Below are 220000 nucleotides of genomic sequence, written 5' to 3'. Positions count from 1 at the left end.
CCAAGCCCCCCCAAACACTACACACACTCGCACACTCACACACACACAGCCACCCGCTGCTCCATTATGTCAAACTTTCCATTCATTTCTTCACCCCCCCTCCCCCCCCCCTCCCTCCTCTCGTCACCCCCTCCCCCCTCCCTTCATTTATCCAATTTCTCCCCAATTCACACCCATTTACTCCCCCCCCCCCCCCCCACTCTCTCCCCCTCTTCACCCCTTCACCCCCATGTAAACACAATCTACATTCATCATCTCTCCGGTCCCCCTCAGACCGGCGTCTCCACGGTGAGGGCTTCAGCGTCTCCGGAGCACGCTGACAGACATCTACATATGCAGATGCTCACTCACACGCTCGTCTCTGGTGTGAGTGAGCGGCGCAGCACACGCCCCTCTGACAGACTGACAGGAGGAGACGCCGCTCCTCTCCTCCGCTAACCCCTCTCTCTCTCTCTCTGTCTCTCTCTCCCTCTCTCTCTCTCTCTCTCTCTCTCTCTCTCCCCCTCTCTCTCTCTCTCTCTCTCTCTGTCTCTCTCTCTCTCCCTCTCTGTCTCTCTCTCTCCCTCTCTCTCTGTCTCTCTCTCTCTCTCCCCTGTTTCTCTCTGTCTCTCCCTCTGCCGATATACACACACGTACATTAAACATTACACAAACTACACCCAAACACATCACACATACACACACCTTACACACACATAGCGCGTTACACACACAGGCATACACACTTTACACACACACACGTACAAACGCTCTGTAATAAATAAATAAATGTTGTACACATGCACTCATTATTATCGTTGACGATTGTCAGAATCTCCCGCGTCTGTCTGGACGGAGGCTAACTCGTTAGCGCCGAGCAAATGTCAGGCTTAATCAGACGCCCCAACAAAAGACCATGTCTTTCTGCTCCCATGCAGGAAGCAAAAGACCCAGGGAGAAAGAAAAGCTTCTCTCTACAAAAGATGTCAAAGCTGCCTCAAGATCTCTGATTGTGTTCCTCTCTGGTATGAGCACACCCCCCCCCCCCCCCCCCCCCCACCTTCCACCCCTCACACACACACACACACACACACTCCATCCCCCTCTTCATGTCACCACGCACCTGCCCCTCCCCTCCCCTCCCCCACAACACATCATGTACTGACACAACCCAACTTCCCAGAATATCCCACTCTCGTTGATTCCCCTCAAAAATCTCCTACAAATATAACCCTGATCCCAACAGGGATTAAAAAAAAAAATTACATTGCAGAAATGTGTCCCTAAACATGAAGATGTTATTCTGAGGCAGATTCTAATGAACTCCCTCCACCGTTGTTTTATTCAGGTTGAGACTCCAGTGAAGCGGAGATGAATTATCATCCTGAATAACCAGATGAGGGCATCAGGCTGCAGGCCTGGATCAGCAGGGAAGGCTAAGTAAACCACACCAGCCTGCTCAGAGCTCACCACGGCAACGACCAGATTTAACAGGAAGTGATGACCGGGGGCAGTGAGAGAGGAAGTTTGGTATTGAGACGCTGTCCCGCATGATACAGGTTTTTGGGCGTGGAGAAGGAGGCGAGGTGGTTTGGAGAGAGAAGGTTGTGCTGGCGTGGACGTTGCTACCTCGGCCTCCTGTTTCCCTGCCAGTCATGTTCCCTCTCCGCGGCTAAACACACAGAGCCAGACGCACTGAGGTCTGGCAACAGCAACCAGGCAGGGCGATAGAGAGATAAGGGCGGAGGAGAGGAGAGGGCTCCCTCTAACAGTCTCTCTCCCTCTCTCTGTATCTCCTTCTCTTGTTCTCCTCCCCCCCCCCCTCTAGTTGTTTCTCTTTCTCTCCCTCTCTTTCCTTCTCTCTTTTATCTACCCACCCCGCCCCCCCCTGCCCGGTCTGCATGTTGGTGATCTTGGAGAAGGCTCTACTCTCGCACCTGAAATTAAACACAAGGCCAGGTGTCACTCAGATCACACCATCTGTTCACCTTCCCCTGCTCTCTCCATTTCTTTCTTCCTTTTCCCTTTATTCCTCCTCACCTCTCTCTCTCTCTTTCTGTCTCTCTCTTTCTCTGTCTCTCTCTTTCTCTGTCTCTCTCTTTCTCTGTCTCTCTTTCTCTGTCTCTCTCTCTGTCTCTCTCTCTCTGTCTCTCTCTTTCTGTCTCTCTGTCTCTCTCTTTCTGTCTCCCTCTCTTTCTGTCTCTCTCTCTTTCTGTCTGTCTCCCTCTCCCTGTCTGTCTCTCTGTCTGTCTGTCTGTCTTTCTATTTCTTTCTCTCTCTTTCTGTTTCTCTCTCTGTCTCTCTCTCTGTCTCTCTATTTATGTCTCTCTCTCTCTGTCTCTCTCTCTCTTTCTGTCTCCCTCTCTTTCTGTCTGTCTCTCTCTCTGTCTGTCTGTCTGTCTGTCTCTCTCTCTGTCTCTCTCTCTTTCTGTCTGTCTCCCTTTCCCTCTGTCTGTCTGTCTGTCTGTCTGTCTGTCTGTCTTTCTCTTTCTCTTTCTCTTTCTCTTTCTCTCTCTGTCTGTCTGTCTTTCTCTTTCTGTCTCCCTCTCTGTCTGTCTCCCTCTCCCTCTGTCTGTCTCTCTCTCCCTCTGTCTGTCTCTCTCTCTGTCTGTCTGTCTGTCTGTCTGTCTTTCTCTTTCTGTCTCCCTCTCTGTCTGTCTCCCTCTCCCTCTGTCTGTCTCTCTCTATGTCTGTCTGTCTGTCTGTCTTTCTCCCTCTGTCTCTCTCTCTCGGCCGCCAGGCATTATGAACTGAAGAAGTGGCAGCGTTTTCTCTCAGTGGCATCGCAGAGGAAAGAAGGAGAAGATGTTGAATTTGTAACAGCAGAGATGAAGTTAATGGCACCCTTCACCCTCGGTGCTGCGCTCTGTGTTCCTCCCTGCCTTATAATTGGTTCCATGTTATTTCTTTGTGGCGTTCCTGACAAAGATGGGGAAGTTAATTATTCCTTGGCAGTGCAGGTGCTATTAGATGACAATTACACCACAGCTGGTAGCGGGGGTGGGGGTTGGGGTGTTGTGGAGGGTGGGGGGGGGTGGAGCTAATAAGATGGTTTTCATCATTTCGGGGGAAGGGGTTATGGTACATAAGGGGGACGGGGGGCGGGGGACGGGGGGCGGGAGGTAAAGGTTGTTCCTTGATGCTTTTACAAGGCTTAAGGTAATATTGTCTGTGGCAACTAAACCCCCAAGTGAGAGGGTGAAGAGTGGAGAGAGAGAGGGGGGAGAGAGATGGGGGAGAGAGATGGGGGGCAGGAGAGACAAGAGAGGGGGGGATACCGTCTGGGAGGGTTGGGGGGGTGGTAACTACGGGGAACCTGCATGCTGATCTCCTCAGAGAGGTCAGAAAGGTCAGACTACTGTCATGCTAATAATGGGATTTATAGTACTGCCACCCTCCCTCTCCCCTTCTTCCCCTTTCTCTCCCCCTTTCCTTCTCTACCTCTCTCTCTCTTTGTCTGCCCTTCCCTATTTCTCCTTCTCTCTGTGTCTCCCTCTCTCCCTCTCTCCCCTCCACACACCCTCCCACCACTGTCCTGTAATGTCTCTCTCTCTCCCTCTCTCCCCTCCACACACCCTCCCACCACAGTCCTGTAATGTCTCTCTCTCTCCCTCTCTCCCCTCCACACACCCTCCCACCACAGTCCTGTAATGTCTCCGTCGGAGCAAAGATGATGAGAATTCTGACGACAAAATGAAAAGCTGGAGACCGTGAGGGACCAGAACAGCACAACAGGAAGACAGGGAGAAAATGAGTTTGAGGAGAGGAGTCAGGAAGTCGGGGTCACGTCCTCCCCGCCGTGCCCGTGTACTCCGTCACCATGGCGACGGCGCGGAGAACGCCTCGTCGCGTCACATTCTGATCCGCAAATGTCACATGATCGCACACACCTGCTGCCTGGTTCTGCTAATAACGCCGCCTTAACTTTGATTGGAAACACGGTTGAGAGGAGGGGAGGGAGGAGGGGTGGAGAGGTGGAGAGGTGGAGAGGGAAGATGGAGAGGAGGGAGGAGAGAGACAGAGAGAGAGAGAGAGAGAGTGGAGAGGGAGGGGGAAGAGAGAGAGGAGGGGGGAGGGAGAGAGTGGAGAGGGAGGGAGGGGGAAGAGAGAGAGGGAGGAGGAGAGAGGGAGGAGAGAGAGAGTGGAGAGGGAGGGAGGGGGAAGAGAGAGAGGAGGGGGGACGGAGAGAGTGGAGAGGGAGGGAGGGGGAAGAGAGAGAGGGAGGAGGAGAGAGAGAGTGGAGAGGGAGGGAGGGGGAAGAGAGAGAGGGAGGAGAGAGAGAGGGAGGAGGAGAGAGAGAGTGGAGAGGGAGGGAGGGGGAAGAGAGAGAGGGAGGAGGAGAGAGAGTGGAGAGGGAGGGAGGGGGAAAAGAGAGAAAGAGAGAGACGGAACCGAAGATAAAGAGAAGCGAGGGAGGAAAGCTCCACGGTACGGTCCTAAGCTGTCACCTCTCGACCCGAGGAAGAGAGCAGCCAGACGGCTGCAGAGCGGAGGGAGACGCGCCCCAGACGGAGGGCAGGAAGAGCGCCTGTCCTGACCTTTCTAAGGGCCGCATCAGCTGCAGGGGAAGTCAGCCTCACATGTCAGACTCTGTTAATATTTCTGTGTTACAGTGTTGTCTGCACTGTGCATTGGACTGGAATGCCACTTTTTTTTTTTTTTTCGCTCGGTGCTTCTGAGCGTTAGCTGTGTGTGGTGTGTGTGTGTGTTTGCATGTGTGTGTGCGTGTATTTACATGTGTGTACTTGTGTGTGTGTTTGTGTATGATCGTGTTTGTATGTGTATATGTGTGAGTGTATGTGTGTGTATGTGTATGAGCGTGTGTGTGTGTGTGTGAGTATGAGTGTGTGTGTGTGTGAGTGTGTGTGCGTGTGTGTGTGCGCTCTGCTTCTGTTGAGCGTCAGGAGGAGTGACTCACCCCTGGTAGCGTCTTCTGTTCATGCAGTGCATTCTGGGCCTTCAGGGCAGACTCGCGGGCGCAGTATGTCAGGAAAGCACATCCTGGAAACAGAGAGGTTGGAGAGTTCAGCACGCCGAACAGGGCTCATGCAGCGTTGCGAAGGGACGCGAAGGGACACGAGTGCACAGGAGAGAGTGTGATTTCACGTTAAATTAACGGTTATTTTTCCATGACCTTCGCAGCAGCCTGTCAGCTATAATGTCAGATGTTAGTGCCTGTGTGAGAACAGAGAGCTGATAGCATTATCGTTTCACTGTGAAGTTCTTTTTTTGTTTTGTTTACTGGTGGCTGAGATGCCAGGCCCAGCGGACTCCAGGTCAGATCATTAACCCTAGATGGACCAGCTATTTCGAGGCCTTTTAAAAAGCGTGGTGGTCAAAGGTGGATGTGGCGAAGGAAACACAGACCGTTCCTTGACTCAGACCACCGAAATACCCTCAGAACGAGTCACTTCTGATCTCCAATCTTATGCTCTACTTACCATATGAACTACTTGCATGTCGCTTGTAAACACTGTGAGTGACAGACCATGCCTGACTATGAATAACACATCTGTGATGCTGAGACCTTAACATTCACATTACCAGGAGACACCAGAGACTTGAACCTTGGCTCTTCCACACTGCCCAGCTCCCCACAATGACCGTTTCAGACAGGGCTAAATATCACACACATGCGATGTGGTGTACAGGGGGGTTGGTTGGCTCCACTAATGACAAACCTTCATAAAGGCTTCACTAGGCGACATGATAAGCCTTGGACGTCTTTCATATGCAAATGTGATGCAACATTAAAGGTGGTGAAATGGCACTGCCACATTTGACTGAAAGAAAAGAAGAAAAAAACGGTTGTATAGAACTCCTGGAAAAACGTTTCCATGGGAATATATTTGCTTGTAAATTATAATAGATTTCTCTGAGGCTTTCAACGATCAGGTGTGGCGGTCAACGTGGGGCACAGCCTATTATTATTTTCAATATTATGTATTATATCATTTCTACATTTGCCATGTCACATCTGCAGACAATGTCACATTAAAGCCTGTTTTTGTGATAGAACTTGTTCACAACTCATCAAGTCAAGTAATCGGAAGACTGTGCTCGCCCTAGTTCTGAAGACGCACACAGCTGTCTCTAGCCGGCGCGCTGCGCTCACCTTTATGCATCCCCGTGTATTTATCTTTTATCACCGTCAGCTCATAGATCTTTCCAAACTGTTCAAAGATGGGCTTCAGATCCTTCTCCTCCAGGTTCCGGGGAATCTGCCCGATGAAGAGCTTGATCGCGTCGGCCTCCTTCATTGAAACGTCGTGGGGTGGGAACGACCGGTTGATTCCCGGAGAATGACAGACAGAGAGCGGACAGGGGAAGAGTCAGGGAGACCCAGATCTCCGGAGGACTTGGAGATGATGATGAACAGATGATTCTAAGACGCTCTGCACAAGGGGGGTTGGGGGGGGGGGGGGATACAGGTGTTAGATAACATAAATAAAATGGCAGATAGCCTAGGCTACTTCAAATGTGGGTATTTCATATTCATTCATTTGTTGATTAACAATCACTTTAATTGGGATACATTATTTTTGAGAGTAGGACTCTGATAGAATCGTGCCTCGCGAGAAAACGATTGTGGTAATAAAGAAAAAGAGCTCAACTTAGTTGCAGGCTCGTGATAATGACGCTGTTATTGTTTCGGCGAGTAGAAATAATATATGAACGCAATTATCATTATACACCCGACTCCTGGGGGGTTTATTTTTTAAATATTTAGATGGTAAAGTAAATAAAAACGGTGATTAGGTTAGTTCTATGCAGCTGATGCCCAAGTGGATAGGCTACATGAAAACGTGACAGTCGGTGTCAATATAGGACCCATTGTCAATGTGTTCACTGGCAATGATTTGAATATAATCCATATATGAACAAATATTTCAAGATCAACAAATGTATCCCTTACCGGTTTGGGGTCCTCTTTCCTTTGCCCACGGTTCGATGGGATCTGCACGGGTTTTTCCTACAATATTCGTTTAATAGTAATTACTGTTGTCCGTGTTCGTCTCCTGTTTTGTTCATTTGGGGTGTAAATCAGGACCTATCTGAGTTACCCTCCGCGAGCGCACGTAACCAATCCCAGCGACGGTTCTTTATCCGACACAAACATCGGCCAGTACTGCTTGATCTCGCCGTTTTGTTGTGATCTTTGTGTACCAAACCTTTTTTTCGCCCAATCCAAATGTGATTACAATACCATTATATACCAAAATGACAACCTCGTTTAGATTATTCAAGCGGTTCGTTAGAATAATAGGCAGGGGAATGGTATTGCCGCCGCTCGCTTCTGTGCTGGCTCCCCCTCTCTGTGTGTGTAGGCTACTCCGTTGCTTTTGACGTCGTAAACTGGTGTCTCCCTAGCTGTCGATCTCTGTGCTCCATCCCTCCCTTGGGTTGCAACAAGCCGTGATGTCTGCGGGGAGGGAACGTCTGCAAATCAAACAAGGAATTGAAAGGAAAATAGAAAACATTTCCGACCTAAACTTCCAATATTTATTGATAGCCATATACCCAGGATATATTTACAGGTTATACCACTGTTTTACAATGGGTAACTACATTCCTTGGTAAAAATGTTGTATTCGTCATGTTTTTCGTCTTTGACGGAAACCGTGAATTACCAGACGGCCCCTGACATCAAGGGATGCAAATCCCTTCTTTGTTCTCGCAGTAGCTGACCGAGGTGCTGAAATGGTTGTAGACGCGTTCGTGACGGACATTCCATAAAAACCTTTTTAAACGTCAGTCATGTATAGGCTAAACAGATGAACAGGTAGGCTACGATAGCCTTCTCGTGGACATGAAGTATTCAATGACTGTCACACAGGGTTCCATGTTCATATCGTGTGTGTCTTCATAAACAAGCAAACATAAACAAAACTAAAACATTCACTATAAAGCCAACATGCCCGCTCAAATTTGGGTGCACACATCAAATAATCACTAACGTGTGGCCTATATTCCGATAAGCATCATACGATGGAGCCAGGATCGACCCAACAACCACACTCATTCAATCTAATTTATTTTATTTCGCTGTTGTGTTCTAAGCACTTCTTAATTTGCCTCGGACGGCTACCATCTGCCACCGGTCCTAAATCCTACGTCTCCATTCGACCACTCCATCCCAATAATACACACACGGATAAAGAACTTACAGGACTTAAAATATATTTTCCGTTCATTTTAAACTACACGAGCATGAAGAGAAATACTTTTAGACAGTCTATGTATGAATTTAGTTCATACAGTGCCCTACTAGTGAAAATAGAACAAGATGGCAACTGCCAACGATTTATGTCAATCAATATGTGAGTGACAAATATAGGACCACGTTATGTAAATAAATGTCTCACATCAGACTGTTTCACCATCACATTGTCTGTTGACTAGTGATTTAGAAAAGTAACCAATGAGAGCGTCATGTTACAGGATGTTGATTTGATCTTGAAAGAACAACAATAATAGTCATAATATGAGCCAATTCCATCAATACAAACAGAAAATGAAAGCACTTCAGCGTTTGAATAAAATAAAAACGTTTATTTACATTGTCTTTTTTTTCTCTTCAAGACATACATCAATGTGACAGACATGTCTACACATCAGTTTGATGAGAGTAAAAAAGGTAGTTGTGTGTGTGTGTCTGTGTGAGAGAGAAAGAAACAGAGAGAAGAGGGGAGAGATACACAGAGAGAGAGACAATACTAATCCTGACTATACTCACCCACTGCATAATAGAGTCAGAGGCATCATCTTGTATCTCACCATCATTTGTTCCCCTCTGGCTATACTCTCTCCTGCACACACACACACACACACACACACCCACACACACACAGTATGAGAAGGAACAATAAAGCACACATTTGAACAGATGAATCAGCATATCTTCCACAACGTACCCCACAAAGATTACATTGAAGAACATAATAATCGTTTCATAATAACAATGTATTTGTATCATAACCTTCAGTGAATATAAAATCATTACAGTGCCAAAGCCCCTGGACCAGTTGTTTTACAAAACCCCGTATTTCTCAAACAGCTCCACATCTGGTCTCCAGGTTGAAAGAGATGAAGAAACATGACAGATTGAGAAGGGGGGAAGCATTCAGGAGTGACAATTAAAGACAACTTCATGTGAACAGGCCTACGGTCCTATTCTAACGGTGAGAGAGATTGGTAAAAAGGACTCATAAATTGAGTGACACATCTTCTAATCTTTTCCATTCCAACATTTTTTATAGAATCACCCAAAATGAATTGACTGCTGCATGTACACCATAATACATTGTATTATTGTGAGCCATAGGGAATGTAAAACTGGTCTGTTGATCGCAAGGTAGACTAAATAATCGTTATTCAAAAAAACTCATGTTACCCTACACTGATTAGTCATCCCGGTGAATGTAGGCCTTGAAATGTGCGTCAGCTGCTCGTGTTTGTAGAACGCGCTTCTAGGAAGAAGGGTGGAAAACACGGGCTTGTTTTGATTGTTGGGTGCCTAATAATGATTGGGCACAACTTCAGGCGTTCAACGAGATCTGCCAATCACAGCACAAAGCTCTTCAAGTGGGCGGGAAGACGTGACAGCGCAATTAATTCATTCTACCAGTGTAACATGAAAGTCAAACGTCACTCTTAATTTATACAGCCATCGTAGAATACAAAGCGCCCCACGCAAATACGAAATTTCTGTGTGGGTGTTACAATCCCAACAACAACCCGCTAAATTATGTCTGGCTTTGCTCTGCTTCACGCCAACTAAGGTAGGTTGTGCCAGAAATCTGTGGAGCAAGACAACATTAATCCAGAAAGCTGCTGACATCTAGTGGCAATTTAAAAGAATTGCGACGGCATCTATTAGCATATCTCCGGTACAATACGCCTACATGGCCTTCACTTAACATAATTATTCTATAAATAAACAGCAACGGAAACGCATCAAATTAATCAGTGTACACCCAAATCCTAATCCGCAGAATTACTTATCCTAGCTTGAACATCTGTTGAACCTAATACTAAAGTACCTTTATAGGCTACTAACGATTATGCCTAATTCATACACTGTCACACGGCTACGTCCATGTTTCCTCAAAAACACACAAATAAACAATAACATTACAGTAGGCCCACTACGATAGCCTTCACAAAAGTCAACTCCAAGCCACCATAGAACTGCCGTTACAGCAGTGAACCTCATGTTTTTGAGGGGCTATAGACCCATAGTGTTTTAACGCATCAAATGTGTAAATGAATAAAAAGCAAGGGCAATAACAGTTGTGAAAAAATCTTAAATATTCTGGTCTCCGTCTAAATCAAAGTAGCCTAGCGCTAATAGACAAAGACGTAAGAAACTACACCTTTCCGTTAATTCATAAAATAACGACTTTTTCTAAGACTTTGGATGACTTCGAAGCTGGATCATATCCCTGGCGTGTAATCTGTTCAGACACCAGCCTTAGGATCAAGAAGCAATCAAACCGTGTTCAAAATGAAGACGCAAAACCATCAACTGAAGTAGCCCATCAATGATCATCAGGGATGATCTTCATGCTCTCCTTTACAAACCCAAATACATCAAGACAACAGCAAGAGAGAATACAGTTAAACTAGCCTACTCCAATTCAATTTAGCGTCATCTCGTCAAAAGCCAGAATGGGTTTCAGATGAAATGCTAAATTGATTGTGATTTATGTTGCACCAGACACCATGAACCATACGTGCTCGGCACAATATTTTTGTGAGAAGGTTTTATGAGGTAAAAAATTTGAATTGGAAAAGGAATTTGAGGTGATGAAGTGATGAGCAGATATGACTCGGTCTTCGGTTAATAAAAAACATAATTGGCCTCAAACAACAATGACACAGTGGTTTTGACACTCAGATTTTTATTATAAACAGTACAGGTAAAAACGTCCGTTGAAATCGGGGACTCGTTTCTTCCGCCTCCAAAACGAACGTCTTCTCTCTGCCGGAACGAAGGCTACAAAATAGTATTTCCCCTAAAGACCGTTATCACACACCCCCTTCCCACTACTATACTTTAGCCTCTCCTCATTGATAACCCGGAGAGACATAAACCGCTTGCGAGAGAGGCTCCATGTCACGATGTACACTTGATGGCATCGGTTTAGAAATATAACATTCGAGGTCTTAGCATAAACAATCACTGACCCTCTCCCGGTAAAGAAAAGGGTATTGTTTCAACATAATGCGATGAGAACGGAAAAAGGTGTGATCGTGTTGAACCCTGGCATCTTGATGCTTAGCTGGGCCTTTGAAACGGGAGACTAAACGTGTAACTCTCTAAAAAAAAAACTAACAAGAGCAGAAACAGAAACTACAATTCTGACTTTTTTGTTGTAGATGCAATAACGAATAATTTCAAACGCAGACTAATTAACAATGTATAGGTACGCCCATTCACGCAGAACACACTCAATGCTGTCTGAAGGGGGAGGTGAATTATTGATTAAATTTGAACAAATATAACGAACGAAATGTAATAGCTATATATCCACCTCATTTTTCCTTTTAGCCACGGTCTTCATACTTCATCTCCACAAACATCTTCAGCGAACGTCGACTTTCCCTCCCATCTCTCCTCTTCTCCTCTCTTCTCTTCTCCTCCAGCCTCTCCCCTCAACCTACAGGGCTTCCTGCTTTTGTGTCTCTGTTGTCACCCTCACATCTTGCTTTTAAGGCAAAACCTTTCCCCTCATTTCTGAATCCCTCCTCTCTCCCCTTAGCCCCCACACCGGCAGGGTGGCAGTTCAGCCGTGTGGCCATCGCATACGTGAACCCCCCCCCCCCCCCCCCCCCACGTCCTCCCCCTCGACACAGAGACCTCGACGTGCTGTGGAACAACGAGCTCGACCCTCAGCCCACCAGTCAGAAGTGCGGGGGTAAGTGTGGTCTCTTCGGGGGGAAGAAGGGGCCCCCTGGTCCCCCTCCTAACGGGTGTCCGCCGAAGGGTCCTGGCCGTTTACCCCGGAGCATGGCCCTCGGGTCGGGGCCGCGGAGAGGGGGGCGGGGGGGCCCGTGGGGGGGCCCCCGTGGATGACCTCTCAGATGGGGATGGCGAGCAGGGTGGAGAGGGTGGTGAGGAGGGTGGGGTGGCCGGGGGTGATGAGGGGCAAGGGGGTGCATGTGGCCGTAGTGCGGAGGGGGGGAAGGGCTACGAGGGGGGTAGCTGTAATAGAAAGGGTCATCGTCGGGAGAGATGGGGGGGGTTAGGCGCTCCCGGGGGTACATGTGCGGGCTGCCTGTGCGGGGGAACGGCTCGTAGCCACCCGGGGGGTAGTAATGGTCGTCCGGGTGACGAGGGAGATCGTGCGGGTAACGGCGGAGATCGTCGGGGTGACGGTGAGGGTCGTCGTAGTAACCACGGACGTCGTCGGGGTGGCGGTGGGGGTCTTCGCGGTAGTGGTAGTCGTCGGGGTGACGGCGGGGTTCGTCCGGGCGATAAGGAGACTTGTGCTGGTGGTCGTGGATGACAACAGGAAGGACACTGCAGACGCCACTCTCCCCTTCCAGCTCTGGGTTAGATGGATTCTCCACGGGTACCATCCCTCCTCCTGCCATGACGGAGCCGGGAGGGCCCTCGAAGCCCTGGGGGGGAGGAGGGAGGTGGGGGATGGGGGGTAAGTGAGGAATAGGAGGCAGAGAGCCACTGAAGAACCCAGAGGGGGTGCTCTCATGTTGGGGGGACTGCTGGGCAGGGTAGGAACCCTGGCTCTCGCCCTGGTAGCAGTACTGTCCAGGTTGGCTGTCGCCTCCCGGCACGGGCATGCTGAGGCTGTTGGGATCGGGGTACATGTTACCGTACCACCCTCCTCCCCCACTGACACCAGAGGTTGGCCCTGCACCGTGGAAACCCTGCGCGGTAGTCACACCGCTGCTGTTCCCTGGCGCGCCACCGTGAGGGACTCCCTGCCCCACCGCCTGTCCTGCGTAGGGGTACGGCTGGTACGCCTGGCCGTTGTGGCACTGAGGGCGGCTGGGGTCCTGCCAGATGTCGCTGCAGTAGCCTGTGGCGGAAAGGGGGTCCACAGCCCTGCTGACCCCCCCAGAGGGCACGCAAGTCTGGCTGGAAGACTGAGGCTCCGCCTCGGGCTTGTCCATGATCTCATCCTGGGTGGGGGTGCCCCCGCCCTCATCCCTCACGGGGGTACCCTCCTGGTTCTCCGCCCCCAGCACGGGGCTGAGGTCGCTGGCCGTCCCGGGGCCGGGGTCACGGGTGAGGCTGGGGTCACGGGCGAGGCCGGGGTCACGGGCGAGGCCGGGGTCACGGGCGAGGCCCAGGTCGAAGGCACTGAAGCCGGGGTTCCCTTGGAGGAAGCTGTGGATCTTGGACTCCAAGGTGGAGGTGGAGATGGGTGCCGGCTGGTCCTTGATCAGGCTTGTGCTGCCCGCTCTCTGGGGAGGCATGGCTGCGATGGTCAGGGGGGCTGCCTGGGGTGTGCTGGAGCTCCTAGCTGGGGTGGAGATTTGAGGGGAGGGCAGGAGGATGGGAGAGGGCTGGGAGAGGCCTGCAGAGGGGGCTATTGGGGCGGGAATAGGGGCAGAGGTTGGGATTTTGCCGATACTGGAGGAGTTTGATGATGTGCTTCCAGCTGGGCTGTTCAACAAGGAGGCAAGACCTGGGTGAGGAAAAAAAGGGCTAAAAAGGGCTGTACACATTTGCTTCATTGAGCTGAGTGACTATTGATATTTAATTCAGTACCCTGTACATTTTGTTGAATGTTTTTCTCACGTTGTTGTAACAATGCAATTTCCTCTCTGGGACTGATAAAGTGCTACTCCCCTCTAAAAGGTACCACACACACCAGCTCCCATTATACTCCTAGTCCATAACCTCCTCTACTGGAATCAATACATAATAAAAAATATCAACCTCACTTAAATCCTAATAAAGTATTCACTTAGCAGACGCTTTCATCCAAAGTGGGAAGAAATCAAACCTGCGACCCTTCAATCTACAGTCATGTGCTCTACCACTGAGCTGTACCTATCCTTAATCATACCTGGATCCCTCCCTCCTTCTCCTCCTCCCCCCTCACCTTGCATCACCCCACCCTGCGCGTGTGTTTTGGAGAGAGCTCCCAGGAGTTCCCCCGGGATCATCTCCACCTTGGACAGCGCCAGGGGGCCGGGGGCCTGGGGGCCGGGGGCCTGGGGGCCGGGGGCCTGGGGGCCGGGGGCCTGGGGGCCGGGGGCCTGGGGGACAGCCGGGGGGGGCTTCACTGTGGAGGGGGCCGGGGAGGAGGTAGACCCTGGGTACACACAGGACCCTGGAACCCCACCTGGTACACATACAAACAGGGGAGTATTTATAGCCAGAAGACAGCATTGTAGCCAAGTATCCTATAGGCTCATTTTGACGTGTCATAAGCTAGCTGGCTCAGGTTTGATCTAAAAGGTTGTTATTTAAATATCTAATATATATTTATGGCCTTATTTGTTTTACTATGTAGCACAACTTTTCATTACACCATGTGTATATTGTACTGCTTATGGTGAAAGATGCAAATTTCAATAAATTTATTCAAGAACGTCATTTCCTGCCTGCTGACTCACCTGTATTCTTCATGGCTGAGGTGATGTTGCTGAGGATGGAGTTGATTTTCCCTAGGTCCACATTGGTCAGGCTGGCTGTGATCATGGCTGTAGAAGGTGTGGCCTGACTGCTGGGCAGCACCTCATTGGCCAGTGACGGTTGAGTGACAGCAACAATAGCCACCGGATTGGACACGGCGGTCAATGGGGCGGGGCCCAACGCTTGCTCGTCAACTGCGACCGGACAAGGAAAAGGCATGTCAATCAAGGTAACTGTCACAGGACAAGAGTGTTGACCGCAAAGCACAAAAAAGCACCAACCAACCAAGAACCCAGAACCTTCTCCCTCAACTCTACAGAAACCCCCCCCACCTCACCTTGAATGCCAGCTATGTCCGTCTCCTCCCCCTCTGATAGATCCATGTCCTCTACGTCGCGGTTGTCTTTCTCCCCCACCGTAAAGCCGTGACTGGGGGACCCTCCAGGGGACGACAGGGGGCTGGGGGCCTCCCCCAGAGTGATGTCCGCCTCCTCATCCATGGCCGAGCCGTCCAGATCGGGGTCCAGGTCGGCCATGCCGTGGAAGGGCGACTCTGAGCCGGTGGGGGAGGGAGCGTCAGCGGAGGGCGAGGGGACGGGGGACTCGTCTAGATCTGGGAGAGTGGCCTTCAGAGAGTCCAGCTTACGCTTCAGATGGGAGACACGGTTGGCAAATGTCTGGTAGGCCTGGAGATGAGGGGGGGGGGGGGGGGGGAGAAAGAGAGAGAGAGATTGAATAACAATGCAGGTCACATCCTATAAATCCATCCATCCTATTCAACCACCCATGTCACTACACAGCTGACTCACGTTGGCGACAATCTTGACCTCCTTGTACTGCATCTCATAGAAGATGTCTGCGTTGCCCAGTGCCTCCAGCAGAGGGGGGCCTGTCTTGACCTGTTTGTCCAGGAAGCTGACGAAATCCTGCAGCTTGGTGCTGCCCTCCTCAAAGTCCTTGGAGAATTTCTTCCCTCCGGCCTTGTCTTGAAGGGTGAAAGGAGGAATGAAAGAGTAGGAGGGGGGAGGGAGAGCAAGAAAGAGAGCAAGAGAGAGAGAGAGACAGAAAAGATAACCTTGATAAATTAAGGAAACCATGTGTCTAGACAACAAGCCTGAAGAAGGAATCAAGCCTTAACAGGACAACACGTCGAAGCAGCCGTACTGGGTCAGAGGAGGGAGAGAGGGAGGGAGTGGCGAAGGTTGGAGAGGATGAAAGTGTGATGGCTGCATCGTGTCTGGCACCTTTGAGCTTCTTGAGGGCCTCTGTGCTGCAGACGTCCACTCTCATGGCTGCCAACTGCTTCTCCCTGAGCTCCACCTCCTCTACTGAGCCCACGTACTTGGAGAGCAGCTCCATCATAGCCTGGGGCTGCATGACAGGGAGGCAGGTGGGGTCAGAGGTCAAACTACAGGACATATCGTGCCTTGAAAAAGGACTGGAGGTCACCATTGCTCACTAGCACTATACACAGACTTCCTTTGATAATATTTGATCATGTTGTGAGAGTACGGCTGATTGATGTGTGCGTGTGTAATGTTTGAATTTCTTGTTTACATATTATTGTGTGTTACGTATAGACACACATACTGTGGCTGAAAAACTAAAAGTGAGAGTAGGATTAAAATTAAAATAAATTAAATATCTTACCACAAATTCAGCCACGATCTTGGACTGGAGAGCAGCTCTGTTGTCAACTGCAGCTGAAACAACGAAACATGCATGAAGAGATGACGATCAACAAAACGACCAAGAGTGAATACAAAACTCTTCTTGTGTACGACGATGCACATCCAAACGGACAGGTGCGTCGCCCTCACCTTTGACCTGTACAGGTGTGACCACAGCAACAGGAGGGGATTCCTCCTTCACCAGGTAGCCCCTGAGCTCCGAGATGAGTTCATCCGTATAGACAGTCCTCTCCTCCCAGATGGTCAGAATCCTGCCCACCGCCTTCACAACCTTGGGGTCCCCCACACTACTGCAGGAGAGGAAGGAAGTTTGAATCGAACACAACTTTATTCGCACAGCCCTGTCACAACAAGCAATGTCACGGAACCCTTCCACCCTGAGTGGTTCCAACTGCCTTGCAACATTACAGAAGGAGGTTCTCAAAAGCTTTAGGAATATAAATCTAATATATATATATGTAAAACATTATATAATATCAAACAATTACTTCAAAAAGATGGAATAGCCCTTATCTAGTGCGTTTTACTCACTTGACCATCAGGAAGGCATCAGGGAGCACCTCAGCAAAGGCAGTACGGTACACAATGGCGTTTTTCCTCTTACAGTTCTGAATAACATCGTTGGCGAGGTACAACAGGTTTAGCCTATGAGAAGCATCAGCTGGAGAGAGAGGGGAATGGAAAGGGATATGGTTCAGCACAGGACGCCACAGGCAACATCACTGAGGTCAAAACCCACTAGAGTCATCAACTCGCCATGCAACTGTGTTGAAGGGGTGGACTAGTTGGGCTATACAATGAATTACCTCGATAAACATCCATTGAAAAACGCTATGGGCAAAGCATATGGATTATGGACAGATGTCAGGGATAGAAACAACTTAATGTTTATTTGTATTCTATTATTTTGTATTCTAATATTGAAAATATATGAGAGAGTATAGGATGTGCCTTGCCAAAGGCAAGCATGCCCAATTGAGTTCCAAGGACATTGGGTCCTTGGAATATTAACTGTATAAATGTTCACTTCAGTAAGTTTTTCCCAGGCATAGTTGTAGCTGTACCATTAGTAGTAGCTTAGTCTAGTTCTAGTTCTTATCAAGTATGCATAATCTAAATCTATTAATACCCCCAGGTAGCTACCATCTTCTATTTTGACCAGGTCATCTCACAGCAGGGTTTGCTCATATAGCATACAACAACCCGAATGCAAGGGGCACCCCCTTCAAAAGATATTTCCAGTTATTAGTAAAAAACTTTCAGTAAGCACCAAAATAAGCAGCTAGCTGTAGTACCGGAGGTACTGTCAAAAGTGTAAGCAACAGACAGCTCCCCAGCAGTTTACAATGAGTGCCATGTGCTCTCTTAACCCTACACTCAGGTTGTGCGGCTTCTGACATAAAAGGTCGCTCTAATGGAGATCTCTTTCCAGATTTTTGTTAGAAACTGAGAAAGACATGTTACATTTTATTATGCATAGGGAAAAAATATGACAGACCAATTATTTATGTGTGAACATTATCGACTAGCAAGCAAGCAAGCTGACGATCAGATAATTGGGTACATTATAATGTAGCTAAAAATTGTTATCCCGCTAGCCTAGCTAACGTTACTGCTCAAATCCGTTCATAGCTAGCTAGTGAAAGCTAGCTACTTTTACTGAGAGTTCGATAAACCTTCCCATTGTAAATGTCAATGTAGCTCGAAACGTACAATTTGAACACATTTTCCCTTTTGCTTGAAGGGCAGCAACATAGAATCCCATGTAGGCCTACATCGTTAATTGTCATTTAGGGGGGGGGAAACGAACTCCTTGTAAAAACCGGAATTTTGTGTGCGACAACGAAGATAACTGCTAGCTACCAGAAGTAGTTGACCTGGCTTCTGCATTATCCAGAAGACGTGATATGTGCATAGTGGGCGTAGCCTATGCAAGTTAATGCGGAAATGTCAGTCAACACAACGTTCCAAACGTAACTATTGGCGTTTCAGTCATGATGACTTAAAGGAAAAATATAATCATTTACTAACAGTACTTATAAATATTTTGATATTTATTTGTAATATTTTAGTATTTATTGGTTTGGCGGCCCACCTGCATTACCCGTAATGGACCACTAGTGGGCCGCGGCCCACAGGTTGGGAATCGCTGGTCTAGACATTCAAACAATGGCCTACGAGATTACATGATACACATATAAAATATTCCCTGCCTTAGCAGACGGCATTAACAACAGCAACATTTAGTTATAACGCCGTTGCGCAATTAGCCACAGGTTTGACACAGTATTGCTTCAAATTCGGTGGCAAGCTAGCAAGCTAGATTGTTAACACTCGTACTGGGTCACAGGGCAGTCCAATAATGTGTAAACTATCTGCTTGTGGACTACGGCCAAAAGTGTAAATAAACAAATAGGATATCTGCATAGGTTTTTCTAAGATTACCAGACCAGGGTTAATTAACGCTCATTTCCAAGAAGAAGCACAAGGCACGTTTACTAATAGGCTACCTTAGCACAGTTGCGGCACAAATGTATCAGAACATATTCCCTGGTTCATCACAACAGCTACTGAAAACTAGAAGAACCAAAACGAACGGACCCATTCTACCTGCTAATGTAATGTCATCTAGCGTGGCTGTCCAGTTACTTACATTTCCTTAGCCATTTCATCCAGTATCGTACGACTAGGCTGTGGTATTTCTTGTTGTCGATACACCAGTTTGAAAGACCTTGTATAGATTCCATTGTGTTCGACACCCCTTGAAACCGCCGGTCTAAAGATGATTCAAACGCAGCAGGCGTGCCGCGACGGTGGCCACTTGAACCGCCAGATCCTGCAGCCATTTCGACTAAGCTAACCCCTAGCCTAGCTCTTCGTAGGTAGCTTAGCTAGCACTGAAGTGATCATGAATACGGGGCACTTTGGCTGCCCGCTTGAAGTAGCATGAGCTGTCCGCTACAGACAACTATCGTAGTTAGCTAACCTCTAAAGAAAAACCAGTGTCGCTAATATTATGTTCGTACTTTCATTATTTCTTCTTTAACCATGAATAAATTAAGCAAGTTAGCTTGCTAGAGCTAGCTACATTGCTGCTGAGTTGGTTGGTCGTTATGGGTGCACACTTTCAATAACAGTCACACGCAGCGATAACTTCTCCATTGTATCTTGCATATAGCGCCATCCAGTGTTTGTCTATGGTAGAGGCTGACAGGTTTAGTTAAAGATGGTGGTTTTGGCCTGACAGCTGCTAAATTACGGCAACCTGTAAACATTACCGGTCTCTTCATTGCCATCTCAGTCAAAGAAAGTGCTAAATATACTGTAAGATTTCACTTTGGTAAAGGAACTGAAAAATAAAGCATGTTTTGATGAACCAAACCGTCACTTTATTGTATAAAATGGGTGCAATAGTTCAAGTTATATTGGGTTTAATGGAGAAGTTTATGGGGATTTTGAATAAGAGGGAAGACAGGGTAAAGCTGGATAAGCGGATGAAATAGAAAAGAAATGAAGTTATAAAACGTCATCATATTCTGAGAGACAGCAAAGGTGCATAATACATGTCAGCTTTTGAGCTAACCCATTGGTACTGTGGAATACACTCACAAAAAGACGTAACATATTCCTAACGGTTAACCAGGGCATCAAATATAAAGTGTAAACGTTCACAACTTGACTGATGTTTAGACATCTTATGAAGGCTTTTTTAAAGATCCCTAAACCTAGGTTTTTGCTACGGTACTGCAGTGATATCAACAGTATCTAGTAATATAGTGATCCTATCACTTTGACATTTGATCTCCCATACATTCATCCTAACAGATGAACATTTCCCTGTATGACTCATACTTTCTCAAGTAAGTCAGTACCCAGCACTTATTGGTTCCTTCCATTTAAATATTTACAACTAAATCGATTTGTCTGCAGGCCAGCAGGGATGGAGCGGACATTCAATATGAATGATAATGGTGGACGGCATTCTATATACGGCTCTTTACATCCATTACGAACCGACATAGAAGAGTATAGAAGAGAATGAAAATACTTTTCTCTGTTTGTATCTAGCAACTGCGAAGCACATCAGTCAGATTGACAAGTACGATAACTATTCCAACCAGGTGTAAATCACGAGTAAAAAAGGACAATGAGTCTCAATGAGTACAATTTCAAACCTGTGACACTCATTTGCAAGTTATTTTTGGCAATGACATTGTCCTCAAAGGGATTTTCTTTTGACAATACCCCCCCCCCCCCAAAAAAACACCTTACACATAGTTAAAAGTGAAGACTGCAAATTAAAACCCAATAAATACCAAAAAGTCACAAAATACCACAACTGCAGGTATTCAAAGGAACCTCACACTCAGAAACTGACTGTAGAAGGTTGATACGAGTATTTGGGGTTTTCTAATATTGACTCTTTGCAACAGACTTCTTTAATAAATACAACCTATGGTTGATGTTTGATAGTTGTATATTGTAAACTGACTTGGATCAGTGCTACACTTAATACTTTGTGAGCATTAAAAGCAATGGTTCTGCTTGGCACTTTTTGGCCAGAAGTATGGCATTATTTGCATTTAAATTATATGGCCTATGACCCCATGCATTACCCCAATTTTGCCATGGGTGGAATTCCATAATTAATTTGAGTTATTTACTAGTACTTTACTGTATAGTACATAGCATGAGACTGCATGTATATTATGTTGCAATGCAAAATAAAACAAATATTCAAAATGGAAAACACTGTTTTATCACATCAATTGTAAGAAAATAGTTCTCACACAAGAATAAAAAAGTAATTCTGTCACAGGTCATATACATTAAAAGATGATCAAATAGTGCAACGGGATTCAGCGTGGTAGGGTTGGACGAAGACTACGTGCAGACAGATGAACTGAAACCCTCCTCTTCCTGGTTCAAAGGTTTCAGGGAAGCCGAGCGAGACGGGCTCCGCCCCCAAACTTCCTGTGACGTCATCGCTGCTGGCCCGCCCTCCGCCTGAGCTGTACCAGGGGCGCTACAGCACTTCGGCAGCTTCCCTACAGGAAGGGGGATCTGCGGTGAGTCAGCGACAGCGATGGTGGAGGAGACGCAGCTGTCTTGTGTTGCCGGGCTGCCACACGGAGAAGGAGGGGAGATCACAAGTTTCCCCCCGCCCTTCTCTCTCCTCCTGCACGGGTGCGAAAGCCTGCGAGCGTCGCATGAGTCGTGTTCCAAAGTCCGACCTCCGCTCTCCTTTCCGATATCTGCTCTCCGAGGCTCGCTGGGTTTCCTGGGGTCTCTGGGCTGACTCGCGTAGGTGGCTGGCTCTCTCAGGGGCACTGCCAGGTGAGGATCACTGGGCTGTAGGCGCTTGCAGTGGGGTGGGGACTCGCTGGTGAAGTCAGAGTCCAACCAGCTCAGCTTACGCTTCTGTGTTAGCAAGAGGAGAGATGGATACGTTTTTATTCCCTGATATTATAGTAATGTAAACAAAAACTAGCATACCTAACACAAGAGGTAATTCACAATTAAAACAAACTAATAACGTGTCTGTGTGCTGTCATTGTCTGGTAAACGTGTGCTTGTAAAAGGGCAACAACAATAAAAGTTTGATTTGGCAGAAAAGGACTCACTTTGACTGGGATGTGTAGCTGGTTCTGGTGCCAGCGTGGAGGAAGGCTGGACCTTAGGTTCTGGGTTGAATGAACCAGTGGCTCTCTGATCACCTGAGGGAACCAAACCTTCAGCATCATCTCCACCTGCAGCAAGGTGCGGAGGTACTTCTCACTGCGGAGCACAAAGGCAGGGGAACGTTAACATGTGGAGGTCTCAAAGGGGGGCACCACAAATCAAACTAGTACATGGCTGTCCTTGACGACAACAACAGGGTTTTGGTTTTACACAGATATGGTGTCATTTACCCCATGTCAGGTTTCTGCAGAATTCCCAGAATCCTTTGAAGCCTGTCCATAGCAACGCTCTGCTGGAAACTGCTTAGACCTGTCAATCAAGACAACCCAGATTATTCCATGTTAAATCTCCACAGGAACAACAGAATATGTCTTATTGTCAAAAGATAGACGTTTTTGAAGTTTGTAGTTTCAACTGCAGTGGTTACCTCTCTGAAACCTCCCAGTTTTCAGCCCATTCAGCAGCTCTACTAGTGGTCTGATGTAATGCTGCAGTTCTGTGCACTAGAAGAGAGACCAAACACAAATCCCAGTTAGATACTGTATTGCTTGAAGCAGGCATCAACATTAGGGCCACACACACACACTTAAAAAAGGCGGTACTCACTTTCTTTGTGAAGGCCAGGTCTCCTTGAGAAGTGGCCCCTTTGCCTAGCATTGTGTTCCTTGCCGGGCTCTCCTGAGGAGGGAATGTGGCCTTATGGGGACGGCATTCTGCCTGGCTACTCTCTGCTCTGAAGCGGTCCTGGTCGACAAATGCCAGCCGAAGCCGGTGTACTCCCTCTCCGACTGAGGCCTTGCTCCCCACGCTCTCACCCTCACCCTCGGAGGAGAAGACATCTGCCTCGTCCTCCGTCAGGTCGCTCTCGCTGAGGAGGAAGCTGGATGTGGACGGGAGTGAATCATAGGAAGGCCATTTGGAAGAGCTGCCCAGTGAATGCATTCCTGGAGAAAGATAAGAAAATATATATACACATAAGATAAATTAACCGGTGGAAATCATTGGAAATGCTTGATTGATTTGTTTTTGTTTTTATTTAAACTGGGGGGGGATGGGCTTTTCGTTCAAAAGAGCTACGGGATATAATTAAACAATATCCCTCAGATGTTAAGAGTGAACGCCACAAGACGTACAAAATTGATGACAACGTGATGTACATGATTTCAACAAAACCACCTCAGTGCAACTTCGCTGATCATCTGACCAGAATGTCAACATCGAAAGGTGTGCCGCACTGAATATTCAGGAGCGCTCCAATCGGTATTAGTAGCTACATAACTCCACGAGTTGTTGCGTTGTGTTACATGTGAACGTGAGAGTGACGCATACCCTGTACTCCTCCAGTGAAGATTTGACTGTCTCCTCTTAGCTAGCTATAACTAGCAATAAAAGCATTTTCTTCTGTACAACTGGTGTGATTAACGCAAACGGTATTGTAAGGTTAGATAGAGTAGACAAGTTATTAAACTATTCACTAGCAACAATGTGCCGATTTTCTCATTTTGAATGATGGCTCCGCTGTACTTTTATTAGCGTTAAAGACGTACCACACCAACAAATACATCTTAATGGTCTTAAAACACAACTTGCCTCGATCAAATAGGCTACTTAGGTATACTGAATGTCATAATAAAGACTCCCAATGTTGTTGATATCAATGCGAAGCCCCTTAGTACTGTACATTAGTTCGTACGTTGTGCTCTTCTTTATCCGAATATGTGAAAAACCTTTTTATCTACAGCTAGATAGACCGTTAATAATCCAGAACAGTGTTATGGTCCAGTAATGGAACATTTTACGTCAGTTAAATGACAAAAAGTACAAGAAACATGGAATTCTTGCTAAAAAGACTCACCTTGTGAAACGGTTTGATGTGCCTAGGTAATTTAGCTTGAATCTTCAGTGTAGCTGTTTGAATGAACAGAAGTCGAAAAATAACTTAATTAAAGCTTGAAAATTGTATTCCCGTTCGTTGAGCTGTTGTGAGCGTCTGTTCTCAACGCTGGGTATCGTCCGTTGACTCCTATTCCCTCCTTCCAGGTTCGGTTTACTTTACTAGACGTTAGTACAGCGAGGTGAAACATGTGAGTAGCTTACACGGTCTCTCAAAAAACTACACGTGTTGTTCTGTGTGCTTAACACCGATTGGCTAGTCTTCGAATGACTTCTCTCCCATTGGCTTTGTGTGTAACCATTCAGTGACATCCTTAGTAGCGATTGGTCAGCAACGGTTGCTCATGCCCGCACGTGTCGGTCGTGTGGATAGCTGTATACTACAGTAGTCAACATGGGAAACACGAGGCATGAGGCATCAATGTCCTACACGGGTTAGTACAACGCGGTTCGGATGATACAGACGCGCATTGCATTTATGTCAGGCTTTTGTACTCATGCAATAGGCACAACCGACTAAGGGGAAACAGACGAGGCTTACCAGCAATCTTGTTCATCAGCTCCTTTTACAAACTATTAGTATTAGTATTAATACATTAATAGTATTAATACAACTGTGTCAACTTTAACCAGAATGTGGGACCTTTAGATACCAATGTAACAAACTTCTAAGCCCTCTTTTAAGACACCCTGTGACACTACTATTTACACTACAGAAACATGAAACCTGAAATTTACATACACCAATAACTAAATTTACATAAAGGTGTTCCAACTGATGAACAGTATCACAAACTTTATTCCGTGGTAAACGAGCAGACTCACTGAGAGAGAGATGATGTAATTTGTGTATGTGTGTGTGTGTGTGTGTGTATGTGTGTGTGTGTGTGTGTGTGTGTGTGTGTGTGTGTGTGTGTGTGTGTGTGCTTGCCTGTGTCAGTAGCAGCCAAGACATGGTTGAGGGGAGTTGAGAGGAAGTGAATGGGCGGTGTGGCAAGATAAGCGGGTGTATGGCATGGCCGGGTGCTGTGTAAGGGACACATGTGCCGTCAAAATGGCTCCATCTGCTGGACGCTGGATCAGTTTCCCCCAATTTCAAAGGTCTCCAGTTTAGTTTATGGATACTGCCTGTTCCTAGCCTGACGTCATACTCATAATTCTAGTCAGAATAAGAGTCAGATAACGCTCCGTTGTGCTGTGAGTATGGGGCGTGTTTCAACCGAACCCAGAAAAAAAATGCCTCTTCGCTCAATTGGATAGATCTACAACCAATCAGAGCAACATAGTATGTTGTTTGTTGAAAACAAATTCAACCCAAGCGCTCTTTGGTGACGTGGTTGTGTAACGGAGTGAGAACAGTGAAACTCGCTCCTCAGGTATGTAACAGGCCACCCGCGTCAAGGAAGAGCTAGCTTTTCTTTGACTTAGTTGGTAGTGGTCGCGCTTGGCAAGTCGGAGGCCGAATCCCGTGAGTGGCGAACTACCTTGTTAGACAGAGCGTGGCTACGGCTCTTACAGACCCGTCACAGTTGATTACGTCACTGTTGATCATCTGTCCATCATTGTATAAAGCCCGCCCTGACAATTTGATTGGTCCGAACAGCTCTTGTTCGGACATAGTTTTTCCCCAACCGAGCGACCCCAGACCCAACTTCCCGACCAATTTTTTTTGTGGGTGGGGCTAAGTTCGGCTGGCACCCAGGCTATCCTGTTTCACAATGCCATGATGAATATGGCCCCCTATTCAGTGCTGAATGAGAATAACGCGAGATGTCAAGGTGACGTGATCCTGTCTACAGGTAAAGAGTTTTCCAACCCTGTTCCTGTAGGGATACCTTACTGTAGGTTTTCACTCCAACACGAATCTACCACACCCAATTCTAATAACTAGCTGGTTGACGTGTTGAATCAGGTAAGTTACGACTGGGGTTAGAGCAAAAACGTCCTGGACGGTAGCCCTCCAGGAACAGGGTTGGTGACCCTCCCGCTATATATGCCGCTATGAAACTGTCCAGAAGAGCGGTACAAAATGATTCCAATGTACCTGTCGCATAGGCCTACAAAGGGCAAATAAACTTTAAACTTGAACATAACTTTATTTATCAAATTGGTTGGAAAACATCAGATTGACAATCAAGGTAAAATACAAGAAAATGGGTCGAGTTAAATAAATCCAATTCAAGCTAAAATGATTGTTGTGATGCATAGCTACGATTTTGTTTTGTTTTACTGATGTTACAAAGATCCCTTTGCTACAGTCAGATACATTACATACTGGATAAGATAGATGCAGACTTCAGCAGATCGTTTTGGTGGCACCGTCAGCTAGCATGGAATTCTGAAAGTGAACATTTTACATCAACATAACATTTCTGTAGAAGGGAAATGACGTTCCCTCATCAACATAACATTTCTGTAGAAGGGAAATGACGTTCCCTCATCAAGGAACATTTCCTTTGAAGGACTTTTTTTATTTCTCGACCTGAATTTCTTTCAGTAGGCTCTCAAGTTCACTGTCTTTCTTTCCCTTGTGTCATCATCCTCTTCTCCGGCCCACATCCCTAGTAGCCCACCCAGGGGTCCTCTCTGTGAATCCGCGAAATGAACGAGATCTTCCTGGCCATTTCCGAGTGATAGATCCGCTTGCAGTTTTCGTAGTTCTCTCGCTGCCTTTGTCGACAGGGCTTCTCGTAGTAGCGTTTCCGTTTCACCGTATCAAGAACACCGTCGACAGACAGCACCCTGAAATGTATAGAGTTAGACTTAGAAAAACTATATTTTATCCAAGATGCTTATGGATGTTACACATGTCATAGATCAAGATAGCGCAAGTGAGTGTGTTGGTATGTGACAGCAATTTAAAAAAGAAATACAAATTGCCGCCATCTCCCATGTTTAATGAGTGTGTATATTTTGTGTCCCATTACCCATGGTAACATACGATTTAGTGTACCAGAAAAATGTTGGAATCTCTCAATATATAGTACGTCTAAAACATTATGCCAAAAGATACCAGGATCTCCCACATCCGGTAGCATTTTGAAGTATGTAAGCCAGCAGGCCATTCTAGCTTTTCTGGCCCCACAACCTTTATGGGCAGCTTCAGTACTAGCCTACCGTATGCGAGCCAGCACCTGTTTATCTTGGCCAGATGGCCAGATATTTACCAAACATTTCTCAGTCTACTGTAACATGACTTTTCTACTGGTTACTTCAATTTTGGTGGTAGTAAACAGATAAGTGACCGGTTGGCTAAAATAAAAATAAGGAATTTAAATCTGTTCAGCGGTAAAGCTGTTTACACTGCCGCCTGCTAGTGACACTAGTAGTGTTCAGAACAGGCTGGCCGGTAGTGACATTGAGACGTCAGCTAATGCTAACGTTAGCACAACGGCTAAAATGGCTAGTAATGTTAATTGTCAAAGTTACAGCTACCTAGTTGATTTGTGTTGCACCAAATATATAGACAAAAGCATCCCACCTGTTTAAGGCCTTGTAAGCTGCATCAACGTTTCCCTCTTGTACCATCACTGTACGCGCAACGAAGCGAAGGTGCCTCGACATTTTTGTGTATGGTGCAAATGTGGAATTGTCCGGGAGGGTGCAAAAGCAATTACTTAAAGTTCCGTACGAGCTATAACGAATTCCAAGCTTGATAGTGTTTGCGTTACACTGCAATTTGAAATGTTTACGATAAAAATATGTTATCCTGCTGTAAGTATAAGTAGGTATGCTACATTCAGAAATAAAACTCAGACATATGTCTATGATCTAAAGAAGAAGGGTTTCACAGCCAAGTTTCGGAAAAGCTGAAGGGATGTAAAAAGGAGGGAGTGATCATGTTAGTATGTGGAGAACACAGGAAGAAAAGGGAAGAAAATTGAGATACCCACAGCAACATATACGTTAAATAAACATACAGATACGATTTGTAATGCTCTATGTTGTATTCATTTATTCAAACTATTCTACAGCACACTGATCTTACATCACAGTGAGATCTTTCATCCTACAATCTGAGCTTGCGTGGAACTCATCACAAACCACATTTCAGGGAGAATCCAGACACAACGTTGGGCAAGGATCCCACTTTAGGGGGCAGGGGAAGGGTGATGATCTGCTTCAGGTAGCAGCGACGCCTGGAACAAATACAACAAACATGTTTGCATGTGTGTGATTCTGTATATGCGAGTTGTTCATGCACTGTGTGCAGCACGTGTGTGTATATAACTGTACAGCTTGTATAGCTGTGAATTGTGCATTCACTATGAGTTCAAGTTTATTGCCATTTATCACAGGGACCAGCCCAAGGCCATCTAAACCTATAACTACCAAAACAATCTAAACCCACAATAAATAATGTGTGTGTATGGACATGTTAGCATCGGGGCATATATGCGTCTGTATCAAATTGTGCGTGTCTTGTGTTTCAATCAAAACAAACCTGTGTACAGGATCATTAAAGGATGATGAAAGGTAGCTGTAAAACTGACAGGCCGGGTCCTCATTGCAGGCCTGCCTGCAAGACTCCTTGTCATCCAGTAACACAAACTTCTTGTCGCTGCCCAAGAAATCTACCCCATCATAGTCAGCAAACACCCAGTCTATAACAAGGTAGATCAGAACAGATTGTACATTAAAGCCACCACAGTTTTTACTTTGACATCTTAATAGCTCATGCTTGGTTACTCTCAAGAAATTGTGCATTGTGATGAAACAGGGCTGGAGTAGTACTAGGTTCCTACCACTAGAGGGAGCACAGTGCCTCGTTGGCATCCCAGTAAACATGTTCTTCTCAGCCACAAGCCTCATCATATCTATATTGTTTTTCAGGTAGCAGGTTTGCTGTATTCTGGTACAAAAACGAAACATGAATATGAACACCAAAAAATTTCCTGAATTGTAATAAAACCAGAGACAAGTTAGCGATTATATTAGCCTATATGAAATTACAATGCGTTAGACACAACAACGCAATATAACTTGAATTAAATAACGTCATATTTCAGAATACAGCACAAAGTACCAATGCTGTGTACATCTGTGAAGACCAACTTTTAAGTAGCGCACTCTGATGGTGAAAATAATACGTCCCAAAAGGCCCCTATCTACCCTGACGTACTTGTGGAAGCTAAAGTAGCTACAAAGTGGGTGGGACGTGCACAGATGCTGGCATTGTTCCGCAGACACAGCAGGAACATTCTCCAGGTCCTCCCCTTTGACATCAGTGTCTTTGAAAATGGTGGATTTACAGGCTGCAGGAAAAGACAGACACTGTCAAAAAAGTTACGTGCCCAAAACTCACTGTTCTTCGCACTCAATAAAATGGTTTTCTGTCATTGTACCCTAGTCTCTTTGTCACAAACACATTGGTTGTATCAGTGGACTCCTTTGTGTCATCAGATAATCTCATCAGTGACAACAATGGTCAGCCCCATGTAGAGGCAGTATCAAAGTACAAAGTTGTGATTACATTGATCTCTACACACTGTATTATTTCATTCAGACATTAGACATTTTACTTATGACAGAGTGTATTAAACAGTTATCACAGAACCAGAAAAGTTAGGAATGCTACAGAAAATAAAAGAGTAGTGTGTGTTTGAGTGTGTGTGTGTCTGTACCTTTCTTGCTTCCCAATAGAAGTGGTTCAAGATTCTTAGAGAATCCCGAGGAAGCCCCTGGGAGGTTTCTGACCTTAGGGGGTCTGGGGACTGTCCAGAGGAACTTCAGATGGCACTTGTACCTACAAAAGGTTGAGAAAAGCTTATTTCAAAGACAAATGAAGAGAAACATATATTCAGGAGAGGCAAAAAAAAACAGATTCCCTCCATCTCCAGCAGCCTTAGATGGAAGACAACACATTAGATGTGCCGTCGTACCTGTACTGCTCAGGTGTGAAGTTTTCAGTGAGGAAGGTGAAGGCCTGGCAGCCTGGCTGGTTGGTACAGGCTCTCTGACACTCCTCATAGCTGTCAGTGAACAGGGACAGGAAATCCTTTCCCAGGAAGTCCACGTTTGGATACACCTTGTGGAGAAGCCTTTGACACGTTTCTGAAAGGATGACACACAAGGCATACATGTTTACATACAAGCATAGGTACAAACGCACACACACACATACAAGTCTGGAGGTATGTGGTATACGAATGTGGTCTTACGTATTGAGGGGTCACATCCTTTGAGAGCAAAGCCAGAGATTGCTTTATAATAGGTAACCTTTCTTCTTGGCCGTCCACATGATGAGTCCTTCAGGAAGCATTTGAAATTCCTGTGTGTGTGAGAGAGAGAGATTTAATGTGATAATTTATTGTACATCATTATATTAGAGATCTAATGTTATATATTTTGATTATTGTACATTTTTGTGATGATACATTTTCAGAATATTTTAGATGATTTAGATGATATGTGGTCATTCTCATTTAACCAGAAAAAAGAGGTTTCAAACGTGAGTTGTCAACAGGTGGGAACATACCCAGTGTTGAAGGTAAAGAACCGGCAGGTTGGGTGCTGGGTGCACGCGAGCTGACAATGCTCGGCATCCGGAGACATAACTTTGATGAGGTCATCTCCATGGAAGTCTATTTTCTCCAAAAGCTCAGTCTTACACTCTGGAACAGATAAACACATACTCACAATACATATTATGTGAATTATACGAGTAGTTCCAAACTCAAAGTCTGATTGGTTGACAAAGCCTTCGATTGCTAATGCCTCTGAACAGTTCTAGAATGTCACTACACACCTACGTGGATTATCGACAGACTCAGTGCTTGTCTGATGAACCAAGCTCATGAATGAACTGTATCAAACGTTTTAATTGTGTATCTATATACGTCCTTGATCAAGTCTTCAATTCGAATATCTTCCTTACAGCGGTTTTCAACAAGAATTTGCTGGTAACATTATCTGTCTCAACTGGGATTACAGTATTTAAATTATTGTCATGCTGCAAGAATGATATTCATATAATTGTAATATATAAATTTTCATGCATTTCTATATAGTTAAAAGTTAAAAATAATAATTTATATATCACATTAAGAAGAGACAGACTACAAAACAGATAAATATTCTTACCTTGACTGAGAGCGTGCCCACAGAGAGCGAGCAGACCTAACACCACGTAGAACTGCATGATATCACAAAGTATTCTGCTGTTTCTGACTTTAATAAGTGATGCACAGTGGAGATATTTATATATAATCTTCGCTGACAGGGTAGTTTTCTGTGTGGTTGTGATTGGTTGTCAGTTATTTGCCCACTGGGTTATGTAAACTAACATTTTTTGTAAAAAAAAAAAACTATCAAAAGTAAATGTTTAAGAAGCATTTTTTATTTAACTACATTTGCATCGACGTGCATGAGAAGCAAATTACATTTACAAGTTAAATTATGCCTTACCTTGGAACCAGACAAATAAATATGAGATGGCAGTGGTATTTACATTTGACAGTATGAGTATTTACAGTATGATGTTTACATACAGTGACAATGATTTGGCAGCAATGGTGGAAAAAGTATCAAAGTAAATATTTAAAAAGAAGCTGAAGAGGCTGAGCGGTTAGGGAGTCGTGCTATTAATCACAAGGTTGTTGGTTCGATTCCCGGATGTGCAAAATGACTTTGTGTCTTTGGGCAAGGCACTTCACCCTACTTGCCTCTGGGGGAATGTCCCTGTACCTACTGTAAGTCGCTCTGGATAAGAGTGCCTGCTAAATTACTAAAATGTACAAAAAATGTAAAATGTAATATCGTGCTGATGCTGTTGTGTGCTGACTCTTTGAATTGGACTGTTGTTGGAAGGTGGAGTCCAATTTGAGAGTCATATCAGACCGGACTGGCGCTGAGTTTCTAAAAAGGATCAGCCACACTGTATCGTTTTCAGAAATGATTGCTGTCCAGTGCCACTGTGTGTAATTTGATGCAATTTCTGTCGTCAGTCAAATTTCTGTAATAATATTGTCATCTTTCTAAGGCAAACACTTACAGTGTCTCATCAAGGTAATCTGCAAGGTTTCATCAAGGCCCAGAGGAGATGACAACAACGTTTTGTGGCAGACTCAGAGCCTTCCAAGCCCTCCGAGCACCAAGGAAAGCAGCCTAAACCAACTTACAGACAGGCTGTACGCCGGCGGTTTAAGCAGTTTCTTGCTTCCATTCGGAGAAAGTCGCTGTTTTGTGAAGTGTTTCATTTGTTAATCACGCACATGAGTAGAATTCACTGCCCTGAATTATGTGTGTCTCAGCCTTGGGTGTGGCATGCTTGCCACAATTTACAGAAGTAGAAACCCTAACTAAATCCACAAGGCAAGTTTGAGTTTCTATACCATTACTCATTTCATCGGTAACAAAGTGTTTGTTTAATGTGTTTAAATTTGGGGTTTGGCTGCTTTTTAAATTTATGGTAGGGATGTGACATCACGTGATATCCGGGTTGGGCTATGTGGTTGTGAGGCATGTGTTGTTGAAGTTCTGAAGAACTAAAAGTGGCAATCAACGGAATCTTTGCGAACCAATGACTCTTAAGTAGAACTTCTCTCTTCTGGAGCAGAGCTTGTTTGTCCCTAACTTTGTTCATTTTCAACTCAGTGAGGGTTACACTGTCTTTGTGTTTAAGGCTACATTAAAAAATCCTCAAAATCTTACCACAGTCTTATAACTGAACTGATGCACTAGTTCACACTTAACTGGTGGGGACCTCACTCTCATTGTTGAGTGAAGGACAAACATGTATTTTACCCCATATGCTAATCCTACCACTGACCTGTCACTAATTAAGGGTCAACCTGTGACATCTTCATTTACACTCAATTGATGTACAACTGCTCCACAAGCTCTATAACAGACCTATACCTATCCCCAAATGCATAAGTGGAACACAAAAAGATAGATGAATGCACATATTTTATTAATACGGTGAAACAACAGAAAATGAAAAAGGTTCTAATTAGTGTTGTGGGATTCCACAGGACTGGACATGTCTGGGGACTTTACTGAATACACTCTCAAAAAAGGGCTGTCTCAAAAAGGACTTTGGAGGACAAAGTGTTGTACACTTTCATCTTTTCTTGCACACTTTGGAAAATATGACCGATTACAGGTTCAAAGCAATACTGGAAGTCATCGGGTCCCAGTTCAGAATCAGTTGTGGAGGAATGCTGGGATGTCTCTTCCAGACAGGCCCCAAATATGTCAAAGTCAGACCATTCAGAACTGTCAAAAAGTTTCTACCATCCCAGAAACCACTGCACGGAGTGACGTAGACCTGCTGGTCACCATGGGGACAACCTCCTGACCTTGCTGGTTGAGTAACAGATCTGGTTGGCTACGGCTATATGATGGAATGAGGACATCACTCACAGCAAGTGTGGCTTTGATCAAGACATCCTGAGAGAGTTTAGGAGAAGGTTGTCTTGCTAGACCGAGGGAGGACACAGGTTTTTCACCACCTTTATTAGATGATTCTTGAACGGTGGTGTCAACAGAAGTATGTGACAGATTTTCATGTGCAACTTTCTTTTCTTGGTCAACATCAACAGTCTTTTGAACTCCCTCGGTTAAATGCTTAATTTTGTCTGCCATCACATGAAGGAAGGTGTTGAAATGGAGATGATTTCCTTGCTTGTGGAATACACTAAACTCTCCACGATGGTAAGGGCAACCAGACTAGCTACTGGAAGTAAGTCTGACTCAATCTCCTTTTCCAATTCCACCACTTCTTCTGCAGCAGGGGATGTTGACGACAGGCTCTTGACCTCAGACTCTACATCTTTAGGGAGTCAGGTGGCTGAGCGGTTAGGGAAGCAGGCTCGTAATCTGAAGGTTGCCAGTTCGATTCCTGGCCGTGCCAAATGACGTTGTGTCCTTGGGCAAGGCACTTCACCCTACTTGCCTCGGGGGAATGTCCCTGTACTTCCTGTAAGTCCCTCTGGATAAGAGTGTCTGCTAAATGACTAAATGTAAATCTTTAGAGGATATGCATGATGTCGTTTCAGTTAAAGCTGGCTCTTCGGTGGCCTGAAGAAAGCTTTAAGCTTGTCTTGTAGACTTTGGAAGAAAGTTGAGATACCCACACCAACATATACGTTAAATAAACATACAGATACGATTTGTAATGGTCTTTGTTGTATTCATTTATTCAAACTATTCTACAGCACACTGATCTTACATCACAGTGAGATCTTTCATCCTACAATCTGAGCTTGTGTGGAACTCATCACAAACCACAATTCAGGGAGAATCCAGACACAACGTTGGGCAAGGATCCCACTTTAGGGGGCAGGGGAAGGGTGATGATCAGCTTCAGGTAGCAGCGACGCCTGGAACAAATACAACAAATATGTTTGCATGTGTTTGTGATTCTGTATATGCGAGTTGTTCATGCACTGTGTGCAGCACGTGTGTGTATATAACTGTACAGCTTGTATAGCTGTGAATTGTGCATTCACTATGAGTTCAAGTTTATTGCCATTTATCACAGGGACCAGCCCAAGGCCATCTAAACCTATAACTACCAAAACAATCTAAACCCACAATAAATAATGTGTGTGTATGGACATGTTAGCATCGGGGCATATATGCGTCTGTATCAAATTGTGCGTGTCTTGTGTTTCAATCAAAACAAACCTGTGTACAGGATCATTAAAGGATGATGAAAGGTAGCTGTAAAACTGACAGGCCGGGTCCTCATTGCAGGCCTGCCTGCAAGACTCCTTGTCATCCAGTAACACAAACTTCTTGTCGCTGCCCAAGAAATCTACCCCATCATAGTCAGCAAACACCCAGTCTATAACAAGGTAGATCAGAACAGATTGTACATTAAAGCCACCACAGTTTTTACTTTGACATCTTAATAGCTCATGCTTGGTTACTCTCAAGAAATTGTGCATTGTGATGAAACAGGGCTGGAGTAGTACTAGGTTCCTACCACTAGAGGGAGCACAGTGCCTCGTTGGCATCCCAGTAAACATGTTCTTCTCAGCCACAAGCCTCATCATATCTATATTGTTTTTCAGGTAGCAGGTTTGCTGTATTCTGGTACAAAAACGAAACATGAATATGAACACCAAAAAATTTCCTGAATTGTAATAAAACCAGAGACAAGTTAGCGATTATATTAGCCTATATGAAATTACAATGCGTTAGACACAACAACGCAATATAACTTGAATTAAATAACGTCATATTTCAGAATACAGCACAAAGTACCAATGCTGTGTACATCTGTGAAGACCAACTTTTAAGTAGCGCACTCTGATGGTGAAAATAATACGTCCCAAAAGGCCCCTATCTACCCTGACGTACTTGTGGAAGCTAAAGTAGCTACAAAGTGGGTGGGACGTGCACAGATGCTGGCAGTGTTCCGCAGACACAGCAGGAACATTCTCCAGGTCCTCCCCTTTGACATCAGTGTCGTTGAAAATGGTAGATTTACAGGCTGCAGGAAAAGACAGACACTGTCAAAAAAGTTACGTGCCCAAAACTCACTGTTCTTCGCACTCAATAAAATGTTTTTCTGTCATTGTACCCTAGTCTCTTTGTCACAAACACATTGGTTGTATCAGTGGACTCCTTTGTGTCATCAGATAATCTCATCAGTGACAACAATGGTCAGCCCCATGTAGAGGCAGTATCAAAGTACAAAGTTGTGATTACATTGATCTCTACACACTGTATTATTTCATTCAGACATTAGACATTTAACTTATGACAGAGTGTATTAAACAGTTATCACAGAACCAGAAAAGTTAGGAATGCTACAGAAAATAAAAGAGTAGTGTGTGGGTTAGTATGTGTGTGTGACAGTGCATGTTTGAGTGTGTGTGTGTCTGTACCTTTCTTGCTTCCCAATAGAAGTGGATCAAGATTCTTAGAGAATCCCGAGGAAGCCCCTGGGAGGTTTCTGACCTTAGGGGGTCTGGGGACTGTCCAGAGGAACTTCAGATGGCACTTGTACCTACAAAAGGTTGAGAAAAGCTTATTTCAAAGACAAATGAAGAGAAACATATATTCAGGAGAGGCAAAAAAAACAAACAGATTCTCTCCATCTCCAGCAGCCTTAGATGGAACTGTTTAACCTGGGAGTCAGGTGGCTGAGCGGTTAGGGAATCGGGATAGCAATCAGAAGGTTGCTGGTTCGATTCCCGGCTGTGCAAAATGACGTTGTGTCCTTGGGCAAGGCACTTTACCCTACTTGCCTCGGGGAGAATGTCCCTGTACTTACTGTAAGTCACTCTGGATAAGAGCGTCTGCTAAATGACTAAATGTAATGTAAATGGAAGACAACACATTAGATGTGCCGTCGTACCTGTACTGCTCAGGTGTGAAGTTTTCAGTGAGGAAGGTGAAGGCCTGGCAGCCTGGCTGGTTGGTACAGGCTCTCTGACACTCCTCATAGCTGTCAGTGAACAGGGACAGGAAATCGTCTCCCAGGAAGTCCACGTTTGGATACACCTTGTGGAGAAGCCTTTGACACGTTTCTGAAAAGATGACACACAAGGCATACATGTTTACATACAAGCATAGGTACAAACGCACACACACACATACAAGTCTGGAGGTATGTGGTATACGAATGTGGTCTTACGTATTGAGGGGTCACATCCTTTGAGAGCAAAGCCAGAGATTGCTTTAGAAAGGATAACCCTTTTACTTGGCTGTCCAGATAATGAATCTTTCAGGAAGCATTTGAAATTCCTGTGTGTGTGAGAAAGAGATCTAATGTGATAATTTAATGTACATCATTATATTAGAGATCTAATGTTATATATTTTGATTATTGTACATTTTTGTGATGATACATTTTCAGAATATTTTAGATGATTTAGATGATATGTGGTCATTCTCATTTAACCAGAAAAAAGAGGTTTCAAACGTGAGTTGTCAACAGGTGGGAACATACTCAGTGTTGAAGGTAAAGAACCGGCAGGTTGGGTGCTGGGTGCACGCGAGCTGACAATGCTCGGCATCCGGAGACAACACATTGATGATGTCATCTCCCTGGAAGTCTGTTTTCTCCAAAAGCTCCGTTTTACACTCTGGAACAGATAAAAACATACTCACAATACATATTATGTGAATTATAAGAGTAGTTCCAAACTCAAAGTCTGATTGGTTGACAAAGACTTCGATTGCTAATGCCTCTGAACAGTTCTAGAATGTCACTACACACCTACGTGGATTATCGACAGACTCAGTGCTTGTCGGATGAACCGAGCTCATGAATGAACTGTATCCAACGTTTAATTGCGTATCTGTCTACTTCCGTGACTGTCTTAAATTCGAATATCTTCATTACAGCGTTTTCTACGAAAATTAGCTGTCTTAACATTATCTGTCTCTACTGGAAATATGGTACTTAAATCATATTGTCATGCTTCAAGAATAATATTTATATCATTGTAATATATGAATTTTCATGCATTTCTGTAAAGTTAAAAGTTTTTTTTTAAATGTATATATCACATTAAGAAGAAACAGAGTAACAAACAGCGAAATATTCGTACCTTGACTGAGAGCGTACCCACAGAGAGCGAATAGACCTAACACCACGTAGAATTGCATGATATCACAAAGTATTCTGCTGTTTCTGACCTGAATAAGTGATGCACAGTGGAGCTATTTATATATAATCTTTGCTGACATGGTGGTAATCTCTGTGTGGTTGTGATTGGTTGTCAGTTATTTCCCCACTGGTTTATGTAAACAAGTCGATTTTTTTGTAAAAAAAAAAAAACAAAAAAAAAAAAACACTGAGTGCCTTTATCCGAAGTCCATCAAAATTGTCAAGTACCGCCTACTTTTACATAACCAGCTCTATAAGGGCTTCCTAGGCCAAGTTCTCTTCTCTAGCTCTCCTGATATTAATAAACAACTAATTACCTGATTAGACGTGCTCCATTTGCAAGGGTTGTAGGGCCACGAAAAACTCCAAGACTGTATGGCTGCAGCCTCCCGCCTCAAGCCCTCCTGCCTCATGCCCTCCCGCCTGGAGCCTCCTGCCTCATGCCCTCCCGCCTCAAGCCCTCCCGCCTCATGCCCTCCCGCCTCAAGCCCTCCTGCCTCATGCCCTCCCGCCTCAAGCCCTCCCGCCTCAAGCCCTCCCGCCTGGAGCCTCCTGCCTCATGCCCTCCCGCCTCAAGCCCTCCCGCCTCATGCCCTCCCGCCTCAAGCCCTCCCGCCTCATGCCCTCCCGCCTCATGCCCTTCCGCCTCAAGCCCTCCTGCCTCATGCCCTCCCGCCTCAAGCCCTCCCGCCTCATGCCCTCCTGCCTCAAGCCCTCCTGCCTCATGCCCTCCCGCCTCAAGCCCTCCCGCCTCATGCCCTCCCGCCTGGAGCCTCCTGCCTCATGCCCTCCAGCCTCATGCCATCCCGCCGTACCGCCTACTTTTATGTAACCGTCTCCATAAAATGGCTTCCTAGGCCAGGTTCTCTTCTCTAGCTCTCCTGATTTTCCTAAACAACTAATTATCTGACGTGCTTCACTTGCCAGGGTTGTAAAGCCCCTACTGTATCTGGTCATTTGAGAAAGTCCGCCATCTTGTGGCAGACGAGGGAATTGCCAAGTTTCCTGTTCTGAACAAGCGCAATGCTGAAGTTACTTTGATAATTCTACTGAGATCAAGTGCTACTCTAAGTCAGTCTTTTCACACCAGATACCAGCATATTCTCTGAGCTCAAATGCCAATCTGATGTTGTACACATCTAGCAGTTAGGGTTTACAAGGGGACAGTAACACACAGCAGAAGTTATTTGAGTTCAGGGAAGAAGAGGTATTTCCTGTTTGATACAAAAACATTTTATCACACTGGAGTCTGGAGAAAACCAAAGGAAGAGTCAGGGTCATATTCTTGATGGAATTACTTTATTATTTAGCATTATAAAACAGGATTTTCAAACATAGTAAAGAGACAGTAGATATACTGTGATATAAAAGTATATTTAAGTGCATTGGTTCTGTGTGTGTGTGTGTGTGTGTGTGTGTGTGTGTGTGTGTGTGGTGTGTGAATGTGTTAGAGGTCCTTGAGGGTGCCTGACCCAGGGCTCTCAAGCCAGTGTGGAGGCCAAGTGGCTTTAACACTGGGTCTGTCATTCATTAGGTCATTGTACTGACCCAGCCTAGGATACCGCTCTGCAGACAACCTGAAGAGGGGAGAGGAGAATGGGGGAGAGGAGAGATTGGGGATAGGAGAGGGGAGAGGAGAGATGAGAATGGGGGAGAGGAGAGATGAGAATGGGGGAGAGGAGAGATGAGAATGGGGGAGAGGAGAGATTGGGGAGAGGAGAGGGGGGAGATGAGAGCAGAGATGGGGAAGAGGAAAGGGGTTAACAGAGTAAAGGAAAGAGAAAATGGGGAGGAGAAAAGATAAATGTAATCTCTCTGGTACATCTATTCTTATATGACTGTATTCATCACAAATACATTTATCAAATAGTTCACCTATCTTTCCATTAGTTCATTCCACCCTCCTCTGAAAAAGTGCCTTTCTTACCCAAAGCGGAAAGCATAGGCGATGACTGGAAAAACTGTGATATCAGCCAATGAGAAGTCTTTTCCTGCCAGGTAAGATCCCGCCTCCATCTGGGGAGAATGGAGAAACATGCTGAATGCGTTTGTGTGTGCAAATGCATTTGTGTGTGTGTGTGTGTGTGAATGCATGTGTAAAGACATGTGCATGTGAGAATGTGTGTGTGTGTGCGAATGCGTGTGCGTGTGTGTGCGTGTGTGTGTGTGCCTACCTTCTGCATGTATCCCTCCCACAGCGTCAGCTCAGTGGCCAGAGCCTCCAAGTTCCTCTTCAGAGCAGAGTCGAGCCTCTCTGCCTCGGGGACCTTGAGGTTGTAGTAAACAACGTCACCTGCGGAGGATCAACAACAACAACAACAACAACAAAACAGATGGTTTAACAGGCAGAACTCTGAACTATAACAGGTTCTGGAACAGTCTCATGACTCCAGTCTGGGCAGCAGAACTGCAGGGCTGAGCCTGGCGAAGCACGTGATTCCTCGGGCATCTAACACGTGTCTGGAACAAAAGCTCTCTACATCGTTTGTCTGAAATCTACACGCTGGGACATTCTCTGACAACGCTCAGAGGTCTGTATAGACTTGGTGTAAGGTTTCAGAGGTTTACGGACAACCAGGTAAAAGGTGTGTTGTTGCCTAGGAACAGTACAGTTCTGGCAAGTTAGGTGCAGTCTCTAGGGGGGTTGAAACGACAGCCGAGTTCATTGAAATACCAGTGTCCCAACAGTTTGAACCAAATGTAATTGAATGTTGTAGTCTGTTTCATTTGTGAGTTTGCGTTTGCCTCACTTAGTTTCTGGTGCAGGGTGAGCCCCTCGAACATGCGCTGGTACATCAGGGCCTGTTCTGCTGCACCGTCTGGGACCAGTTTACGACCCTGAGACTTGAACAGGCTCTGTCAGGGGAAAGAGAGATGGAGAAAGAAGAGAGAGGGAGAAAGAAGAGAGAGGGAGCAAAGAAGGGGAGCAGAGAAGAAAAAAAAAGAGTGGGAGAATGGAGACAGACAGAGAAAGTGGCCGTGACGCCAGATCTAGGTCCTCAAGGCACACGCTAAGGTCTACTGTTCAGGATTAAGGTGAAGAACTTAGAAGTGGTAAGCGAAGAGAAGTGGTAAATATGGTACAATTCTGCCATGTACTTGTGGTCAGACAACGCACACAAACAAACAGTCTCGTTCTCTCACATGGCATAAAATATTTATCTACTGGGACACTTGTTAGCAAAACATTTAGCTTACCGTTGCCAACTGTTATGGCAAAGCAAGTGGTGATGAAAACATGGTTGGAAACCCGTCTTACCTCCAGGTACATGCATGCTGCATACGATTCATTCAATATATTGTCTCCGTGTTGGAAAGCCGGCAGCTAGGAGAGAAAATATCTGTAGTAAGCATTACATGACAAAAAATGAAACAGGTATGATAACTTAACCTGATCATCATCTCACCTACATGTTAAATAAATACACGACCCATGCATGAAATCGTGTGACTTATTAATGCCATAAAACAACCGCAGCCTACCTGCCCTCTGGGATTAATGTCCAACACTTCTTGCGATCGGTGTTCCCCTTTCGCAAAAGACAACAGTTTTTGGTTGTAGCCTTGCAAGTTTTTCTCTTCCAAAGCGATCATGACTCGCCAGCACGGAGGGGAACCGGAGCCCCAAAGCAGAGTCATGCTCTTGGCCATATTTCTTCAGTTACAGCTTGGAGAAAGTCCGTGGTAAAACAGACAAAATTATTGTGATCAAGTAGCCTACTCAAGAAAGCGCAGAGGATGAACCATAGGGATGAACACCGGTTATATAACTCGATTTGGGGGCCGCCCACTATTTCTGGGCGGGTCTACCCAACAATGTTAACAAAAGAACAAATCATTCCTTCTTTACGTATCCGTGGCGCCATCTACAGAGTAAGCGGATGCAGAACACCGTTAAAAATGCTGACTCATTGGCATCGACTGGAATGACCATCCAAAATGCTTTGCAAGATGACTCGTCATATTGTACATGACCCTTTGAACATATAGCTAGATCTAATTCTCACCATGACAGTGCATACATATGGATACAACAATACACGTTATTATATATGGATACAACAATACACGTTATTATATCTATTTAATGTCCTAAAATATATATGTTCCTCTTTATCTACTGTCTTCTAGTCATTGGTTAAACTGTGCTGGGGGAAATCTGTGCATGTATCTATTCTAACAATATGTTCTGATGTGAATCAAGATAATAATGAAAATGTATTGTTAAGAAACTACATATTTTATAAGATTGATTAGTCATCTGCTTGGCTCTGCCTTGTGGATTACCACCCTTGCCTGCCTCCTTGACTACTCTTTTTGCTGCCCACTTGTACCTTGAATAAACAACAAACTTAGACCCACAGTTTCTGCCTTGTTGTCTGTATTTGGGTCTAGCCCAGGTTCCGATACAGAGCAGGCTTTGTGTTACTAAAGGGTTCTTCACTGCATCTGTGTAGAAATAACTGTTGGAACTTTTTGAATGATTAATGTTTATTGAAAACTGCAACAACAAAACAAAATACACTGTATGTAGTCTCAATATATTAAAAAAGAATTGATAAGTATACCAGATCAGTTTGTTTACACACAATATCTTACCATAAGTAAATGAGAAACTCCTCATCACAAATAATTAGTCCTTGTCCATTATGATTATAAGGTTTACAATGGTATTTTCACATATCATCCATAGGCGTAGGTTTGGTTTTAGTGAAGGACAAATATCATCACACATATGCTAATCCTCTGATTAGTCACTAATTATTGGACATCTCTGGACATTATTAGGGACATTCTTCTACTGTCCACTCCTAAACCTAGGCCTATGTCTGCATCACAATGTGCCAGGTGCACTCTCTCAGTGGACTACAAGCACTTCCCAACGATTTAGACATTTTTTACTTTCACACATTTACTATGTTTTTCTCAAGAACACAAGTACGGTCTTAGCGTTCTTCAGATTAATAAACCATTAAAACAATTAAAAAACGATCTAAAGCCTGACCACAACGTTGCTTATACATGTAGACCCAGCTAAACCAAACAACAAAGAATCATTTGATCTGATCAAAAATGTATCGTTTTGTTACTGTCCTTGTGCATTTAAAAGTTCAGTTACCATACAAACAAATATTCAAAGCTATGCCCCAAATCCTTATGACAACACTTTCATACTGTTATTCTCAGATATATTCCAGATATTCATCATAATGTACCAAATGCAGTCTCTCTTCTCAGACTACACACACTTTCATATGTTTCGGGCCATTTTAACATCACAAAAACAAATCTTTGTAAAAATGCTCTCAATACAAATAATACAAAATTAAATCAACAGTTAATGACATAATAGCATTTCTATGCAAGCAATGTGTTTAAGACAACACTTCCAGACTGTATTTTCTTTCCCAAATATACTTGTCTTTATCTCTAAGCAGATATTATATGTTGTAAGGTTTTACATTTTCTGTTCTTTTTCTCTCATTTCTTCCAGTGTCTTAACTTTTTCAATATCGTTTACCCTTTTGGCTTGTTCAATCTGAAGATCAAAGAAGGCCAGTCTACTTGTTGGGTTGGGTCTCAGAGCAATTCTATCCAGCTTTTGAACTGTTTCATGCATTTCTAAAATCATCCCTAAACCGGATATTAGGAGGTCTAAGATTTTGTCATTTATAAGTTTAAAATTCAAATGTGATGACATTGACTCCACCTGCATCTTCAAGTGCTTTATAGCCAGATCCAGGTAAGTGGTTTCATATTCCTCAGTCTTAAAGACATAGATGAAGTTCTCTCTACAATGATCTGCCTTGCTACATTCCTTGGGACAGACAGTGCACTTGTTATTATGAAAAACTTTACATCCAAATGATTCTTTGCAAGGATGGTGACAAGTTTCTTTGCAAACGTTGCAGTTTGTTGCCTTTTTGTCAGATGCACATTTCTCTCTCCCACTTTCCACTAAAAGAATGGAGAAGTTTTTGTTGGCTTCAATGTCGTTTTCATGTTGCTCTAATATAGTCCCAAGTTTTTTCAGCTCTTGTACTTGCTGAAAAGTTTCGTTGAAGCTTTTTCTAATCAAAAAGCAGTTTATTTCCAGATGTTTGCGTTCTTCTAAGACCTGCTGAGTTAAGACTAGACTTTTTGCCTCCATCTCATTAAGTGCGTCGAAAAACCTATTCAGGTTTTTCATGCTCATTTCCCACATCAAACTATATATATTTTGGTATTCCTCATCTTCCTCATCTTCCTCATCTTCCTCATCGTCTTGATGGGAAATCATATTGTTGAATTTGTAGTAGACTGGTTTATTGCTGTCATCCTTGAGAGAAGGTACCTTTGCCTTTTCAAGTGCCTCAAGGACCAAAGGGCCCCCACCATCTGCATGTGTCACGAGAGTCACAATGTTATTTTCTATGTCCTTCCCAAAAATGGAGAGCACTGAATCTAAGATGTACTGCTGAGTGGGTGTGAGACGACTTTGGTTGGCTTTCACAACAAAGCAGACAGCGTCAATCATGTCAGCTTATGACCTTCACATTTTAAGATTAATTTATTTCCAGTATTAAAACTTAAATTGAAACTGAAATGATTCTGCTAGAATAGGACAATGTATCTTTAGGTAATTTATGTAAGTAAACTTCCTTCTGTTTCTTAAATGAACAAAACACAAGTTGCAAATGTATATGTGGGACTTTAAATTCTATGTGAATTTATAATCACTGCAGTAACAAGAACTATTGTCTTGTTATTTTTAGACAAGACACAATAAGATCAATACATTATTGCACATATTTAATTGATGCGGTGAAACAAGAGAAAATGGAAAATGTTCTAATCGGTGTTATGGGATTCCACAGGACTGGACATGTCTGGGGACTTTACTGAATACACTCTCAAAAAGGCTGTGTCTTTGGCCTAGCGGAAATCTGAAAACCATCAGACGATGCTGCCATCTGTTTGATGTCAGCCTGGCACACTAGGACAAAGAGTAAAACTGTATTAGCACTGTGAATGTTGAACAAAAATCGCCATACTACACATTTTTATAAAACAATTAATGTAGTTTAGGGTTAAACTTAAACAGTAATTAGTTTCTCAATATATAAATTACATTAATCTACAACTTGATTCTACATTGTTAATCTTGTGATGTCAGAGGCTGTAAACATAACTACATACTGTTACCACATGATGACGCAGGAACTGTCCTGTCCATTGACTCTGGGTCCTGCTGAAGACTCGACGCAATTTTGTTTCTCTAAAGAATGAAACACAAACGCGAGACTCCATTTAACAACAAAAGGGGTAAACAATCAGAAATCAGAAACAAATATAACACATCATAAAACAACTAACTATTACACAATGCTGAGCCATTACCATTTTTCTCTTCTGGGAGAGTTTTGAGAAATAGGAGACTTTCTCTCCTGGCTTCAGCCGCTGGTTTGGAACCTGCTCCTTCCCGCCATCCTTACAGCTCAGAAGTGCAGCAGTCAGCAGCCCGACCAACGTTTCCCCAAACGTGGGATCCTCGCTTGTCATCGCTCTCTGAAGAGCTTCACGGGTGCCGAATTCCCGCAGCAGGGCTTTCCTCACGTTTGAGTCGATCTCCGTTAAGTTCATGTCCCGAAGGCAGGCTTCCATTTTCCCGAGCTGTGTCCCATCCTTACACCTTTTCAAGATCTGCTCGGTCAAATCGGCGGCCATTTTGTTGAGAATGACCGCGGATTTAACAGATCGGCTGATCTTGGTGATGATTCTGACCACCAGGATAGTTACTGTCGAACGTAGGCGTTCGTGGTTGGATGGAGGCATTGGTGGGAGTAAATGTTTTGGAGCCAAGCTAGCGCTGTGACAGGGGTCATCAGACACCTTACTTGAGGAAGACAGATCGGTTTTACCACTTTTGATGGGATCTTTGCACAGAGTTTCAGTGACATGTTGAGCCACCACTCTGGTGAACATGGAAACAATATCTTTGGAAGCCTTAGAGTAAGCGTTTGGGCATGTTTGAGAACCTTTTCCATCAGCTGTCTCTGAAGGAGAGATGATGGATGATGGAGCAAGGAACATGGTGATCAGTTGCTTGAACATGTCCTTAAATGAGTTATCTGTGAAAGTGTAGACAAGCTCCAAAAATGTTTCCCTGGACAGCTCCATGTTGTCGTCACCTGTCGTGGCTTCACGTGGCAGAAACAGGTCTGATTTAGATCTGGACGGCTCTGGTGAGGTCTTGGGCATGTTGGCAAGCAAAAACTTACTGACCCCATCCACAACGCTGTCTGTGAAAGGCCGAAGAACCCCGCAGGAGAGCAGGACTTTAAGGTTTCCCTCCACCTTAGCTGGATCTTCCCAAATGAGAAGCATCCTTTTCATGAGGCAGATGATGGAAGCCACGGCCGTGCTTAGCTCCGCAGACACCATCCCAATCCTGGGGCTCCTGTCACTGGTACCTCTGGCAGTCTCTAACACAGTTTCCTCGACCTCCGGGTTCCTCTTTGAGGGACCTGGTGGGGTTTGGATGGATGTCGCTGAGGACATGGCGGATGAAGACGAGCTCTGGATTTCTTTGGTTGAGCTTCGGGCCTCGTTTGCCCTCTCGCGCGAGCTTGCACTGCTGGGATCTCGGCCCGGCTTCAGCCTGAGAGTCCTGTCTGAAGAGAGGGAGTTGGAGGACAAAGTGTAGTACAAGGATCTCACAGATGAGGGGGTGGTTGAGGTATTGCCAATCGTACCGTGGCTTCCCCCATCCACTGTGCCAACACTTTCATAGCTGCTGTTGTAGCTGGTTGTCAGGATATCGGAGGACGAATGGACGTGGGTGGTCGGAGTGGAATAGTTTCCTGTCGTTGACGATGATGAAACAAATGAGGAAGTGCTGGTGACCGTCAGACAACCCACGCTTTCATTTCCACCCTGCTCAGTTTCCATCGAGTCAGGTTGATTTCTCCTTAAGCCACGTCTGGTGTGTGGGCGGACAACATTCTCATTTTTAAGTACAGATTTTGCCTCCTGTTGAACTTCCACTGCTGGTCTGAGTCGTCGGGAGATTAACTTGTCGATTAACGTGAGCCTAACATTTTGATAGAAGGATGAAGCCGCAGATTGTATTTTATCCTTTGAGACTTCGCTTTCAGATGGGAGGTCTGATTTTCCCAAACTCTGTTGGTCTTCCACGCCACTGTGATGGGCAGGATCTAGTAAAATCTCAGAATACAAAGAGGGATTAGAGACAGACACCTGCTCCAGAAAGGATGGAGTTTCATCTATATATACGCCCCCAACTGATGGCAGATGGCATGATGTTTCAGCTGAAGTAGACTTGATTAATTCTTCCATTAAATCATCAGATGCATTTGAGTGGACATGTGTAAAAATGTCTTCTTTTAAGCTGCTGTTGTAGAGTTGGGCCTTATCAGACTCAATACTGGACGCCGATGAAAAATAATCTGTGACGCTTTGGAAAATATGACTGATTACAGGTTCCAAGCAATGCTGGAAGTCATCGGGTCCCAGTTCAGAATCGGCTGTGGAAGAACTCTTGGATGTCTCTTCCAGACAGGCCCCAAAGATGTCAAAGTCAGACCATTCAGAACTGTCAAAAAGGTTTTCTATGTCTTTGGCAACTGTTTCTACCATCCCAGAAACCACTGTATGGTGTGACGTAGACCTGCTGGTCACCATGGGGACAACCTCCTGACCTTGCTGGTTGAGTAACAGATCTTGTTGGCTACGGCTATATGATGGAATGAGGACATCACTCACAGCAAGTGTGGCTTTGATCAAGACATCCTGAGAGAGTTTTGGGGAAGGTTGTCTTGCTAGACCGAGGGAGGACTCTGTGATGTCATCCCCGTCATTGGATGACACTTGAACAGTGGCTTCAACAGGAGCACATAGCAAATTTTTATGTGCCACATTCTTTTGCTGGTCGACACTCGTCTGAAGTCCCTTGGATTGAAGCTTCATTTTGTCTGCCAACACATGAAGGAAGGTGTTGAAACCAACACTGGCTGCTCCCTGGCTTTTATTTTTATTTTTATGTATGTTCTGGGTTGTGGAGTCCACAAAACTCTCCACAATGGTGAGGGCAACCAGTTCAGCTGCAGGAACTACGAGTGACTCTTTCTCCTTGTCCAACTCCACCAAATCTACTGCAGACGGAGTCCACAAGGACAATCCCTGGACCTGTGCAGCTACAAAGACGTTGTGCTCTGAGGACATTTGAGATGTTTCAGCTGATGTAGGTTTGCATTCTTGTATAATGTCCTCTGATGTGGTAGGTGGCAGATTTTCAAATCCTATGTTCTTTTCTTGGTCGACAGTCTTCTGAACTCCCTTGGAGGGATGCTTCATTTTGTCTTCCAAAACATGAAGGAAGTTGTTAAAACGGCCAATGGTTGCTTTCTGGCTTTTGTCCTCATCTTTACTGATTTCTTTGCTGGTGGAATCCATTAAACTCTCCAATATGGCCACGGCAACCAGTTCAGCTGCTGGAATTGAGTCTGATTCTTTCTCCACGTCAGACTCCACCATTACGTCTGCAGAAGGAGTTAACGAAGGCAGTCCCTGGACTACTGCACCTACATCCTCAGAGAGTATGTGCAAAGTTGTTTCAGATGAAGCTGGTGCTTCTGAAGACATGAAGAGAGCTTTTAGCTTGTCTTTAACACTTTGGAATATATTACTGACTGCAGGGTCAAGGCTATCTCGCGAGTCATCAGGTGCCAGTTGAGACTCACCTGTGGAAGAATGTTTGGGTGTCTCTCCCATACAGGGCTCAAAGAGGTCAAAGCCAGACTTCTCAAGAGTGTCAAAAATGATTTTTAGGTCTTTGGCAGTCTCCACCATCTCAGAAACCTCTGGATGTTGTGAAGCAGACTTACTGGCTATATCTGCTTGACCTTGCTCAGCCAATAACAGATCTTGTTGGCAATGGATAGATGATGGAATGAGTACATCACTCACAGCAAGTGTGGCCTTGATCAAGACATCCTGAGAGAGTTTAGGAGAAGGTTGTCTTGCTAGAACGAGGAAGGACATAGTTTTTTCACCACCTTTATTAGATGACACTTGAATGGTGGAGTCAACAGAAGTATGTGAGAGATTTTCATGTGCAACTTTCTTTTCTTGGTCAACATCAACAGTCTTTTGAACTCCCTCGGTTAAATGCTTAATTTTGTCTGCCATCACATGAAGGAAGGTGTTGAAATGGACCTTGGTTGCTTTCTGGCTTTCATCCTTATTTTCATGGATTTCCTTGCTGGTGGAATCCACTAAACTCTCCACGATGGTCAAGGCAACCAGACTAGCTACAGGAAGTAAGTCTGACTCATTCTCCTTTTCCAATTCCACAACTTCTTCTGCAGCAGGGAATGTTGAAGACAAGCTCTGGACCTCTGAATCTACATCCTTAGAGGATATGCGTGATGTTGTTTCAGTCAAAGCTGGCTCTTCGGAAGGCCTGAAGAAAGCTTTTAGCTTGTCTTGTAGACTTAGGAATATATTACTGACTGCAGGGTCAATGCTATCTCGCGAGTGATCAGGTGCCAGTTGAGACTCAGCTTTGGAAGAACGCTTGGGTGTCTCTCCGACACAGGGCTCAAAGCGGTCAAAGCCAGACTGCTCAAGGCTGTCAAAAAGGTTTTCTAGATTTTTGGCAACTGTCTCCACCATCTCAGAAACCTCTGGATGTTGTGAAGCAGACTTACTGGCTATATCCGCTTGACTTTGCTCAGTCAATAACAAATCTTGTTGGCAATGGATGAATGATGGAATGAGGACATCACTCACTGCAAATGTGGCCTTGATCAAGACATCCTGAGACAGTTTAGGAAAAGGTTGTCTTGCTAGACTAAAGGAGGTTTCAGTTTTTTCACCACCTTTGTTAGATGACTGTTGAATGGTGGTGTCAACAAAAGTATGTGACAGATTTTCATGTGCAACTTTCTTTTCTTGGTCAACATCAACAGTCTTTTGAACTCCCTCGGTTAAATGCTTAATTTTGTCTGCCATCACATGAAGGAAGGTGTTGAAATGAAGCTTGGTTGCTCTCTGGCTTTCATCCTTATTTTCATGGATTTCCTTGCTGGTGGAATACACTAAACTCTCCACGATGGTAAGGGCAACCAGACTAGCTACAGGAAGTAAGTCTGACTCTTTCTTCTTTTCCAATTCCACCACTTCTTCTGCAGCAGGGAATGTTGAAGACAGGCTCTGGACCTCTGAATCTACATCTTTAGAGGATATGCGTGATGTTGTTTCAGTCAAAGCTGGCTCTTCGGAAGGCCTGAAGAAAGCTTTTAGCTTGTCTTGTAGACTTTGGAATATACTACTGACTGCAGGGTCAAGGCTATCTCGCGAGTGATCAGGTGCCAGTTGAGACTCAGCTGTGGAAGAACGCTTGGTTGTCTCTCCCAGACAGGGCTCAAAGAGGTCAAAGCCAGACTGCTCAAGGCTGTCAAAAAGGTTTTCTAGATTTTTGGCAACTGTCTCCACCATCTCAGAAACCTCTGGATGTTGTGAAGCAGACTTACTGGTGATATCTGCTTGACTTTGCTCAGTCAATAACAAATCTTGTTGGCATTGGATAGATGATGGAATGAGTACATCACTCACAGCAAGTGTGGCCTTGATCAAGACATCCTGAGAGAGTTTTGGGGAAGGTTGTCTTGCTAGACCGAGGGAGAACATAGTTTTTTCACCACCTTTATTAGATGACTCTTGAATGGTGGAGTCAACAGAAGTATGTGAGAGATTTTCATGTGCAACTTTCTTTTCTTGGTCAACATCAACAGTCTTTTGAACTCCCTCGGTTAAATGCTTAATTTTGTCTGCCATCACATGAAGGAAGGTGTTGAAATGGACCTTGGTTGCTCTCTGGCTTTCATCCTTATTTTCATGGATTTCCTTGCTGGTGGAATCCACTAAACTCTCCACGATGGTAAGGGCAACCAGACTTGCTACAGGAAGTAAGTCTGACTCATTCTCCTTTTCCAATTCCACAACTTCTTCTGCAGCAGGGAATGTTGAAGACAGGCTCTGGACCTCTGAATCTACATCCTTAGAGGATATGTGTGATGTTGTTTCAGTCAAAGCTGGCTCTTTGGAAGGCCTGAAGAAAGCTTTTAGCTTGTCTTGTAGACTTTGGAATATATTACTGACTGCAGGGTCAAGGCTATCTCGTGAGTCATCAGGTGCCAGTTGAGACTCAGCTTTGGAAGAACGCTTGGTTGTCTCTCCCAGACAGGGCTCAAAGAGGTCAAAGCCAGACTGCTCAAGGCTGTCAAAAAGGTTTTCTAGATTTTTGGCAACTGTCTCCACCATCTCAGAAACCTCTGAATGTTGTGAAGCAGACTTACTGGTGATATCTGCTTGACTTTGCTCAGTCAATAACAAATCTTGTTGGCAATGGATAGATGATGGAATGAGGACAGCACTCACAGCAAGTGTGGCCTTGATCAAGACATCCTGAGAGAGTTTAGGAGAAGGTTGTCTTGCTAGACTGAAGGAGGTTTCCGTTTTTTCATCACCGTCATTGGATGACACTTGAACAGACTTCTCTGCTCCCTTGAGGCAATGCTTAATTTTTTCCGCCATCACATGAAGGAAAGTGTTGAAATGGGCAGTGCTTTCTCTATGGCTTTTGTTTTTATGTGTTTCCATGCTGGTGAAATCCATTAAACTCTCCACAATAGTCACAGCAACCAGTCCAGCTGCAGAAACTAAGGCCTCCTCCTCCTTGTCGAGCTCCACCAATTCTTCTGGCAGGTTCTGGATCTCTGCCGCCACGTCCTCTGACGACATGTGCAACGTTTCAGATGAAGCAGGGCGGACTTCACCAGAGCTCACGTGAACATACAGGCTATATCGGTCAGAATCTGAGCCAGCTCCAGACACCGGTGAGTCAGAACTCGTGCTGAGTTTTTTACAGAGAGCCAATGTTTCAAGTCTCGTTTCTGACATGTCTTCGTCAACTGCAAATGCTGGAGATTTCGATTTTTGTTTCTCAGGTGTGATTGTGGCTCGTGCTTTGGTGGCACTGAACAAAACGTTAAGCTTGTCTTCCACGTTTTTGAAGATGTTACCGATTGCAGATTCAAGCCTCTCCTGGAAGTTATCTGGTTGTAGTTGAGACTCTGCTGTGAAAGAATTTCTGGGTGTCTGAGGCAGAGAGTTGTCAAATATGCCAAAGCCAGACTCAAGACTATCACAAGGTCTTTCTAGGTCTTTGGGAACGGTCTCCACCATCCCAGAGGATTCAGCTTTCTCATCTCCTTCATTGGATGACTCTTCAAAGGTGGCATCAACAGTAGTATGTGCCTGATTTCTCTGTACTGTGTTTTCTTGATTCACAGTCTTCTGATCTCTCTTGGAGAAATGCTTAATTTTCTCTGACATCTGATGAAAAAAGGTGTTGGAACGGGCACTGCTTTCTCTTTGGCTTGCCTCATTGTTTGCCTTGTGGGAGGAATCCACAAAACTCTCCAAGATTTTGAGAGCAACTTTTACAATTGAAGGGACTACGTCTGACTCTGTCTCATCCAACGCCGTCCTTGTTTCTGTTGCAAAGTTTGTTAAGGACAATCCCAGACTATCCGGAGAGGCCTGCCATCGTATGTCAAATAGGTTTATTGAGGCTGTTGCAAGTAACTGCCCAGGTCCATCTGTGCTAGTGGATGGTAATTCAAGCCAAGTGGGTCCTTGACAAAAAATCTGTTGCTTGATGTACATGGAAAGGGCAGCATTGATCTTCTGGTGGATGAGGTTAACAATCTTTCTGACCTGCTCAACTGAGATACCCTTGAAAAGAGGCTCCTCTGATTGCATTTTGATCATGCTTTCTCGGACCTCTTCAAAAATCCTTTCCTCTGATATGTCAAAGAGATCCTCAAGAGGCTTTGCGTCAGCTTGGATGCACAATCCTTTCCTCTGAGAATTGTGAGAAAGCTCAGACCAAGTCTTGGCGATTTCATGAGAGGAAACCGATCTACAAAGAAACACAAACAACACGTTTTACTGTACAATTCATTATCGCACTTCATAGAACCAATAAAATACAAGAGGGAGTCAGGTGGCTGAGCGGTTAGGGAGTCGGGCTAGTAATCTGAAGGTTACCGGTTCGATTCCCGGCTGTGCAAAATTACGTTGTGTCCTTGGGCAAGGCACTTCACCCTACTTGCCTCGGGGGGAATGTCCCTGTACTTACTGTAAGTCGCTCTGGATAAGAGCGTCTGCTAAATGTAAACAAGGGAGTAATGATGTCTGCTACCTCAAAAGAGGAAACACTTACGTTTTGGATGGGTAAGGCGTGGGTAAGCGTAAACTAATCTTTGTTTCAGCACTCCGAGTCGACACCGATGGAGTGGTGGATTCAAAATGGATGCTTCTAGACTGACTGCAGGTGTTCTGGATGTCCCTGTCCAAGGGACTGTCCGAAAGCATCTGATCCAGGAGAAAAGAACTCTGTGTTAACCCTCGTGCTGCCTTCGGGTCACATGACCCAAAGGTTCATAACGAACCATCGTTGTGTTTACCCAATTTTACCCAATACAAAAACGAATAAAAATTATTTTCTTTTAACCTTTGCAATGTGGGGGGTCTGAGACAGCCCAACGGTTAAAAGAAAATGCTTCACTCTGTTTTTGTATGTGGTAAAGTTGTCGCAATACAACGGTGGGTCACAATGACTGCTGGGTCAGAATGACCCGAAGATAACACAAGGGTTAACTTCAACTTCACCTCTGTGCTTCAACTTAAAACTTAACTAAACTCTTTGTATTCTTGACTCTCTTTGAAGTCAAACTTATTATACAGGATGTAACCATTTACATTTTGTACTAACTGTGTATTTGTTAGATGACACCTTCCAGGCCATTACTGTTTAACTTCCATGATATACTTGTAAATGAGCTACAGTAAGTACAGTATGGTTGGCCAAAGTGGACTCTCTCACCATTTCTTTGTTTGGTCCAACAGGGGCCAGATTGGGGACCAGTTCAACAGCTGGTTTAGGAGTCTTCTGTATCCTGCACACAACATACGACCAAAGGTACACTTACAACACATTTCTGGTTAATGTATTTGTCTTTCTGTGCATAATTTCAGTGTCATTTCTGTGCAGCTTGTTTTGATACACTGTTGTGTGTAGTTTGTGTAGAACAGTAATTTGAATGTTTTGATACACTCCTGTAATGCTCTCTTAGGGGACAAATAAAGTACATCTGTCTTTCTATCTTGTTTGTCTCAACATGTATGTATTTTTGCTTGTCTGTCGTCATGTCTGAACTCATACTTGGGTTCATGGGGTTCCACAGGATCTGAGTCCTGCCTTTTTTTCCAGCTCATTTATGGCTTTACATGCATATCTCGATGAGACCCAAATGAATAACATGAAAGAGAATGTATATATTTTGGCGTGAACCCAAATTGAATTCATCATCTTTTTAATCATCTTTTTTCTCCTGGCATTTTATAACATCAACGTTTCAAAACCGATTCGTTTTGAAAAACAAAACCCAGCTAGTTTCAGAATGTTCATATTAATTTAGGATGATGCCATACTGACATAATTTATTATTTTACCAGTCAATATAATTCTAAATCAGAATAAATAACGAAGATAATGAGTGGGCTTACCTTGTCTGGGATGACTGAACGTTGTTCACCCACAGACTGTAGCAAACACGATGCGTTCTGAATAGTTGGGTAGAATGTGACACGGCGCGTCATAATGCTAAACAGACCCAGACACAAATCATAACAACTTGTATTGCGACCACCGGCACCAAGACGACAAAAATCGTTACATTTAGGCCACCAAAACGTCCTCTTTACTTACTTTAACAAGCTATACTAAACCTAAACTTGTAGCCTATGTGGGCCGATTTGTTCAGGGTTCGAAAAGTAAACAAGAAAAGTAAACGAGAACACCGATACATTATGTTACAGTAGGCTATAAGTTTATTCTCAAACATAATTTGTCATGTTCCAGTCTTCAGTTCTGTGTTATCCGGTGCTGTGTTGGGAATTCCTATAAATAGGCCTATCTCTATATCAATGTCCTCCACCTCCATCGATAGTTTGAGTTCTGTCATTGTTATAGCACTCTGACCCCATGTGCAAAGAAGATTGCAAATGTCCGTGTTGAATCCTAGTCCTCTAAGGAGTTGACTGCAAGTACTCTGAGAGGCTTTCAGAAACATGTCTGCCATCTTCAGTACCACCGTGCCAGTGACGTGGAGGACGACTAATTCGTACTCTTCGACACTACATTCCTCCAACCCTTTTGAAATTCTCCCGTTGTCCTCTCGGCAGGTCCAGAGCTCAACGACGACTTGCTTGACCTTGTACTTAGTCAAAGCTGCATCAACTTTCTGGCGAACCAGCATAATTATACTCTCCGCCACTTGGAGCCTGACTTGGCTGTCATCCAAAGGGTCGCTTTCGTTCGTTTTAGTTTTCTGGAACAATTAGACGAACCATTGATGTTTGTAAACTAACAATATTTGTTTTTATGTATGTATAAATGTGTTTTTGAGGTTTTATAAATCATACTGGCATCTTCACTGTCTCCGCATTCCTGTAAAGAAGTAGCAAATTAGATAAAATTACATTTAGTCATTTTAGTCATTTAAACCATAAAATAGTTTGTCTGGGTATGTGCAAGAAAGATAATTACCTTTCAGTGTAGGTTGACTACTGCCTTTGTCTTCCAAGCATGGGACGAATGGAAGAAGCACAGTCGGTTAATATTGACACCTGTAGCTACTTGCCTTTCTTGTAGCAGAATCCTGACAATATGTCCTAAACTACTATCATACCTTATTCCCTTTCTTTGGCATTGTTGTTTGTGTTAGACAAGACCTTTATGTAAAAAGAATTTTGTGCTTTTAGAATGTTGTATCAAATGTGTAAAAAATAATAAAATAATGCATGTTGTTATGCATGTTGTTATGCAACTAATTATTCTGTCATCTTATTGAATTAGAACAGGGTTTAATGAATAATTCGTTTATATACTAGAAAAGACTTAAAATATAATAGGCAAAAATTTTAAAAGCATGTTTTATAAATAAATAATTAGAAATGGTGCTGGACTACAGCAAAAATATGATATAACTGGTTCTAAGATGCAGAGTCCTGATTGACTGTGCAAAATCTCCACCTAGTGGTTAGAATACACACCAGAGATATGCTGTTGCATTTTCTGCTTTTAAAGAAGTACATTGTGTTATAATCAATAAGAATAAATATGCTTCCCAACCTGACAGTAAGTGTGAGTTACAAAGAAAACATGTTTGGAAATGTATCATTTTACAATTCACTTAAAGTGAGAAAACAGTCTTGAGTAATTTTCTAATCAACATGTTTATTGGGTTCAACCAAAGTGACGGGGCTACATTGGCAAGTAAAGCTAAACGGCAGGTCGATAAGATAATCACGAAGTATTACATTTAAATCAAGTGCGGATGGTGCAAGGTTTCAGCTTTGACAATAACTTTAAATTTAGTGAGCAATGGTGGTGTGATGTGAAAGTTTAGAAAAAACAAAATACAACGCCGGTTCAGAACCACACCGCAGGTCGGTCTCGAAAGGTCTACAAACGAGGTTCATGAACAGGTTCAAGATCACTTCACACATCAATACCAATGCCGGGCTTTGAAGGGTCCCCAGCATTGCTTTCCAAATGCTGAAATCAGCATAACTGATCGCTGATATGATTTTCTTTTAAAGCCACACTGGATGCAATTTTTTTTTTTTTAACAAAAAAAAACATTGAATTACCTCTCATCAGTAACATGTTTAAAAAACATCCAATGAGTGATTTCAATAGACTTGTAAACTCAAACATAACAGAATATACAGGTACCCCTCAACTTACTCCCCATCAAAATGGGAACAGCACAGTTACAAATCAAGGTTTCAGCACACTACATAAGACCTCAATAATTGACTCAATAAGGGATGCCTCAAAATGAAACGTAAAATGTATATATATATCACAAATAACATTAGTAAGAACTCTTCTTTAGTAAGGACGTCCCTAAGAAGTTACTGGAAAATGCTTATTTCAAACATCCAAATCTGGTAAAGCAAAGCAACAAATTCAATCTCTTCCAGTTCAGAAAACACTCACTAAAGGTATGTAAAGTGGTATGGCCAAAGATTATTATTTTTTGCTCTCTCAACCTTTGGACTAAACTGAATTATTTGACAAGAAATTGAAGAGTGCAAGACAGCGGCAGCCATTTCATCTAGTTGCTGAAACATATTAGCAATGCCACAATAAACTGTGCAAATAGTCAATTTCACAAGTTTCTTTGTGTATAAATGAACTACTCATGACAAACTTAGAGTAGATAAATTCAGACCGCAGTAGCAGGGGTGATTCTGAATGAGACTAGCAACACGTGCATGTTCCTCAGGTAGACTGAAGGTAGCGAGAAAATCATCTCAACTGTACTGAACTTCTTCTGTTATACTGTTTATCTCTCCACCCAAACAACTGGGTGGGGGAAGTGAACATCCCCAAGGCTAAGAGTTTTACTACATGAAAGGGATTGTAAGTAAATTAACCAGCATGTAAGAAAATCAGGTACATCAGAATCAGAATCAAACGTTGCTAAATCAACTTGACCCTTAAATGAATCAAGTTGAAGTCACTCTTTTTAAGGGAAAATGTAGTGATCTGTTATTAGTTCCAAACAACTTTTAAGCAATGTTTTTCTGTCCTGAAGCACATGTCACGGTTCCTATGCTTAAAAAATATTCAGCATATTTCCTAAATATAAATAAGGGTGTGTATATATATGTGAAGTGGAGATGTCATTACAATTATTTTTTCTCTTTTCTGAATCAGGTTTATTCAAAATGCATATGACGTTCAAAAACAAAATACCAGTGGGATCATTTGGTCAAATTCCATGTTGCACACAAGACAGAACAGCAGACGCTACAAAGCATATAGTGTTTAACTAGCAACAACCTGACAGTGAACTAGGTCAAGAGGAAAAGTATACCAATGAAATAAGAAAATAAACTGTCAGCTAAAAGAGAAAAGAAGAACATACTACTATGATGTATACACCTTCAAGCCATGGAAAGCAACCTCAGATGTCTTCTTTCAAAGAGCACAACAGTTAGCAGAAAGCTATCTAGTATACATTTAGAACTGAAACCAGGAAAAAAAGGACTTCTGTCTTTATCGAATTATTGTATGATTGTAATGTGTACTTTTCCCCAAAATCGTGTTGAAATTTTTGTTGAGAGACAGGTGGTTGCTCCCTAGTCTAAACTGTAATGCCATTTACAGCTAGCAGCCAGACTTTGTAATTGCACTTAAAATAAAAAATAAAACAATTAAGGAAATATACACCATAATCCTATTTCAATTTGAGCCTCAAAGTGCTCAAATTTCAATTTGACTTCAAATCAACAAAACCTTTATCCTGGAATATACAATATCCCGAACTGGCAAGAGAGGTTTTTTTATGCCTTTCAATATATACTGTATATGTATATAGGTTTAAAACTCTTCCATGACTTAAACAGCAGAAATCTAGCATCCTGAAGCTTCTCCTTTCGATGCTCCAAAAATCCCAGGAAAAATCCAGAAGCCCTGGTCCCTTTGGGGGAATTGGTGTTAAGCACTTTCCGTCATAGACTGAAATAAAATCAGAAGGAGAAAAAAATGTTGATTTACTTTTAAGTTTCAAGTTCTGAGCTTTGTCAAATAAATAACCTAATTGTAACAATTTCCATTACACACTGTCATTCAGAATTGGAGGGATATGTGTATGGGATATCACATCACAGTTACATACCAAACATTAATCAAAATGTTTAAAACACACTGAACATTGCGTTTACAAAATCTTTCCATAACACATCCGCTCAGGAGAAGAGGCTCAGGGACCTGGATTCGAATCCCACCTTCGCTCTTTGCTGCATGTCTTCCCCTCTAGATCTCCCTGCCTTTCCTGTCCCACTTCACTTACAAACTATCAAATAAAGCAAGAAAAACGATGCCAACCTTCTCAGGGGCTAGCCGTCCCTGGATCCCTGGGTTCGCCTGCCCCTCAGCCTTCGAGTTGCCCACAGAAGACTTGGGCCCCGCCTTGTCATTGTGCTTCACCTCCACATCAGCCTTCTTGCCATCCGTCTTTGAGTCGCCCTCCCCTTGGATCTCCTTTGGCCGCTTTGAGGAGGCCTGGAAATGGCGAGAGAGAGACAGAATAGTTATGCTTACGTTGTTTCCTAAGAGGGACAAACAAAAAAATACAAATACAAAGAAAACCTTCCTGTTCAATGTTGACTACATATGAGACAGGCCTGCGATTATGACTCACATCCGCAGAATCAACGACTTTCCGTTTGGCTCCAGCCCTGTCGTTCTTCTCATCGATGACGAGGGCGCCCTCGTCCTCGTCGCTGCTGCCCTCCGCAGGCCCTTTCTGCGCCCCACCAGTCTTCAGTGCCCCGCCAGTCTTCAGTGCCCCGCCAGTCTTCAGCGCCCCGCCAGTCTTTAGCGCCCCGCCAGTCTTCTGCGCCCCGCCAGTCTTCTGCGCCCCGCCAGTCTTCTGCGCCCCGCCAGTCTTCTGCGCCCCGCCAGTCTTCTGCGCCCCGCCGGACTCCTCCACCCCATCGGACGGTGTATCCTTCTTAGCTGGCTGGGAGAGGGAATGAGAAAACACAACCGCAGGTTAGGCACAGGAACTGAAAGGTCAAAATGCTGTATGCACTGATACTCTTTGAACTCGTCTTTAGAGGATATGCCATAAAATACTGTGGAAATTGAGACAAATTAAACCAGATCAGGATACAAACACACACAACAAGCGAACAGTTAAAACATTTTTTACCTCATAGCCAGCATGTGTGACAGTAGGGTTGTTCTCTATTTCCCAGAGGCCCTCGCTGAAACCTTTCCGTTTGGTGGGTTTTCCAAACTTCTCCTTGCACTCTTCGTAGGGGAACAGGTCCTTGGGCCCCAGAAAAGCCCTGACATCGTGGAAGGCACAAAGAGCTTAGAAAACAACTGCATACTAAACCTTGGCTACGTAGCCAGGCCACTGCGGTAAGGCCTCAGAGCCTACATGGAACACGCACTAATCCTGTAAGCTACCGGAGTGCCCAAAAATCATTTTTGTCGTTTTTTATACAGCCCTTTTTGTAGTTTTTATACAGCCCTTTCTACAAGCACAGTCACAGAGGGCTGCACATATTCCCATAAAACTGCACCTAAACCAACCTAAAGTAGGTTTGAGGTAAGGATTCTGTTTTTGCTGATATGCTTGGTCAGCAGACCACATGAATGAGAGGAGGTATACTGCTCCTAGTGGTAGGAGTCTGTATAGTAATAATAATAAAATTATATTAAAAGTATGTGTATGAGTAAAAATGGATACTTACGTCTCGTGTGTCCCGAAGAAGAACACTTGATACTTGTTGGAGGGTGATTTGACAGCCCCTTCAGGCAACTCATCAATCTGTTGATGAATGAGAAAACAGTGTGAATATAAACACTATTATGACAACGTATGCCGTGTTAACACACTGCCAGATGAGACGCGTGTAAAAAAACAGGCCGTGCTTTTATAATCCTGTCGTTGGTGTTTCTCCCATGCTCTGTCACAAACATATCTCACAAGGTACCATGCTAAATTAAGAATACACATAGAATGTTGCACTGTGAGTGCATTGTTTCAGTAACCTTAATTCAATCCCATTCACTTTCAAGGGAATGTACGTTTTACCTTAAGTAGTTAGAGGGCTATAGAGCACACACAGTCTGTCAGCTGTGTGTGTTTCAGGATAAAACTAATCTGTCCAGGGAAAACTGAACACAAACCCACACATAAGTACCCATAGTCCAAACTATACAAGATCAACCAGTCAAGGTGTTGGTGGTGGCTACAGTAAGGTCCTCACAGCTGTGCACCAAACTCGCTGTAATCTAAGATGTCATCAACCATACCAGAAAAGATATATTCAGACCAATAAGGGTTTATTCTGCATGTTAATTGAATTTCCTTCAGGATCAATAAAGTAAACTGAATATTACAACATGCTGTGTCTGTTCATCTCATTTTCATTTTATTAAAGGTTTCCCTTACATTTGACACATTTATCCATAACAAGAATATACAAATATTGCATGTATAGTACAGATTACCAAGGACCAGCTGTGATTGCTTAAATTTACTGGTCCAACTTTTATGGCTTCAACCTTGATTTTAGTCAACAGCTCGAAGTTCCATATATTTCCCTGAACTACATTATTTAAATCATCATAATATGTCATCTTAGACAATCCGTCAGGCTAGCCATCCATAACGGTTAGGACACCGTGCCCCAGCCCGCCTCACTGCAACTCCCTCTTCAGGCACCATGCCAGGAGGGCCTGTACACGTGCCCAGATAATGCCAGTGTGAAAGATGTGAATGGCGTGTGCGAGGCAGGGCGTACACAGGTCGGATAGAGCGGGGTCGTTAAAATGATTGTTGTGAAGGATCAAGCACAAGTCTTGTTGGTTTTAGGCTTGTTTTGTCCCCTGTGAACGACTAAGAGCGAGATAACAAGTACATTCGTTTAGTAGGCTATTTAATATGAAACTCAGAAATAGTAATGGAGCCCATGGTGACTGTTGGTTCAGTAATATGACTTAATGAAAACAGTAGCAACTGCAGTGTCAAGAACTAAGCACCTCACAAACTCTGAATATCCATGATTAGCGCTGTTAATGACCCATGTTAAAGTGTCTCTAAGTGTCACAAGCCTGCGGCTGTTCTTCTGAAAACTACAGGATTTCGAGTATCCTTGAAATTTGATTGAACTGAATCCATTCCTTCGGTAGTGGCATTTATCAACACTGCTGCCGCCAAAACGTGTGGGCTGTTTCAGATAACTGGTTCAGCCGCTAACTGATGCTTCAGGCTTGCTCTAATCATGTAAAACAGTTACAACGTCGATTCAAAGTTTCAATTTCGCACATTATGATTATGTAGCTGTAACGTTATAAACCTTACCTCCCATTCACGTGGCGTTTTAGAACAAATTTAGGAACACGGAACGGTTAGGTTTACATGCAAAGCGGGATTTAGTATTTGTTTACATACACGGGGGTCTGAACAGTCAAGCTCACAATTGGAATAAGGTTAGGCCTCTGTAACAAAATGAAAGCGTTTGCGGAACTATCACATTTAGTACCCAACACTAAAATAAGCATCCGAGCTCAGGGTATCCTACATGGTATATTAGAATATCCGAAATTGAAACAATAAATAGGCTAGCTAGTCTGCACTCATAACGATTTAAAGCGGGCAACCATAAGCTACACAAATAAACTTTTGCATGGACGCGGTAGGCCTCATTGCACAGCATAGCTTATAGTTAACAAATGGAACATGAAGGTGAGGAACCAACATATTAGTACTTTACTTACAAATGGTAAATCTACAAAGTTGCTTACCCTTGCGGGCCAATGAGGATATCCCTTCATTTTCGCAAACACGAGATCCCCAGGCTTGTATTCCTTTTGCCTATTGGATCTCGGCATATTTTCCCCCAAAGTAGCCTACTGAGCTTTCAAAGCTGTAAGTCTGAAAAGCTAAATAACGCTAGATACAAAAATAAATGTATTTCTTGTTCGACAGTTAGATAACGTTATGTCTTCGGCTTTGACATCAAAATTGATCACGCGTAGAAAATTGGAACGTGGAGGCTAGCGAAAATTCGCACGTTTTACTACTTCTATGGCGTGCGTTAGTTAAGGCGCTATATATTCCTTGTTTTAAAATAAATACAAATATATTCCCTCTGATCTGCTACTCAGTGGTCTCTCGACTTGTTTTTGTTTGAAATTGAAACCGCTTCCCTCTTTTCAGACGCATACCCTGGTAGCTAGCTAATTCTAGTTGCAACGAGATCGATTAGTGTGGTCTACCCTGCAAATAAAACGTAGCTAGGCGCCATGGTATTTTCTGTTCAGTTCGAACAGAATGCCTCTTAGACAGTGGTAATCACACACAGAGAAATCCTGTCGTCGCAGTTACATGGGCAATCAAAGTACAAAAAATACACCAATGATAGGCTGGCTATATTATAAAACAAACTAAATGTAATTTTACTCTGTCAACCTGCAGTGTTGTTGAGATGGGTTGACCTTAACTAGTGGGAAAAATATATGACAGAGAATGTAGGTTTTTTCCTTACCAAAGGCAGCACACCCCATTAAAAATGGAAAAATAAATGTATCGTAAAAGGCTATACATGTTCTTACTCTAAGCATATTACCAAATAGAAATGTATTGCCAACGTCGGTTTTTATCAAACAAATCCAGTAGAATGTGGGATGCGCAGGAACACTTGCGCCGAAGCTGCGCAAAAAGTAGCTACTCGAACAGTTCTGTTTTGAGCGCATCATCAATGGCAGCTGCAGCAGAAATGAACATGCTATCATTTTCAAATACAATTTGATATACATTTCACGTTTCTAAGGTTCCTTTAGGGTGGGAACCAGTGTTGTTGCGCAAATCATCTCCAAATCATGCGGTAATACAAGTCGCACGGAATTGTCTTAAACTGCGCACGAAAAGACTGTTAATCCACCCTCAGCGGCCTTTGACGCACTGATCAAGCAGTGAGTCCCCGGTCACAGTTTGGAATTATGGCCGTACTCTATTTTGTTTGAAAACAAGTGATTGCAGTCTTCGCCTTTGGAAAGCCACGTGTAGTTTGTTGTTGTTTTTCCTCAAGCAAATATTATCCAAAAGAAAGCGAGCGCATTCTGCGTTTCAGCAGTTTGCATCTGTGTAATACGCCAGTCACACGACAAGAAAAAGGCCTTTTTGTTGGAAGTGTGTAGCGAGGTAGCTACTTTGTACTTAGCTTTCTATGCCCCCAACGAGTTCGTACAGAAACAACAACAATGTCTTTGGTAGCTTACGGGAGCAGTGATGACAGCGATTCAGAGGAAACGTCAAGCTCGCTCACGTCTGGGAGCAAGTCTGCAGGTCTTTTCGCCCTACTCCCCTCTCCCAAAAAGTCTATATCTGGACCACCAAACAGAGATGCATCAACACACTACTCTGCTGTAAGGAGCACTTTGTCCAACGACGATGCTGCTGAGAACACACCGGCCCGGTCTCAAACACTGAAAGGCGGGCTGCTTTTTGACTTAACGAAACCGAAGAAGCGAACAGAGCCTGTGAAAATCACCATACCACAACTTAATAAAGATGTAAGTTGACCCGTTATTTTGAAGTTTATCTCCATGAATGAAAAGTATTTTCAAAATGAGACGACTCAATTTCGTGACGATGTTATTGTTTACTCTTATGCTCCTATGCTCTTTTGTAAAGCTCTCTCTTGGAAGTCGCTTTGGATAAAAGCGTCTGCTAAATGCATAAATGTAATGTAAATGTAAATGTTTACAGTCAGATTCAGATGAAGACGAACCAGCCAGGAAGAGAGTGGTGCCCCAGGTAAGAAATGTCTTGTTTACATTTTACAATCTTCTCAATGCCTAAACCTAGTCAACCTTAGACTGAACTGTCTAACCTATTAATCTACCACCCCCCCCCCCCATTCCACTTCTTTCTGACTTCCTGGTTAAGGGGTCAGGCCTCTCCTCTCTCTTACCGCAACCTAGAAACATGACCATAAAGGAGACCGGCAGGTCCCTGGTGCCACACACCCTCACCAAGCGCCCCGACCCTAAGGCCTCCAAGCACACCAAGCCCTCCGTCACCCAGGGCCTCTCCAGCTCCAGCGCCTCCCCTTCAGCCATCAAGGCCGCAGCCAAGTCTGCCGCCCTGCAGCTAGCCAGGCAGATGGCCGCGGATGACCAGGAAAGCGACGAGGAACTCTCCCCAGAGAACTACTTCTCCCTGGGGGACAGCTCACTGCCTCTCCCCGCCGTGGATCCCAGCCTGGACCCAGAACCCGGAGCCCCTTCCGCTCTGCTACCTAATCCGGTGGCGGTGGAGACCGGATCCTTCCAGTCCGACGCTCCTCTGGAGTTTGGGCTGGGCGGCGAGGAGGCGTCTGGGAGCGTGTGGGTGGGTCAGCAGCATGCGCCGCTACATCCTCAGTACCTGGAGCCCTCTGTGGAACCTGCGCCGGAGACCGTCCCACAGGTAACGGGAGAACAGGAGGTTACTGATGTCTGGGTTTAGAGTTCTTCTGTGCAGAAACATGCTCTAGTGCAGTGGTTCTCAATCTTGATTCAAATAAATGGGTCATTATCAAGCTCAACAGAAGCCTGATAACGACCCATTCATTTGAATCAGGTGTTTTGAAGCAGGGAAACATCTAAAACATGCAGGGCAGTGGGGCACGAGGACCAGGATTGAGAACCACTGCTCTAGTGGTTAAAATGCAACAATAGAGCAGCATCTACTCATAATGTCCTGTTACCGGGCAGGGTTACTACAATGAGGCGTACTACCAGAACCCTGATCCCTCATTGGCTGAGGCAGACGAGCCTGGCTCTTCCGGCCTCTTCGATGATGAAGCGGTAAGCCTCGATCGTTCACTCTCCCAACGCAGCACCACACATGCCGCTTCATGTACACACGGCCATGCAAACTACATCCACTCTGTGTTTGGTTGTGTTAGTCAAGGCCAGTTCACAGCCCCGACAACGTCCAACAAACACCAAACATTCTACTGTTGGCTGTTGGGTTAAGATAACTGTCATTTTCACACTGCCCCAACAAACACCAACAGGTATATCATACCAATCCAACACAACAATTGTATGGCTGTTGGTGTTTGTTTGGCCAGTATTGAACTGGCCCATAGCTGGTTAGCACCAGAGACTGATGTTTTGCCATTGTCCCTAGTTCCGGAGGCTGCAGGGGAAGAGGAACAGGGGGAAGGAGGAGGTGAAGTTCCTGGAGATCAAAGGAGACGACCAGCTGAGTGGCAACCAGCAGTGGATGGCGAAGAGCATCACTGAGGAGAAGCAGGAGCGCAAGTCTTTCAGCAAGGTGAGGAGGGGGGGAGACAGGCTCTGGGGGAGAGAGACAGGTTCGGGGGGAGAAAGACAGGCTCGGGGGGAGAGAGAGACAGGCTCGGGGGGAGAGAGAGACAGGCTCGGGGGGAGAGAGAGACAGGCTCGGGGGGAGAGAGAGACAGGCTCGGGGGGAGAAAGACAGGCTCGGGGGGGAGAGACAGGCTCGGGGGGGGGGAGAGACAGGCTCGGGGGGGGGAGAGACAGGCTCGGGGGGGGGAGAGAGACAGGCTCGGGGGGGAGAGAGACAGGCTCGGGGGGAGAGAGACAGGCTCAGAGGGAGAGAGACAGGCTTGGGGGGGGGGGAGAGACAGGCTCGGAGGGAGAGAGACAGGCTCGGGGGGGGGAGAGACAGGCTCGGAGGGGGGAGAGACAGGCTCGGGGGGAGAGAGACAGGCTCGGGGGGGGGAGACAGGCTCGGGGGGAGAGAGACAGGCTCGGGGGGGGGGGGGGAGAGACAGGCTCGGGGGGGGGGGGGGGGGGAGACAGGCTCGGGGGGGGGGGGGAGACAGGCTCGGGGGGAGAGAGACAGGCTCGGGGGGACAGATTAAAGAGATAAGCATGACCGCTAGGAAGGGTGGGTGTTGTCATCTTGTTCCACACCTACTAACCCTGATTCATCCTCATCCTGGCCGCGCTGTGGAGGCCGAGGTGCCTGAATCCTGCAGAAACAAGGACAGGGTTATCACACTGCATTTCTAAAACCAAATCCCTGTCTGTGTCTGCTAAGTGCAAAAGATCAAGTAGCTGATCTCTGACCTTTTACCTACCTCCACTTGTGTTGACAGAAAAAAGGAGACCAGCCCACAGGACAGCAACGCCGCAAGCACCAGATCACATACCTGATCCATCAGGTGGGTGACACACTCCCATCTACACTTCAAACTGTTACAAAACACTCCACACCCAGAACAGTGTTTAGGTTTTACTTGGCGTTTCATTTTGTAGCAACAGTCTTTTTTTGCACATGGCTGCATGTCAAACCAAACGAGCGATGCTTTGACGGTGTTGAAGAACACATTGTAGTTCCAGATGTGATGCTTCCCTGAAGCTAATTTCAGAATATCATGTCCTGTTTCCGCAGGCTAAGGAACGGGAGCTGGAACTGAAGAACAACTGGGCAGAAAACAAGCTGACCCGTCGGCAAACACAGGCTAAATACGGCTTCTAACCCAGAACTCCTACTGGCATGCATAATCCTCCCATCCATGATTAGGATAGCGCAATCCAAAGCAAGAGTCCCTCATCTTTGAGGAAGTACTGTAACCTGGCGACCGTACCCTGGCGACAGAGGATCCCTGTCCTGCCCACTCCATACCTTCCCTGGATAGCCTCAACATAATACTTCCCTCCTCTTCCCCCCGTATTGGTTGACCTCAGATTTGTGTTACTTCCAACATTGTTGATTTATACTAGTTTTGGTGGACTGTTTTTGTATCGTGTGGGTCCTGTAGGGAATGCAGAGTTTACACTGTGAACGAGCTGCTCACAGTTTATCACTAAATTGGCTTTTCTTTGGAAATCATAGTTCGATGCTCTTCCCTTCCCTTGTCTGTGGTTTGACCAGGTGAGGAATATATAAATACCCAGCATATCTCACTTGGTGCTGGAGAAGACTTGGAATTTCCAGCTAAAAGTAGTGAACATTTAAATAAAAAATAACATTTGTGCAACCTTTTTTTTGTAGTGATATCCAGTACCTCTTTGATAATGGTTCAGCTTTTTTTTTTAACAATCGACATCTTCCTACGAAGTTGGACCTGGTACAATTGGTTAATGCTCGTTGGACATCCTTTTTGTAGAACCTCACAGACTTGAATTCAAGTAATCTCACAAATCTAGTAATATTTCTAGAGAAGAGAGTGGGCGATGATATCTATACAAATCCAGGAATTTCCCTCCAGACTGATTGAGGTTGAGGTTCAATGAAACTGTGAATAAGGTGTGTGATCTGGAAGAACACTGCCTTTGTCTCTCTGGGCATGGATACCCTGGCTCAGAAAAAGGAATTTGGATTTCCAGGGTGTATTGTACATTCACCATCCTCTGGTTGAGACTTTCCAAATAGCTTCTGAGCAATGTATTATATTTGGATCTGAATTAGTTTTAGTCTGCTGTTTTGTAAACAAGTGGACATAATCAATTTGTTTGTCCTGTCACAGACAGAATCTCATCTTATTAGGAAGTCAGTTGGCTTCCAACCAGTATACAGATATGTGAAACATGACTTCAAAATGGCACCTATCCAATCCTTAAAATGGTTGAGGCCCTATAAAAATATTTTTGTGTTTCAAAGATAGGTTCCTTAAGTGGATGCAATTAAAGCCAGCAGACAACAAAGTCTTAGGATCATGGTGTCACTGACAGCAGCTTCTTAGACATCCTTCCTTATCTGGTTTCCAGGAAAACCTAAGCAGAGAAACCTACTCGAGGTCTTTCGACATAAAACATTTACTAAGTCGATAAGTGTTTTAGATATGTAAGAATTTGCAGCGTTATTAGACTGGCAAGTAAACTACTATTTAGTTTTACCCTACACTGTGTATTTGTTACGTGGGTGTAATGTTTAAATTGAAATAAAAAGTTCATTTCTGCTCTGTAATCATTAAAAGCTCTTTTGTATTTACTTCAGTGCTACACAGACTAAACCTGTAGAAATGGGTTTATTTCTTTGTTTGAAAGTTCCACAGGATTTGAAATGAAAATAAATACAAACCTATATTGTAATAAGAATAGATTCACAGGTGCTATTTATTACGATGTACAGCAAACCCATTTCTGTGTGGAGGAACACAGCTCTGTAGACAGTAACGTGTTGCTAGTTTCAGCAGTCTTTGATGGACAGGCAGTAGACAGGCCTACTTGTCTGGTTTGTCTTTGACTTCCTTGTTTGCGTCGGGACTTGCTGCTGTTTCTGACGTGGTGGCTGAAGGCTTGGGAGCAGCAGGAGCTGCCTCCATTGATGCTGCTGCCTCTGGAGCTGCTGCCTCTGGAGCTGCTGCCTCTGGAGCTGCTGCCTCTGGAGCTGCTGCCTCTGGAGCTGCTGCCTCTGGAGCTGCTGCCTCTGGAGCTGCTGCCTCTGGAGCTGCTGCCTCTGGACCTGATGCCTCTGGAGCTGATGCCTCTGGAGCTGATGCCTCTGGAGCTGATGCCTCTGGAGCTGATGCCGCTGCTTCTAGAGCAGGAGGAACTGCCTCTGGAACAGTAGGAGCTGCCTCTACTGGTGCTACTGCTGTCTCTGGTGCCGATGCTGATGCCTCTGGAACTAAACCTGCAAAAGCTTCTGAAACCGCCTCTGAAACACCTGCCTCTGGAGCAGCTGCAACACCTGCCTCTGAAACCGCTGCCACACCTGCCTCCGAAGCAGCCACAACACCTTCCTCTGAAGCAGCCACAACACCTGCCTCCGAAGCAGCCACAACACCTTCCTCTGAAGCAGCCACAACACCTTCCTCCGAAGCAGCCACAACACCTTCCTCTGAAGCAGCCACAACACCTTCCTCTGAAGCAGCCACAACACCTGCCTCTGGTTCCTCTTCCTGCTGCTTTATCAGAAGTTTAACCCCCCTGGGGCTGCCTTGAAAGGCCACCACAGACATGGGAATCCGCACAGTGTTTATCCCGTTGACCTGTCAAAACAAGAACACTCCAATGAGTTTCACGGCAAACGAACAACTGCTGGAGGGGCCCCTTTCTAGGCACTGGTATTGTCCATTCTGTCCAACAAGACACCTCTTTGGGTTGTTCGATTCTGCGTCAAAATATTGTCTATGGAATAATTGGAATAACAGGAATTGCATTCAGAAAATAATTGTGGAATGCCACTGACAACACAGGGTCGAAAATGTAGTAGAATTAGTTTAATGATCTGATCTTACCGTGACCTCGCACCAGTAATCTCCCAGGTCTTTGATGGGCTCGTCTGGGAGTCTTAGAGCATGAGGAGGCACGACTATACCTCGCTGGGGGGGGGGGGGGGGGGGGGGGAGAAGAACGTCAACACTACTCATTTGACATCACAGATTTAGCTGTTAAAGACTAACACTAATCATGGCTAATCTTTGATCCAGTGAGTTACACATTTTCAAACCAGCCCTACCTTAAGAAATTGCCTGCAGACGATCTCTGAGGTGATCACATAATCAAGAGACATTTGCTTTGTGATTTTCAACTCCATGTTCTTCAGGAATTCCACAGTCTGCAGACATAGGATGCAATGTTTCGTAAGGTAGACCTGCTAGCCTGCTGTGACTGAAATCTGCAGCAACATTTAAGATACTGACATAACAATCTTTACCTACCATTTGCCCTGTGCGTGTTTGAATTCTGTCCTCCACTTTCCCCTCCCGTAAAAGCTGTAATAGAAAATTATTTGATAAATGCTTCTTTAAACAAAAGGTAATTTGTAACTATTAAGCATTTGAGTTGTACACTCACTCTCAGTTCCTCAGAAAACATATCTTTGTTTTCTGGTGATGGGTACACAGCCAGGCCTTCAGCCAAAAGCTTGTTGCGCCCTAAAGATTTCTTTACGATCACCGTGTCTCCTCGACCACCGAGCTCTAAAAAGCGAACGAAGAAAATAAGAGCGTGCATTATGACAACTTATCTTTGAAAGAATGTGGGATTCTTCATGAGAAACACAGGTTTAACCAAACTAACGTACTTTTAACAGTCTGTGTAAGAATGAGCTCCATCTTCTCTTTAGGCGCATGTTTGGTGTCCTCCACTACTTTGTAAACACGATGTCGCCGCGGGTGTAACCTGGGCGGACGACCTTCTTTGGACAGCGGCACCTGCCACCAACGTTCAACCACAACTGTATTCTGCAAGGGCGAGACGAGAGATGCCGCGTTAGCTAGCACTAGTATAGTACCGTATCGTTAACTGGTTATGGCTAACTAACAAAAAGTTTTATACCCGTATGAGTTAAGTTGGAATATACATTGATAACCTTTAGATTTAACATACAAAAATAACCGTCTACTCAATAAAGTGTGGTCCATATTGCTCTCCTGTGTCACCTGGCTGTCACTTATTTTCCTACCGGGTTTTAAATCAGACGTTTTAACAGAAAAATGTTGCCATCCGATTTACTTTTAAAGCTTACCTTACATGCCGTTTGTGAAAAACATTGAACATGGGAATGTGATAAATCCCGCACCAAACCCTGAAGGGCACGTCGGCTGGTACTCCACATGGCTAGGTTAATATGCTAGCTAGCATACACTTCTTACTGAAGACGTTTCTGTTATACAAACGCACTACGGTATGTATGCCCGGTTTGATTGTGCATCTAACCAGTGTGACACTGCTACTGTAAATTATGTTATGGTCCTTACATTATTAACATCTTGAAAGGTAGCTACCTAAGCTTATCACCCAGGACCACAAGTAGCAATCTAGGGAAAGCTGTATTCATATGACGTAGTTACTTGCGCGACTCCTGTGGGGGGGGGGGATAGGACCCCAAAAGGTGTTTATTGTAAAGCCTCACCACATATATCTTTAGAGGATGTGCGTGTGTAACTATGTTGTGACTAACATAACGTTATTTACGCTAGGAAAAAACACTTAAATCTTGCATCCATCCAGGAAACCGTACTAGGCTATACATGTTAGTTATTTATTATAATTTCCAAATATTTTAGTAATGTGTCTAACAAATTCACTGTGCCATTGTATAAAGAACAGAAATACCATAGATGTTAAAGAAATATCAGTCCACTCATACATACACACATAAAATCAAGGGGAAAAGGAACTAATAAACTCCCTTGAGGTTTGTTTGTTTATTTAATGGGCAAGATCAAATCTGTACCATTGAGGATCATCAATTTAATCAGTGTCGGCGGTTCGACACCACTGAGGCCTCTCTCATTACATTACATTTAGTCATTTAGCAGACGCTCTTATCCAGAGCGACTTACAGTAAGTACAGGGACATTCCCCCGAGGCAAGTAGGGTGAAGTGCCTTGCCCAAGGACACAACGTCAGTTGGCATGACCGGGAATCGAACTGGCAACCTTCGGATTACTAGCCCGACTCCTTCACCGCTCAGCCAACTGACTCCCTGCAGACTCCCTCTCTCAGTTGAAGTCAATGATAATTTGAAGAAGGAGGGCACCAGGGAAGTCTGTGGTGATGATTCCAAAACGTAAGTTCTGCCCCATGCGAGCAGTCAGGTAGTCGTAGATACGGGCGTTGATACGCTGGGCGACGGCGTTGGGGTAAGCGAAGACCCCGGCTCCACTGCCGTAGGTGAGGAATATCTCGGCCTTGTTTCCCACGATGGCCATGTCCAGGTGTTCCTGAACGCTCTGCCACTTCTCGTTCACGTGCAGGAGGGTGGGCACCTGAGGGAAAACAAGCAGTGAGAATCAAATTCACAATTCAACTTACGTGGTGAGTGGTCACCAACTGTGAAATAGTTTCTTGAATTGCCATTGGGACTATCTTGAACTGAATGAATTGAACTGAATTGAACTGAATCGTATTAACCTCAGTTGAACTGAATTGAACTGAATCGTATTAACCTCAGTTGAACTGAATCGTATTAACCTCAGTTGAACTGAATTGAACTGAATTGTATTAACCTCAGTTGAACTGAATTGAACTGAATCGTATTAACCTCAGTTGAACTGAATTGAACTGAATCGTATTAACCTCAGTTGAACTGAATTTAACTGTCTTTACCTTCCAATCGTCCGCGATGTTCAGGGACCCGTAGCGCATTCCCAGGTCTGGTCCGGCGAAGTCCTGCAGGACGATGAGCTTCCCCCTGGCCTCCCCCACCGTGGGCACGAGCCGGCTGTGCCACAGCAGGTCCCAGTGGGCGTAGCGGTGGATGTAGCTCACAACCGGACCGTAGATATCGTAGGTCTCGCTGAACTCCTCCTTCAGCCGCATGAGCACCATCTCGCTGGGGTACTCGGCCAGGAACTGGGCCACGTCCTCCAGCACGTGGCCGAAGTGCGCCCGCTGGTAGGAGACGCCGTGGTGGAGGGTCAGGTTCCCCCGGATGTTGCGGACGCGGATGTCCAGGAAGCGGATGCCGGCCCGGAGCTGGGAGGCCAGGCTCCAGGACTCGCACTCCGCCAGGGCCCCGCCGTACAGCGCCATGGTGTTGTGGGTCCCAGGGAGGGTGACTTCAGACAGCGAGCGGCTGTCTGGGATGCCCCCCATCCAGGAAGGGTTGAGGAACTCTGGGTTGGCCGTGTCATCGTAATCAGGCCTCTGAATGGTGCTGCCAGTGGTGCTAATGACTCTGCGATTGGGTGGAATGACGATAAGTTACAGGCAGAAAAAGTGTGGCTGGATCGCCCTGGATGGGTGAGCGTGCCAAGTGGGATGAGGCCTATGTATTTATATATGCAATAAAACAGTGGGGTTAATGTTTCACAAACTAATTCCCTCAAACTGGTCCCTTCCTCCAATTTTCTGTTGCCTGACTTGATTGATTGGATTCCCTTTAAAGAACTTACCCAGCTAAGACGATGAGTTCCATGAACATCTTCCCAATTTGCAAGGAGGCTCGTTTGGGACTCGCCATGTCTGATTCCTCGGTAATGAGAACAGGATCTATATGTAGAATGTGACAAGAACAGAGACTGAACAACAGGGTTAAAGGGTTAGTACACGTAGACTATACAGACAACCACGTTGGCAGAAACTGTAAATGCACCGAGGGAAGATGAAAGTGTGTTGCAGCTGTTGCTCCGCTTTCAAAGGAAGTGTTATCTAGAGGGAGGCCTGGTGATAACATGTTAATTTGTACAAGGGAAAGCTAGAGTAGTTTTCCCACCTGGAGAACATAGATAATATTGTTGACAGTCAATCATTACATACAGTAAGTCAAGCTGTGTACTGTTCAGTACTGTTTTCCTCTATATTTCCTGTCTATATTATCTGAAATACCCCAAGTGTAGAGTTAACCTGCACTTTCACAAATTAAAATACTCCTCTAGCCTCATAAAACAATGTCACCCAATAAAAAAAACATTGGGAGCATATAGGTCAACATTCATGCTTTGGGTGAGCTGGGTGCGAACTCAATTCACCCCTGTGAGGAATTTCCATAGCCGGCTTAACATTTCTAATCCCAATGAGAACCAAATCAGGAATGAGCAACCTCAGCATTACACAGGAGTAAAAACTCACGATGAAGTTACCTGATGTCAAAAGATGGGAGTCTTCAGCCTGACTGCCCTGCTGACAAAGGGGGAGAGAGAGGAGGGAGAGGAGGAGAGAGAGGACAGAGCCTGACTGAGTAAGCCAGCGAGTTAACCTCGGGTGAAAAGGGGGCATGTTGATGCTGCAGATCTGGTGGAAAGCCGGGGGGTTCAGCGTCAGAGCGTGAGAGGGGTGGGGTGGGGGAGCGAGGAGGCGCATGAACTGTCACGCCACTGTTTCAGTCGGCGCACAAGCACAACAACAAACATGCTTTCACCACTCTCTCTCTCTCACACACACACATACCCACACTGCATGTATGCACACTCACAAATACACACACTACAAATAAATTCAGTGTTATTTTCATAACAAACTGTTTTGAAATGAATACACTGAGGTTACATGTTGGTCATTAATCTTTGTATAATAGTTAAGTGGAATGTCTGGGGGATAACATACATATTAAGTGATCCATATATTGACAAAGATACTGTTCCTATATTGCCAGAAAAGGTTGGTTTATGATGTTCAGGACTAACACTTCAAGACTGTTGATTAACGTTTCAGTCAACATGACTAAAACATATTTTCTCAATGAGTCAATGAAGATCAAAACATATGTTCAGTTACTCACATGGCTTTAACCACAAATTACATGTGGCATTTGAATCATTCAGCAGATGCATTTATCCAAAGTAGCACACAAATAGCGCATAGGCCTCTACAAAGCAGGCCTACAGCAGAATTACCAAACTGACTAGAGCTGACTACGCGCACAATTTTTGTTGTTTTTGTCTTGTTTTTTATATATATTTTTAAAATAAAAAAATACAAAATAAATGTAAAGTGTAAGTTGAAAACAAATACTGATTTATTTTTTGATTTGATCTAATAAGCACTGGTTGCTGATTTCAGAAAGTTACTGGTGCAAATGTGTTTTTTGTGAGATCTCTTTTTAACCTTTGTGCCTATTTGGCTCTATTCATGAGAGTGGCAGTTGGTTTCTTTTCTTTCTTCTCCTTTCAAGTTCAGGTGAACACCAACTCTTAGGAAAGGTGTGGCTGTGTAGTTTACATGGTATACCATAACATAATAGAAACTTAGAAAGGTTATCCTCGCCTTGTCCCGCTCTGGTTTACTTACGCAGAGGCAGGGTAACCGCAATTCCACCCAATCAGGACGGGCTAAACCATACTTCCACGTTCCTATGTTCTTCTGTAGCACAGAAGGCGGGACTTGTCTGAAAGCAGACGAAAATGGTGGAAATAAAATACTGACCGCTATTGACACAAGGACAACGATAGCGTTATCGCAGGTAAGCTGACCAATATAGACCAGGCGCATTAGAATGTTTAGTAAAGGTCTTGATATTTTATCTGAAAGTAGACTCGAGTGGTCCTTTTTTATTTTAGACAGAAGACTATGTTTTGGTTTTCAGGAAATGAATGCAGGCATACGAAAACTAAAGTGTAAATATTAGCGGAAATGCTAATTCAATTAAATAATGGGAGCGGTTAATGTTTGGGATTTGAGGGCCAAACACATATTGTGTAGGAAATGTTTAAAAAAATACCAGTAATTATTTTAAACGTCCACGAGACACACCCACTCTTCCAGAGTGTTTTCCCCTGCATTGCAGCCTTGAGACGGATGACTAAAGGGAACAAATTAAATGAGAGTAAATGGTATTTTCCAATAGGTTTGTAGAAGCAGACTCTGTAAATCTAAAACAGTGTTTCAGTTGTATGAGTAACTTTGACTATTAACTCATTAAATGAAACGGAATTATCAGCCTACTTAAAGTTCACATAAGGGGTATGTGAGAACGCATATAAGTTTGTTAAGGAACTACAAAGTTTGTTGAGGTTAGCAATAGCCTAATAGTTTATAAGATATTAATGGCCAAATAAGGCTGAAAATGTAAAAAACTAAAAAAACTAAAATAGGAACTGAAAAAATATATTTTACAGGCATTTGCTTTGGGACCCAAACTTTATATAAAAGAACTTAGCAGAAAATCTCATACAGTGGTCAGCAGTAGGGTCACAGAATTACCCAAAAATTGGTGCATGTTCCACAAAAAAAAACGATTTTTAACTTACACAATCATTTAGATAATCAGAATAATATGTCACTAATTTGTACATCCTTCCAATTCCTAATCCAGCTCCCCCGTCCGTTTTCCTGTGAGAGAGCGACAGCTACTCAACCTTAGAGCTGCATCCATGGCGGACGCCCAGCAGATCAAAAAGACGGCAGTGAAGGTGCTTGGCTGTGTGGAGAAGGTGTCCAACTTCGCCTCCTCCATCGACCCTCTCTTCGGCATCGTGACGGCTCTGGTCGGGGTAGCTCGCAAGGGCCTGGAGGGCGAGGAGGTCCACGCCCTGGACAAGGACTTCCAGCAGGTCCACAGCAAACTGGAGAGCATCTCCAAGAAGAACCAGCAGTGCCTGCGTCAGATCCGCATCGACGAGGTCAACGAGACCTTCGGGAAGTACGAGGAGTACATCAAGCACCAGTACGCGGCCTTCTCCAGCATGGTGGCGCTAGTGAAGAAGGATCCGGAGAATGCCGAGCGCCACATGGCGCAATTCGAGAAGGTCTACGAGAGGGACAAGAGTGACATGAGCCTGGATGTGTACTATCGCGGCGTCATGGGAATGGGGTCCCTCTTCGGAAGGCCCCTGCTGAGCGTGTACCTGGAGCACTGCGGGGGCAACCGCGAGGTGATGGAGAGCAGGTGCTCTCACCTGGGCCACCTGTTCCACATGGGTCTGATCGCCCTCATGGGCTACACGGCCGTTACCGAGGACGACGAGGATGAGGTCAGGGAAAAGTGGGCGAAGCGTGTGGAAGACATCCAGGAGAAGATGCAGGATGTTCTGAGCCGATGCAGCCAGGAGAGTCAAGGCTTGAATGGGACGTCAGGATCGGGGTCAGGGTCGGGTTAAAGGCCAGGAGATGAGGATCTGGTGGTTGTCTACCACCAGATCCTCAGTCTACATTGGGAAGAAGAGGTCTACACCACTCTCTGGTTCCAAACTCTTTCTAGTGGACCAAGTTAATAAATGCAATCATATTTATCTAATTCTAATCAAATATAAGTATAAGACCTGAAAACATTTGTTGAAGGCAATATTTGTATCTTTTTGTGTGATCTTTTGCCATCAATCTTTTGGTTTATTCTGTTATGTTAAGCAATGTATTGGAACAAAAACGTATGTTAATGTACACAACTGCCTTATATGCTGTCTACGAATAAAAACTGAATATGTCAATGTTTGTAGCCTACACTGTCTTCAATAAAGAGGTGCGATTCCCAACCTGTGGGCCACGGCCCACTAGTGGTCCGCAAGTGTAATGCAGGTGGGCCGCCAAACCAATGAAAATGAAAGAATATCAAAATATTGATATATACTGTTGGTAAATTATTATTAAAATTCGTACACATGTTAAAACTGCATTTTGCCTTTAATTCATAATGACCCAAATGCCAATAGTTACACTTGGCACGTTGACGGTTGCCCAACTGACATTTCTGCATTAACAAAAAAAGTGGTCCCCCTGTAAATGACTTCACAACCATTTTCTACTGTTGCAAATGTTTTATGTGCTTTGTTTCCAGTTTTATATGGTATTTACTTTTATTTTGAAATGATTGTGCAACAAGCTACTGTTAGGTGCTGTGATCGACGTACCTGCTGAAGAAGAAGAACAAGTTTGGAAGGATAGCGCACTCATGTGTAGCTCAAAGTTTAGTAAATACAGAGATAAGATAAAGATAATTAACTAGCAGTACAATATATATAAGCATAGTTAGCAAGGGGTTGATGAGGGAACAAGGTTTTATAAAGCAAGGCCATTTATAAAGCAATACAGGGGCTGCAGTGACAATGGCTTACTGTGGTTTCTTTGATCTCTCCAAACAAAAACAAAAAAGCGAACTGTTTGGCTTCCTTGGTGTTGTTAAGCATGATAAACGGATGTGTTGGGGGGCCGCAAAAATATTTGAGCTCTGCAAGTGGACCGCAAAGTGGAACAGGTTCGGAATTGTTGGGTTAGACTATGTATTCATTATCAAATCAATTACTTTCAACGTCACACTAGGTAAATGACATGAGACCTGTGGTGAAGGACAAGGAACGATTCTCAATCACGCTGTTCGTGACAGGTCCATGTTTCTGAAATACAAATTACATTTAACCTATGTAGGCTAAACACTCGTTATCTGGAACTTTCTAGAACATTTCAATTTAATTATGTGAATATTTATACAGGTAAACTATGTTGTCCGTGGTATAACACCACTTCGAAGATAACACGTCGATTTATTCTAGGTATCAATGTCTTATGTTGTCCCCTAAAACCCTAGTGCAGAAATTGTGCAAACCGTAACCAATAAACTATTCCTTACTGGCTTAAAATGAAAACGATCAGATTTGGGGAGCATTAAACCTGTTGGGATCATATAGGATCATAGACCATTCTTAAATTGCTTTACTGATAAAATATTCCCAAAATAATCTCATCGGATTTTATGCTAGAGGTTGTCCTTTATTATCACTCAGAAAAACAGCCCGTAAGTGCACTGAGTCCACCACACCACCAGAGAGAACCGCGAAGTCACAACGAGGCAGCTGAACGTAATGTGACTCTTGTCCGTGTCGGTGTGCTGTTGTCGGCAACCCGATGTTTTGCCCATCAGGAAAACCAGTATTATTTTGGAAGTATTAACCAGGTTTGCTGATACAGCAACCAACTCGAAAAAAATGAAGCCAACCACAACGTTACCTTCCGAAAGTTTGTAAGAAGGTCTTATTTCCGGTAAGTTCAAAGCGATTATTAAATCATGGGAACCCAGCGCATGTCATCTCAGGTTGGCAGCGCCCACTTACTTAGTATTTTACCCCTCCAAAAAGTTTAATATACTTATCTATCAATCTAAATGTTTAGCTTGAGTCGGTTATTAAACTTTTCACATTCACAAACTGTTTGGCTATATCTGCAGCTGTCTGCAGAGGAAGACAGGAGGGTTGGTGGTTTCCGGGGCGTAACTTGCAACGGACTTGAGATACTCTATGAAAACAAGGTAGCCTGTGAAGTAATTGTAACTGTATCCAAACATTGTAAACCTTGTCGAAACTTGACAGTGTAAAAACTTTTTTTTTTTTTACCGTTAAATTGTTCCAAATGGTAAGAACTGTATTTGTCATGACAGTAAGATTTATTTAATGTGTAGTGTAAGTTAGTGATAATGGGACCCCTTACACTAAACTTCCAGCACGCACTTATGAAATAGCCTACACAGGATTGACTCCAACGTGGAGGAGGGAGTTGAAAGCACCCAAGGAAGCCAAGTTTAGATTCCTGTCGAATTAACACCTGCACCCTTCCTAATCACATTGTTCGCTGCATTTAAATTGTTTTCCAGCCGTGATGGTGTCCCACAGCTGTTCCAGAGTGTATGACTGAGAGGGAAACTCGACACAATGGGTAACCAAGGCAACCTGGAAGATGTGTTCGTGGCTGTCATCCGTCCTAAGAACCTGGTTAGTCTTAGTTCCAGAGAGTACCGTCCTAAAGCATATGAGGTGAGGAATTAAACAACGTTTGTTTGATATTACATTGTATTATAAAAAATATCACAGTTATGTTTTACGTGGTGTGGTCAGATTTATTTACATCAACAAAAGTAGCCACCTGCTTTTGTAGCACCCTTGAAAAAGGTGAAATTTGATGCTCTAATCGTTCGAATATGAATTAATATGTTATTCGGTTTCCTTTGCTACCCTGTTTGTGTTCCTGCCTTAGATCTTATTGATAGAAGTTCCTTTGGAAGGAAAAGAGAAAAAAAAGAAAAAAGTTCTACTGGGGACCAAAATCCAAGCAGATGGAGACACAGCCAGGTCGATTCTGGATTACGTTGATGAAACAACCAAGCCCATATCTAACAACCAGGGTTTCATAGGTAACTAATGTGCCCTTACCACATTCACCCTCTGGTCCTGAAGGAGAAGTGTACTGTCAACTTAATAAGAACTGTATGAGGCTGAGAAGGTGGCTGTTATACTGTCGCCCCTGCAGGGAAGCGTGTGGTGCACATGAAGACGTTCCCCCTGGACGGAGAGAATGAAGGAAAGGAGGTCTCCCTCTTTATTGTGCCAATCAATGTCAAAGGTCAGATTTGACTCGGAAAAAAATCAATAAAAAAAATCAATATTTTCAGTCATTTATAAACGTTTTGGATATTTATTTAAACTTCAAAAGAACTTAATTGTAAAATTATAACCCTTTTTTTAACCTGCCTTTTTAAACAGACAACAGCAAGACTGTCTACAGCCCTGGAAGCCCCAGTTTCTACTGCCTTCAGGATATGATGCGAGTGTGCAGCGATACCAGCACTCACTTCTCCCCCACCACCTCCAAGATGCTTCTAGCCTTGGACAAGTAAGCACCTTGGAAAGGCCACATCGTAACCCCAACGACACGTGAAGCTTATGACTCGCCGTGTCGGTGACCTTTGACCTCTGACCTCTAGATGGCTGGCGGAGCAGCACACCGTGCCCCACGCCATCCCGGCGTTGTTCCGGCCCGCCCCGGTGGACCGGGTCAGGACCAGCATCAGCAACCCGGCCTACTTCAGCGAGGGCAGCAGCCCACACATGGGCTACACCGCCCTGGAGGTGAAGAGCAAGATGATGTCCCTGGAGAAGGCTGACATGTGCATCCAGAACCCGCTGTACGGTTCCGACCTGCAGTACACCAACAGGGTGAGAGGCTCCTAGCTACACGGTGTGATAATGTTGTAGATTTTAAATCTATTTAGACTTGGTTTATCTGGCGAATTAATAGTAAACGACTTAATAGTAAACAAGATGCTATCTCAAAATCCTTCTGACTCAGTCACAGTAGGAACCCTAGGGAGTCTGGATAAGAGCGTCTGCTAAATGACTAAATGTAAATGCTCCCAGAGAATGACCATCACACCGATTTGTGCTCCAGTCCCACATTGTCAGATTAATACCCTACTTCCTGTCGTCTTGTCCATTTTGTCTCCGGTCTCTAGGTGGATAAAGTCATCATAAATCCTTACTTTGGACTTGGAGCTCCCGACTACTCTAAAATCCAGATCCCCAAGAGGGAGAAGTGGCAACATGCGACCAACACCATGACTGAGGACAAGTGAGCCGGCTGAACATACCATGAACCTGACACACCGGTTACTAGGTTACACACCGGTTACTAGGTTACACACCATATCTGTAACAGACAGTAGGACAACAGCCAGCTGTGATTTCCAGTTTCATGAATATCTTCTACAATTGACGTCATACATTTTATTCACATAGCAGATTTTTAAAATACGAAACGAACAAAAGGTTCTGATGATGGGACAGTGCAACGGCAGCAGCATCAGATAACCGAGTGCAACCTGCTGGATCTCTGTGTGATTCTGATCTCTCGTCCCACCCAGGGAGCGCCAGTGGGTGGATGACTTCCCGCTGCACCGGAGTGCTTGTGAGGGCGACACGGAGCTGCTCTCCAAGCTGCTGGACAGCGGCTTCTCTGTCAAACAACTGGACAGCGATCACTGGGCCCCCATCCACTACGCCTGCTGGTCAGTTAGCCGTTAGCTATGATGACCCATAGAATGGGTTTACCTATGGTGTGGGCTATGGGGTTAACTTGGGTGTTAGCTTCTGCGTAGCGGTGATGTTAACTAAGGAAATTAACACCTATTTATTAGTGTATTAATACCTTTAGTTTATACCAGTTGAAATCCCTGCGGTGTTTATGGTATAGCCCATCAAAAATATGTTTGTTTTGACTGCAGGCACGGTAAAGTGGAGGCTACCAAACTGTTGCTGGACAAGGGAAACTGTAATCCCAACCTGCTGAACGGTCAGCTCAGCTCCCCGCTGCACTTCGCTGCTCGCGGGGGGCACTCGGAGATCGTTCAGCTCCTGCTGCAGCACCCCGAGATCGACCGGGTGAGATCACACGCTGGGGCTGCTGCTGTACGGTACAGAGGGCGGGATTTGAACCTGGATCTGCAGTGTGTTGTTGCTGTTGACCTCCTCTCATGTCCTACTAGTTTTAGTTCAACGTTTTGCTGGTTAACAGCCTACTTAGTCCTGTATAGTGAAGCGCTGCATTCTGAAATAGCAACACGGGCAACTGTAATAATAAAATAGGCGCTTTTCAGACTGAAACTATACTATACAGGGTAGGACTCCACTGCGTATACACCTACCGACACTGACCTGAGAATGCTTAGAACAAGAACGCTTAGAACGAGAACGCTTAGAACGAGAACGCTTAGAACGAGAACGCTTAGAACGAGAACACTTAGAACGAGAACACTTAGGACGAAAACGCTTAGAACGAGCGCTAATGTTCTGCGCTGGCGTCCGAACGCCGTGGCCTGTGTTCTCCCTCAGCACGTGGAGGACCAGCAGAAGCGGTCCCCCCTGCAGGTGTGCGAGGAGAACAAGCAGAACGAGTGGGAGGAGACGGCCAAGCTACTACAGCAGGCCAACAACAAACCTGTAAGTGCCGTGGCTTTGTGACCAGCTGTGTGCGTGTTCAGCAATGTACTATGTGTGACCAGATGTCTGTGTGTGTGAGCAGGTGTGTATGTGGGATCAGATGTGTGTGTTCGCTTGTGTGACCAGCTTTTGTTCACCCAGCTATTTGCATATGCCACGAGAGATGCTTAAAAAGTTTAACAGTCTGAAGCGCCTACAATACACAAGTTATTTCCTAATCAAACGTGTGTGTGTGTTGCTTCCCTCCCCAGTACGAGAAGGTGCGTATCTACCGCATGGACGGTTCGTACCGCTCGGTGGAGCTCAAACACGGCAACAACACGTCCGTACAGCAGATCATGGAGGGCATGCGACTCTCCCAGGAGACACAGCAGTACTTCACCATCTGGATCTGCTCCGAGAACCTCAGTGAGTCACTTGACCTGATCCAAAATGGCCGCTCCGTGTCTGGGTCTCACAACTTCTGTTCTGCTCGGAATCGTAAACAGCAAGGCTCAATGACGCAGCTTTGTGTGGATTCATTCATTTTCCATGCAACTCTATTGCTTTGGCTTTTGTAACTCATTGGAAAAGTTGCTTTACATCATGCCGTATGGTAAATACCTCAAATGTAAATATATGGTCTCGTACCTCGTCCTGCCTTGCGAATTTGCATTCTTGCTCTGGTTGATGATTTCTCCTGTCCTCAGACTTGCAGCTGAAACCCTACCACAAGCCCCTGCAGCACCTGCGCATCTGGGCGGAGATCGTGACGGACCTCACGGTGCTGGACCCCCAGAGGGAGAACCCCCAGCTCTTCCTGCGCAGGGACGTCCGGGTGCCCCTGGACGAAGAGAAAAAGGTTAGGGAGTCAGGTGGCTGAGCGGTTAGGGAATCGGACTTGTAATCAGAATGTTGCTGGTTCGTGCAAAAGGATGTTGTGTCCTTGGCACTTCACCCTACTTGTCTCGGGGGAATGTCCCAGTACTTACTGAGAGTCGCTCTGGATAAGAGCGTCTGCTAAATGTAAATGTAGACCACAATCCTCCAAGATGTGTCTGGAGGCTGACATTTCTGTCCACTGACCGCTCTGTAGATTAAAGCCTGTCAGTTAAAACCCTGAGCTCTCTCTCCCCGGCAGGTGGAGGACCCCCTCTCCATCCTGATCCTGTTTGATGAGGCGCGTCACTGTCTCCTCAAGGGGTTCTTCCCCTCGCCAGACAGCAAGCTCATCACCCTGGCCAGTCTGCTGCTACAGATCATCTACGGCAACTACGAGAGCAAGAAGCACAAGCAGGGCTTCCTCAAGTACGACAAGACAACTCTCTCTCTCTGTCTCTCACACAATCTCTCTCACACACGAACTACTATCAGACACATATTGCGCTCACCTTGATTGCATTCCCAACACTGGTGATGGCCTGGGCTTAGGCTTAATGTTTTGTGTTCAACAGTGAGGAAAACCTCAAATCGATCGTACCCATATCCAAAATGAAAAGCAAGGCGCATCATTGGACGAACAGGATTCTTCATGAATACAAAGTAGGTTGGATTTAATTTCATCTGTATTTTCGACATCTGACATGCATCCCTCAGGTGCAGGCATATATGTGTGAACATGACATCACCCCTTTGTCTTTCCACTTCTCCACCCATGTCTTCTCGATTTATACATTACATTTACATTTAGTCATTTAGCAGACGCTCTTATCCAGAGCGACTTACAGTAAGTACAGGGACATTCCCCCCGAGGCAAGTAGGGTGAAGTGCCTTGCCCAAGGACACAACCTCATTTTGGCACGAGCGGGAATCGAACCAACAACCTTCTGATTAATAGCCCAACTCCCTAACCACTCAGCCATCTGACCCCTCATTATACCCTCTCCTCTGAACTTCCTCCCCCCAGAGCCTGAGCACCAGTGAGGGTGTGAGTAAGGAGATGCACCACCTCCAGAGGCTCTTCCTGCAGAACTGCTGGGACATCCCCACCTACGGTGCCGCATTCTTCACCGGCCAGGTGTTCACCAAGGCCAGCTCCAGCAACCACAAGGTCATCCGTGTCTTTGTGGGGGTCAACACCAAGGGCCTGCATCTCCTGAACATGGAGACCAAGGTAGCTGGTGTACTTTGACAGTTTTATTTTTTTATTTTTTTGAAAGAATGCTTCAACTATCATCTGTCCACATCTGCCAAAACTTTCATTTTCTTTCAAATTAATTGTATCTTTTGAGTTTACTGGTTCCTTTAGAAAAATATACCCTAGAGAAACCCCTGATCTGATTGCGCAGGTTTGATGGAGGAGGAGAATGTGTTTCTTCCATCTACAGTTTTTTTTTTGTATTCTTCAAAGCTATTGTTCACTCCACTGTCTCCCAAGTCTTTTCTATGTGTTTGCAGGTGCTTCTCATCAGCATGGAGTATGGCTCCTTCATGTGGCAGCTTGGTCCTGCTGACCAGTACTTCCAGATACACAGTCTGGAAAACAAGATGAACTTCATTGTGCACACCAAACAGGTAAATTCAATTACATTCAATTTCTCCCTTAATGGTGGAGTTGTGATGTAACTGTTTTAGAATAGAAGAATAATTATGTAACGTGCTCATGTTTTAAGGTTTAGAGAACTGAGGATTTTATGTTGGAAATGTTAATGTTGTTCATGTAAATGTTTTTTTTTCTTGTTTTGAAACAGGCTGGCCTTATTGTGAAACTGCTAATGAAGTTGAGTGGACAAATTACTCCAAATGACAAAAGCTTATCAGACAAGTATGCATATGGTTGAATCCATATGAGACATTTATCCTTTCACAACTTGTACTTTTCTTTGTTGTTTGTTTTGCTGTTTTGTATCAAACCATTGCCTTGAAGGAGTGTTTTCACGAGAAAATTGTGATTTTTTCTCATCACATTGTGTATTCAATATTCACATGACTGTTTATTTTACAAATTAATATTGCTTACTGTTATTTTTTCAGGATTGTAAATATTTTTATTTAACGGTTCATTTTATTAAAACAATTTATATAATGTGACTGAATTATTACTTGCTGAATCATGTTGTGTACAGATGGACATGTGGAAAGATAAATTAATCCACATGAGAGCGCTGTGGCCACACAAAATGAATTCAGAAACTCGCATGAAGCGATGGTAGACATACTCAAATCCTAATTGTGCGGATGTAGCCAAAGCGGTAGAAATAAGCCTGGCATTAATTTAATAACTATCCTATTAAAAGCGTTCAGATAAACAGCAAGTTTTCAATAATGTTTACATGTGTAACCATGGTTACGAAACCGCGGTCGAGCCTAGTGGTGATGGGCGAAAGTCCAGAACCAGATATCACAACTTAGTTTTATTTCAAAATGGTTTAGATACTAACATCAAACATCTAACTTATCAGAAGTCACGTTTGGGGTGGTGAATATCAGGTACAGATCTTCATCTTTCACTTTGCTGTTAGTTTTCATGGCATTTTTGCCTTCGCTAAATAGCTAGAAAACACTAAACATCAGTTTCCATTTGAGCTAAATTGACAAATGCAATGTGACAATCTTGTACTAGAAGTTACAATGTTGCTTTACGTTTGCGACTGAAGTACAGTATAACAAGCGGCAGCTAGCGTAAGCAGCAACATCTACAGTTGACTATTTTGGTTACAGGATATAAATAAATACCTCTAGACATCTTCTTAATGCATCTATGCAGCTTAATTAGCCTATATACTTTTCTTTTTTACAGGGCATTGCAATGAAAATGTTTGAAGAATTATTTTTTCAAAACCAAAATTCGTCTTTCTCTTTAGACGGTAAGAGTCTGAAAGAAATTCCAGTGGATTTAATTCTAGAAAATGTGAGAGTTAAATGTTTGTCTCTATCAAACAATGAACTGAAATCTCTGCCAGAGGAGATTGAGGGCATGAGCAATGTGGAATTTCTATCTGTTCAAGGAAACAAACTGACTTCATTACCTTCAGTTATTCAAAAACTGCAGCTTCTCAGAGCCCTCGACATCAGTAACAATCAAATAGCCGAGCTTCCGAATGAAATATGTGAATTGAAAAATATCACACATATTAATGCAAGCAACAACAAACTGGAATGTCTTCCACCCACTTTTGGAGATTTGACAACTTTACAAGTATTCAATCTGGACGGAAATCGCATTAACGCTTTACCTGAATCTTTTAGGTCCTTGAAGAACATCACTGTTTTGAATTTGGACAGAAACAAGCTCTCACATTTCCCCCATGTTGTATGCCAACTTTCCAAACTCCTCATGCTCAATCTCTCAAAAAACAAGATTTTGACTTTACCCAAGCACATATCCAAACTTACAAAACTAAAACAACTATCTATGAATGCCAACAGCCTGACCTGTTTGCCTCCACAACTGTTTCGTCTGACGAACCTAGAAGAGCTGAACTTGTGTATGAACCAGCTGACATCACTTCCAGATGAGGTGGAGAAAATGAAGGGACTGAAGGTCTTACAACTGAGTTACAACAAGATAAGCTCACTCACAGAGAAGATAGGCGGATGTTCAAAACTCAGGCATCTCTGTGTTTCAGGGAACCTATTAAGACGACTCCCTGAGAGCATTGGGGTTTTGACACAGCTGCATGACTTAATCGCTAATTGGAACCGTCTGGAAACACTTCCTCGACAAATTTGCTTGTTGAAAAACCTCTCCATCTTCGAATGCTCCAAGAATTACCTGGGTCACATCCCCCTGGAAATACGCAAATGCTCAATGTTGACCTCGGTGGATCTAGGTGGTAACCAGCTTCGCAACTTTCCAATGGGACTGTGCTCTGGACTTCCTCTGAAATTTCTTGACATCAGCCAAAACTTGTTGTCCAAGCTACCGGCTAACATCGGCGAAATCCACACATTGCAGCACCTCAATCTGAGAGAAAACCGTTTCACAGGCGCTTTGCCCAAACCTCTCTATGAACTACACAGCCTTATCCATTTGGACCTGAGTGGTAACGCCATACAGACCGTTCCAGAAGGCATTTCTGGCCTAGAAAACCTACAAGTGCTCTTTCTCCGGGGGAACAGGCTTGACGAGTTCCCTCTGGAGCTGCACCATCTGAAGAGTGTTCAGGTTCTGGACCTGTCAGACAATTTGTTAGGACGAATATCGACAGAGCTGAAAGGACTGAGAGAACTCAGGGACCTCAACCTTTCAAACAATCAGTTCTTCCTCTTTCCTGCCAAAGTGTGCGATCTGAAGTCCCTTGAAAAGTTGAAAATGTGCCACAAAAGAGGAGTAAAGGTAAGATGAGTTGAGATTGATTTAGCTACGTTCCTAATCAATGAAAACCTAACATAGGCCTACAACGTCAGTTACAATTTAAAAATGGTATTCATTAAGTTTACAAGATTCTGTTTGTTACTCCCGCTAGCTGACTACACTGCCTAAGACCCTAACGAAGCTGAGATGTTTGAGAGAGTTTGATTTCTCAGACAACATCATCCAGGAGATTCCTGACAACATTGGAGAACTGAAGAACCTCACCAAGCTGATTGGAAATAACAACCACATATCCTGCCTGCCCAAATGTATAACAGCTCTGCAAAACCTTCAGCATCTAGAGCTGAAAGGTAAGAAGGAATCATGTAATACTTTTAAGTAAATACCCCAAACTTTCCAAATATCTCAATTTTGTTTTGGTGCTGTTATGATTTTATTTAATGTGGCTAAGTAGAGGTTGGAATATGAGGATTCATATGATTTAAGTGAAAGTCATTGTGATTATACTGAATAACGTTAATGGTTTCCATCCTCACTCTGTTCTCCATGACAACATGAATATTAGTCCTGTGTCCTCAGGGAACCGTCTGCAGTACCTACCTCCCTATCTGAGCCAGCTGGCGTCTCTGAAACATGTAGAACTGGAGGGTAACCCACTCACCAGGCCACCCAAATCCATCTGTGACCAACACCAGATGGTTACCATAGGCCAGTACATGAACAGCGAAATCGCCTGGAATGGTAAAGCATGGATCAGGACAGAAACCGTCATGGCAGCTTACTGTTCTGCAGTTCACACAACTTTCTTCTATTTTGTTCTTGTTGAATAATGGAATTGCGTTCAAATCGTGTTTCAAGTTACTGTGTTTTTAATCATATACTATAACACTCTAATTGAATGAAAAGTGGAGCAGAGGTAATTTTTCTGTATATTTTCCACCACGCCAACCTCAAAATTGGATTGTTGTTACAGAGAAAATCCTACAGAAGGCCTTCAGGTTTGTTGCAAGCAACCTGCAAAGAAGAGACTTCAACCACTTCTGTGTAAAACTAAGGATACCACCTCAGGATTTCAATGCTCAAGAAGATAAACAGTAAGATTTTAAATTATATTTTGAATGTCCCGGCAGCAACATTTATATTATTTTGTTCAGAGTAGGCAATGTGTCTGAATGTGTATTTTTTAACTGCTTGATACTTTAGCTTTTTATGGATAGTCTAGTTGACTATGTCATAATGGTGTGTGTTCTTGTGTCTGCAGAGTGCCACAGAAAGAGAAAACGATGCAGGCCTTAACTAAATGGAGAGATCTCTACAACAGTGAGAAGGAAACATCCTTTGTAGGAGACCAGCTTGTAAGGACACTAGTTCTGGCGGGACTGTATACTCTGTCTTCACAAGTCCAAGCCATAAAGATATATGCCAAGGCCATTAGACTGTGAGGAAAAACTGCAGTAGGAAATGATCAGAATGTGTTTAAATACTGTGTTGTTTTGAATTTTATTAGTAAGAAAAGTTATTTTTGTCTTCGAGTATTATCATCAATATAAAAAAATCTTGAATATCAAATGACTTTCATGTTGGTTGTTGACATCTACCACCTGGAGACATGGAGGGAAAGAAACACCGTCAGGATGGGTTCAGCATCATTTTCATACACTGATTAAAGTTGATTAACAACCATTAACATTTAATAATAATGTAGCCTGCTTAACATTTACCTTTCAAATAACATTACAGACCATAAACAAAAGATCATCTTTTAACGATCGTTGACTGATTTCTCTGTCACTGACTTGGTATTAACTTACATTATTCGGACTCTTATCCCAGCCTGTGGCCTGTGAACTTGTTAGAGCGTGACCTCCAACTCCGTGTGGAGTTCAACCAATGTGGTTCGTTTCCTGCAGCTGCCTGCATCCAGCTGAACAGTGACATCATATAGCCAGACATCAGTTCAGGTAGAGCTAACCAATCAGAGTGCCGGAGAGCGTGGAGTTACTTGATTGACACATAGCGAGTATCCAATGAAGCGACGCTTTCAGTCAGGCGGGGGCAGGATTAACATTACAGTGACAGGTACTGGTAGAGATGCCGGGCAAATATCACGGACCGCATCCAATTATCAGTTAGCACTTTCCAGACAGGTGACTTATCAGCTAGATTTGTCTCTGGGGTATCGAAGAATCTCCTTATTGCGCATTTAGGAAACGGGTTTCAAACAAACGAACGCAGCGTTCATGATTGTCCATTGCGTCGACAACGAAACCAACGGACGGGTCAGCATTGGGAATAAGTCTGACGCAGTACATTCAACGGAATCAGGATACATTAAAAAGACGCCATCATGTCTATGCATTTATATCTAATTAGCAGTGCGTTGATTGAAAATACCGTCGGGAAAATAAGTGACAACCTGACGTCAGTGGTCCTCGCAGCCTCGGTGATCACTCTCGCCCTGGGATACATTTCTAAAGTGCTCATCAAACAGTCATGGGACAAAGACTTGGTAAGTAATAGTAGTGAGGTTTATTGTTGTCTCATGTAGTAGCCTGATTAGCAAAGGTTCGGTGTTCTTACAGAATTGTTGTTTTGTGTGAGTAGAAACACCCACCATACATTCCTTCAAGTATTCCATTCCTGGGACATGCTGTTGCATTTGGAAAAAGCCCTATTGATTTCTTGGAAAACGCATATGAAAAGGTGAGGCAGCAACTACTTATCTTAAAATTACAAGCATCACCCAGCCCTCTTATTTCTGGTGATTAATGTAGCCTAAATGTTTACATTATGCTTAAGAGTACTCTTAAACTTCAACGTCTTATTTCTCCATCCACAGTATGGACCAGTCTTCAGTTTCACCATGGTGGGCAAAACCTTCACATATCTCTTGGGCAGTGACGCAGCGACGCTCATGTTCAACAGCAAGAACGAAGACCTCAACGCGGAGGACGTGTACTCTAGACTGACCACGCCAGTGTTTGGCAAAGGAGTGGCCTACGATGTACCCAATCCTGTAAGACACATATCTAGCTCTCACTCCAGTTACATCGTTTTAATTACCTCGATTTTGCTCTAGAAGTGTACTTTTTGCACACGCCCATGTGCCTCTTCAAACCTTATTACCGTGAGTTTAAGTGCTTATTTTTGCTTCTTTGACCGTTTTGCCCAGATCTTTCTGGAGCAGAAGAAGATGCTGAAAACAGGTCTGAACATCGCCCATTTCAAGCAGCACGTCCAGATAATTGAAGACGAGACCAAGGAATACTTTGAACGATGGGGAGACAGTGGGGAGAAAAGTATGTTGAAAAGTAAACACATCAACAATGTGTCAAAATGTCTTTCTCTGGAAAACCTCCATCTAAAATCATTGATACAGATCAATACATCTGACAGGATCTTCTGCATGGATGCTCGTACTGATTACCCTGTCATGAGGGTTTACACAAACTACTGATCCTCATCATTCTGTCCCTATACAGAACCCCTTCCCCTCACTCTCCTTCCTATTGACAACTTTACTTATCTTTCACCTGCAGTTCCTTGTTTCTCCTAGACCCCACCTCCCTTTCCTCTCCCTCTCTCCTACATCCTACCTCCCTCTCTCTCTCTCCTACAGACCACCTCACTCTCTCCTACAGACCATCTCACTCTCCTCTCCCTCTCTCCTACATCCTACCTCCCTCTCTCTCTCTCCTACAGACCACCTCACTCTCTCCTACAGACCACCTCACTCTCCTCTCTTCCCTCTTTTTAGTCATTTACATTACTTTTTATTACTTTATTACTTTTCCCACCTCAGATCTGTTCGAGGCGTTGTCGGAGCTGATCATCCTGACGGCCAGCAGCTGCCTCCATGGGAAGGAGATCCGCAGCATGCTGGATGAGAAGGTGGCCCAGCTGTACGCCGACCTGGATGGAGGCTTCAGCCACGCTGCCTGGCTGCTGCCTGGCTGGCTACCCCTGCCCAGCTTCATGTAAGAGCCTGGAGGAAAGAAAACAAACTGTCAAAATTCAAATTAACATTTATTTTTAATCATAACCCCTTCGTTCTCCGTTTATTACATTTCCCATGAACATTTGTTTAATATTACAGAGGTCAAGAGACTAGTTCTTTTTTCCCCACAAGTTATTTTGTAAATCAGTGGTTAGATCATTTGACTGCAGATCAAAAAGGTTGCAGATTGAAATCCACCTCTGTAAACCGCTTTGGATATCCATCTCCTAACTGAAATGAACACCTTACATTATGATATTCTTGGTGCTTACTGAGGTTGTAACTGCTCTTGTTGGACAGACGGAGGGACAGAGCACACAAGGAGATCAAGAACATCTTCTTCAAGGTCATCCAGAAACGCAGGAACTCTGGAGAGAAGGTGGACGACATTCTCCAGACTCTTATAGACGCCACCTACAAGTAAGACTCTGACCAGTCCTCAGCACAACCATGCTGTCTGGTCTGTAAGCCCTGTCCATTTTCTGCTGTGATGTACTTCAACTGAGGCAGTGTTACAGTAAACATCTCCCAGACTCAGCCGAACAAGCTGTGGCTTGTTCGGCTGAGTCAGAACAGATCATCACACATTTACATTTAGTCATTTAGCAGACGCTCTTATCCAGAGCGACTTACAGTAAGTACAGGGACATTCTCCCTGAGGCAAGTAGGGTGAAGTGCCTTTCCCAAGGACACAACGTCATTTGGCACGGCCGAGAATCGAACCAACAACCTTATGATTAATAGCCCGACTCCCTAACTGCTCAGCCACCTGAACCCCACACCTCTACTTCCTGCAGGGACGGCAAGCCCCTGAACGACAGCGAGATTGCGGGGATGCTGATTGGTCTGCTGCTGGCGGGGCAGCACACCTCGTCCACCACCAGCGCCTGGCTGGGCTTCTTCCTGGCGCGGGACCGAGACCTGCAGGAGCGCTGCCACGCCGAGCAGAAGAACGTCTGTGGAGAGAACCTGCCCCCCCTGGACCTGGACCAGGTCTGCCTGCTGATCCCCCTCTCTCTCTCTCTGTGTCTCGCTCTCTCTGTCTCTCTCTCTCCGTGTCTCTCTCTCTCTCTCCGTGTCTCTCTCTCTCTCTCCGTGTCTCTCTCTCTCTCTCCGTGTCTCTCTCTCTCTCTCCGTGTCTCTCTCTCTCCGTGTCTCTCTCTCTCCGTGTCTCTCTCTCTCCGTGTCTCTCTGTGTCTGTCTCCGTGTCTCTCTCTCTCTCTCCGTGTCTCTCTCTCTCCGTGTCTCTCTCTCCGTCTCTCTCTCTCTCTCCGTGTCTCTCTGTGTCTCTGTGTCTCTCTGTCTCTCCACATGGCATCCACTCTTTCATGTGATCTAATAGATACAAATCTTACACGATAGCTCTCCTGGTCAACATTTCAAAATCTGATATTTAAAGTGTGAAACAATGTTATTCTGCTTACCTTTTTCAACACCAGTCCACTGTATAGATTCAGAAAGTGTATAAATCTGAAGTAGCACAGTTTCACCTACCTGCTTCCTGGTCTCTCTTACCTGATCTCTCATCCACAGCTGAAGGATCTGACCTTGCTGGACCGCTGTTTGAAAGAGACCCTCAGACTCCGCCCCCCCATCATGACCATGATGAGAATGGCGCGCTCTCCACAGGTGAGTCCCACCCCCCAGAGCCCCCGCCCCTACACCTCACGGTCTCCATGACAACCTGCAACATGGCCTCCCAGACCTCCCATATAGTTAAAAAGTTAAATAGTTAGTTGTAAACTTCGCTTTGGATAAAAGCGTCTGTGAAACGAATCAAACGTAAAGAAACGTGTGGTCTGCACCCAGACGGCGGCAGGCTACACCATCCCCGCGGGCCACCAGGTGTGCGTGTCCCCGACCGTCAACCACCGCCTGAAGGACACCTGGACGGACAGGATCGAGTTCGAGCCCGACCGCTACCTCCAGGAGAACCCCGCGGCAGGGGAGAAGTTCGCATACGTGCCGTTTGGTGCAGGTGAGGAAACCGCCAGAGAAAACTACTGTCGCGCCCTGTCACTGTCTGACCAGGGAGGAAGGAAACATTCATTTCAATAACATAAATGTAAAAAAATATATATCCAAATCATGTGAAGTGGATTCCACTGTGACAAACATGTTTGTCAGATGTTTATAGGATATTTTAATGCCTTAAAAAGAGAGAAAAGACAACATTTAAAAACTCTCTCCCTTCTCCAGGCCGGCATCGCTGCATAGGAGAGAACTTTGCCTACGTTCAGATCAAAACCATCTGGTCCACCATGCTGCGCCTGTACGAGTTCGATCTGGTCGACGGCTACTTCCCCACGATCAACTACACCACCATGATTCACACCCCTCACAACCCCGTCATCAGATACAGGAGGAGGACGAACTGAAGGAGCGGGGAGGAGGAGGAAGAGAGGAGCGCAGGAGCTGTTTAAAGTATGCAGCGGGACTTGAATGAATTGAGACCATCAACGTTAGTCTGGGACCACCTGGACGATGGAACGCTTGATTGTTTCGTTGTGTAAATCTAGAGTTTTGCAGTCTGGTGTTCCAGCGACAAGTAAATAATTACTTCCAAGCCATTTCTACTTGATACTGAATCATAAGCACTTATAATACTGCCTTCACTATAAGCAGAGAAAAACCACTTATACTTATTTTTACAATGTGAATCCCTTCTTGAACTAATTCGAAGAACGAAGCGATCATTTGTACAGAGGCTGGTGCCATCAGAGGGGGCTGGAGCCTAACAGATGCAGTGCCTTGAACACAAAAGACTTTCCAGCTGTGTAGTTTAGCAGTTTTGGCTTTCTATAAAATCAATTCGTGATTCCTTCATTAGTTTAACGGAATTAATTTGAATTCCATTTCTTATTAGTTTTTATTCTACCCTTATTTGAATCGGATCCACCGGTTGGGCATGTTAGCTGATGTGAAATCTTGCATATTATTAAAACAAGAAAAAAAGTTTTCCGTCCTGTTTATACGTCATAAATGAAGGAACGACAACAATGCCAAGTTTCAAATCTTATCATATTTATTTCAGTTTTTGACAAAATACCCAGAAAATTCAAAGCTCCTACCCTTTACAAAAATATGTTTTCTGCAAATATCGTCTGTCCAGGAACCCGGCCTAGTAAACACAGTGTAGTGTATATATCCAGTAGCAGTCTCCTCAACAACAAACCCAAACATTCCTTAAGTATTCTTCCACCCACACAAACAAAACATCCACAGTATAAATTAATCAAGGGTATATATATCTTTAAATTAGCATTCCACAAATATACATTAAACATGATTGTAGCTCATCCACAACAAAGAGGCAGAACGATATTACAAACGTAGAAGCTGTTTCAAGTGCCGGCGACGAAAAGCCCGATAATAAGATGTACACAAAAAATGGTATTTGGTCCCCACGAAATATGGTGCTGTACATAGCATGGTACGAAACCGCCCAGCATGAGTAAAGGCAACTGAGTATCTTCAAGCGTCTGGGCTTCTACCTTCTCATTCCAAAGTGCAATTGAGCATATGAAGATGATCCTGGAGGAAAAAATTAAATAAAAATCCAACAAAATTCTAAAGGAAATCTACAGTCTTAGGTGGTGTGTTGTGTGAATCTATAAGATTGTGGGTGTGTCTCGTGTGCGTGTGTGTCTCTCTCTAGTGTGTGCGTGTGTCTCTCTCTCTAGTGTGTGTGTCTCTCTTGTGTGTGTGTGTTACCTGACGTCACGCCCCCCAGCCTCCTCTGCAGGGCCTCCAGTCTGGAGATGTAGTCTGTGAGCGCTCTGTCCGGGTCGTAACTCTGCAGGTGGGAGCAGCTCAGAGGACCGGGGTCTCCTGCCAGGTGGAACCTGACAAACACACCCTGCCTTTAGAAAACCCTCCATCATCATACTCCGGGGTATAGACACGATGGTTGCCGTGGTTGTCATGGTAACAGACGTTTTTCTTGGTGGTTGTTGTTGTTGTCGTGGTGATGGTACCTGTGTTGTGTGGAGGACATGGCTGATCTGGGGGAGTCTCTGCCAGAGCGCCCTCTGCTGGTCGCTCCCTGTCTGTCGGCGAACACCTCCACACTGCCAGGGTGCAGGAAGGGGGAGTCCCTCACATCGCTCCCTGGGGGGGAGGAGAGATGTCTTTAACTACATGTCTTTATCAAATCAAACTTTATTGGTATAGCCCTTCCTACAAGCAGTGTCACAGATGGACCCATAACCATTCCTGTACCTGGTGTTATGGTGTGAGGTCCTGTACCTGGTGTCAGGGCGAGGCCGTTTCTGTTGACAGTGCCTGGAGACGCAGAGCTCATCCCTGTGGCCTTCTGCCAACGCTTGACCAGGAAACGCATCCTGAAACAGCAGGAAAGTTGAGCTAAAAATGATTCTAGCTAAAAAGAAACTCTCAAATAAACCATGTCAGTGGATAAAAACACTTTTCTATCATCAGTACGCAAGGATGTCACAAACAACGATTGATTCTGGTTAAATATCGATCATCACCGCGCCCAAAAGGCAGGGCCCTTCACTCCCTGACCCCCCACAAAACTACATTTCCCATAGTTCACCTGGAGAGGGCGATGGAGACCCTGACGGCTGAGCGGAAGCGCGTCAGGCCCCTGCGGCGCTGCGACTCCAGGCTGCAGACGGACGGCCGGCCGCCCATCCTGGAGATCAGCGACAGCGTGGCCTCCTCGCACTCCTGGAAGCCGCCCAGCAACAGCAGCAGGTACTTCTTCTGGTAGATGAGGGCCTTCCGGAAGCTCTCGGAACGCAGGTACTTCCCATACATTCTCTGGGTAGAGGGAGAGCGGAGGGTGGGGGTTGAAGGATTTCAGTGAATCACGTGATATGCAATGATTATTAGGACCTTGAAAACAGGAGTTCAACCTTTCAGAATGCCAAATTTTTCGTAATTTATTTCTGAACCGCATGATATTAAAAGTAAATCCTTTAGTGACGTGTTGTCCTGTCTCAGTCCCTGTCGTTCCCAGAAACCCCCCCGGTGTGCAGGTGCAGCCAGCGGGGCCCGAGAGCTCACCTTCAACGCGGTGTTGTCTGCGTCCGGCCCGCTTGCGTCTCTGAAGGCCTCCGTCCTGAGCTCCCCCCGGAGACGAGAGAGCTCAGCCTGGGCCGCGCGGAGCCCCTTCTCCAGCCGGCTCCTCTCCCGGCCCCACGCCTCCCGCTCCTGGGAGAACAGGGCGCCCGCCGCGTCCCCGCCCGCCACGCCCCTCCTGCTGCCGAGCTGGAGGACGGAGAGAGGGTTCAGAACGCCGGGACTCCACTGAACTGTAGACACTGAATTCTAGAACTATTAGTGTGCGCATCCTTAATGGGATTCCATTTACGTCATTCTAGAACTATTAGTGTGCTCATCCTAAATGGGATTCCATTCACGTCATTCTAGAACTAAAGCATTCGCATGCTAACTCAGTTCGCTTTACTAACTCAAACCCCCTTGTCTCTATTAAGAACCGTTGCCATCAGAAGTCAAGATACCCAAAACGACATCTGGATATTCCGATCGTCCGGTAACACTGCACATCCCCCCTAGGAGGTGTATCAGTCCCGGTCCCTCACTATAAACCTGAGCAGCATCCCTCCCGTTAACGGGGTAACCGTGGTGAACTCACGCTGAGCCCGCCGCCCAGGCCGGCGTGCCGGTAGCGCCTCAGCTCCTCCTCCAGCCGCAGCGTCTGGTTCCGCAGCTCGTTCTTCTCCTCCGTCAGCCGGCTGACGAAGCCCGTGAGCTCGGCGTTCTGCCTCAGCAGGCGCTCCGTCAGGGAGCCTCCAGCCAGCAGGGCGGCGCTCTGGAGGCAGACACAGAGATCACACCGACTCTGGGGCTTAAGAGCCCGCACCACTAAAGGCTAAGACTCTCAATAGAAGATGGTGACTACAGCTGGAAAGGACTGTCCTGTGATAGGCTGGATTTCTCTCACCTCAGGGGCGGGCGGGAGTCCCGGGAACCGCTGCAGCATGCTGATGACCTCATCAACGTTGGACTGGAGCCAGGTTAGCTCCTCTCTGTCCACCTCTGTGGTCAGCCTGTTAGAAACATTATTCACATTTTATTAGTATAGTAACCTGTCATTTCTAACAACACAAAGCTATTACACTCCAGTTGAATTGATTGAATTGAACCTGTGCATGGCAAGCATAAAAAAAGTATATATTTTTTGTGTGAATACACAAACTCAAATCCATGATTCGGAAGACCAATCGGGAGCCACACCTGTCAGGTGCCTTGGAGGCCAGAGCCCGGATCCTGCCTGCGATGAGCTGCAGTTTCCCCATGACCATGTCCGTGGAGGGTCTGGGGTCGAGGGGTGCGGTGGTGACCCCCGACCCTGTGGGCTCTCGGAGGGAAGGCGTGCCGGACATGGCGGTCTGAGTGTCGGTGCTCTTCTGCTGGAACACCCAGTCCCTGGTCCTGTCTGTGGGCTCTGTCCACACGCCGGGCTGCTAAGGAGCCGGAGGGGTCAATGGTGAAGCACTCGTACAGTACGGACAGCCTGATTGGTCGGTTGACACTGTGATTATCTAAGACTGGTGTAAATGTAACAAGCCCATGGTAGCTCATGCTAATACGTTAAAGGTTATCGTAGGGCGCCGTGTACCAACAGCAACGCAGCACAACAGGGTTGCTAGGGGTGCAAATAAGCCTGACACAACAGAATCGAAAAGGGGGCAACGATGCAGTTGCCTAGAGACCTACGTGATCTGTTGGTATGTAGCTATGGAAACCATTCAACTAAACATAAACAAGTCAAGTGAATTAAACAAGGGTCCAGACTCATGTCTGTAAACTGTCCAGTACTGTAACAAACGGGCGAGGAGGAGGAGTGTCGACTCACGTTCTGACCGTCGATTCCCTGCGTCCCTCTCCCCGCCGTCTCCCCCGCCTCCCCCAGGCAGGCCACTCTCTCCTCCAGCCTCTCCTTCTCCTGTTCCAGAGCCTTGCTCCTCTGCGCCTCCTTCCTCAGCTGGGCCTGCGTCTCCTGCAGGGCCTCCTGCAGAGCCTGGAGCTGGGCGCGGCCGGCCTGCAGGGCCTCCTGGTCCTGCTGTGACCTCTGACCTGTGGAGGTGAGCACCTCCTGACGACGGACCGCCTCCAGCTTGTGGGTCTCCACCTCCCCAAGCAGACGCACCACCTGAGGGGAAGAGGGGATCAGTAACGGGGTGATAATGTAAGTAATAATAATAATGTACCATAGGATACCCCAGTAAACCTCCCCCACACAAGACTTGGGTAGCATTCATGCATGTAATTTGTACTTTTACATTACATTTTTTATATAATTTATATTTTCTTTCTTTTTACTTCTAAAAAAACTAACAAAATACATCTATTCACCCTCTTTTTCAACTCAAAAAGCATTCCCGTCTACAGGACAGTGTTGTTATCAGTGCAGTCCAGCAGGTATCCAGGTGAGTGTTTACCTGTGCATGCTTCTCATCCAGCTCCCTCTGCAGACCGTCCAGAACAGCTTCAGCCGACCTCACCCCCTCCTCCCCCTCCTGGGGGTGACCTCCGCCCCGGCGCATCTCCTTCTCCCTCCCCAGGGCGCTGCTCAGCTCCTGGGCCCGGGCTCGCTCCGACTCCAGTTGAACCTGGAGCTCTGACAGACGGCTGTGCAGGCTGAGGCCCTCCTGCTGGGCCTGGAGGGAGAGCTGGGAGGAGGCCTGCCGCTCCTGGTCCAGGCCCGAGGTCAGCTGGGCCACCTGGCTCTGCAGGTCCTCCACGGTCAGTTTGAGGTCCTGACAAAGGGGGGTAAACCAGTTTGTGTGTGTGAGGGATGAGGGAGAGTTCTAGAACGCTACGAAGGAGAGTTCTAGAACGCTCGCGGGGCACACAAGCTGAAGCGTCTTTGATAACGGATCGATTGGTCGGCAGCTCACCTCCAGCTCCTCTCTTCCCGTCTCCTCCCTCCTGTCAGATTTACACCTCTCCTTCTCCAAGGCCCACTGCTGCTCCCTGGTCTTCTTCTGCTCGTCTGACAGCCGGTCTGTCAGGGAGTCCACCTCGGAGGCCTTCTGAGACACCTCCGCCCTGGCAACAGCGAGGTCGACGACAGTGATGTATTAGACCCAGAGAACAAAGGCTAGCGAGGAAAACCCCTCCTGTTTAAATCTCAGTGTGTGTGTGTGTTTACTACCTCGTTCACTGTGGCGAGCTGTTTAAGGCGTTGCTTTACTGTCTCTGTTTATGTAGGTTTGTGTGTGTGTGTGTGTGTTCCTACCTCTGCATGTCCAGCTCCGTCAGGTGTTTGTGCTGGGCCTTCAGTGTGTGTGTGTGTGTGTGTGTGTGTGTGTTCCTACCTCAGCATGTCCAGGTCTGTCAGGTGTTTGTGCTGAGCCTTCAGTGTGGTCTCCAGCTCCAGCTTGGTCTGAGCCAGCTCTCCTCTCAGCTCCTCCAGGAGCCCCCTGCCTGCCTGGGGGGGCTCCAGGGGACCCCCACCCCCCCCTTGGGGTGCCCTGCCCATCTGGGGGGCCTCCGGAGGGCCTCCAGCACCCCCCTGGGGGACACTTCTCCCCCTGGGCTCTGGAGAACCTGCCTCAACACCAGACTGGACACCTGTGGAGAAACACAGAATACGGTCAGCTTACATGATCATCTCTGAGTACTTAACAGCTATGATATTCTTGCCGTTCTGACTGCATACAAATCAGAAGCCATTGGTATTTCCTTCCACACCAACTCAGAGGTTTGTCCAGGCTACATACCTTGGCTGGGGGTGTTTCTGAGGCTGGAGGTCTCTCTAAGGCTGGGGTCCGGTGTTTGCAAGTGTTCCATCTGAGCACGAAGCTGCTGGACCTCTGACAGCAGACTGCTCCGGTCAGCAGCATGGAGGTTCCCCATCGCTTCCCTATGGTGGGAGTCCTGGAGACACACACACACACACACATGTTAGTTTTTCTATCCTAGTGGGAGCCTACCATTCACTTCCATTCAAAACAGTGTTCTCTAACCCCCAACCTCAACCCTAAATGTGATTCTAAACCTAACTCTCAAACCTCTAACGCTCCCTGAGAAAAAGCAAGTTTTTCACGTTTCACTATAGTTGTGAGGACGTTTGTTCCCATGGACACAGACCTGCTCAGCTAGCCGGCGCTCCAGCTGGTTGAGGTGGATGATGGCGTCGCTGGTGTCCAGCAGGTCCAGGCGGGCGTAGAGGGCGCTCTTCAGCACGCTGCGCTCCCTTACAAACACCTGCTGCACCGCCCCCAGCAGCTCTGCACGCCAGTCACCCCCCCCTGAGGTCTGAAGACGAAACAAACGCACCCAAGTTGAGTCAGGGAAGACCTAGGTCTCGGCCTACTGTCCTTCCTTAAGTACTTCCTGCTTCTTGTCGGACGTGAAATATGTACCGTTGTAAATGTCGTTTACTGAGATTTCGATGGATACGTTTGCTGTTATTCTCGTTTTGATGTCTGTGACATCTCTGACGATCTAAATCTAAGTGTTTTCATATTTGGTTTACTGCGCTGTGTTGGTGGTACGTGGCAGTGGGCGCCTCACCTGTGTGTCTCTGTTCATTTGGGTGAGGAGGTTTTTGAGGGAGTCTACGGTGGCCACCAGAGCCTCCCTCTCCCTGGCCCAGCCCTGGCCCTGGAGGCCCGCAGGGCCGACCTCAGCCTCCCCCGTCGGCAGCTCCGACAGGGAGAGGACCTGCATGCCCTCCTGGTGAACCTCCCGGAGAAGAGTCTGGATGTGGAACACAGAAACACACATATCTGGTCGTTAAATAGTGTAAAACAATATCCAAAGCTTATCAAGATTGGGTTTTAACAACATAAATAATGCTTTGAAGTCACACAGGACACACCCATTTCAACAACATAATGGATGTATACACCCATTTCAACAACAACAAACGTGTCACAGTGCTGGCAAGGCGGTCTGACCTTGATTCTATCAGGGAGGGCGTCATCCGTCTCCCTCCTGGCTCCTTCTGGGGTGCTCCTGAACTCCTGCTGCAGGTTAGGGAGGTCGTACCCTGTCCTCTGGCTCCAGTCTGAGCTGCTGTCTGGAGGAGGAGGAGGGGGAAGAAGAGGAGCAGGAGGAGGAGCAGGAGCAGGAGGAGGGGGAAGAAGAGGAGGAGGGGGAGGAGGAAGAGAAGGAGGAGGAGGGGGAGGAAGAGGAGCAGGAGCAGGAGGAGGAAGAAGAGGAGGAGGAGGGGGAGGAGGAAGAGGAGCAGGAGGAGGAGGAAGAAGAGGAGCAGGAGGAGGAGCAGGAGGAGGGGGAAGAAGAGGAGGAGGAGGAGGGGGAGGAGGAAGAGAAGGAGGAGGAGGGGGAGGAAGAGGAGGATTCAGCCTGGTACATGCTGATGAGCTACTGTGCTAGCTGGTTACTTCACAGCTAGCGAAGTTAGTCTGAGGCTTGTAAATACAGTGTGTTGCTTGACCCTGATCATTGAAATACAGTTACAACTATGAACTTCTGATCCTTGGTGTTCTGGTGTGCTTTCCACATGCACTATTTGTACATCGCTTTGGATGAAAGCTCCTGCTAAATGGATAACATGTGAAGCTACTTGGGTCAGGGTGTGATGACATGTGAAGCTACTTGGGTCAGGGTGTGATGCACAGAGCTGCTGAAGCTCACCACTGGTGTAGCCGTCCTTGAGATGTGATGCTGCAGGACGCTCGGGTCTGGATGAAGCGGCCTGGAGGAGATGAAACCAGATTCAAACACATTCTCCTCTACTCTGCCCTTCTGTATCTGTGCTAAGCCTGTATTTAAAGGAGGACTGAGATGGCGGAATAAAGAATCTTCACCAGAATCGAACCTTCACAATGTTGAGGCGTTTGTGATAGGCACAAAAACATCATCTCTCCAGCAAGTACTCGCAAGCTCTACGCAACAATGAAACCTGTCATCAATCTAATCCCAACAACATCCAAGAAAGACAAACCCTCCCCCACCACATACACATACACATCCACACACACACACACCCACACCCCCTCCCACACACACACCCTCCGCCACCCACACCACACACACACCCTTCCCACACACACAGGAGGTCACGGCCCTCACCTCGCTGGAGCACAGTTTATCGATGACGGCCTTGAGAGCCCTGCACTCCTCCTCCGTGTGCTGTCCCTCCCTCCTCAGCGCCTCGCTCTCCCTCCTCAGCGCCTCGCTCTCCGCGATGTGACGCGCCTCCATGTCCAGGATCTCGGCCGCGTGCAGCTCCAGCATCTGGCCGATCTTCTCTTGGTACTCCCTGACGACCTCCCACGCCCCCTCCGCCTCCTCGTCCGCACGTCGGCCAGGCGCCCGCGGCGAGGGCTCCGTCTGCGTGGACGAGTCCGCGGTCGGGGAGCGCGGCCGTTCGGAGCCGTTGTTCAGCGGGGGCGTCCGAGGTTTCTCAGAGAGGGAAGAGGAGGAGGGAGCGGAGCTCTTCCTCACGAGGGTTTGCTTGTCTTTGACGTCTCCAGCTTTCCTGCTCCCTTGCTTCCCTCCTTTCTTCTTGGGTTGGGAGGAAGAGGAGGCGGCGGAGGAGGAGAGGGGCTGAGGCGACGGGGACGGTGAGGGAGGCACGTCCGCCTTGGCCAAGGCTGCTCCCAGCTTGCGCACCTCCTCCTGGAGCTGGGAGATGGACAGGTCCCGGGCTTGGAGCTCACCCTGGAGCTCGTCCGTACTCTCCCTGAAGCTGGTGAGCTGCTCCTTGGTGGAGGCCGCCTCGTCTCGGACGTCCTGGAGCTCCTGGAGGAGTTCGGACCTCTCAGGCCCCAAGCCCTCCAACGATGCCTGGGGGGAGAGACGCAAAGGTCAAAGGTTAAAATAGGGTGTGTGACCGATCTGACTTGCTACATAATACACATCTGATGATCGTGTTTCGTTTGTGAGATGTCGAGGCGAAATGAAATCAAAGTGTATGTTTGTAAAGCAGACTCTTACCTGGTGAAGTTCACCCTTGAGATGTGCGATGGTCATCTCTCTCTCCTTCATCAAAAAGCACATGACAGCACAAGTTAAATACTGACAAGAACAATAAAACTTACTAAATCTGCGAACCGCATTCCAAGTAGCCTACAGAACACTTCTTCAAACGCTCTAGTAGCACAGGTAAGGGCTAATGCAGAGCCTTTTGTGTCAGAAGACGACCCTTGACCTCAGTCAGTACCTGAAGCAGCTCCTGGAGTTTGTCACAGCGCTCCTTGCAGCTGCTTAGCTCCTCTTTGGCGGCGGAGGCCTCCTGTTTGAAGTCCCTCAGCTCTCGCTGCATCTCCGCCATCTTGGCTTCCTCAGCGCCTCTAGCCAACGCCTGAGGACAAGAGGAGAACGTGTTTAAAAAAGATATTTTTTTCCTGCTTTTTCATGTATTGCTCTGGGAAAGTTACAGCTGTAACCAAATGTTCTTTCTTACCCTTTGAAGGTCTTCTTGGAGCTTTGCTACAGCGATCTCTTTTGCCTAGAATACAAAAGAAAAGAACGTTTGCTAAATCCCATAAAATCTGTTAAATAAAGTCAACATTAATACTTTTACTCAGACGGTTGTGTGCGTTGTGGAGGTAATGTACCTTGAGCTCTTCCTGAAGTCTGCTGCTGCTCTCCTTGAAGGTGCTCAGCTGTTGCCTGGTAACGGCAGCTTCCTCTCTCACTTCCTGTAGCTCTTGGAGAACGTTGGACACTGAGTTGTCGCTGGTGGACGATGCCTGAGTCAGAGTAAAAAATGTCCAGCCATTAATCAACATGACACTGTGGAAAAACACCAAACTTTTTTATATCAAACGGCTGACATGATCAAAGTATTAAAAATATGTTATACCAATTACAGAAGTCTGAACTGACTAAGCCGTGATGTTCGGTCAGAGGAACATGCTAACCAGGGCTCGCAACTAACTTTTTTTCCCTTACTGTCTCAGTACCGTCCCGAAGTGCAAAACTAACCGTCCCAAACTGTCTTGACCTGCCAAAAAGTGACAATATTTTTTTCCCCTAATATATCACTATTGGATTTTAAGGCTGGAATGTTTTGATATAGCTGTGTACCTACATATTAAAGTACAATGTAGTGACAACGGACCACGGGACGCTGTTATTTTTTAGCCCTGATGCTAACGCTTACTCCTCAACCTGCAGCTGCACATGCAAACGCTAACACATAACCGTGCAGTTACACATGCTAATACACACCCCTGCAGCTGCACATGCTAATGCTAACACATAACCGTGCAGTTACACATGCTAATACACACCCCTGCAGCTGCACATGCTAATGCTAACACATAACCGTGCAGTTACACATGCTAATACACACCCCTGCAGCTGCACATGCTAATGCTAATACACACCCCTGCAGCTGTACATGCTAACGCTAACACATAACCCCTGCAGCTGCACATGCTAATGCTAACACGCACCCCTGCCTGCAGGCTGGTCCTCAGGTGCCCGGCCGGCTTCATCTGGTTGAGCAGATCCATGAGCGTGGCCAGCCTCCTCTCGTACTCCATCACCTCCACCTCCGAGCTGGACAGCAGCTGTTTCTGTAGCTCCTGGTCCCTCTGCATGCCGCTGAGCCCCACCTCCAGCTCTCTTAGCTTCTCTGTCAGAAGCACCACCTTCCCGGCCGGACCCCGTTTGGCTACGCCCAGCACGCCGAAGTCCATCTTGGGGATCCCCGGGAACCCGAAGTCGTGGGCCGCTGCCTGGGACTCTCTCTGGGTATCCAGGTCGGTCTCGTCGGATCCCTGGTCCTTGGAGGCGTGGGACTGCTGCTGGACGGCCCCTAGTTGGGCCTGGCTGACCAGTGTCGCGGCAACCCTGTCCCTGAGCTTGTCCTCTAAGTTGGAGACCTTGTGCTGGAGCTCATCGGCATCTTCCTGGGCCTTCTCCACCAGGAAACGACAGCGGGCCAGCTCCGAGTCCCTCTCCCCGACCAGACCCTCCAGGTCCTGGACGCGGCGGCTCAGCTCCTCCACCCTGGAGGTGGCGCTCTGCTCCAGGGCCTGGACCTGGGCCTGCATCACCAAAAAGGCGGCCGTCTTCTCCCTCAGAGCTTCTTCGAAATCCGACTCCGAGGCCACGTCCAGCTTTTCTGACTCCGCCAAAGCCAAGGCGCTCTCCTTCAAGCGCAGGTACGTGTCCAAGAGGGAGCCGTGCTCCGCTTTGAGCGTGACGAGCTCGTGGGTGGCCAGGTCCACCCTCTGCTTCATTTCGTCGTACTCGTCCCTGCTGGGTCCTCCCGTCTGGCTCTCTGGACGCGGCGGCTCCTCCTCGTCCTCCTCCTCCGCCGCCTGTTTCTGCTCGATGTTAGCGAGCTCCTCCTGGAGTTTTTCGATGACGGCGTTGAGCTGGTACAGCTCCTCCTCGCTGTTCCTCTTCAGACGATCCTGTTCGTTCCGCATGAACTCCACCCGAGACTCCAGCTCCCGGATCAACTCGTCCTTCTCGTTGATGTCCTGGATGGAAGGGGTAAGGTGGTTACGAATGCAGGATGCCGAGCTGATCGCTGTCAGACTTGCCGTGATTTTCTTTAAAACCTACGAGACACGGCTGTGGTTCCAGTCCGGATCGTTTAGCGATGCCTTAACGATCAGTTCATCGTTTAGCGATGCCTTAACGAAGAGTTCATCAAAGCTTTCTTAGGTGCATTTACAGAGGTCAAATGCAATGTCAGTTTCATGACAAAGCTCAAAACAATCACAGCTCTTGAGTGTCTCAAAAGTTTATCCAGACATACGACAACAACTCACGACAGGTCTACTTACCGAAACCAAAAGACACAAAAAAAGTTGTGGTTTTACGAAACACAAAAACGGAATGAGTTTCACGCAAACACACACACACAGCACAGCACTGCCACAGACATATACAAATACGCAAACAGAATCCAGGTCTGTTCCGTATGTGCATATTGTGTTACCTTGTTATCAGATGCTGTTTCCGTGTGTTGAAGCTTAGCGATCTGTTCATTAAGAACAGCTATTTCCCTGTCCCTCTCCTCCAAAACCTTCAAAAAGGTGGAGATTATATTATGGCGCCTCTCAACACAATCATCACCCTTATCCTGGGACTACAACTATGGGAAACAGTGTTTAATTGTTCATTTTTTTTAAACTTTTTATAACTAATAAAATGCGTTCATTTTCTGCCTACACCATACACAAGCTAATAATATAGAGATGTATCGGTAGAGTTGGGAAGGAAAAACAGAGTCCAAGCCTATTGCGGTTTACCGTGGCTTATCATAACCACCAGGTCTCTCTGTCTTCAGAGTGTTTACGGAGCGACACACTGCAGTTTGAGTCAGCTTGCGTGCTACGGAGGGGTCGTACCCTGATCAGGTTGTCCTTGACGTCCAGGGTGTCCTGCTGGGTGCTGATCTCCTTCCTCTGGATCTGTAGCTGCATTTGGAGCTGGTGAGTCTCCTCGCTCTTGTTCTCCAGCTCCTCCCTGAACTGCTCCAGCTGCTCCTCCAGGTTGGCGATCTGGAGTGAGGAGGGGAAGAGAGGGGAGAGAGGAAGGGAAGGAGGGGGAGAGAGAGGAAGGGAGAGGGGGAGAGAGAGAGGAAGGGAGAGGGGGAGGAAAGGAGAGAGGGGGAGAGAGGGTTTGTGTCAGTGTGGAAGGGCACAGCAAGTTAATAATTTAAGCAATTCATCCATGTATCACTTAAGAAAAATGACAAATATTGGCGGTTTTCATGAAGGAGATTCCATGCACTTCCTTCGTACCTCTTTCTCCTTCCTGTCCAGCGCCTCCCTCTCGGTCTGCAGCTGGGCCTCCAGAGGAGGGTCCTCGGCCTCGACAGACACATGCTGCCTCTTCTCCTCCGTCTGCAAACATAAACAAGCGAGTAAGACGCCACAAAACCACCACCCAGCCGGCCTGCACAGCTCAAGCTCAGGGGGGAGACGCGCACACACGCAGTGTGGAGGTTCAGACTGACAAACAGGAACACACACGTGCACACACACACACCACCTTATCTAGTCACTGAAGACATGGACGAAGCACAACCAGCACACACAAAGCCTGAACACGCCCCCTCGACACACTGCGCTACACACACAGAAACACACACACAGAAACACGCACACAGAAACACGCACACAGAAACAAAGACAGTCCGACGAACGCGTTCCCTCACGCCGTCATTCTACCCTCCCCCGAACAACACCGTCTCACGAGTGGCGACACGGTCGCACACGGCTCATGCTCTCCCCCGCGCACACACAAGCAAAACATCCTCATGTCTGCTCTCTGGGGAGCAGCGTTGGCAGGATCTAGCCTTCACGGAGCGTCACCAATAGCAACGGAGCGAGCCAAAAGAATGAAAGAGAGTGGGTGAGGAGGGGGGGGTTGTCCCCCTCCATTCCTCTCCCTCTTTCATTCCCTCCTCCTCTACCCCCCACCTCTCCCTTTCTCTCTGTAACCCTCTCCCTTCCACTGTTATTACACTATTTATCAGCCATCCCTCTATCTTCCTATATCCCCCTCCCCCTCCTCCATCCCCCCCATCCCTCCCTCCCTCCTTCTCACCGTGTCCAGTGTCTCTGTGCTGGTCAGCAGCGCCTGCTCCAGCTCGCGGACACGGCCCTCCAGCTTGTCGATCTCCTCGTTGCGCTCGCTGACTTCTCGCTGCAGCTGCTCGGAGCTCAGCAGCAGCTCGCTGCACCAGTCAGCCTTCTCCTTCAGCTGGGAGGTCAGCTGATCCACCTGGAGGAGGAGGAGGAGGGAGAGAGAGAGAGGGAGGGAGAGGGAAGGAGAGAGGGAGAGAGAGGGAAGGAGAGAGGGAGACGGAGAGGGAAGGAGAGAGAGAGAGGAAAGGAGAGAGAGGGGGTGGGAGAGAGAGGGGGGGAGAGAGAGGGAGAGGGAAGGAGAGAGAGAGAGGGAGCGGGGAAGGAGAGGGAGGGAGAGAGGCAAGGAGAGAAAGGGAGAGGGAGAGAAAGGGGGTGGTAGAGAGAGGGGGGGAGGGAGAGAGAGAGAGAGAGAGAGAGAAGGGGGGCTTTAGAGGGGGATCGTACACGGCTAGCTGAAGCGGCTAGCATTTGATTGATTGATTTTATTATATTTTTTTATGGTCGGGTGTAGCTGGTAGCTGGGGGGGTCAGCTGCTCCACCTGAGAGAGGGGGGACGGGAGAGAGGGAGAAAGAAGGAGGAGTCAAAAAGGGGTGGGTGGGCTGGGGGACGGACGACGAAGGCGATGGTAGTGCTGTAACACAAGGGGGGATGTACGGTGGTTACAACAGTTGTTCAGCGCAGCTGGTGAGAAGTCAGCTGATCCGCCGGCCAGACAATCAGCTGATCCACCTGCTGAAGGAGCAAGAGAGAGCGGGAAGGGAGAGAGGAAGAGGAGGAAGGCGCAAGACTGAGAAGGATAGGGGAGAAGGACAAGGCTCGATGAGGGTCGTGCAGACAGGCAGGACCAGGAGAGCGACTAGGGTGGGGCTTTAACAGTGACGGATAGACTTGTCTCTTTGATGCTGGTTGGAGATGAACAAATTCCTCCACCGGGGAGTACCAGAGAGGAGGCAGGAGAGAGAGGAGAGGCAGGAGAGAGAGGGCAGGAGAAAGGAGGAGGGGATAGCTATGGAGGAGGCCACTAGGGTTGCTACAATGCAGCTAGCATTTGTCTGGAAAGGAGTTTTAATAAATGGCTAGTAGCAATACCTTAGCGGTCACCTGATCCACCTTCAATAGCCGTGAAAGAGAGGTAGGCAAGGAAGAGTAGAGAAGATGGATTGGTAGAATAAGAGAGATGGAAAGAAAAGGAAATGGGAAGAGATAGCATAAAGGAAGAGAGAGGGAGAGAATTGGGCTTAATGGCGATAGCAGTTACAGGCGACTACAGAGCAACTAATACAGCGCAACCACAAACTCTTAGAATGTCGCAGGGACAAGAAGATGGGAGAATAATAGATCGCCAAGTTAGGACAAATGCTCAAATGATGATTCCCCTACAATGTAAGCTAAGTAATATCAATAGCAAAATAAATTTGGATACACTATCAAATAGCTGATCCCCACCCCACACATTTGCCAGTCACTGACGAACTCTTTACGTACTCTTCACCAAATAATCTGGATTCATTTGAGAAACCGTTTCTATAACAACTGTAACCAGTTGGTTGCAGTGTTTAGTACTTGGCCTATAAAAACACAAACAATGGTGACGTTTAATGGAGGTGGGTTGGCCAAAGACAAAAAAAAAAAACACTGAAGAAATCACAAGCAGCGTGCGCTGTATTATTCTCAACAACACGTGTTCATGCAACGACCTCGGTGTGGCCACCTCTGCACCACGTTGGCGGTGGCTACAGGTAACTCTACCTCCCTGTTATTCAAGAGTGTCACTGAGACTCTAATCCACGGGCCACAGCCGACCATTCCTACCATTCCAAACCTCCTCTCGTTACATTATGACAGAACAATGGAGGGTGGAACCTCAGCCGTGGCGTCCCACATAGCACCTGTATGGGGCCCGGCGTGGAACCGTTACCTCTCTGGTTCTCTGTTCCGAGCCGGCCAGCAGCTTCTGAGGGTTCTTCAGCTGCTGTTCCAGTTTCAGGATCTCCTGCTGGAAGACGTCTCTTTCGTGTTCCCGATCGACCGCCTGTTCCTGTAAGTCACACATGACAACGGAATCTTCTTAACAGAGCGGGAATGCCGGGAATTCAATCTACTCATATGGGTTGTTATATGAGAAGTACTTTCATATCTTATAATTATAGGAGCTTTAATAAGATTTGTGTACATCCTTCCACAAACAAATTTACTCCATCTATCCCGGTCTCCACTTAATTTACTCATCCATCCCTCCCTTTTCTCTTACGTCGAGAAACTTTCTGGTTTTCTCCAGTTGCTTCTCCAGGGCTTGGATCTGCTGCCTCAGGTCTCCGCTCTCCGTCTTCTGAGTGTGCTCCAGCTCGATGGCCTTGTTCACCTGCTCCTCCAGCTCACCCTCCAGCAGCTTCACCTGCTTCAGCAGATCCAGGCTCTCCTTCTCGGCCTGCCGCTGCACCTCCACCTTCTCCTTCATCAGTTTCTCCGTCTCCTCCAGGAGATCTGGAAGGAGGGTAGGAGGGGACGGGTGGGGGAGCTTTTAGTCATAGATATATATAAAGGGTAGATGTCTCGTCCGCGTTGCCGGACAACGGAGTCGAACGTCCGCACATGGCGGCCATCTTGCTACAGTCAACTCGCTCACCCATAACATTGTGTTAATGCTACATGTACTTTTTAAATGATGAAAATTATGATTTTTAAACGGTTTGGTTTGTTATCAACGTCAGAGATGTCGTTATGCCACTGCATACTTCTATTCTATAAAAAATAAAAAAAACAATTATTCATAAGTATGCAGTGGCATACAGACATCTCTGACGTTGATAACAAACCAAACCGTTTAAAAATTGGTTGAAAATTGAGCAAGTTATTGTCATTTAAAAAGTACATGTAGCATCAACACAATGTCATGGGTGAGCGAGTTGACTGTAGCAAAATGGCCGCCATGTGCGGACGTTCTAGACTCCGCCGTAAGACATCTAGTGTTTATATATATCTATGGTTTTAGTCACTGGGACCAGGAAGAGGGACTCACTTGACAAAACTGATGGTTAATTATTTGGGTTTGATTCCAACAATGGACAGGACGCTGAGATGGAGTCAGTGGAGTCTTTGACACCTCAAACTGTTTAAATTTACCACCACTCCCCTCCCACCATAATTTTGAATATAGCTGGTTGGCAAATTAATTTTTCTCAATGAGAATCATATCACGTCCTCCATTTCAGCCTCATGTTGTGCACCACACAGAACACAACCGCCAGTGTGTCTTCCAGACAATTTCCCGCCACATATCCCTTCAAGCATCCGCTGCCACCATTGGACCAACCGACATTGCTTCACCAGAGATATCAAACCCATATTTTATTAGTACAACAGATCAAGATGGGAAGAATGTGCAGGGGACAAACCACGGACGTAGACAGTGTGATATCCATGACTCATGTGCATTTACAAGCAAAGGGGAAGGGAGGGAGGGTGTGGGGATACCTGATTGGTCAATCATCTTACTCCCCCCAAAAAATCTGTGACATTCTCACGAAGGGTTGTAAGCAAAGATCAGCGCTGGGCCCTTAGCGTCAACAGATCTGAACTTGTGAGTAAAGATGATTGCCAATGAGGAAACAAAGGACTGCAAGATGTCTCAACATATAGTTAATCTCTCTCAATACTCATGCTAAATAATAATTCTCATGTTGACCCATAAACACGTTACCATGACGTACCAGGACATACCAGAACATAGAAAAGTGAATCGAAACAAAAAAAGCTGAAGCAACGATTAGTGAGTGAGGGAGCCCATGGCAAGCAAGGGGTTATTCGGTGAGTTGCTGGATTCGAGGGGTTAAAAGAATAAGTGTCATATATATATATATCGGTGACTGCCCAGTGGACTGGAGACGATAGAGAGATGCAGAGAGGAGACTGGCCATGCGTGATGTGGACACACCTGCTTCAGGTGCAGCTACCCCTGCAGCTTCAACTAGGCCTACAGGAGAACGAGAAAGCACAGTGGTTTAACATGCTCTTGTCTGCTCATAAAATGTAGAGAAGGAGAGAGAGGGAGAGAGAGAGAGTGTCAATGAGAAAGGATGCAGAGATGGAAATAGAGAGGGTGGGGCCTAACTGCCTTTTAGGGCCGTGGGAATTGGTTAAAGATGTGTTGGCAGAGGAGGAATGAGCCAATGCCGTAAGAGCAAGGCGAAAGTGTTCCTGAAATGGCTCCTGTAAAATAAGTTTGATTTCTGCCCTCGTGTGAACATGACACTTACCGTTCCGTGTGTGATTGTTTATTTGCCGCATAACCTAAAACAGAGCACTGAATACCAGGCATAGGGATCAGTTGCCTAGGGTTACTGTATCTGTGATCAAAACCCAATCCCCCCCGGCCGAAAACCGGCTGGACGTCATTCACCACAGAAGCACCAAATAGGTATCCATTACAAACATTGGAACAACATGAATTCAGACTTCAGTTTGCTCTGCAACCACCATTGTGGATATAGTTAAATTAGTTCTGGAGACTGCTTGAACATAAAATAGAGGCCTAAGCCTTAGGCACAGGCAAACAAATAATATAATGTATGTTCTATTACAATCTATGAAAATAGCGTTGACAGTGAACTGAAAGCACTATGGTGTCGAGCTGTCTGCCTAGCAACACACCTGGTGATGAGAATCAGGTGTCTCATTGATGCAAATGCAAATCTAGCCAATAAAGACATGTTTTGTGTGAGTCATTCGAACCTGTGCTTCCCTATGAAACCATTCAAAGACAGACTTTATCATAGTTTTTGTTATGAAGCACACATTGCAAGGCACACATTTGTATGTAACTTTTCATATACTGTGTCACTTCTGCACTCGTATAATCAGTTAGAACATTACTGCTACACAACACTAGCATAAGCAATGCAAGACTTCTTGTATTTTAAAGTAGTAAATAGTTATTAAAGTTAATACATCTGAATAGTTTGGATATTCAGACATTAGTTCTGAGGTAATTAACAACCCGTTTTCATCTATTAGCTTTTTAATCAAGCAAAAAAAAAAAAATATAGAAAAAAAGAATGTGGTAGCTGACAGGGGGATTGTGGGATACGTACACATCTCTCGGGGCCCGGCCGTCTCCCTCATGGCGTCCTGTTGCCGTGACAGCAGCTCCCGTTCCTGCTGAGCCAGCAGCCTCTCCTGCTCCAGCTCGCGAAGGCGGCTGCTCGTCACCTGAAACAGCCAATCACGACGCCCGGTTCAGGATCAATAGCAATTCAGTTAGAGTACGAGTGTCGACAGGAGACACGAGAAACACAAATCAATATTCTGGTAACGAGAAATATATATGCGTTCGGTCTGTTTTGCCTTTTGTTTGTTTCACGAACCAATCAGAGATTGGTGTCTCATCCGTGGCTCAGTAGCAGAGCACATGATTGCAGGTTCAAATCCCCCTGGGTGTGTTACCTGCAGCTCTTGCTCCAGGCTCAGGTGGAGCTCCTCCTTGTGACGTAACTGCTGCTCCTGCGCTGCCCGCTCACCTGTGTAGCCGTCTATCAGACCTGGGGAGGAGGGGGGGGGGGGGGAGGGAGGAAGAGAGGGAGGAAGAGAGGGAGGGAGTAGGAGAGGGAGAGGGAGGGAGGGGAGGGGAGGAGAGGGTGGGAGGGAGGGAGAGGAGGGGGAGGGAGAGGAGAGGAGGGGGAGAGAGGGGGGGAGGAGGAGAGGGAGGGGGGGAGGAGGAGAGGGAAGGGGGAGGAGGAGAGGGAGAGGAGATGAGGGGGAGAGAGGGTGGGAGGGAGGGATGGAGGGGGGGAGGAGGAGAGGAGGAGTGGGGGAGGGAAGGGTGTTAAAAGGTAAGTGCTGTGTTCCCTCTGTCCATGCAAATATACAATCAAAATTACTTCCACAACTATGTACTAATTCCTTGAACCCAGCCTCAACCACTAAAAACAACCCCGGGCACACGCACGTTTTCAGACTAACAAACACATGCGAGGGGAGGGAGGCATGTGCGACCCAGTTAGCTTGAGAAGCCATGGAGGACAGCCAACGCAATGAGATAGGCCTGTTTCCAGCACATGTTGCTAGGCACAATCAGCTCATTCTGATGAGGTTCACAAGTAAATATCTTTTTTATATTCTACATTAGGGATTGATAAAATAGTCTATATTAAGGACAAACCCTATATTAAGGGGTGATGAATAAACAAATAATTCTAAGATTATTCTCAGCTGGTGGGTGGAATGCTGAGGTCACGAGACCAGGTGGGAACTAGCTGGTCCTGAATTCCTCTGGTTGCAATAGGGTCACCATGGCAACAGGTCCACATGACCCCCGTACAAGACATACAGTCCATTTTAATATAAATCAAATTCTAATAGAAATCCCTTTTCATCAACAGCCAGTCTAAAAGCTCAGTGCAGCCAAGTGTGGTTCCCCCTGTTGAGCATTCTGTGTACATGTGTTCCACAAAGTTTATAGTTTTATTCTATTATGTTTATATGTTATGTGGTACACTCTGAGACTTCAGTTCACGAGTGGGCGGAGACTACGACCGCCAGAATCCCTGACGACCGAATCGCCGCACAGAGACCACTGCGGTCTCAAAAGGAAAACGGTCGTCTTGGTCCCACAACGCGCTTGCGTTTCATAACGTTGCTAACGACAGCGCTAGCTTATCCATCGCGGAGCTAACCAGCTAGCTGTAGCTGACACTCCCCTGGCACTCGTTTTCCACATGAACACGTCAACGAACATGTAAACGGTTACAGACTTCTGCACTCCAAACACAATTCCTTCATGACTGGCCAGCAATTTAATTTTTCCACTGTTGGTCTCTCATATACAGCCATGACATCGCTGTGTAATCCTACACCACAATACATCATTTCCAAAGGATCACTCCGATACTCCACCGGAATTCAATACTATGGTAAATAATATTTTCCCCGCAGAGGAACTCAAGATGTTCTGTCAGTCGTGACAGAACATCTTCAGGCTGCCTCAAGCCTGTGCATCGGTGATAATTGAAACCAGTCTTCAACACCACACCCAGAGCTACCACACAGAGGACCTTGCAGACAAAAGCGAGGTATTAATGTCGCTCGACATCCATCGTGTTTGTACACGGTCAGCAACGCAGACACAATAGAGAGATGCGGTTATTTGACTTAGAGGTGTCTTCAAAAGGGTTTAGGCCCCACACTAACTTGAATTCCTAATTCTTAACATTCCCGCACGTGACTCTGGAACTAATATGATTATTAACCGAGTAATAGTGTAAAAAATGTGATAAGTAACACACCTTTAGGTTAAGTTAACAACTTCAGAGCAGACATTCCTATCGTAAAAATCTAATAAGAAATCAAGATACTGTGCCTTTAAATACATTGTCCCTCATGTCACACCATTCATCGTTTACTAACAATGCCAGAGGGAGTTTCAAAGGCTGACAGTGACTCCCTTCATGCAGACAAGCACCAGCTAGGTGGAGATAACTTTCTGATACCAAATATTTGCCATACTTCAACCGATCCTATCAGATCTTTGAACACACACACACGGTATGCGAGAGGACACAACAAAGAATCGTATTGAATTACAGTGATTACATTGACGTTACACTCACCAGAATCAAGCAAAGACTAGGTCTCTTACAGTTTAGAAGCAGAATAAAGGGGTTCTTACCCTAAAATGAGTGTCTGTCCTTGCCTGTGTGTGATGGGTGTCCTGTGTGTGAGACACCTGTGTCACATCTAGAGCCCTTGTGGACCATCTGTTCCTGACAGGGTTGTGACCTCAGTCAGCCGCCCCCCCCCCCCCCCCCCCCCCCCTAACAGGGGCATTAACACTGACATTATAGTGCCACCCTCTAACAAGGGCATTAAAAGTAACATAAATTTACATTTAGTAGACGCTCTTATCCAGAGCGACTTACAGTAAGTACAGGGACATTCCCCCGAGGCAAGTAGGGTGAAGTGCCTTGCCCAAGGACACAACGTCAGTTGGCATGACCGGGAATCGAACTGGCAACCTTCGGATTACTAGCCCGATTCCCTCACCGCTCAGCCACCTGACTCCCCCATAAATGGTGCCACCCCCGAACAACGGGAATAAAAATTATAAAAAGTAACGTTACACTGCAAATTGTTCTGCTTGCCAAGATTTAAAATCTTAGTTCTGGAAATATAATATTTATTATCTTGTTTCAAAAATTATTTACTAGTTTCTATCTTTCAATTTGTGGTATATTCTTAAGCCTACTTATTTCTAGACTGGAACCAACTTATTTAAAGATATCTTGTCGAGTAAAATGATCTGTCGATGCAGCAAGATAATTTCACTATTAAGTCATTTTCTCTTCAAATTTAGTGTTAATTTCTTGTATTTTAGCAGACCTTTTTTGCAGTGTAACTTCTTACAGTTTGAGATGCAGTTTCCCTTCGACCCAGAACCTTGTGTTTCACTTCCACATCCAGAAGAGCCTCACATGTCCTCCCCATTCACCTCCCCCGACGCAACCCCTCCCTGACAAACACTCTCACTATGACCTTTGACCTCGCCACCTGTTGTCTGACCTCGTCATTTAACACCTGCCTCTCTCCTCAAAACGAACACAGCCATTTTCACACAATACCTCCCAACGTAGGTCTTCAGAAAGCTAAGAATACACACACACACACGCCAGCCACTCACCCTCTCCCCTGCCACCCCTCTCCCCCTCTACCTTCCTACCCCCACTTCACCACTACCCCCCCACCCTACCCCACCCACTCCCCTCCTCACCCTCTGCCCGGTGTAACTCCAGGGCCAGCTGCTCGCGGGCGCGAGCCTCCTCTCCCAGCCTCTCCTGCAGCTCCTCCTGCCTCTGCAGCAGGTCCCCCATCTCCTGGCTGTGTCTGAAGGACTCTCGCATCAGCTCGGTCTGGGTGAGACGGGCATGCTCCAGCTTGGGGGGGGACAGGGGAGGGAGCGGAGGGAGGGGGGGAAGGTGAGGGAGGGAGAGAGGGGGAGGGATGCAGAGGGACAGAGAAGATTGGACAGTAGTTAAGACTCATTTGTGCATTATAAGACAAAGACAGAAGTTGTTTCCAGCTGATCGAGGTTAGGGAGGGGGCAAGGGAAGGGCAAGATTAGAGAGGGGTTAAAACAAAGTCTTATTAATTTGAGGATGTTAAGATATTGTTAGTAGTATTAAAATACGAATTGGGATAGTGTTGCTGGTGTGAGATAACCTGTAAGAATTCTGTGAAACTACTTTTTTAGATGTATCTATGAAACTACTTTGAGTTATCATGGATCCTCAACATCCTGGTCTGTGGATTCAGAGGACACACTAGCACCTACTTTCAGGCTGAATGGACATTTACAATCTCGCAACAAAGCCCTCAGGCTATACCTGTCCCTCTAACTAAAGCATTACCATATCTCCTGCACCGAAGGTCAAAGTGTCATTAAACCAACCAGGAAGGAATCACATGACTCTGCCACGCAGAACCCAGGTGAAATTACAGATGTTAAACACTTCCAGTACTGTAGTCAACTGACTCCTTTAGCCGCAGAGTGTGAGTTTAGCTGCCAGATAGTGACATGTCACTGTAATGATAAAGAGCTTGCTTACACGTGTACACACAGGGCTCTAAGTGTACTGTAATGGAGGAAGGTGTGTTACTGACTGCACGACAGCACAGCTGTGACACACAACAGCAGGCACCCTTTTAAGACAGACTCTCAGTTCAAAACGAGTTTGCACTTTTCCTCAGACTCGTTTTACCAGAACCTTCTGCCTGTGGCCAGACAGCTGCGCGGCGCACCGCACGGACAACCAACTTACTGTATAGGGCGGCGTGGGCAGGGATATCTTGGAGATCACCTTAAGCAGGTGCCCGTTGGTCCTGTGGTTGACGTGCGAGATCTGCGTCTGCACCACCACGGCGTTCTTCTCGTTGAGGGTGCCGCTGAGGGGAAAGGGTCGGGGCAGGGGAACGCGGGACTCCACCTCGTACACGTCCTGGTCCTCCCCCTCCACCCACAGGCTGGCCTGCTTGGTGGAGTTCCAGTAGGAGCGGTACGAATCCATGATCCCGGAGAGCGACGCGTTCCCGTGATGCGGTCGGCGGGCGTGGAAGCTAGGCTGCACCTGCCGCCCCGAGGGCGCTGGCGGGGGAGCGAGGCATCGCGTGCCGCTAGACGAACGGGAGAGCCAGGAGAGAGGAGCGCGGGGAAGTTGCCCGGCTCTAAGCAACGGTCTCTACGGGGCCGTCACGCGCAGGGCCTTGGGTAAACAATACCGTGGGGGGGGGCTGGGTGGGTGGGAGGGAGGTGAGTTGGCATCCACTGTGACTCAATCACATGCTATCCTGCGACACCCGGAACAAGTCAATATTGAGAAGAGTCGAGTCTTCAAATAACGACCAGGTGAAGTTTGGAGTCGGAGGAAAAGTGGAAACTTCCCGGTGTTCACAACAGAAAGTAATCCTTCACCGACGGGGGTTGTAAATCACACCACGCACCTGTGGCTAAAGGCATGCCAGAGTGCAGCGTTAGCGGAGATAGACAAACCAATAAAAGACAGAGAGACTTCAAGATCCAAAGAGCTGTCGTCCTCCGTAGCCGTCTCTCTCTCTCTATCTGCTTCTCTTTCGGAAGCACGGGCGCTCAGCGAAGCATTTCTTCCGCTCCCTCTCTCCCTCTCTCTCCGTTCTCTCGCTCGCCTCCCTCCCTCTGGAAGCTCATTAACAAAGCCATGCCGCCACGGCAACAGCGACCCGCGGGGAAGCCCCCAGGGCCCCCCTTAATTGCTTCCCGGCGAGGGTGAATGTGTAGGATGGCCCGGCTAGTCTTATCCTTCCTCTCACGCTCTCGTCCTCCCTGTCAATCCTTCAACAAACCTCTGTGGATCTCTCTGACCCAGTCTCTCTCTCTCTCCTCTCCTCTCTGTCTGCCGGCACACTTCTCTGAGTCAGTGTCCTGCTGTCGCTTTCTCTTTACTGCTCCAACTCTCTCTCTCTCACTGCTTTCTCTCTCTCCCGGCTCTTTCTCTCTCTCCTTACCTCAGGCAGCCTATCAGAGCACTCTTGTTCTTTCTCTTTCCCTCTCCCTCTCTCTCCCCCCTCTCTTTCTACAAACAAGCATGGAGGCTTATAGAGGGCTAAATCCGTGTGTCCCAGTGTGGAACAGCAACAACAGGCAGAACGTATCTCCCTTTCACTTCCTGGATCAATAGTGGAGGCAGGATCCTGTTCACTGATAGGGGGAGGGAGTGGGTGTGGCCTCTGCTCCCAGGACAAGTGGAGCAGGTAGCTTTGAGCGGCAGAGTACTTTTACTCTCTCACAGACACGCCTTTTTTTTTTTTTTTTCTTCTTTATGAGGGCTTGCTGAACCGGATTCATACTCTTCGTCGGAGCAGATTATCCGAGTGAGGCGTTGTGACAGATCTCCCTAAATACCACACATGTGCAGCCTCTCCCTCTCTCCCCACCTTCTCTCCCCACCTTCTCTCCCCACCTTCTCTCCCCACCTTCTCTCCCCACCTTGTCTCCCCTCCTTGTCTCCCCTCCTTGTCTCCCCTCCTTGTCTCCCCACCTTCTCTCCCCTCCTCCTCTCCCCTCCTCCTCCTCCTCCTCTCCCCTCCTCCTCTCCCCTCCTTCTCTCCCCACCTTCTCTCCCCTCCTTCTCTCCCCTCCTTCTCTCCCCCTCTCACCTTACTGTTTACAGGATAAGCGAAGAGCGAACCTTATTGAACGTGCACATGTCATGCCGTTGCGTCAGTGTTACTGAATACCTCCCTCTCCCGCAAACACTTGACAAAGCCAGCTTACGGGACACTTAACATTCCACTGTAAAGTCATTACATGAGCATCCACTCAGACAGCCCCTTATTGGCGAGGAAGATAAGGAATTACGATAATTCACGCCGACAGTACAGTGTGCCTCTAATCAATCGCCCTTCGGAGAAACCATTAAATGATCGGTCGAGACCTTAGAAGACACGGAGCTGGATTGATTTGTGAACTACGAGCAGATGTCTCCAGATTGAAGTGAGGGATTATTAAGTGGCGTTTGACGTGTGATCTGCTGTAGAACATTCCACAGTGGCGCTTTATTGGCAGAAGGTTGGACGGCGAAGACTTGGCATTCGTTCGGGAGTTCAGAGTTCAGAGTGCTGATGTCTTTTATTGGGCCATCAGTGAGAAGGAAGATCTTAGCTTCCTTCCCACGCGATCCTACTCAAGCTGACGTGAGAGGTTTCATGTCTACACTGCCAGTCATTATACAGCACGTTGGACCCAACTACTATTTGATTCGAGAAAACTAATCTGCAGAAAAAACTACTTTACAACAGGGAAATTAAACTTGTGGATAAATACATTGGCTACCATACGCTACTTGATTTAAAAGTCAAAAAATATTGTTTTGCAGTTCACGCGATTCCTTAGAGATTGACAGTATAAAGTGCTGAAACATAATTCATGCTTGACCTAAAATCTCATCTATGCTATTTTTAGATTGCTAACATAAAGCCACAACACCGTGAGTAATGCTTGAATATAGGCCAAACAGAAGATGCACCATGTAGTCACTGTTGCACATTCAATGACGTGCAAAAACCCGACCCCAGTTCACTGACAGACTCAGAAAACAGAGATGGGCCAAGGCTGCCTTAGAGGGCGGGGCCAGCTCATCCAGCTGGATCACAATAGGCTGTCTGAACGGACAAAGCTGCATACAAATGTCCCTCGTATCTATAGGCAACCGCTTAGAATGAGCCAGCTCCTTTGTGACGGTGAATTCTAGAGTGTCTCTCTCTCTCTGTGACCCGCTAGGATTCTGCCGTCTCATTCACCCCGGGGTTCTGTGAAGGGAGCTGAACACCACGGGGGGTTGGCATGGTAAAGGACATTGTCTGTGTGTGTTGTGTGTGTGGCCATTGTGGGCTAATGTGACAAAGACCATATTTACATCCGCGGGCCCAGCCAGTACCTTCTAGCCAACACTAACATGCAAAGCTATGACAATGCAAGGAATGTTTACGTGGGAATATTTCAATAACAAATACATTCCCGTCGGCCGAGGAATAGATTACCTGCACCTGGTTTGAATGTGATTACTAAAACAGTAGTTCAATTGTATTTTTTACCCTAGAACTACATAAGAATACCTATAGTAACATGTCGTAACATGTAACTTGTAGTTACATAAGAACTGCTATTTGTATGTAGTCACGCTTGATTATGGTTTAGCGGTACAAATGATAACACAAATGAAACTTGTTATTGGGAAGGTTGGGCTTTACAGGGGTAAGTGGACGTTAACATTGATCTTGTTTGGGCGACACAACCTTCAACTGCCCCTCTTTACGACATCCACTCACCCCCCACACACCCCCCACACCCCACACTCACCCCACACACACCCCCCACACACCCCACACCCCACACTCACCCCACTCACCCCACACACCCCCCACACCCCCCACACCCCCCACACTCACCCCCCACACACCCCCCACACACACACCCCACACACCCCACACCCCACACTCACCCCACACTCACCCCACTCACCCCACACTCACCCCACACTCACCCCACACTCACCCCACACTCACCCCACACTCACCCCACTCACCCCACTCACCCCACACTCACCCCACACTCACCCCACTCACCCCCCACACACCCCCCACACACCCCCCACACTCACCCCCCACACACCCCCCACACACACACCCCACACTCACCCCCCACACCCACCCCACACCCACCCCACACCCACCCCATGATGGGCCTTCTTACACACTTAAAAACGTATACCGCTAACACATTACACCATTTAATGACATAGCAATTCTAATGTGTCTACAACGTTTTTACTGAAGGTATACCTATGTTGTTACATAATAGTTGATGCAACCTTAATGTGAGGATATTCATGATATGGCATTATAACCACAATGCTCTTTGTTTACTGAAAGCACGTCGACCCCTCCATCATCAGACCAAGTATTGAAACTTTAAGTAGCCTGTTGATTGTAGTTCCTAAACTATAGCTATAACCTTTGTCAGTTAATGATTCACAAGTCAGTTGGTGAGTCAGTTGCTGGGTTAACCAGTTAGTAACAGGATTTTACGGCCAGTCAGTGTTGATGTTTGGAGCGAAAGCAGCCTGAAAGAAAGTTAACAAGGCAAACAAAGAGCCTTCAAATGTAATCTTTATCCTCAACACGCTTTAAAACATACCTCGTTTTAAAACTTAGCTACAACATGACTGTTGGTAGAAGATTTTAATGCCGTCTGAAACCCTAAACAATCCCTGATTAGTGAAATTCCTTTACCTTTTAGTCCACTACCATTCTAGCCCCATTCTAGCCCCCTTCTAGCCCCCTTCTAGCCCCCTTCTAGCCCCCTTCTAGCTCCAACCGTGTTAGCCCCAACCGTGTTAGCCCCAACCGTGTTAGCCCCATGCTAGAGATGGGTATAGCTCGGAGGCAGAGCATCTGACAGCAGAGCCACCCAGCACCTGGATCCCAGACCTACGGCCAGAACAGCGAGCCATACCTGATTGGTGGTTTCGGTGATGGCCACCAGAAGCTTCTCCACGGCCGCCTGGAGGCGGGCGCTAATATTCATGAGGTACTCCTCATTCTGAAGCTCCGCCCCCTGCAGCAGGCTGTCGGACACTTCCAGGCCCTCGTCCGTCTCACCGGACCACACGCTCGCGTCGTCCCCCCTGGTCTCGCTGCCATGGCAACTCTCCGTGGAGACATCTGCTTACAGTCGAGACAAGGTAAGTCAGTGTCAAACCTCTGAACGGAATGATACATTGAGGTACATTGGTTGACAATAAGAAAAACTGTACAAGAGAGATGATGCTTTACAAAAGGTGATGTTTCAAACCACAAACGTCAACTTCATCCTCATCAAAAAGACCACAGTTCAACGACATCTTTGTGGCCAAAGGGGGAAACAAATTGTAGTGACTGGTAGAGTCACCCGAGACACAAACATCTATCAGCATAAAGATCCACTAGGACAAGACAGGCACCACGCTTCTAAATAGCTGCTGTGTTGTCTGATAATCCACAATCGCTTTTTTCATCTCACAAGGGCAACACAAATCCTCTTTTCACCCCTCCTCCCATCAGCTCTAGTCTAATTCCTCTCCAAATCTGTTTCTCTCTTTCCAAATGATCAGCAAAACACTGAAAAAAAACAACATAAAGATAAATTGGAAAGGTGAAAAAGTCAAGCAGCAAACTCACTCAGCCATCAAACTCAATCTTAATAATGAACCTAATTATTCAGAAAGGCAGTCGTGTGTGTGTGTGTGTGTGTGTGTGTGTGTGTGTGTGCTGGCATGTGTGTATGTACATCATACACACACACAAGCTGTTGTGTGCGTCTGTGTGTGTGTGTTTGCACCTGGTTGTGTGTGGAACGCTGATAGATGTTTACTTGAGGGGAGATGTTCTCACATGAGGGTTGGTTTTAACACACAAACCAAACGAAAAACTAGGATGTCATATGACTTGGCTTGAGTCGGCAGGGCGTCTAACCCTAAAACACACAACTCAAATAAGGGGCACTCCACCTCTAAGACACACACAGAGGATCAGATGACACTTGTAAAGTAAAGCTAGTGTCCTGAGTAGAGTCCAGGGCACGGAGAGGTCCAGGCAGAGGCAGACAGGGTTGTCGGTTTGAATCTAAAGTAGGTTGCAGCCCATGTGTGTTTCTGAGCAAGGACACTTTTTTGGCTGCAGGTTGCTAAATTAGAACCTTGAGAGACGGCTGGATTCCAAAGATCACAACCCTGCAATTTAGATGATCCGATTAAATTATATTAAGATTATCGGCTCATGTAATTATATTCAGATTATATTCAGATTATTGGCCAATTGAATTATATTCAGATTTAGATTAGATAATATTATATTCCGATTATTGACTAATTCAATTATATTCAGATTTTGATTATTAGCAGATGGTATCAGACTGAGATTCAGATTATTCAATTTGCAGACAAGAGACATACTTCTACACGTGACGGTTTGATTCGCCAGACACAAAGTAATTTCTTCTGGAGGTTATGATGTGCGTTTGGTGGGAACTTGACTTTCAGTTTTTTGTCACAGAGCCAAGAAACTCCTGTTCTGTCAAAGCCCTACATTTACATTTAGTCATTTAGCAGACTTACAGTAAGTACAGGGACATTCCCCCTGAGGAGAAGTAGGGTGAAGTACCTTGCCCAAGGACACAACACAATTTCGCACGGCCGGGAATCGAACCGGCAACCTTCTGATTAATAGCCCGATTCCCTAACCGCTCAGCCACCTGACTCCCTGAGGACCTAGCAACCCTGTCACTGTTCCCTTAAACTTCCTTTTAGCATAGTGTTCACTTGGGTGTATCAGACATGCTCTCAAGCATGCATCAAAGCAAGATCACAGATCTGTTTAGACCTTTACCTCTCTCGGGCCTCTGTGGTGGAGGGTGGCGCCCCCTGGTGGAGGCCTCCAGTAGCCCCTCCACGTGGCGCCCAATGGTCTCCTCGGCCGCTGCTGTCGTCTTCAGCACATCGCGCAGCACCTGGCGGAGGCTTGCGTTGGCCTTCCGCAGGAGGTTCCTGGAGGAGGGAGAGAAGAAGAGAGCGGGATGTTAGCTGCAGGAGGTTCCTGGAGGAGGGAGAGAAGAAGAGAGCGGGATGTTAGCTGCAGGAGGTTCCTGGAGGAGGGAGAGAAAAGGGGGATGTTAGCTGCAGGAGGTTCCTGGAGGAGGGAGAGAAGAGGAGAGGGGGATGTTAGCTGCAGGAGGTTCCTGGAGGAGGGAGAGAAGAAGAGAGCGGGATATTAGCTGCAGGAGAATGTCCCTGTACTTACTGTAAGTCGCTCTGGATAAGAGCGTCTGCTAAATGACTAAATGTAAATGTGCTGTACCTCAGTCTCTCCCCCCCCTCTCAGTCTCTCCCCCCCTCTCAGTCTCTCCCCCCCTCTCAGTCTCTCCCCCCCTCTCAGTCTCTCCCTCCCTCTCTGTCTCTCCCTCCCTCTCTGTCTCTCCCTCCCTCTCAGTCTCTCCCCACCTCTCAGTCTCCCCCCTTTCTCAAGTCTCTCCCCCTCTCTCAGTCTCCCCCCTTTCGCACCTCGATCTTTCTCCCCTTCACCTCTCTATCCCCCCCTCTCTCAGTCTCTCAAGGTTAGTAGGACACATCGACATAAAATTTGGTTTGTTCATGTGGGTGGGTTTGAAATAGGTGGCTGAAAAAAGCACTTATATAGTAGAACTGTATGAAGTTACTTGAAAGGTTTGAGAGAGGGACAAACGTTGCCCTTGGCAACAGTGCCCTTGTTTGACGATTTTTTTTTTTAACCATCTCAAATTAAACTAAATGGTTTCTATTGTGTTAAGTGTTGTTTGTGTTATGTTTGACTAAAACTGAAAGATGAAGATAAACAGACAGGATAATCCAACATGTCAAGAACTACAACCTCAAAAACATGAATAAGTTACAGTAACAGAAGCTCTTCAGACAAAAACGATAAACTCATCAAAAGTGCCTCAAGTTATACTCCTGCTGCATCGAACAAGACCGATAAAGACTTAGAAGAGTCTAAACAAATAGAAGACTAAACAAATAAGACTTAATAAACTGAAAACTAAACAAATGTAAAACCCACCTCTCAGTGGTGATGACATCAGAGCAGGTAGACTCTCCACCATCGTGTGACCGGCCCCCCAGAGCCCTCCTCTCCTTTCCCTCCTCTTCATCCCCCTCTTCTTCTTCCGCCTCTCCTCTCTTCTGTAACAGACGCACCGGCAGGAGAGAGAAGACAGAAAGCAATCCTGTCATCGTGGCCAAAGACACAAACTCTCCTTCGCTCGCTTCAGAACTCCTGACAGCATCAGAGGGACTCTAAGACACCAGACAATTCAGATGAGGACCAAACTATCTCAGCGCTCTCTCTCTCTCTCTCTCTCTCTCTCTCTCTCTCTCTCTCTCTCTCTCTCTCGCTCTCTCTCGCTCTCTCTCTCTCTCGCTCTCTCTCTCTCTCTCGCACTCTCTCGCACTCTCTCGCACTCTCTCGCACTCTCTCGCACTCTCTCGCACTCTCTCGCACTCTCTCGCACTCTCTCGCACTCTCTCTCTCTCTCTCTCTCTCTCTCTCTCTCTCTCTCTCGCTCTCTCTCGCTCTCTCTCGCTCTCTCTCGCTCTCTCTCAAATAAACACACACACAGGAGGCGTCTGAAGGGAAAACACTAGTATCTTTGTGCTGCTATGGCAACAGGTGCACCTGAGTGAATGGACAGAAGAAGCTGGCTCCCCCTTCTGGCAAAGACAGAGAACTGACGCTCTGCAACTAGGATAACTGACTCGTTCAGAAACGAGGAAACGATACTGTATGGACTTCACATACAGCACCAGTCAAAAGTTTGGACACATATAGACATATATATGCGTACATTATACCGCACAGCTCCTGCCTTCTTTGACAACATTAAAACCGAATCAGACAAATTGCACTTGCAGAACTTTCTTAAGAACATCTCAGCCCTAACTTCTACAAATGACTTTTAGGCGCGTGTTAGGTCAAGTCTCGTCACGTCAAGAACATTGGACACGGCAGCCATGGCTTCCATGCGAGGAATGCTTAATCATGCAGTAAATGTGTCGTGAAAAGCAAGGGCCCTATTAGAATGTACTTCTCTGAGTGTGTGTGTGTGTGTGTGTGAAGGAGAGAGGGAGGGAGTTAGAATGTACATACATTGAAAAATTATGGAAAAAAGGTTTAACAAAAGAAAGAATACCTGTTCCTAAATGGTGGTATTTGTTTATGGTTTCTGTTCAGCTCAGCTTCTCACTCACCTGTTCTTCTCTTCCTCCAGAATGTTCCACCTGCTCCATCAGTCTGTGAAGCTCTTTATTCTTCTCCTCCAGCTCCTTCTCCAGTTTCTCCTTCTGCTTCCGGAACCTTCTCTCCACCTCCTCTAGCGCTGCTCCCTGTGTGGGGGGCCACGGAAGGGGCATCCCCTCTTCCTCCTCCTCAGACTGGGTCTGCACGGCGGAGGAGGTCTCTCCCGCTCGCCTGGCCATGCGGGCCAGCTCGCTCTGCTGGGCGAACTCCACGGACATCTTAACTATGACCTGCCGAGGAAACAACCGGATCGTTTCGTGTTTCTTTCAAAACCGTGACATGGGAATAACACGTTCAATCACAATTAAAGGAGAATGGAAATTAGTCTTCTTAGTTATTGGAATCTTTACTTGCATCTGTAGTTGATGGAACAACGACTAGTATCCGTAGTAAAGAGAATCATAGAAGGTATATTTTTTCACTTTACCAATCCAGCTTGAGTACTAAGAGACTGCACACTTGGTCATGCACCACGCAGCAGTGCCTAAAGAGACCGTTTCCTTTCAATGAACCCTGCAGTGGTCTTTGCATCACTTGTGCTGTTGTTTATTTTTAGACGTTCTGAATTGTGCCTAAGGAAAGTGCTGGTACTTTAAAACACACAGAAGCCCCACATGAAAATATCAGCAGTATCTAGTTATGTCTACTCCTTCAGGATATGTGGCATAACAGAACTTGTTATTCCAACCAAATTCCACAGGGAGAAAAAAAATATTTTTGGTTGAGTTCAAATGGTAAATATTATACCATTTGTTACCTGGCTGGCTAGCATTACCGCAACATCTACATGAGGACAATTACCACTGACAACAGTCACCACAGTAACACCAGTCTCCACAGTAACACCAGTCACCACAGTAACACCAGTCACCACAGTAACACCAGTCTCCACAGTAACACCAGTCACCACAGTAACACCAGTCACCACAGTAACACCAGTCACCACAGTAACACCAGTCACCACAGTAACACCAGTCACCACAGTAACACCAGTCTCAGAAGTCAGCGCTGGAGACTAGCATCCTCCAGCATCACCCCCAAACACACGCATGACTCGAACACAGACGCAACACAGCCGTAACAGAGTCAGAGTGTTACCTTGGCGATCTCCTCCTCCACCCTCTCCTGGTAGCGCCTCTCCTCGCCGTTGAGCCGTTCCTCCTCCTCCTTCGACGATGCTTCCTCCTCTCCCTCCTCTCCCGCTCCCTTCCTCCCTCCCTGCTCCCTCTCCAGGCTCAGCCTCCGGATCTCTGCGCTGTGCTGCTCCCTGAGAGCCGACACCTCCTGCGTGTACTTGTGGTAGAGCGCTCTCCTCAGAGACTGCAGCTGAGCCGTCAGATCCGCGGACCTGGCCGGCCAGGCCAGCCCCTCGCCCGGGCTCCCCTCCTCCTGGTGCTCCTCCTCCTGGTGCTCCTCCTCCTCCAGCAGCTAGATGTGAGGGAGGGAGGAGAGACGGAGGGGGGGAGGGAGGGAGGTAGCGGTAGAGAGGAGGGGACAGAAAAAGATAGACGGAGAGAGATGAGAGAGACAGAGATGGAGAGATTGTGTTGAAAGAGGGAAAGTGATAGAAAGTGGTGAAGGAGGATAAGGGGAGGGGGAGGGCAGACCAGACAGAGGGAAGTAAATGAAAAAAGAAGGAATAACGAGAGAGAGAGAGAGAAAGAGAGAGAGACAGTGTCAGTGCATTCAGCCATGAATTTCCATAGAGTCTTTTCACAGACCATGACCCCCACCCCCCACCCACCCACCCTGACCTCCCCTGCCACAGACAGATCCACCGATTCTCCTCTCTGCCCCGAGGCCTGATGCTCCGATAAACAGATGCCGTGCCCCACAGAGCTACAATGTTAACAGACAGGCGCTCTCTCTCTCCATCCCTCCGTACTGGTCTCTGTTTGTTGTTGTTGTTTTTTTCTCACTCCATCCCTCAGCTTCATCCATCCTTTCCTGTTCAGGCATGTTAACCCCGTGTCTCACCATCTCTCTCTCTCTCTCGTTCAATCTCCGTTCCTCGCGTGCTCGCTTGTCGGGTGCCTTGTGGATGTGAGAGACCTGGTCTAACATCACTTGGTTTAAAGGGCGAGAGGAATGGATAAGAGAGAGAGAGGGAGAAAGAGGGGGATGGAAGAGACAGTGAAAGTGAGAGAGAGGGATGGATAGGAGAGAGAGAGAGAGAGAGGGGTGGATAGGAGAGAGAGGGATGGATAGGAGAGAGGGATGGATAGGAGAGAGAGAGAGACTTGACTGCAATGGATCAGTCCACTCACGCGTACACGATGGTCCTTTCATGCAGCTGGAAAGTGGAGTAGCGAGCCGCCGTCCCCTACGCTACACCCCATCCTTACGTAACCACGACGCCTCCACTCTTACCGTCGGTAAAATATACATTGGAAACGACTCCTAGGCCACCAAGGGATCTAGGGCAGGTTTTAGCCAAAGGCTGCTCCCCCCTCCCCCCCTCTCCACCTCCCCCTCCCTCGCTGCATGGGATGGGGGTGTTTGTGTGTGGGTATGTGTGCATGTGTGTGTGAGAGTGTGTGAGCGCAAATGTCAGAGAGTGCGAGGGTGTTTGTGTCTGTGTGACAGTGTGTGTGTGTGTGTGAGTGTGTGAGTGTGTGTGTGTGATACTTCATATAAACACCAACCTTTAGTTCTTTCTCCTCTTGCTCCCTCTGAGATGTGAGTTGGGGAACACTGGTCAGGCTGAAAGGAAAAATGAATGATCAACTATGTAGGAAAGTATTTAAAGCAGACAGTCCTTCCAATATCCAATGTCAAATGACTGTCATGAGGTAAAATAAAAGATAAAGCATGGTTAATATCATGTCGGTCAGTATCAACAGTGACTTGGATCTAACTTAAGTCCAGAAGTTACAGGTAAAAACTGAAAATGGAAAGATCTGTCTGAATCTTCCATCTACAAGACCAAGATACACAGGCAGTTGGATAAAGTGCTACAGTTTCCAAACAGCAGGGGGCGATATCCTCTTTTAAATGTTTACCATTTATCGTTTCAGTCAGGCCTCCTCATTTAGAAGAAGGAGAACACGCCACCATTATGATTTAATCATTATATGATATTTCTATAGCAGTACACTTCTCTCTTCCTCTCGTATGACCCGCCCCACCCCTCCAGGAAACAACCCGGGGACGCCCAGTATGTCAGAACCAACGCTGCAGAGTCTCTGAAACACACCGTTGTGGGTTAGTGGGTTAATGAGTCCTGGTTAACTTCCGTAACCACCCTGGGAATGTTTAATACGCAGGGATTGTTTGAGAAAGCAGTCACCGCAATGTTTTTGTCTATGGAGTGAGGACAAAAACAAACGTGTTTTGTCGTATTAAGATGTACTGCTATCCAAATAGCCTGGTGGTATCTGGCTCGTTAAGTCAGAGAACTGTCATTGCAATATCCATGACATATTTTAATAAATCATGCAATTCATTAGCTCTTAATGATGAGACGGGAAACTTTAGACAGCGAGGGAGAGGGAGGCTTAGCGGGGGGGGGGGGGGGGGGGGGGGGGGGGGGGGAGAGGCCCAGAGAGAGAGGCCCAGGGAGAGAGAAAGAGAGAGAGGGGGTGGGGAGAGAGAGAGAAAGGCAGCGAGAGAGAGAGAGAGAGAGAGAGAGAGAGAGAGAGAGAGAGAGAGAGAGAGAGAAAGGCAGCGAGAGAAAGCGCTATGGCACATAAGAGAAAAGAGGTACGAAGTACAGCATCAAAATGATTCCTTCAAGTGAGGCTTGATGCTGCAGGGTACCAAGATAAGGTTCCCCCAATGAAAGGCGTCCCTAGGCAGCATCTGCCTGCCTCTAAGGTTTCAGCTACCGGATCCCCCTGGGCCCATCTCTGGACCCCTCACAGCTGCCACAGCCTGCTGGGAACTCGGGGATCCTCACCAGAGGGTTTAGACCAGGTAGCTCTCCAAGCCGGTTCCTGGAGAGCTACATTAATCATTTAGCAGACGCTCTTATCCAGAGCGACTTACAGTAAGTACAGGGACATTCTCCCCGAGGCAAGTAGGGTGAAGTGCCTTGCCCAAGGACACAATGTCAGTTTGCATGACCGGGAATCGAACTGGCAACCTTCGGATTACTAGCCCGATTCCCTCACCGCTCAGCCACCTGACTCCCTACCTGCCTTTAGGTTCTCGCTTCTACCTTAGCACACCTGATTCAAATAATTAGCCGTTTGATCGGGCAGGTATCTCTCCAAGAACTGGTTTGGAGACCCCTGTTTTAGACACTATCCAATTCAGAGTGGGGGAAGGTCAAGGAGATGGACGTCAAACGTCACCTTCCTAAAACACTTGATTTTCTGAGCTCGGCCTGTCCTGTGATTAGGATTACCTGTTCTGGGCCTGGGATGAGGATGATCTGATCTGAGACGGGCCTGGGATTAGGATTACCTAAACTGGGCCTGGGAATAGGATTACTTGATCTGGGCCTGGGATTAGGATTACCTGATCTGGGCCTGGTATTAGGATGACCTGATCTCGGCCTGGGATTAGGATTACCTGATCTGGGTGCCGGGGTCCTCATGCAGGCGCTGTCGCAGCACCATGAGCTCTGTGGCGTGACGCTGCTCACTCTCCTCCGCCTGCTGACGGTGGGAGGACCGGAGACGCTCCACCTCCTGCTGGTGCCTCTCCTCCAGCTCAGCCCGCTGCTTCTGCAGCTCCACCTCCAGTCCGCCCGGGCCCTGGGCGGGGGGCGCCGGGGCCTGCTCGGGGGCGCCTGGAGGGGGTAGACGGGAGGGGGAGTGGATGGGAGGGAGGGGGAGGTAGAGGAGCATGTGGGAGTGCAGGTGAAAGTGGTAGAAGGGAGGGCGGGTGAGTGAGTGGAGGGGGGTAGAGGCGCAGGTGGAGCGGGGTAGATTGTTAGTGGAGAGGAGGGGAGGTGAGGGGGAGGAAGATGGGTGAGTGGAGGGGGGGGAGGAAGATAGACAACCCAAACACACATTTAAACTTACAAACGCCTTCTCTAAGCCTGCCACACGAACACACACACACACACACACACCCAAAAACAAAACACACTCACCGGTGCCTCTGTGTTCCTCCAGGCGGGCCTGCCCCTGCCCCTGAACCAGGGTGTGTGAGTGGGCGGCCGCCCGCTCTCGAAGCAGCTCCAGCTGGGCAGCATGGATCTGAGACAGGCTGATGCGCTGGGCCTCCAGCTGCAGCTTACACTCCGTCTGAGAAATCAGGTCAAGTAGGACTTTACTTTATACCCAGAGGTAAAGATATAGATATATGTTGTGTGGTAGAAAAAAAATCTATAAATATTAAACAACGCACAATATCACAAGTCAAAACAGAAGTATGAATCTGATGATGAAATGAGAACACAGCAGGGATGCAAAGGTTCAGCGGTTAATGTCAGGAAATTGATCAAATCAAATCAATCTTTACAATTGTTTCCCCTCTCTCCCATGTACTATAAGTCACATCCCTGTGTTTAGATTTCGGTCTGGTTGAGTTTATCACCACTAGTCAATGAATTTGCTGATATTTTTTGTTGAACTGCCTTAAAAAGGTTTCGGATGCGTGTTCCTTTGAGGACAGACAGAAAGGGAAAAGTGTATTAAGCCTAATGGCCTCGGTATTCGGACCAGTCATGGGTCTTTGTGGAACATCCATCTCCTTTGTCGCTAAGGGGGCGTGTGAATGGTTTTGCTTCCGCTCACGAGGCGTGCATAGGTGCCTTGAATGGGCATGTTATCTTGGAGGTGTTTCTACGTTGCGGATGGAACACCTGCATTAGCATAACATGAGAGGGTCCAGCAGCATCTGTTCTACCGACACAACACAAAGGATGTCCATTGTAAGCTCTTGCCTCTCCTTTCTCTACATCTCTGTACCTCCTTTCTCCCTCTTCAGTTCTCTACCTCTCTCTCTACCTCCCTCCCTCTCTTCAGTTCTCTACCTCTCTCTCTACCTCCCTCCCTCTCTCTTCAGTTCTCTACCTCTCTCTCTACCTCCCTCCCTCTCTCTTCAGTTCTCTCCCTCCCGTTTTCCCTCTCTCCCCCTGTCATTCTCTACCTCTCTCCCTCCCCCCTTTAACAATTCCCCTTTCGCTCTCTACCTCCCTCCCTCTCTCTCTCTCCATTTCTCTGTCTCCCTCTCCCCCCCCTCTCCCTCTCCCCCTCTCTCCATCATGAACGTGTTGCAGCTGCACTCATGCAACATCACAACGTCCTTCCTTTTGAAATACTTCAATCGAGCCACAGCACATCCTGAAAACAATACCAGACGCTCCCAGGGCCAATTTGTGTGTGACGCATTAAAATAATGTTATTGCGAGACCACCGTGACCCGCGCTGTCACAGCGGCTCCGACGCCCGCCATTCTGGGCTGGAATCGAACCCCTACCCTTCAAACGAATCCCCCCCCAAAAAAGAAAAATAGTTTTTTCTTTAGTCAACCCACGCCGGAACTACTACTGTATTCCTTTAGCTTCCAACAGTCCTGTGCGGAGCCCCAACAGGTTCCTGTATCGACCTTTGACCCCCTGGCTGTAGCCGTTTGAAGCATCAAAGTGACTCAGAGCTGAAAAAGCACAGAGGATGTGAGCTTTATTGACATTTACATGCTCTGTAGACTCCATCCTCGCCTCTCGTTGCTGGGCTACAGCGTCGGGCGCTGGCTCCACCCCTCTGCTCCTCTGCTCCTAGGGGAAGAGTCGAAACAAACGCATCACCGCAGCTTGTGAGCGAATCTGTCGATTTTTTGCTGACAAACTGCGGGAAGATTTATGAAACGACTACACAAAGTGGTTAATGTTCAAGGACGATGCGGAATGGTTGACAACTTCCTGAAAAGCAATGTCAAGTGAGCAGTATTGCATTTTGTTGTGAAGCACTTTGTGATTTTTATCTGTGAGAGGTGTTATACAAATACAGTAGTGTATGCGATCTACTATAGCCACTGTGGTGCTGGTTATATTTAAGCTGTTTGTCTGTAGAAACCTGTTGCTTGCACTGATCATGAAGGTCCTGCGTAGCCCCTTATCAAGTCCTTCCAATGAAAGACAGGCAGAGGGATAGAGCGGTGTTTTAGATGCTGAGAAGCAGCCTTGTCACAAAGGTGAGATCCACACAGAATGATGTGACAAAATGGCTTCTCACCTCTGACCAACACTTACTCCCCTGAAACTACAATGCCTGTTTTTCTTAGTAAAAGCCGAGTTACATTGCCAGAGAGATAGATGTACTTGACGAGAGAAGATTCCCTCAGGCATTTTTATTATTTATTTAAAATGTTTAAGCTTTGAAGATAAGGATCATAACTTGTTGTTATTAAGAATGCATATGGGCTTGACATAGGGAAACTTACACTGTGGTGCACATGAAGAGGAATATCAATTCAGTTCATCTGTCTGCTGTTTGTACCTTCTGCATGCGTGTTATTATCTCCAACTTGAGTCTCTCATAAACACAGTGTCTCACAAACACAGTCTCTCATAAACACAGTGTCTCATAAACACAGTCTCTCATAAACACAGTCTCTCATAAACTCCAAATGGTTTGTCTGATATCTACAGGAAGATACCAAGCCTCTTTTTTTCATGTATATAAAGGTTCTAATGCATAGAAACCCTTTGTAATTCACAAGTGTGTCTGAAAATGTCATATTTTCCATTTTGTTTTTAAAAACAAAACCCCATTTTTCGCCCAGGTATTAATTATACATTTCTGAGTACCCTGTGTATTTAAACCGATATCATATTAAGCGTGACGTTTCGACAGCAGCAATTAGTTTTCGGTGTAATTTCAATCACAATACAACCATTTTAACAAGCCAATCCAACGTATAATTCCATGAGTCCCTTGAAAAAAGGCAAGGCACTTATCGTAGCGGGGGCTGTCAGCTGCAACTACAGCGGCAGGAGCAAGTAAAATCCCTACCTTGTTCTCTACGTCGTTGTCGTGGCACCCATCTGCGGCGTCTTCCTCCCTGACCCTCTGCCGCGAGCGCGTCTCAACCAGGCTCTCCATCTGAGCCCGTGTCTCCCGCTCTGCAGCGCTTCCAGCCTGTTCTCCCTCGCACGCCCCAGCCCCCTCCTCCTCCTCCTCCTCCACCTCCTCCTCCTTTCTCTCGGCTCTCTCTCCTGCCTGGGCTGAGCTGTTGCGATCCTGCTTCCCCCTCTGCCGTCTCCTGCGCCTGCTTGACCCCGAGGGCTTCGATGAGGGGTCGCGTTCTGCAGGTCCCTCCCTGGTCTTCTGGACCTTCGCCTCCGCCGGCTTGGAGGCTCCCACTTGGCCCTGGAGCTCGCGGGCGGACCGGAGGTAGTCGCGCTCCTTTTCGGCTTTCTGTAACGAGGAGCGCAGCCCCTCCACCTGGTCCCGGAGGGACGTGATCTGGAGGGTGTGATCCTGGAGGGTGTGATCCTGGAGGGTGTGATCCTGGAGGGTGTGATCCTGGAGGGTGTGATCCTGGACGGAGCACGCTGGAGACTGCGCTGCGTTCCGTAGCTCGGAACTCTCACTCTGAGCAGCTCTCGACGCCCGTCTGTCCATTTTTAATTCGCTCTCCCTTTTCTTTGAGGTCTCTCGCTCTCTTTTCAGTTCTCCCTCCAGGTTTTCGTTTCGGGAGATGACCTCCTTGTTCTCAGTCCTGACCTGTGTCAGCTCTGCCTCTAGCTGCTCTGCCTCCCTCTGTGTAACAGACAGACTCTCAGTAACTTCAGATAGCCTGGCGGTCAGGCTGTCCTTCTCACTCAGGGCAACCTCCAGCTTCTCCATCACTTCAGTAGCATCTTTCTCCGTAAGTGCAGAGTCCCCTGCAGAGATGTGTTCCACTTCACGGTGCTCTTTAACCTCCAAATTTCGTGACTCAAGGCTTTGGATTTTTGCTTCGAACTCGAGTGTCTCTTTTAGTCGAATTTTTTCCATCTGTGCCTTCACCTCAATCAGGCAAGAGTACTCCTCCTTCAGCTCCTGGTAGTTAACTTCAAAGTTTTTTTCAGCAAAAGAGAAAGTACTCTTTTGTTTTTCGACCTCCCCTCTGAGCTCAACAACCTGTTGCTGCCTTTGTTCGTTTTCTGATGTAAGAGACTTAATCGTTTTATTTTGTGACTCCACCTCCTCTTTTAAGGCTTCATTGTTCCGTCTCAAAATCATCTTCTCGGATTCCTGCGCTTTCCATTTTTCACCCCAGCCCGTTTCTTTCTCCTTGATTTGGTTTTCCAGCAGTTCGTAGTTCCTGAGCACTTTCTGGACCTCCCTCTCCAACCGAACTCGTTCCTCTCCTCCCTTTCTCAGCTCCTCCACCTCCACCTGCAGCTCCCTCTGCTGATCCAGCAGCTCATCGGCTCTGGAGCTATGCAGAGCGAGTTTCAAGTCTTCTTTCAGCGCCACGATCTGGTGCATCAGCTCGTCCCGCTCCGAGGCAGACGCCGCCCGCTCCCCCTCCATCGAGCGCAGCCTATTCTCGTAGCCGCTGCGCGTCAGCTCCGACGCCCGCTCGTGCTTGACGGCCGCCTCGTTCAGAAGGTTCTCCGCGTTGAGGCGGCTCTCCCTCTGGAGGTCCTCCCTCAGGAGGGTGAGCTCCTCCTCGTGGCTGAAGAGGAGCTGCGTTCTCAGCCTGTCCAGCTCCGCCTCCTGGGACTGGGCCATGCGGTCCAGCACCGCGTCCTTCTCCCGCTCCATCATCTCCAGCTTGATCTTGTAGTTCGTCGTCTCCGATTCGTGCTTCACCTCCGCTTCCTCGGACGCCTCCCCGGCGGCGACCAGCTGCGCCTTCAGCCCGTCGATGGTTTCCCGGAGTTTCCTCAGCTCGCCGTCGAGTTTCTCCTGCGAGGCGGCGCTCAGGGACTCTTGCTCCGCCCTGGACGAGCACAGGTCCCTGAGCAGGTCCCTCACCTGGCCTTGGAGGTGGAGTTTGTCCTGGGCAACCTGGTTCAGCTCGCGGCTGTCTCTCTCCTGCAGCGCCCTGGCCTCCCTAAGCCTCTCCTGGAGCTCCGCGATCCTGCCGTCCAGCTCGGCCATCGCCTCGGGGCTCGGACCGAGGATGGGAGCGGCCTTCAGCGTCTCCAGCTCTGCGCGATGCTGCTCCGTCAGGCGGTCGATCTGCGCCGAGTGCTGCGAGCGAAGCTCCTGCTTCATCTGGACGATCTGCTGGCCGTACATCTCGTCCAGCTCGGCACGGAGATGCTCCAGCTTCCGGGAGGATGCCTCCTCCGTCCTCTGGAGTGACTCGCTGTCAGACAGGCTCCCCTGGTGGCATCGCTTCTGGAGGTTCTCCACGGTCCCCATCAGCTGCTGGATCTCACCGGACGACATCCGCTCCTTCTGTCTGGAACTTGACAGCTCCGCTTTGCAGCTTTCCAGATCCACCTTAGAGCTGTCCAATTGAGTTTTGTAGCTTTCCAGCTCCACCTTGGAGCTGTCCAATTGAGTTTTGTAGCTATCCAGCTCCACCTTGGAGCTGTCCAATTGAGTTTTGTAGCTTTCCAGCTCCACCTTGGAGCTGTCCAATTGAGTTTTGTAGCTATCCAGCTCCACCTTGGAGCTGTCCAATTGAGTTTTGTAGCTTTCCAGCTCCACCTTGGAGCTGTCCAATTGAGTTTTGTAGCTATCCAGCTCCACCTTGGAGCAGTCCAATTGAGCCTTGCAACTTTCCAGCTCTTGGGATTTTACAGTCATGTGCTGTCTGAGGTCATTCAGTTGTGTTTCTGAGACCGCCACTTCTCCTCTGAGCTGGGCCAGTAAGTGATCACTTTCCAACATGCCTTTTTCTCGCGCCGCAATCAGCAGGTCTTTCTCTCGTAGCCTCTGTGCGTGGGATTCCTCCTCCCTCCTTTCTACCAGCTCAAGTTCCTCCTTGAGATGTGCCAGTGTATGCTTATACCCTGTAATTATTGCAGTTTGTTCAGAAATCATCAAGTCTTTTTCATTCGCCCTTTGGGTAAACGATTCCTGCCCGCAGCCCGCGAGCGCTAGCTCCTCTTTAAGCTGGGCAAGGGCACGCTCGTGTCCCAACATCATTATTTCTTGTTCAGCAATCAGCAGGTCTTTTTCATTTAGCCTTTGTGCAAAAGATTCTTCTGTTCTCCTCTCAACCTACAAGAGAAAAGTAGGCCTTAGAAGAACCAATACTGGACAATGCCTGATCAATGTCTAAATAATACTATACAATGGAAAATATAAAATAAGATCTAAATAATCTCGAGCTTCACTCACCATCTCGGCTTCGCTGAGGCGGTGTTTGAGCTGACTGACCATCAGAAGCTGCTCCGCGCTTCTTTCCTCGTGACCTTTGACCTTGGCGGCCATGTCGTCCGCCTGCTGTTGGCAGAGGAGTATCTGCTGCCTGGCCTGCAGGAGGTCGGCTGCCGCGCTGCTGTGGCTGCTGTTACGCAATGTCTCTCCGGCCTGAAGCTGTCGATCAAAACCAGGGGATGGGAAGTTATTATTTACATTTCGTCATTTAGCAGACGCTCTTATCCAGAGCGACTTACAGTAAGCACAGGTACATTAGGGCAAGTAGGGTGAAGTGCCTTGCCCAAGGACACAACGTCATTCGACACGGCCGGGAATCGAACTGGCAACCTTCAGATTACTAGCCCGATTCTCTAACCGCTCAGCCACCTGACTCCTAGTTCAGTGGGAATCCGGGTTGGGGGAGGGGACGGACGGACATTTTTATTCATAAATGTATCTACAAATGTTTTTGTATATATCTTTATACAATGGTCTGGGTGAATAATTATGATCAGATGTCTCGAGTCTATGGCCACACTTGGGATTAGTTTAAGAAATGTGTGCTTGTGTGACTAAATTGCCTGCTTGGGTTCCCCTTTTTAAAGTTGGTAAGGAGGAACGAGTGTGTAAGGACATGACAGAACAAACCAACTAGAAGAAAAAAAAAGGGGGGGGGGGGGGTTTACCTGCTGGAACTGAATTTGCAGTTTCTGGCTCTGCTCAGTCATCTCCAGGAACTCTCTCATGATCTCGGCCTTCTCCTCCCGAGCCTGTTGGAGATTGGCTGTGAGCTGGGTGATGATGCTGTCCCGCTGTTTCAGAGCCGCTTCAAAGTCCTGCAGCTGAGAAAGAAGAAGGATTACTCTTCAAAGTCCCCATAAATTTCTTTTTTTATACGTCCTTAATACAACAAACACAAGATCAAGACCAGGCAGTTTCACTTGTCAAGCTTTGGAGTCTCTGCGAGACGCTATAAAATCAGTCAGGTGGCTTAGCGGTTAGGGAATCAGCCTATTACTCATTAGGTTGCCAAAATGACGTTGTGTCGTTGGGCAAGACACTTCACCCTACTTGCCTGGGGGAGAATGTCCCTGTACTTACTGTAAGTCGCTCTGGATAAGAGCGTCTGCTAAATGACTAAATGTAAATGTAAAAACATACGGTACATTCGCCAGGAAAGACAAATATAGGTTTTATTACTCATCCTCGGCCTGGTGCTCTATGATGAGGTCAGGGGTTATCATCAATCCAAAGCTGAGGGCTTATCAAGTATGTGCATTTATGTTAAGGCCAGTACAATTACATAATACCAGGTCGGTTTGAAGGACACATGATAACTGATGCAAAGTGGATGGAGTGGATCCAAACACTGTTTAACGCTACAACATTCAGCCAAAACATAAAAAAAAAAAACAGAACTCGCTAAAGAGGTGGGTAAAATGCAACAAAGATTGACGTCTATATGAAAAAAAAAAGAGCTTTGTCACGAAAGGGCAGACACCGAACCTTGAGTTCACGACAGGTCCGTTCACCGTCGGTCCCACCTTTGCTCACCATTACCTGCTGTACCCCTTTGCTCACCATTACCTGCTGTACCCCTTTGCTCACTATTACCTGCTGTACCCCTTTGCTCACTATTACCTGCTGTACCCCTTTGCTCACTATTACCTGCTGTACCCCTTTGCTCACTATTACCTGCTATACTCCTTCGTTCACTATTACCTGCTGTACCCCTTCGAAGGCAGACCGGACCTCCTCCAGTTCTCCTCTCAGCTCCTCCACCGCCCGGCTTTTGGCTTCCAGTTCATCCTCCACGTCCTGGACACGTCCTTCCTTTCCCTCCTTCTGCAGAGGGTCCACTTCCTCCTGGAGAACAGACAAGGACAGCTGGCTAAGCCATCGTAGACAAGGCCTGCCCCTCCCCCCAGTGAACAGGGCAAAGGAAGCATCTCAGTGATCACTTAGCTTGCAGACAATCAACACCGGACCGACAGAGAGAGTGACAGAGAGAGAGACAGACAGGCAGCTGTCGAGGAACGTGATGCGACAAGTGGCCCGATAACTTCACCTTTAGCAGATGTCTTGTTACTTTGAGACTCCATTATCCCTATCTGCTATATACTGTGGCACTAACAAGCCATCCATTTCTCTAGCTTTCTCATTTCCCTCCCCCTGGCTGCCTGCAAACACCATTACCTGTGCCATGGCAATTGAATAGCTCTTATACAACGGCCATCACCCTCCCTCCCTCCTTCTATTCCCCACCTCCATTCTCCTTCCCCTCTCTCTCTGATATTCTCTCTCTGTCTCTCTCTCCAACTTCAAGAATAATTTACAGCACTGAAATGTCACGTAGACCTCATTCACCCCCCCGTCCATTCAAACCACTCTCCATCCTCCCTGTAAAATAGTTATTAGCTTAAGAGATGACCATCTCTGGGGTGGTGAAGGCCATAGACTCCCAAACATGCATAATTTTAATGAAGCACATACTGAAATCCCAGAGGCATAGAATAAAAGGCACTTGGTTAGTGAGTTAGCGGGCAATCTTGGTTATCTTGGCAGTATGTTCATTGTGTGCTAAGGAAACAGTACAGCATAGAAGGAGAGTGCAATGGAGCATTAAGTCATAGTTCATCAGCAAGACAGCGCAAGACTTGCTCATTGATCGTCTTTACTATACCCAGATAAACTCCGTGTAGGACTGCATTGGGATCTCAGTCGTCTCATGGCATCCGTTTACCTGTCAATTCACAATGCTACTGTTGAGTCTGTCATCTCAGTCCCATTACCAGGCTAATTATGATGGTGGTTACGCACAAAGTGAAGAACACAATTAAATCTGGTATTTGATTTTTCCTAGTCTGCGTCACACTGCATTGTAACGGCACTCTTCATTAAGCCATTCAAATCAGTGTGTGACAGGAAAGGCTTTTAATGGCAGCTCTGAGAAAAAGGAGAGGGGAGAGGTGCAGGGACACGGCTTTGACTTTATCGAGTTAAGAGAAATAGCTGTGACTGGGTGAACCAAGTGCCTGGCAACAAGCTAGTGGAGTCATGTGGTATTTTGTCAGAAGTGACCAGAGCCAACATGCCTGGTATTAGAATTCATCCCTGGTTGAAGCACTTTAAATCTGATTAAATTCCAATTCCTAAAACCCTATTCTTGGACATACATTTAGGTTTACCATAGACAAAGATTGACAAATTCATCAACTCTCCTTGTGGGGTATATTCAAACAGTGTTCCAAGTGTTGCGGTTGTGTGTTGTTGTGAAAATGGTTCTTGGTAAATGTAACCGCCTACATTTCTACTCACCTCAGACGAATAGTCTTCAGCTGTGGTGGACAGCTCACTCTCAGGCTGCAACGGAAATACAGTAACACTGTTAGACAGGGGAGTCAGGTGGCTGAGCGGTTAGGGAATTGGGCTAGTTATCCAAAGGTTGCTGGTTCGATTCCTGGCTGTGCGAAATGACGTTGTGTCCTCGGGCAAGGCACTTCACCCTACTTGCCTCGGGGGGAATGTCCCTGTACTTACTGTAAGTCGCTCTGGATAAGAGCGTCTGCTAAATGACAATGTAAATGTAGACTTCATCAGCACATCAAGGGGACAATATGAAGATAAACAAAAGTCTACATGACAAAAAAATACAATCAAAAAATATTAAGATATTGAAGTCTGTAGGACCAAGATCAAACATGGGTACGACTAAACTAAGCAACTAAACAGTGCTGGAGAAAGATGATGTCCATATCCATAGGAGACTTAGTGCTACTTTCACACTGGTTGTCTGATCTCTTCACTTGATTTGATTATTTTAAATTCAACAGCAAATGTATTCAGCAGAGCTTATAGGACACAAGAATACTACAAAGTTGTGGCCATGGAGCTCAGAGTTATTCATTTATTTTGTATCATTCTCAAACAAGGACACATCTGGTGCTTTCCCCATCCCATGATTTATACGAAAATAATAAAGGATGCCAAAACACTAGAATTTAACAGCGTTGCAACAAAACATAATTGATGCACCTTGAAACACACTAAACCCAACAATCTAAACCTGTGTCGTTATGAAACACCATCAGCACCTCTCTCTCCCACATGTGAACATTCTTGGCCCATACGTCCAAACATGCTAAAGACCCCCTGTTCTGTGTAAGCAACAAGTGTCTTAACTGACATTGGTTGGTTGCTATACCAAAACAAGCGGTTAGCTCTACCACAGACATACTGTAGCATAAATCTCCTCTGCCACCTCTCTCTCTCTCTCTCTCCCTTTCTGCCGCATATTCAAGTGCCTAAGAGAGGACACTTTGAAGCTCCGGTGTTTCCACAGCAACCCCTCTCTCTCTCTCTGAGGGGAGAAAGTTGCGTTGCTACTTGCAACATCTCTGTGGTAATTCAATTGAGGGCCCAGGCCAATTACACTTTTTTTTGTCTCTTAAAATAAATGTCAAATGATTTATACACTAATAGCAAACATATATTTATTTTTTTAGCACAGATAGATTCGTCATTTCAAAGCACATAGGCAGATTTTGTTTTTGAAGGGTCATTTTATGCCATACAAGGGAACAAACACCTGTTAAGATATTTTGGTTTTGAGAAAGCCAAGATATATTTCCATCACAGTTTGATGAAGATTGTGGAAAGTTTGTACAAACTAAACAAAATGTCTTCCAATGAGTCAGTGCTTCCTTTCGGCATTAGCGTACATTAAATAATATTCTCTATTAAAGCTGCATTATGTGAAATTATTAAATAAATTCAAGTATGAGAAACAGCACCCCCAACTCTTGTCTGACTGTCCAAGCTGTCCTCCAGCTCATGTTTGATTGACAGTGGTTTCATGAATTAAGCAAAGGAGGAAGTCCCACCTCGCTGAAGGCGATTGGATGGAACATGTTTGCAGCCACATAATTGGCTGGAAAGTAGCGGGCCGCTCTTACATGAGAAAGTACCATTCCACAGGAACTGAGCTGTCAGTGTTGCCAAACGACTCTCAGAGGGCCTCAAATTGTGCACAACAGCTTTTTACTTAAAGAATCGGACAAATGGACAGTTAGCTTTGAGCCAACCTTTACTAAGACTTGATAATATTATATACTTGATAAGGACTTTGATCATGTAAAATGAAATTAAAACATTATGGTAATAAAATCGACTGGCAGATACAGTATGAAGGCAGGAAACATCCATATGCAGCTGATCACAGCGGACAGTCATCATAATTACACAAACAAAGGACATTTGGGAGGAACAAAAACCCCAAACATATATATAGCAATCTGTCTCTTCATTTTCTAACTCTAGTTCGTCTCTAATCTGGCGAAAGCTCGCAAGGTCGCGAGATCCTCCAACACAGACTGAGGTATCTCGACCTGTTTAAAAAAGCCGATTGTCTGTTGCCACGGCAACTCGTTTTCATTCTTTTTTTTTTCTTTCCCGCCATAGCCTATGTGGTAGTGGTGGTGTCGCCGGGGGGGGGGGGGGGGGGGGATGACACAAGTGTTTGAAAAGAAAAGAGGTGGGAAAGAGGAGGAAGGATAGCAATTCTTTCATCCATGCTTTCCTTCTGAGGACGATAGCACAGAGTTTTTTGTCTGGTGAGGTCTGAATGAGCTGGAGGGTTGCTGATTGTCTGTGAAAACACGGGAACTATTTCACAGCGAGGAGGTAGTCAGTTGAGCTGAGTCACGCACTTAATGAAAAGCTGTTCGAGGAGGAAAGTGCAAGGGCCCTCCGAAGTCTCTCTGGCTCTGCTTTCAAACTAAAATCTTTGTCTGAGAGAGAGCTCACATTCGTTCAATCCCTTAAGCATCAGTATGGTACACCATGTTTAATGCCTCGTCAAAAAATCCCCAAGATACGTGTTTGTGGTTGGCTTAAGACTTGTAGCAAAAAGCTGAACTAGGCAGATGGTACTTTGGTTGTATGGTGGTTTTTAATCAGTTCTTAATTAACTGAATTAGGAGTTTGTTAATTAGGCACACACAAAAACAGACAATTGCCGCCCTACTGGGAACAGACTTAAAGGTTACTGCTTTGCAGCAGTCAGAACAGCAATTGACGGGTTCATCAGAACATCATTAGGGATCATTATTTATTTTTCTCATGGCAAATAAAGGCTGCTAAAAAAACAACAACTATTGGTTGAGAGACCAACATGTGGCTTGAAATATATGTTCCTCTGGCTCAACGCATGTTTACATTTTTAAGCTCCAATAAGAAACTTTACTACATTAATTAGTGAATTAATTCAAATATGAGACGAAGAAGCATGCTACCATGCTTCTTCCAGCACAAATTTGATTGACAGTGGTTTCAATAAGACAAGGAAGAGGGCCCGCCTCGCCAGAGACGATTGGCTGGAACAGGATCGCTGACACGTAACTGGCTGGAAAGGAGCGGGCTGCTCCAAAATTAGAAAGTGATTCTGGCACTGAGCTGTCTGTGTTGCTAAACAACTCCCAGAGGACCTTAGTAGCTTACACAACATATTTATAGAGGACAAAGACTTTCTTCTTTTTTTTTTTTACTGAGAATCTTTTTTATCTGAAAAAAATCTTACGCATTGTACTTTTAAGAGGTTAAATTACAGGTGATAAACATGTTTTTTGTACGGGTGATAAATCTGTCGAAAATGGGACTTGGTGGTGATTCAGCAAGGGGCAACACAAACACAAAGCCATATGTTGTCCTCGTTCATATTCATCCATTTAATACTGAGCTTTTGTGGAACACAAAAGTAGCTCATGGCAACAGTAGAATTTTCAAGTCTTTGTTCTGATATCTAAGACTTGGCACATTCAGTTCAAATGGATTCAGACTATTTCTTTGATGCTGCAAATTGAAAACTTTTGTAGTCCAGCTTAGAACTAAATATCCACACTTAACAAAAAAAAAACTACAATTTAAGTGACATTCTGGTTGAAGCTTCTGTATGTAGGCAAAATCATGATAAAGTCAAACTTGCTATTAATAACATTTTAACAGCATAGATTGAAAGATGGAGATAAGAATACAATACCTCTGTATTAAGTTATATTGATATTGTCTGATAACGCTGCCCTGTGAACGTAATATGCTTCATACTCAAGTTACTCGACTATATTAAACTGAGTGTTACTTATGACATTTCAAGGAGGGTGAATATGTGTTTGGCAGAGGCCGTTAACTCGATCGATTAGTTCCCAAACTCATCTAAGGGATGTTTACCTCTATGGTGTACGTTTGATCATGTTTGACCGTCTCTCCGCTGCGCAGGGTCCTGGCAAAGCTGTACTCCGTTCTGGTCGGTGCCTGGTCCCCTTCCTCTCCTCCGCCTCCTCCGCCTCCTCCGCCTCCTCCGCCTCCTCCGCCTCCTCCGCCTCCAGGGACTTCTTCCACCAGAGATTGATCATGCTCCGCCTCTCCGGCCCCTTGGCCATCTCCCTCAGAGTCCTCCGGCCCTTTCCTCCTTTTCTTCTTCTTCTTCTGCATCTTCTGTCCATCCGCATGTGCTTTCCTCTGCCGGTACTCAGCCAACTACAGCCAATCAGGGAAGAGAAGCACATCGACGGGGTCAATACACAGGTTACACAGTGTGCTGTCAGACATACAACAAATAAAACAAGACGTGTAACACTTGAACACATGCTCAGTTAAAAGTTAAATCAGGAAGACCTTCAAATGAGAAGGGACCACTTAGAGTGGTCTTCTATGACTGAAATAACGAATAAATTAAACAGTTGAGGAGCATGACAGGAAACCCACGGCAACGCTACATAGTTCGGTAAAGCGCAAGCGAAACATGTCAGGCATCCATGTTGTGTCCTTCCTCTTCATAAAGACTGACACATTTGTGTCTCACTGTGGCAGGCACTAATCTTTTAAACACCTGCTAAAAGGATTAGATTTTTTAAACTTCCTATATGTGAAAAATACACTTAGATAAGAACTTATTATCAGAGCATGAAGTGGGCAGTTAAATACCAAAATATGTTCTAACGATTTCAACAGTCCCCCAAAACATGCTTCTACAGTGACAGTTGCATTTGTACAGCTAGGGTTGCAAAGGGGCGGAAAGTTTCCGGTAAATTTCCGGAGCAGTATTGCAGACAGAGATTTCAATTATAGCTCGTAAAATATTGAAAGACATTTTTGGAGCTGTGAACTTAGTACAAATTTTGAACTATGAACTGAACTAGTTCATGTAGAAAGTGAACTTCCCCAACACTGTTTGTCATTACCTAGCATATTGATTACTTGGTAAACTGAAGCCATGTTCATTTTAATACCAAGTTTATTTGTATACAGTAGACTAACTTTTTACAGCAGTGAGAGTAGGATGTATGCATGTCCACACAAAAGTTGTATTATAAATGTTTGCATGCATGTCTGCTTATGACAAGGTAAATACAGTTAAATTACCCCAACATTTCCAGTTTATTCCTGTTAATTCCCGTATATTCCCGTATATTCCCGTTAATTCGAACAAATCCAAACTTCATATGTCTCTTGTAAAAAATCAAATCAAAATGTATTTGTATAGCCCTTTTTACACGCAAGCATGTCACAGAGGGCTTCACATACGCCCATAGAACTGCCCCTCAACCAACCTAAACCCTCAAGGAAAGGATTTTAAAAAGTGTTCATCTGAAACAGGGAGAGCATTTCTCCAAGATCTCCATCTATGACTAGCGTAACCAGGAAGTGTGCATACTTGATGCTATTTTGTAGATAAAGAAGAAACACTTGATGCTATATTGTAGATACAGAAGAAATGCCAACAGCTTTAGGACCGCAGGGGGTAAATGACAAGTCTTCCGTTCTGTTTGTTTTATAAAACGCCCATGTTCACTGTAGCAGATTTCCCACACCAAATTAGCATTACCTAAAATAAAAACACACATGGTCATGGCAACACTAATTCCCCCAGGCGCACGCACACAAACACCACGCACATGACACACACCCACCCACTTATTTTTTTATTTATTTTTTACAGCTAATCGCCATGTGGGAATGTGGGCAGTAATTACATGATTTAGACAGGAGAGGGGGAAAAATAAAACATATCCATTATGTATGAGCAACAGCTAGCAAGGTAAGAGACTAAACCATATGTCCAAGACCAAACCTGACAGCAGGCAGGCGGCATTGAGTCGGAAACAAACTTCACAGGAGGGCAAATGCGGGCACCAGGTATCACATGGAGAGACGCAATTGGACCCCTGTTACCAAGGTTACTGCAGTAATAGCAGATTACCTGGCCAGGGGTGGCCAACTTCTGCCCCGGGCTTCATCAGAAACAGTTTGATTTGAATTACAGTACTGCAGCTAATTATACACTGTCAGAAAAGGGTTCCCACTTGTAGCTAGCTATTATACTCCAGTCATACTAGCAAGCTTAGATAACCCTGCGCTGTATTTGTTTTCGTTAGCACTAATCATTTTAATTTTATCTCAATTCTGAAGCTGTGTCCGACAAATAACAACCAAAATTGAGAGAGGTGATGAAACCAGAGGATGAACGCCCTTTTGCCGTTTGTGCTGCGACGGATTCAAATTATTATCAACCAGAAAGTAGATAAGAAGTCTCGTCTCGGGACGCTTAATCTCAGTTGATCAATTTCAGATGACAGCGGGGTGGCCTATTTGGCAACAGACCACTGAGTTAAACTTGGATTGGAACGGGACATGCATACGGGTTCTACAGATTACATTGGTTATAACACCATCTACAGCCTCAAAGATACGATAGCGATGTTTCCAAACATTAAGGACAAACAAATAGGCGTCATTATAAGCATTCCCGGATCATTTCAATCACAAATAACAGGCTACATCTCAGCATGTTTGAAGGCTTGTTTGATGGTCGCTGTTGTGGCACATACATGTACAGTGTTTCTGCATCATTGCTGTCATCTAATTGAAATCTGTAGCCTAGCCTACATTTTGACGGAAAGGTGTAGGTCAGCTAATGCAGCCATTGGCTTCGTTCCAACGGAGCGATTATCTCTACCGCTTTGTCATCGTTTATCCCACTGATTACTAATGATAGATTAGCACAATTAACTCTAAAGGCAAGACTGTAGGGTCGGTATTTCTGGGCTACCCAATGCATTAATTATGGATTGGACGTGAGTATTTCTCATTAATCTTTTGAAGCACACACACCTACAAAGGAACGGACAATCGATATTTCAGTGTGTACTAACACAACACACACAAATACAGGCCTACATTGAACACAAACAAAAATCCAAATTGAGATCGCACCTTGAAACAAGGACAAATGTATTAATTCAGTTAGAGAACTGACAGCGCTCTTACACCACCCTGACATCCAACCAACTCAGGTCTAGTCATCATAGGTTGGTTTAGGTACAGTTCTGTGGGCGTATGTGAACCCCTCTGTAGCACTGCTTGTAAAATGAGCTGTCCAAATAAAATGTTATTTGATCTAATACTTTGTTCTGCAGTTCATCCCAGAGAGGCTTGTACCTAGCCTGAACACAGGCTTCCTGGACAGTGAAGGCTGATTAATCACACAAGCTAAAGATCAATATGAAACAAAGTCAGACAAATCTTAGCTCAGGTCAGCCAAGCCTGACTCAGCAGAAGAAGAACAGGAGGATGTAATTGGTTGTAAGAAGGAAGTGAATAGTACACCTATGGGACTTTGTAACCAGTGGCAAAACTCTGCTATCAATTTTGGGGGGACAATTATATGACATTTTCTCAAGAGAAATTCCTGAGGGGGACACCAAAATTACTGCTGTAACACATAGCCTACATTGTAATAAGTTAAATGTAAATTATTAATATAATTTAAATTTGCTTATGTTTACAGTGATTTATTGGGGGGGACAAATCATATTTCTCCCATGATGGGGGGGTCATGCCCCCCAGGATTTCTGCCTATGGTTGTAACAGCAGCACACCTACACCAATTGTTTCTTTTGAACTTAAATCTCAATGAGAAAAAAACAGGCAATAATATAAACCTCTCTTGGAAATTGCTTTGGATAAAAGCGTCTGCTAAATGAATAAATGTAAACCACTGCTTGTAAACAGAAAGCTATACTGTTAACCATGTGGCAAAGCAAATTCCTTGTCTGTGCAAACTTTCATGGCGAATAAATCCCTTTCTGATTCTGATTCTGATTCTGAGTGATTTGCATCTTATTCTCAAGGACTTGGAGTACATGGTCGCACCACATGAAATCTCCTGTCACCGGGAAGATCACATGTTACTGGGAAGATCACATGTTACTGGGAAGATCACATGTTACTGGGAAGATCACATGTCACTTGGAAGATCAGCAGCAACATAGCCTGTCTGATCCACAGCAGGCCCAACTAACACCATCATGAAAAAACCCAAACTAGTAACAAGTCTTATGGTAGGAAAACTTAAAGGTCTCAACTAAAAAGGCCCTTCTCCAGATGAAATAAATGCATCCATCGGGGCTTCATCGAGTCTCCAGGGTGTTTCAAACAGAAAGTGTGGAGATTTCTTCTGAATTCCTTTTGAGGCTGGGAGCCTTCTGCGTCTCCGAGCCGGTTTTAAGATCCTCGTCAGGCGCAGTGTTGGTACACAACAGCTCCCTCTTCTTTAAATATTTAAACTTATTAGGGCTGGCAAGAGAACGGAGAAAATGCGAGGCACAATTACTTTACGGTGTAAACAACGAGAGCTTTCTGAAAGAAAACCAATAGTCTGGGATAGAATACATGCCCACAGCTACTGTTAGTGGTGCAATTGTTCCTAGGTGAAACATCAGTAAGGAGGATAAGGGAAGAAGATTGACCTTGTCTGTAGTGTGTTGCTAAGGAGCTGTCATAACACCAGGGGAGATAGGATGTCTTCTCTAGTATTCCAGGTAGCAACCTGGTATACAACAAATTTCAAGACTGCAGAAATTCTTCCAGGAGACTTGCAACAGAGGTGGGCTACTAAACTATGGTTCAGTCTATGGATCATCACTATCACTATCATCACTGTGTGGGAAATGTATGAGTTTTTCAAGCATGTCTCAAGGAGAATGTTTGAGAACATAATTTGTATGCGCAAGTGAAAAAACTTCAAAGTTGTAGACCCCTGTAAAATCTGGTTTATTCTACTTTGAGCTTTATGACTTAAGACAGGCCAATCAGAGTCAATTGATCAATCATTCTTAGTGTTCTAATGACTTCACCAAGGCCTGAAAGAAGGCCTTGTTAAGACCAGAATAAGCCATAGTAAGATCATAACCAGAAAAAAGGTTGCAAAGAGAGGCTAGCTTTACAGAATTACAACATATGTGTTCAAGAAGGCCCATCTGTAATGCATGCAGATAGAAAGTACGCACTTTCGATTGGACCGGTTCTGTAGAAAGTGCGGAGGAGAGCCAGATTGGTTTTACACTCTCTTTCTGATGAGGGGAGGCGACGGAGATTAAGCCTGAGTTAAATCAAGGAGATCAAGTCGTCCTGCTCTTACCAAAGCCTTCTACTAACTGCACTGCACGGCCTATTTGTAAAGTCAGTAGACAGTTCATCTGAGAGAACGCAACATCTTTCATCTGTGTGTTCGTTCGTGTCTGTGTGTTCGTTCGTGTCTGTGTGTTCGTTCGTGTCTGTGTGTTCGTTCGTGTCTGTGTGTTCGTTCGTGTCTGTGTGTTCGTTCGTGTCTGTGTGTTCGTTCGTGTCTGTGTGTTCGTTCGTGTCTGTGTGTTCGTTCGTGTCTGTGTGTTCGTTCGTGTCTGTGTGTTCGTTCGTGTCTGTGTGTTCGTTCGTGTCTGTGTGTTCGTTCGTGTCTGTGTTTCAACATAACGCTCGTCTTTCCCAGGAGCAGCAGAGCAGCGTTAAGGGCACCCCTTTTCACCTAGAAGGTTGCCATGGTGCTCCTCTGTGAGAAAACTACAAGGCTCAAGTTGAATCCAGCACATTCACTAGCACATCCGTTGCTAGTGTATCTAAAAAAATTCACGATGACAAAGAACAGCAGAACTAGGCTACACCTGGTATTGAAACTCTGGGCTGTGTTACCTCCCACAGTCTCATAACAGCTGTTATATTAACGCAACGCATCATGAATAAATAACAGGAGACGATCTCGAAGGGGATCTAACTTGTCCTCTACCCTAATCCTGGTTTGAACCCTCGCCTTACCTCAACCTTTCACTTCCGAAGCCGCTTGGCAGGCTTGTCCTTTAGGCAAGATACCGTGGCTTCTGAGACTGACTTAATACCGTTAAACACATGTTCGATTTTCAACGTAATTACTAAGGAAAAACACCTTACTTGGTTGATTAGAAACCAAGTACTTGATCTATTGATTTTTTGAGAGTCCCTTTATGTTTTAGGTGGAGATTCAAACAGACTTTACCTTTCAGCTACCTAGCTGGCACATCAGCCACTGGAAGACAGAGGTTCAGGAGACCTGGACTTGGATGGTACTACACATTGATTACTAGCACAAATTAAACCTCTAGCAACATGACAAGCAAGGGAGTCAGGTGACTGAGTGGTCAGGGAATCGGTCTAGTAAGCAAAATTATGTTGCGTCCTCGGGCAAGGCACTTCACCCTACTTGCCTCGGGGGAAATGTCCCTGTACTTACTGTAAGTCGCTCTGGATAAGAGCGTCTACTAAATGACTAAATGTAAATGACGAGATGCAGTGTCATGCGTTCAAGCTTTGTTGGGACACAAGCATCTGAGAAGGACCTTGTGTGCTGGGTAAATTACTGTGCCGAGTCTGTCATCATGACATTCTGAAGGACCTGTGGAGAGATGAAGTCTAATCAACCTCCCTACCCTATGAGCCTCACCAGGAGTATTTATAGACTGTAGCAGGGAAGTGGCTTGGTTATTTATAAACAATCTTCGGTATCGACTCTGTTGAGAACATTAAGGTTCGGTCTTGCTGAGACATTTTACGTTATGACAATAATGGCTGTTTTGACCTTGTGGCTGAAGGTATGCATGCAGATAAGCTTGCCTTTTTAATAATGTAAAGAGCCGTCTTTGTATGCAAGCTGGAATACTGGTACATTTCTGACACTGTAAAGTGGGGGGATGTTTTATGACCCAATTTATTGCCTATGGTTGATATGTAGTTCAGACAGCCGCCTTACATACATCCACTGACATGTGGGAAAACCAATTCGCCAAAGCGGGTAATGCCTTGACAATCCTGTCATACGAGACTATCAACATAGTCAATCACCCGCTTAGCTAGGTTTAACTGCAAGTAGTTACTAGCTTTTATGCCGTGTAGCTATTGTAATGGTAAACGCATCACTGAGTCAGCAAAGCAATCCGGAGTGACAAAGGAGAGAGGCTATCCTAGCAAGCAAGCTAGCAAACCCAGACCCCCAAACCACCGGGCTGTCAGATTCAGGGCGCATGTTTTCTAGGACTGACAGCTGACTGGGGTATGGAGGGAGGGGAATTCTGAAACAGCTGCCAAATAAAACGAATGTTGCCAATTTCTTGTACTAAACGCTTGATATTCAACTCAAGTAATTCCACTAGCACACAACGATAGCTAAAGTTTAGCCTGAAACTGAAGATCAGCTAGCTAGGAGCTTCCATACGTACCTTTGCTTTGCCGGCCTCGAGCTTCTTTAGCCTCTCCTCGTCTTCCATTACCGTTGTCCCTGTGGCTGAGAGAAACGGGAAACGGCTTCATGCGAAGTGTCAGCGAATTCGCCCAACTTTTGCGAATAACTCGTCTTTGAACTGACATGAAATTCTCAAAGTTTAAGTTTCAATTCAGTTCCAGAGCCTGGCATTAGCAGCTGCCCACTTGCTTATAGCCACATCTCAGTCGCCGCCATGTTCTCCACGTAAACACGAGACGGATCATGATGACGCGGCGTAAGTGTAGCAACGCCCCTTTCTATAGATCCTGAGGTCAAAATGATCAATTGACAAAACAAGGAATTTTACTACACTGACCATGTAATGCATAATTTGTGGATAAACATAAGTAAATTATCAAAAACATCTAAACATATATAAAGCCTGCTAAACCTATCTTGATTAGTAACTCTTTACCTGCAGCCTAACTTTAAGGATGTGATAGGCACCACTGATTATTTTCGAAATAGGCCTACTTTTGGATTAGGACACATCAAACCATTTTAGTGAACGGAGGGCCGTTTGTTCCCTATGTAAAACAAATATAATGTACAATTCATACCGGTTGCAGGTGAATGAGGCCTGTGTCTTCGACTGACAGGAGCAGTGCAGCTTATAGTCTGACAGATCTTGAATTCCACCCATCTTCTTTTAGACATCTTAATCTAAATTGCGCTGTGAAAACGTATCCAGATCGCACCTGTGGACTCTCGTTGTTTGGCATGCACATTCAAAAGGACCAACTGAAAGCCTGAAAGTTTGGGGCCGTGAATTATTGATATGCCTAAGGATTACTATGTCAGAGACTGTAACACAAGCACCGTAAAGCCTCGACAAACGGAAACTGCTCTGTATGTCAGTTACATTTACATTTACATGTATTCATTTACCAGACGCTTTTATCCAAAGCGACTTCCAAGAGAGAGCTTTACAAAAGTGCTTAGGTCACTCACTGATCATAACAACGAGATAGCCCCAAAACATTGGGGGTAGACAAAACATGAAACATTGTGAAAAGCAAATAAGTGCCAATCGGAAGAACCATAAGAGCATGTAAACAAGTTACGAATTAAACAACATGAACCTCAAAAAGTGCAAGAGTGTACCTGTAGAAAAAGCAAGCGACAATAATATAATTCACAGCGAGTACAAGAAGTAAAATCAGTTACAACTAACCAACAAGAGCAACAAGTCCCCCAATTGAGTTGGTTTAGGGTTAGGGTTAGCCCTAGGTTAGGGTTAGGTTAGGGCTAACCCTAACCCTAATGCTGGGTTGTTTTCAACCCAGCATATTTTAGAGTGAATAAGAGTCATTGTGTTCCTGGAGGAAACTAAGTACCGTTGTACTCCCGGAACAAGTGCGTCTTAAGCCTTTTCTTGAAGGTGGGGAGACAGTCAGTGTCTCCCCATGGATGGAGGTGGGGAGGTGATTCCATAATTACCAGTTCAGAGACCTTTCATGTCTATTTGTGGTGACAGTTAGGCCTATTTGTGGTGACAGTTAGGCCTATTTGTGGTGACAGTTAGGCCTATTTGTGGTGACAGTTAGGCCTATTTGATGCCGCTTTTTGGGTTGTTTGAATTATTTTTTGTTTGGTAGAAGAGTATGGCGGATTTTTTTACTGAAAGAAAAGAGTATAGGCCTAACCAAAAGGATTCAAGTATCTGCTTCTTTATTGATTCGTCACTGAAACCTCCCTATTTATAACAGCATATGTTAAATTGGTAAATGTAGCCTACGATCAAGGAGGGTTTGCTGGGACTTCGTAACACATTAATTTAAGGTTATACTGAAAGAAAAATATAGGCCTACAGGGTTTACAGCCTACTATCAGAGGGTTATTGTGGGTGAAAACTGTTAGGTGAAGTGCTTCATATCTTACATTACATAGTAGCCTACATTTTTCATAGTTACGCAAGTAACATAGGGCCTACACCTAATATTTTATTCTATTGAAACATAGTGAAAGTAGAGTGCAGACCACCAGAATTAAGCCTTGATTAGATCTTTAATGTGGATGTGGGCTGAACAAGACATAGAAAGTGGCAGAGACGATAATGAAACACGATGTCCTGTCGATTACCGAAACAAAAGGATAGGCTAATACTCTCTCTCTCTCTACACACATAACTTAAATTAGAAGCACCCGCTTTGGACAGCGCCACATATTCACTCTCATCAGAGCCACAGAGGGAAAATCTATTTGAATAATGAAGATAGCGCTGTGCCGTATTGAAATATGTATGAGCGTGTGGAGTAGCTCGTCAAGGAACAGACTGATAGGCTACTTCCACCATATTCTCGAGCTCTTGAGCCTCGATTCGATTGGGACTCGACTGAGGCGCTGGGAGAACACAGTGGGTCAGCTGCCATTTGGACCCTTGATCGGACTATCATGAATAATCTATCATGCCCTTTTATGTGTCTCATGCATGCCCACTGACAGGCTACACCTCAGGGGCCCTGTAGACAAGAAACCAGTGAAATACGTTATTCTTTGATAGGAGATGGATCATTAAGTTAGTAAAGGAAGATTTGGACTGGTTTTATAGCGGATCTGTGCATTTCAGCTTGGTTTACTGTGCCTCCATTGTGTAATAACGTATTATATTATCTAAAGTAGATCAGCTTTCAAAGATAGCGGCATGTGGATCATCCTTACCCTCTAAGCCTAAATCATAGAATCAACATACGACATACCCTATCCAACCTAGCCTAAGCCTTACCAAAGGGAAACTTGTTAACTCCTTTCTCAAGCAGTTAGAGAGGGGTCGCATATTCTGATTGCTGCTTGTCAGATACGGTGACCTCTGTGGCGTGGGCCCCATGAGGGCTCCAAATAAGAAAACAAGTGTCCAGATTATTGTGAGAGGATGCCACAACTACCCCCAAACAATCGTTTGAAGTTGAACTCCTTTATGGAGCAGTTAGAGCCGGGTCACACATTCTGACGGCAGTCAGATACGATGACCTCTGTGGCGCGGCCCCGTGAAGGCTCCAAATAAGAAAACATATGTCCACATTAGTGTGAAGGGATGACAGAACTACCCCAAACAGTATTTTGAAGTTTCGACTCCTTTATTCAGCAGTTACAGTGGGGTCACACATTCTGATGGCCTCAGATACGGTGACCTCTGTGGCGTGGCCCCGCGTCAAAATAAGAAAACGGGTGTCCAGATTAGTGTGAGGGGATGCCACAACTACCCCATTATTACAATGTCACATTAGTGGCGGTGTTGTAATACACAACGCGGACACGGTAGGGGGTCACAAGGACCTGGAGACAGCGCGAAGGTGGCGTAATAGACAACGCTGTGGGTCACAACGACCCCGAGACCGCGCGAAGGATACAGAAAATGTTTCACTTATTTTTCATGAAAAGTTGTCACAACATAGCTGTGGTTCATAATAACCCGAAGGTAGCACAATGGTTAACTCTGGCTATATGATCAACTACGGACATCCCTTATCCTGTCATTGTGGTTTGTGAAATTATATGGTTTGAGACCAATTCAGTTAGAATGTCATTGAAATGTATGACTCTGGAGCGCCCACAAAATGACCGTGGCGCCATCTAGTGTATCATTAGGCTACCATAGGTTTGGACTCCAGTACACCAGAGAGCGCAATTTTCAAATGAACCTGAACAACTTCACCGGGGAAAGTCGTAGCTAGGATGAAGGATACGCTACAACAGTGAGTCGCTAAACAGGTAGGTTTACAGTTGTAACTACAAATAGTTAACCCATCTCTGTAAGTAGTATATTCAACAATTATGTTAATTTTTGGGTAACGTTAGAGCTAGGTAGCAAACAGCATAGTTTACAAGATGAGTTATCACTCAGCACGTGAGACTCCTTCAACGCTTCCAAGTAGTCAACACTGAATGTATTATTGATACGGGCGGCATGGGAGCGTCAACTATAGCTAAACGGGGGTAGATAAAATGCGATAGCTTTACTTTGTGTTTGCAAACGTTGGAATATACAAAACTCAGTCATGTCTGTTACAGTTAGTGTTACCCGTACAGCTAACGTATTTAAAACCTCATTCAGTTTTTGTTGATGTTCAATAAATCCCATCTTCGAAAGGTGGAATGTTTCTAACTATTGTGTGCCCTTTAGGGTTTTATCCCTCGTTTCAACTGCTAAATATGACGTTGTTGCCAGGAGTCAAGACGCTAATGCGACTACAGAGAGTTCCGTTAGGTGCATTCAGACTGCTCTGCACCATATCTCCTGCCAAAGTGACTTCCATATGCCTTCCCAGACAGCTTTGCACCAACGCAGACAGTGGCACCGAGTCTAAGCCTGCTTCAGATCCGGAGAACGAGTCCTTGCTGGAGAGCTTAACCTTCATGGGTGTGGACGTTAAGATGGTTCGCGAGCGCCAACCTGGCGTGCTACGCAAAGTCGTCACCAACGAACAGGGCCTGGCGAAATTCCTCAAGAGCAAAGGCTCCAGCGACAAAGTCATCGCCGGCATCATCTCCCGCTTCCCTCGCGCCATCACGCGCTCCGGTGACCACCTGGAGCAGCGCTGGGAACTGTGGAGAAGTGTCTTCCAGAGCGACGCCGAAATCATCAGCATCCTCGACCGCTCCCCGGAATCCTTCTTCCGCTCGAGCGACAACGACAACTTGGGGAAGAACATCCTGTTCCTGAGTTCGCTCGGCCTGACCTCCAAGCACCTGCATCGCCTGCTCACCTCGGCGCCGCGGACGTTCTCTAACAGCGTGGCGCTCAACATGCAGATGGTCGAGTTTCTTGGAGACGTGTGCGAAGAGCTGGGCGGGGACGACCCGAGGAAGTTCGCCAAAGATGTGATTTGCCGCAACCTGTACGTTCTGATCCGGAGCACCAGGAGAGTCCATGCGAACATCGAGATGTTGAAATCCTTGCTTGACCTGAGTGACTCAGAAATGCTCGATTTCCTGCAAGGATCCGGGGCTCAAATCCTGGACCTGTCGAACGAGTATCTGAGAAACAACTTCATGAACCTTCAGCAGAAGCTGTGGTCTTGTGGCTGTCGCGAGGACCAGTTTAAAAGAATGATTGTTAGTCAACCATCTATGTTGTACATTGGCCCGGAGAATTTAATATCTAAAATAGACTGTCTTTTAAAAGGAGGAATCAGTTTGAAACAGATATTGGAGAAACCCAGAGTTCTGGAGTTCAGTAAACAGAACATTACGGAGCGACTGGAGGAGTTACATAAGATCGGATACGACTTTGAAAAGAGCAGCATTGGTGTCTTGAACTGCAGCAGGAAACGTTTTGATGCCAAGTTACAGAGACTTGCTCCGGCACAGAAATAATGACCTGGCCTAACCTTATTGTTTTTGCACTATTTCATGTGATTACTGTCACTAAAACACCATATAAATATTCACCAAAAAGACATTGTGATAAACAATTCTGATTAACAATGCTTAAAATCAGTAAAGTATATTTTTCCTGTGTGCTTGTGCTCTAAATTGTGTATGTTGTTGGGGGGGGGGGGGGGGGGAGTCATATTCTTCACATATTTATTATACAACAACAAACAATGTTCACTTCAACAGATGAAAACGTAAATGGTCATGTCACTGATGGGACAGTAGAGGGGGCAACCATCTCATTTATGATGGAGCTGCATTTCCCCAGATAGTCTACAGTTATCGGAGCCACTGCACTGCCAAGGGGAACTTCCCACTGATATGGAGAGAGAGAGAAAACATAAAATGTAATGGAATCCAGTCGATTTAGCAACACACTATGCTCAATTGTAATTTGACCGACAGACTCAATATAGAGGACTTATTTTCATGTCTTAAGTACTGCATACCATAAAGGTCATGTTTCTTAATTGACTTGTTCATTGGTTTCTGTATCAAAGTTCACCGTCACCAGAATATGACAAAACATTCATTTTTTCCAGCTACAAAGATGGCCAGAACATGGAATGCCCTGTCTGCTTGATGCTCTCTGTGTACAAGTCAAGCGTGAGAGGTTTGCAGATCACTGGCTGCAGAAATTGCTGCAATAACAGTGAGCCAAGGCATACCTTACTGATTATTAGATCACATAGGCTCTGGTTAACATACCGTCACCTGTCAGAAACACATCTTCCTTCTCAAACTATATTCATAACAAAGCAGTTAAACATGATACATTAAGTAAGTAAGTAAGACTTTATTTATATAGCACATTTCATACAAGAATTGTAGCTCAAGGTGCTTTACATAAAATCAATAAAAACAATAATACAAGTGATTAACTACTGTTTACCAATCACTTTTGTGGTAAAATTGTCTGAAATAAATTCATTCATAAAAGTAATAATTAAAATAGCAACCTGGCTTCTTTGGTTCATATTGGATGAGGGAAAACAGCTTATTGAATTGTGGACGGGAACACATGTATGGCATTGTAGCACATGGATGATCACTTCTGTTAAGGCAAGGTCAGAGGTATCTTATTACAAACAACAGCAAGGATATTAACTCACCCACATCAGTCACCTGCTCACAGACATGAAAGAACACAGAAGTCACATGCACACACATACACACACACAGCAATGTGAACAGAGGACTTATCTCATACCTATTCATAGATTTGAACTCATTTCATCTTCAGAATCCCACCAAAATACACTGTAAATTCTGTGGCTCTTATTAGACACTGCTGCTAGTCTAATAGGCTCTCCTGCACACAACCAGTATTTCAGCAGGATTCATGTACATTCTTTTGGTTCTTTCTGTGATTCATGACATAGCATTCCTGGGTTTAGACCAGCCTGCCATTATCCCCAATAAAGTAATTATACCTTGTAATTTCTTCAATTCAAATGTTAACAGACAAAGCGCCAGTCGACAGATGATGGAGACATCGGAATGTATTCCAGCTTGTAAAGCGGCAAGGCTCAGTTTTGGCATGAGACAGTACCGTGTAGCCGTCTGGTCTGGAGAAGAAAATAGTGGCATGGTTTACGAGCAAGGCACTGCATTGCTCAAATTGTGATAATACTTTAGGTCTCGCTGAAGAATGCAAATGAGGAAACATGAACGAACAATTCGTGCTCTTCTCCATAAGCTGCCTTGTTTCTCATCTTTCTTTTTTTTTTACCAACAGTTGCATTCAACAGCCCTTTTATGAAGTGATCAGGTACCACAGAAACAAGTGTAGAATACATAATGGGTCGCTGATGACCACATTATATATTGTATTAAAATTATGTTTTGCTGACCTGTCAAGATGAAGGTCATATCTGATCAGGAAACATCTGCTTCCTGGTTCACCTCAGGTCGTCGTGACAATAACATTCCTTCACAGGGGAGACCTGCTGTGTATCCCTAGTCCCCTGATGCAGATAAAGACAGAGTAGAGGTCTAGTCCCATTGTAGAGGGAGTCAGGTGGCTGAGCGGTGAGGGAGTCGGGCTACGTTGTCTGTTCGATTCCCGGTCAACTGACGTTGTGTCCTTGGGCAAGGCACTTCACCCTACCTGCCTCGGGGGAATGTCCCTGTACTTACTGTAAGTCGCTCTGGATAAGAGCGTCTGCTAAATGACTAAATGTAAATGTAGTGACTACCTGATATCCTCTGTTGTTCTTTGTATAAATCACCCTTGGGCTGACTAGGGGTATATTAGACCGTTTGGTATATTTGAGTAAAAACTGAATGTCCAGATGAGATAAAAAGGTCTGCATTTATTGGTAAAGGGACATCTTAGGCAGGCAATGTTTCAGTCAAAATCAGCACAAGGCTCAATCCAGTCATTACATGTTTCCTATCCTCTGGGTCTGGACTACCGCTGCCTGTAAAACCATCTCACCGTGACCATCCTCAACCCCAACCAGCAGCTGAAAACCTCTCCTAGCCTACAAGGTGTTTCCAGCCCAGAGTGGAAAAAGATCTGTGAAGCTGAACCCCACTGCCTCATTTATAACCAAGGGCAAAAATAAATAACAAATCCAATAAAAATAATAGCTTTTCCTGGTAATACTATACTTTCAGTGGAGTCTAATATATACACTACAGACAGTTTATACTATCCCCTAACCATACAACCAGATGCAATTCCTTGACGTATTTTCTGGCTGAACCTTTCAGCAACCAGGATGCTGTTGGTTCATCAAGTGCATGTGGATCAGAGAATATGAATAAGATTAGTTGCAGACAGTGGTTTAGTCTGGAGGACACATATAGAGGTAACACCAGCTGCCAATACTCTAAATAGAGAAAAGACAAGCTTGCACAACCTTTCTTACCAATGTGATAGTTTATCCCCAAAATATACTATTGTATGTAGGGCCATTGAAAGTCACCCCTTATTCTTTTGTCCCTGTCTTTGGCTTATTAAGGATTACCCAGACCTTGTTTTTGTTCAGAACATGATCTTTTATTTAGATGTACATGATTGTAAAGGGATGCTGCTCAGTAAGCAATTTGGAAGATAGAAAACAGTAGTTAGTATTAAAAGTACAGGTACAGTTCAAGTACAGTTTACAAACATTGGTGGTTTTCCATACAAAACGTTATAAAAATATGTCTAATATTAAACACTGTACACATATCAAGGTAAGAAAATACTTAAACAGCAGAATTTAGAATATATGAAGACTGATTACAAGCTTGAAAACAACCATTTGAAAATTACAGGTAAACAAAGTATAAAATCATTATTAGAATAGCAAACAATGCTAATGACATGGAAAAGCTGGTTGGTACAAGTGCCAGTGTGTCATTTTACTCTTCACCATTTAATGTTTAGAAAAAAGATCAAGTGAGGGCTCAAGAACAAAACTGAAGAAAACACATTTAAAAAGACAATAGTGACCAACTGCTTTAGTCTCCCAAGTCAGGTGGTGTGTTTACTTGCCTAATGTATCAAACATGGGGACATTTTAACTGTGATTGCACTCACGACAGAATAGACCTACAGTGCTAAGAGTGGCTAACAGCAGAGACAGAAAATCGACAGCTGCCACTTAAATAACCGCACCGACACAACTGAATGTGTGTCACATTAGCCAATGTGCTTATTGCAGAGCTTTACATTATGGAGATAATAGAAGTGCTGTTTGTCTGCAAACAAATTAGCGACGTACATTTCTGTTTAAATATCATGATCTGGAGTTAAATGACCTTTGCTGAGACCAGAAATACAGTTTGTGTCTCCATGCCTTAAGGCAATAGACTTGAGCTTAATACCATTGACATTGTTATCAATGAGGATTTGCCAACTTCAGACAGTAAGAAGTCACCAAAAATGGAACATTTCTGAATGCAATGACTGGCAATTTCACATGAAGACAGAGTTTTTGACAGAAAAAAATGTATTGACTCTGCAATACAAATAGTCTGACTTGGCTACTCCAGTTTTTGTGATGTGTGTGTGTGTGTATGTCACTTTTGCCATGGCTGCTTCTCAGTGTGTGAGCATTTGTGTAACATTGTCTCACACTGTCGTGTCACCCTGTTTTGTGCTCGCGAGTCTTGTATAGAATCTCCTCCAGGAGTTAAGGGTTTTGCTTGACCAGATCCAGAACCCGGAAGTGATGCCCACGACCAGAGTCATCAAGTACTTGATCATGAACACGGTGAAGTCTGGGGACGTCTGAGGATGGTGGTGAGCTGGGCAAGGGACGGCGTAGTTCTTACAAGTCCGACTAACCCAACTCTTTTCCCACTGTTCCCTAAATGCCTGCTCGTAAAAATAACAAGCGATGACGATAGTGGCTGGAACGGTGTAGAGAACGCTGAAAATTCCGATGCGGACCATAAGCTTCTCGAGCTTTTCGGTTTTGGTGCCGTCGTGCTTCATGATAGTTCGGATCCGGAAGAGAGAGACAAAGCCGGCCAGGAGGAAAGAGGTACCAAGGAAAAGGTAGATGAAAAGAGGTGCCAGGACGAATCCTCTCAGAGCGCCCACACTGTTGATGCCCACAAAGCACACGCCACTCAACACATCCCCGTCCACCTGGCCCACCGCTAGGATGGTGATGGTTTTGACAGCGGGCACCGCCCACGCTGCCAGGTGGAAATACTGGGAGTTCGCCTCGATGGCCTCATGCCCCCATTTCATACCAGCAGACAAGAACCAGGTCAGTGCCAGAATGACCCACCAGACAGAGCTCGCCATGCTGAAAAAGTATAACATCATGAACAAAATGGTGCATCCTTCCTTTTTAGTACCTTGGACAACTGTTCTTAGGTCACTGTCAAATCTGTCATTACAAACCACTTTATCCTCGAGCAAGAAACCGGCTATGTATGCCATGGAAACCATGGTGTAGCAGCCAGAGAGGAAGATAATGGGTCTCTCAGGGTAGCTGAATCTCTTCATGTCCACCAGGTATGTCAGAACTGTGAACAAGGTGGATGCGCAACACAACACTGACCATATGCCGATCCAAATCCTGGCGAATTTCAACTCTTCCTCGTTGAAGTACATCATTCCATACGGTTTCGACGGTTCACAAGGCGCACCGCAATCATCATCCCCCATGAAACGATAGTTTAAATACGGGGGTACCCGCAAGGAAATCGGGCATTTAAATTCCTCCTTTACGCTCCTATGGCCGTGAGGCGCTTCTGTTACATCCATGGTGGGTTTCATGGGCGCGCTGTCAGACATGTTCTGTCCCACGCACAGCTCGCCAGCTCCGTGAACGGGAAAAGATTCACAAGCAAGACTGTCCGGCCACTGGAACCCGAATTTGTTCATCAGTGCCTCGCAACCTTGCCTTGCTCTCTCACACAGCGACCTACACGGAGGCAGAGCTTGTTCGAGCACCGTACACACAGGGGCATACATGGAGCACAGGAAAAACTTGAGGTCAGGGGAGCACTGCACTTTTACTAGCGGGTAAAACTGGTGCACTTCCAGCCCCGCGTCCTCCTGGTTAGTATGTCCAAGTAAATTCGGCATAATTGTCTCGTTGTAAGCAATGTCCGTACAGAGTGGGATGGAAATTGGTTGGCAGAAGCCGTGCTCGGGGATGGACATTCCCCGCTCGCCATACTGACTGTTCACTGCTCCCAAAAGTCCAAGAATAAAAACAAACGATATATGAAAAAGCATCTTCCAAACTTTTGATCCTGTGTTGTTGACAATTTCAGCAGTCCCTCCTCACCTCAAGCTTCTGCTACCGCACTCATACACCAACACGTTTGTGAGCTCGCTATTGACTTCGTTTGCCCCAAATGAGACAAAGAAACCCTGTTTAAGATGCATAAATGTTAACGAACATTTACGTTTTGTATTTTAAACAGCAAAATGCACGGAGATTGGCCCCGTGCCGTGTAAATCTTTAGCCATATCCTGTTCGGAACTGTTCGCCTGTATAAAATCCAGTTTCCAGGCAGGCGCCTCTCTGGTAAGAAGGGTGGAGCCTGAAAACAGATGGCACTTTTAGGGATAGTCTCGTTTTTTTGTGCATTTTGTCTCGTATAGGGATAGTCTCGTGAAATTAGCATTAGCATACTGTATTTAAACATCAACGTTATAATATTGAACAGGATACTCTGCCTGCTAAATATGAAACCATTAACTCTTCATTGTTTTTCCTGCGAGTTTTATGGATTCTAAACAGGTAAAAGCAAATATGCATATACAATTACTAGAGATTGGGATTTTTATCAACTCATTCTACCATGATGATATTTGGTGAAATGCAGCACCGTGGCTGCAATAGCTGTAATCTTTGGATGCTGGAGTAGAAATCTGACCAGGCCTGACTCATGCAGCTGGGCCCTCAGGGGGTAGCTGTCAGGGGGTAGCTGTCACCTGGCGGATTAGTGCCCACTGGAGAGGAGGTGTGAAATTAAAGCCGATTGTGGAGTGACAGCCTCACAGCTGGCCCGGTGACCCTGCAGGCTGCAGAGAGCTTACATTTACATTTAGTCATTTAGCAGACGCTCTTATCCAGAGCGACTTACAGTAAGTACAGGGACATTCCCCCAAGGCAAGTAGGGTGAAGTGCCTTGCCCAAGGACACAACGTCAGTTGGCATGACCGGGAATCCAACTGGCAACCTTCGGATTACTAGCCCGATTCCCTCACCGCTCAGCCACCTCCCTACCTTGGGAGGAGGTGTGTGTGTGAGAGACAAAGTGAGAGACAGACACTGACAGAGAAAGAGAGATAAATAAGATTAGAAATAAGAGGTGTTAGAAAGTTAACCCTCTAATATTTACAAGCAGTGCAAAACGTATGCATGTGTGAGAGAGTTAACCTATCCATCACACCCACTAAAACATTGTTTGCATTTGTGGGATAAAACACCTACTTCAGTGCTTGTCCCTGGTTCCCAGGAGTGGTCCAGATCTAGCCTTTAATTGGCTCTGAATTATGCATGAACCCCCTCTCTCCCCAAGTCCTCCCCCCAGCCATTAAGCTTCCAAAATGTTGGAAAAATTTGTTTTCGAAACAGGGTGTTTTTAAAACTACAGAGAAACAAATCTATCACATGTAGTATTCCACTTTTAACAAACAGTCGTAACTATAACAACAGTAGCGAGCCCTTCATAACCTCTGAGCTGCTGAACCTGCGTGCTAGTTGGGTCTTCGGGGTCAGGGCCAAAGGTCATAGGTCGGATGGGTCACACTGTTTCTGCCAGGCCACAGATTCCCTTTCAGCGAACCGGGCGCTGCAGACCAGCTTCTCTGCAGCATGGGAAAGTTGTTTTAGCTCATTCATGCCTTGGAGCAACAAGCTGACAGACAAGAATGAAAACTCTCCCCATCCAATCCCATCCCTGCCACAGCGCAGATATGATCAAGCAACAATGGGGCTCCGAACAGCGAAGAGGCCGCAGGGGCCTTGGAACACTGGTTTTCGGAGACCATTGTGTCAAATCGTATCATACCATTTAGTATTACGTCTCTCATCCTCTACTCCAGTGGTTCTCAACCCTGGTCCTCATGGACCCCCTGTCCTGCATGTTTAGATGTTTCTTGGCTCCAACACACCTGATTCAAATGTTCGTTACCAGGCTTCTACAGAGCTCGATAACGAGCCATTTATTTCAATCAGGTGTGTTGGAGCAGGGAAACATCAAAAACATGCAGGACAGGGGGTCCGTGAGGACAGGGTTGAGAACCACTGCTCTACTCTAACAGTAAATAAGCTTTCAAATGTACTGCTATTTTGCATGTATATTTTGAGATGTATTCATAAAATAATTTCCAGTCTAGTGTGCGCTCTGTCCTTCACCTGTTGGGCGGGGCCAACACCCCCCCCCCCCCCCCCCCCTAATCAATGCAGGCCTGCCGCCATAGAGACAGTCTCCGTGGCAACCCGAGTGACTCTATTGTCGGCCATACACTTTCCTGTAGCTCCTGCCAATCAGAGGCTGGGGGAGATTCAATTGAGAGTTGCTTGTGCATGGAGCCTTGTTAGCCAACAACTGAGCGTGAAATTACCGGCCCTCTATGCCGGCGCAATGAGTCAATTGATCTAAAAAGCCTGTCTTTCATTAAAGGGTGTCCTCTTTAAGGAGAGGTGGTGAGACTACCAGGCTATTTGCAGGGAGAGAGAGAGAGAGAGAGAGAGAGAGGGAGAGAGGGAGAGAGAGAGAGAGAGAGAGAGAGGGAGAGCACATCAGTCTTTGCAATGTGGGCTTCTCGATTTCTTTTTAAAGATTCCATACATTTTTGCTGTAGGTATTTTTGTTTTTTTCTCATAAAAAAAATGAAAAGCTGTAAATAATAACAAAATTACTTTTTTTTTTTTTTTTTTTTTTTGTTCAACCTTTGGAAGCTTTTTTTCAAACCTTTTTTCTAACCTTTAGAAACTTTTTTTTACTACAGACACACGAATAATGATGTTAGCCCCACCATGATGGTCTATGTATTCACATTGAAATTCAGACATTTATTTGAGCCCCACAACTTTATGTATTACTTAAATAGTGTTGCAAATAACCTAAACCCATGTCAGATTGTCAAAATGCAAAAACACAAGAATTTGCATTTTGGAACAGGTCAATTTCAGTTTGTTTTGCACTTCGGGACGGTACTGGGAAAGTGAGGAAAGAAGTTAGTTGCAAGCCGTGGATACAGCATATGAACTGGGACAGGATCCCCCATTCTAACTAGCAGGGTTCCTACAATGGGGTTGACCATTTTGGGGACACTTCATGGGGAGAGAAACAGAACCAAAACAAGCCAGCTGACAAGGCCCCCTACTTTCACCGCTGAGAAATGTCTATAACCCTCCTCAATGGGGCAAAAAGAACTTGTAACAGACAGAGTAGCGACGGAACAAAAGCATTGAAGGGCTGTGGAAAGCAACAAAGAGTTGATGAAATGAATCCATTAGAGAATGCCTGGTGGACTTAAGGACTCAGGGTCTAAATTCAATCTTTGAGGCCTCTGAATTTGAGCCTGGCAGTTTTGAACAGTTGGTTTTGTTCCCAAAAATTTTGAAGTGCTTGCACTTTTTACTTTTAACAACATCTAGCTTTGTTCAGTAAGAGGGGAAGGTGAGAATTGCACCTGCAGTTTTAATACAGGAATTGGCAATGTGTTTTAATGTGATGAATTGGTCTCATAATTACTAATCTTACAATCTCATATGGTTTTTAATCAGTACAATACTCTGTTATTAATTTGATAATCAAGCATTTGTATCTTCACCTTCGAACAAGGACACCTGCGCAAGCATATACACACACAACCATCACAGACCAGACCCCAATAACAATCTCATCCCTGCAGAAGATCGAACCTTTGGGCCAACACGACAGCTTTTACAACAGACTCCCCTCTTTCTCGCCTCGCATTTAGCTCTGAACAAAACCCTGAGTGACAATACTCAAATCTTCTCTCTGAGATTAAACTACCCCCTCCAATTCCTCGTCTCTCGCTCACCCCTGCCCTCTGCCTCTTTTCAAACTGGTGTATGCTAATACGTAGCACCCTCAATACCCTGAAAATAGCTATCTTTTTTCTTCTCCTTTGCTATTTTACATCTCAAGCGGCGTGTCCTAGTCAGTGACAGAAGGGTCCAGCCTTCTAATCCGGGTTGTATCAGGGATCTGGCAGTTGGGCACTGAGGTTTGCCGTTGATTCTAAATTAAGTTTGTTTCAACTATCGTTGGCATAATGCTGTGCTAAATCAAAATGTTGTCTGATAACTTGATTTAAAATACATGACCCTTGATTGCTTTTCTCTCGGTCCCTATCTGTTATCGGTACTATCAACATTTTCACTAGCAATATAGAAACATGTATAGGCCTAAATCTACATACCGGTATGTGCCTGTGTTCCCCAGCAAGGCACATCGGCACGCGCTCCCATGAACGTCTGGTGGGGGAGTTTGTGCAAACACCCTGCTGTGCTTTGATAACGGGATTAATGTAGGAAAATTACCGTAATCTGTAAAATTACAAATGCTATTCTCCTATTAAAAACGATTACCAACGAGGCAGCTCTTCCCTCACTGCCTCATTACCTCCAGCTATGGAGTGTGAGTCAGAGGGCAGATTCTGTCGGATCCTGATTTTACTGTCTATGGTCTGATCCTAGCCAGCGACAGCTAGCCAGGTTTGGCCGTCAGAATACCGACTTTCAAAGGACGGGTGGGCCCATGGGAGGATGAATCTATGAAAAGTAGTAGACGCTCTTCTAGGATAATTTTGCACTGTTATTGACGGTGACATTATGTCTGGTTTGGAACCTCATTGCTTTAAACAGCTAATTAACTTAGGTACTGTGCATAACAATCTGCCAACAGTGCCCTCTGCTGTACTGTCATCACAATTACAGTGTTTACAGGTCCTGTTCAATCATAGGCAAAGGCTACGTGAAAAAAAAGTTGTTATGGATGTTGTTTTGAGGAGGAGGATGCATATTTTTCAATTTAATTCGTTAGCTACTTAGTTTGATTATTTTTGTATTCTACACATCTCCCACTGCGCTAACTGGCGGAACCAATGTTTATCTGAAGACAGTCTACTTTCATCTACACGAACATTAAAAGCGGTGTACTTGTCAAGACTCATGTTGTAGCTACTGTAGTTGTAGACAGGTACAAAAGCTAACTTGCATTGTTGTTGTAACTAACACTGCTTTTAATGAACTGTATAATATGAACGGAATATACTAAGGTCTAACTTTGTGCTGAAAATATAGATTTCTACCGTTGATTTAGTAATGCTCGCCAATGCTGCAGCTAAATATATTTTGCATTCTAGTTAGCCAAGACGTTAGTATTGCTAGCTCTAGCTAGCCGCTGCATTTGACTTTGCCTAAAGTAAACCAGTCAAACTGCAGACATCGTCTACATAAGATAGTCAGTTGACATAAGATAGCATGGATTAGCCTGCTAAATAATGTGAGTTGGCAAACCTGGGAACATTAATGATAGCAACATCCTCGTTAACTCTAGAATACTAGCTAGGTCAGCAGTATTTTATTGATGACTTCACCAGCGTGGTAGTCCGGCATTGTTTGCGTCCCGTACCTCAATTTAAGCACTGTTAGCTTGTTCAGAGGTCCTACACAGATAATTGCCCGGTGTTTTCTTATCTGGATACTTATACGTATAGCTCTTCTACTGTCATACTAACTACAGGATACGTGATGGAGACAAGTCCAGATAAACCCATGGAAAACCAAGGATTAAACGGAACTGTAAAAGGCAAGGCAGCAATCAAATCTCAGTGAGTAATAATTATGTCCAGACTTGACACTCATGTGCATTCAGTCTCTGTCTAGTTTCACTGCTCTAATAATCCAAACTGACAGCTTGGGTGCGTTTCTGATCTGAAAAGTGTTTTTGACCTCTGCAGATTCTTAACAACCAAAGAGAAATTCCACAATTTTCTAGACAATGAAGGGAAGGGTCACACAGGCAAAAAGGTTTGCGATGACAGCGTGGGTGGAGAGCGATCAGAGGAGACGGAGGAGCCGTCGGAGAAGAGAATGAAACTGGACGAAGACGAGACGGAGAAGTCAGGGAAGCCGGACGGCAAGCGACTGAGAGGACAGAATAAATCCCGGCCACACATGAAACCAACGAGCTACGACGAGAGAAGACTGTGTCCCTCCATCATTCAGGTGTGTCTGCGTCTCTCAGCTAGCCTGGGTGCCCGCCCACAACAAAAATTTGGTTGGGTCTGGGGTCGCTCGGTTGGGGGAAAACTATGTCCGAACAAGAGCTGTTCGGACCAATCAAATTGTCAGGGTGGGCTTTATAGGATGATGGACAGATGATCAACAGTAACGTAATCAACCACATCACCAAAGAGCCCTTGGGTTGAGTTTTCAACAAACAACATACTACGTTGCTCTGATTGGTTGTAGGTCTATCCAATTGAGTGAAGAGGCATTTTTTTCTGGGTTCGGTTGAAACACGCCCCATACTCACAGCCCAACGGAGCGGTATCAGACTCATATTCTGACTAGAATTATGAGTATGACAACATCAGGCTATCTCTCAACCTTAAACTGCCAGACTTTCAAAACACTGATTTCCACTCAACTGCTCAGTCGTAGTTCAAGTCTTTTATTGTCAGATTCACAGAACAACACAAGGTCAGACTGGGCACTGAAATTCTTAGGACAAGACAACGCAAAGCAACCTGGCGTAACATAACATCTTAATGAGACCCAACTTTAGTGGAAGGTTGATCCGTTTGTGGGTATCGGATATACCAGCAGCATTGCATGTTAGCCAGCAAGCTAGAGTTTAGTGGTCTGTACTGTTGCCTCATATTCTTAAACTGTAATCTAAAATTCAGCGAACACTGGATATTTACATAAAACCGAGACTTAAGGTCACGGAAATGTTCGTTTACAGTGTGTTCCTTTTTCAAAACTCCTCAGGAGCGTGAGATCAAATGTGTGTACGGCGACAAATGCAAATTCTTTCACGACATCGCAGCGTACATGGCCGCCAAGCCGGCCGACGTTAGCGACTGTTGCTACCTCTACGACACTTTGGGGAAGTGCCAGTACGGTCTCAGCTGCCGCTTCGCCAAGGCCCACACGGGGCCCGACCTCAAGAACCTCGTGAACGAGGAGCGAGTGAAAGCCTTTGAGGGAAGGATGCTAGTTAAAAACACCCTGGATAAGGACCTGCAGTGGCAACTGCGAAAGAGGAAAGTGTCCTTCAAGATGTCCGCCGAGTACCTGAAAACCATTTTCAAGGCCGGTGACCGAGGAGGAGATGGCGCGAAGAAGGGTGCTGTTGAGAAGAAGCAAGGAAATGGTGAGAGAAGGTGGCTGGGTGAGGAGTCTGGCGCAATAGAATAGTGAGAATACAATGTATATGGTTTCACACAAAATGACTTCCATGTTGATAACCATGTTGTCATATATATCTCACAACCAGGCAGCTGCTGTGCAGCAGAGGACTCGACTCCTGCAGGAGAGGAACCAGACACTCCCACCACTCAACAGCCTGCAGAGGTATAGCTGCCAACACGTTAAAACGTTCAGTGTGGTTATGACAGAAAAATATAAGATAAAATGGCAGTCCAAGGATGTACAGTCATAGGACAGACAGACAGAAGTGCAAACGCTGTACAGATGAATGAAGTGTTCTTGGTTTATTTGTCATCAGGCAAGTACGGAAAAGCCAGCTGCAGTGAAGACTATGGGGCCACTGACTGATGCCGACGTGATAAAATTACGACCTTCTGAAAAAAAGCAGGTATGCTTCGCTTGATCTAGTGTAGAAGACCAGTATGTAGATTTGACAGGCTTTTTACTTATACATACATACACACTGTCAGATGGAAGTTCTTTTTATGTTGATAATTAATTTCTTAATTAATCTTCTTTCAGGTGGATTTTAAGGACAAACTATACCTTGCCCCCTTAACAACGGTAATTTTTCTCCACATTTAATCCTGGATAAGACCGTCTGTATTATCTGTTCAACTATTTGAACATTATTTCTTCTTCTCCTTCACAGTGTGGAAACCTGCCTTTCCGGCGTGTATGCAAGCGTTTCGGTGCTGACATCACATGTGGGGAGATGGCCATGTGCACCAACCTTCTTCAGGGCCAGTCGTCAGAATGGGCCTTGCTGAAGAGGCACGAGAGTGAGGACCTGTTCGGAGTGCAGGTATGACTGTTCCTAAAGGGCCAGTTCACTTTTTTAATACTTAACATTTTAGTAAATTATGTTGTGACATGATGAAGGCTGTCAGGTCAGGTGGCTGAGCGGTGAGCGAGTCGGGCTAGTAATCCGAAGGTTGCCAGTTCGATTCCCGGTCATGCAAACTGACGTTGTGTCCTTGGGCAAGGCACTTCACCCTACTTGCCTAGGGGGAATGTCCCTGTACTTACTGTAAGTCGCTCTGGATAAGAGCGTCTGCTAAATGACTAAATGTAAATGTAAAGGCTAATGGTGTTTGTTTCAAGGCCATTTAATGATATGAAATTGACTTTATATTATATTAAAAACTTTTAAATGAAAATATCGAAACATAGATCAACAGATCGAGACAACGGCTTAGGAAGATGGTTGTCATGACGAAATCACGAGGTATATGGTCGTAGAATAGCCATCTGAGGTAAATAAACATTGCTGAACCACATGAGCTGAGGGTGGTTCTGTGTGTCCAGCTGGAGGGGTGCTTCCCAGACACCATGACCCGATGTGCAGAGCTGCTCAACAACAACATCGATGTGGACTTCGTGGACATCAACTCCGGCTGTCCCATCGACCTTGTGTACAAAAAGGTTACTCTCCTTACTATCACATACTTCCCTCTGTACAGGAAGACAGTTGCTTTCCTCCCAGCTTGTTCTGCTGATGCGAAGGAACCCAAATGGCGTTCTACCAGATGATGTCATGGAAGGAATCTGTCATCATGTTGTGTATAACTATCCATCATCATCATCATCTGATAGGCGTGGATGTAGATCAGTGGCCAAAAGTATTGGGAGCGACATACATTTTGTGTTTGCAAAGCTTGCTGGGCCTTGGCATAAAATGACTGCTAACATAATTTCAGTAAGTCATATCATCAGCACAGGGGAAAGTGTGAACTAGTTCTAGCCAGGGGAAATCACTATCATTCTGATTGGATTTTAAGACCATATTTACTGCTGTAAAAGAGGGGACGATTTGCATATATAGAAAATGTTTGCCCCAAAAAAGAATGAGAAAATATAAAAATGTTCCTTATTGTATTCCCGTATTCCTTAGGAACATGTAAATACATTTTCCTCAAATACTGAACCAGCAAACTTTGAAAAAAACACAACATATGTCATTGCCAAAACTTATGGCCACGACTGTAGGTCAGTGGTAGTGATTTTGGCTGCAGATCAGGAGGTCTCATAAACCCTCTGTACTGTACATCTCTTTAGGGAAAAGCAGAATTATGATTCTGACCATTTTTTTCTATTTTAATATTTTATAATGGTTCGTATTGCAGCTTTAACTTTTATTTATTCTCCTCTTCTGTCTCTAGGGTGGAGGCTGCGGGCTGATGACACGCACCAACAAGTTTGAGCAAATCATTCGAGGGATGAACTATGTAAGCTGATGCTCTACACTGTTCTGTATGTTGACAGCATCTTAACCTAGTTAATTCCGCCCTCAACATAGTAAAGAGGCAAGTGTACATGTGTCACGCTTAAAGCACCTCAAATGACATCACGTTCCGTGCAAGGTTCTACAACCTAAAGCACCTTAGATCTGGGACCCTGTAGAATCAGGTGGGTTCTAACCTGAGGTGTGTTTGTTATGCACCTTGGTTAGCTAAGCATTTAGATGACTGTTAAGCTTTAAACTTGACATCTGTCCTCAGGTTCTCGACGTCCCTCTGACGGTGAAGATCCGCACAGGGGTCCAGGAGAAGTCCAGCATCGCTCACAAGCTCATCCCTGAGATGAAGACCTGGGGCGTGTCCATGATTACGGTGAGCCAATCAAATCACATCTGACGTGCAGAGCCCATTTTACAAGCGGTGTCACAAATGGCTTCACCTACACCCACAGAACTAAACCAGCCCTAAAGCCCTCAAGTGATGACACGTCCTCATCAAACTTACGATGCAGTTGACAGAGGACTTTATCGATTGAAACTCATCTCTATTTGTTAACTGATATATTACACAAAGAAGAACCGGGTGGTTTGCTTGTCTTTGGAATGTTTTTAATCGTTTTTTTAATAGTCGCGGTGATAGTTGTAATGACTGGTTCTGTTAGTGTATGTGTGAGAGGTTCCTGTTTGAAGGTTTCGTCTCTGTCCAGCTACACGGCAGATCCAGAGAGCAGCGCTATACCAAGATGGCTGACTGGGACTACATCAATACCTGCTCCAAGATCGCCAGCCCCATCCCTCTGTTTGGTACGCTGGCCTTATAGTACTGCAGTTTTAGAACGTTCAATGCACATTGAAATGAACGAGTACATCTGTTCTCACGTGTGTGGGGAGAACAGTACATTATTGTTGCCGGATGTTTGAAGTAAGTCTAGCCGGCTGTTTTCCTGTGGTCCTTTTTGAAGAAGGAAATGGAGACGGCCATGTTGGGTTCCATCCCATCTATCCTTCCTCTCTGCAGGTAACGGAGACATCTTGTCTTATGAGGACGCCATGAAGGCCAGAGAGACTGGAGTGTCTGGTATTATGTTGGCGAGGTGAGCAAGCATATCTTTTAACTGTTCCCTTTTAAACGGTCCTTGGTTTTTCTCTTCCTGAATGAGGAAGAGATATAAATGAAATTGAACTCAACTTTGTTTCAGTCACATAAAAGTGAAATCCTCCCAATGTCCCGCAGGGGCGCTCTCATTAAACCCTGGATCTTCACGGAGATCAAGGAGCGTCGCGACTGGGACATCTCGTCGTCCGAGCGTCTGGACGTGCTGAGGGACTTCAGCAACTACGGTCTGGAGCACTGGGGCTCGGACACGCAGGGCCTTGAGAAGACCAGGAACTTCCTGCTGGAGTGGCTGTCCTTCATGTGCAGGTGACGGGGGGGGACAAGGGGGTTACAGAACGCTGGCTGACAGGTGTTTTATTCATAGTCATTTAGCAGACACTCTTATCCAGAGCGACTTACAGTAAGTACAGGGACATTCCCCCTGAGGCAAGTAAGGTGAAGTGCCTTGCCCAAGGACACAACGTCATTTTGCACTGCCGGGGAATCGAACTAGCAACCTTCTGATTACTAGCCCGATTCCCTAACTGCTCAGCCACCTGACTCCCTTAGGTGTGGTTTAGGGACTGTTTTAAGAGAGAATGGATGTTTGTTTTTTTGTTGTTGGTTCAGCTGACTGAGGAGTCTTTAGATTCAGGTCGGTGACAAATGTCGAGAGACAAAAAACATGTATATATATAGTCAGTATCTCTGTATTTTAGATACATACCAGTGGGACTGCTGGAACGAGTGCCTCAGAAGATCAATGAGAGGCCGCCGTTCTACCTGGGAAGGGATTACCTGGAGTCTCTGATGGCCAGCCAGCACGTTGGGGACTGGGTCAAGATCAGGTGAGGGTCTTCAAGTGTCTGTTTCCGAAACATAAAACATGTGATTTAAGGAGTACTGAAGGATGGAAGATGAGAAAATGTTGAAAGTATGACTATGCAAATGTAATATTTGTGAATAATTCATTTTCCTGTTTCCTTCACAGTGAAATGCTACTTGGACCTGTACCGAAGAATTTCAACTTCTTGCCCAAACACAAGGCCAATGCTTACAAATAAACTTTAGCCTGATTGACAGAAAAGTTATGTTGTATTACGATAACGTTATGTTCAGAGGAAGCTATTATGTTCCGTTGGGAAAGGGTGAGTCGTGCTTTACCTGGATATGTATTTTGAAAATACTTTTCCATGGAATAAAATGGATGATGTTGAGCCTTTCTATGAGAATGAATGATGTTGTGACTCGTGACACGTGACACAATGAGCTCAAGATGAAATCCCAATTCCAATTGAAGATGGTGCATTACCTCACGGTGAAATGATTTATGTAGACATTAATGCGATGCACTTCCAGACCTACCGATGCAAATATGGATACAATTACATAAGTTGATGGCACACTACACTACAAGTCAAGTGCTTGGTCGAATATGGACTGTATATTTTATGCAACCTAGGTCAAGTGCTAGTGAAATAAATCCTTTCGTCATGACATGTTACAGACATTGCAGAAATAATTCGTGAGTAGGCCTAACCTACCTCCTGCATGAGTTTATCATTGTTATATCTGAAATCCCAAAAGCATCTCTTATGACATTTACATAAAATATCTCGACCGCAGACAACAAATTAATTTCATGCAAGTGGCCCGCTTTTTCCACGTGAGAATTTGTGAATATTCATTATTGAACGAGGCTTTCTATTGGTAGCAAGCCGTTGCGGGCTCATCTCGGTTGCCTTATTAGAAGGACTGACATGAATTACGGTTACTCGCTCCACTTTCAGAGTGTAACGCAAGAACCCATGGCTTTCCTGACCACCTTGCTCCTAGCGCTAGCAATTGCACTGCCTTGGATTTTTTGCACCACTGAAGAATGGTTATCCTTTCCAAGAAACGGCGACTCGAGATCGCAATCGGAGGATTCTTCGGTCAATTTGAGAAATTATGATTCTGACGTTGATGATGACTACATCAGAGACCAAGCCGCGGTGCATTCGCCTAAGTTCTCAAATGTAGTGAATCCATACGTAAACCATCGGACCCAGGTGACTTTTGTGGACGTGAAAAGCGACCAGAAGTGGGCACCAGTTATGAAGTCTCTACCCAACAAGCCTGCACTTGTCACATTACCAGTTTTGTGCAGTGAAGATGAGTTTACAGTTACCCTACCAGTTGGTCCATTGAGTCAAGTGAAGATCTTAAATGACTGTAAGCGTATAGGCTACTGTAGACTTCTTTATCCAAATATTATTTAGGTTTACAGGATAGTCTCAACGCACTTGACGCCTTAATACAATTGCGATTCTTTTTCCGTTTCACAGATTCAAATACTCTGCTCCCAGTGGTTGATGCTCCGGAGGCTTGTGGCTACCTTTTTAACCAAGGGCTAAATCAGACTACATTGATTGTTAGCTTTTCGGGGTGTCACGTCAGCGTTCAGGTATTGTCTTTATAAGTGACATCCCCCTCCCCGGCTCCCCCCCCCCCTTTCTATCACTCCCTCCAACATAAATGTTTCTTGCCAGGACGGTCGTCACGTTTTGAGGGTAATGTATGTGAACCAGAATGGGAATATGGACGTCGCAACCGTGTCTTGTAAGGTCAGACCAGATTCTCCTCAACTGCCAGACAAGAATTATCGTTCTCGTGTCCCCGTTATTGAATCAACAGGTAAACCTGAATTCTCGCATATCTGACATGGGTATCTATTGCCTTTTTTAAATTATTTGAACGATGTACCAAGGCCAACACTTGTTCTGTTCCACTTTTGGTTCTCTGTATAGGCCTAACTGATCAATGAATCATGTAATTCTCCCCCACAACCACCAGGATGCAATATACCTCATGACCTGCAGCTGCCATGTGGCTTCAGAGACTGTCCTGCATCTGTGTGTCAGATGATGGGTTGCTGTGTGAACATAGCTACATCAGCATGCTACTACCCTATGGATGGTAAAGACTTCTGTCTAGAATTTCACAACTGATCCCTTGTTACTCTAGAGCAGTGGTTCTCAAACCTGTCCTGAAGTACCACCTGTCCTGCATGTTTTCGATGTTTCCCTGCTCCAACACACCTGATTCATATAAATGGGTCGTTATCTAGCTCTGTAGAAGCCTGGTAACGAACATGCATTTGAATCAGGTGTGTTGGAGCAGGGAAACATGCAGGCCAAGTTTGAGAACCACTGCTCTAACGTCACAATGTCCTGAGGTCAGAGATCAAAATTGGCAGTATGGGGAAGGATAGTTTGAAAGGCCCAAGTCTTGGAAGGTGAGTGTTCAGGCCGTGTGGGTGATCTTGTTCTCCCTACCCAGAATGCACTGCGGACAGACAGTTTGTCTTTGCCATCGTGAATGATGCTGCTTCCGTCCCTCTGGACTTGAGAACCCTTGTTGTTCCTGGGCATCCCAACTGTGTCCCTGTTGTGGTCACTGAGCAGGCTGTGGTCTACAAGTTCTCAGTCAATGACTGTGGCACTCGATCGTTTGTGAGTTTGATGTCAGAAACTACCATAATACAATTTCAAAATTGATTCAAATTACCAGACTCCCATTTCCCAATTTATTTTCTTTAGAAAATAGGCGAGACTGAAGTTTTCTTGGCTGAGGTGCAGACTAAACTTAGAGTCTACAAGTTGAATTTTGGCATTATCTCCAGGGATAATCCATTAAGGTAAGTAACTCAATTTTTAATGCTCTTTGCCTGGCATGAATCCTGACTGCATACATCTCTTTTGTTTTTTTTTGCTTTTAAGTATTTGGTTTGTACAAAAACATTGTTTCTAGGTTCATAGTGGAGTGTCGCTACCCAAAATCGGGTTTCGTTTTAGCGAGTGTGGGATTCATGGTGATGACTCCAAGTTTAGATTTACCCACCGCACAGCTTACTGCTGAAGGACGCTTCGGGGTGGAGCTGAGGATTGCAGAAGGTATTGGTCCTTTTTTGTTTCAAAAAGGTATTATAGTCTAGCTTGTAAGAGGTGGAATCATATAGTTGTCTAGAATTCAGATGTGTTCTGCATCTTGGCATTCTTTCTCTAGGACTTATTTATTTAAGTTTGTGACCAAGGCAACCAAATTGACGCGTGTATCCCTGCCCCCCTCCTCCGCCCAGACGAGACGTACTCCTCCTTCTACCCACACGACCACCAGCCGCTGACCCTCCTCCTGGGTAAACCTGTGTACCTGGAGCTTCACCTCAAGGCTCCTGAACCCAGAGCTGTGATCCTAGTCAACTACTGCCTGGCTTACCCCCGCTCTGCCGGGAGAGCCATGGTGCTCATTCATGAAGGGTGAGGGGGCAACTACAATGCTGTAGATCCAAGATGGTGGACTCCTGCCTTTTTTGGGGGGCAACTACAATGCTGTAGATCCAAGATGGTGGACTCCTGCCTTTTTTTTTTGGTTATCAATTGTTTATCATCTCAGGTGTGCCAATCCTTACGATCCCACCATCAACATCCTTCAATCGGTCAGTCTGTCTCAGAATCGCCACACAAGGCGTTTCGTGATCCATGCCTTCCAGTTCATGGACACGAAGACCAGGAGATACCTGGATGAGGAGGTCAGTTAGGCTGCCTGGCGAATCTGCATCATGGGAGTTTGGTGCCCAATGAATTTTTACTCTGCCCTACATTCTCCCAAGGAAGTATACTGTACTTGGATGTTCAGGAAGCCCTGTACAGCAGTTTTCACTTTGTAGTAATGACCCCTTTGTGTTTAATATCACTGCTTCTAGATCTACTTCATGTGCTCCACTGAACTGTGTATGCCAGACGAGGGTCTCTGTGAGGAGAGCTGTTTCGATGGCCTGGTGAGTTGGTCTACTGTAGAGCTGTTGCGTTTATTGATTTGTCTGGAATAAGGACTTTTTTAACTCTTGACTCCCCAGTCTGCTCCATGAGTGTCTACCGGGATGCAGTGGATGGCTCATGTACATCTGTAAAAATAAAAACTTTTTATGTTAAGGGTTGTCTTTGCTCCTTTACTGGGTCTTTTCTTTTAGAATATACACACATAACTTGTCAAATGAGATCTGGAGCTCCACTATGCAGACACTGAGTGACAGGTATGACAATTGATCATCTTTCATTAGATATTGGGAGTTATTAGGTTGTTCTGACAGGCTGAATGTTAGAAACTTAACTTGTTAGTCCAATCACTGCTCAAGAGAAATGTCGGCCACAGCCAAGAATACAAAGGCGTTTAATGCCAAGTAATCAAGAGTGAGATAATTGCTAGTAAAACTTAACCTCTTAAGAATCCTGTTAAATTTGCCTGAAAACGCCTAAACAGCATACCCAAAGTAAATTGGAAGCTGTTCTTGAACCATTTGGAGTACATGCATGTAAATGATCTCTTTTGAAAGCTGACACTCTGAAGTTATGTCCCCTGTTGTCAGGACCCCTGTCAGTCCTACTAGTGTTGAGTAATAGAAGCTTGAACACAAGGAAAGTGAAAATTTCTATTTCCGTCTAGATTTTGTTTTGAAAACAGAGGCCTGAAGAGGCCTAGAGGTGGTAGGTATTAGCTGGAAGACTAAATTGGACCACAGGTTGAAGCCTTACCCAATTCAAATCAAAAGTCAAACATAATACCACAATATATTCATATTTGACACATGTTTTTATAAGAGTACATCCATTCATTTTCTAAAAGGGACTTTTGGAGACTCCAAAATGACCCTTTGTAACCAAGGTCAAATACTCAGGATAAAAGGTATTATTTTTCATAATTGTTATCTCTAATGAAAGGTGGTACTTAGAACTATCATATATAATAGCTAAATCCCTAATTAGTATTACTGAAACACAAAAATTGAAGCATGAACACATTGGAGTGCTTTATCTGATTCCCAGGATTGGCGCACAAAGAAAACTGATTGCGCAATACCATATTGCGCAATCGACTTTTATTTTGACGGCTCCACAGACACATACAAATGAGGTATTTGCATTTTCAGCTAGCTTTCAGCTACAAGGCTAACGAGCTCATTTCAGAGCCAGTCGAAGCCAGTTCGAGAAATTTGTTTAGAAAGAGTGTGTGTGTGGGGGGGGGGGGGGGTCATACTGTGAGTATTACAGATTGGGCTTTAAATGTCAAAGGTTCTGCAACATGCTACGTCTTGTATTAGTGTACATTTGCCACACCCTTGAGCTCAAATTACATTTATTGCTTTCAGTCAGATGCAAGCTGAAGGACTACAATCTGCAACTCATGGTATGAACAGCGTTTGATAGTTGGTCTTTGAACTTCAGAAACTCGGATCGTCCAAAACATTCAGAGGTAAGGTTTTCATATGAAATCGACAGGTAGAGTTCAAGGTTCTAATACAAGCTTGTAATATATTGTGGCTGATCGATTTTAAATAAGGACATACAGCCAACATTACATAGGCGTTTAATGCTAAGTCATCAACTGGGTGAGAGAATTACTCTTGTAACTTAAGGCGTCAAAGTTATTCTGATGTCAGATACTGTATGAGAATTAGATTGGGCTTTTAAATGTCTGTTCTCTTCTAATGTTACAGCTTTTGCAACATGCTACCTCTTGAATTAGAGGTGTACCCTAACCACAACCTTGAGAGATCACGTTTCATTTCTTATGACTCTTCCGTCAGACGCAAACTGATGGACTATGATCAGCAGCTTGTTTTTGAATCCTTTCGATTAATTCACATTACAGCCCGAATTCAAAAAGGTTAAATAAATGTGTATGCGTCACAGATAAGAGAATGCATACACGCATAACATGGTTGGTTCAATTACAAAACAGGACAAACCTGTTTGTCTTTGATTTGTTGTGTGCTTTGTGTCATTGATGGCAGCTCAGTGGTTGGTTTGGATCCTTAGTGAAATACTGTGGGTAGAAGTTAAGGAGTAGTGTAATAAGGAGTGGATTTTCTTTTTGTTAGTTCTAAAACCCTTAGCTAAGAGTACATATAGGCACACCTGTGTATGCTCTGCCTTTCAATCCAATGTTTAACAAAGGCAGAGGCCTTTGTGAAACATTGGATTGATCAGAATTACTCCACATATCATATTAACCTGCTGTAATTGCGGGCGAAGCCAGTACACAGACACGCTGGAGACGGTCTGCGTACAGACTGTATTCACAAAACCACTGTGTAGTCTGTACAGAGCCACAGAATGCGGATGGTTGTCAAAGTAACCCTGAAGAAATACATCCTCAGATACTTTGTATGAGTGCAAAACCAGGAAGCACGATTTGTATTGTTGCTTTTGCAGGTGAAACGTTATACAATCCTACGTTAAGGGAAGCTGTATTCAATTGTTTTCAGATGACAGAAATCTTGTCAGGGCCTGGGGGTGAAGGGTTTAGCTTATCGAAGTTAATCGAAAATGTGCGTTCTTCTACTTGTATGGTTAGGAAATGGATCTTTAAAAGCTTGGTAACAATTACAAAGAAGTAAGATGAGATATGCTTGATTTGATGACACTCTTTCCTGTTATGACTTGATACGACTCTTTCCTGCCGTATTAGGAACCTTAAATTTTGAGATCACAATGGGTGGAGACATGAAATAGATGACGAGTCACAACAGAAAAGACAGAGTGAGAAAACATGTCTCTCGGGAGAGGCAAAGTCCCATGGCATCAGAGGAGAATGCAGGCAAACCAGCAGGACAAGTTGGAGCAGCAGAACATTGCTGCCCGGACAAACACAAGATGGAGGAGCAGCCAGAGGAGAAGCCAGAGTCTCCTGGATCTCCTGACTCCATAAAAAGTGAAGGCTCACTGGACTGGCCGATCAACTTCAATCAAGAAGGATGTGAAGAACTCCCAAAAAGGTTGGATTTATTGCAGACATCATGCTTTTTTTAAGAGTATATAGAATACTGTATACTGTTTCAATACTAGATTAGATATATCACTATATCATCATATATCATCATATTCATGATAGGAAAAGTTGAATAATGAAGTCCCAACAGTGTAAACGATAGTCACATGACCAAATATAAAAGCAGTAACTAAACACGTTTCTTCTGTTTTTCACAGGGAGATGAGGCTGGAGAGAGCACAGTCTCCGACTCTAAGTTATCTTTCAATGAGAACTGATCGCTCCATAGAACAACCACCTAATCTTGACATTTCCTCCATTCAGAGGTTTATATTCCAAACTGTGTAATGTTTACGGTTTCCCTGTATTTAAACGGTTTCCATGTATTGAAGGAACTACAGCATGTCTTGGTTTGACATAGTTACCTATTTAGTTACATTATATCCAAAGCAAACTCTTACTTTCATTAAAAACTTGTATGAAACTTTTGTGTGAGGGCGGACCTTAATGTGTGTCCACTATTTACAGGTTAACAAAACAAGACGGATCAGAACTTTCCACACGAGAAGCACATGCAGAAATGGTATCACAAAATATATATTTGTAAATTACCTTACAAAGTTTTAGAAACATTAGACTGTTATGTGTAGCAATGATAAGTAAATATTAATGTGAGCAGGACTAATTATCCACACCACACATTTTTCCCAGGCTGCAGATGTTTCCCAGTTTCCTCAAAGAATTGAAGACTGGACTACTGAGGAGGTGCGAGATTGGCTGACGAAAATGCTTAAAGTCCCTGAATCGGTTTCCAAGAAGCTTTACGACCAAGACGTATCAGGAGGGTGTCTGGTTTGCTTCGATAAAAAGGACTTAATAGATCTAGGTTTAACAATAGGGCCTGTTGTTCAAATCATAAAAATGGTAGACAAGCTAAGAAAAAACACAAGTACAAGTACTCGAGCCAGTTTCTTTGCTAAAAAAGAGGAGCAAGAAGCAAAGTTGCAAGAAGTCGATGTTGGAAAATATGAACGAACACAGGAGATAGACACAGTGAAATCAGACTCAGAAAGTCTAATGGCCGCTTCTTGGATGCCGTTGGAGAGAATGGATGTGAACACTACAGACACAGTGACACCAGAGAAAAGAATATGTGTTCCTCGGCTCTTTGATAAAAAGGACCCCTCATTCATGTACACACAGAATAATATCCTTCCACTTGCTGTTGGTCCAAGCGATCTCATAGAACCTGTACATGAATACAAGCTGCTACTTGGTAACATGGAAGAGGTCAGTGAGAGAGAGATCCTTTACGAGTTTTGTAACGAGGCGGTTTGTTTTGCCGCAAGCTGCATGAATTCTCGCACCAATGGAACCATCCATTTTGGCGTCAATGATGCCCCAGGGAACCCACACGGGCAGATTGTTGGTCAAAAGGTGTCCTCTTTTAACGACTATATAACTGAGTTTGAGATGCGCCTGGACCAACACTTTAAAGAGAACAAAAGAATTGCTAAAGCATGTGTCCGCCCCCCACAGTTCTTCCAAGTTCAAAACATAGACGGCACAACTTCTGGCAAATACGTGATTGAGGTTGATGTTATCCCCACATATTTTGAGACTCGAGAGATGTTGTTCTATACATATTTATACACATCACCAAAGGGACAACATGTGGGATGCAACACTGAATGCCTTTTTGTACGGCAAGGTACCAGGTGCATGAACATTCTAGCAGACCCCAATACAAAAACACTGCTGCAGCGCGTAAGAGTTATAACCGAAGAAGTGAAAAATTGGGCGTTGACTCGCAAGGAGATGGAGAAGAACTGTCACACACCCAAACCAGGGCAACAAGGCCATAAGCTTAAACAACTGATAACTCATGGGAGAGCCACACTTGAGAATTCACTGTATGTTATCCTAGTCACAAACAAGTGCCACTCTCGTCAGCTTGAGCATTTACATTTTTTGAAAGAGATGAAGTTGTTGGCCGTGCTCGAGTTTGACCCTGAATCGGACAAATCTGGGACATGCGGTTTCTACAGAAAGGATCGTATAGCTAATCTACACTATCCTCGAATGTACAACACCCAAGAGAATGTCTCCAATCTCATTGCAAAGCTTAACTTGTTCAAGCAGACAAGCTGGGTATTTTGTAATGGACGGGCAAATGAGCAAGACGAACAAGACATGCCATTCTCTCCCAGTGACTGGTTGAAGAAACGCGCAGGAGAAGTTAGCGACATGGTTTCGATCCTCTGCAATCCGGATGTGTTGCCAAAAGATCGTTTACTGATGGTCTTCCTTCTTCACTCAGTGGAGACCGATGTCTCAAGTCCCATCATGGAGACCTTCTGTGCTATATATCGCAACCTAGAAGGAGAGGATAACATGGTCTGCCTATGCAAAGACTCCACTGTGTTTAGTCAATGGAAAGAACTGATCAACAGTCGCTGCAAAGTGGACATCACTCATAAATGCATCTACGAACTGAGTCTGAATGAGATTGACAGCACGATAAGAAAACTGAAAGAACCTCGCACCCAGTCTTCCAGCAGGTACCTGCCATCCATTGGCTCCAGCTCAGTCCTCCTCACAAAGAAAGATGAGGAGCTGATGACTGACCTCAATATCCTGTGTGAGAATGAATGTGAGGACTCAGAAATTGAGACAGCCGAGTCTTTCAAAGACTTTACGACAAAAACGGAGGAAGACTTTTACCGGGGTGGTCAGGTGACTTGGTGGAACTTCTACCTGTCTGAGAGACCAGACTGTCTTCCATTCATCAAACGAAACAGTTTTGAAGATCTTCAAAACTTGATCACAGAGAGCTCCACATTTTCATGCGTCATTATCAACTTGTTCCACCATCCAGGCTGTGGAGGAACAACAATGGCAATGCACGTCCTGTGGAGCCTCAGACGGAAATTTCGATGTGCTGTTTTGAAAAACAACATAGCTCATAACAGTTACATCGCAGTCCAAGTCTTGCACCTGCTGACCTGTGGCAGAGAGGAGCAGTCACACTACACACCTGTTCTTCTCCTGGTAGACAACTGGGTGGATGTTGAAGACCTTCAGCGATGCATTCTGAGTGGGGCAAGAGAGAAACAAAGACAGGAGGGTGTACTGGTCGTCATTCTGAACTGTGAGAGAACACAGTTCCCAGCTGAACTCTCCAGGAATAGCAGAATTGACAATGTATTCATCACCAACAAACTATCCCCCGAAGAGAAAAAATTCTTTAATGAGAAATTGAAAGACCTTAAGGACAACCATGAGAAACCTGAAACCTTCTATGCTTTTATGATCATGACAAACAATTTCAGTGAGGAATACATTGAGAATCTGGTGTGCAACACTCTTAAAGATCTGGATACCTCCAGCAAACAGGGACAACTTCTTTCTTTCTTGGCAATACTGAACACATATGTGAATGGTTCATGTATGTCCCTTTCTCTGTGTGAAGAGTTAGTGGGGATAAGGAATGCCTTATGGGAAAGAGAGACACTAGAAGACAAGATGGACCCGTACTCCACTCTGCTTATCCACTTCTCTGTTGAAGAACATGGCACTTATCAAGCTGTACGGTTTCTACACCAAATGATTGCCAGTAATTGCTTAAAAGTCTTGACCACGAAGCACAACCTATTTCGAGGAGAAATAACAACAAATCTGTTGCATTGTGACTTGCTTTACAAGTCTTGCATGGGGAAAGACATCCTGGTTCAAAACATCCAAAGTATGCTGATAACACGACATCGGAAAGAACTTGGAAATGACAAAGACACGCTGTTCTCTCCTTTGATTGAGGATATACATAGCGATGAGGGAACTGAACAAATCAAGCATGTATTGATAAAGGCAACAGATAGATTTGACAAAAATGCAACAGTGCCTCAAGCTTTGGCAAGACATTTCTATCTGAAAGAGAAGGACTTTATATCTGCCTTGCTTTGGGCTAAAGACGCACAGCAGAAGAAGTACAATTCCTACATTGCGGACACACTTGGACAGGTGCATAAAAGCAGCATGAAACATGAACTTACTCAAGATCTCACCCCAAAGATGTTAGACAGATGCCTCGAGTCAGCATCCAATGCCATAAAAGCATTCAGAGATTCTCAAGATCTCGCAAAAAAAGATGAACAACCGGATCCCTTTGACCAGCGCAATAGAAAAAGACAAAAAACCTACAACACATCAGGCTATGTAGGTGAGATTGAGGTAACGATGATAATTTTCAATGTCATCAAAAACATTCCATTTTTCAATGAAAGTACTTACCAGAAGGACAGAATGTTGCAGTTCCTCAGCGGTCGACTGCCAACAAAAGATTTACACATTGGAAGCACCCCGATAGATTCCGAGTTTATTGCTATCCTAGCAGACCATGAGAGGTTCTTAGTGTCCTTGAGGCGACAACTAAAGGAAAGCTTCACTTTCTTTGAGAACTACTTTACTTACCTAAAACCCAGGTCCATTGAGAGGGAAACGGTAGACGACAAAACCAAAAGAAAAGTGTCTAAATACTTCAGTGAATACATGCAGATCTTCTGTGCCAAGGAAGAGAAAGACACTGAAAAAGCTAGTAAACCACGCTTGAGTGTGAGCCAGGAAGTTGAGGACCAGCGACGCTACTTAGAGGAAAAAAGAGCGGATTCATTTGCCGGGCTCCTTCAATGTTTGACTGAGAAGAACCGAAATCAAATGGAGTTCATTCTGAAGAAATGGCAGTTCATAGTTGATTATTCAGTTCGGAAATTATTGTCTGACAGAATACATTATATCCTGGCAAACATTGTTTTTCACTCAATGAAACCAAGTTCAGAGTTACTGAAAAAATATAGAGACTTGGTGTCCTTGCTCAATGAGATGCTGCAAGACGAAGGAACCAATTCAAACTGCACAGAGCTGTACTATCTCTCCATGTTGCTGATGTGGCCAAATAACGACAGTGTGCTCAAGAACACGACAACTTTCAAAAACATCGGCACATATGTCACGGCATCCAAGAAGTCCTTCAATCGTCGTTTTTCTCACTTGTTTCCAGCAAGGTCTGCAATATCACATTTCTACCTCGGAAACTCCCAAGGTCTGAAGAGAATAATAAGCAAAGCAAAAATCGAACAGGCTCTGAAACCATCTCCAAAGTCTTTTAAAGACCGACTCTGGCAGACTGGGCTAATATGGAAGGAGCCGGAAGTTAAGAAACTCCTGTTACGTGTGAAAGGGAAAACAGAAAATGGGGAAATCCATCATTTTTGTGGAAATGTCAAAATCCTGGTGCGTCCAGTGTACCTTGGAGGGGTGCGTCCTGGGTGTAGTGTGGAGGAAGTCTCCTTCTATATAGGATTCAGCATGGAAGGACCTGTCGCCTACGATCTCCAGTATGTTAATGACCCGTAAACAGCAGTGATAGATTTTCAAGTGTAAAAACAAAAGAGCAACAGTTGGAGGGAACAATGAAGGGTGTGAAAAGATAAGAGGAGAACAAAAAAAAGAGTACAGTGTTACTTTATTGATTTGGGTGGTGTACACACACACGATTTGTTGTTATTTACCACAATGACAAAGACCAATACGTTTTCTTTTGTGTTTTCATTTATTATAATTTTTTTTAACTGTAGTTCCTACTAATGAGATGGTACTTACATTTAGTCATTTATTTTCACTGAGAATAATGTCATTACGTTTATGTAATCTAAATGTATATTCAACAAATACAATTTCATGCATGTGTTGGAAGGAAAACATGAAGTAATTGTTATATTGTTCTAATTTACCAACATGCGCAGTTGCTAGAATGTTACAGATTTGCACCAGTTCTGCATTCATATTTTACATTGTTAATTGGATACATGCATAGGCGATTTTTACCGCGAAACTGTTGGGATGAAAACATTAACATTTTCAAAATAAATGAAAATGTGTAAGATATATTGTTGTATGTTCTATCACGGTTTATTGTACTCTAATGATGAATTTTAAAATTTTTAAGATATTAATTGTGAGCATTTTTTGAAAGCAAAAAAAATAAAAATCACTACCCACCCTTCTGCGTTTTTCGAAAAACGGACACATGGGAACGCCCTCTTCTCCGAGGAACGCCCTCTACGAGCTCTCCGTCAGCCCTCGGAGAGCCCCGGAGAGCTCGAAGTGCACCTCCTGAATTTTCTAACTATCCGTCGTGAGCGACGGAGAGCTACGGAGACCCCCTTGGCTGTGATTGGTCAGTATTATGAATCGCTTGCGTCAGGGGCGGGGGCGGGGTTGCCGGGATAAACAGGACGAACAGAATCCTTTGACCGCCATTGCTGTAAGTTTTCACAATTCATATTTCAGCTAAACAGTACATGTAAATCAGCATCTGAATTAAAATGTGACGAGAAATTGGCAGTGTAGTTGCTGAAAATGTGCGTATGTTATTGATGAAACGGCTAATTTGTAAATGTGCTCCGACTTCTCGATAACCTAGGTAAATAAACACTCCACGACGATTTACAAAAAACGTTGCGCCACCTACTCTTCTGGCAGTGAATTGTTTTCAGCACCCACAGCCTACGGAGAACCATAAACGCAGTCTATCCGTCCGTATCCGTGTGCCCGCCCATCCGTAAACGGAGACGCAGAAGCATATTGCGGCCTTAAGACTTCCGCCTGGACTCAGGCTGTATACCCTCAGGAACGAACCCCACTTCCACGGACTATAGGGTGGCTGGAACGCTGCTACTCTCACATTTTAATCGTCTCACACGTTCAAGTGTCTAAAAGTAAGTTGGTATAACGCAGAGATGTTGGGCAGCCCAGACCACTGTTGGAAATGTCTCGGAATTGATATGCTTAGTGCTGTCATACTTGGTATTTTGTTGCCTGATTGTTTGGTTGAATGCTAGATAATGTTAGCTCAGTATAGCTGACAGTGTGCTATTAGTTATCCGGCAGCAGTCTTGCACTGTCAGTGTGACAGTAGTAGCTAGCTTAGCTAGTTAGCGCTAGCAAGTTAGCTAATACGAATGAGCGAAAGCTGACATTATCATGTGCCTGTAGCTAACGTTAGCATGATACAGTCGGCATTCAAAAGTTAACTAGAATCTGTAGGGTTCAGACATTACAATTATACCAATCTCTCTGCCAACTAAATGACAACTGCGCCTTAGATCTCATTGTGCTTGACAAGAGATTGCAGTGACTATTGAATACAACCAGGTATAATCAAAGCAGTCAGTTTACAGTATCGGGGTTATAAAGTTATGAGATAGGTTAGGGAGGAGTCTAGATCACTGGACTCGATATTAAACGTGTGGACTTGTGACTTAAACTCTCAGTTTGTGATTCATCAGAACATACGCTACTCTCATCAGCAGGTCCTCCCTTTGGATTTGGTCTATCTGAAAACCATGGCTCACCTTCCAGCACTTTTTAAATACATCGATGAACACCAGGAGCTGTACATTGAGGTAGGTATCAGTAACATCTATGTTTCTGCCAATTAAAAAATAATACCAGGATTTACTTGAGTTGTGAATTGTATTGTGGTACTCTGCATAGGACAAACGTAACTGTAATAAATAATATTACCATAGAAACTCCACTTGGCAAGTGTTACGTTTTGAAACTTCTTGTTGGCTGAATAGTCAAGTAATGCTCTTCTAAGGTCATAACTTCAAACTGACACACAATGCTTTATGAGTAAAGTATTCATCCTGAAGATATTTGAATTAGCTAAGGAGTCACCACAGATATGACAAAGATGCCTGTGAAAGCTGTTGTTAAGTCAAGCTTCCCACACAACGTGTTCCACCAAGTCATCTCGTACCTCCTCTCCCGCTTCTCTCTCCCACGGCAGCGTCTGGCGGAGTGGGTGGCGGTGCAGAGCGTGTCCGCCTGGCCGGAGAAGCGTGGAGAGATCAAGAAGATGATGGAGATGGCGGCCAAGGACATCGAGAGGCTGGGGGGCAGCGTGGAGATGGTGGACATCGGGAAACAGAAGCTGCCCTCCGGAGAGGAGATCCCCCTGCCCCCCATCGTGCTGGGCCGCCTGGGCTCAGACCCGGGGAAGAAGACCTTGTGCATCTACGGGCACCTGGATGTCCAGCCGGCCAACCTGGATGACGGCTGGGACACGGAGCCCTTCACTCTGGTAGAGAAAGATGGTGAGTGTTTTTCAGTTTTTTTTTATAGCGATATCCGCCGTTGTCCTGTTTTCTCCCTTCCATTCCAAACAGTGACCAACGGCGGTCTCCCTTCTCTGCAGAACGCATTGGAGGTAAAACGTTTTGCGCCTGTGAGAGAAGAGACACCATTATGTATTACGCAATGTTTATTCCTTCTCTGCTCCATGATTGAGCAATGTGTCGTTGTAGAGGCAGACACCTTGTGATTTCAGCTGCTCTTTTAAGGAGTCAGAATACATCTGAAGATCCAAGGGGTCTTGATTTCGACAGAGACTGCAACCGTATGGTAACTGCACTATGATCTACTGTAAGGCCCTTTAGACACTAAGCCAACAGGACAGAACCTGGAACTCACTTTATATTATGTTCAAAGTTCACTTTAATTAACCTGAACTGAGCTTTGTAGATATGCCAGTTGTGTCTAGAGGCATGACAACACTATCTTATGAAGGTAAAAGTAGTGTAAAAATAAGAATGGTCTCTAAACGGTCAAATCATTGACATCCTGTCAGTAATTTTCAGTCTTTTCAATTTCAAGTCTTGCTTTTGAATAACAGTCCTCACCACTCTCTTATAGAGATTACTTCTACAGAATCTTCTTCTAGTGTCACTGTCTGTCTAATCGGTCAGTGTGTGAGATCAGCACTTCCTGTTGTTGCTGATGTAGGTGGTCTCGTGTTTGTCATGTGACTGTCAGCTGGCTGGTGTTCTCCTCACCGCAGAGAAACACAATCCTAGACAGTTCTCTGTTCCTCCTTTTGGCATCATGAGTTGCCCAACAGGAAATCAAAGGCTGAGCAGAGAATCTCTCTCACATGCTCTGTGGTGTTCCTGCAGGGAAGATGTACGGAAGGGGCTCCACAGATGATAAAGGACCAGTGTTGGGCTGGTTGAACTGCATCGAGGCTTACCAGAAGATACAACAGGTAGAACACACATTCTACAGGTGGATGTGTGTGTGTGTTGAAAGAGATGCACACAATCAATTCCTTTAGTCTTCCTTTAGTATTCCTCATTGCAAAGGTCAAAGGTCGCCGGCTATGGCTCCGGTGAATTCCACAAGCGATCAGATCTTCACTGTCAGCCACATACCTGGTCAAAGGTCCTTGAGGAATCTTTATCTATCTCTAGCCTGGTCTTATCCACGTACCGCATTCAGCGTTTAATGATTGAGCGCACTTATCATTGACACAGAGGAAGAAATGCAGGGTCAGTGTTAGTCTTGATCAAATCAAACTGAATGGACAAACAGTTTGACAATGGCCAATACTTCTTACTTGGTAGCATTTTAATAAATATGCATTCATCGTTCATCTATTAATGTATATTGCTCTCTCTAGATCTGGGAATGGTGATTTTATTTAATTGCTCCTCATTGATTATGAATTAAGGTTTGAATCTAAGAGCGTCTGCTAAATGACTAAATGTAAAATGACTAAATCTAAGGTGCTTTGTTTCTAGCACAGGGAGGGGGGTGTTCACAAACCACGTTAGGCCAGAGAGTCAATTCTCAGTGTTTCTCATACATGATTTATTTGTGGCGGCCTGCATCAAATAACTAATTAAAAACAAACTGATCAGAAAAATAAGAATTTTAACAGACATTAGCGTGATAATAATGACCTAAAATGACAGAAATAATCGAAAATATTGAAAATACATTCTCACAAGACGATAACAGCCTTCCTACGTTACATTGACAGTTTATTAATTTACCAGACACTTTTTTCCAAACCGACGTACAAATAGTGCATGTGGAAAGCACACCAGAAGATCAAGGATCAGACGTTTATCGTTCTAGCAGTATTTTGGTAGTCAGAGTCAAAGAACGGTCAGTATTTACTGGACACGTCGCGAAGTAAGGCCACTCTAAAGTAGCTCTCAACCTTCTCTCCTACGCCGAAACAGGAGCTGCCCATCAACATCAAGTTCTGCTTCGAGGGCATGGAGGAGTCTGGCTCCGAGGGCTTGGACGAGCTGGTGTTCTCCCGCAAGGACACCTTCCTGAAAGATGTGGATTACGTCTGCATCTCTGACAACTACTGGCTGGGCAAGACCAAGCCCTGCATCACCTACGGCCTGCGAGGCATTTGCTACTTCTTCATCGAGGTGAGGGCAGACGGACAGGCCTGGAGCACGCCTCGCACGACACACGCAGACACTGTTGGGATGACGTCGTTGTCAGGGTGAAGGTTGTCAGGCAACAATTCTGATTCCGTTGTTAAGTGGGTGAAATACATAGTTAAAAGTTGTTTTTCCCCCCCAGAATCGTTCCCTGTTAGACTTTGTGTGTGTGTGTGTGTAGGTGTGTAGGATCACAATAAATAAGGGTCTTGTCTGCTTGGTAGGTGGAGTGCTGTGAGAAGGACTTGCACTCTGGTGTGTTTGGGGGCTCTGTGCATGAAGCCATGACTGACCTCATCGCCCTCATGGGTAAGCTACTGATGGGTTGGGGCTTAGTTGCAAATAGTGTGTATGTGTGTACTATGATTTAGTATTTGTAGACAGAATTTGTTTTATTGTGGTGCCCCTCAGCAGCCTGGGTTCGAATCCCGCCCGGGCGCTTTGCTGCATGTCTTCCCTTCTCTCCCTTTCTGTGCTTTTCCTCTCATACTTAAATACAAATGTACAAATACAAATGTAATGTTTTTTTGTAATGTACAAATACAAATGTACACTTTGTACATTTGTATTTTTTGGTAATATTTGTATTTTTTTATTTTTATATTGTAAATTACGGCAACTTATATTTTATATTTTATTTAATTCTAATTCCACTTAGTACTGCTAGTTTATGTACCCTTAGTATAGATAGTCCACATTTTTAAGTTTAGGTTCCTATATGTTTATTGTATGCACCTTCCTGCCAAAGCAAATTCCTTGTCTGTGCAAACTTTTATGGCGAATAAATCCCATTCTGATACTTCACTTAAAAACTGTCCAAAAAAGCATGAAAAATGCGCCAATCTCTTTTTTAAATAGTACTTTGTTTCCCCTGTCGCAGGCTCGCTGGTGGATAAGAAGGGGAAGATCCAGGTACCGGGGGTGTACGAGGATGTGGCCCCCGTCACGGGGGAGGAGAAGAAGCTGTATGAGAAGATCGAGTTTGACATGGACGAGTACAGCAAGGACATAGGAGCCAACAGGCTGCTGCACAGCACCAAGGTGTGACATATACACCATAGAAGAAGAAAGTTTGTGTTACGCTACAGTTGTTGTGCTGCCGTAATACAGGCGTCTCAGTGCCTCATCTAGATTCAGACTGGGGTAGTCGTGGTGACCTGTCATGGCGACTTGTTGTGGTGACCACGGTAACCCGTCACGGCGACCCTGACCCCCCTTGCTGTCCCCCCCCAGGAACAGCTCCTAATGCACCGCTGGAGGTTCCCCTCCCTCTCCCTCCACGGCATCGAGGGAGCGTTCTCCGACGGGGGCGCCAAGACCGTCATCCCCCGGAAGGTCATCGGCAAGTTCTCCATCCGCCTGGTGCCCGACATGGACCCCAAGGAGGTGGAGAAACAGGTAGGAGCTGATGTTTCGGGCGGCCATCAAAACGGCATCGCGTCAAAAAAAAAAAAAATGGCGGATTGACGAGAGATCGGAGGTCGTCGCTTGACAGTCTGTCGTTGAGGCAGAAGACAAGGGGCATCAGTTTCATTACACATGACACACTTTTTGAAAACTGCAAATCTGTCCCCTCCTACTTTTTACTACAAAAATTATATTTAACGGCTGCATCCTCAGTTGTTTATAAAAAGTCCCACCCACATTTGAAAACAAACTCCTCCTAGTGGACAGTTCAATGTTCTGCAACGGAACGACCTGTCTTCCTAACTCCGTGCAGGTGGTCAGTCACCTGGAGAAGAAGTTCTCTGAGCTGGACAGTCCTAACAAGCTGAAGGTGTACCTGGGTCACGGAGCTAAGGCATGGGTGTCTGACTTCAACCACCCCCACTACATGGCTGGCAGGAATGCCATGAAGACAGGTAGAGAGAGGCACACACCTGGGGGGGTATTCAGCCTCTTATCGCAGTGGATTGGCTTTAAATTTGATAGTTTTTTCTTCTGTTTTTCTTCTTTCTCCCTTTCTACCTCTCCCCTCTGTCTCTCTGTGTCTCTGTGCATCTCTTTCTCCCTCTTTCTTTCTCTACCCTCTCTCTCCATCTGTTTCTATCTCTCTTTCTACCCTCTCTCTCTCTCTCTCTCTCTCTCTCCATCTGTTTCTATCTCTCTTTCTCCCCTCTCTACCGTCTCTCTCTCTCCATCTGTATCTATCTCTCTTTCTACCCTCTCTCTCTCTCTCCATCTGTTTCTATCTCTCTTTCTCCCCCTCTCTATTTCTCTCTCACTCCCTCTCCCATATCTCTCTCTGTCTCTCCCCCCCTCCAGTGTTTGGGGTGGAGCCTGACCTGACCCGGGAGGGGGGCAGCATCCCCGTGACCCTGACCTTCCAGGAGGCCACCGGCCGTAACGTCATGCTCCTGCCCATGGGCTCGTCTGACGACGGGGCGCACTCTCAGAACGAGAAGCTCAACCGGTGAGTCCAGCCCTGCCTGGCTCACCATACCAGTAGACACACACACACTCGCTACAAGCTAACAACCCTGACCATGTCTTACGCCTCTTTGTTCGTTTCCAGGACCAACTATGTCCAGGGAACCAAAATGCTGGGGGCCTACTTCCATGAAGTGTCTCAGCTGAAATAAATAGCCCATTCCCCTCCCCAACACTGTGGGACATGCATACATATATATATATACACATGATGGTGGAGTGTTTTTGTGTGTGTATATACAGTATGTACGTCCATCTATGAGATGTGGAGCCCACTGGTTAATTTAGTTACAAACAAAAGCAGGTTTCAACAAACTGTCACTTTACAGTAAAGAGAAACTTCTTTTTTTGTAACATGGATCTTTATATGAATTTGGTTGTGAGTGGCGGTCGGCCTTTTTGTATTGTGTGGTGTTTCAGTGCCGGTATGTTCTATACACACGGTTCTTCCATTTCCGAGGGCATCTTGAAACACTTGGATATCACTTCTAAGGGCTTTAAGATTTGACATGGGATCATTTAAATAATCCACTTTTAATCTTACCTTAATCCGTGTATCTGCTGGTGATAAAGGAAGAAGATTGTCTTAAAGCGACATGTTGTTGTGCTCAGACGTGTTCTTATCACTTGGATGGTATCATGAGTTCAAAAAAGAGGAACATTTTGCACTTTCAGGAAATGTTTTGTGTCTGAAATTGTGTTATACTGAATCTCAATCACCTCTGAACTGAAAGGTTTTCTCCTGGGCCTTGATGTGTATCTCAGGCCTTAACCACTGTGAAATGAAAAGCATCAATGTCTGGCAAATATTCAACAACAACAAAATAAATTACATGTTGTCAACCACAGACTTTTTACAATTTGTGTTTTGTATTTATAATCCTTACTGGGTTGGGCAGATATCATCACACCATAAAAAAAAAACACAGAAAATAATTCTGATCTTTAATTGTTTTGTTTTAAAATATTCATCAGGGCAGAGCTGTTCTGTTGCCTCTAGCTGCTCCTGAGGGATCGGTGACTCAGATCAGACACACAGGTTTTACAGGAATCACTTTGGGACAAAGCTCAAACATGACTTAATTGAGTTGACATCCCAGACCTGGCCTTTCTTTAGGACCTGCCCTTGGTCTGTGTGTGTGTGTGTGTGTGTGTTTCTCCTCCCTCGTTTCACGTCCTCTCAGGGAGAATCGGCTTGAACGAGGCTTCGTCCTTCGTCCGACAGGTGGTCACTGGGACCTGTGTACTTCCTCTGCCTGCAGGAAGTGAGCCGTCACAGCAGGAAGAGGAACGATCCGATCGGAAATGACATCCTGTCTCCTGTGGTACGTCCTCCTTCAGGACAGGTCCACATCTCACCTGACCCCACATCTTCACCCTCCATATCTCCCGGGGTTACAATTGTAGACTACTAGGATGTCAAAACTGATACAGAAACATACTTTATGCATCATACCTTGCAAGAGAATTTCAGGGGGGGATGAGGGCAGGGGGGGATGAGGGCAGGGGGGGATGAGGGCAGGGAGGGGGTGAGGGCAGGGGGGGGATGAGGGCAGGGGGGGGGTTGAGGGCAGGGGGGGTTGAGGGCAGGGGGGGGGAAGGGCAGGGGGATGAGGGCAGGGGGGGGGTGAGGGCAGGGGGGGTGAGGTCAGGGGGGGGGAAGGGGGGGATGAGGGCAGGGGAGGGGGTGAGGGCAGGGCGGGGTGAGGGCAGGGGGGGGTGAGGGCAGGGGGGGATGAGGGCAGGAGGGTGAGGGCTGGGAGGTTGTCCACCTACATCAAGTAGACTCGGACATCAACTCTGGTTAGTTATTTTGATTATGTGTAGATGGCGATTATACCTACAGTATATTACACACAATGGACACCAGAGGGCGATGAACAACCAAGGATGAAAACCTCACTTGTCTGACAGGTTTAGCCATGAAAGAGACGGCTTGAATGGAGAGCTGATTTTTTGTGAGTATATTTGCCTTGTGAGAGAGAGAGAGAGAGTGAGAGAGAGAGACAGACAGAGACAGAGACAAAGAGACAGAGAGAAAGCTTGTAAACTGATAAAAAGTAGACCCGTTAATGATATTCTGAACCAGACACTCATCTTGAAGGCTCATCCCTTCTCTTTCTCAATGCACAATTTCGTCCACCTTGTTTGGTTAAGTTAACACAAGGCAGTGAGATGACTAACCTTTAAATCTCTGCTTTCAAACTAATGGGTAGGGACCCAGAACCCCCCTAAGTAATGTCTGGATAGGACATGCAACTTGTAATTGATGTGTCCATTACTTGAAGTATTCCTCTCTAATTACAGTCAATAAGTCATGCAAATGGGTGGAAGCTCACTAAAAGCATACGAAATCCCAAAAAGAGTGAGGCTAATAATTCAAAATAATCAATGCAAATGGTGCAGCAATTAATTGTGGTTTGTGTGTGTCTGTGTGTATGCTCATGTTTTGTCTTCCTAAGAATATACTTTGTGAGATCTAATACAAAATAGGTTTGCACCAATTAAGGATGCTACTCAAGATCTCTTTGCACAGGATAAATGTCCTAGACACACCATTACTCGTCCTACGTGATGGAAAATATGCGTAATTTGGACAATGGACGATGGGCAGTACGTTTAGCGTTTCGCTAAAATACAAACAAAAAAATACATTCTCATAAAGTAGACGTTGTTCTTTCCACAAAAGTCCTCAACAATTGTGACGCACGTAGAACTTGTTTGACTCGTTCAAGAGTCTCGTTCAAGCTATTGCTTGACAGTTGAAGCCAGATCAATATCAACACTTCTATTCAGATAAATAAATGAATAAAGGTAAGGAACGAATGGTTACCCCCTCAGTATCAATCTGAGGGGGAGCTTCACACAAGCTTATATTTAATAGAGATGACATCAGAGGGGATTTGAGACGATGAATAAGTCATTCTTGGTCTCATTTCATACGTGAAAGATTCATACCACCAATTTAGATGACAGTATTAATTTAACATGACACTGCATTAATGGTCGATTTCAGTTCCAAGGAACTCATTTAAGTGGAATGGACTCCTTTAATTTGATGAGATGTGATGGCTGAGGGCCGTAATGTCTCTTTCTCTCTCTTTCTCTCTCTCTTTCTCTCTGCCTTTGGCTTGTTTAATGCACACAGGCATCGCTCCAAAAGGTCTGCTGTATGCTAGGGGCTAAGCCCTCTAGCTCTGTGTGTGTGTGTGTGTATGTGTCTGTGTGAGGTGTATGATGTGTACTGTATGTGTATCTATGCATGTGTGTGTTGTGTATATCTGTGCATGTGCAGTGGGGTTCTTGCGAAACGAGAGACTATATAATACAAACTTCATTTTCTGAATCGTCCTTCCAGCATTTGCCTGTCAGTCCGGCTGGGCCTGAGGGGTTGAATGGTCACATCCCATCCAAACAGAGAGGGAAGGAAGTGGATGAGATGTATGCTAGTGCCATATCCTATTCTTCATAGCCTGCACTGTACACTTACGCAGACCAACAGATGAATCTTTATCATCAACCATCTACATAACTGTTTTGGGCTGCAAACCCCGGCTGATAGGGTAGTTTTCTTCATCCTTCAACTCAATTCCAAGTTTCCTCCCCCCTCCTCCATATAGCCAGGAGCTTGGCTCAGATACTAGAAAGTTTCGTGAAACATTGGCTTAAATGTATCACTTTGAAAACAAGCACACAAAAAAATGACCTTTAAAAAAAAAAAAATACTTGAAGCCCTGTTGTCAAAATATATATATTTTACTGTGTTTTTTCTTTTTCGTTTCTTAATCTGATCAACCAATGGTTTTAAAATGAAGCAGGATATAAGTAGACTGGATAACTGTTTATCTCAAGCTTGCGTTCTGAATCTACTGTCTCTGCTCTGTTCAGATTACGTGACTGTGTGGCTATTTCAGACAACGGCAAATCTAACACTGGAGAGAGATTTATCCAAGAGAGGCAAAATTTAACTCGACCTGTATTGTTCGGCCTCTTATTCTGCTGTGAGATTTTATAATCCTCAAATGGAGTCTGGCTTCAACCACAGCGTCAACTATTTTTACTTCTCGCAGTACTTGTCGTAGATGAGAGGGGATCTCCACGCAGATGATTATAATGTCACTCCCATGATCCTCTCTGCCCAAGTAATTGTAAATCATTGCCTCATGATGTGTCAAAGGAAGTCGCTAGCAGGCAATTAAATGGCAGAATATAATAGGCCAAATTATTGCCTGTCAGATTGTGAACAACACATTCGGTATTGGAATTACACTTAATCGTTACGTGCATTAGGGACATCACTGGAATCCTGCTTAGGGACGAGGATGAAACACGGCATTATTCAAACCTCTAATTGTGACGGCCGGTTATTTGCGGGTTACAGTACAACAGTTTCACTTGTCTGAAAGCAACTGCAGGAACAAGGCAAAGGCCGCAAAAACCGATACAAATAACCACAAAATGTCGGCTGGAGTTCACCATGTGTTAACAAGCAACAAAGAGCCAATAACCCAGTTTCTTTGACAGATGGTTTTAGAGGGATAAGAAGGTCTGTATATTTGATGGTACTCCCCACTGTGCAACCCCAGGCCAGTCATGATGAGCGTTGAATCACTACAGTGATGAGCAGACCATGTGTTTATGTCTCTGAAGTCCTTTAACTAAATGGTGACAGCAGCTCTTTTTATTTTTTTGCCGCGACGTAACTTCCTTTATCGGTCAGTCCACAAAAATGTCCCTGCGTAGTGTAGTCGCAGATATTCCTTAGAACATGTTCACGGTTCTAGAAGATCCAGTAAAGGCTTGGTTGTAAATCTCAGTTCTCCTCTACAGCCTTGATTTGACCTCCGAGATCCTCGGCAGTTTCTTAAACTAGCAACCCCCTTTAATATGAACCCTGCACCCACTCCTGTGGCAATCACGGTCTTACAAACACTTCATTAGCTAGCAAAACACCTCATGCACGGGGCTTGTACGTGGCGGCTGCTAACTGCTGTACTCTCTGCAAATCAGCTAAGATCTCTGATTGTAATTGCATGTTAGTGGTGTATGTCGTGAAGCACGTGAAGACAAAGGGCAGTTAAGGAAGATGATTAATTGAAAGATGTTGGGAAAAAGTCATGTCAGAAGGCAACTTTTAACGTTGTCCCCCACCACCGATGACGTAAGCAGTTTGTTAGTTGTGACGTTTACTTCCTAACTTTTTTTTTTTTACTTCATGTTCACTTCAATTCAGTAGTCTACAATTCACTTTATTAATCGTAAATAAATCAAAGAAATAGCCTATTTTTGATCGATTGCATTTTGTCAGACTGTCGACTGTGACAAACCGGCGATTATTTTAGGATGTGAGACACATTAGTAGCCTACCTATGGATGGATAGGAGGAGTACTAATATATATTCAGCCTTTGTTTTCCAAGCAGGGGCCTTGTGAAAATCGGAAGACTGGAGCGTGATCCAGGACCCATTCAAAGTGGAGCATTCCTGGAAGTCAGGATGGATAACAGTCACATGGACAAGACTGATTAATCGTCAGAGGACCGGTAAACTGCAGTGGGGTTTGTGTCCATTAAAACTATTAATATCTGCAGAATGAATGCAATTGAAAAGTTCACCCGTGTCTGAGATATTGAGAGAGAAGTAAGCCCTAACCATCGAACCGTGAGGTTTTGAGGTTGAATGAAATGCATTACTGCTAATTATCTTCAACCCCTTAGGCCTAGTGGATGTTCATTGCAAACCCGACCTTCTAGTTGACCAATGAGCTTGTAACTAACACATAGTTATAGCAGCTTTGCTTTGAGGTTGCTATCCATGAATGTCTGTGTACATTGAAAAAAGAGAAATATAAAGAAAGAAAGAGACAGAGAGATCTGTAGGAAAAGGAGGGGGTCTAAAAACAAACAAAACGTCTGTTGTGGTTACATCTTCGCTCATATCAAGTTCCTTTACTCCACGGGACAGGTTGGAATTAAGTAGGGAAGAAAGGGAGGGGGAAACGGCTCCCCTCAATCACTATTGTTTGGGATCAGTCAACGCTAATGTTAACCTAGCATCCAACACAATGACTCCATCGCACATCCTTAGCGCGCTGCCTTGCATTACTTTCCGTCTTGATAGATCGGAGATGGATCATTTAAATGCAAGTTATGATTAAAACCCCGTTACTGTCAACCCCTCTTGGGAACAAATAACAAATACCCCTGTTTGGTGGAAAAAAACGATGACAGTCTTAAAAATATATGAAATTACATGGTTGGCCCGGGAAGAGCGATGGAATTTATTGAGCTGAAATGTGTTGTGGGGAGATTTAGGAAGCGAACCCTGCAGGGGGTGGAAGAAGTTAATGACTGATTAACAACAGCAATTAAAAGATGAGGAGAAGGTATGTAATTAAAATTGCAGCGCTCGGCTGTCAAGCGCGCGTGTCAGCCCATTGTGCCGCTTGGTAAAAAGCGCATGAAAAAGAAACCGCCACTTAATTCCGGGTCTGTACTGAGGGAGGATAGAGGGTTGTTAGGGGGTGAACCCTTTCCTGTGGACTGCTAGCTCTTGAAGGCTGTAACTCAATGTTTTTAAGTGAGGCCCGTGTCAGGATGAGTTCACCGCCGTTCATTTTTGTGTTGACAGTCATCGGCACAGAATAGTTGGCAGCCGGGAAAAGTAATTTAACTTAATTAATGGGATGCATATTTGATGGAGGGAATAAAACATTCAAGCTCAGCAAAGTGGAAAAAAGGAAAGATTTAGTGGGAGGAGTAAGGTGGTGGGACATAATTTGTGCGTTCACGTCTCTGCCATAGAGAGAGGGGAGGAAGACGTATAGGAGAGTGAAAGAGACTGACGAAGATGAGACCTCGAAAAAGATACACGGAGCGATACCAAAAACGGGAGAGGTTATGATATGTCTTTTGGGTGACATAAAACGGCGCTAATCGTAACACGCTTCCTCTTAACAAAGCCAACCATCCGTTTGACAGCTCCTGATTTTAATTGAAGCCTGAGTGAATGTAGACGGCTGAAGATGGGGGGGTGGGGGGGTGGGGGGGAGACATTACAGAGCTTTGCAATCTTATAGCACTGCACGGCATGGTCTGAGGCCCTCTTACCAATTCACTGGGGCCTTTTAAGGAGCTCGATACAGCAAGGGTAGACCTATCAGACACGCAGACACAGGCAAAGAAGCTGTCAGCAACCTCTAATACCTCTTGGCACTTTTTAATAGACTTCCTGCGGGTGGACAGGATTTCCTGGTGGCTTTGCAGGCGAGGATGATGGGATGCCATGGAGTGATGTTTCAGGAGCACAATTCCAGATGGGAGAAACTTACTCCATCTATTTGCATTTGTCCCCCACTTCTTTACATTGATGGGGTACAGAACTAGAAGTGTTTTTTTTGTGCACATTTTTCAAATTAATGATCCCAGGGGGAAAACAACGCAGAAAATCTTTTTTACTTTTTAATGATTCCACTTTCAAACACAAAACAACGTAACATAATAATAGTTGAATATTCCCCCCCTGTCACAAAGTATTTAAACAAATTCAATATTAACAGATTACAGCTTTCTCATCCTTATCCCCCCTCTTTTTTTACGAAGCCCTCTGTTCCTCCCTCAGTCGTGTGCATGAGTGCTTGAACCAGCTTGTCATTTGCCATCGGCGATAACCCCTTTTGGGTCACATTTGCCTTTGATGAGAAAACAAATATATGCATGTTTATGCCGTACACACACAGCAACAGTGGAGTAGCCTGGAGACCCTGGTGCTTTCGTTTGACCTTCTGAGCAGCGAAGGGCTCTGTGGGCCGCGGGGGTCAGACGGGCAGGCTGACATGGCTGGCAGAGCTGCCGCCACTCAGCGCCGTGGCAGAGAGGGAATGTGTTGGAGAGGCGGAGCTCTGGAACCTTATGTGGAACCTAAACGCAGAAGGGGGAGGAGCAGAGGGGGAGGAGGAGGGAGGAGCAGAGGGGGAGGAGGAGCAGAGGGGGAGGAGGGAGGAGCAGAGGGGAGGAGGAGGGAGGAGCAGAGGGGGAGGAGGAGGGAGGAGCAGAGGGGGAGGAGGAGCAGAGGGGGAGGAGGGAGGAGTAGAGGAGGGAGGAGGAGGGAGGAGCAGAGGGGGAGGAGGAGCAGAGGGGGAGGAGGAGCAGAGGGGGAGGAGGAGAGGGGGAGGAGGAGCAGTGGGGGAGGAGGGAGGAGCAGGGAGGAGTAGAGGAGGGAGGAGCAGGGAGGAGCAGAGGGGGAGGAGGGAGGAGCAGAGGGGGAGGAGTGAGGAGCAGAGGGGGAGGAGTGAGGAGCAGAGGGGGAGGAGTGAGGAGCAGGGAGGAGTAGAGGAGGGAGGAGCAGGGGGGGAGGAGGGAGGAGCAGAGGGGGAGGAGTGAGCAGCAGAGGGGAGGAGTGAGGAGCAGAGGGGGAGGAGTGAGGAGCAGGGAGGAGTAGAGGAGGGAGGAGCAGGGGGGGAGGAGGGAGGAGCAGAGGGGGAGGAGTGAGGAGCAGAGGGGGAGGAGTGAGGAGCAGAGGGGGAGGAGTGAGGAGCAGAGGGGGAGGAGTGAGGAGCAGAGGGGGAGGAGGGAGGAGCAGAGAGGAGTAGAAGGTGAGAGGTATTTCATGACTATCTGCCTAATTGACTCTTCTAACAAGTAATGTCGATCAGATTTTTCTCATAAGGAGTTTTCTCTTTAATAAAGCAAAAAACTCATATGCACTTGTATGAAAAAAAAAGTATTTTGTTAAGATTAAAATATTGTTATACTTGAGTCTAATGAGTATCCTAAAATGCAATTTCCTCATCATCATTTCATGAGGCTAAAATTCAGTGCTCTTACAAGGTCTCATTGTGCCATGCCATGAAAAGCCCAGATTCTAGCATGCTAGCATAATTATTTCCCCATACATGCCCTTAAATACCCTCTCTTAATGGTTCATCTCCATGCTGGAATGCGAATGCTAGCACACCTCAATAGGCCTTCCTGCTTTCACACCTTAATTTGTGAACATTGCCCTCCGTTGAAACGCTCAGTTAGCTCAAGTGTTAACATGCCACAACACTTCACCGGAGAAGCAACGAGCCCAAAACCCAAGAGACTCTCTGCGCAAACTAATTGGTCAAGCCTTGTCTTACTGATGTTAATTGAGGCTCAGTGACTGCATACATTCATGGTCCTTGCCTCAAACTGCAAAGAAAGGAAGATCTTTCAAGAGATCGTTAATTGAAGCTTCTCTTTTTTATTTCTTTTGGCTCTTTTGTTTTTCCCTCTGAGAAAACGGAAGTAAATCAAAGGATTCCAGATAGGACTGAGACCGGCTTGGTAAGATGTGCAATTATTTCCCAATTAAGAAAAGTTGCGGTGTACTTTATTTGATTTGATTTTATTAGAACAAATATGCTCTCTAGATGGCGCCAGTTGACCTTTGAAGTAGCAGGGGATTCAGACATGAATGTGCTTTAGAAACCCTCTATCTACTAACTATTGTTTATTAGGTTTGATCAAACAGTTATTGTAGGCCACACTGGAAAATGCCAGCTACATTGTAATGGAAAAATATGGTTTAATTAATGACAATGTTTCATTAGACATTGTCATGCGTATAAGACTTATTTGGATTTCTTGTGGTGCAGCTGAAATGGTTGAAATAGTCCTTTTTTTTGTCAAAAAGGGGTGGACCATTTTCACAATTCACCACAGTGGTAAAATCAGTTTAACATTTATTACAAAAATCCACAACATCCAAAACAAAACTTATCAGTAGGAAACCTAATCCAATGTTCTGTAATACAATTTTACATAAAGATGACCGCAAATATAATGTCCTATGTTCATGACCACACATTTTACAGTGACATTTTATTGTACAAACTGAAATGTATGACACACCTTAAGTTCACAAACATAATTCAATTAATCTCAGCAATTAAAATTGTTGTTACACCCCAGTGAAGACTGGCTCCAGAGACAGACATAGAGAAATAACTCAGGAGAGCGAAAGAGAGGGGAGCTATGGGCAGAGGAAAAAATAGATTTACAACACGGAGAGAGAAAGAGAGATGGACATGGAAAGAGAATGAGACTTAAAAAAAAAGAAAAGAAAGATAGACTGAGAAAGTAAAAGAGAGAGGAAGCAAGTCTTCTCTAACTGGGCCGTGTCAGGGCCGGGGTGCCAGGTCGCCAGGGCGATGGTGATCCCAGGGGGATAGTCATGGTCTGAGTCTCCTGTGAGCTCTCCCCTGGTGTACCCCACTCCTCCCCCCGGTCCTGCACCAGGAGAGAGGGTGGGCCGGGAGGGCAATTACAACAAGGACAACGTCTAGGCCCTAATAAGTCCCCTTCGCCAGGCTAATGGAGAGCAGAGGTGGGGGGTATTATTAGCCTGGCTGATAATGAGGACCCGTGGTGAGTGTGTGTGTGTGTTTTTGCGTGAGCGTGTTTCATGATGTACTGGTACACATGGTTGAAGTGCAGTTTACATGCAGTTCCCCACACACTTTATTCACATAGCTAATGCATCAGTGTACCTCTGGTAGTTTAGGGGCTCCTGTGAATGGTAAATGTGAAAGTAAAACACTTTGTATACGTCTGTTTGAAATATATACAGTCAAGCGGACCAGATAGGGGATGAAGGATGACCTGGCTCTTCATGTGTTTGCATGTTCTCTAGCCATGTCTCTCTGCTGCGATCTCTGAGAACGATCCAGGCTTGATTCCACTGTGTTCATGCTATCTCCCTCTGGATCTGGGAATCTGTGCCTCTCTTTCTGTCTCTGTCTCTCCCTCTCTCTCTCTGTCTCTGTCTCTCTCTCTCTCTCTCTCTGTCTCTCTCTCCCTCTCTCTCACACTTCTAGACTAAGATGCATCTCCAGTGATACCGTTGTGTGTACACAAACTGGTCAGATCAGATAAGACAAACACACACACACACACCGACACACCGACACACACACACACACACTGGAGCCAGAAACGTGTGTATGGTGGATGAATAATATCAGGGAATCAGGCACAGTGATAACCTAGCAGACAAAGCAGGAAAATGTTCCTTGAGGTTTAGCCGGCCTGGGATTGTTGTGTAAACAAAAGCGTCACAAAACCAAACCAATACTGTGTGATTCTATGACACAAATATGATGTATATCAAGCTTTGTTTTACATAATTGGTTTTAAAGCAAAGCATTAATATTCAATTTATCTAACAGATTAATGTTGCTGTAATATTTTTTTCCCCCCATTTTAATTAATTCTTAATTTGCCAAGAAAACATTATTAATAAAATCAAATTGTAGCTTATATATTTTGTACGTACACTCACACATCTAACCTCAGCATAATATTGCATCTTTATGACAAATTCTTTTTTTCAGTTGTCCTTTCTGGCCAGATCATTCTGGTTACAGGATGGATTACATGGCACCCTTTGGGATTCTTAACTAGAATGAATTAGCTGAGTGAATGAGCAACATTTCATCTGTACGGTATTTTGTACTGGCCACATAAATTATGCATATAGAACAGATATTAACTGACCTTGATCTTCTTTTTATCCGTTGAATTCAGATAGGGAAAAAAAATGCTAATTGCACTCATTGTCTGTTTGCATCACTTCCAATCTCAGTGTTCAATGATTTATCAACTAGAATTAAACAGAAACAGTTTTGTGTGCAGCTATTGTAAATATATATATATAATTTTATTTTTGAGAATGTTATTATTCTATTCAGTTCTATTTTATTGAGTATTTAATGATCTCATAGAGAAGTTTACTGGCTGAAGAAAGATCTTCTGGACAGTGTGATGGGTTTGAATCAGGAGAGCTGTTTTGTGCATCTTATACTACAGAGTCTCTGTTTGCTGCCTCGGTTGCTGCCTCTGTTGCTGGCTCTGTTTGCTGCCTCTGTGAGGTGAAACAGGAGAAAAGGCCTGGAAGCAGGGAGACAGTAATTAGGTACTATAGTAAGAACAGGAGCGAAAGCCACTGGAAGCATTACTGTGTGTTTGAGTGCACACTTACACACAAAGGCACACACACACACACACACTTTTTTAGCAGGGTCTGGATCCCCTGCCCAAATCCTGTATTTTTGAGGACACAATTAAGCATTTAATTCAAAGAGTATACCCACACAACCCGGAATTATTATCATCGTTAAAACCGTACAAATATGGAAATATTATTGCCTAAAGCGCATAAATCAATAATCAGCATGCCCCGAGAACCCAATAAATACGGAGGGCTTGAAATACTTATGAATGCAAATTACATGCAAGGATTTGCATATGGCAGTATTTAAAAGCAGTGTCCTTGCCTAAAGATTCTTTGTGGCAGACAAAGAACAGGCTTGTGGGTAGACATCCACTTGTGTTTTGATAAACCCAGCGCTGGTCAAGTCACAATTCCTGTAAACAGCAGTTGACTCGAGAGGCTTGATGAAGACGATGAATCTGAAGACTGCCTCCAAGTGATAATTGCGAGTTTATTATTCAACTCGTGACAAAATAACAAAAACATTGGCCATTTATGAGGGTGGATATGTGTAATATTCGCCCCCTCCCCTCCCTGCCCAATTCTGTCCCGTTGTAATTAGATAAATTGAGTTGACTTTGAATAATATTCCACGACCGTATGGTAATTAGGCACTATGAAATAATAAATTCAGGGTATTGATTGTGGAAATAATGTGTATGGAACAACATCAGCCACTTCTTTAGATGTATAATTAATGTATTAATCCTTAGAAAACACGACTGCTTTGCTGAACTTGTGCAGGGTAGCATGTAGTATAATCCTAAGAAAATAACAGAGAAATCGACCTCTTCAGCACAACACAAATGCAACTCTTCCCCTGTTTCAAAACTCAAAACAGGTCTTGAGAGTTCACAGTGAGGAAGAATCTTATCCTCTCAAAAAAGTAATCAATCCAAAACATAAGCTTCCCGTTCACGGTGCAAACACAGAGTTATCCTGCGTCTGTAGATATTTTTCTACGTGCTCTGTGAACGACAACAGCTGAGGAGATCCTTACGCAAACGGCAGTTGCAGCGTTGACCTAGCTGATCAATGGACATGACCGTGAGCCCGTGTTCCCCTGAAGGAGGCTAGGGTTGTTAGATTAAACACCCGCAAGATCCTCATCTGAAAAAATCAATAAGTGTTGTTAAAGGCTCACTAGTGCACGAGGGGAGGAGAAGGAGGGTTTGGGGGGTGGGAGGGGTAGTTGTGTGTGTGTGTGTGTGTGTGTGTGTGGGGGTGAAGGTCTGTCTGTGTGTGGTGTGTGCAGGATCTAGTTGTGTGTGTGGTGGAGTTTAGAGGCAGTTGAATGTATGTGTGTGTGTGTGTGTGTGCGCGGCGGGGGTCACATTACGTTGCGGCGTCCTGGGGTTGTGTTGCCGTGGCGCCTGAGAATATTGACCTGGACAAAGAGAGGAGGCTGGAGGGAGGAGGCTGGAGGGAGGAGGCTGGAGGGAGGAGGTTGGAGGGCGGAGGCTGGAGGGAGGAAGCTGGAGGGCGGAGGCTGGAGGGAGGAGGCTGGAGGGAGGAAGCTGGAGGGCGGAGGCTGGAGGGAGGAGGCTGGAGGGAGGAGGCTGGAGGGAGGAGGCTGGAGGGAGGAAGCTGGAGGGCGGAGGCTGGAGGGAGGAGGCTGGAGGGAGGAGGCTGGAGGGAGGAGGCTGGAGGGAGGAGGCTGGAGGGAGGAAGCTGGAGGGAGGAGGCTGGAGGGAGGAAGCTGGAGGGAGGAGGGCAGAGATAGAGACACGGTTCCCTTCAAGTCCCCTCTCTCAGCCTGTGCTCCTCTCTGCTTTGACTTGGTCGCTGCAGATGATATTTGTGTTTTGTTTTGGAGAGAGAAAAACCGAACTGGTGCAGGTAAGAGTCATGAGAAATGATTTGTGTTTGTGACTGAATGTGGGTGTAGCTATGTGGGTGTATTACGCCGTAGCTGTAGCCCATGATAGATTTGTTATTGTTCCCAAGTGCACCTGAGTCGTACACTCTCAGAGAGAAATCTCTCTCACAGGCACAGTAAACAGACCCCTAAACACACACTTTCACACACACGTTATACAGAACCTCAGACACACACTGAAGGGCACAGCTGCTGTTAGTGAGTCATATCCTCAGACACTGACCACACCCTTTTTCATTCTTCCTTTCTGGTTTTGATGAATCTGTCCTCCCTCTCTTTCAATCTCCCTTTCTTGCCATTTCTCTTTCTCACTCACTCACACACCCACACAAACAAAAACATGTGCTCTCAGAGAATTCTACAACATTATACTCCGCGTGTCCGGTGTGTGTGTGTGTGTGTTTGCGCCCGTGCATCTGCTAGCCCACGAGAGCATCTGTTGAGTTCTCCTCCTCTGCTGTTCACCTCGGAGAAGATGCTATTGTGTGAGCTGTAATCGCTCCGGTCTACACCTGCACAGTGTTACGCTGCATTACACATGAGCAAAAGAGGTCTGAAGTCGCTGGAAACCGCTGGTTCCTCTGTGACCCTTCCCTCCAGAGACCTGCATCAGTCCGACTGACTCTGTGTGTCATTAGCCCTCCCTCTCTCCCTCCCCTTCCCTCCCTCCCTCCCTCCCTCTCCCTCCCTCTCTCTCTCCTCTCTCTCTCTCTCTCTCTCTCTCTCTCTCTCTCTCTCTCTCTCTCTCTCTCTCTCTCTCTCTCTCTCTCTCTCTCTCTCCCTCTCGCTTCGCCCCTCGTGCATGTTTAAGAGACATCAAGGACGCAGCACAGAGTGACTTCACTGTTTTGTCGGCGTGTGTCTCGTGTTTCCGTGGAGACGGAGGGATTGTTATTGTGGCCGGGGCCCAAGGTGCTGCAGAAGACACCAGATAATCCACAGAGAAACTAAAACAGTGCAGAGTTACTCTGAATGTGTCGATGTATCACAAACCATGACAGAACCAGATTGACTGTAACACGAGGACTCAAAAGGTTTAGGCGTGTACCAAGTAGGGAGTCAGGTGGCTGAGCGGTTAGAGAATCGGGCTAGTAATCAGAAGGTCGCTGGTTCGATTCCCGGCCGTGCGAAATTACGTTGTGTCAGGGCAGGGCAGGGCACTTCACCCTACTTGCCTTGGGGGAATGTCCCTGTACTTACTGTAAGTCGCTCTGGATAAGAGCGTCTGCTAAATGTAAATGTAAGTAGGTTGAGGCTTTACTGGGTTTGATTTCCGCTCGGGGCACTTCCGGTATGTCCTCTCCTCTCCCCACATCTCCTGTCAGTCTTCGCTGTCTATGTAAAAAAAAAAGAAGCAGAAATGCCCTTACAAGTTTTAAAACAATGACTGTAATGTACAACACAACAAGGAGCTGTAGACGGGTGATGAGCTCATGAGTCGAGCGTTATACATCCAAACTGGGACTGGGAACAACTGGTAACTTTACACAGGAACTCTGAGTCCTGCAGAAAGTGCTCACTGTAAAGTCAGGCAAAATAAATATAAATTCCATCTATTTGTTTAAATAACATCTTTCATATTATTTAGACATTTAGAGATCATCGATGACCTAATTCAGTGTGGTTGCAAATAGATGCAGTTGTTTTGCAATGATCCTAAATGCCCGTACTGTGGAGTGGACCCAAACTATTGGGCAACTTTGTATCTGACGTGGAAGTACATTCTCACTTTGACCTTTTTTTAAGTCTTTCAGAATTGCAAATTCCCCATTGCTTTGCCGTTGATAGTAATACGCGGAGAATGGAGATCTAGTTCACTCAGGAAACAACCGATTTCCTTGACTGCAGCTTCTACCGTTAGGAAACGTTCCCAAACCCCACGTTCTCCTCCTCGTCTACATCCGCGGTTAAAACTGCGAGAACGTCATCATTAGTCAACGGCATATTTACTTACGTATTATAAGACCGCCATGTGAACACATCTCCATGACGCACAGTGAGGAGTGGAATGCAGCTCATGCACTATGGAAGCCGCTTGTTTTTTTTTCATATAAAAAAGCTTCAACTCATCTCCGTCTGCTAATCAAGTGCTGGCTTCTTTTAATTTATTCCGTCATAGGGCATCATTAGCATGCTAGCTGCTGGGGAAATGAATAAGACAAGAAGTTTTCACCCCAAATTATTCAGCTCTGTGAAAACGGCAAACACCAGCACATAACACATTTAAAAATGTTTTTTTAAACTCTTCTGATTGTTAGGAATTACAGCACGAATCATATTCACCAGAGAAATAGCTGAGAAAACTATTCACGGAAACATTTTAAACGAAATATATGGCTTTGTAAATGTTATTTACTAGCTAATGTATTTAGGACAACATTATTTTTGCATTAGGCTAAGTTATTATTTTGGTTTGATTATAAATTGTTTGGACATATTCAGTAAAGCATTCACGTGTTTGTGGTCCCAGTCCGAATCTTTGTCAGAAAAGGGACAGGGAGATACCTGGAGACAGGCAGGTAGATAGACAGGTAGATAGACAGGTAGATAGACAGGTAGATAAGACAGGCAGGTAGTTAGATTGGTTGTCGTCATTCTGTTGAGAAAGACATCTGTAAACCCAGCGCAGTCTGGAAAAACAGTTTGCAAATTTCTCAGTTGCTCAAACCTCTGGGTACGAAACACACACACATACACACACACACACACATGCATGCACACACATGCACGCATACACCCACACACACACATACACACACATGCACACACAAACACATATACATACTGTACACCCCCTCCCCTCACACACACACGCACACACATGTGCACACACACACACACTCTCAAAAATGGACCCTGTGCTACTCAGTACCCTATCAGGGTTAGAAGTGAGGATCATTTCTTTCCTCTGACAGCCGCACAGGCTGGACACACATCTCACTTGTCTGAGGATTCAGTCTTGTCTCTGCCCCCTTCAGACAGCCTCCTGTGGAATAACACGACCAGGACTGTACACAGGAGCGCCGTCGACACGCGGGGATCTCTTGGTGAGAAGCACCCAAGCGCTCATCTCCAGGATTTGTTTGACTCGGGTAATTGAAAGTGTTTTAAACTATTATAGCAACTGGAGGGCTTGTTTAACTGTCAGGCTGCCAGTCAAGCGGCCAGCAGAAAAGCCTGGGCCGTGAAGGGCTGTCACTCAAAGGAAACCAGAAGTGTCGGCCTAATGGATTTCTTCGCGCTCCCTGACAGAGCTGGGAGAGAAGAGAGAGAGGAAAAATCAATGTGTTGTCATGTGAGTCATGTGTGAGTGCAGGCCATCAAACAGCCCTGGCGGATTGGAACCATATTTGTGTAACGTGGATATTTAGAACGTCCATGCTTCTGGCGAGGCATGTGAATGTGTGTGTGCGTGAACACGTTTACGGTGAGCGTGCTCGGTCGGTAGAGTGTGTATGTGCGGGCGGGTGTGTGGGAGGTGGGGGGGGGGGGAGAGAGGGGGAAGAGTTGAAAGATGTTTCAGAGCAGAGACTAGTTCTATACGTCCTTACACTCGTGGGCTTTGTTGTGGTTGGAGGTGTGAGAGGGTCACCTGACCTTCACAACAATGTAGCTTTTATCCCCCGCTTCTTCAGCAGGTGACAAACTGTCTCTTATTTGTCGATTTGTTGTGTTGTGTCCTCTGACGGCCCTTCTCCTCAGCGCAGGGCCCGTCTGACGCTGCAGGAAAAGGCCAGGCGGACAAAACAGGTGTTTGTTTGGAAAATGATTGAGATGTAAATCCTCCCAACTTGAATGTCAGTCTCATCACGTTCCTGTATGCAGGGCATCTTTAACCCTGTGGGGAAGCCATTTTGTACTGGACTGTTACGCTACGTTGAAAAAGGAAATATTGTTTCAGAAACCAACTCTAACGTGTTACGAACAATGAAAGGTAAAAGGAAATGAGAATTGTGTACTTAAAGTATACTTAAATACAAGCATAATTACAGATATTACAGTTGTCTACAAGTATGTAAATGTTCAAAATCTGTATATGTTAAGCACACTTCCGATTGTGGAGAAAAGTCGAATGAAAATGTAATAAGCTCTCATTTAAAAACATTTAGATTAGATTTAATAATGCTCTTTTTCCGCTTGGAAGCCGAACGACGAAAGAAACGCGACTGGCTCAAGAATCTTTTGCCTCAGGTTCTCATTTATTCCTTCATTTATACATTTTTATTTTTATGTTTTTGAACAGAAACATCTGTCTCAGATTAAGAGAGGACACTGAAGTAAACAGAAAGAAAGTCGTAAAACTTGTTTGAAAACGTCCTCCAGCTTTTGGCGAACAAGAAAGGTGAATCTGAACATAAATGCTTTTTCTCGTTACTATGGCCCACACGTTTGATCAATTTGAGGACACATTCTCATTCCCAAACTGTGTAGTCCAAGTAAGTCTGGTGTGTGGTGAAAAAGCTGCTTTCCCTTGTTGGACTGCCAGCTGAACACACACACACACACACACACACACAAACACACGCACCTGCACACACACCTGCACACACACACACACACAGTCCACTCCAACACCTCAAAGCTTTGTTTATTTTACGGTCCCTAATGTGGGTCATGGTGAACGACTGGTGAGGCACGCACAGTCGTTTAGTCTCAATACCACCTTTATGATTTATGGCCACGTACCCGCCTCTCCCCCCATCCCCCCTCCTCCCCCTCTCTCTTCCTCCCTGAGATCCCCCACAGCCTCCTCATCAGCCTGACTCAGTACAGAGGTGGTTGTCTGTGTTGAGCTGAACCAGACCACCACCTAAAAGGAATCAAATCATTTCGCCATGTTGAAAGTGAAAAGCAGTAATTACTCGTAATTGGGGCTTCAGATGTATTTTCGCCCTTCTCTCTGTTTCGCCAAATTGGATGATTTCGTTTTCCAGAAGGGTTCTAGATAGCTAGGAATCATTGGTGGTGGGGCGAAATTGGAAACAATCTTCTGTTCCATTTGAAATAGATTATTCTAGACGTTTGACATCCATTTCTCCGTCTCTCCCTTTCTTTCTCTCTTTCTCTCTCTCTTTCTTTCTTTCTTTCTTTCTTTCTTTCTTTCTTTCTTTCTTTCTTTCTTTCTCTCTCTCTCTCTCTCTTTCTTTCTCTTAGTCTTTGTCTTTCTGTCTCGCTCTGCTTTGATACACTTGAAAGATGAACATCAGAAGAACTGTGATTATGCTGTAATGTTTGATTTGAAGTTTGACTCCTTCTCTCTGCTCCTCTCGTTCTCTGGCTCCAGTGCTCAGTTATCTCTCTTACTGAGGAAGAGAAGGAAAGACAACGGGTTCTTTACAGCTGCACAGAGAGTTGTTTTCGAATAGTTCTCAAACCCAATTGAGAACTTGTGTTAGTTATTGTGTGTGTGTGTGTCATATTCACAATGTAAATGAAGTCAGACATCTTCATTTTTTATAAACCCAGTTGTCATCTCACATTGGGTAGCAATCTGCTAATCAAAAATGCGATGCATTCCTCATTCGGCTGTCCCTAAATAAAACATTTTGGAGCCAGATGTGTCTCTGTGTTTGTACCAGGTATGTTATAGAATGTTAATGGTCACATGATAGTTTGTCTGTGTATACTTATTGTTAGTATAAGCTTACCTCCAATATTTTCCCAACAGGTTGTTGCTGTCTAACATCCAGATCCCACTGATCCCTACATGATGTGGTCAAATATTTGCCGTCTGCCAACAGCCCTGAACAACCCGCAGTGAACTGCAGTTCTGTTGGCAGTGGTCATGTTGAGCCTAAGTATGTTTCAGAGAAGCAGGTCTGAATGTCCAAGGTCACGGTTGAAAGCCAACCTCGGCAGGACAGAACACAGTGGGGAGTATTCTGTCTTGGAGGGGAGTTTCTTCACTAACAGCTTAACAAAAAATCGACCTCCTAAAAATGGTGCCTTGGTTTAAATGTAGCTACCAGCAAACGACGTGCAAACGTCTCACACGTGCACATGACCACTGCAAAACTAGACTGCTCTGACAGACTACATGACAACACAAATAAACAGACCAGTTGTGTATTAGCTGTATATTTGTGCATTAGTCCCACTCATTCACTGATAAACTAAAGGAACGTGACTGTATGTTAGATGAGAAGAACAGTGTCAAGCTTCTGGTTCTGCCAGAAGTGATCTCCAGTCACAGACATGGGAACACTGCAACAGGAATACCAATGGATGAATTGTTATTGCAAGACCTGTGTTGATTTAACTCTGCGCTGCTATAGGGAGAGTCTGTGGGGGTCCCAGTGGTGACCAGTCTGACACACACATGCAAGTGCCCACAGACACCACACATGCACGCACGCAATCACACACACACACACACACACACACACACACACACACACACACACACACACACACACACACACACACACACACACACACACTACATTTACATTTAGTAGACGCTCTTATCCAGAGTGTCTTACAGTAAGTACAGGGACATTCTCCCCGAGGCAAGTAGGGTGAAGTGCCTTGCCCAAGGACACAACGTCATTTGCACGGCCAGGAATCGAACCGGCAACCTTCTGATTACTAGCCCGCTTCCCTAACCGCTCAGCCACCTGACTCCCTACACACACTATACAAAATACAAACACACACATCGCACACACACACAGACATACGAGCGCCCACACCGGGGGAGAGTAGCAGTGGTGCGAGGGGTGCGAGGGGTGTGAGGGGGTGTGAGGGTGTGTGAGGGTGTGTGAGGGTGTTTGACATTGTGTGCGTCTGAGGAGACAGACCCGGACCTCACAGAAGTGTGATGCAGCACGCCCGTGTGAATTACAGTCCGCCACGGCGATGTGTGTCTGTGTGTTCATCTGGGCCCTTTACTGCAATGTCGCGAGCAGCCAATCATTTCTTCCACTCTAATTAGCACACATGTAAATCCAATCTGTCCAGGGACCCCTGCGATGTGGCAACTGCCCACCGTGGGGGGTGGGGGGTGGGTGGGTGTGTGTGTGTGCGAGCGTGTGTGCGAGCATGTGGGTGATGGTGTGAGAGAGGTGTCCACACATTGTTGGCTTTGAGTTAAATCTGCTCCTTCACTAGTCTCAGGACTCTGGACACTCCACCCCCATCTTTGACCCCCTCCCTCCCTCACTGAACACATTCTCCCACCCCTTCCCCCATCCCCTGTCGTCTTAACCCCTTCACCCCTTCCTCCCCACCCCCTCCATCCCTCCATTCCCTACTCCCCCTCCATCCCTCCCTCCATCCCTCCCTCCCCCTCCCAGCCACCAGCCTCACAGTCATCTGCCATCATGGCCGCCACGTTGGACAAAGGTCAACATTCCTAACAGCCAATTGGTGCAGACAGAAGGACCTGGAACAAATCCTATCTTCCTGGAAATGTATTCATGAGTCAAAATCTCTGGGAGTTTTATCACAGTTGCAACATACAGTTACAACGAGATTCACAGTTCCACTACCATGTAACCTGACATTGAGTGTTCAAGGAACATGCGTGCGTACTTAGTGTGAGATAAAACAGACTATTGTTCCTTTCATCACATGCAGGGGGGAAAAAGGGAGGAGGAGGAGGAGGGAAAGGAGGGGGCGAGGGTGTGACACACCTGATGTGACAAGATGTTGCTTCTTCCTTTGCACTTCCAGGCAAGAGGAGGAAGAGGAGGAGGAGGAAGAGGAGGGATGGAACGGTGCAAACGACAGGAAGAATAAATACATGAATAAATAACAGCAAAAGGCAAACAGAGCCCAGCCATCAGTCCGATTAGGTTGGGCCTCGTCGGCCGCCTGCCTCACAGCTGGAGCGGTCACGGTAACTGGGAGAAGCGCTGTCCCTCTGGATATCGGGCCCACCTCTGCCGCCGCCGCCAAGCGCATGTGGCAGATGTCAGCGTTCAGGAAGCCTTAACCGTGTTTGGGACTCGACCAGGATGGGTGGTGGGGGTAGGGGTGTGGGGGACGCGACTGAAAAGACTGACTTTCCGAATGTGTCGCGCACGGACGAGAGGAGGTGGAGAGAGGACATGTGGACTGAGCGTGTTAGTGGGTCACTTCAGGGACGGCTTGAACATCTGATTGATTAGGTCCAAAAGGGTTCAACAGAAAAGATTGTCACACATGCTTACCACAATACGGGGTCATAACAGGGAAAATCCTCACACTCGCGCTTCTGCAGGAAAGCAGGATATACAAGATAAAACACAGGAGTAACCTTTAAGTAATTATGAATCTGTATTTTTGTATTTATTTGTTTGTATTGATGAACATCCAGGTGCAGAATGCAGTGTACTAGTTGTAGTTCTAATACTAATTCATTCTAATGCTAAAAATACAAATGTCTGTAGTAAAAGTGAGAGCAGGGAATAACTGGTGTAAGGAAGACAGGAGGGTCGTAGAGTAGGCTGTGTGTGTCTGTGTGTTTCTGTGAGAGAGTGAGGCAGTGTATGCAGTGTGAACCATGCTTCCTGATGTACAAAGATTTCCTTTCTGTGAGTTGGGACGTGTGTTTGTGTGTTAAAGAGAGAACTCCTGAAGAGTCTTATAGTGATTACAGCAACACAGACACTCCTCCCTTCTCTCCTCTCTCTCTCTCTCTCTCTCTCTCTCTCTCTCTCTCTCTCTCTCTCTCTGTGTGTGAACAAAAAACGAAGAAAACGCATTTATTCCAATGTTCCGAAGATTTCACTTCCAAGTGTCTACGTGCGCACACACACATTGGGTGTGTGTGTGTGTGTGTGTGCAGGGCTCACTCAAAACCAGCCCTTTGAAGTAAGCAGCGATGAGGAGAAGTTAATTATCTCCCATTATGCAGGCTGGGCGCGACCATGCACCAGTTAAGGCCATGTTTTTCCCTTTAATTAACTAGAAAGCCAAGCGCTGCCTGTCAGCGAAACCGCTCTGCAAGTGTTTCAGAGGCAGGAATCCTCGGGTGCGGATGAGAGGGCGCTAGCGCCGGCCACATGTTAATGCCACAGCGTTAGCATCTTAAACTGCGTTAGCGGGATGCTGCTTTCAACCGGGTCTGGGGGAAAAGCAGCGAATGTAAGAAAAGTCTCCAGGGAAAAACCTCTTATTATTCTTTTTTTTTTTTTTTTTTTTTTTTTTTTTTGGTCTTCCAGAAGTGTTTCTGCTACCGGGCAAATCCATGTGGGGTTGAAGGATGTGGAAGCAACTTGAAGTGTTGAGAGAAAACTCTCTATAATGTAAAATTATGATTTCATGGGGGGGTTGTGTGGATTATAATGGGCTAATGGTGCTGTGGGCCTTGGAGCAGTCAGACGAAGCCTTTGAGCTGGATGAAAACAGGCAGGGAAAATACTCTTAATTGCTTGTTGAGGTGATAATTATAGAGATATTGTATGGAAATCACTCTTAAATCTACCTTGAGTTGAGACTTAATTCCAAAGTCACAGAAGTGGTCAACTGTGGTCTCACTTTCAAGCCAACTTGATGCCCCCTCTCCTGCAATGCTGAGTTAGGACATGTTACATGTTAGTTTTAAAGAAAAGGATATTTTTCGCATTAGCTCAGTGTATGCACAAAAGCTGACTCTGGGGACGGGGAAAAGAGATTTCTCTCTCTGCATCATATCGTGTAAAAGAGGAGCACAGACTTCTACTGTGTGTTCATTAGTAGGATACCATGAATTAAACATGTGGCTCGATAATGCTATCATCGTTCATCTTTACAGTAGTGGATACAGGAAACTGAGATCATTTTTACTGAAAGCTTGACAAATAGTTTTGCGGTTGTGTAGGTTGTTGTAGGTTGCAGTCACATCAAACACACGCGACAACAACGGGTGTGAACTGGGTGTAAACGCGCTCCGAGCATCCAGCCCCGGTCGTAATTGACCATACATCACCGTGTGCACACTGAGGAATGTTCTGGAGGTCTTGTTATGCCGCTTTGCTCAGGGAATGGCATAATTGCGAAAAATTAAGTTGTCAAAGACTCCTGCCGTGGTTCCCTAAAACGAGAGCTCACGTCCGTCCGAGCGGTGTGCCTCCTTCTCGTCTGAACTGTGCTCAGTAGGGAAGAAATGCATGCTGGGAAGCGTACCGCTGGGGTTGAGCAATTAAATAGAAAATGACAGCATGAAATATGATGATTACTGTTATACAAAAGGCACATTTAGGAATGAGTAGATAACTGTCATTTTTTTTCCTTTTTTCACAGCTGTTTTTTTAGACCTTTTTTTTTTTACTTTGTTAACTTAATGTCTCTGCGATGATGTTGGTTTTGAGGGAGGGTTAAAGTTGGCTCTTTAATAACTCTGACTCGTTGCTCTGGGTCTGTCTCCAGTGCTGTTTGGTTAGAAACCTGAAGACATTTTGTTTTTTGGAGTCATTGAATGATGTCTTTCATTTGTGTTCAAAATGATTATGAGATGTTCTGATAAACTTAAAATAATTAAAGGAAGAAGCGAATATCTGAAATAATTCTGGTCGAGATAGTACAGTGATAGACTAAACATAACTTGTCTGTTTATGTGCCTTTTAATCCCCAAATTATCTTTCTTTGTGAAAATATAAATAAACATTGCCACACTTCTCCATGTTTTAATACCATTCACTCTATATAACACTCCTATATAACTAAATAACTCCTATAGTGTACTATATATACACTATATAACAATATATTTCCTCCTACCCACACATCCAAACCCTTTATTACAGTGCACAACCAAAGGGGGGTGCTGGTCCCACCCTCACACACACACACACACCCTCACACACACACCCTGACCGGTCTGGACTGTGTGTGTGCGGACGACAACAGAGCTGTTATTAATGCTCTCTCGTGCATCCCTATCTGTGCTCTGAGACATGCCACACCCCTCCCCACCCCACCCCTCCCCACCCCTCCTCCCCCCTCCCCACCCCTCCTCCGCCCAAGCTGGCTCCAGCTGTCTGGCTCCGACGGGTAAAAAGATCCTTCCTCATGTCTTGACTCCACCCCGCCCCCCCCCCCCTCCACCCCCTGCTAACCTCCCACAGCAAAATCAATAGGGAAATATTTCTGAAACTTTCCAGCAGTATAATGGGGCTGGTAGTCTGTGTGATGGCCTTGAATTCATTGTAAGAGTATCTTAATGGGTTGGTCTGGATGGCGCTGGTCTGAAGGGGCGGAGAGAATGAGGAGGCCCAAGGTTCAAACAGTCTGTTGGGAAGGCGGGCAGGGGCGTTGTGTGATGGGGTATAGGGGCTGTGGTGGGTGCACCCTCTCATCCAAGCCCATTGGTCGCCAGGCTAAATCGTTGTCATTTGGGAAGGCCTCCATGTTAAT

The 220000-nt window shown here is 45.4% G+C and overlaps 23 protein-coding genes across 33 annotated transcripts in view; 10 read left to right on the top strand and 13 right to left on the bottom strand.

The window, feature by feature from the left end:
* Positions 1 to 6263, bottom strand: part of celf3a (cugbp, Elav-like family member 3a) — a 16781-nt gene extending 10518 nt beyond the window's left edge. For both annotated transcript variants that reach the window (XM_067256582.1, XM_067256583.1), the window contains exons 1-2: positions 6095 to 6263; positions 4898 to 4980 (exon numbers count right to left, since the gene is read on the bottom strand). In XM_067256582.1, the coding sequence (XP_067112683.1) occupies positions 4898 to 4980; positions 6095 to 6239 (228 nt within the window). In that variant the 5' untranslated portion in view covers positions 6240 to 6263. The remainder of the gene's footprint in view (positions 1 to 4897; positions 4981 to 6094) is intronic.
* Positions 6264 to 11833: 5570 nt separating this feature from the next.
* rprd2a (regulation of nuclear pre-mRNA domain containing 2a) lies at positions 11834 to 19381 on the bottom strand. Of its 2 annotated transcripts, none has more exons than XM_067256580.1 (10): positions 18938 to 19381; positions 16816 to 16945; positions 16414 to 16574; positions 16244 to 16296; positions 15838 to 15964; positions 15403 to 15578; positions 14931 to 15279; positions 14575 to 14787; positions 14058 to 14300; positions 11834 to 13637 (listed from the first exon to the last, which is right to left on the bottom strand). In XM_067256580.1, exons 1-10 carry the CDS (start codon positions 19128 to 19130, stop codon positions 11887 to 11889), a joined length of 3396 nt encoding a protein of 1131 aa, XP_067112681.1. In that variant the 5' UTR covers positions 19131 to 19381; the 3' UTR covers positions 11834 to 11886. The 2 variants fall into 2 exon arrangements, with proteins under 2 accessions (XP_067112681.1, XP_067112682.1); XM_067256581.1 differs by having other exon boundaries at positions 16244 to 16290.
* Positions 19382 to 21020: 1639 nt separating this feature from the next.
* Positions 21021 to 24013, bottom strand: ciarta (circadian associated repressor of transcription a). Its single transcript, XM_067256484.1, has 6 exons — positions 23822 to 24013; positions 22573 to 22910; positions 22394 to 22469; positions 22197 to 22275; positions 21909 to 22062; positions 21021 to 21705 (listed from the first exon to the last, which is right to left on the bottom strand). The coding sequence occupies exons 2-6, from the start codon at positions 22906 to 22908 to the stop codon at positions 21169 to 21171; spliced, it is 1182 nt and encodes a 393-aa protein (XP_067112585.1). The 5' UTR covers positions 22909 to 22910; positions 23822 to 24013; the 3' UTR covers positions 21021 to 21168.
* Positions 24014 to 25942: 1929 nt separating this feature from the next.
* Positions 25943 to 27468, bottom strand: mrps21 (mitochondrial ribosomal protein S21). 2 transcript variants are annotated; one of them, XR_010878897.1, is made up of 3 exons: positions 27341 to 27468; positions 26342 to 26601; positions 25943 to 26197 (listed from the first exon to the last, which is right to left on the bottom strand). XR_010878897.1 is itself a non-coding variant. In XM_067255963.1 (2 exons), the coding sequence occupies exons 1-2, from the start codon at positions 27421 to 27423 to the stop codon at positions 26421 to 26423; spliced, it is 264 nt and encodes an 87-aa protein (XP_067112064.1). In that variant the 5' UTR covers positions 27424 to 27468; the 3' UTR covers positions 25943 to 26420. The 2 variants fall into 2 exon arrangements, 1 of the variants encoding a protein (XP_067112064.1); XM_067255963.1 differs by having other exon boundaries at positions 25943 to 26601.
* A 333-nt stretch (positions 27469 to 27801) lies between these two features.
* Positions 27802 to 31000, bottom strand: LOC136962538 (coagulation factor XI-like). Its single transcript, XM_067256329.1, has 9 exons — positions 30943 to 31000; positions 30338 to 30473; positions 30021 to 30130; positions 29742 to 29913; positions 29484 to 29605; positions 28982 to 29114; positions 28605 to 28711; positions 28304 to 28463; positions 27802 to 27998 (listed from the first exon to the last, which is right to left on the bottom strand). Exons 1-9 carry the CDS (start codon positions 30998 to 31000, stop codon positions 27896 to 27898), a joined length of 1101 nt encoding a protein of 366 aa, XP_067112430.1. The 3' UTR covers positions 27802 to 27895.
* A 2973-nt stretch (positions 31001 to 33973) lies between these two features.
* Positions 33974 to 37458, bottom strand: LOC136962243 (coagulation factor XI-like). Its single transcript, XM_067255954.1, has 9 exons — positions 37371 to 37458; positions 36767 to 36902; positions 36452 to 36561; positions 36173 to 36344; positions 35700 to 35821; positions 35170 to 35302; positions 34793 to 34899; positions 34492 to 34651; positions 33974 to 34184 (listed from the first exon to the last, which is right to left on the bottom strand). Exons 1-9 carry the CDS (start codon positions 37426 to 37428, stop codon positions 34082 to 34084), a joined length of 1101 nt encoding a protein of 366 aa, XP_067112055.1. The 5' UTR covers positions 37429 to 37458; the 3' UTR covers positions 33974 to 34081.
* Positions 37459 to 38722: 1264 nt separating this feature from the next.
* Positions 38723 to 41447, bottom strand: LOC136961827 (glutathione S-transferase A-like). The gene is made up of 6 exons (XM_067255277.1): positions 40913 to 41447; positions 40689 to 40754; positions 40180 to 40285; positions 39604 to 39722; positions 39357 to 39445; positions 38723 to 39006 (listed from the first exon to the last, which is right to left on the bottom strand). The coding sequence occupies exons 1-6, from the start codon at positions 41078 to 41080 to the stop codon at positions 38877 to 38879; spliced, it is 678 nt and encodes a 225-aa protein (XP_067111378.1). The 5' UTR covers positions 41081 to 41447; the 3' UTR covers positions 38723 to 38876.
* A 1440-nt stretch (positions 41448 to 42887) lies between these two features.
* Positions 42888 to 43946, bottom strand: LOC136962536 (uncharacterized). Its single transcript, XM_067256328.1, has one exon. It carries the CDS (start codon positions 43944 to 43946, stop codon positions 42888 to 42890), a length of 1059 nt encoding a protein of 352 aa, XP_067112429.1.
* Positions 43947 to 57268: 13322 nt separating this feature from the next.
* On the bottom strand, positions 57269 to 62346 carry LOC136962663 (hepatoma-derived growth factor-like). Its single transcript, XM_067256519.1, has 6 exons — positions 61902 to 62346; positions 59843 to 59919; positions 59293 to 59431; positions 58780 to 59100; positions 58464 to 58640; positions 57269 to 58094 (listed from the first exon to the last, which is right to left on the bottom strand). The coding sequence occupies exons 1-6, from the start codon at positions 61986 to 61988 to the stop codon at positions 58074 to 58076; spliced, it is 822 nt and encodes a 273-aa protein (XP_067112620.1). The 5' UTR covers positions 61989 to 62346; the 3' UTR covers positions 57269 to 58073.
* Positions 62347 to 62858: 512 nt separating this feature from the next.
* prcc (proline rich mitotic checkpoint control factor) lies at positions 62859 to 67984 on the top strand. Its single transcript, XM_067255834.1, has 7 exons — positions 62859 to 63671; positions 63868 to 63915; positions 64048 to 64569; positions 64857 to 64949; positions 65278 to 65424; positions 66236 to 66301; positions 66532 to 67984. Exons 1-7 carry the CDS (start codon positions 63360 to 63362, stop codon positions 66616 to 66618), a joined length of 1275 nt encoding a protein of 424 aa, XP_067111935.1. The 5' UTR covers positions 62859 to 63359; the 3' UTR covers positions 66619 to 67984.
* Positions 67985 to 68180: 196 nt separating this feature from the next.
* On the bottom strand, positions 68181 to 70854 carry mrpl9 (mitochondrial ribosomal protein L9). Of its 2 annotated transcripts, XM_067255833.1 has the most exons (8): positions 70558 to 70854; positions 70114 to 70273; positions 69885 to 70009; positions 69749 to 69802; positions 69547 to 69645; positions 69326 to 69409; positions 68968 to 69076; positions 68181 to 68823 (listed from the first exon to the last, which is right to left on the bottom strand). In XM_067255833.1, exons 1-8 carry the CDS (start codon positions 70645 to 70647, stop codon positions 68306 to 68308), a joined length of 1239 nt encoding a protein of 412 aa, XP_067111934.1. In that variant the 5' UTR covers positions 70648 to 70854; the 3' UTR covers positions 68181 to 68305. The 2 variants fall into 2 exon arrangements, with proteins under 2 accessions (XP_067111934.1, XP_067111933.1); XM_067255832.1 differs by having other exon boundaries at positions 68181 to 69076.
* Positions 70855 to 71213: 359 nt separating this feature from the next.
* si:dkey-266f7.9 (uncharacterized protein LOC100006223 homolog) lies at positions 71214 to 73754 on the bottom strand. Of its 2 annotated transcripts, XM_067255545.1 has the most exons (4): positions 73619 to 73754; positions 72932 to 73028; positions 72144 to 72714; positions 71214 to 71803 (listed from the first exon to the last, which is right to left on the bottom strand). In XM_067255545.1, the coding sequence occupies exons 1-4, from the start codon at positions 73752 to 73754 to the stop codon at positions 71537 to 71539; spliced, it is 1071 nt and encodes a 356-aa protein (XP_067111646.1). In that variant the 3' UTR covers positions 71214 to 71536. The 2 variants fall into 2 exon arrangements, with proteins under 2 accessions (XP_067111646.1, XP_067111647.1); XM_067255546.1 differs by lacking the exon at positions 73619 to 73754 and having other exon boundaries at positions 72932 to 73051.
* Positions 73755 to 74850: 1096 nt separating this feature from the next.
* On the top strand, positions 74851 to 76904 carry LOC136962287 (protein rapunzel-like). The gene is made up of 2 exons (XM_067256012.1): positions 74851 to 74937; positions 75790 to 76904. The coding sequence occupies exon 2, from the start codon at positions 75848 to 75850 to the stop codon at positions 76571 to 76573; it is 726 nt and encodes a 241-aa protein (XP_067112113.1). The 5' UTR covers positions 74851 to 74937; positions 75790 to 75847; the 3' UTR covers positions 76574 to 76904.
* A 1339-nt stretch (positions 76905 to 78243) lies between these two features.
* On the top strand, positions 78244 to 85177 carry krit1 (KRIT1 ankyrin repeat containing). 2 transcript variants are annotated; one of them, XM_067255543.1, is made up of 18 exons: positions 78244 to 78446; positions 78631 to 78711; positions 79054 to 79213; positions 79434 to 79590; positions 79707 to 79799; positions 79940 to 80069; positions 80161 to 80392; positions 80689 to 80804; positions 81097 to 81240; positions 81457 to 81613; positions 82064 to 82171; positions 82423 to 82579; positions 82861 to 83012; positions 83292 to 83458; positions 83605 to 83692; positions 84057 to 84263; positions 84548 to 84664; positions 84841 to 85177. In XM_067255543.1, exons 3-18 carry the CDS (start codon positions 79112 to 79114, stop codon positions 84928 to 84930), a joined length of 2217 nt encoding a protein of 738 aa, XP_067111644.1. In that variant the 5' UTR covers positions 78244 to 78446; positions 78631 to 78711; positions 79054 to 79111; the 3' UTR covers positions 84931 to 85177. The 2 variants fall into 2 exon arrangements, with proteins under 2 accessions (XP_067111644.1, XP_067111645.1); XM_067255544.1 differs by lacking the exon at positions 78631 to 78711.
* A 721-nt stretch (positions 85178 to 85898) lies between these two features.
* Positions 85899 to 88883, top strand: LOC136962602 (leucine-rich repeat and death domain-containing protein 1-like). The gene is made up of 5 exons (XM_067256414.1): positions 85899 to 87428; positions 87559 to 87757; positions 87987 to 88148; positions 88381 to 88501; positions 88669 to 88883. The coding sequence occupies exons 1-5, from the start codon at positions 85899 to 85901 to the stop codon at positions 88847 to 88849; spliced, it is 2193 nt and encodes a 730-aa protein (XP_067112515.1). The 3' UTR covers positions 88850 to 88883.
* Positions 88884 to 89621: 738 nt separating this feature from the next.
* Positions 89622 to 94307, top strand: cyp51 (cytochrome P450, family 51). Its single transcript, XM_067256555.1, has 10 exons — positions 89622 to 89916; positions 90012 to 90110; positions 90247 to 90423; positions 90580 to 90706; positions 91210 to 91384; positions 91705 to 91824; positions 92202 to 92397; positions 92938 to 93033; positions 93214 to 93382; positions 93604 to 94307. Exons 1-10 carry the CDS (start codon positions 89755 to 89757, stop codon positions 93780 to 93782), a joined length of 1500 nt encoding a protein of 499 aa, XP_067112656.1. The 5' UTR covers positions 89622 to 89754; the 3' UTR covers positions 93783 to 94307.
* A 99-nt stretch (positions 94308 to 94406) lies between these two features.
* On the bottom strand, positions 94407 to 152805 carry akap9 (A kinase (PRKA) anchor protein 9). 3 transcript variants are annotated; one of them, XM_067256552.1, is made up of 51 exons: positions 152607 to 152805; positions 145252 to 145560; positions 141346 to 141390; positions 140711 to 140770; positions 139750 to 139893; positions 138714 to 138869; positions 138007 to 138204; positions 134731 to 137886; positions 133413 to 133493; positions 131865 to 132018; positions 131339 to 131558; positions 129469 to 129526; positions 127922 to 128251; positions 126775 to 127053; positions 125588 to 125709; positions 124382 to 124539; positions 122472 to 122683; positions 116697 to 116859; positions 113378 to 113472; positions 113026 to 113143; positions 111870 to 111908; positions 110187 to 110419; positions 109854 to 109973; positions 107893 to 108069; positions 107085 to 107186; positions 106689 to 106841; positions 106277 to 106363; positions 104775 to 105812; positions 103932 to 104066; positions 103778 to 103822; positions 103535 to 103675; positions 103309 to 103353; positions 102442 to 103158; positions 102004 to 102064; positions 101304 to 101425; positions 100918 to 101103; positions 100492 to 100659; positions 100122 to 100278; positions 99717 to 99972; positions 99297 to 99447; positions 98838 to 99155; positions 98252 to 98548; positions 97630 to 97859; positions 97337 to 97442; positions 97028 to 97204; positions 96436 to 96639; positions 95963 to 96189; positions 95626 to 95747; positions 95382 to 95514; positions 95119 to 95249; positions 94407 to 94938 (listed from the first exon to the last, which is right to left on the bottom strand). In XM_067256552.1, the coding sequence occupies exons 1-51, from the start codon at positions 152652 to 152654 to the stop codon at positions 94895 to 94897; spliced, it is 12228 nt and encodes a 4075-aa protein (XP_067112653.1). In that variant the 5' UTR covers positions 152655 to 152805; the 3' UTR covers positions 94407 to 94894. The 3 variants fall into 3 exon arrangements, with proteins under 3 accessions (XP_067112653.1, XP_067112655.1, XP_067112654.1); XM_067256554.1 differs by lacking the exon at positions 106277 to 106363; XM_067256553.1 differs by lacking the exon at positions 111870 to 111908.
* Positions 152806 to 156326: 3521 nt separating this feature from the next.
* Positions 156327 to 158476, top strand: LOC136962353 (transcription termination factor 1a, mitochondrial). 2 transcript variants are annotated; one of them, XR_010878901.1, is made up of 3 exons: positions 156327 to 156361; positions 156774 to 158094; positions 158160 to 158476. XR_010878901.1 is itself a non-coding variant. In XM_067256101.1 (2 exons), exon 2 carries the CDS (start codon positions 156803 to 156805, stop codon positions 157964 to 157966), a length of 1164 nt encoding a protein of 387 aa, XP_067112202.1. In that variant the 5' UTR covers positions 156327 to 156361; positions 156774 to 156802; the 3' UTR covers positions 157967 to 158099. The 2 variants fall into 2 exon arrangements, 1 of the variants encoding a protein (XP_067112202.1); XM_067256101.1 differs by lacking the exon at positions 158160 to 158476 and having other exon boundaries at positions 156774 to 158099.
* A 2560-nt stretch (positions 158477 to 161036) lies between these two features.
* LOC136961963 (frizzled-1-like) lies at positions 161037 to 163827 on the bottom strand. Its single transcript, XM_067255482.1, has one exon. It carries the CDS (start codon positions 163716 to 163718, stop codon positions 162093 to 162095), a length of 1626 nt encoding a protein of 541 aa, XP_067111583.1. The 5' UTR covers positions 163719 to 163827; the 3' UTR covers positions 161037 to 162092.
* Positions 163828 to 168453: 4626 nt separating this feature from the next.
* Positions 168454 to 175462, top strand: dus3l (dihydrouridine synthase 3-like (S. cerevisiae)). The gene is made up of 16 exons (XM_067255480.1): positions 168454 to 168670; positions 169217 to 169304; positions 169434 to 169701; positions 170470 to 170854; positions 170978 to 171054; positions 171209 to 171298; positions 171433 to 171474; positions 171563 to 171715; positions 172219 to 172335; positions 173073 to 173138; positions 173412 to 173522; positions 173857 to 173953; positions 174168 to 174243; positions 174384 to 174572; positions 174965 to 175093; positions 175237 to 175462. The coding sequence occupies exons 2-16, from the start codon at positions 169225 to 169227 to the stop codon at positions 175307 to 175309; spliced, it is 1953 nt and encodes a 650-aa protein (XP_067111581.1). The 5' UTR covers positions 168454 to 168670; positions 169217 to 169224; the 3' UTR covers positions 175310 to 175462.
* A 580-nt stretch (positions 175463 to 176042) lies between these two features.
* Positions 176043 to 179218, top strand: LOC136962404 (zona pellucida sperm-binding protein 4-like). The gene is made up of 11 exons (XM_067256181.1): positions 176043 to 176459; positions 176573 to 176691; positions 176777 to 176921; positions 177081 to 177203; positions 177567 to 177739; positions 177827 to 177924; positions 178038 to 178180; positions 178366 to 178543; positions 178680 to 178815; positions 178990 to 179064; positions 179143 to 179218. The coding sequence occupies exons 1-11, from the start codon at positions 176054 to 176056 to the stop codon at positions 179152 to 179154; spliced, it is 1608 nt and encodes a 535-aa protein (XP_067112282.1). The 5' UTR covers positions 176043 to 176053; the 3' UTR covers positions 179155 to 179218.
* Positions 179219 to 181784: 2566 nt separating this feature from the next.
* Positions 181785 to 188113, top strand: LOC136962405 (sterile alpha motif domain-containing protein 9). Its single transcript, XM_067256182.1, has 4 exons — positions 181785 to 182061; positions 182273 to 182380; positions 182583 to 182637; positions 182766 to 188113. The coding sequence occupies exons 1-4, from the start codon at positions 181799 to 181801 to the stop codon at positions 187464 to 187466; spliced, it is 5127 nt and encodes a 1708-aa protein (XP_067112283.1). The 5' UTR covers positions 181785 to 181798; the 3' UTR covers positions 187467 to 188113.
* Positions 188114 to 188458: 345 nt separating this feature from the next.
* On the top strand, positions 188459 to 195636 carry cndp2 (carnosine dipeptidase 2). 2 transcript variants are annotated; one of them, XM_067255879.1, is made up of 11 exons: positions 188459 to 188830; positions 189425 to 189517; positions 189907 to 190213; positions 191072 to 191160; positions 192143 to 192343; positions 192583 to 192667; positions 193239 to 193399; positions 193592 to 193756; positions 194079 to 194220; positions 194624 to 194771; positions 194874 to 195636. In XM_067255879.1, the coding sequence occupies exons 2-11, from the start codon at positions 189458 to 189460 to the stop codon at positions 194938 to 194940; spliced, it is 1425 nt and encodes a 474-aa protein (XP_067111980.1). In that variant the 5' UTR covers positions 188459 to 188830; positions 189425 to 189457; the 3' UTR covers positions 194941 to 195636. The 2 variants fall into 2 exon arrangements, with proteins under 2 accessions (XP_067111980.1, XP_067111979.1); XM_067255878.1 differs by having other exon boundaries at positions 189422 to 189517.
* Positions 195637 to 220000: the final 24364 nt, after the last annotated feature.

This window comes from Osmerus mordax, chromosome 18, assembly GCF_038355195.1.
Source record: "Osmerus mordax isolate fOsmMor3 chromosome 18, fOsmMor3.pri, whole genome shotgun sequence".
NCBI classification, from domain to species: domain Eukaryota; kingdom Metazoa; phylum Chordata; class Actinopteri; order Osmeriformes; family Osmeridae; genus Osmerus; species Osmerus mordax.
Note: the sequence above shows the minus strand (reverse complement) of the source record. Positions and strands in the feature narration are given on the sequence as shown.

Bases quoted from the DNA above. Each gene is read 5' to 3' on its own strand.
- rprd2a (XM_067256580.1), bottom strand. From the start codon at position 19,130: ATGGCTGCAGGATCTGGCGGTTCAAGTGGCCACCGTCGCGGCACGCCT. The intron at 16,297-16,413 runs GTGAGGGCGACG...TCGTTGTTTCAG, and splicing joins CACACCTGTACAGGTCAAAG to CTGCAGTTGACAACAGAGCT. The intron at 15,965-16,243 runs GTAAGATATTTA...CCTGTCATGCAG, and splicing joins AGATCGTGGCTGAATTTGTG to CCCCAGGCTATGATGGAGCT.
- ciarta (XM_067256484.1), bottom strand. From the start codon at position 22,908: ATGCATTCACTGGGCAGCTCTTCCAAATGGCCTTCCTATGATTCACTC. The intron at 22,276-22,393 runs GTAACCACTGCA...CTTGATTGACAG, and splicing joins AACTGGGAGGTTTCAGAGAG to GTCTAAGCAGTTTCCAGCAG. The intron at 21,706-21,908 runs GTGAGTCCTTTT...TTGCTAACACAG, and splicing joins AGCTACACATCCCAGTCAAA to AAGCGTAAGCTGAGCTGGTT.
- mrps21 (XM_067255963.1), bottom strand. From the start codon at position 27,423: ATGTCGAGGCACCTTCGCTTCGTTGCGCGTACAGTGATGGTACAAGAG. The intron at 26,602-27,340 runs GTGGGATGCTTT...TATACATTTCAG, and splicing joins GCTTACAAGGCCTTAAACAG to GGTGCTGTCTGTCGACGGTG.
- LOC136962538 (XM_067256329.1), bottom strand. From the start codon at position 31,000: ATGCAGTTCTACGTGGTGTTAGGTCTGCTCGCTCTCTGTGGGCACGCT. The intron at 30,474-30,942 runs GTAAGAATATTT...TATCTGTTCCAG, and splicing joins TGGGCACGCTCTCAGTCAAG to AGTGTAAGACTGAGCTTTTG. The intron at 29,115-29,483 runs GTACAGACACAC...CTTTTCCTGCAG, and splicing joins TCTATTGGGAAGCAAGAAAG to CCTGTAAATCCACCATTTTC.
- LOC136962243 (XM_067255954.1), bottom strand. From the start codon at position 37,428: ATGCAATTCTACGTGGTGTTAGGTCTATTCGCTCTCTGTGGGTACGCT. The intron at 36,562-36,766 runs GTATGTTCCCAC...TCACACACACAG, and splicing joins TTCTTTACCTTCAACACTGA to GAATTTCAAATGCTTCCTGA. The intron at 35,303-35,699 runs GTACAGACACAC...CTTTTCCTGCAG, and splicing joins TCTATTGGGAAGCAAGAAAG to CCTGTAAATCTACCATTTTC.
- LOC136961827 (XM_067255277.1), bottom strand. From the start codon at position 41,080: ATGGCCAAGAGCATGACTCTGCTTTGGGGCTCCGGTTCCCCTCCGTGC. The intron at 40,755-40,912 runs GTAGGCTGCGGT...TTTCTCTCCTAG, and splicing joins ACATTAATCCCAGAGGGCAG to CTGCCGGCTTTCCAACACGG. The intron at 40,286-40,688 runs GTAAGACGGGTT...TTCCCCTGACAG, and splicing joins CAGCATGCATGTACCTGGAG to AGCCTGTTCAAGTCTCAGGG.
- LOC136962536 (XM_067256328.1), bottom strand. From the start codon at position 43,946: ATGATTGACGCTGTCTGCTTTGTTGTGAAAGCCAACCAAAGTCGTCTC.
- LOC136962663 (XM_067256519.1), bottom strand. From the start codon at position 61,988: ATGCCGAGATCCAATAGGCAAAAGGAATACAAGCCTGGGGATCTCGTG. The intron at 59,101-59,292 runs GTAAAAAATGTT...TCCCTCTCCCAG, and splicing joins TCACACATGCTGGCTATGAG to CCAGCTAAGAAGGATACACC. The intron at 58,095-58,463 runs GTTGGCATCGTT...ATTTTATTTCAG, and splicing joins GACGGCTAGCCCCTGAGAAG to TCTATGACGGAAAGTGCTTA.
- prcc (XM_067255834.1), top strand. From the start codon at position 63,360: ATGTCTTTGGTAGCTTACGGGAGCAGTGATGACAGCGATTCAGAGGAA. The intron at 64,950-65,277 runs GTAAGCCTCGAT...CATTGTCCCTAG, and splicing joins GCCTCTTCGATGATGAAGCG to TTCCGGAGGCTGCAGGGGAA. The intron at 66,302-66,531 runs GTGGGTGACACA...CTGTTTCCGCAG, and splicing joins TCACATACCTGATCCATCAG to GCTAAGGAACGGGAGCTGGA.
- mrpl9 (XM_067255832.1), bottom strand. From the start codon at position 70,647: ATGTGGAGTACCAGCCGACGTGCCCTTCAGGGTTTGGTGCGGGATTTA. The intron at 70,274-70,557 runs GTAAGCTTTAAA...TCGCCCTTGCAG, and splicing joins TTTCACAAACGGCATGTAAG to AATACAGTTGTGGTTGAACG. The intron at 69,646-69,748 runs GTAGGTAAAGAT...CTATGTCTGCAG, and splicing joins AAACACGCACAGGGCAAATG to ACTGTGGAATTCCTGAAGAA.
- si:dkey-266f7.9 (XM_067255545.1), bottom strand. From the start codon at position 73,754: ATGCCCCCTTTTCACCCGAGGTTAACTCGCTGGCTTACTCAGTCAGGC. The intron at 73,029-73,618 runs GTAACTTCATCG...TTCTACATATAG, and splicing joins CTCCCATCTTTTGACATCAG to ATCCTGTTCTCATTACCGAG. The intron at 71,804-72,143 runs GTAAAGACAGTT...GTTTTCCCTCAG, and splicing joins ACATCGCGGACGATTGGAAG to GTGCCCACCCTCCTGCACGT.
- LOC136962287 (XM_067256012.1), top strand. From the start codon at position 75,848: ATGGCGGACGCCCAGCAGATCAAAAAGACGGCAGTGAAGGTGCTTGGC.
- krit1 (XM_067255544.1), top strand. From the start codon at position 79,112: ATGGGTAACCAAGGCAACCTGGAAGATGTGTTCGTGGCTGTCATCCGT. The intron at 79,214-79,433 runs GTGAGGAATTAA...TTCCTGCCTTAG, and splicing joins ACCGTCCTAAAGCATATGAG to ATCTTATTGATAGAAGTTCC. The intron at 79,800-79,939 runs GTCAGATTTGAC...CTTTTTAAACAG, and splicing joins TGTGCCAATCAATGTCAAAG to ACAACAGCAAGACTGTCTAC.
- LOC136962602 (XM_067256414.1), top strand. From the start codon at position 85,899: ATGAAAATGTTTGAAGAATTATTTTTTCAAAACCAAAATTCGTCTTTC. The intron at 88,149-88,380 runs GTAAAGCATGGA...TTGTTGTTACAG, and splicing joins CAGCGAAATCGCCTGGAATG to AGAAAATCCTACAGAAGGCC. The intron at 88,502-88,668 runs GTAAGATTTTAA...TTGTGTCTGCAG, and splicing joins AATGCTCAAGAAGATAAACA to AGTGCCACAGAAAGAGAAAA.
- cyp51 (XM_067256555.1), top strand. From the start codon at position 89,755: ATGTCTATGCATTTATATCTAATTAGCAGTGCGTTGATTGAAAATACC. The intron at 92,398-92,937 runs GTCTGCCTGCTG...TCTCATCCACAG, and splicing joins CCCCCCTGGACCTGGACCAG to CTGAAGGATCTGACCTTGCT. The intron at 93,383-93,603 runs GTGAGGAAACCG...TCCCTTCTCCAG, and splicing joins ATACGTGCCGTTTGGTGCAG to GCCGGCATCGCTGCATAGGA.
- akap9 (XM_067256552.1), bottom strand. From the start codon at position 152,654: ATGGAAGACGAGGAGAGGCTAAAGAAGCTCGAGGCCGGCAAAGCAAAG. The intron at 116,860-122,471 runs GTATGGCTCGCT...TCCCCCCCCAAG, and splicing joins TCACCGAAACCACCAATCAG to CTGGAGCATGCCCGTCTCAC. The intron at 111,909-113,025 runs GTACGTATCCCA...GTTCTCCTGTAG, and splicing joins GGCCGGGCCCCGAGAGATGT to GCCTAGTTGAAGCTGCAGGG.
- LOC136962353 (XM_067256101.1), top strand. From the start codon at position 156,803: ATGACGTTGTTGCCAGGAGTCAAGACGCTAATGCGACTACAGAGAGTT.
- LOC136961963 (XM_067255482.1), bottom strand. From the start codon at position 163,718: ATGCTTTTTCATATATCGTTTGTTTTTATTCTTGGACTTTTGGGAGCA.
- dus3l (XM_067255480.1), top strand. From the start codon at position 169,225: ATGGAGACAAGTCCAGATAAACCCATGGAAAACCAAGGATTAAACGGA. The intron at 170,855-170,977 runs GTGAGAGAAGGT...TCTCACAACCAG, and splicing joins TGAGAAGAAGCAAGGAAATG to GCAGCTGCTGTGCAGCAGAG. The intron at 171,055-171,208 runs GTATAGCTGCCA...ATTTGTCATCAG, and splicing joins CCACTCAACAGCCTGCAGAG to GCAAGTACGGAAAAGCCAGC.
- LOC136962404 (XM_067256181.1), top strand. From the start codon at position 176,054: ATGGCTTTCCTGACCACCTTGCTCCTAGCGCTAGCAATTGCACTGCCT. The intron at 176,922-177,080 runs GTAAACCTGAAT...CACAACCACCAG, and splicing joins CCCCGTTATTGAATCAACAG to GATGCAATATACCTCATGAC. The intron at 177,204-177,566 runs GTAAAGACTTCT...CTCCCTACCCAG, and splicing joins ATGCTACTACCCTATGGATG to AATGCACTGCGGACAGACAG.
- LOC136962405 (XM_067256182.1), top strand. From the start codon at position 181,799: ATGACGAGTCACAACAGAAAAGACAGAGTGAGAAAACATGTCTCTCGG. The intron at 182,381-182,582 runs GTTTATATTCCA...CACTATTTACAG, and splicing joins GACATTTCCTCCATTCAGAG to GTTAACAAAACAAGACGGAT. The intron at 182,638-182,765 runs GTATCACAAAAT...CATTTTTCCCAG, and splicing joins GAGAAGCACATGCAGAAATG to GCTGCAGATGTTTCCCAGTT.
- cndp2 (XM_067255879.1), top strand. From the start codon at position 189,458: ATGGCTCACCTTCCAGCACTTTTTAAATACATCGATGAACACCAGGAG. The intron at 193,757-194,078 runs GTAGGAGCTGAT...AACTCCGTGCAG, and splicing joins CCAAGGAGGTGGAGAAACAG to GTGGTCAGTCACCTGGAGAA. The intron at 194,221-194,623 runs GTAGAGAGAGGC...CCCCCCCTCCAG, and splicing joins CAGGAATGCCATGAAGACAG to TGTTTGGGGTGGAGCCTGAC.